This window comes from Podarcis liolepis (genome assembly GCF_965112155.1).
Source record: "Podarcis liolepis genome assembly, chromosome: 10".
Taxonomy (NCBI): Eukaryota; Metazoa; Chordata; class Lepidosauria; order Squamata; family Lacertidae; genus Podarcis; species Podarcis liolepis.
The window spans coordinates 62,972,204-63,235,118 of NC_139562.1; the positions used below are offsets into that span (position 1 = coordinate 62,972,204).

The 262,915-nt window shown below is 43.6% G+C and overlaps 5 protein-coding genes across 22 annotated transcripts; 2 read left to right on the plus strand and 3 right to left on the minus strand.

Moving 5' to 3' along the window:
• Positions 1–4,621: 4,621 nt before the first annotated feature.
• Positions 4,622–54,520, minus strand: IL17REL (interleukin 17 receptor E like). 2 transcript variants are annotated; one of them, XR_014516603.1, is made up of 19 exons: positions 54,134–54,520; positions 38,317–38,344; positions 33,220–33,369; positions 30,278–30,387; positions 26,853–26,967; positions 24,169–24,213; positions 23,648–23,793; positions 22,018–22,089; positions 21,726–21,780; positions 20,663–20,826; positions 19,270–19,314; positions 18,159–18,216; positions 17,050–17,198; positions 13,893–13,958; positions 12,860–12,917; positions 12,413–12,529; positions 7,900–7,954; positions 6,404–7,026; positions 4,622–6,316 (listed from the first exon to the last, which is right to left on the minus strand). XR_014516603.1 is itself a non-coding variant. In XM_083463611.1 (18 exons), exons 1-18 carry the CDS (start codon positions 54,227–54,229, stop codon positions 6,996–6,998), a joined length of 1,560 nt encoding a protein of 519 aa, XP_083319737.1. In that variant the 5' UTR covers positions 54,230–54,381; the 3' UTR covers positions 4,622–6,995. The 2 variants fall into 2 exon arrangements, 1 of the variants encoding a protein (XP_083319737.1); XM_083463611.1 differs by having other exon boundaries at positions 4,622–7,026; positions 54,134–54,381.
• A 13,605-nt stretch (positions 54,521–68,125) lies between these two features.
• On the minus strand, positions 68,126–122,233 carry TTLL8 (tubulin tyrosine ligase like 8). 3 transcript variants are annotated; one of them, XM_083463442.1, is made up of 16 exons: positions 122,141–122,233; positions 118,920–119,036; positions 116,337–116,432; positions 113,582–113,673; positions 109,614–109,764; positions 108,353–108,420; positions 107,656–107,784; positions 104,064–104,178; positions 102,590–102,715; positions 82,940–83,120; positions 80,186–80,334; positions 78,844–79,090; positions 75,563–75,998; positions 73,555–74,026; positions 71,460–71,514; positions 68,263–68,578 (listed from the first exon to the last, which is right to left on the minus strand). In XM_083463442.1, the coding sequence occupies exons 2-16, from the start codon at positions 118,993–118,995 to the stop codon at positions 68,506–68,508; spliced, it is 2,466 nt and encodes an 821-aa protein (XP_083319568.1). In that variant the 5' UTR covers positions 118,996–119,036; positions 122,141–122,233; the 3' UTR covers positions 68,263–68,505. The 3 variants fall into 3 exon arrangements, with proteins under 3 accessions (XP_083319566.1, XP_083319567.1, XP_083319568.1); XM_083463440.1 differs by lacking the exon at positions 71,460–71,514 and having other exon boundaries at positions 68,126–68,578; XM_083463441.1 differs by lacking the exon at positions 71,460–71,514 and having other exon boundaries at positions 68,126–68,578; positions 122,055–122,192.
• Positions 122,234–123,353: 1,120 nt separating this feature from the next.
• MLC1 (modulator of VRAC current 1) lies at positions 123,354–144,867 on the minus strand. Of its 3 annotated transcripts, XM_083463735.1 has the most exons (14): positions 144,703–144,837; positions 143,505–143,574; positions 141,607–141,744; positions 140,553–140,736; positions 135,390–135,479; positions 133,721–133,774; positions 133,493–133,594; positions 132,713–132,814; positions 130,191–130,262; positions 129,961–130,077; positions 128,480–128,536; positions 127,273–127,395; positions 125,072–125,239; positions 123,354–123,980 (listed from the first exon to the last, which is right to left on the minus strand). In XM_083463735.1, exons 4-14 carry the CDS (start codon positions 140,730–140,732, stop codon positions 123,906–123,908), a joined length of 1,140 nt encoding a protein of 379 aa, XP_083319861.1. In that variant the 5' UTR covers positions 140,733–140,736; positions 141,607–141,744; positions 143,505–143,574; positions 144,703–144,837; the 3' UTR covers positions 123,354–123,905. The 3 variants fall into 3 exon arrangements, with proteins under 3 accessions (XP_083319861.1, XP_083319862.1, XP_083319860.1); XM_083463736.1 differs by lacking the exon at positions 143,505–143,574 and having other exon boundaries at positions 144,737–144,867; XM_083463734.1 differs by lacking the exon at positions 143,505–143,574 and having other exon boundaries at positions 144,703–144,861.
• Positions 144,868–144,912: 45 nt separating this feature from the next.
• MOV10L1 (Mov10 like RNA helicase 1) lies at positions 144,913–185,408 on the plus strand. The gene is made up of 27 exons (XM_083463383.1): positions 144,913–145,105; positions 152,221–152,405; positions 156,391–156,547; positions 157,204–157,316; positions 159,242–159,432; positions 159,751–159,891; positions 161,576–161,706; positions 161,830–162,007; positions 163,471–163,665; positions 165,868–165,982; positions 167,206–167,383; positions 168,309–168,379; positions 168,945–169,036; positions 169,308–169,366; positions 170,156–170,265; positions 171,691–171,781; positions 171,895–172,073; positions 173,112–173,258; positions 173,809–173,930; positions 174,503–174,602; positions 176,341–176,505; positions 177,739–177,912; positions 178,290–178,439; positions 180,731–180,838; positions 182,572–182,709; positions 184,261–184,352; positions 185,168–185,408. The coding sequence occupies exons 1-27, from the start codon at positions 145,018–145,020 to the stop codon at positions 185,175–185,177; spliced, it is 3,480 nt and encodes a 1,159-aa protein (XP_083319509.1). The 5' UTR covers positions 144,913–145,017; the 3' UTR covers positions 185,178–185,408.
• Positions 185,409–186,593: 1,185 nt separating this feature from the next.
• On the plus strand, positions 186,594–233,536 carry PANX2 (pannexin 2). Of its 13 annotated transcripts, none has more exons than XM_083463519.1 (6): positions 197,797–197,830; positions 211,798–211,851; positions 215,173–215,305; positions 217,986–218,185; positions 226,138–227,589; positions 231,801–233,536. In XM_083463519.1, the coding sequence occupies exons 4-6, from the start codon at positions 218,158–218,160 to the stop codon at positions 232,178–232,180; spliced, it is 1,860 nt and encodes a 619-aa protein (XP_083319645.1). In that variant the 5' UTR covers positions 197,797–197,830; positions 211,798–211,851; positions 215,173–215,305; positions 217,986–218,157; the 3' UTR covers positions 232,181–233,536. The 13 variants fall into 13 exon arrangements, with proteins under 13 accessions (XP_083319638.1, XP_083319633.1, XP_083319639.1 ...); XM_083463518.1 differs by having other exon boundaries at positions 197,799–197,830; positions 211,795–211,851; XM_083463509.1 differs by having other exon boundaries at positions 197,799–197,830; positions 211,795–211,851; positions 215,173–215,220.
• Positions 233,537–262,915: the final 29,379 nt, after the last annotated feature.

The window sequence follows — 262,915 nt, forward strand, 5'->3', positions numbered from 1 at the left end:
GATCTAAAATTTGCCTGATTATCAAGTACCTCTCACTACGGCCCTCGGAAAGTGATGTGCTTGCTGCTTTTCACTGTTAAAATATTCTAACTCGAATCGAAATAATCCCAATTCACTTCTGGCCTCCGGGTCTCTGTTAAAGCCAGCCCTGGCATTTGGCAGAGTGAAGCGGTGGCCTTGGGTGGCAGATGTAGTGAGGATGGTATCAGTTGTTTCCTTCTGTTGCCACACTGCCTTCTCTCCAGCCCTTTTGCTACCCTACTGCCTTGGGTATACTGAACAAAACTGTCCCCTTGTCCATGTTAGAGTAAGGACTAGCTTCCAAGTCCAATTGGAATGGACGGGGCCACCATATTTTCCTTGACCTCAGGCGGCAAAATGTCTTCAGCTCGTGCTGTTCTTAGAAACAAAGTAGACACTAAAAGGGCAAAGAGATGAGTCATTCCAAGCCAAACAGCATGTTGCATGAATTAAGGAAATCCAGCAGCACGAGGACAAAAGAAGAGGCATCTGTTGCCAAGGGATGACTGGAGGGGCTCTACTTTTTGAACTTTTTTCCTTCCTGTACTTCTTTCTGCCAGGAAAAAGTATTTTTTGCAAGGCACTGAAGCAAACTATGTGTTAGGGGTTCGGGACCATAAAAGCTGCCCAAGTCAGTCCACCTAGCTTAGTACTGTCTGCGCTGCCTGACAACAGCTCTCCAACATTTTTGGGTGTTTTCGTAAAAAATGGTCAACAACTTTGGGGTGTCCTGGTTTTCACTTTTTGGAATACGGCAACCCAGGAACTTCTGAGCAGCCACCAGGACACACGGACCTTCCTTGTTTTGTTCATCCGAAAGAACCTGTGAGGCCTTCAGGAAACATTCACTTAGGCCAGGAGCAGCCATGGTGTTATGAGTTCAGGCAAGACAAGTAAGTGTGTTGATTTTCTCCTTGACACTCCTCCTTCTGCCCATTCCTTCAGGCGCACTCCTGCACCACCTCCAAGGGCAAGTTGTGAGGTGCTCACTACGTATCTTTGCTTTCTCTCATTGCTTACTCCCTTGGAGAGGGCATGCGAACAGGCAGCAGCTGCAAGGAAGATGAGTAGCAGGCCCAGGAAGTGCCAGAGGTCAGCAGAGTACAACCATATGTCAGTGGTAGATGGAGCCAGAGGCCCAAAGTGGGTGATGCAATGGACATGATTCTTACCTGCTGTTAGCTGCAGAACTGTGCCAGACAAGGAACCCCCAGGCTGGCTTATGAAAACCAGCCTGGCTGGCCTAAACATGACTAAAGGGGTTGATGGGCCATCTGAGAGGAATATTTGGGCCTGAGGAGACAGATGTTCCCAAGGTGATGGGGCATGTGTTTGAGGTGACAGGAAAAGGGAGTCTTAAGCAAGGGTTGCTTGGAAGAAGAAGAAGAAGAAGAAGAAGAAGAAGAAGAAGAAGAAGAAGAAGAAGAAGAAGAAGAAGAAGAAGAAGAAGAAGAAGAAGAAGAATTTATTATTTGTACCCCACCCATCTGGCTGGGTTTCCCCAGCCACTCTGGGCGGCTTCCAACAAAGATTAAAAATACATTAAAATGTCACACATTAAAAACATACCTGAACAGGGCTGCCTTCAGATGTCTTCTAAATGTTAGGTAGTTGTTTATCTCTTTGACATCTGGTGGGAGGGCGTTCCACAGGGAGGGCGCCACTACCGAGAAGGCCCTCTGCCTGGTTCCCTGTAGCTTCTTGCAATGAGGGAACCGCCAGAAGGCCCTCAGAGCTGGACCTCAGTGTCCGGGCTGAACGATGGGGATGGAGACGCTCCTTCAGGTATACTGGGCCAAGGCCGTTTAGGGCTTTAAAAGGTCAGCACCAACACTTTGAATTGTGCTTGGAAATGTACTGGGATCCAATGTAGGTCTTTCAGGACCGGTGTTATATGGTCTTGGCGGCCACTCCCAGTCACCAGTCTAGGTGCCGCATTCTGGATTAGTCGTAGTTTCCGGGTCACCTTCAAAGGTAGCCCCATGTAGAGCGCATTGCAGTAGTCCAAGCGGGAGATAACTAAAGCATGCACCATTTTGATGAGACAGTCTGTGGGCAGGTAGGGTCTTAGCCACCTTACCAGATGGAGCTTGTAGACAGTTGCCCTGGACACAGATTTGACCTGCACCTCCAGGTCTGCCACTGCTCTAGCCATATTGCCTAAATTCTCTTCCTCCATCTTCCCTTCTCTTGTTTATCCATGCTGGAGAAAACATACATGCGTTCTGCTATTGCTTTACACCACCCTGTGCCTAGGTTTATTTAAGAGCATGTTATGTTAGGGCATTGCACCCTGGTGAGTCCTTTGGTTCTGTTACGAATTATGAGCAAAAGCAAGCCACACACTTCATCTCGACACGCACGCAAATCCCCAGTGCGATGACAGCAGAGGATGGCATAAATAAGCACGTTGTCATTAAGACTGCAGCTCATGACCATTTGACGTAATGGCGCTTCTGGACTTCATTAACCATTCTGCTCGTATGCAGACATGCCCCCAAGACTAACATCTGATGGGTTTATTGATGCAGTGATGGGCAATAAACACACAGGTCAGATCATCCACTAACACAGATTGCTGTGTAAATGTGAAGCACAGTGAGGAAATAATGTTTAGGGTGGCATTGCCTCAGGGCCAAGTGAAACCATGTTAAATGCATGGCTTTCATCTGATGAAGAGGAAGGTGGTGGAGGAGGAGGAGGAGGAGGAGACACAGGGAAGCAATCAGGACAATGGTGAGATGGAGGGTTAACCCTTGATCTCCACATCGTTCCAATGAAAATTGCCTGCCCTGGAGTCCCATTGCCCCAGGTAGGAATGGGGTTTGTATTTTAACAGACTTACTTAATTTCCTGGAAACATCACGGATTCTTCAAAATTCGCAGTTCTCTGAATTTTGTGGTGCTGTTCCCCAACCCAAATATACGTACTGAAATGTGTGAAAGTGTATGTCCCTGAAAATGCCATACCAAAAAAATGCATCATGTATAGGGAAATGGCTTGCAAAAATGTATTTATTAAGAGAAATGTGTGCCGGAACACTGGTGGATTTTTGCAAGGACCTTTGTTTAAAATAGTAATAATCCCAAGCTGATGGGGAAATGGGGCAAACTGAACTGAAAATTAAAAAATAAGAAACCGATTAAAAATAGGAAACAGAAAGAATCTGAAATTGACAGATTTGTGTCCATCCCTAGTCCTTGGATGGAAACTCCTTTCCATTTCCTTGCTTCACTTGTTTGAGTTCAGAGCTCAGCTGCAGCCCTTAAAGAAGGGATTATGTGGTCCGCTGGGTTTCTAGGTACTCCCAGCATATCATTCCTGATCCTTGGGCCAGGCATAGGCAAACTTGGCCCTCCAGATATTTTGGGACTACAACTCCCATCATCCCTAGCTAACAGGACCAGTGGTCAGGGATGATGGGAATTGTAGTCTCAAAACATCTGCAGGGCCTATGCCTGCTTTAGGCTGTGCTAGTTGGGACTGATGCAGTTCAAGATGCTGCTAATGGGACAAGAGTAGCGGCGGAGTGTGTCTTCTTAGCACCCAAGGGTGTAGCCGGAGGGGGCAGGGAGGGGCAGCTGGCCCCCCAATCAATAAAAACCAGCCCAATCAAATCAGCCCAATCACACCAAACATGAGGCTAAGCAAAGGTCTTCTCTTGGCTTACCATTCATGGTTTGTTCAAACAAAACAAACCAGGATCCCTTGTTTGGGTATCTTCCTTTCACGTTACCCAAGGTATATTCAACAGCAGCTTTTGACAATAACTTTTGCCAGATTGCTGCTTTCAAATATTTCATCAGATGTTCAATGGTTCTCACCCTTACCACCCTTTGTGAGGAGAAATGTGATGTGCAAAACACACAATAAAATCTGTTTTGTGGGCCAGTGTCTGAAGATGGGATCTCTTGAAATCACTGAATTTATTATTGTTGTTATTATTCCTTAGCTTTGTGTCATTTTCCTATTTCTGCTTGCTGTTCAGCATGTTCCCCTTCTCTCTGTTTAGCAACAGGGAACCTGTGACTCTCCAGCCATTGTTGTTCTACGGCGTCAATCATACCTGAGACCATCAAATGTATTGACTTGGGCTGATGGGAGTTGGAGTCCCTCAGTTTCTGGAGAGTCATGGTTCCCCAGCACATTATGGATTCAGGCCTATTATATATATATTTAAAATTCTTGAAAAGCCTTCTCTGGCATCTTTTCTCTACTTGAGCTGTCCGCTACTTTCATGTACCAAGAGTTGGGATTGTTTTCTTCCTCAGCACACCTTAGCACACACAGATTCTAACATCCCAGCACTTTCCTGCATTTCATCAGCAACAAGATGTCTTTAATTTACATGCTTCTCCCAAATGCACCCTCTGAGAATACTATGACAAAATTTCATACAGATGGGAAAGACTTCTCATGCTCCTCACCAACTTTCATGTTTTCCGGGGGCCTAAATAAACAGTCCCCTCCCAGAATCCCACACAGGTTTTTAAGCTCCACCATGGATGTTAACTTGACTCCTTGTTACGCCTCAGAAATGAGGCGTGCCCGGCAGGAATTTGGACTTCAGTAGAAGAAATAAACGACAAACAGTCGGCATTTTGTAGCGTTCATGGTATTATTCTCATATAAATAATGGGATTGGTACATAACAAGAACATGTCATTATATCTTTCAGATTTCTAAGTAACGTTAGGAATTCTAAATGGCAAACAGATGACAGACCCAATTTTCCCATGTGGATGAAGCCAATGAAGGGGTTTCCTCGAGTATATCTAGGAAAGAAGAATATAGGTGATTCTGGATCTGTGGGGGGGGGACTCTACAAGGGAACAGCCTGGCTCAGTGTCCTTTCTCATTCTTTTTCAATTGCATCCACAGGAGGAGTGGTGATGGGACAACAATGAGTGGTCAGAGGGGAAAGACAGGGAAGAGGAGGTATTGGAAGCTGAAGAGGCAACAGGGTTTAGTGAGCTGGGGGAGACTGTGGCAGAGAGAAGTCGAAGAAGAAGAAGAAGAAGAAGAAGAAGAAGAAGAAGAAGAAGAAGAAGAAGAAGAAGAAGCTGCTAAAGCAGGTGAGTGGGAGGAGAGAGGTCAGGAGGCAGAGATGAGTTAGACAGAGTTAGTCACAGGTATCTCCCACTTCTGCTGAGATAAGCTCCCCTCACCGCTTGTCTCCCAGAACCAGAAGAGACATGAAGAGGGTGGAGGATAGGCTGACTGCCTGCAGGCTCAGTCTGTGATTGCTTGTCTGATTGCTTGGAAGAAGCCCCGGAGAGGAGGAGGCAGGGCTTGGGGAGACGAGGACCTTTAGTCTCAGCAACTGATTTCCTGGGATAAGACCTACAGGGAACAAGCTGCTGTGCTTATTAGGCCAACTCTGTGAAGGTCGTGCTTTCGAACTGTGTGATTTACTGACCAGCTCACTCTGTGGCACACAGTGTCTCTGAGCATTTAAAAGTGCTGGCAAAAAACAACTTAACGACACTAGCTAAGATGATAGAAAATAAACCCAAGGCTATCGCAGAAAGAGTCTACTAATCTGTAACAGGCTCTCACAAACTCTGTGGAAAAGAATTAAAACCGGATGCTGAATGCATTTCAACAAAAGCAAGTCTCACAAAATGCAGTTGAGCTTGCTTCGTAATAACTTTGCTGAGTACTTCAACCACAGAAATAATGCATGCTTTCTCCAGGTAGAAAAATCAAACTATGCGATAAAACCTGAGAATTGTCTAAGGGTTAGGTTTCTGTCCATGGCAAGACAGGGACTTTTTAGTCCTCAGTAATAAAAAGTAACAGCTCATAAGGAGGAGGGGGACACAAACAATAAAATAGATAACAAATATCCAACAAAATATTTTCCATTCAATAACTTTTGGGATGCACTTGGAGTTGACAAAGTGACATATTATACATGAGATGACCCTCAAATAACAAAACTTAGGCACCAAAGGTGTCATGGGCTTTGAAGACGCTCGAACTCAGGACGAAAGGGAGAAACGTGCTAAGAGGAAGGCACGCTTGGCAAACCCTCACTGTGATCAACTCCCACCCAGAAACCTATGTCTCCACTGTGTGGATCCAGAATTGGCCTCCAAGGTCACTTACGGACTCACTGTTAAGACCGTGTTCATGGAAGTACTTGGCTGCGAATGATTGCCAAAGAGGAAGACATTTAAGGTAATATCACATCATTTTAAACAGCCAAGAACAGTATCATGGGAACTGTAGTTTGTTAAGAGGGCTGGGCGTTGTTGGAAAACACCTCTTCCCTTCCCAGAGTACAATTCCCTGGGAAGTGGGCTTGACTTCAGCTCTGAGAACTGAAGCTCTGTGAGGAGAACACCGGGTCTCCTAACAACTCTCAGCATCCTTTACAAACTACAGTTCACCGGGTTTAAAGTGGTATGGTACTGTGCAGATGGGGCCTTAGTACACCATCTGTGCACAGGGGAGTTTCTTTTTGTGTCCCTCACGCATGACAGAATCGCCGTTTTCCATTGGCTTATCCCACAAAGCTGCCACAAATGTTCAAAAGCCCACCAGAAGTTCGTGGAACTACCAACCTACCAAGAGGGAGGGTGATGATTCTGTAGGAAAGATCCAAGCTGCCCAGGTCCCTACCCTGGTGGCTGTGGACCTTTGAATGTTTGCAAGAATGCTGTGGGATGAATCTATGGCAAAGCAGCTCCCACCGCACATACTGCAACATCTAATGAGCACATTCGTCAATTCCGAAGGAGATTGAAACTGACTGTAGACTGTTTTTCACTCGTCTCTCTCCCTCCAGGCCGCTTTGTAGTAGGGGCTTGCCCTCAAAAAACTTGACCTCATGAATAGTCCTTGAAATCAATGAGAGTTACTGGCATGTGGCAACTATTCACCAAAGTAAGAGCAACTCGCCCCAAGAGACGTAACACAGTTATTGAGAAGGCCGCTGAAATTGTTCCTCTAATTTGATTGCTTTTCTTCATAAATGCAAAGAACAGGTGCTCTTCATACTGGAGGAGGAAAGAGAAAGAGGTGTCAGATGGGGAGAATTTTCACCGTTTAATAAAAGGGATAGCGTGTTTCAGGCTTTGTTGACAACTCTTTTTTAATCATTCCATGTTCCGGAACTTAACTGGATCTGCCAAAATTAGCAGATAGTATTAATCATGATTTATTTTTTCGACCTGGGGTGAGGAACCTATGGCCCTCCTTGTTGGACTCCAACTCACATCATCCCTCAACTTTGGTCATGCGGGTTGGAGCTTATGGGATTTGGAGTGCAACATCTTAAGAGCCAAATGTTCCCTTTCCCTGTTTTAGACAATGCCACCCCCACCCCCCGCCTCCAACTAAGGCTAAAGTTGTCCAATGCCTAAATTGCCAAAGTTGTGATGATTCTACAGGGTAGGCAAAACCTCCAGGTCATAGCCAATTCTTTTCTTGGCCCCACAAATATGGCAACCACCGCAGCCATAGCAAGGTCAATTCAATGAGTAAATGCAAAATTACCCAAGTAGATGGGTGGGTTGATCAAACGAGGAAGGGCTGGGAGTCTGGGGCTGGTGTGGGCTGTTTTAAATCCCCCAGGAATGGACCTGAGGGAAGCCTGATTGTTCCCTCAAGCCCACCCCAATTCGGCAGGCTGACTCAGGGTAGTATTTCAAATCTGTGACAGATATTTTCACGTACTGCCTGTATTTTTGCTTCTCTGAGCAGAAGAGGGTTTAAAACTTGACTAGAAGGTTATGAAAGAGCGAGATTTTCTTCCCCAGTTCTAAGATACGGTGTTGCATTGACTTCTAGATCAATTGGGGGGGGGGGGGCTTGCAAGCAAAGTGTCTTCCGAATGACAAGAAGCCATACCAAAAAAAATGTACACTCACCTCTGCATTTTGGTTTGTGCTGTGCTTTTCTCTTTGTGAGTCTCCTTGTGAAAAACTGGAAGGGGAAACAAATGGCAGCAGTTAATCTTCCACCTCAAATTATTCAGTTATCTCGTCATAGATCTAAGGTACCAGAGCCTGTCAAGCAAATGGTTGAAATTAATAAATGGTGGTATTGAGATAATATTTGGGAAATAAAGGGAAAACACAAACTGCAGTACTGTGCCAGGCAAGAAATTTCTGGATTCTAGCTACATGCAGGACTGTTGAAAAACAATGGAAAACCAAGTATTGGGCCATTAAGGGCAACTGGAATTGAATAAAGCTATCCTTTGCCCCTGCTCCAAGGAGTGGATGGGACCAGGAGATTTGGGAGGTTGCCAAGGTGACGTGGGGGCAGGATGTGACAGAAAAATGCATCCTTCTTAAAATCCAGAGGTGTTCTGGGAACGAAAAGGAGGAAGTGGGCAGAACTCAATGTAGCATTGGCTGGAGGAGGCTACAGTGAGAGACCGGGAGCCATGACTGACGACTGTTTTAGACCCAAACTTGCCAAAGTTATGAGAGCGGCAATGAGAGCCACTCTAGGAGTATAATGTCCTGCAACCCCTCCACAGAAGACTTTAGGTCAGCTTTTCTCAACCTGTAGGTCCCCAGATGTTGTTGAACTACAACTCCCATCACCCCTAGCTAGCAAGGCCAGAGCTCAGGGATGATGGGAGTTGTAGTCCAACAACATCTGGGGACCCACAGGTTGAGAACCACTGCTTTAGGTGCATATGCGTGTAAAATGAGCCATATTTCTTAAAGGTACTAGCCTCCATGGCGTCTCGATTTTCCCAGTGGAAACACAACCCTGGTTGAGTGCCTGGAACCCCTGGAATCTTATTTTCACTCAGCAGAGACTGGAGGTGGTGTGCAACCTTTGTAACAATACTGATACCCTGGTCTCCCTTCCAGGGCAATGCCCATAGTTTCCCCTCTGCCAATTTTACCCTCAAAGCAGCTCGGTGCAGTAGGTGAGACTGAAGCATGGTGACTGGCCAAACGTCACCTAGTAAGCTTCACAACTGAGTGGTGATATGGATCTGGGTCTCCCCAGTTCTAGTCCAACATGCTAAACACAACATCACATTTTATCTAGCCTCCTATCTGACCTAGGTAAGAAACAGGTTGCCAAGAAGAAGCAAAGGAAGTTTTGTATAAACATGTCTTCAGGGGCCACTTGACGGAGCCCTGAGATCCACCAGACTTAGGTCAACAACGGCAACATCAAATGATGGGTTGCGGTTACAAAACAGTCCTTGCAGATCAGACAATAAGGACAAAGTTTATATGTCACTATTCATCACTTATTCAAACAATGAAGCGTCATCACTTATTCAAACAATGAAGCAATAACTTACCAGAACCAAGGCTCACATATTTGAATCAGCCCACCATTCCTAAGTGTGACTGGATATGTATTTTTGTTTCCTAAATGTCAATCCAAGGCAGAAATCCAGCAGGATGCCTGGAACGCACTGGCATTTTAAGGAACATGTTTTCTGAAGATGGCATCTTGAAGGTTGCTTTGCACATTACATTATGTGTTGAAAAGAGGATGCGCAAGTGACACATGCCTCTTTTTGTGGTTTTTGTTTGTGCAAGGAGGGTATTTGATTTGCATCTCTTCCTTACAAGGAGAGGTTACAGCTTGCACATCTTACCAGAAATGGATGAGAGAAACAAAAATAGATACCGGAATCAGTTCTGCAGTTCCTTGAATCATGCAAATCTGCCCCGGCTATTCTACTAGACCTCATATGGAAATGTAGCTTGGCAATTGCCTGAGTGTAAGGTTGCCATACGTCCTGAATTTCCCTGATGTATCTGGAATGCTGCAGTCGGAAGCAGTGTCTGGATGTATGTCAACCCATGTTCTGTTTCGTGAATTTGCCAAACAAAAGCTCAACAACTTTTCCGTCCAGAGTGCGTATGGAAACATTGCCTTTGAAGAGGCCATACCACCTGACTCAAATAAATAACAAATGGGCAGACTGCAATACAGTCCATTTGTATAGCTACAATTGACATGGGTTATATAAACGAAAACCACTTGGGTACCTTCTAACATGTAACCATGGGCATAAGCCATGGTGAGCTCAAGTCTTCTAGAATACCCCTATCTGTCAGGGAATGCCTTGTTGTTGGGACTATGTTGGGTGAGCAACAGATAGAGAAGGAAATGAGGAAACAGATATGAGTATGGACCTGAATTATATTGGATATAAGAGTTCAGACACTCTACAACACTGACCTAAGCAGACCATTTGGGACTGGTAAAAATGGTTATAGAAGGGGTGGGAAATCTCCTTTAGGACCACATTCCCCAATAGATAGCCATGTGGCTGCTTGCCAATGAGGACCAGGTAAAGGTAAAGGGACCCCTGACCATTAGGTCCAGTCGTGACCAACTCTGGGGTTGCGGCGCTCATCTCGCTTTATTGGCCAAGGGAGCCGGCATATAGCTTCCAGGTCATGTGGCCAGCATGACTAAGCCGCTTCTGGCGAACCAGAGCAGCGCACAGAAACGCCATTTACCTTCCCGCCGGAGCGGTACTTATTTATCTACTTGCACTTTGACGTGCTTTCAAACTGCTAGGTTGGCAGGAGCAGGGACCGAGCAACGGGAGCTCACCCCGTCACGGGGATTCGAGCCGCTGGTCTTCTGATCAGCAAGTCCTAGGCTCTGAGGTTTAACCCACAGCGCCACCCGTGTCCCTAATGAGGACCAGAGCTGCAGACAAATGTGGGCGGAGCAACAGATGAAACTCTTAGCTTGGTGCAAGAAGCTAGAGTTAGTGGGTCGTTCCCTAGACCAGATGGATGGGAGCTTGCCCGCTCTTGATGGAGTTACACTCTCTCTGAAGGAGCAGGTACATAGCTCGGGAATATTTTGAGATCAATTGCTGTCACTTGAGGCTCAGGTGGCCTCGAGGGCACAGAGTGCCTTGCATCAGCTTTGGCTGGTGCCCTACCCTTGCTCCTACCTGAATAGGGATAGTCTAACATCTGTCGTCTATGCTCTGCTAAGCTCTAGGTTAGATTATTGTAATGTGTTATGCGTGCATGGGGCCGCCTCTGAAAACAGCTCGGAAACTTCCGCTGGTGCAAGACAGTTTGAGCGTATTGCACAGATCCTGGCCCAACTGCACTGGCTGCCAATTAGTTTCTGGGCCCAATTCAAAGTGCTGGTTTTGATCTATCAAGCCTTAAACAGCTCAGGACTGCAATAATTCAAGGGCTGCTTCTCCCCATATGACAGAGTCCAGACCCTGTGATCATAATCTGAGGCCCTTCATAGTGTGCCTCCTCCACAAGAGGTCCGGAGGATGGGAACATGAGAACAGGCCTTTTCTGCAATGGCCACCTCAAGGAGGATCGCCTGACACCTTCATTATACATCAGCGCCAGGTAAAAACGTTCTTTTTCAACCAGGCCTTTGGCTGATTAACAATCTGTGTTCTGGAGGTTGCATCACCAAGCCAAGATTTTACAGTCTGTGGAAAACAGATGAACTTAGGTGTTCAAGTTGGTCTTAATAATATTAACACAATATTAATACAAGGGAGGCTTGGTAGAACATTGAAACTGTGAGTGAGTTTGATCAACTCCATGTACATTTCTTGCTTGAAAAAGAAAGTTCAGAAGGGAACATATGAATAAGTTGTGAATCTTCCTATCTTTCAAAGTTTCCTATTAACTCCAAGGGAGGAAAAACTGCATACACTGAATACTCAGCTTGCTTAACTATTTCAATGAACCCAGAGCTGCTTTCATACATGGAACAATGGCCGAGCCAATTTGTTCTTCTTCACAAATGTTGAAAATTGCAACACTCAGGATCCATGCAACATCAGACAAGCACCTGCGTTCTAGCACAGATTAGGGTTGCCATATTTCCACTGCTGTTTCCATCGTGTTGCCATACATCCAGGGTTTTCCTGACATTTGGCAAAATTCCCCCCTGACACTGAAACCAGGACATGTCAACTATTGTAATGAACAATCAGGGTGAGGAAGACTCTGAACAGGGAACAGCTTTGGACATTATTAGAAGCTCCAGCTAATGCATGCACAAACCCTTTATGCAATCATTCTCACATCCAGGAGGAAACTTGCTACTGGTTTTCATAAAACTTGTGCATCTTCCCCTATGCAAATTATTCTATGCTGTTACCATAGAAACTCAAAAGCCAAAATCTCAAGGTACTGGTCCAGCCAAGAGCTGATACTTCTAACTATCCCCCAAGCCACTCCAAGCCAGCGTGTTGCCATATCCCCGGGGCTTGCATAACCAGAACACCCCAACCTGGAATCTAGATTCCACTGCTACATCAAACCTTTTTAAAAAAAATAAATAAATGACTTTTTAAGAAACAGAACAGATCCCTCTGTCATAATATAGAGACCCTGCTGTGTGAATTCATGACATACTTAGGTTACATGCTTTGTTTACATGGAATCGTACCTGATAAAAGTTTATGTCCCAGGAGGCCCATCATGGTCACAGTCAACACAAGCAATGCTATTAGAGATAGGATGCTTAAGGAATTTTCATCACCTTTCTGACTCCGAGTAGCAGAAACTGGAAAGAAAAAATGTCCTCACATTGTAGTCGATACATACGTTTCAAGAATATGTAGTCCTTTCATATGAGGGTTTTCTCCGTTAGAACATTTGCTATAGGGTGCACGCCTTGTACTCGGTGATGCCAAATCAATAGCTGAAGAGAACATTGTCAATCAGCAAGGACTGCATTTGATCCTGCCTCTCACAGGCTCTAGGATCACAGTAGGTTCCACCACCAAGACAAGCCCAGGGCCAACCACATGGGACAACTGTGGCTGCAGACCACACATTATTCTACTTGGCTTTGGGCTATAGTGGCCAATACAATACTATTATCAATACTTACTACAGGGCAAATCACAGATGTGTGAAGGAATGGAATAGTCTACGTCTGTCCTCCGTCCCTTATAAAAGAAAAAAAGGGAGGAAGGTTATTACCTTAGCACAGGTTTTTGTTTTGTTTTGTTGGTCAGTTGAACGTAACTCCTCCATTTTCTTGCAGTGTTAGATCTGTTAAATAGGTGTTGACACTATAATATTTAGCTACTGCCCATACCAGAAGCAGCTCAAAGGTGGGGCAAAGTCACTACCGTAGCTTCCAGGCAGGTGGGTCGCTATTGCTTATCAGGAGAGAGAAGGGCAAAGCAGTGGGGAGGCTGGCATGGTGCAAATGCACCAGCAGGAACACCAAATTGAGATCTGCACACTGTCAGTCTCTGTGACACCTCTATTTTCTGCTCCCAGTAAACAACAGTGGCCCACCTGCCAGAAACCTAGCATAGCATCTTCACCCACCCAGCAAGCCACTTCTGATCCAATGGCATGCAGTCAGTGGACTAGGGGAACTAGGCTAGTCCCCTAAATGCTCCCAATAAAATAAAGTATTGAAGCCTGGCACCTCCTTCCCAAAGCCCAGGAAGCTTCTGCCCAGATTAAGTTTAGGGAGGGAGGTGCAATGCTCTGACAGGTCCAAGAGCCCTTCTGCCACCTTCTCAAAGCCTTCCTGACCTTGGGAAGGAGGAAGCAGGGTTCCAGCATCCTGTCAGAGGCCTGGCACCTCCTGCCCAAAGTCCAGGAATCTTCTGCCCAGTTTACTGGGGCTGTTGCCTTTGGCCTTAACTGTTCCCCTACAAAAAAATTCACCACATGCAACTGTTCTGATCCATCTATTTCATGTCCTGAGGGATGTTGTGTTTGTGATCTAGCTTCTCCCTCTTAACATTTTTCTAATGCGGTAAATGCATCCCCCCCCCCCCGATGTCTTGCCATTGCTGCTGCAATAAGATGATAAAGAACTGATTAGGGAAGATGTGCTACTTCCCCCTCTAGTTATCATTTGCATGCTAGCACAGAAAAGACCTTCAAAACAAAAGACAAACCTGAATGCAGATGTCTGATCCACATGTTTTGCCTGAGATGTTGACATACGTTGAACTCAAGCCAGCCTGTTAAAGAGGCAAAAGCAAAAAAACACACATTAGCCCAACGGCAACAGAGATGGCTCATTTTCCTTTTTGGCCATGATACTTATTTGACTGTGCCATAAAACACAGTGGTTTGCATTGATGAAGACATTCACCCTTTTTGGTGTGTCTATGGAGCATGCTGATGTTGTGCCAGTTCCAAGTGTGGGGAACCTGTGCCCCTCCAGATGTTACTGGACTCCAAATCCCATTAGCTGCAGCCAGTATGGTCAATGGTCAAGGATGATGGGATTTGGAGTCCAGTATAGTTAAAGCTATGGTTTTCCCAGTAGTGATTTATGGACGTGAGAGCTGGACCATAAAGAAGGCTGATCACCAAAGAATTGACACTTTTGAATTCTGGTGCTGGAGGAGACTCTTGAGAGTCCCATGGACTGCAAGGAGATCAAGCCTATCCATTCTGAAGGAAATCAGCCCTGAGTGCTCACTGGAAGGACAGATCCTGAAGCTGAGACTCCAATACCTCATGAGAAGAGAAGACTCCCTGGAAAAGAGCTGGAAAGATTGAGGGCACAAGGAGAAGGGGACGACAGAGGACGAGATGGTTGGACAGTGTTCTCAAAGCTACCAACATGAATTTGACGAAACTGCGGGAGGCTGTCCAAAAGTTTTTCCTGACGTTTAGTAGGAATCTTCTTTCTTGTCACTTGAAGCCATTGGATCAAGTCCTACCCTCCAGAACAGGAGAAAACAAGCTTGTTCCTTCTTCTGTGTTACAGCTCTTGAGAAATTTGAAGGTGGCTTTCATATTTCCTTTCAGTCTCCTCTTTTCTAGGCTAAACATACCCAGCTCCTTCAACCGTTCCTCATAAGGCTTGGTTTCCAAACCCTTGATCATCTTGGTTGCCCTGCTCTGCATTTGCTCAGTTCGAGGTGATGACTCAGTGCTTCTCGCTGCTTTCATTGAGAGTCATTGAAGGCTGGCAACATCAACCCCACCATGTGGGAATCCCTTACAGACAACCGCAGTGTCTGGAGACAGGCGGTAAGGTTGTGCAACCATAGCAGTGACCAGAGGAGGAATAACCGCTGGGAAGAGCACACAGTGAAGTAACGCCATGGTGCATCTGCAGCAGTACAACCAGATGCCTTCATCTGGCCCAGCTGCAACAAAACAGGTCTCTCCCATATTGGCCTCTACAGCCACAGCAGGCGCTGTAACTTCATCCCCAAAGAAACACTCCTCCATTGTCCCCCAAGGCAGATGGATGTCAACAACAACATCTCAAAGCCAGTTCCCATGTGTAGGTTCATTGTTTGGTCATTTGTGAAATGCATCATAATGCATACAGTGGTACCTTGGGTTACATACGCTTCAGGTTACATACGCTTCAGGTTACAGACACAGCTAACCCAGAAATAGTACCTCAGGTTAAGAACTTTGCTTCAGGATGAGAACAGAAATTGTGCTCCGGCGGCGCAGCAGCAGCAGGAGGCCCCATTAGCTAAAGTGGTCTTCAGGTTAAGAACAGTTTCAGGTTAAGAATGGACCTCCGGAACGAATTAAGTACTTAACCCGAGGTACCACTGTACTTGCACCCATATATGAATTTGTAGGCACACTTTGCCCCAGGACCTGCAGTTTTGTACAAATTACTTGGCTGAAGAACTGCACTGCAAAATTCAGAAAAGTGCAGATTTTGCAGGGCAGCTGTGTTTTGGTTAAACAGTTTCAGGTTAAGAATGGACCTCCGGAACGAATTAAGTACTTAACCTGAGGTACCACTGTATTCTTTTCCTATACTTTGTGGCCAAGCTTACTGTTTGTGAAAGCTAGTAGGTGGCTAGGTTGAGAGTAGAATCATAGAGTCATAGAGTCCAACTGTAGAGTTGGAACGGACCCTTGTGTCATCTAGTCCAATCCCCTGCAATGCAGGGATCTCAGCTAAAGCATCCATGACAGCACAATTCAAAGAGTTGGTGCTGACCTTTAAAGCCCTAAACGGCCTACGCCCAGTATACCTGAAGGGGTGTCTCCACCCCTATCATTCAGCCTGGGCACTGAGGTCCAGCCCTGAGGTCCTTCTGGAGGTTCCCTCACTGCGAGAAGTGAGGTTGCAGGGAACCAGGTGGATGGCCTTCTCGGTGGTGGTACCCACCCTGTGAAACATCCTCCCACCAGATGTCCAGGAAATAAACAACTATCTGACTTTTAGAAGACTCCTGAAGACAACCCTGTTTAGGGCAGTTTTTAAGGTTTGATGTTTTGCCATTTTTTTATGTGCTGTAAGACACCCATAGTGGCTGGGGAAACTCAGCCACATGGGCGGGGTATAAATATAAAATTATTATTATTATTATTATTATTATATTACAGTAGATAACAGAACATTGGAAACTTCAGGCTGGTTCCTATGATGGAAGCTTTGGAGTCGCAAAGCCAATCTTGTCATCATCTTGATCCTCTTTTCCAAATTAAGAAGAGGCTTCTTTTTGTTGTTGTTGTTGTTAAAAATATGTACCTAGCAGAGCCTGTCTGATCTGAAGTGCAAACATTAGAAGTGAATCAGAGTTCTATCAAAATCAGTTTGAAGTCAGGTCTCAGCGGCCAACATCTGTCACGTACTTTCCTTTAAAAGGACGCCGAACACCAAAATGTAGCAATCTCTAGTCAGTCAAGCATTTAGGGGAAAAAATTGGAGTACTTTGTTTGGAAGGATATTTCCACTAAGTGCTCTGTGCAAATCATTGTTCATTGTAAAGTCACTGAGAGGATGTGGTGGAAAAAACCATTCGAAAACAAAAGAAGGGGAACTCTGTGATTCAAAATCTACATGATTTCACAACATAACGTAGCTGTACAGAACGTATCAATTCCATAATGGTACTTGAGGGTTGATAGGGGTTTTTTTAATTAAAAAATGATATCCCATCTCACAGTAGTACTTAGTTGCTCTTTTTTTAACTTGGGTCTTTAGGGTTAGTCAGTATGTTTCCCACTGACTGAAATGGGTATTCTCCTGCAAAATGTTTGCCTTAAAAGGATCTGACAGACGTAGATCAAGAGTTCAGGATTCACTTGTAAGAAAGGAGAAATAAAAACGGCACAAACCACTGAGATGGGCTGGTGGATTCCAGTAGAGTTGCATAAAAACGCCTCTGTCTTGTTGCATACATGAACGGAAAATTTTGCCTCGGCAGCTTGTGACATGAAGGAAACTTCTATCCTATTGTCCATCACAGCAAGATTCATTTCCCAAGCTGAAACAGAAGTAAAAAAGCAATCTACGTTACCGAGAAGTGATCCTAACTAGCGACACTTTTGTTTTTGCCATTTAATACTTGCTTCATTTTTCAGCCAGCTTCATCACTGAAGCTCACAGGCGACCGCAAAATGTCCGCCCTTTAGTTAATCTCACAACTATTGCATTATGAGGTTTGTGAGCCTTGTACCTAGAAGCATCGTACACCGCACCAATGCTTAGATAACTATACAAATTAGTATGTTGATTTTAATAAACTGCCCTTTGCAAATGTTTTCTTGGAATGAGACTTGTTGGCATTCGCCTGTCTCGAGAGACAATGGAGTGTGCCTCCGGCGGTGACGGCAAACTGCTGGAGAATCACAGCGCCTGCTGTGGCTGCAGAGACCAGTAACTCATAACTGCTGCCTCCTGCGTTGTTTTCGCTGCAATAGCACCACCGGAGTGACCTGGGCAGTGTATATGCAAAGGCGGTTTTAGGGTGGCATGACCAGTGTGGCGGCACTGGGTGCCACGGTGCTGGAGGTGCCACAGCAATGCTGTGGAATGGAGTGCAAGAGGTGGGGGCACTGAATGTTAGCGTCACACAGGGTGCCGCTGAAATTGGAGAGCCCAAAATCCACTGCTGGTGTATGGAGGTCCTGGACTGCCCAGACAACAAGACGTGGTGCCAAGGAAAGCAGAGCAATAAATTTGGTACCAGCTTGGCTGCAAGGAGTTGCCGGAAGGAGGCGTACAAGACGCTATCAAACTGCCTTAGGGTCATCAAGGAAAACACCATAATTCAAAGAATACAGTTCCTCATTATTCACGGTCCTTCAGATGTGGTCTTAGAAAAACAAAACAGAAAAAACCCACCCAGCTTTATGACAGGTATAGACTAAGCGGCTTGTTCCGCTATGGCTGCCATTGAGCCATTACAAATGTAGAAAGATGTTTATGAAGGCAATCACCTTACCTTGGGGATTTCCACGAGCAAATAGGCATCGAACCCAAGAACCGTGTTTAGTTGCAAACTAAAAAGGGTTTTAAAAAAGGAAGTGATTAGTTATACTGGGGTTGTTGTTGTTTTTCATCTTAATCTGAATTTCTAAATGGAATGTTGTGATGAATAGAGGAACAGTGGGTTTTATCTTAAACACAATGGGAATTGGTTCCAAGTCAACATCCATAGGATTCTGCTGTGCAGAAGCTAGTACAGTGGTTCCCTAATGTTTGCCCTGCACCATGGACCATGTGAAAACTGCTGAGGGTCTTGGCAGATCACTTAATGATTTTTCTGCCTGCTGCGGCAATTGCAACATTCTCTGCTAGATGTTGTATGGTTTTGGATGTCATTTATATTGTTATTTTATTCCTTGTGCATTGTATAAGGAGCAATTAAAAAATACAGTCAAAAATCAACATGGATATTGAATGCAATGGACTTGTTGTGCCTGTCTTCAGCCACAAATCTACAGACACACCTCAGATCACATGAAGGGAACATGAAGACCACCAGTGGTCCTTGCACCACAGTTTGGCAAACCCTGTTCTAATGAATTGGGGGTTAGGGGGAGATTAGATTTGGGTGCTTCTTCCCAACTAGCTAAATAATTCCAATGGGATAATACAGCCTTCACAAAACCAGTGCTCTCTGAACTGTCAATACATTTCTAATGATGGCCGTCCTACGAGTCATAGAGAAGAAGAGGAGGAGGAGGAGGAGGAAGAGGAGGAGGAGTTTGGATTTGATATTCCGCTTTATCACTACCCGAAGAAGTCTCAAAGCAGCTAACATTCTCCTTTCCCTTCTTCCCCCATAACAAACACTCTGTGAGGTGAGTGGGGCTGAGAGACTTCAGAGAAGTGTGACTGGCCCAAGGTCACCCAGCAGCTGCGTGTGGAGGAGCGGAGACGCGAACCCAGTTCACCAGATTACGAGTCCACCGCTCTTAACCACTACACCACACTGGCTCTCCATAGGGGACAGCGTAGCCTTTCCACAGGACCCGGCCACAAGATTTCTCTTAATAAGTAGAGGAAAGGGATGATTCATAAGGAAATAATGTATAAGGGAAAAAATATACCTTCATGCAAAGGTTTGGCTGTGCATCAACTCGAGAATATTTTACCTGATTGAAAACAGAATGATCAGAGAGTTATTGGCATCGTCTGAGAAAAACAGGCATTGGCATAGCTAGCTTTTAGATGCATTGGAAAGATTATTGATTTATAAGCATTGCAAAGATATTCCTTACTGGACTGAAAGCTAAGCCTGACTTGGTGTAAACTTGACTTACTAACTGACAGCTAAAAGTTGACTTGGTGTACATCAAAGCCTTGTGTGGATGGCATTTTTAGTGAATGCATGGAGTATAGAGGTCGTGTCCTACTCTGAACCTTTGTTCACCCCCCTTCTTGAACACATCCTAGGCGCATTCAAACTGATGCGTATCTGTATATAGCTTGTGGACACAGGGGTAGGAATGTTCAAACAGATTGATCCTTCAATCTCCCTCCAGTCTCTTAACGTTTTGCAGTACCGTCCTCCGCTTAAAAAAAATGTACCAATAATAATATTTTTATTTATACCCCGCCCTTCCCGGTTCAAAAACCAGGCTCTGGGCGGCTAACAACAAATTTAAAACACTTTTAAAAACTTAATTATAAAAACAGCATAGAATACAGTATAAAAACATGAATGACAATAAAATTCAAAAATCAAAAATCAATTAGATAATCCCCAGGGCTAGCTGGCTGAATTGGTCCTACTTGGGCCAGCGAGGAGGCCAGGGGAGAATTCGCTGTGGGGTCTCAGAGCGGGTTTATCTTTACCAAAGATAAACGTTGCAAAGAACTGAACAATGAAAGATAGTAATTAATTCTCCCAGCACACCAGGTCTAGAACAACAATGTATATGAAGGACTACACACGTGAAATGGATATTATAATTATAAAATGTAGCAGAGGTGCTGTTTGTAAGGAGGAAAAAAATGTTGCCAGCTGCGAGAATGGACTAACGACAAGTGAAGGACAACAATTGGACATTAAGTAAGACATGATGCGGCTATAGGTGGAAATGATCAACATACGTTTGCAACAGGAGCAGGAAACCTGATTTTAAGAAATTGTATTAAATGAAAGTAATTTGGTTTGATTTGTAATAATTTGGAATGTTAATTTAAAAAAAAATAAAAATAAAAAATATGTACCAAAATGCACATCCAGTCACATATCTTGTATTCAAACGCATACAGAATGCCTATTTCAGAATGAAATAATGTATTATTAAAATTAGCAATAAAAAAATCTATTTTGTGGGGAAAGAATAAAGAAATTTGTTCTCAAAGGAGACCAACGCATTTTGGCCAACTACTGTTTCACAGTTCTTCTTCAGCTGAAACCAAGTTTCCCTCCCACTCAATGAGTATATGCAGAAATACTAGACCCAGTGCATATATTTGCTCTTTGGTGCTTACTTTCTCTGCAGCGATATTTGCCGTGTTCTCTAGATCAACGCACTGATCATTGGTCTTCATGAGCTGACAGAGGCTGACAGTAACGTGGACAGGGCAGGCGGCTTCCCATTCCAGTGTTTGTGTATTGGGATTATAAATAACATTGTCCCACAGGGCCTTGGTATCTAAAAGCAACATAGGAGGAAATGAAGGCTGCGTAAAAGCACATTATATAGCTCAAGTGTCTGGGATGCTGAACTCAACTCCTCCCCAATGGTAGCTAGCTATAAGCACCTACCATTTTGTTGGCTGGGAGTGAGATGTGGCTCTGTTGCTATCAGGGCCAGATTTAGGTTTGATGAGGCCCTAAACTACTGAAGGTAATGGGGCCCTTTATATGTCCAGCTGTCCTTTGTCAACAACAATTTGTTTTTTGTGTTGAATATATGCTATATGGTAATTTATGGACCTAATAGGTATCTAAAGCCATCAGCACATTACAAATATGTATTTTAATCAAAGTAACTGTTGAACTGAAATACAATTAATAAGAAGGTTATTAATAGTGAAATACAACCCTATATATAGAAAGGAGCAAACTGTGATATTTTAGGGAGCAGGCTAGCAGGCGGGGGCCATTACTTACATCATAGGAGCCTACACAACACAAAACACTGTTGTTGTATGTAGGTTTTATTTTATTTGTTTTTTATCTTATATTTTGGAAATGTACATCTAGTTGTTGTTATTTTATTTAAATATTTTTAGGCCCCCAAGAGAGTGAGGCCCTAAGCTGTAGCTTGTTCAGCTTCTACATAAATCTGGCACAGGTTGCTATCTACCATGACAGTGCAGACACAGGGTTGTGTTCTGTTATTGCAATTTTTAAAGGACTGTTGATATGCTGGACAAGTATTTTAGGCAAAATTCAGAAATCTGGATACACATCTGTGGAAAATTTAGACGAAAAACAGATTGGATAGCCTACTATCATGCTACCTGTGATTTCACCTTCCCCTTAACAATCATTTCTTTGACAGCATAGCGTCCATTCAAACGAGCAAAAAAACCATATTTAACTTGCCATTTTTAAATGGGCACAACTGGGTTCTCTGTGCGTCGGGGATTGCTGGCCATGCCTGCAATCCAAACAGGAAGATCCATTAGTTCAAATAAGCAGCTATTTTTCAATAAAAAATAAATAATCTATTTTTCAATAAATTCTTATCCACAAAGCCCCTCTTTACTAAATGCATTCGTGTAGTTGGTTGTGTTCCTCTCAAGGACTTTGCCCCGCTCTCAGAAATAATGTTCCTTCAATTAGCTACTGCGTTTTCTAACCAGGTTACATGTCCAACCATGTTGAAAATACTTACCTCGATACAAAGACAAGGCAACAACTGAGTGTACTGTAAAGAGACTGGTTTCACCAAGTCCTTCCCTTGTACCTGAAATTGTAAAATACCTTGCAATTATCATCATCATCATCATCATTATTCCTTCCCCCCATAAGCATTGCCCACCATGAAGTGGGAGATGACTATTGGAAGTGAAGAGCCTGCTCATGTAAGTAGCCATACTCTTATTTGCATTAAGAAGTTTGTCCCTCTAGAGCAGTGGTAGGGAACCTAAGGCCCTCCAGATTTTTTTTCATACTACAGCTCCCATCAGCCCTGACCATTGGCCAAGCTGGTGGAGGGTGATGGGACTTGGAGCTCAGCAATATCTGGAGGACCACCAATTCTCCATCTCTGCTTTAGAGTGCCTTTTTTTCTGAAGCTCAGGACTAGAAGTTAGTGGAGGCTGGTCTATTATGGTGTCCCACTAACCTCACTCTGTCCTCAGTTAACCATCATCTGCCAGTTTAGGGATGACACTGGCTGTCAGCCATCTCAGTGTTGCCTTTGTAGAAAGCAAGGGCGATGATGGGAGCAAAAACTGGAATGACTTGGCTCTGCCTATCATTGCCAACAAAGGCCCGTATAGTTAAAGCTATGGTTTTCCCAGTAGTGATGTGTGGAAGTGAGAGCTGAACCATAAAGAAGGCTGATCACCGAAGAATTGATGCTTTTCAATTATGGTGCTGGAGTCCCATGCAATCCCATGGACTGCAGGAAGATCAAACCTATCCATTCTTAAGGAAATCAGCCCTGAGTGCTCACTGGAAGCACAAATCCTGAAGTTGAGGCTCCAATATTTTGGCCACCTCGTGAGAAGAGAAGACTCCCTGTAAAACACCCTGATGTTGGGAAAGACTGAGAGCACAAGGAGAAGGGGACGACAGAGGACGAGATGGTTGGACAGTGTTCTCAAAGCTACCAGCATGAGTTTGACCAAATTGCGGGAGGCAGTGGAAGACAGGAGTGTCTGGCGTACTCTGGTCCATGGGGTCACAAAGAGTCAGACACAACTAAACGACTAAACAACAACAACAATCATTGGCTCTGGATCTGCTTCCTGTTGGCCTTTTCTGCATTCCCCCTACCAGTCTCAAGAGATACCAGCCTCCACTGTTAGATGTTCCAAGATGTTGGCAGCATTGGGGGAAGAAAAAGAGCAAAGAGAAAGGTGGAAGAAAGAGAAGAGAAGAGGATAGGAAAACAGAGAGCAACCAAGGACAAAACATTGCATGCATCCGTCCCGCCAAAGATGGCCTCTTCGTCAGGAACATGGTGCAAAATGATATTAGGCCTTTGGATGTATTTAGTAACATAGGAAATTCCATTTCTTTCTGCTAAGTCAGGGGTCAGCAAACCTTTTCATCAGGTGGCCGGTCCACTGTCCCTCACACCTTGGGGAGTGGACTATATTGGGGGGGGGGGAATGAATGAATTCCTAGATGCATTTTAAATAAAAGGACACGCTCTACTCATGTAAAAACATGCTGATTCCTGGACCGTCAGTGGGCTGGATTTAGAAGGCAATTGGGTCAGATCTGGGCCCCAGGCCTTAGTTTGCCTACGAATGTGCTAAGTGGACCATTTTCAGTTTCCTACAAACACTTACCAAGGCGACTGGGCCCACATCTTCACAAAGAAACCACTGGTGGCAAAGGCGAACGTAATAATCTGTGCCTTCAACAGCCTCTGAAATATCCACCAAAATGGTTTTTCTCACTCTGTCCACATCATAAACGATTCTGATGCCCGAAACTTGAAGGGGGGAGAGAGAGAGTGGTATTAACAAACGTTTGTGCTTTAATTTTACTGTCGATGTGAATCAATATAAGATCCGGAATTCCATGACTGATTTGATGGCTATTTGGGTTTGACATTTGGTTTCAATCAGTATTAACATCACCAAGGCTACATTCCTGTCCATATTTACCTAGGAGTAAGCCCCACATTTCTCCAATGAGAGTACAGACATCCTAGTCAAATAATAATAATAATAATAATGGTAGTTTACCAAAGCATGCATTTCTGTTTCAGATTAGTTTCAGACTATGATTAGTAGAATTCAGAAACAAAGGAAGTGTTCTACATGATGTAGTGCATGTAATTTAGACCTCCTGGACCTCAGCTTACCAAAACAGCCTGGAATATTTTCCTCCACATCACTGTTTCTGCAATCTGCAAAATTCAAAACAGATCGTTTATTTTTCTGAGACGTCTGTCTTCTTGCCTCACAGAGCTGTTGTGCTGTGAAATGGGGACGGGACAACCATGCACCCCACCTTTCACCCCTTGAATAAAATTAATAAATGTAAAAATAAATAAATAATATTATTCTATGGGAAACAGAATGTTGGGCCAGATAGGCCTTTGGTCTAATCCAGTTCCTCTCTTCTCATGCCCAGCTCCACCCCATCTAACTATTGTTTGTTTCACGGTCTCCCATAATGGGATAGAAGCTCTTTGGCCACACGTTTATTTGATTTTGTTCCCTCTTTTAAAGATACTTCTTAAAAGCCTATTTACAACTTATTTGGGGGTTTTTTTCTCATGCGACAAAATGAAAAGCAACCTAACGGTTGACTGAAATGCTAAACATGTTAGTGTTACGCGTTGGAGGTCAAACTACACAGCAGCTGGAAAGAGTTTTCTGTTCTCTTATTTATTACCAAATGCTGTAAATAAGGGAAGTCAGGCAGAACACACTTCCTAAAAAGAAATGCATGAGTTGAATCGTTTACTTGGCTTGGATGGAAACGCTAAATGGAGTTTCACAATAAGTTCTGCTTTCTGATTGTGTCTTACTGGGAAGCCAATTAGGGTCAAATGAGATTTGATGCTCAATGCATCATTAGAAACTACATCAAGATTTGTTAAAAATAATAATAGCTGAGCTGATTTTCACCAGGACTAGAGTGAACGGGGAGGAGAGGTTTAATTATTTTGTCCCTAGCTATGATACCAATGAAAATCAGCCCTTTCAGGCTGCTATTCATTTTAGGCACTTGTGGTGCAACATGGTAGGGACGGCCTATATGTCCTTTATACTAGGAGTAGACAAATCTGTCAATCTCAGTGTCTTCTAATTCCTAAAATATATATTTTTCTAATCTTCAATTCAGTTCTCCACATTTCCAGATCAGCTCACCGTTTTTATTTTTTAAAGTCCTCATGAAAACTCATCAGGGTTTGCGGTGAGAATTTCTCCCAGTATGCATGTTTTGCCTAACAAGTACATCTGTGAAATGCAATTTTCCTAATACAGTGGTACCTCGGGTTACATATGCTTCAGGTTACATACGCTTCAGGTTAGAGACTCTGCTAACCCAGAAATAGTACCTCAGGTTAAGAACTTTGCTTCAGGATGAGAACAGAAATTGTGCAGCGGCGGCACAGTGGCAGCAGGAGGCCCCATTAGCGAAAGTGGTGCTTCAGGTTAAGAACAGTTTCAGGTTAAGAACGGACCTCCAGAACGAATTAAGTACTTAACCCGAGGTACCACTGTACTTGCACCCACATATGAATTTGTAGGCACACTTTGCCCCAGGACCTGCAGTTTTGTACAAATTACTTGGCTGAAGAACTGCACTGCAAAATCTGGAGAAGTGCAGATTTTGCAGGGCGGCTGTGTTTTGGTTTGTGTGTTATTCTGGAAAGAGCAAATTCACCTTCAAATGAGAACTCAATCGAGTTCCTTCCCCAACACTACTTTAAAAGGTAAAGGGACTCCTGACCATTAGGTCCAGTCGCGGATGACTCTGGAGTTGCGGCGCTCATCTCACTTTACTGGCCGAGGGAGCCGGCATACAGCTTCCGTGTCATGTAGCCAGCATAACTGGCAAACCAGAGCTGCGCACAGAAACACCATTTACCTTCCCGCCAGAGCGGTACCTATTTATCTACTTGCACTTTGGCGTGCTTTCAAACTGCTAGGTGGGCAGGAGCAGGGACTGAGCAACAGGAGCTCACCCCGTCGCCGGGATTCGAACCGCCGACCTTCTGATCGGCAAGCCCTGGGCTCTGTGGTTAACACACTACTTTACACACAACTAAATATCACCAATCTACCCAACCTGGTTCTTATTTGTTAATACAGTGGTACCTTGGTTCTCAAACACCTTGGTACTCAAACGACTTGGAACCGAAACACTGCAAACCTGGAAGTAAGTGTTCCAGATTGCGAACTTTTTCTGGAAGCCAAACATGCTCTGTTTTGAGTGCTATGCTTTCATTTTGGGTGCCACACTTCTGTTTTGAGTGTTACTCTGAGGTCTGTCTGTTTTTGCTATTGATTTTGTGGTTTTGTTTTTACGGCTCTTTTTGTTTTGTTTTTGTGATTGTGTGGAACCCAGTTCAGCTACTGATTGATTGATTGATTGATTGATTGATTGATTGACTTCAGTACATTGTTTATTGCTTTCATTTTATGAATCAATGGTCTCGTTAGATAGCAAGATCCATGTTAAATTGCTGTTTTAGGGGTTGTTTTCAAAAGTCTGCAACGGATTAATCCATTCTGCATTACTTTCTATGGGAAAGCGCGCCTTGGTTTTGGAACACTTTGGTTTTGGAACAGACTTCCGGTACAGATTAAGCTTGAGAACCAAGGTACCACTGTAAGTATATTTATACTTAGAGCTATATACTGTAAATCTTGAGCCAAGGTCAAGTAGAGAACGCATTACAGTTCTGACAAGAGATGGGATTATAGTTCTAGTTTGTGAAAATTGCCTGGTCAGTATGAATTTCCATTTTCTCATTCATGACACCCTCCCAACCTTCAAGATCATCATTTATTTCTAAAGATGGATTCCAACCTTCAACATAATATTCTTGATCCTTTTTAACTCCGCAGTAATTTGGAATTGTCCTCATGGTCACATGGAGATGTTGTCCTGCGCTGACTTCAAAGCAGTTAAACTGTACTTTCACCTGTTTGGATTACATACCAAAAAAATCAAGGGAAATATAGGCAATTTCCAGATCATGTTGGAAAGATTCCAAAACGAGGTTAGATTATGGTCTTGTTGATTCTCCTGGGTTGATGTGTTCAAACCTGTTTTTGAAGACAGTATATTTTCTATTTTCTCACCATGATTTAAATAATCAAGAGGCATGGCATACTGGCAAGCTGCCAGGAGGAATTACCAAGGAAATGTTTCCTGAGGTTCTCACATTCCAAGCTCATTGCTAAAATGCAAACTATAGCAAACTCAGCATCCTGGCAGTTGCTCAGATCCAATGATCGCTTGAGAATGCGGCAGTTTCAAACATCCATTCATTCATAGCACATTTCCATCAACAACATCTTATATTGAGATGTTCCACAGGAGGTAGCTGAGGAAAACTCACATGTATGCATAAGGGCGGTTCATAAAAAAACTTTTTTTAAAAAATGCCTGCTCCGAAGGTCTTATCTTACTACACTAGGGATTATATAGCTATATCTGAAATTTCATGCATATCCGTTAATATCTTGACCCACCGAATTGAAATTTCAGCCTTCGTGACATAGGAAAACGGCAGAGTAAACAGCTATTTTCGTGGAGGAGGGTCAAGATATTAACTGATATGCATCACAGCATGCTCAAAGATTTGCATTATGTTAAATGGGAATCTTTCACTGAAATCAGCAGTGAATCACTCATCGGTATTGCAGCGAATGAGACTGTACAGGTTTTAAAGCTCATGGTCTCTGAAATTTAGGCTGCAATCCTATGCATTGGGACCTAGCAGAAATTCCCACTGCACACTTCCATCAATGCATATGAGCACTCACCCTGATTCAGCTCTGCTTGCAGGGAAGATGCTGAGGTTAGCAGCAGTTCTGACTATGAATGCATATTCTCATATGTGTCAAACTAGGCATTTAGCATTATTCAAAGGGTCTCAGATGCGCCTCTTTATGTGGTTTGTTTGCCCAGCTGCATCTACACTGGTGTATCTCTGGTGTTCCTCCATCTCCTTACTCAATCAGGACAATGATCAGACCTATAGCCCCAAGTCCAGGGTTCGCAAAAGAAATGTAGCCATAAAACACTTTCCATGAATAGATTGACTATAAATATACCGTATATGATGGGGCCAGGCAGATTTGAGGGTAAACCATATACAGCACGGGTCTGCCCTTGTGGCTCGTTGGAAGTTGAAACTGCTCTACATGTACTATTACGTTGTCGTCTTTATGAGGATATATGTTTGACTTTTATTACACCTGTTTTGCAAAAGTCCAGGAAAGAATCAAAACTCCATAGCTTAAAACTACTGCTAGAGGATAAGAATGCCAAGACTACATTAAATGTAGCCAAATTCTGTGTGTCTGCAATCAATCGCAGGAAGCACGTGGTATCCCATAATGACCAAACCCCCAAATGTTAACTACAGGGAGCACGCTAATAATTAATTTTAATTTTTATATTTAAATCCTTGTTATACTCATATTGTCCTTTGTATTTCTGATATTTTTATGATCTGTGATATTGTGTGTGTTGATGCTGGTCTGTGACCGTATTAATAAATTCATTCATATATGACGGGGCCTTCTCTCCTGATTGCCATCTCTCCTGATGTGCTTGTCTTTCTCCCTCCTTTATTGGCTTTCAGGAAGGATTTAAATACCCAGGTTGATAGATACTGGTCATGGCAACCTTGAAATTAGCAACTGTGATTGCTCTTAAACGTTTCTTAGGTGCCCTGAATGCTTTCAAGTGTTTAAAATATGTGTTTATTTTAGTTTAAATTGTACTGTTTTAACCATCTGGTGTGTGCCACCCTCGGCTCCTTTGGAAGGAAGGGATGATATCTAACAGAATGAATGAATGAATGAATGAGAGATCAGAATTTCAAGCTTCCTACCAGATGACATGTTTATAGAGCATCTTTTCGCACAAATTTTGTGATATTGATTACTCATTCTGATTGATTTGTGGGGAGGTTATACAGCATCACGTCAAGTAACCCCACACTTTTCAGTGCGTTTCCCCATCACTTTTTGTACCCAAAAAAGTGAAAGGGTAGCTTGGAAGCAGGTTTACTGTGCAAGAAGTCAAATCCATTTTGATTTGAATTTTGCCCGTTGAATCATCCCACAGCCGCCCCCAAAAGCAGACAGTCTGGAAATGACTCGATAAAGTGAGGGGGTATGTTAGAACTGACGGTTTTGAAATAAAGGGTTTTTGTGATGACCAGCAGACATACGAAGCAAACAGCATAAGGCATCATTAGTTTTTCATTAACTGTGGATTTATTTTATATATATATATATATATATATATATATATATATACACACACACACACACACATATACACATGAAGGCATCTGGGAACAATGACATGAAATACCCTAAGCCCACACAACACACATACGGCCATTATGGTGCTTTCATAATATCAATGCAAACATAAACCACAATATCTTCTTCAGACAGACACGAACCCGTCTGCAAATGTGGTAGCAATTGCAATCAAATGCTTGCTCCTCTTTTATCAGAGCTGCAGATCCTGTTCAAATAGCTTCAGTCTCACTTGGTGCCTGCAGTTCTTCCCTGGTTCAATTATTACTAAAGCAAGGAGCCAAGAAGTGGGAATGGCCTGGGGTGGCCCAATAGAACTATAGGTCAGAAATAAGTTCCTGGGCAAACGTTCATCCCCAGTTCTCCTCAACATCCTACGTTCCAAAACCACTTGTTTTCTGGTTTATATTAATGGGGGCAGGGGGACATTGTTAAGTATAAGCTTCTGCTGTCTCAGCTGTGTACACACCATCAATTCAACGCACATCACTTTTGCAAAATAATTCTGGGAAGTGTACAGTTGTACCTTGGATCCCGAACGACTTGGCTCCTGAAAAAAATTGGCTCCAGAACGATTGAAACCTGGAAGCGAGTGTTCCAGTTCTCGAAAGATTTTTGGAAGCCGAACATCCAGCATGGCTTCTGCAGTTTCTGATTGACTGCAGAACGCTCCTGTAGCCAATTGGAAGCCGCGCTTTGGTTTCCGAACATTTTGGAAGTCGAAAGGACTTCCAGAACGGATTCTGTTCGACTTCCAAAATACGACTGTGCTTTGTTAAGGGTGCTGGGAACTTTAGATCTGTGAGGGTAAACTATGGCTCCCAGGATTCCATGGGGGAAGTAATGTGCTTTAAATATATGATATATATACACAGCCTTGCATTTAATAGCTTGTTCTTAAAATCTCAAAACGGCAAAGATTTGACAACAGTGTAATGAAGCATTTACCTTCCTTACAGCAGACTTTACATTTATGTCCTTCAATATCTTCACTCTCACACACTGAGAGTTCTGCGTTTCCATTGAGAGATAGCAAATTTCAATGCCACGGATATTTTCTAAAAAGAAATTTAGAAATACTTGTAAGTCCTGCTCTCTTCTCAAACTTATTTGGCCTACAGCCCCCTTTTCAGGCAAAAAAAATATTACTCAGCACCACCCAGGAAATATATCTTCTTTAAGCAAACAAACAGAAAGATGCAGTGTTGATGGACTTGACCACTGATCGGTTATAACTTGTGTGTTTATTTGGAAAATAAAGCAATTGCTACAGCTTTAACTCTATGTTTCATCGGTAAGCATCATTATGTGACCCCTGAGCCAAGGAGATTGTTATTATTGACTAAGAAGGTAAAGGTACCCCCTGACCATTAGGTCCAGTCACGGACAACTCTGGGGTTGCGCGCTCATCTTGCTCTATAGGCCAAGGGAGCCGGTGTTTGTCCGCAGACAGCTTCCGGGTCATGTGGCCAGCATGACTAAGCTGCTTCTGGCAAACCAGAGCAGCACACAGAAACACTGTTTACCTTCCCACCGGAGCGGTACCTATTTATCTACTTGCACTGGTGTGCTTTTGAACTGCTAGGTTGGCAGGAGCTGGGACCAAACAACGGGAGCTCACGCCATCGAATCCCCATCAAGGGGATTCAAACCACCGACCTTCTGATCGGCAAGTCTTAGGCTCTGTGGTTTAACCCAAAGCGCCACCCGCATCCCTCTCTTACCGGTTAGTTTCTTTAATAAACACAGCAAAGGACAAAAGAAAACATCTTACCAGAATGGTGGTGCTCCCAATGAAGGACCGCACCCTCTTCCATCCCTATTAATCTACATCGCTACACTACATCTTGTAATCTGAGCTTGTACCCTCTGTGCTTTCTGTGCAGTGCCAGATTTACGTATAAGCTAAACAAGCTATAGCTTAGGGCCCCACTCTCTTGGGGGCCCAAAAAAATTAAAGGGAAAAAACTGGGTGTACATTTCCAAAATATAAGATAAAAAACAAATAAAATAAAACCTACATACAGCAACAGTGTTTTGTGTTGTGTAGGCTCCTATTTTGTTATGTGCAAATGGTTTTAGATACCTATTAGGTCCATAAATTACCATATAGCACACAGTGGTACCTCGGGTTACAGATGCTTCAGGTTACAGACTCCGCTAACCCGGAAGTAGTACTTTGGGTTAAGAACTTTGCTTCAGGATATTGAAACCCAAAGTACGAGATTGGCTCCATTATTATCAAATAATGGAGGTGTATAAACAAGACAGGAAAATTGGCTTCCAGGTGGAGAAATCAAAATTAGAAACTGAACTGTTAGAACCCAATACTAAGAATTTGTCAAGAATGTATAATTTGCTGCTGAAATGGAATACACAAGATGAAATAGTTAAATCAGCTATGATTAAGTGGGCACAGGACATTGGTCATAACATTATGTTTGCTGACTGGGAATGGTTGTGGAACACTGGGATAAAATTTACGGCATGCAACGCCTTAAAGGAAAATATTATGAAAATGATCTATAGGTGGTACACGACCCCAGTCAAGCTAGCAAAGATTTACCATTTGCCTGATAACAAGTGCTGGAAATGTAAAGAATCTGAAGGTACTTTCTATCACCTTTGGTGGACGTGCCCAAAGATTAAGGCCTTCTGGGAGATGATATATAATGAAATGAAAAAAGTACTTAAATGTACCTTCCCTAAGAAACCAGAGGCATTTCTCTTGGGCATTGTCGGCCAATTGGTGTTAAAGAAAGATAGAACTTTCTTTATGTATGCTACGACAGCAGCAAGAATACTCATCGCAAAGTATTGGAAGACACAAGATCTACCCACCCTGGAAGAATGGCAGATGAAAGTGATGGACTATATGACACTGGCTGAGATGACTGGCAGAATCCGGGATCAGAGGAAAGAGACGGCGGAAGAGGATTGGAATAAATTTAAAATTTACCTTAAGAACTATTATAAAATTGATGAATGCTAAAATGTCGACGTGTTGAGAAAGAAAGGGGATTACAGTGACATAAGATGAAGTTGAAGGAAAGACTAAGAGGACATATATTTGATAAAATTATATAGAAGCTGCTGAAATAATTTTGGAAATTGGGATGCAGAAAGGGGAGGTATGGGGGAGTCCGAGAAGTGAGGGATATGAAAAAAGGTTATGAAATTATACATGTTTGTATGTCTTTTTATTTGTTTGTATTGTTTAAAAAATGTTGTAAAACCAATAAAAAAATTATTTTTTTTAAAAAAAGAACTTTGCTTCAGGATAAGAACAGAAATAGCGCGGTGGCAGCGGGAGGCCCCATTAGCTAAAGTGGTACCTCAGGTTAAGAACAGTTTCAGCTTAAGAATGGACCTCCAGAACAAATTAAGCTCTTAACCTGAGGTACCACTGTATATTCAACACAAAAAACAGCAGCAAATTGTTGTTGACAAAGGACAGCTGAACATATAAAGGGCCCCATTACCTTCAGTAGCTTAGGGCCTCATCAAACCTAAATCCGGCCCTATTTCTGAGATTTTCTGAGCTCTTCTTGACCTTGGGCTGAGCGGAGGAATGAATCTGTTAACTCTCTCTCTTCTAGTGTTTCTTCTGCTAGCAGCTCCCCATCCAGTACTTCCCAGCTCCTGCCTTCTGAACTATGCCCCTCTGCGAACCACTGTTCCAAATCTATACTGTCCTCCTGCTAAGATTCAGGGTCAGGTGGAGGGGGTGGGAGCCTTCCTCAGAACGGTCGCTGACAAAAGGGTTTACCGAAGCCCAGGAAATCCCATTGCCTCCGGCACTACTGCCAGATCCAGAGTAGGCATTGTCGCCATCCTGCAACGGCGCCCGACCTGTTTGTTGCTGAGATTCCACATTGAATCCTACTTACCCTCAAGATGTAGTGTCCCCTTAACACTCAAGAGAAGAGAGCATTGCCTTTGTCCTGCACACTTCATGGAGGTCCACAGCTTCATGCTTCTCAGGGTGGTAGGAGAGAGAGAGGCAGGAGCAGGGTGGCAGAAGCTGCTAAGAATACCACCTATGGATAGACCCATATATTTAAAAGGTGCATGGAAATGTTTTTTTAAAGCGTCATCCCTACGAACAATCTCTGCTTGTTGGCAGGAGGCTTCTCTTAAAATTATCTTTGTGTGACCAGGCGGCGACAGCCCCAGCCCCCAGGGAACATAAGGAAGGAATAAAGACTCTGACAATGTTATATGGAATTAAAATTAGGCCACAACTTTATTAAACTTCCGAATGTAGGAAGACCTTGGCTTAGGACTTGGGCGTGTATCCCTCCCAGCCCCCCAGCCGGGGGAACAGGGGCACATTAGGATAAATGGAATATGGGGGTGCACTGCGAGACGTATGTGTAGCAGGCAGCCCAGCCCATATCCCCACACGCAGGGTAGTTCACTGACAGCCTTTCAGTGTATGCCCAGTGACACCCATTATGTAACCCCTTTAAGAGGGGGACCTTGGAATCACCACCACAGGGGGGTGAGTTACCACTTCACGCCCCCCCCCCATTATAGGAAAGAAAAGACTAAAGGATTCCACACAAAGCCATAAACTGTCAAAGTTGTGGCGAATTGCTGAGGGGAAGACAAAACCTGCCAAAGCAGGAAAATTTCTTCCCGGTCCTTCAACAGCAACCAGTCAAAGACCACAGCAGCGCCCGCTAAACAGGAAGAAAAAGTTAACCTGCAAATAAGAAAACATTAAACAAAGGGAGGGTAGGGAGGGTGAATCTCCAGAGCCAACTGCCTGGCTATTGTCCCCTCCACCCCTATATATAAATGGGACTGGCCCCACTTCCCAGCAAGAAACTTGATTACTGAGGCTGGGTGTGAACCTCCAAAGAATAACACTGAGAGGCAGGCCAGCCCCTGTTTGTCATTAAGCTCCCTGGGAACTGTAGCACTGCATGCAATCCCGCAAAGGGCACCCACAATGTAAAGTGTGAGTGCTTATTCTCTGCCACTGGATTCCATCATGTCTAGCCAAAATAAACACTACAATTTCTCCTGTATTCTGGAAAGGCTGTAGAGACAGGCTCATGTTATCAGCAGCCTGATTAACAATAGCCCGATACTGGAAACAACCTAAAGAAATCCCCATTGAAATCTGGGTAAATAATATTTGGAATGTGGCTCTATGGGAAAGCCTTCCTCGCCACAGAAGGGTAATTAAAGGCACTTCCAAGATGGACACTTTTGACGAGACTTGGCTTCCATTCTTTTCCTTTATAAATGAGGCAGAAGATACTTTTATTCCACCCTCAACACAAGAATCTTTGTGGAGAGGATACTTAATGTTTTATTATGTTTTTATATATGTTGGAAGCTGCCCAGAGTGGCTGGGGCAACCCGGTAAGATGTGTAGGGTATAAATAGTAAAATTATCCTTAGGGGATGTGACGTCCCTATTTTCACCATGGAACTGTTGGAGAGTATGGAATTGATAATGCATAAATTAACATACTCCTTGTGTACTGTGTACTGCATATGAAACTTTATACGAATGTACCACTGGACTAGTTACAGAAGTTATCTGTTGTTCTTGTATTTACATGAAGACCAATAAAATTATTTTAAAAAGAAAGAGAGAGAGAGAAAATGTTTTTAAAAGCAAGTGCAATAGCCAGGTTGGGTTGCAAAGCATTTAGGAAGCAGTCAAGAGAATAGGGATATTCATGGTTTCTTCTGCAGACAAAAACTCAATATTTGCCCTTTCTGCTGCATCAGATCAGAACTAGCTCCACTGGGCCTAGAGTGGTGAAGCTGTGACCCGCCAGATGTTTGCTGAACTACAACTCCCATCAGTAGAGTTGGCCAAGGTTCAGGGATGATGGGAATTGAAGTCCAATATCAGACAAACAAAAGTTTCCATGCCGTTGGCCCACAGGACCTGAGCTGCTCTGATTATCTTGGGGGGCGGGACTAAATTAATAGCACACTTAGTGATGTTGGGGGTTTCTTCTTCCAATGTCAAGCCCATTAGATATTTCTGGGGAATTATTATTGGACTGAGGATTCGAATTCCAAAGTGGAAGGACTCCTGCAAAGCTGTGGCTAAATGGCAGATTTACACAAGAGGGCACCAAAGCCTTCCAAACCATTTGCTCTGGATATTTTTGCTATCACAGACACAAAGATTTCTCATCTACTGATCTTATTTCACACGACTCTATGGCAATCTGATGAAGGGCCTATTGGATTAAATGTTTCTGGTGCTGGAGTTTCTTCTGGTGGGTTAATTGATGGGTTATTATTAGGTTTGGGGCATTTGGGGGCTTTTAACCTTTTCGGAAGTTGCTTGGAGACTTTTTGTACTAAGCAACCAGTAAGTCAGAATACAATCATCACCATCATCAGATCAATACAAGAACTACTGAATGTGGATTTTCTTACAAATGTGTGCTACTCACTGTGGAGGAATGCCACAAGGTGTCATGCTTAGGGCTTTTCCAAGGTTATTATGGGAATTTTCATATAAGCATGTTCTGGGGAATCCTGAGGACGTATGGAAGCTTATCATTCCTTCTTCAGAAGGAAGATCAGCAATGACTGAGATCTTTCTCCCAAAGGCAGTTTGCCTATAACAACTTTCTTGAAGAAGAAGAAGAAGAGTTTGGATTTGATATCCCACCTTTCACTCCCTTTAAGGAGTCTCAAAGCGGCTAACATTCTCCTTTCCCTTCCTCCCCCACAACAAACACTCTGTGAGGTGAGTGGGGCTGAGAGACTTCAGAGAAGTGTGACTAGCCCAAGGTCACCCAGCAGCTGCATGTGGAGGAGCGGAGACGCGAACCCGGTTCACCAGATTATGAATCCACCGCTCTTAACCACTACACCACACTGGCTCTTGAGAGATGAACAAGCGGGAGACTGTCCCTGTTTTGAAACTGTTTTAGAGATGTTCTTATTCTTGATGTTTTTATGGTTTGATCACTTTGGGTTGTTTAGGGGAAGTGATTCCTAAATGAAATAAATAATACGACAAGTGGCGCAGAAGGGTTGGGTATGTTCCAGAGCGTGCAATACGATTCCTTAGATGATTAGACCCAACATGTCTGACCAACTCTCTATATGAATTGAGTGGGTTTCCTAGAACATACGACTCTTCCAAGAGTCGTCTGTGACACAGAGGATTCTGTGATACAGTGGTACCTCGGGTTACATATGTTTCAGGTTACATACACTTCAGGCTACACACTCTGCTAACCCAGAAATAGTGCTTCAGGTTAAGAACTTTGCTTCAGGATAAGAACAGAAATTGGGCTCCGGCAGCGCAGCGGCAGCGGGAGGCCCCATTAGCTAAAGTGGTGCTTCAGCTTAAGAACAGTTTCAGGTTAAGAATGGACCTCCGGAACAAATTAAGTACTTAACCTGAGGTACCACTGTATAGGCTGGGGATGGAAGATAAAATCATTTGGTGAGCATTTTAAATCAAACCGTTCTCATTTGCTGGCTTCTGATTTATGTATGCAAACACAGCTATCCACCAGAGTACGCACTTCTCCAAATTTTGCAGTTTTTCAAAAAAAATATGCATATTTTTCTGGGAGAGGCATTGAAAAACAAACAGAGATGTGCATTTTAGAGGAAGAATATGCTTGCCATATGTACACAGTGCATACAGTTTACATGCAAATTTTGTGTGTTTGTTTTACAGTGGTACCCCGCAAGACGAACGCCTCAGAAGACGAAAAACTCGCTAGACGAAGGAGTTTTTTGTTTTCTTAGCCGCTTCGCAAGACACATTTCCCTATGCGCTTGCTTCGCAAAACGAAGCTTGCCCTGCAAGCTCCGGGGATAGCGGGGAAGCGCAGTGCGTCTTCCCCACTGTCCCCGGACCTCTTTTGAAGCAAGGGGCGGCGAGGAGAAGATCGCTTCTCCCCGTTGCCAGCCCCGCAATCTCCGGGGACAGAGGGGAAGGCGCGTGGCGCTTCCCCTCTGTCTCCGGACGGTCTCCATAGGAACACATTGATTGATTTTCAGTGCATTCCTATGGGAAACCATGCTTTGCAAGACGAAAAACTCGCAAGAAGAAAAAACTTGCGGAACGAATTAATTTCGTCTTGCGAGGCACCACTGTATTCGCACACACAAAACTGGGACTTGAATGGCCCTGGATTCAGCACTTGTGAAACGGACATAGTTTGGAAATAGGCTGGGCCATCCATCACTCTTAACTTCAGGGACATGAATTTGAGTCCCACATTGGGCAAAATATCCCTACATTTCAGGGGGTTGGGCTGGGTGACCCCTGTCATCCTGTCCATCTCTACAATTCTATGATTCTGTGATCCCTGGGATAGATGGGGGGGGGGGGAATGCAGAAGTGGATAGCGCATGAAGGTAGAAAGTTTGAAAGCTGCTGACATTAGGCATTAAGAAAGTAGGAAGCACAAATATTCAGTGGTGATTGAATGATAATTTCTATGTACCGGTCACTAACAGCTGAACTAAGAGATCTTATGCAGAAGCCTTAGTTTCCACATGGAGGTGTTCCTTTGCTTAATAGTGTCTCTGTATAAAAAACAGGCCCCATTTTTATATTAAGATGTAAGGCTGCTATTCAAGTCTTTCATGTGTTGTCATATACTGTGGTACCTTGGGTTACAGACAATTCAGGTAACAGATGCTTCAGGTTATAGACTCTGCTAACCCAGAAATAGTACCTCAGGTTGAGAACTTTGCTTCAGGATGAGAACAGAAATCGTGTGGTGGCAGGAGGCCCCATTGGCTAAAGTGGTACCTCAGGTTAAGAACAGTTTCAGGTTAAGAACGGACCTCCAGAACGAATTAAGTTCTTAACCCGAGGTACCACTGTATTTTGGCAAGCCAGCCGTTGAGAATCACTGTTGATGTCTACGGCTGAGCAGGCAATTTCAGGCAGCAAGCTCTGAAGTAGCTTTGAAGTCCACTTAGGTATTTGAATACTTTAATTTCTAGAACAATGAAAAGGTTATACTTACTAGAAGTTTGTGTTCTGCAAAGAAATCCCTGAAGGAGGAAAAATAAAAAAAAGTTGTTAATTTAAACTGTGTGTCTAAGGAATAAAAGACACTCTTCTCACAAAATTATTATGTATGACAATGACAAGCATATGTTCAGACATTATCAGTGGCAGAGAAGGGCACTCTGAAAGTCCAATCCTTAAAAAAGAAGGTAGAATTATTTGTTCTTCTGGGATAGACATGGGAATCCTGTGACCCTCCAAATGTTGTTATCCCAGCTTCCATCAGCACCTGTCAGCATATCTGTGGGTCAGGGATGATGGGAGTAAGGAGCCCAGAAAACATTAGAGAACCACAGTTTCCCCACCGCTTTATGGACCAAAACATCTGTAACAAGGATTCAAAATATAGTTAGATGTCCAGAAAACTACTGGTTTCGTTGGGTTAAAGATGGTGAGGAGAAAATGTTGGTCCAGAACCTTTTCTGTCTTTGTGACTTCAGATGATTGACAGCTGCGTTGCCCTGCTCACTTGTCAAAGTTCTTAATGCACAAGGGCAACAACTCAGGGTGGGGGTGGGCTGGTCTCTTTGGGTCCCCTGAATAATACAGCCTTGCAAGTCAAACGTGCAAGTCAAACATCTAAAATTGTTATTTGATCCGGAAGGAACAGCTAGAGTAGTTCCTTTGATCTGATCTGTTCCTTAGGTAATCCACGATCTTGCCTTCTCTCAGAAGATCAAGATTTTTGGCTGCAAACCTGCTTAAAGCTCCTAGGCTTCATGGGAATAAAAGCATAGCCTTTCTCTTGAGAGAGGTGGACAATGAACAGTCAGTACATACATACACACACACACACACAGTGCTTTTTTTTCTTAAAAAGAAATGTTTAAGGGTACTCTCATTTTCCTACTCATGTTGAAATACTGCTCCTCGATGAGGCCAAACTTAGATTTACAAAATGTTTAGGGATAATATGTGTACTCCTGCTTCCCCCCAGAAAAAGCACTGTCTCGTGTGTGTGTGTGTGTGTGTGTGTGTGTGTGTGTTTGTGACTATATATGTGTGTGTATGTATGTATGTGTATATGTATATATTTTCTGTTAGTATTAAATGATGCATTTATTTTTAAGATTTCCTGCGCTCCCTTCAACCGAGGTCAGCTTACAACATTACGCTATCCGGTTATAAAAGCAAGCAAAACAACGACAGCTGTACAAGCAGTGAAACTGTTCCAGTCTAAAGCAGGGCAAGGATGGTGTGGCTGACTGCTTTTGTTTGGGTTGGGTTGTGTTTTTTAAGAACTCCGGATATTTGGGGAAATTCACTTCTGAGAATTCTTTGCGGTGACCCGCTAACCTACATTCAGCAGAAGAATTAGGCAAAACATGACTCATAAATTACCCAAGAAGTACTTCCCCCCCCCCATCTGTATAATTTGCTCAGTCGCGCTGTGTACACACATGCTGTAATAATTAAGGGTGTCGTGGAAAAGAAGAAAGGGGGGGGCACTGTTCAAACAGGCCACCAGGGGTGAGCATCAGTAGAGTGCAGTGATTTTTGTTCCATAGGGGAACAGTTAAGGCCGGAGGCAGCAGCTTGAGAGGATGATGGGGGGGGGGTGATGTCCTGACATCGTGCCTGTGAGAATTGCGCCTCCCTCCTGAAGCCAGGTAGAAGCTTCCGGGGCTTTGGGAAAGAAGTGCCGGATCTCTCACAGGATGCTGGAGCCCTGCTGCCTCTTCCCAAAGCTGGGTGGACTTTGGGAATGTGGCTGGAGCACTCTTTTTTATTATTATTTTAAAAATTATTATTACCCCAGGGGTATTAGTACCCCTGACCATTAGGTCCAGTCATGGACGACTCTAGGGTTGTGGCACTCATCTCGCTTTATTGGCCGACGGCGTACAGCTTCCGGGTCAAGTGGCCAGCATGTCTAAGCCACTTCTGGCGAACCAGAGCAGCGCACGGAAATGCCGTTTACCTTCCCGCTGGAGCGGTACCTATTTATCTACTTGCACTTTGATATGCTTTCAAACTGCTGAGTTGGCAGGAGCAGAGACCCAGCAACGGGAGCTCACCCCGTCGTGGGGATTCGAACCGCCAACCTTCTGATCAGCAAGTCCTAGGCTCTGTGATTTAGACCACAGCGCCACCCGCATCCTTGACAAAGTAATAACCATAAATAAATAAGAATAAAAATGTGCACCCCACCCCCGAGACCATTCCGTTGTAACTATTCAACCTCCTAAAATTTCAACTCCTCTCCCGATGGTCTAACCCCTTTCCATTTTAACAGTACAAATTCTGCAAACACCTTCCATGTCTCCTCAAAATCATTCCTCCTGGCACATGTTAATTTATCATTAATAACTATATGCCACACCTCTTTATACCACTCTCCCATTTTATATTCTGCTTGCCCCTTCCACTTCCTAGCTATCATAATCTGTGCAGCAGTCAATAAATTTGTGAGCAAGTCCTTGATAGCCTGTGCAGCTTCCAGCCCGTTGTAAATTGATAATAATGCTACCTCTGGGCTTTCAGTCAGCTTTAACCCAGTGATTTCTGTTATCGGTGGGAGGGCTCTTAGACCCCGTCAGAGCATCCTGCCTCTCTCCCTAAGCCAGGCAGAAGCTTCCTGCACCTGGGGAAGGAGGCACCAGGCTTTGATACCTTCAATATTCTAATTTACCAGTGTCAGGAGTGCGTGCAGGAGCCAGGCCCTGTGACTGGTAGGACCTCGCAGGACTGGGCCCTTCCTGAGTTTGGCCTGGAAGGGCAAGGCGTGGCCGCACAGATGAGGCTTGACAAGCACGTCAAGTGCAAGTAGATAATTAGGTACTGCTCTGGCAGGAAGGTAAATGGCATTTCCGTGTGCTGCTCTGGTTTCCCCAGAAGCGGCTTAGTCATGCTGGCCACATGGCCCAGAAGCAGTCTGTGGACAAATGCCAGCTCCCTCGGCCTATAGAGCGAGATGAGCGTGCAACCCCAGAGTCGTCCGCGACTGGACCTAATGGTCAGGGGTACCTTTACCTTTTAGCTCCAGGATTCCACATTCTTCCACAGGACCCTGCCACCAGAGTATTCAGAGCATCCTTTGAGACTTATCTTCAAGCCTACCTGCCTTCAGAGGTGAGGCAACTTGCAAAGGGGCTTTTTCCATGCAGCCCCTTGGCTTGAGAATGTCTTCTCCAAGGAGGCTTACTAGGCAGTGAGAATTATGTCTTTTTGCCCATGGCATTCCAATGCACTGTGCCAATTGAAACACCTTTTCGATTTGTTGATCCTTTAGGCCATTTATGTTTCCGATTTATTTATTTTTAATACAGTTATATTTACTGCTGGTCTAATGGTTTATGTCACTGTTGTGCGACTCTCTTTTTAAATGCTTTCGCTGTGTTTAATTTTCTTACAAGTCACTCTGGCGGAGATCTTTTGGACTTGAGAAACAGGATTTACACAAAACAAACACCATTTTTTATTTCTCTTGCTCTTTGTCTATTGGCATCAATAGAATTTGTTGGGGGGGGATGGTGGCTTATAACCATGCACACACACACACACACGAAAATGGTCACGATTGCTAGCAGTGCCAAAGAGATAAGAAATGGATCTCTGTCAGATTTACTGCCTGATTTGCAAAGTCAGATTCTGTTTCCTGGTACAAGGGAAAGAAGACTGCTGAGTCATTCTTCTCTACACAATAAAGAGGGACCTGAAATCTCTGCTTATCAGTAAAGCTGGGCACAATATAATTTGCATGCATATTAAAAGTGTGTTCCTCATCACACATAAAATTAGCCAGGAGCAAAAGTCTCAAACTCTCACTTCTCAGGTGTGGATTTGCTTGAGCATTTTTTTTTTTGCTGTTTGGTTAATGGCATCAGGATCTTGAGGAAGGCAAGGCAAATAAATGTACAAAGATAAATTGCTATTGTTACGCACCAACCCAATCGCCACAACTGTGCAAGATTCCAGGGATTCTAGACGCTTGCCTGGGGTTTGTGTTTCCTTTGGAAATAAGGCACAGCAAAGACTGTAGTGTCTTTATCATATATGGATTATTTACACATATATACGACCTGAATCTCGGATAGAGGGGTGTACAGCATTACATTCAAGAGGGTCTCATAGGCACAGTCCTGGGTTCAAGCAGCCATTAACCTACCTTCCTGTCACTCTGCAGCTTGCCTTGCCCCCCCCCTTCCATAACTCCTAATTTTGCACTAGGCAGCTGCCTAGATGGCTTTTCCATTGCCTCACAGCTTTCCGACTTTTCCTTTAGAACACACCAGGGCAAATTGCAAACCTGAAACTCTACTACAGGTCTTTGTTCTTCTACCCAACTCAAGGAAAGACACCTCTCTCTCGCAAGATCCCTAACGGCTTATCACTTTCCTTTTTTCTTCCTTAATGGCCCATCCTAGGTTATCTCCTGAACATGCCTGGTTTGATTTTAACATGCTAAATCCAGTGTACAGCACCTAGGAATTAGAAGTGTGGTCCAGGAATTAGAAGGCAGGTCAAGGCGGACTTCCGGGTTAGCGCCATCGTCGAATGGCGGATTCCCTCCGAGCTGTTATCATTTTTCTTTACTGTTTCCAGTCGATTATCAGCAATAAAGTTCTTTGTTTTGTTTTCAGTACGTTATCAGCAATAAAGTTCTTTGTTTTGTTTTCAGCTTCTTCCTGGCTGGTGGATTGTATTATCGTAGGTCAAAGTGGAAGCTATAGGTTGAGCTATGGAACAGTCCCTCCTATTGGTTAAAATCAGGCTGCACACCCTTCTAGGCCACATCTCTCCGGACAAGACTATTCACCACAGTGGTGTAGCGTGGGTTGCTAGTGCCCGGGGCAACGCAGAGGGGATGGGAAGGAGAGAAACAGACGGAGTACACATGCACATTCAACTGCTTAATAGCATCTGCATCACCCAGGGGATCGCAGCTGCAGAGATAAGAAGAGTCGTTCCTTTGTCTGGAGAGGTCATTTCCTGGTTTGAATGGAGAAGCTGTTTTCAACAGAGCCTACTTATGGAAGTGCACAGCTGCACCAGGTATTGAAATGTTGCACCCCCTAACACTTTTGCATCTGGGACAACTGCCCTTGTCTCCCCCCATCCTTCCCATGCTACACCACTGATTCACCAGCCTTGTTTTCACCCTCACTGGATATTTTTACCTGGCTAGCAGGTGCCCTTGATCTCTGAAAATGCTTCCTGCTCACCTAGATAGAGACAGAGAGGGACATGTGCTTAGAGACTTGCCCGCTGTACAAAAATAAAATTAGCGTTTTCTGCTCTGCCCACCACCAGAATGTGCACACACACACACACACATCCTGATGCCACTGAGACAACTTTTTCAAGGAAATACACTTAGGAACTGTAACCTTTTCAACGTCATGGGAAAGATTTGATTTCGCCTTTACCAGGGACTGTCCCTTAGCTAAGCCTACTAGCCAAGATATATATAGCTAAGATGAAGCCATACTGAAGAAGCTTAGTGCGAACAGCAATCCACAAACCAGGAAGAAGTTTAAAAGGGAAACAAAATAAAAAACAAGCGTTCTTTATTGCCCGTACTGGAATTATACAAGGAAGTAATGAATAAAATGCTGACAGTAATTATGAAAAAAAAAGACCGGTGAAAGCATTCTGAGGGAAAGGGAATGTTGCCTTAAATGATCTCAAACAAACATGTTGATTTTGGCTTCCCCGTGTCCGAAAGGGTACACAAACTGTATTAAGAGCATGACTGCGCAGCGTTTGATGTCATACGTAGCCCTGACCTGGAGCCAGGTATGGAGTCCTGCAAGGATAAACCAGCGAGGCTCCTCACGGGGTCTCTGCCATGGGAGCATATTCACCCAGTGCTTTTCCAGCTGCACTGGTCCCCAGTGGAGTACAGGGTCAGATTTAAGGTGCTGGTTTTGACCTTTAAACCCCTTCACGGCCTAGGACCCTTATACCTACAGGCCCTCCGCTCCTGGTATGCCCCACGGAGGACCTTAAGGTCCATAAATAGCAAAACCCTAGAGGTCCCGGGCCCTAAGGAAGTTAGATTAGCCTCAACCAGAGCCCTCCCCAGCCTGGACCGGGCTCAGGGCGGCTAACACCAGGTATAAAACAATTGATTAAAATACAACTTAAAAACAAGATTAAAATACAACATTAAAATGCAGCCTCATTTCAGTAGAAACTCAAATCAAAAACTTTTTGGGGATGAAAACATCAAATCTTCACCAAGGCCAACTATCTACACTGGTCATACATGGGCCAGAAAAAAAGCCAAGGAAGTCCCCAAATAGGAGTTCCATCACAGAAGGAGAAAGGTAAGAGGGGAAGGGGATCAAGTTGATTCCAAGCCAAAGGCTAGGCCGAACAACTCTGTCTTACAGGCCCTGCGGAAAGAAATCAGATCCTGCAGGACCCTGGTCTCATGAGACAGAGTGTTCCACCAGGTCAGAGCCAGTGTTGAAAAGGCCCTGGCTATGGTTGATGCCCTGCCACGGGTCCTGCCTGGTATATGTGCACCACGGGTGCCAATAAAGGGTGAGGCACCAGCTCAGCTGAGAGAACCAAGATGGGGAGCATCTCCACTCAATTTAACTCCCACCCCCCCCCAGCCCAGCACAAGGGGGGTTAGTAAGTATAGTGATAGCGTGGTTTAAGAACAGTTTAGATTAAGAACAACTTGGATTAAGAACGCTGCAATCCCGGAAGTAGGTGTTTTGGTTTGTGAACTTTGCCGTGCGATAAGAACCTGTTTTGCTTCCTGTCGAGTGTGTTGCATTTGTAAAATTGAGTCCCCCGCTGCTATGGGAAAGCACGCCTTGGTGTAAGAATGTTTTGGTTTAAGAACAGACTTCCAGAATTCAATGTCTTGACCAGAAGTCATAAACAATCTGTCCCTGTCAACATCAACAGAAGATAATAACCATCAAAACATATACAGCCAAATCATAGACACTCCTCATGGGTATCTAGAGGAGAAGCAGACTCGCTACAGCAAAAATCAAATATCATCCTCTTGCTGTCAGCAAGCAAGAGCTTTACACTAGTGGCCAAAATTGTGGAAACCTTTTGGAAAAAGGGTATTTCTGATGTTTGATGGCTCATAACACCACTTTTTTTGGGGGGAACCATACCATAAAATTATAAATCAGTGGAAAGATAATTTAATGAAGAATGCAATGCAACAAGGTTTGTTCAATTATCTGTATTCTATCCAAAGTTATAGCCAAATAACCCAAAAAAGGAAGCACAACTTGCTCAAGTCGATATGCCGTAGCTTGCCTTCATTTGAATGTAGCCAAGGAATGGGGCAGGAATCTTTCTACATATGTGGTGGGAGTGCAAAGAGATAGTGGGATTCTGGGAAAAAATCTATAACGAACTGAAAAAGATTTTTAGATCTTCATTTGGGGAAAAAACCAGAATCCTTTCTCCTAGGTATCATGTCAGAGGAAATAAAAAGAACGGTCAGACCAATATTTATGTACGCAACTATGGTGGCAAGGTTACTGATTGCCAAAAATTAGAAAAGTAGCAGCGTCCCAACTAAAACAGACTGGTTATCTAAAATGATGGAATACTTCCATATTGCCGAACTAACAGGGAGGATAAGAGGAGATGTGGTACAAAAAGTGAATAAGGAGTGGGCTATCTTTAAGGAATACATCAAAATTTATGTGGAAAAAGTAGAATTTCTGACAGATATTGAGTGAATCCAGAAAATGATTAGAGTGAAAGGAGAGTAAAGTCAAGATAGAAGAAGAGATTAAAGAAATAATGAAATGTGTTTAAGCTAGTTGGAAAAATAAAGTAGCATAACAAGAACGGCTGGAAGTCAAGTCACTTGGTGGGTGTCCGTGTGGGGTAGGTGTGTAGGTATGTTGATATGTACAGTATAGGCAGGTATTATATAGAGTAATGTAGGTATGATTTATGTTATGAAAATAAGGTACAGTGGTACCTCGGGTTAAGTACTTAATTCGTTCCGGAGGTCCGTTCTTAACCTGAAACTGTTCTTAACCTGAAGCACCACTTTAGCTAATGGGGCCTCCTGCTGCCACGCCGCAATTTCTGTTCTCATCCTGAAGCAAAGTTCTTAACCTGAAGCACTCTTTCTGGGTTAACAGAGTCTGTAACCTGAAGCGTATGTAACCGGAAGCGTATGTAACTTGAGGTACCACTGTAGTGTGTTGTGTTGTGTATTGTGTAAATGTGTATGTATGTGTTTTATATGTTAATAAAATTTAAATTTTTAAATTTTTAAAAAAATGAATGTAGCCAATGAGCACGAGTGTTTAGAGAGCCAATCAGGTGTTATGAGCCATCAAACCTCGGAAATACACTTTCCCCAAAAAGGTTTCCACAATTTTGGCCACTTGTGTAGCTAACTGGGCAGACCGGTGAATTCTATTTGCAAGAAAGAGGATACAGATTTCTGTTTCAGCAACTGTGGCAGAACAATGTCATTTCTCCTGCAAACCATTTGAGGCCGTTAACTTAATCACAGGAGGAAGAAAATCTCTCTTTTGTGGTCTATAAATAGTTTGGCCTGGGGAAGGCACATTCCAGAATGAGGAGGAAGGCTGGGGTCGGGTGAACCTTTGATGATAAGTCCAAAAGCAGGGATGAAATTCAAGCCCTGAGTGGATGTCAAACACAGTCCCTTGACACAGTTCAGAGAAAAAGAAATCATAGGAATGTTATAGGAAGGTGCTTTCGACTGAGTCAGACTGTTGGCTCATCTAGCTTATATTGCCTGCACTAACTCGCAGTGGCTGCCCCGGATTTCAGGCAGGGAATCTCTGTGGAGATGTTGGGGATTGAACCCAATAACTTCTGCGTGTAAAGCGATTGCTCTAACCACTGTGCTATATTCTCTCACTATTGTCACCCACATCATGCATTGAAAGAACTCTTATAACACTCGGCTTGCACCAGAGAAACCTGGGAACTCTACTGTGTTAACAGCGCTGAGAATTGTGGGAATCCCCTTTGCAGAGCTACGGTTCCTTACAACCTTATCAAACTACAGTTCCCTGGGAACTGTAGTTTGTTAAGCCTGCTGGGAATTGGAGTTCTGTACACTACAGTTTCCAGGATTCCAGCGCAGTGCTTTTAAATGTATGGTGTGCATGGAAGCAGAGGGCCTTCTCGTTAGTGGCGCCCACCTTGTGGGACGCTCTCCCATCAGATTTCAAGGAAAGAAACAACTATCTGACTTTTAGAAGACACCTGAAGGCAGCCCTGTTTAGAGATGTTTCTAATGTTTGATTTTTTTATCATGTTTTAAATATTCTGTTAAGAGCCGCGGAGAGTGGCTGGGGAGACCCAGCCAGATGGGTGGAGTATAAGTAATAAATTGTAGTAGTAGTAGTAGTAGTAGTAGTAGTAGTTGTTGTTGTTGTTGTTGTTGTTGTTGTTTAGCTGTGTCCGACTCTTCGTGTCTGATGTCTTGTTGTGCTTTAATTTGTTGGGCACCTCCCAGAGTGGCTGGGGTAGATCAGTCAGATGAGCAGCAAATAAAAATTTTATTATTATTATTCAGCCTCAAAACGGTATGAGTGCTTTAAAGGAATGGTGTTGATGTGACTTAACCTACAAAATCCTGTGCTCTTAAAAATTCCACTGCTGATTCAAATAGCATGGAAATATGCGGGCAAGTAAGGGCAACTCCAAGTAGTCCTCTTTTCTTTCTCGGGACTAGTTGTGACTTTTAATAGAGCACAGAACAAACAAAGCAAACATGTTCGTTAGACACTTGTAGGTCATCAGCAAAGAATGCTGGAACTAAAGATGCGTAAGGAGCCTCAAGGGATCTTTGCCAACGCAAGTGATCAATGGGAACCTGCGCTCATCTCCTGCTCATCTTGGTCTGAAAGGTCAAGCATGACCAAGGCAGAGCTTTGATCTGATTAGGTGCCCTCTAGAACACAGGAACACATTGATGCTTTTGAATTATGATGCTGGAGGAGACTCTTGAGAGTCCCATGGACTGCAAGAAGAACAAACCTCTCCATTTTGAAGGAAATCAGCCCTGAGTGCTCACTGGAAGGACAGATCCTGAAGCTGAGGCTACAATACTTTGGCCACCTAATGAGAAGAGAAGACTCCCTGGAAAAGACCCTGATGTTGGGAAAGATGGAGGGCACAAGGAGAAGGGGACGACAGGGGACAAGATGGTTGGACAGTGTTCTCGAAGCTACCAACATGAGTTTGACCAAACTGCGAGAGGCAGTGGAAGACAGGAGTGCCTGGCATGCTCTGGTCCATGGGATCATGAAGAGTCGGACACGACTAAATGACTAAACAACAACAACAACAACAACAGAACACAGGAAAGGGAAAGAAGAAGAAAGCTTTCAGGCTGGATGCTGGAGAAATCATTAAGCTTCCTAGCACTGTTCAAAGTGCTGGTTTTGACCAATAAAGCTCAGTTCCCCAGGACCTCAACGACCATCTCTCCCCATATAAAGCGACCCGGACCCTGAAATCATCATCTGAGGTTCTTCGTTGTTTGGCTCCTCCATGAAAGATCTGGAAGGTGGCAACGTAAGAACGGGCCTTTTTGTGGTGGCTCCCTGTCTGTGGAATGCTCTCCCCAGATAAGCTCACCTGGCACCCTCACTACACATCTTGAGGAGCTGGGAGAATATGTTTCTCTGTTACCAGGCCTTTGGCTGGTTAACATCCTATGGTCTTTTAAATGCTTTGCAGGAAGGGCGGGTTTATCACTTGTTCTTGTTTCATTATGTATTTTGCAGTGGCGTAGCGTGGGTTGTCAGCACCCGGGGCAAGGCAAGTAATTTGCGCCCCCTAACCCATGGATTTGCACCCCCTAACCCATGGATTTGCGCCCCCTAACCCCCAGATGTTGTGCCCGGTGCGGCCAGGCCCCTCTGCACCCCCCACGCTACGCCACTGGTATTTTGTGTTTTTCCCGTTTTGTATTTTTATGCTGTGAACCGCCTTGGAGGCAGGGTGGTATGAAAATGTAATAACTAAATAAATAATACCCTAAAGCCGTAAGCCACAAGCCCGAACCACTGAGAAGTATTTGCCCATAAATTATGACGATCACAGCTTTCCCCAGGTGTTAATGTTGTGCAGGTTTCAACACACACAGGTTACAGGCTACTTAGGTGAGCCATAACAAAGGTTAAGAGGCCAAAGCCATAACAGGGAGAGAACTCCCTCATGATTCATTGACTGCTTTTTAAAACAAACTTTCCTCTGACAGGGGAATCCCAGCTTACCTTGATTATTTCCTCCTCTACATATTCTTTCAGAGAGAGAGGCAGAGACAGAGAGAAAGAGAGCTCCACGTTTTAGCACTTTTATTCTTGTGAAAAAAGAGTAAGCAACATAAGGATACAATTAAAACCATCGAGTTTCCCTGTAATACTCCACTAGATAATACTCTATATGTTTACTCAGAAGCAAGTCCCATTGTGTTGGGGGGGGGTGTTACTCACTACTAAGTGTGTCATTTGGTGCCAAATTATCAGGGGTCCAAAAGAACTGACCTGGTTAGTTCACCTACAACACCTTTAAAATAGGCTTGCCGCCAGTTTTTGCAGTTATTTCATTTTTCGTCGCATGTATTGCTTTTAGAAACAAAAAAACTACACAAGCAAAAGCAGGAAAAGGTCAGTCTTCCTGGTGGGGGTGGGCTGGGGGTGCCCTGTGATAATTAATATACAGACTGAGCACAGAGAACAAACCAAATGAGAACACAGTCCGCATAAAATTCTCACTTAACAATTAACCTTAAAGTTTCAGAATTTCATGACTGTTCTGCAGAAACTGAAGAACCAAATCAGTGGACCATACTTTCAACCAGTGCTATTTTTCTAAGAAAAGAGGTGCCGGATGGCTCCAACTGAGGGAAAAAGCCCTTCTATTAATGTATTTTTAAAACATTTGAAATTATGGCAGTGGGTATAATTTCACCACTGATTTAATGAGTGGAATGTCTTACTGCTGGGTGCTTAAATGAACACCCTAAGATGATTATCTCCCAATACTCCTCTGTCAGTTTGGACTTGTTCTGCATTTCAAACATGTATCCGAGGGCATTCTCATCAGTAGACACTTCCTGAAGGAATTGCTTGCTTATGATGGAGCTGGGCTGCTTTCTAGTCCAAATAGTTTGCTCCCTGCCAGTGACATAGCAGGGGTTGCTGGTGCCCAGGGCAGGGCAAGTGTTGTGTCTCCCTGCTGATGGCGGTGGCCACACAGCTTGGCAACTCTCCCAGCTTGACCAGCCAAGGGTTGTCACCTTGCCGGCCACAAGGAGAAAGAGGCACCACCCCAAAACCAAAAGACCAGTGCAGGTATGGCTTGCCTCCCCACTCCCCTCGGTTCCAGAAGGCGGCAGGAACTCAGTCACATGAAGGAGACTGTTGTGGGGGTGCCTTTTTGCACCCGAGGCCATTGCCCCTCTGCCCCGACACACTATACCACTGCCCTCCCAAACTTTAAAAAAGCCCTGATGTTTGCTACCTCTGTTTTTAACACAGATATAAAACCTTCATGGGCAGCAATGTCATTTTGATTTCTCTTCCATATTCTATCCCATATGAACAAAATTCACACGTGACACAAGTTGCTCAAGAAAGGTATGTTTGAGGGTGAATTCAGGCACTGCATTCTTTAGGTATACAGTGGTACCTCAGGTTACATACGCTTCAGGTTACATACGCTTCAGGTTACAGACTCCGCTAACCCAGAAATAGTGCTTCAGGTTAAGAACTTTGCTTCAGGATGAGAACAGACATTGTGCTCCAGCGGCGCGGCAGCAGCAGGAAGCCCCATTAGCTAAAGTGGTACCTCAGGTTAAGAGCAGTTTCAGGTTAAGAATGGACCTCCGGAACGAATTAAGTACTTAACCCAAGGTACCACTGTACAATATCTGACTACGTCGTGATGTATTTGCAGGAACTCAGTGCGCTCTGTTTGAGTTTTGGAAAACGTTTCATTTCATTTTTTCATTGGTTTTTTTAAAAATAAGAGGGGGAAACCTAGTTATCGTATAAGAAATTAACAACTATGTGCATCGCCTGATGAATTGCATGTGTGAAGGAGCCGTTACAGATTAATAGCAATGAGATTTCGACATATCGCCAGATGTCATCACCTCGTAATAACTTCCAATGAGAGCAAGTCACATTGAGCAGGAGGGAGTCAACAAGCAGCAAGTCACCCAAAATGAAGGATGAATCAGCCCTTCGAGAAGTGACTCCTGTTATCCAACAAGAGCAATCATAATTGATTCATGTTAGTTTTCCGGAAGAAATCCAGCTTGTTCCAAACTTTTAAAACTACCCAGTGAGTTTAGCCCTTTTTCTGTAAATGTGATAACCCACAGGGGTCAGCAGACGTTTTCAGTAGCGGGCCACTGTCCCTCAGACCTTGTGGGAGGCCAGACTATATTTTTTTGGGGGGGGGGGATGAACGAATTCCTATGCCCCACAAATAACCCAGAGATGCATTTTAAATAAAAGCACACATTCTACTCATGCAAAAACACGCTGATTCCTGGACCGTCCACAGGCCAGATTTAGAAGGTGATTGGGCAGGATCTGGCCCCTGGGCCTTAGTTTGCCTAGGTAAAGGTAAAGGGACCCCTGACCATTAGGTCCAGTCGTGGCCGACTCTGGGGTTGCGGCGCTCATCTCGCTTTACTGGCCAAGGGAGCCGGCGTACAGTGGTGCCTCGCAAGACAAAATTAATTCGTTCCGCGAGTTTTTTCGTCTAGCGAATTTTTCGTCTTGCGAAGCACGGTGTCGGAAAAGTTTTGGAAAAGCTTCAAAAATCACCAAAAACCTCAAAAAAGGCTACCACACCGCGTTCTATGAGTTGCTCCTCGAAGTCAAGTCGCAACTGTATTAACGGTGTTAAGAAAAAGGAAACAAACTTGCAAGACGTTTTCGTCTTACAAAGCAAGCCCATAGGGAAATTTGTCTTGCGAAGCAGCTCAAAAACCGCAAAACCCTTTCGTCTAGCGAGTTTTTCGTCTTGCGAGGCATTCGTCTTGCCGGGCACCACTGTATAGCTTCCAGGTCATGTGGCCAGCATGACTAAGCCGCTTCTGGCAAACCAGAGCAGCACACAGAAATGCCATGTACCTTCCCGCCGGAGCGGTACCTATTTATCTACTTGCACTTTGATGTGCTTTCAAAGTGCTAGGTTGTCAGGAGCAGGGACCAAGCAATGGGAGCTCACCCCGTCGCGGGGATTCGAACCGCTGACCTTGTGATCGGCAAGTCCTAGGCTCTGTGGTTTAACCCACAGCGCCACCCGCATCCCTTTAGTTTGCCTACCCACGCACAAATCCCACCATCTAGCTGAGCACTGCTTATAAGGACTAGCAGTAGCTCTTTAAGATTTCAGACTCCCCCATCCCTAAAAATGACATGTACTGAACTTGGCATCTTTGACATGGAAATCTGTTACCGAACTCCAGTCCTTTGTCCATGCTGAATAGCCTTGCAGTGCTGAGGATCAATCATTTAAAAGGGGGAGGGGGTGTGCATATACAGTGGTACCTCAAGTTACACACGCTTCAGGTTACATACACTTCAGGTTACAGACTCTGCTAACCCAGAAATAGTACCTCGGGTTAAGAACTTTGCTTCAGGATGAGAACAGAAATCACCCGGCGGCAGCGGGAGGCCCCATTAGCTAAAGTGGTGCTTCAGGTTAAGAACAGCTTCAGGTTAAGAACAGACCTCCGGAACGAATTAGTTCTTAACCCGAGGTACCACTGTAACCCGCTTGGAAGGACTGGTTAGCAGAAACCCTATCCTGTTATGAGAAAGAATGTATGGCAACATTTTGTTGCAGCTACCTGCTGTTAGCAAACTCACTGCACTTCTTAACACCGTGTTGCTCTCAGCTGAAAACTTTGCTTTCATAAACCACTCAACCTTGTTTCACTACTCGAATTGTATTCCACTTCAGCATATCTGCAGGACTGCCCCCAAGTGGAGATACCTTGAAAAGTCAGTATTCTTAAAGCAGTCATTCAATCTGAAAATGACATGGTTGTAGTGGTGCTGTTTATTTATCTCATTTATATCCAGTACACAGCCCAAGCCTAAGAAGTGCACAAGCCCACAGGAATGACTGAGTTTAAAGTTTTGACCTAAATTAGTTTATTTTCCAGCTCCTGGTGATCATATAAATCAATGAGCGCTTTATATGAAAGCAGATAGTCAGTGAGGATATAAAACAATTCTGTGCTCAGTTTAGGCACGAATGTTTTGTTAATTTCATCAGTGTTCATAGTTTATAAGCAAATATGACCAGCATCAAAGTGATCTGCACACTATCCTAATATGGACTGAATTATATCTGTCTGTTTTTTCTCTCTCATTTCCTCTTTTATATTTTTAATATTTGGAAGTAACAGTTCCTGAAAGCTTGTGTTACTAAGCATTTAGTATCAAACATAACCAGAAAGAGTTCAGCATTGCTAACTTCAAAATGCAGATAATTTTCTTTCGCAGCCACAAAAAAGGTTTCTATGAATTTTTGCAACACTGTATGGGTGCTCTCTGAATGCTGCTCATATCCAGAACATACCGTTAATTTAAATGGGTCTACTCAGAGTATAATTAACATTGGCTATTGCCCTATGCTTTTATTTTACATTTTTAGGGAAAGCTCAACGGAATATACATTTCTTTTTGTTGAAATGCACAGCCCCCACCTGAAAACTGGCACATGTAAGAAGTTTTTCATATCAGGTGCTTCCAGTTATCAGCATTTAATTTACTTATTCAGAGACAACAGATATAGAGGAAACCGTAACATACCTGAGAACATGTCAGTCCACACTCTTCAATCCTGGGAATGAGCTGATAGCCATAAGCTCCCCAAAACATTGCAAAAATCTGCAACTTAAATAGCATCTTTACTTTTATAAAAAGCTTTTTTCTTTTCTGGTTTTTAAAATTATGATTACAGTATTTTAAAATAAGCTACCCTTTGATTTCTCCCGTAGAAACAGCTGTTCAACTCTGAGAAACTAAGTTTAAATACTGTGATATGATGAGTACAAGCACATCCTTCTTTCTTTCAGCTTGACTCCTCCTCTTTTAAAAAAACAACAACGTGCAAGGCCGATTTTTTAAAAAAAAACCAACCCCCCTTGTATTTTAAAACAACTCCAGCCAGATGACTCACAAGATTCTGGAAGTGAAATCCCAGACAGTCATCTTCCTTCTTAAATTCAAATAGCTAAAATTTTGAATCAAACTTGCTTAGTCACAGAAACTTTTACTACTGTTTTGAGTCACTGTGTAAATATTTTGCCTTAATCATAATTTTGGTTGTAAAGTTTAAAGTTATTACCATGAATTGGAAAAAAAGTGTGAGCACAGAGATAGGCGGTTATGCAAGGATTCGTGTTCACTTTCAATGCTATAAACAGTTCTTTTCTCCGGCTTCTAATGCTTTAGAGCACAAAAGTCCCTCGGCAATGTGCCAAAATATATCAATTTCTCGGTGATGTAGCCACTCCCATATCTTGCCTATGGAGGCCAGACACCAGCATTCTGCTTTTGGGAGAAACAAGCAATGGTTTAGCACAGCAAGCATGGCTGGAAGATACAGTGGTACCTTGGGTTATATAGGCTTCAGGTTACATACGCTTCAGGTTACAGACTCCGCTAACCCAGAAATATTACCTCGGGTTAAGAACTTTGCTTCAGGATGAGAACAGAAATCTTGCTCTGGCGGCGCGGCAGCAGCAGGAGGCCCCATTAGCTAAAGTTGTGTTTCAGGTTAAGAACAATTTCAGGTTAAGTACGGACCTCCGGAACGAACTAAGTACTTAACCTGAGGTACCACTGTAAAAAGGTAGAAAGTTTTAAAATGAAAGTACAGTGGTACCTCGGGTTAAAAACTTAATTTGTTCTAGAGGTCCGTTCTTAACCTGAAACTGTTCTTAACCTGAAGCACCACTTTAGCTAATGGGGCCTCTGCTGCCACCGTGCTGTTCTCATCCTGAAGCAAAGTTCTTATCCTGAAGTACTATTTCTAGGTTAGCGGTGTTTGTAACCTGAAGCATCTGTAACCTGAAGCGTATGTAACCCGAGGTACCACTGTATAGTGGTATCTCAGGTTAAAAACTTAATTCATTCTGGAGGTCCATTCTTAACCTGAAACTGCTCTTAACCTGAAGCACCACTTTAGCTAATGGGGCCTCCCACTGTGCCGCGCCGCTGCTGCGCAATTTCTGTTCTCATCCTGAAGCAAAGTTCTTAACCCGAGGTACTATTTCTAGGTTAGCGGAGTCTGTAACCTGAAGAGTCTATAATCTGAAGCGTCTGTAACCCAAGGTACCACTGTATACTGGCATAGTATCCTAGTGCAACTAAACTGCACTCAGGAAAGAAAGAAAAGAGAGAGAGGGATAATTGGATATAGTGGGGGAATGGGTAATGGAATTGTCAGAATTAAAGTGGGGGTATAATAATGGGAAAACACAAGGGATGCACACAGAGCTTTTTTTCTGGGGGGACGCATACCCCTAAACATTTTCTGAATCTTTGTACTTCTGTCCATTGACAGTCGTACCTTGGCTTTCAAACAGCTTAGTTCTTGAACGTTTTGGCGCCCGAACGCAGCAAACCGGGAAGTGACTGTTCCGGTTTGTGAACTATTTTTAGAAGTCAAACGTCCGATGGGGCTTCTGTGGCTTCCGATTGGCTGCAGGAGCTTTGTGCAGCCAATCAGAAGTTGCACTTTGGTTTCCCAACGTTTTGGAAGTCGAACGGACTTCCGGAACGGATTCCATTCGACTTCCAAGGTATGACTGTACTGTATTTATTTTTCCCAATTTGAACTATTAAAAGGTGATTATCTTGAGTCAAAATGAGAGTACAGTGGTACCTCTGGTTCTGTACTTAATTCGTTCCAGAGGTCTGTTCTTAACCTGAAACTGTTCTTAACCTGAAGCACCACTTTAGCTAATGGGGCCTCGTGCTGTCGCCGCGCCGCCGGAGCCCGATTTCTGTTCTCATCCTGAAGCAAAGTTCTTAACCCAAGGAACTATTTCTGGGCTAGCGGCGTCTGTAACCTGAAGCGTATGTAACCTGAAGCGTATGTAACCCGAGGTACCACTGTACCTCTAAACATATTTTTTTTAGGAAAAAGGGGCACTGGATGTATCACAGAATAACCGACAAAGCAGGATAATGTCTAAACCCACTTCAAATGCAGTACAGTGGTACCTCAGGTTACATAAGCTTCAGGTTACATATGCTTCAAGTTACACACTCCACTAAGCCAGAAATTGTGCTTCAGGTTAAGAACTTTGCTTCAGGATAAGAACAGAAATCGGGCTCCGGCAGCAGGAGGCCCCATTAGCTAAAGTGGTGCTTCAGGTTAAGAACAGTTTCAGGTTAAGAATGGACCTCCGGAATGAATTAAGTACTTAACCCGAGGTACCACTGTATTAATGAATCAGTGGAACGTTGCTGCAGACACCTTCAATAAAACAGCACTAACACAAGGACAAATAAAAGAGGATGCCTTCACCCCATTGTGGCTCCCCCTTATTAAACTCACAACCTGACAAGTCAAGAAGAAGAACCCACCTACAGCATATGAATCTATATGCCTAACTTGACCCAACAACCCCTTCCCCCCTCACACACACAAACAAAGCTCATGACAGAAAAATCCATGGCATGGGCTCCCCACCCCCCAACCTCTCCCAATGCCAATGAAAACTAATAAATGAATAAAAAGAGAAACTATCCATGTGACGCTGACACAAAAACCTCACACATACACTGTGTAAAAGAATGAACATTTGCTACCCCACCTCTCTTCTCTCCTCCCCCCAACCTTATACAGTCGTACCTCAGAAGTCGAACGGAATCCATTCCAGACATCCGTTCGTCTTCCAAAAGGTTCAACAACCAAGCCACAGCTTCCGATTGGCTGCAGGATGCTCCTGCAGCCAATCTGAAGCCCCATCAGACGTTTGGGTTCCAAAGAATATTCGCAAACCAGAACACTTGCTTCCGGGTTTGCGGCGTTCGGGAGCCAAAACGTCCAAGTACCAAGGCGTTTGGGATCCAAGGTACAGCTGTATTGTCTACAACATTAATGTTTCACATCAAATATAACTGACCTGTAGGCAGAACTTTGTGATCTGAAAACAGAGATGATATACTGTATATACTTTTGCAGCTCAAGAAAATCTTTAATAAAAACATACAGTGGTACCTTGGGTTAAGTACTTAATTCATTCCGGAGGTCCGTTCTTAACCTGAAACTGTTCTTAACCTGAAGCACCACTTTAGCTAATGGGGCCTCCTGCTGCCACCATGCCACCGGAGCACGATTTCTCTTCTCATCCTGAAGCAAAGTTCTTAACCGGAGGTACTGTTTCTGGGTTAGTGGAGTCTGTAACCTGAAGCGTATGGAACCTGAAGCGTATGGAACCCAAGGTACCACTGTATTTTTTAAAAAGAAACACCGAATGGTGCTTCATGCACCTTCAACGACACAGCAGTCCTTTCTTAGCTCTCAACTCTAATCTCACTGTCTGCTCAAACACACACACACACACACACACACACACACACACACGTTTCTTCTTTCCATCAGCTGGAGTGTGATGTGTCACATCTGCTGCACTTTAATGGCTTTTCCATTCCAAAAATATCCAGAGACCATCTAACCATTACCTCTTCCAGAGCCACCTAAACCTACTTACCCAGTTGCACGCCCTGTTGAACTCAGTGGGACTGACTTCTGGCTAGAAGTGTTTAGCACAGCACCAGTAACAAACATTAACTTTCTTGTGCCATTTCCCAGGTAATGATCAACCACGACTTCTATGTAAATCCCTAAGCAAGCAAAGACCTGTTCCCACCAACCACACAGTAAAGCCCCTGCGATACATTTGTTTTTGCTTTTGCTTTTCTGTTGAATCATGTTTTGTTGTTGTTTAGTCATGTCCGACTCTTTGTGACCTCATGGACCAGAGCACGCCAGGCACTCCAATCTTCCACTACCTCCCGCAGTTTGGTCAAACTCATGCTGTTAGCTTCGAGATCACTGTCCAACCATCTCGTCCTCTGTCGTCCCCTTTTCCTTGTGCCCTCAATCTTTCCCAACATCAGGGTCTTTTCCAGGGAGTCTTCTCTTCTCATGAGGTGGCCAAAGTATTGGATCCTCAGCTTCAGGATCTGTCCTTCCAGTGAGCACTCAGGGCTGATTTCCTTCAGAATGGATAGGTCTGATCTTCTTGCAGTCCATGGGACTCTCAAGAGTCTCCTCCAACACCATAATTCAAAAGCAGCAATTTGTTGGCAATCAGCCTTCTTTATGGTCCAGCTCTCACTTCCATACATCACTATTGGGAAAACCATGGCTTTAACTATACAGCCCTTTGTTGGCAAGGTGATGTCTCTGTTGAATCATATCATTGTTGTAAATAAAATCTGCCCTTTTTCCTTTATGGGGTATCCAAGAGCCCATATAGAGTCCTTACGTGGGTTCCCTATTGGTAGGAGAAAATAACAGAGGCCAACCAGAGAATATTGAGAAGCAAAGCAGCTAGTAAGCCTGATCTTTATTAAAGCTGTTGCAACAGGGTGCTCCCCTCACACGCAGAAAAGGAGGAGGACCCAGAACCAAGGTGTGCCTGCCCTTATATAGACATTTTAAATTCCCTGCCCTGGAGCTCAAGACCACCCCTCCATACATCATACATACATCACAGAAGGGGTGTAACCCAAGACCCCCCCCCCCACAAACATCATACCTACATCACAGAAAAGGTGGTCTACAACAGAAATTTGAATGTTGTTTTTCCTGTCTGCCGGGTTATCTGATAATGCCTTATCTGATTGCCTTTCCTGGTAGTCTGGCCATTCCTTTGAGATGGTGATTTCCCACTTCCTGAGACAATGGGAAGGTTCCCTCACCCCCTCCCTCCTTGCAGAGAAAACATTTGGCCAGTTTGGGAGTCAAAATGGTTTCAGGGCGGTCTTCCTGTGCTGCTCCAACATGTGGTCCACATATCTATGTTTGTGCTTGGTTGGTACATTTATGAACATTTATTATGTATACAGTGGTACCACGGGTTACATACACTTCAGGTTACAGATTTCGCTAACCCAGAAATAGTACCTCGGCTTAAGAACTTTGCTTCAAGATGAGAACAGAAACTGTGCTCCGGCGGCGCGGCGGCACTGGGAGGCCCCATTAGCTAAAGTGGTGCTTCAGGTTAAGACCTTGGAACGAATTAAGTACTTAACCCGAGCTACCACTGTATAAGACCTTAAATTGTTTATTACATCATCAGTGTATACTGTGGTACAAGGTAATAAGAGAAAAAAAATAACTTAAATACAACACATATGTATATGAGTAATAACGTAACTTATTCTTCCACTCTTATATACCTTGACTTTAACTCCCCTTCCAATCTTTCCCTGGTTTCCTATCTATATCTTTTCAAATTGCCTTTACTTACTCTACTAAATTGTTTTTATTACTTTGTCATGTCCACGCTGAATATTTTTTCTTTTCTTTTTTATAATATTTTATTGATTCTCCCAAAAAAACCCAATAACAATAAAAATTCATAACCAAACATAGAAAAAACGTAGAAAAAAATGACTTCCCCGGCCTAGTCTCTTACTTGGTTCCATTATTTGTCAACATACTGCATGTCCACTGTAAATTAAAGAACCATTAGAATTACTTATTATCCATTCATAATGTAATTACAAGTAGTTCTAGAATCTTGCTAATGTATTAACCTGTGTGCATTGCTTCTGTATATATGCAATAAAGTCCTTCCAATTTCCCTTAAATTCATTGTCATTTCTTCCTCTTAGTTTCATTGTCAATTTTGCAATTTCAGCATATTCCAATAATTTAACTTGCCAATCTTTTTTAGTACTGCTGAGTATTTTTTCAGTCTGTTACACTTATTTTCTTGTTATAGTATTTTCCCATGTAATCTATAGATCATATCCAGTCCTCTTTTAGTTTATCGTCTTTATTTCTTAATCTGTTTGTCATGCTGGTGAGTTCTGTATAATCTAGCATTTTAAGGTGCCATTCTTCTCTTGAATGTGCTGCATCTGTTCTCCAGTTTTGTGCTACCAGATTTTGGGCTGCTGTAGTCACATCCATCCATAATGTAGTGTGATTTTTTGGGATTTCTGTTGTTATTATTCCCAGAAGAAAAGCTTCTGGGTTTTTAGGAAACATTTAAACATTTTCTTAAGTTTGTTATAAGCCATCTCCAAGAATTATTTTATTATTCTGCAAGACCACCATGAATGATAAAATGTGCCAAACACAATGATACATTTGTATGCAACCTTCATTTGGCCAGCGAGAAAAAAAACAGTGTTGTTGTGCATAAATACCAGCCAGAAGACAAATATCACAACGGGAGAGAGACCTGTTGGAATGTCATGTGAAAGTGCTGTCTAAAGTAATAAAATATTATTGGTATGGAGAAAAAGGATGAGCAAGTGAAATCCTCAATGATACAATGGGCAATAGATATCGGTCATAATATAGACATGGAAGCATGGGAACGATTGCAGAATATGGATATAAAATTAACAACATGTTATGGTTTAAGAGAAAATTATTTGAAAATTATATATTGTTGGTATCTGGCACCAAGTCAACTGACAAAAATGTATACATCTAAATCAAACAAGTGTTGGAAATGTAAAGAGAAAGGTTCTTTTTATCATATGTGGTGGTCTTGTAGTAAGGTTAAAGCTTACTGGGAAATGATATATAATGAATTGAAAAGGATGTTCAAAATAACCTTTGTTTTAAAAAAAAAGACGCTTTTCTTTTGGGAATTATAAGGAAAGAACTACCTAAATTTTATAAAAAATTATTTATGCATGCTACTACAGCAGCAAGAATGCTACTTGCCCAAAAGTGGAAAGAAGCAGAAGCCCCAGCAAAGGAAGAATGGATACAAAAACTTATGGAATATGCAGAAATGGCAAAACTTACCGGAAGAATAAGAAATCAAGATAACAATTTTTTTATAAAAGAATGGAAATGGTTTATTGAATATTTACAGATAAATTGCAAACAGATAAAAACATTGGCAGGATTATTGAAATAACCTGCAGTTTAATAGCAGTATATATTTAAAGTAGATAATTAGATGAGCAAATTAAATGAAATTGGATATGCAGAAGATATATAAAAAATAAATTTAAGGAACCACAGAAAGAGGGAGAAGGAAGTCAAAATTTGAAATGTTAAAATGATTGTAAAATTAATGAAATGTATAAACCTGAAAAGTATAAATATTTTTTATATAAAAAAAAACCTGGCCAGAAGACCACCCATTCAAATTGTCTTCTGCTACAATGAGAGCCTCAGGTAGAACTGTGATTAGTGCAAATGGCATGTTTTCCTAGGTTGTTCAATACACCTCAGTACATCATGTGAAAGATATTCAGAGTTTCAGCCAGTGCATTCTTTTGCTATGACAGTAGACAGTAAATATGTCTACTCAGAAGTCCTGTTGAATTCAGTGGTACTTGCTCCCAGTTGAGCAAGGACTGATGTGGCATCCTTAGGCACAAACTGGATACAAAAACAGAGATGCGTGAATGCATTTCTGGCTTAAATTTTTACAAAAATTTTTACAAATTTTTACCACCACCAACACTGAAATATACTCGGAGTCGAGTGTGAATTTCATGCTCTTTATTCAGCTCGTAGTAGCAATGAATGAAACTTTCCCCAAAACATCTAGCTATATATACATTATTTACACAATGGGCATGATTGGCTAATTCCAGGCTGCTCCTGTAGGCCAATCAGGTTGTGGATTCACTTCCTCCAGAAGCCTGATTGGCTGCTCCTGCAGGCCAATCAGGTTGCTGATTCACTTCCACCTGGAGCTGGATTAGGTGGCGCCTGCGGACCAAACAGACTGCTGCATTCTGGACCCTATTGTTCTAAGATTCAGCTCAGTACATAGGAACCACCGAACACTATTATTTTGTGGGGAAATAAAACACATAGGCACAGTTTCTGAAGTGTGTGTGTGTGTGTGTGTGTGTGTGTGTGTGTGTGTATCCCATAATTCTTCTGTACAATTATTGTTTCAAAGTCTGTCTAAGTTTGATGCCTACTTAAGGAGATCTTGTGCCTTTCTTTCAAAAGCCACATGCGATTATGGTAGTAACATGTTGTCATGGTGCCATTGGGCCCACAATGGCCTCAGTTTACACTTTTTGCTTTACCCTTATGTCTGTGACTTAAAACAAACGATATGAAATTATTCACAAACACACACAAGCTATTTGGGTCCTTTGAGGGCCTATTTTAGATGCCCATGTATTTTACTTGAAGTTTGACATGGATCTGAATTAACTAGAGCCTCCATCCAAAGGTTGGAGCCACTCAGTTCAGAGTTTGCCAGTCGCTCTATTTCTCAGCATGTAAAATAGTGATAAGGGCAGAGTAACATGATAACAACATGTTTCCCAAACTTCCAGTGCATATTTTATTGCAAACATTTGGCTATTCTGTCTGTTTTCCAAGCTTTGTAAGGATGAGATTTCTCAGCAGGCAGCACATTAAACAGTGAATGAAGATGGTTAAGGAGGGAAATTTGGGCCAGATTTAACGATTAAACAGGCTCCACAAATGAACTGACGGAACAAACGTTTTGTCCCCAATTCAGTCCCCTGGCAATGATTTTGAAGCACTGCTATCAGACACCGTAGAGTAGTCAATACTGGATTAGATGGAACAATATTTCACATGTTCATATGAAGACCAAGGTAAAAAGAATGCTTGCAGTCAAGATCTCAAACATTTGCAATCCAAATTTCAAGGAATCTTGTGAAGTGGACTGTAAATATTCTGATTCCACAAATAAGAGATCTGTCATAGCGACTTAGCCAAGCAGTTTCATTTCTGAACAGAATCTTGCTTTATTTGTGGTCCATCTTCATTCCTCAAGAACATCCATCGGCAATGTGATGTTGTGGGAAGGAAGGCTAATGCCATTTAAAAGAGAAATGCAATCCTAGGCATACTTACTAAGGTGTAAATCCTTTTGAACCTACTGGAAGTGAGTAAAGATGCTTATGTTCACATTGCACGGTTACAAATCTAAGGTGATGGTCATCTAAGTCCTTCTCAGAGTAGATCCAAAGTAATCAATGGACTTAAGTGAACTGGTCATAGTGGGTGTTCTCTGAGTATAACGCATAACTAGAAATAGGTCTCATTTAAGGAAAAAGGTCGTAACTTTGTGGCAGAGCACAAAGGGCTATAAAGATTTCTGCCTGAAACCCGATAAAATTAGACAATAAAGATAGCAGGGTGTGTTTGATTTAAATCAAACTGATTTAAATCACTAGTCAGTAAGGCTTGATTTAAATCTCTTTTTTTACAGAAAGACTCATTCTTGCTGGTATGATCTTAATATTTACAACCAGATGAAGGTTTCATTTTTGAAATAATAAATTTTCAGAGTAGTTTTTACAGTTATATAAAAAATTACTGATTTGGTTATATTATGAGAAATACACAGATAATTGTGAAATTATTGTGAGGTTTAATAAGTTAACTGTTTATATTTGGACAATTTTTCTGCTGTACGTTATTGGAAGGAGAAAAATAATCATTTCCTTAATAACAATTTAAACAATTTATTTAACTAAAACAATAACATTATAGCATATGTAGCCATGTTTGTTAACTGACGTGATTAAACTACAGTATTTTAAAAAATCTTTGAGTTTTAGCACACAGGAAAAATTTAAAACAAATTGTTATTTCCTGAGGAATAGCCTTTGGACTATAATGTAACTTTTCTATTTAATTAACTTTAGGAAGATAAGTTTCCTCCAAAAGCATTTTATTTTAAAAAATCTGATTTAAATCGAGAAAATCTGATTTATTTATTTTTAAAAATCATTTATTTTTATCCACCCTGAAAGATAGATAGTCTAGTGTTCTGACTTGCTATAAGGCAGTTTTCCCTGTTCCTAGATCAGTGAAACAGAGCCGTCATACAAAGCCTGGTGCCACCTGCTGTCTGAATCAGCAAATCTAGCCCCACAGAAATAGCTGCTCTTAGTACAGAAACACCTCTTTGCAGTGTAATCGTATATATGTCGACCAGAAGCAAGCCAATTTGAATTTAATGGAACTCAATCCTTGGCAAGTGTGCCCAAGTCTGTGGTCTTACCCTGTCAGCAGTGCTCCACAGACAGGGCTTACAGTTTGAGACCACTGGAATACGTATAACTGATATATAGCAAAGCTTTCGGAATCCTGCACTGAAACTGAATAGCTTGAAAACTGGGGTGCTCCATATTATCCTTTACAGTGGTACCTTGGTTCCCAAACGCCCTGGTACTCAAACAACTTGGAACCTGAACACTGCAAACCCGGAAGTAAGTGTTCCAGTTTGCGAACTTTTTTGGAAGCCAAACGTGCTCCGTTTTGACTGCCACACTTCTGTTTTGAGTGTTATGCTGAGGTCTGTCTGTTTTTGCTATTTATTTTGTGTTTTTGCTTCTGCACCTCTTTTTGTTTTGTTTTTGTGGCTGTGTGGAACCCAGTTCAGCCACTGATGGATTGATTATGTGACTGCAGTACATTGTTTATTGCTTTCATTTTATGGATCAATGGTCTCGTTAGATGCTGAAATCCATGTTAAATTGCTGTTTTAGGGGTTGTTTTCAAAAGTCTGGAACGGATTAATCCGTTTTGCATTACTTTCTATGGGAAAGCGTGCCTTGGTTTTGGAACGCTTTGGTTTTGGAACAGACTTCCGGAACGGATTAGGTGTTGAGAGCCAGTGTGGTGTAGTGGTTAAGAGCAGTGGACTCGTAATCTGGTGAACTGAGTTCGATTCCCTGCTCCTCCACATGCAACTGCTGGGTGACCTTGGGCTTGTCACTGCCTGGGAGAGACGCGGTGGTGTGGGCACGCACAGGCTCTGCGCTGCCCAAACGGTCCGCCCACCTGTAGGTCAGCTGAGTGGCAGGAGGCAGGCAGACTCCTCGGAAGCCCCACGGAGCATTCTGCCCCGTCTTGCCCCGCCCCACGGATGGCTGGCCCCGCCCCTGGGCGCAGGGCAGTGCCCCAGGTGCCCGACTGACTTGCTCCGCCGCTGTCAGCCAGATTTCTGATTACCAGGGTTTTGAAAACATGAAGAAGGCTCCTGTACGTGCCTGCAGTTGCAAGGGAGGTTCAAATTCTTCCCTGACTGAGCCATTTCAATCTCAGATTTCACTCCTACATTGGCAGTTGTGCACCTGACAGGTTTGAGCATTTGCCCACAAAGATTGTATAGATTTGACCATAGTTATGGGCATTGAAATCCGTATGTGAAATACATATGATGTATGTATTGTCAGCATCTACCTCACCATTGCCTTCATCCTTTCCTACACCTCCTCATTTTTTACCAATGTTAAACACCTGCTGAGCAATTAGTAATGAAGGAGTGTATTTATATCCAGATCTAAACAGGGTTACAGTGGTACCTCAGGTTAAGTACTTAATTCATTCTGGAGATCCGTTCTTAACCTGAAACTATTCTTAAGCTGAAGTACCACTTTAGCTAATGGGGCCTCCCATGCCGCCGCACTGCCGGAGCACAATTTCTGTTCTTATCCTGAAGCAAAGTTCTTAACCTGAAGTACTATTTCTGGGTTAGCGGAGTCTGTAACCTGAAGCATATGTAACCCAAGGTACCACTGTACTTTGCTAAGCAAATCAGTTTCTTAAGCTTAAGCCAAGAAAGAGTACAGTGGTACCTCGGGTTAAGTACTTAATTCGTTCCGGAGGTCCGTTCTTAACCTGAAACTGTTCTTAACCTGAAGCACCACTTTAGCTAATGGGGCCTCCCACTACTGCTGCGCCACCAGAGCATGATTTCTGTTCTCATCCTGAAGCAAAGTCCTTAACCTGAGGTACTATTTCTGGGTTAGCGGAGTCTGTAACCTGAAGCATATGTAACCTGAAGCGTATGTAACCCGAGGTACCACTGTATTCTCTATAAGATGTAAGTATATGTATAAATTTCTGTAGTAAGTTTGATTTTATGCATAATGAATATGTATTTTTGATTTAATTGATCATTTAGAAGTGCATTAAGCTATTTCTAATAAGATTTGGTTTGAATTTCAATATACGTATCAAGACTTTGAGATTAGACCACTGAAGCAGCCTGGAAAACTATCTTGGGAGTTTGCTACCAAAATTAAAAGGGCCCCATCGGAGGCAAACAGTGGCCTCTAGATTATTTGGACTGCCAGGGCGAAACAGGTGCAAAACGCCAGCACCCTGTCATCTACAACTTCATTAACATCTATCTACAACTCTAGTAGCATCTCTCGGTATTGTGAATAACACCGAACTTACCTTTTGTTGGTATGTTCATGAACTTATCTAAAAGACTGAGTTAAGCATTTGAAAAATCTATTGAAACCAGACATTATAAGTTCATCTTGGGTTGGGTAGTTCGCAAGTCTCTGTGGCTTTGTTTAATGTTTTGTATTTTTCTCAGAAGGTTGATAAAGAATGTATAATTATTATTCTGTGTATATTAATCGCCAACGTGTTGCATGAGTCGCACCACATGGATTGCATGACTGATGGCGCTAACGGTCAATGGAGGAAGCCCGTCTTTTTCATCACCACTACTGGAGGTCAATTCACCATTTCGGAAGACCTATAAAAGTGTGTCACAGGGAATTGCTCCCTTCATGTTCCTGAAGTCCTGTGGTTACAAAGCCACTTCCGAGCTGGAGAGGAGGTGGGGTTGCGGGCCCCACCCCCTCCCCACGCACGCGGGGGCTGGCTCACAGCCCCCGTGAGACTGGGGGAATCCTCGGGCGCGTCATCGACATGACCAGCCCATCGGCTGGCCAGGGAGGCGTGGCCTGGGGTATTTAGGGCCGGCGCGCCCGAGGATTTTCCTCTCTGCCACGTTCCAGCTTCTCCAGTTTCCCACCCCGCCCACCCTTAGGTTTAGCTCCCTGACATTGCTATGGACTTCGGTTGGTCGCCGTCAAGGGGCCTGGTATGAATTTTTTCCACTTGGCAAATTGGCACCAGCCATTTGGTTTTTCGCCTGCCTCGTAGCAAATCATCACAACTTTTTTGGCATTGGCGGTTAGGCATTGGTAGGGGTATTGTTATGAAAATGAGAGGGGGAAGGAAGCGCCATCACCTTCCCCCAAAGCAAAGGGTAGTCCATTAAAGCAGTGTTCCCCAACCTTGGGCCTCCAGTTGTTTTTGGACTACAATTCCCATCATCCTTGACCACTGGTCTTGCTAGCGAGGGATGATGGGAGTTGTAGTCCAAAAACAGCTGGAGGCCCAAGGTTGGGGAACACTGCATTAAAGGATTCCGGGGGGCGCTGCCCTGTCTGAAACCTATGGAGGTATGGGCCTAAGGCACGCCCCCGAGCGGTGACCCCGGGGGGATCCTAGTTGACAAACTTCAGCAGGATTCCCCCTGCTGGCAGTTAACCCTCACTGGCCTTCATGCAATCAAGCTGAAGCCGGTTAGTCGATAGGACCAATGCCTAAGCCAATACCGCTCAATTCCTGCAATCAATAAAGTTGTGGCCTTTCACGCCCATTAACCTTTAATTCTGTGTCCTGTGTCTTTATTTCACAAGGGGGGAGGGGGACTTGCCACGCAATAAAGGTCAAACTCTGTGCACCCAGCCTGCCCTTGCCCTGCTTCTCTGATCCTATTCATCCCTCTGAACACACCTTTCCCAATTTAAAAATAACCATCCGTATTATGTCACACACATTTTTTCCTTGCAAGGTATGCTACAGCAGTTTGAAATTCTCGGACTTGCATTCATAGCACAGCTTCCACTCTTTTCCACAGCATTTCTGCTGTGGAACTGGCTATTTGATAAGAAAAGGGGCCTTTCAGCATTTTCTTCTTCTTTTTATATACAAGGAAAGTTCTTGAGCTCTGTCTGAGGTTTGGGGAATTGGCTTTTTAAAAAACACTTTCTCAAAGCACTTTGAATACAGTCAAAGGTATTTTGGAAGTCCATAACATGGAACGGTCAGCCTGTTCTTGGTCATCTTTTCAGGAGGAGAACACGGACCCATAGGTAGGTATGAATCACCTTGTAATACAGTCGCACAAAAAGAGCTGCAGTGTTTACAAGCTTTCTCTGACTGGAAACCATCTCCACAAATTAGGCATGGAATCTTCTTGCTTTTGTTCTGCAGACCTTTAAAGAGAGAGCAAATATTAACGCCCATCAACACTGAATTGCACAGTTAGCAATGCTCCTTTTACCAGGATTCTACAAAAGACTCTGCAGCAGTGGCGTAGCATGGGTTCTCAGCACCCGGGGCAAGGCAAGTAATTTGCGCCCCCTAACCCGTGGATTTTAGCACTCGAGTCTCTTCCGCGCCCCCCCCCCAGATGTTGCGCCAGGTGCAGCAGGCCCCCCTGCACCCCCCACGCTACGCCACTGCTCCCACCACAAGTCTTCATGACAGCCATCCGAAGGCTGGCGCGGGGAGAAGTTCTCTCCGCCCCACCGCCAGGCTTCGGAGCAGCCTTCCGAAGGCTGGCGGTGGGGCGGAGAGCCCTCCTCCCGCCGCCAGCCTTCGGAGAAGCCTTCCGAAGGCTGGCGCAGGGAGAAGGTCTCTCCGCCCCACCACCAGGCTTCAGAGCAGCCTTCCGAAGGCTGGCGCAGGGAGAAGGTCTCTCCGCCCCACCGCCAGGCTTCAGAGCAGCCTTCCGAAGGCTGGCGCAGGGAGAAGGTCTCTCCGCCCCACCACCAGGCTTCGGAGCAGCCTTCCGAAGGCTGGCGGCGGGAGGAGGTCTCTCCGCCCCACCACCAGGCTTCGGAGCAGCCTTCCGAAGGCTGGCAGCGGGAGGAGGTCTCTCCACCCCACCGCCAGCCTTCAGAGGAGGTCCGAGGACAGTGGGGTTCCTGCTTCCTCCAGGAGGGCCGGCCAAACGCGCCCCCAAATGTTGCGCCCGGTGCGGCCGGCACCCCTGGCACCCCCCACGCTACGCCACTGCTCTGCAGAGAAGCAGTGCATACTCTCCAACATCTCTCCGATAAAAATAGGGTTGTCCTATTCTATTATTATTGTTGTTGTTGTTATCCCACCCATCTGACTGGGTTGCCCCAGCCACTCTGGGCACCTTCCAATATAAATAAAAACATATTAAAGCATTACTTCCCAATACAAGGCTGCCTTCAAATGTCTTCTAAAGGTTGTATAGTTAATACCTCGTGTTGCATTCCGCTCTTGGTACGGACTTTCAGCTCACGTACACAGCAAACCCAGAAGTGTTTACTTCTGGGTTCACCGCCCACGCACGTGCAGAAGCGCTCAATCGTGCCGCACACATGCGCAGAAGAGGTGCTCTAGTTGCGGCCTTTTCGGGGTGCGAATGGCACTCCAAAACGGATTAAGTCCGCAACTAGAGGTACCACTGTACTTATCTCCTTGCCTTGGAGGCTGCATAACTCCGTATCCACCAACATTCCTCCAATAAAAACAGGGGCATCCTACCATACCCTCCAACATTTCTCCAGTGAAAATAGGGACGTCCTAAGGGAAAGCGGGACATTCCGGGATCAAATCAGAAACCAGGACAGCTTTTGTAAATCTGGGACTGTCTCTGGAAAACAGGAACACTTGGAGGGTCTAGCAATGTTTGCATTAGTCGGGGCATTTAGGCCTCTGAATAAAACATTTTAAAAGCCTGCTCTACCTAGATACTAGCAATGGATTCCCAACAGTTTTCCAAACGTAGCAGCCAGTTGCCTTTAAAATTAAGGATAAACGTTACTTAATGCCGTTGATGGAGCTAATCATTTTCAGGCCTTGGGTAGGTCAAAAATATCACTTTCCCCATGTTTCTGTTTGAAGAGCCTTCTCTTCTCTTTCACAAATAGACCTTGAGCCAATTAAAAATGCCCTACCCTGCCTTTCATGTAGTAATAGTTTACCAATCATGCTTAAATTATCCTTGTTTTCTTCCCATCCCAATAGCTACCACATATAGCAGATATTTTCAATGATGGAAGGGCATCCAATCTGATTTAATAACTGTAAATGATCTTAGGTGTTTCTGGCCAACCAGTTAACTTATCACTTTTCAGAGTCGCTAGTGGACACAAGTGAAAATTGGTTCCGTGAGCCAAGAGCACAACTTCAGCCGATGAAGCGTCTCAACCCAATTGCAGAGCATCAAGGTAACAAGTGATTTAAGTAGCTGATTGCTGAAATAATTCTTTGCCTCTCCCTGTGCCTACCATCTGAGGAACTGAGACAAATAGTGGTGGTGAGACAAATTTGTAGGCCTTATTGATGAATTAAAAACTGACAGATTGCCAGGTCTAAATGGCATCCACCAGAGAGTTCTTAAATAACTCAAATATTAAATTACTGATCTTCTAACAAAAAAAGATTGACTTGTCCCTATGGTCAGCTTCAGATGCTGAGAACTAGAAAGTAGCCCATGTAGCATCAGTTTTTAAGAAGGGATACGGGAGGGATCTAGGAGATTACAGACCAGTTAGCTTAACATCCAGGAAAGTTAGTGGAAAGCAATATTAAATATGGAATAAGCAAGCATGTAGAAGAACAAGTCTTGCGGAGGAAGAACTGCATAGCCTCTACAATGGGAATTTCTGCCTCACTAACCTTTGAGAGTTCTTTGTGTGTCAACAACCATATAGATAAAGGTGATTCTGTAAATATTGTGTACTTGGATGTTCAAAGTAACATGCCAAAGACTCCTGAGTAAGCTTAGAATTTGAAGGATAAGAGGACAGGTCATCTTATGGATCGGGAACTGGTTAAGAAATAGGAACCAGAGAACAAGAAAAAAACCAAACAATTATTGCAGTGGAGGGCTGTAGAAAGTGCTCAAAAATGATCCACTGGGATGAGCAGTGTTCAGGGTGGTATGAACAAAAAAGGATTATGAGAAGCTCCAAAAGGACCTATCCAAACTGGGTGTACAGGAAGTAAAATGGCAAATGTGACTCAACGTAACCAAGTGCAAAATGATGCATATTGGGGCAAAGGAATCCTAATTTCATATATATGCTAGCGTGATCTGAACTCATGGAGACTGACCAGACACGAAACCTTGGGACTGTAGTAGACAGCTTGAAGAAGATGTCAACAGCAGCTGTGAAAAAGTTGAACTCCGTGTTAGGGATCATTAGGAAATGAACGGAAAACAAAACTGCCAATTTCATAACTGACTCCTAAAATTATATGGTGTGACTGCACTTGAAATACTGCGTACACTTCTGGTTCCTTCACCTCAGAAAGGATATAGATATGGAAAAGTTCCAGAAAGGGGCCGAGGAACTGGAGCAACTTGGCTATGAGAGAGATTATGATAGTGGCCGCTTTTCAGTTTTTTGGCGAGGGAACACAAGTAAGAGGTGGCATGCTAGAGAGGTACAAGATTGTGCATGGTGTAGAGAAAGTGCACAGACAAAAGTTCTTCTCCCTCTTTTATAGTACAGTGGTACCTCAGGTTAAGTACTTAATTCGTTCCGGAGGTCCGTACTTAACCTGAAACTGTTCTTAACCTGAAGCACCACTTTAGATAATGGGGCCTCCCGCTGCCGCCACGCCGCCGGAGCACAATTTCTGTTCTCATCCTGAAGCAAAGTTCTTAACCTGAAGCACTATTTCTGGGTTAGTGGAGTATGTAACCTGAAGCGTACGTAACCCGAGGTACCACTGTACAAGGAATTATGGCCGTCCAATGAAGTTCAATGTTGGAAGATTGAGGCAGGTAAGAGAAAGACACAGTGCACAGTTAAACAATGGAATTCACAAGAGGTAATGATGGGCACCACCATAAAAGGGATTTGATAAGTGCATGGATGATAAGGGTATCCACAGCTCTAGCAACAATGGTTGTGGTCTGTCTCTATTGTTGGAGGCAATATGTCTCTGACTGCCAGTTTCTGGGAATGATAAGTAAGGAAAGCAAGTCTTGTATCCGAGTTATTCTTGTAAGCTTCCCATAGGCATCTGGTTGACTACTGGTATGATGGCCTGGGGCTCGGACTCGGAGCCAGAGGAGTCTCAGTCCGCACCAGATCCTTTTCCTGAAGCAGCAGCTGAAACTAGTCTGGACCTGATTCTGAAGAGCCCCAGTCTGCACAGGTTCCCCTGCAACAAGCACCAGCTGGGCTGAGTCAGGGGCCTGAGCAGGGATTACCTCGTTGCCTCCAGCTGGGCAATCACTCACAACTGCTCCACTACCAGTTGGGTCAGGAGAGGCTGAGGCGGCCTCTGGGTCTAGTAACCCACTAACATCTCCGGAGCTGCAGAGACTGAGGTCTGAGAGAAGGAGAGACCTGAGTACTCGCAGGAGGAGTGCTCACCTTCGGGCGAGACAGGGAGGTGAGTCACTGGGGGATCAGGACCGGCCGTTACCCTGACAGAATAAAAGGCTGCTGGACCCCGCCCCAGATTGTGGGAGCAATGTTGCTGTTTGCCAGAACCTGCCTGTGATCCTGTGCCTGACCTTGCCTGGTGTCCTGCCTTGGCCCTGTCGGACTGACTTCTCACGGAACCCTTGGTTTCAGGACTGGACCTGGACCGTTTTGCTCGGGTTACCCCCGGGCCTAGCACAACTATGAGAACAGGAAGCTGGAGAACATCGGCCTTTGGCCTGAACTATCAGGATTCTTCTTCTTAAATTCTTAAAAGTCAAACTTATAGAATTCTCAATGACGGTTGTGTAACAGGAGAGAAAGCTTCCTTGGTGACTCTAAAATGTCAGTTTATTTGGCAGATGACAGAAAAACCCAAGTCCGAAAGCTGTCTGAAGTGGTCTGCTTCAGTTTGGGATTTATCCAAATCCTTTGCCCACCCTAGTTTCAGTAGCCCTCAGCATCACCTGCAAATTTTATCCACTTATGCCAATATATGAATTAAATAATGTCATTTCCATAGGATTATTTGAGACTGTTAAACTGGCAGAAAGCCATTAAAATTTTGCTTTGTAGAGCTTAATTTCAAAGTGAACTTCATAGAGATTTCCCCTAATATTTCTGTTTTAACAAATATTTGCTCTAATTAGTTATCAGTTAATCAATTGATTTTATTTTATTGTCTCTTCTCTCTCTCTCTCTCTATATATATATATGGAAAAGTTTTATTTTATAAAGATATATGTAAAATATTTTCATCCTCATTTTACCTGCATCTATAGAGGGCTGAAGTAATGTCCAGTCCAGTGAATGTGACTTTTGAGAGGGAGTGGTAGCTTGACTTCCAGTCTGAAGGCTTGGCTCATTAATGGGCTTTGACTTTTTCTTATCAGACACAGAGGTTGCTCCACGGCCATTAACTATGCGAGGAAAGTCTATAGTTTGGGCAGGCTTTTTGTAGGTGCTTTTCACTTTAAGGCTTTTGTCTTGCAACTTCTTGAGGGTCTTTGGCAAAGGACAAGGAGTGCTATTTGCATGTTTTCCTTTTACAATTTGCTTGTTGTTGGCGGTTGTCCCCCGGTCTTCATTGTTTTCTAGATCGGTTACAGGTTGTGTTACCCCCAGCAGTGGTTCGAGAAAATTAAAATTAGTGATGTTAACTATATGCTTTTTCAGTCTCTTAACATTGATTCCTTCCACAAAAAGGTCTGTAGGATTAAACGGCGGCAGATCCAACATGGGCTGTAGAGGAAAACAAAATGGCGGTTTTCAGCACTCCTCTCTTATAACAAATGGGTTTGTTCTCACAATTATGTACAGTGGTACCTTGGTTGTTGAACGGTTTGGCTCCCAAACAAATCGGCTCCTGAATGCCACAAACTCATAAGTAAGTGTTCCGGTTTGCAAACGTTTTTTGGAAGCCAAACATCCGACGTGGCTTCCGATTGAGTGCAGGAAGCTCTTGCAGCCAATTGGAAACCGAGCCTTGGTTTTCGAATGGTTCCGGGAGTCGAATGGACTCCTGGAACAGATTGAGTTTGACAACCAAGGTCAAACTCAAGGTTGTCGAACTTAGTCTGTTCCAGGAGTCCGTTCGACTCCCAGAACCGTTCGAAAACCAAGGTACCAGTGTACTGAGGTAATTATATACTGAGGTAATGATAGGGTGGCTGGATGAAAAGAGGATGGGGCTCCTGTGTCTTTTAGAGTTTCATAGAAGAGGGGATTTTAGTAGCTTCAGAAGCTGCCTCTGAAGATGGTTTGGAAACTTCAGCTGGTGCAGAATTCAGCGGCCAGGTTGCTCACCAGTGCAAGATGGTTTCGGCATATTACACCAATCCTGGCTTGACTGCCAATTAGTTTCTGGGCCCAATTCAAAATGCCGGTTTTGACCTATATAGCCTTAAATGGTTCAGGACTGCAATAATTCAAAGAACCACCTCTCCCCATAGGATCTAACTGGACCCTAAGATCACCATCTGAGGACCTTCGTCATGTGGCTTCCTCATGAGAGGTCCGGAGGGCGGCAACACAAGAATGGGCCTTTTCTACAGTGGCTCCCCATTATATTTAGATGCCAAGCATGAAATGCTCTCCCAAGGGAAGCTCACCTGGTGCCTTCATTATACACCTCCAGGAGCCAGGCAAAAACATTCTTCTTCAACCAGGCCTTTGGCTGGTGAGCATTCTATGTTCTTTTAAATGTGTTTGTGGGAGTGGTGATTATGGGTTTGTTTTGAACTTGTACTGTGAACCGCCCTGAGGTCTTTGGATGGTATAAAAATTTAATGAATAAAATCAATAATAATAAATAGCAATACCCCCCCCTCAATTATTTCAAGATTTGCATTTCATGGTTGGCATCTAAATATAATGAAGGAGAATCTTTGAAAAGGTTAAAGGTAAAGGGACCCCTGACCATTAGGTCCAGTCATGGCCGACTCTGGGGTTGCACGCTCATCTTGCTTTATTGGCCGAGGGAGCCGGCGTACAGCTTCCGGGTCATGTGACCAGCATGACTAAGCCGCTTCTGGTGAACCAGAGCAGCGCACGGAAACGCCATTTACCATCCCGCCAGAGAGGTACCTATTTATCTACTTGCACTGCGTGCTTTCGAACTGCTAGGTTGGCAGGAGCAGGGACTGAGCAACGGGAGCTCACCCCATCGTGGGGATTCGAACCACTGACCTTCTGATCGGCAAGTCCTAGGCTCTGTGGTTTAACCCACAATGCCAGCCGCTCCCATTTAATTGGAGAGAAAGTTTAAACAATTCTTACCTGTCTCCAGAGAAGTTCAAAGTGCCCAATGTCACAGTTCCTGTCATGTTTTCTGTCTATAACTATCTTGATAGTGTCTTCTTGAACCTTAGCACATAGGTTGGATGTTATTGGGGTCGAAGGGTACATGGTTGGGCTACTATTGATTTCTATCAACCAAGGTGTAAAGTCATTTCCGAGAATGAAATCTGCCCCGTAGAGTTCAAAGCTACTCCTACGAGGTTCAACTTGATCCTGCGCCATCTTCATTGTGTAGATTAATATTTTCTTCATGGACGGATAGATAATATTACGCCAGACGTGGCCAAGACCCCTCTTTTGCAAGTACTCTTGAAATTTGCTGCTTGTCCACATATTGTGATACGGCAACTGAGAACTGCGGTCTGGCGCGTTCTTGTAGTTCTTCTGGATGGAGTTATTGCAAAGGTGAATCGAGCTGCGAAAATGGGATGCAAGAATTGCTGTCATAAAGCACAGAAACGTGGCACAGAAATGTAGAAAGAAAACCATTTTTGTAAAAAAAATAAATTCAAGGGGAAGTGTAAAAACATCCCACTTAAATAATAATAATAATAATAATTAATAATAATAATAATAATTTATTTATACCCCACCCATCTGGCTGGGTTTCCCCAGCCACTCTGGGCGGCTTCCAAAAAGAATATTAAAATACAATAATCTATATTAAAATACAATAATCTAATCTAATTTACTTAAAGATATAGGCTTGGATCCAGGTTTCGTCATGTTTAGTTTGATGTCTTATTGTGTTTTTAATATTCTGTTGAGAGCTGCTCAAAGTGGCTGGGGCAACTCAGTCAGATGGGTGTCAAATTATTATTATTATTATTATTATGGCAGTCATGACTACTTAAGTCCCAGTAATGTCAAAGCACTGTTGAGTTCCATTAAAAAGCAATAAAACCCTAAATGTATTAAAATTACTCAGTGATATAAAATGAAGACATGGAAGAAACATTGCACCTGACAAGACTGCAGTTTGCAGTAGTAGTTTTGCTTCAGTTTTGGTTGGGATTAGTGACTCCCAGTGCCACAACAGGAACTTTGGACAACAAGGTCAGCCTTGCCATGCTACAGGGTGATGCAAACCACTTCAGAAAGTATCAAAAAGTTTTGGATACGGGTACAGATGAAGGCGGGACACGGGTGGCGCTGTGGTCTAAACCACTGTGCCTCTTGGGCTTGCTGATCAGAAGGTCGGTGGTTCGAATCCCCATGACGAGGTGAGCTCCCGTTGCTCGGTCCCAGCTCCTTCCAACCTAGCAGTTCAAAAGCACACCCAAAAGTGCAAGTAGATAAATAGGTACCACTCTGGTGGGAAGGTAAACGGCGTTTCCGTGCGCTGCTCTGCCTTCAGTGTTCAGTTGCACCAGAAGCGGCTTAGTCATGCTGGCCACATGACCCGGAAAAACTGTCTGCGGATTAACGCCAGCTCCCTTGGCCTGAAAGCGAGATGAGTGCCGCAACTCCAGAGTCGTCTGCGACTGGACTTAACTGTCAGGGGTCCTTTACCTTTACCTTTTTTTTACAGATGAAGGCAGGCATTGGTGTTTGACTTTGCATTGGCCTTAATAAGGGAGAGGCGGCAAAATGTCTATGGCTTCAGGCGGCAAAATGTCTATGGCCAGCAGTGTTGGCAATGAAATAGGACCTTTCTCTCGTTGAGTGGAAACTAGTTTTCACTTCTTGGATCATTCTCACTTAAGCTAGGTAGAATCAGATCAAATGCAGTTTTACAAATTTAGGCTTTGCCTCCCTTGCGGATGAAGACTAAGGGATTAAAATGAGGTCAAACCTTTTACCTCTTATTCTGTTAACTAAGTGTCATGTGCAGCGAAGCATCCAAACTGCTGTCATGACTAAAAACAGCTTTATACAATAAGCAGACATGAGATCATCAGCACACACTGCCTTCATGGTGGTGTCATGGTTCTCTCATAAAGCGTGTTCTCCCTCATGGAGAGCACGTGTTGCGGTGGGGTCTGCCATGCCACCCCTCTGTTGCCAGGCAGGGTTACTAAGCTGGCCTGTGGCAACGACTGAATGGCTGAGTTGCTGGGCTAAATTCTATGTTGCAATTTGGTGGGAGGGATCGAACGTTTTAAGTTCTGTGCACGCAGCTTTGAGCTTTCTCTTTCGCTGCGTGCACCGGATCACCTGCCCACCCGCCCTAATTTTAGGGGTTTCACGTTGACCTTGCTATGCCTGTCATGGGGTCATCTGCCGTTGGGGCAGGGGCCTGGTAGGAATTTTATCCATCTGGCTGATTGGCTGGGGCCATTTGGTTTTTGCCTACTGCGTAGCAAATCGTCACAACTTGTAAGGTTAGGCATTGGTTTATGGTTTGGTTGGTGGAGGGGCATGGATTGGCTGTGCCTGCCCCTCTAATACTGCTGCTGCTGCAAGGGATTCCGTTAAAGGAATCAGGGGCTCACTATTGCTTTTGTCCACCCTATCAAGGGGCTCGGGCCATGAAAGAGCTCCTGGTTGCATTTGGTGAGGGCTGAGGGCAGGTTCCCTGCTCCGTCGCTACCCCGAAGTGTATTCCCCTTTTCTGACTTTCGCAGACGTGCGGAATGTCAGTCTGTCCCCCATAGGGGGGCAGATAGTCGCAACCAATGCCTAAGCAACCACTCACATTTTTGTATTTTAATAAAGTTGTGGCCAAAATTATGCCAAAAACCTTAAACAAAAATTCCTGTGTGATGTGTGAGTTATTGGGGTGGCCCTGGGGACCTCGGGGTTGCGGCATTGGTTATCATTTGGTTGGAGGAGGGGTTAGGATTGGCTGGGCCTGCCCCTCCAATGCTGCTGCGGAAAGGGAATTCTGTTAAAGGAATCCAGGGGCTTGCTATCTTTTCGTCCGAATCCCTGGAATGGGGCTAGGGCCGGCAAGCCCCAGAGAGCATGCGGGGAGAGGTGAGTCCTGTGGCTCAGCTCCATTTCTCCCCAATATTGTTTTCCCTTACTGGCTTCCGTTGGTGTCCGGAAGTCAGTTCTGTCCCCAGGCGTGGGGGACAGATAGTCTTAACCAATGCCTAAGCAACCACTCACATTTATGTATTTCAGTAAAGTTATGGCCAAAATTATGCCAAAAACCTTAAACAAAAATTATGTGTCTGTTGTGAGTTATTTGGGGAGGGTGGCTTGGGGACCTTGACACGCAACAATGTCAACACATTTATTCACCCCTTGGTTTCATGTGCTCAAACTAGGTCCCACACAATAAAAACACTATAGCATGGTCTACTGTTTGTTACCTGTGCAGATTGTCTAAGGAGAAGCGCTGCGTGGAAAATCTCAGATAGCTTTCTTTGTAGAACCATATGGTCAGCGGGTTCCAGTCTGTCACAAGAAACCACTGTCTAATATCAAACTTTGTATCGAAGATCAATAGAGGAGTTTCAATATACTTTTGGACAACCCATTTATGGTCCTTTATTGGAAACTGGTCCGTTGGTTCGACTAGTTTTAATATATCATCCAGTCGGTTCTTGCATACTATTTCTAGAAGACATGAAAATAAAAATGTGAATGGAATATGCGCAGCCTGCAGACCTAACATACGGAATAAGAGAACAAGAAGAACATACGTTTAAAGGAGACTGGAAAATGTTTATTGAATATATGGGGGGAAATTGTGTAGACTTGAAAACGTTGGCAGCATTAAGATAAGTTCAACAGTGTAAATAAGTTTTGGTGGATGTAATAATGGAATACTGAATGGTTTATATAAAATATGCAGGGATTTATGTTATGCAAAATGTAGCATGGAAAGAGAAGAAGGGAAGTTTTTGATGTTTTAAGGTTGTTTAACTGAATATTCAAAATTGTAAAACAGAAAATTTAATTAAAAATATGAATATTTAAAATAGTGTATACAGAAAGCAATGCATGAATACAAGGTGAGAAAATGTAGCTTTGGGGAGACTGTAGCTAAGTGGCATGGCATTTGATCTGCATGCAAAAAAAATATCTCAGATTCAATCTTCACTATCTCCCGGTAGGATTGGGAAATGTGCATATATTCAACGATTTCTGTACATTCTCCAGTCATCACACATCATCCCCAACAGCCTTTGGGGAATGTGCATGTTAGCCAGGAAATGTACAAAATTCAACTGAGAAATGCCCATACTTGAGGTCCCATTGGGGATTGTGCATAATGGCCAGAGAACATATAAATTCAGTCCATTTGTGCAATTTGCAGGCTGAGAAGCAATAACATCTTATTTTTAAAAGCCGGAGACAATTCCTAAAAGTAAGAGTTACTCCAAAAGAGGGTCCTTTTATATTAACCTCTTTGAAAAAGCACCATCAGTATTGTACGGGTGTACAATTAATATTTCATAGATGGCTGAGTACACACATATATAACATTTCTTAACAACAACCCAATTAATAAATACAACCAACAGAGCAGCAGTATGGGAACAATAAAACTGAAAAGTGGTTACTAATTTACTCCAAATGCCTGGGAGAATAGGATAGGATTGCTTTTACCTGCCAGGCGAACCTATGAGAGTTTCTCCTATTCAGACTTCCCCAAAAACATTCCTGTGCTTGATGTCTTTATTCACCAAAGGATAATAATATTCCTACCTCTGCCACGGGATTTGGCTCCAGGTTTAATAATCCAGATGTTGTGGAGGCCATCGATATCTCGTTGCGGGTTTACTGATATAATTCTTCGCAAAATATTTTGACACTGAGTAAAATAATTCTCTGCGTTACAAATCACTGCACCCTCACTGGAAAAAACCAAAACCAACCATGTTAAAACTCCTTAAGAAACATGTTAGAAATGCTTCCTGCAATTAAAAATAAAAGAATGGTTATTTCAGGTACAGTATTTGAAAAGGGAGGGCGGCTAACAGTCTTATAACAGCTTGTGGACTTTCTTGGTCTTTAAAGTGCTGTGAAGAGTTCTTGTGGTTTTTCCAGGACGGGAGGAATAATTCATAATAATAATTTTCTTATTGGTACACTGCCCGTCTGTCCTGGTCAACCCAGACACTCTAGGCGGCTTCTAGCATATACAGAAACGTAAAAAATAGTAATCAAACATTTAAAAAATTCCCTATACAGGGCTGCCTTCAGATGTCTTCTAAAGCAGTGTTTCCCAACCGGTGTTCCGCGGCACACTAGTGTGCCGTGAGACGTTGCCTAGTGTGCCGTGGGAGGGAGGCGGGCGAGTCGGGCGGCGAGAGGCGGGGCGCCGGCGGCGAGCACACGCGGGGCGGCGAGCGAGCTCCCTCCCACATCCCATCGCCGCGAATGCAGGCTTTCGCTGAAGCCTGGAGAGCGAGAGGGGTCGGTGCGCACCGACCCCTCTTGCTCTCCAGGCTTAAGGAAGCTATCCCCCCAGCCGCGCAAGCTCCCAGAGCGATGCCAAAGCTGCGCGCACCTTTGCCATCGCTCTCCAACCCGTTCGGGGGGCTGGGGTCGGGGGAAGCTCCAGCTTCCCCCGCCCGCAGCCTCCCAAGCCCCGAGAGCGATGGCGAACGTGCGCACACCATCGCCATCGCTCTCGGACCCTTTCTGGGGGCTGGGGGCGGGGGAAGCTCTGGCTTCCACCACCCCCAGCTCCTGCAAGCTCCGGGAGCAATGGCAAAGGTGCGCTCACCTTTGCCATCGCTCTCGGACCCTTTCTGGGGGCTGGGGGCGGGGGAAGCTCGGGCTTCCCCCACCCCCAGTCCCGCAAGCTCCGGGAGCCACTCTGGCTCCCATTCTGGGGGCTGGGGTCGGGGGAAGCTCGGGCTTCTTCCGCCCCAGCCCCGCGTCTGGGGGGGGGGATAATTTTTTTCCCTTTATTTCCCCCCCAAAATCTAGGTACGTCCTATGGGCCGGTGCGTCCTATAGGGCGAAAAATAGGGTAGTCAATATAGGCACAGAGTTAATTTTTTAAACATTTTCTAATGGTGGTGTGCCTCGAGATTTTTTTCATGAAACAAGTGTGCCTTTGCCCAAAAAAGGTTGGGAAACACTGTTCTAAAGGTTGCATGGTTACTTATCTCTTTGACATCTGATGGGAGGGGGTTGCACAGTGTGGGTGCCATGGAGGAATTTCAGTACAGTGGTACCTCAGGTTAAGTATTTAATTCGTTCCGGAGGTCCGTTCTTAACCTGAAACTGTTCTTAACCTGAACCACCACTTTAGATAATGGGGCCTCCTGCTGCTGCCGCGCTGCCGGAGCACAATTTCTGTTCTCGCCCTGAAGCAAAGTTCTTAACCTGAGGTAATATTTCTGGGTTAGTGGAGTCTGTAACCTGAAGTGGTGCCACTGAGGTGCCACTGTACAGCACTTTAAATTTGACTTGAGCTCCAATTACTGGGTGATTGACAATTACTGAGGGATTGGCTTTCATCGCCCTGCTGGTTTATCTATTTGACAGAGTTTTTAACTGCTTTCTCTCTCCTCTCCCATATAGCTCAGAGCATGCCAGCTTGGCTAAAACATGGCTGCTGGCAGGGCAGGATTTAGGTTTGATCTTCGCTTTACCCAAGTTACTGAAGGTCAGGGCCGTCTTACCCATAGGCATCAGGGGTGCAGGGCACCCGGGCGCCGGGCTTTCAGGAGTGCCAGGACAAGAGTCCGGGGCCCAAGAGCTGAGTCCAGGGAAGAGCCCGCCCATTGGTCGGAGCGCCACAGCAGGGTCGTCTGGTGCGGGCGGCTCTGTGCCGTGAGTTCGGGGGTGACCGAGCCAGCGAGACGCTGAGGCAGGCGGGCAGGCGAGCTTCGCCCTCCTGTGTGCCTGGGACTGGGCAACCTGGGGGGGGGTGCTGGGTGGATCTTTGCACCCCACCACCACATATGCTTAAGACAGCCCTGCTGAAGGTAATGGGGCCCTTTATATGTCCTTCACTATTTACCGTATTTTTTGCTGTATAAGACTCACTTTTTCCCTCCTAAAAACTAAGGGGAAATGTGTGTGCGTCTTATGGAGCGAATGCAGGCTGCGCAGCTATCCCAGAAGCCAGAACAGCAAGAGGGATTGCTGCTTTCACTGCGCAGCGATCCCTCTTGCTGTTCTGGCTTCTGAGATTCAGAATATATTTTTTCTTGTTTTCCTCCTCCAAAAACTAGGTGCGTCTTGTGGTCTGGTGCGTCTTATAGAGCGAAAAATACGGTATATGACTTCACTATTCTCCTAAAGTACACTCACAAGATGATACCCTTGAGCTTCATTTTAATTCATCTGAGATGAATCCATATGATATTCCCAGTTCTTAATCTGAATTAGAATTCTGCACTCAGAACCTCGATTCAGTAGAGATGGTGAGAAGAGTAAGGAATCAAGAGAAAGGGTCACAATCTTCTGTCAACACAATTAGATGCTGAAGTGAACACTTACTGAATGAGAGAGTAGTACTGCTCAATTAATTGATTCCATTCTCTGTCGGAAAGTACAGGAGTAGTTTCTGCCTCCGAGTCAATGTCACTATGTTCAAATTGTGCAAGATAGGTTTCGCACACTTTGCAAGCCATCTCGACTAGTCTTTCGGGGAGCTCTTTTGCTTTCTTATCCTCAGAATCTACAGAATACGAAGCAAAGTATTTATTAGTGATGTGCTCTCTCCCTGCAGGCAAAACCTTCTCTCATCAAGAGTCCTCTGTAAGGGACATGCAATTATTCATCATCATCATCATCATGTATTGATCATCTTCTACACAATTGTCTCGAGGTGATATGCAATAAAAACAGCAAAGAAAAGATTGAAACACAAATGTCAGGGGTTCAGGAGCAGAGACGCAGAGAAGGGAGGAGACAGAGAGCGAGGGGGAGGAATACGAAGGAAGGATGAGTGGGGATGACGACCCGAGATCACCGAGCCTGTCTAGCGAGTCCGAGGATTCCCAGAAGGGAGCGCCAGCAGCCAGAGCAAGGGGGGAGAGCAGGGGGACACCCCAGGAAGAAGGGTCCAGAGAGGGATCAGAAAGCAGCAGTTGGAGATCAGGACCCACGTTCCCAGCCGGGAGCAGCGGGGAGAAAGGGGACCAGATATCGGGCTCCGGAGACTTTCAGAAGGAGGGAGGGCATGAGTCAGGAGTAGTCACGCCCACCTCGGGGAGCGAGGAAACGATCAAGAGGAAAGTGGAGAGTTGGGCGCGCGCGCCAAGTTCAAATGTAACGGAAGCTGGCGCAGCCAGCAGCCCAGAGAGTGAACCGAGTCCCAAAGCCCGCCGCAAGGAGGCGGAAGGGTCAGGGGGGTCCGCGTCAGAAGAGAGTAGGAAAGGAGAGACCCAGGGGGGCAGGAGGACCCAGAGACGGAAGGAAAGGCGCAGGAGGTGGAGCAAGGCTAGGGTATTAAGCTGGTGCGCTAGAGGCGGAGACTCAGACGGGTCTTCGTCGTTCTGACCTAGAAGAAGTAGGGCTGCACGTTGCAGTTTGGAAATGGAACCTGTAATCCAATAAAGACTCTTTGAAACTGAACGCTGGCTGACTTGGTCCTATGTGAGCTGGGACTGGGCGGCAGCCCTGACAGTAAGACCCGTCTCTCAAGCTTCTGACACCTGATACCTCGCAGCGGAGACAGAAGCAGCTGGAGGAGGGGATCGGTGTGTGGGAGCAAGCTCACGACGGTTGGCAAAGATGACGGAAGCAGAGAAAGTTTCAGCGCTGCAACAGGCAGTTACCCAATTGAATGCGGAGGTACTGGCATCCAAGAAAAGGGAGGAGGATGTGGCAGCCGCCTACCGAGATCTCCACGCCAGGTTTGAAGCATGGGTTAAGCATGGGCAGCCAGGACCCAGACCGGAGGGGGTTGGGTTGGCACGGAGAGCAGGAGGGCTGGTGGCTCACTTCGATGGGAATTTACAACAGTACCCCAACTTTCGAGCAGATGTGATGTGCGCACTGCAACTGCTGGCAAAAGACTTTAGAGATGAGCAAGAGAAAGTGGGGTTTATACTGTCCCATTTGCATGGGGATGCGAAGGCGTGGCTGCGCAATTTGTGGAGGGATAAAGATCCGGCGCTTCAGAGTGCAGATGCCTTTATCAAAGCGATGGATGCATGTTTTTTGTCTACCATTGATGTGGATCTTGCCCGACGGGAGATTCATGGACTGAAACAAGGGAGGGCGAGCGTCCGACAGTACCACGCCCGCTTTTTTGCGCTGGTCAGTGCATTGGAATGGGACCGGGACTCGCCCCCAGTCAGGGACCTGTTCTGGGAGGGTCTCAGCTCTGATGTGAAGGATGAAATTGCGAGGGGGGAGAGGCCCCGAAGCACGCAGGAGGTGGTCCAAAGGGCGCTGACTGTGGGGGTGAGGCTGGAAGAACGTCCATGGTGCAGAGATGAAGGACGTGGAGGGCGCGAAGCAGCGAGAAGTTTCTCTTTCGTTCCAAGGGAAGCAGCGCGTGCGCAATCCACACCTCCGCCAGGAGGGGGAGTGGAACCTATGGAAGTGGGAGGCGCCAGGGCTCAGTCAGCTAGCAGAGCCTCTGCACCGACAGCAGTCAAGACTAAACCTCCTAGAGGGACCAGGAAGTGTTACATATGCGAGAGCCCTCAACACTTGGCGAAAGGGTGTTCCCAGAGGAGCTCCAAGCACACTGCAGCCTCCGCAACGGTGAAAGTGGCCACACAATGCAGCGAAGCCCAGCAGGGAAACGACGATGTCTGGCTGGAGACAGAGGCACTGGGGCCCAGCCAGACGCATCAGTGAAGCAGTCCCCAGCGATATTGCAACCCACGGACCCCCTCCCACCCAAACCAGTAGTGCAACTCACAGCGTCTCTCCAGCTACCCAATGGAGTCACCATCGAAGTGCCGCTTTCTGTGGATTCTGGAAGCAACGCAGACTTTATAGCACAGGATTTTGTGGAGCAGCACGCTATAAAGCTGCTGCCTGCCACTCTGCCCCTGCAAGTCGTCACAGTGGATGGCAGAGAGTTGCTAGGGGGGCAGGTGGTGAAGCAGACGCCACCAATGGTGATGCAACTTGGTAACCACAGGGAAGTCATCAGTTTTAATGTCACCCGACTGTCGGACACGCCCATTGTGTTGGGCATGAGTTGGCTGGACAGGCACAGTCCAACGCTGGCTTGGTACCAGAGACAGCTGATCTTCGGCTCCTCTTACTGCGCAGAACACTGCATCCTGCCCAGGCAGGAGGGGGAGGAGGAGGACTCACAACTGCAGTTGGGAACGTTGCAAGCAGTTCCCCACAAATACGCGGACTTTCTGGAGGTCTTCTGCGAGAAAGAGGCAGACAAGCTACCACCGCACAGGCAATATGACTGCAAGATTGACCTCCTGCCAGGGGCGACGCTGCCGAAGGGGAAGCTATATTCCATGTCTGAGGACGAACTACAGGAACTCAAACAGTTCATCGATCACAATTTGCAGCGCGGTTTCATCCGGGAGTCCAGCGCAGTAGGGGGCAGTCCTGTTTTCTTCGTGAAGAAAAAGGACACGCCCCAAAAAAGATTGGTCGTGGATTACCGCCTCTTAAACAGAATGACCAAGCCCTCCGATTTCCCTATGCCCAGGATTGACGACCTGCTGGCGACGGTGCGCAAGGGACGCGTGTTCACCAAGTTGGACCTGCGAGGAGCGTACAATCTCATCCGTATGAGGGAGGGCGATGAGTGGAAGACAGCCATGTTCACGCCTCTGGGCACCTACGAATATAGAGTTATGCCTTTTGGATTGCAAAATGGCTCCCACGTTTTTCAAGCTTTTATGCATCACGTGTTGGCGGGACTCCTCTACAAGAAGTGCGTCTGCTTTCTGGATGACATCCTGATATTCTCTGACTCGCAGCAAGCACACGACCAGGACGTTCGGGAGGTGCTGAAGAGGCTGCAGCAGCATAGACTGTACGCCAAACTGGAGAAGTGCCAGTTCGACACGACGGAGGTGGATTTCTTGGGTTACAAGCTGTCGGACAAGGGGCTAGCCATGGACAGCGCCAAGGTTCGTGCGGTGTTGGATTGGAAGAGCCCGCGCAACCGGAAAGAGGTCCAGAGGTTTGTCGGATTCGCCAATTTCTATCGCAAGTTCATCAAGGGGTTCGCGATGCAGACGGCAGCTATTACGGACACGCTAAGCTCCAAGAAAAAGAAATTCATCTGGACGGAGCAGGCGGAGCGGTCCTTTCAGACACTCAAGCGTCTCTTCGCGTCGGAAGAGCAACTGCTGCATATCGACCCCAGCAGACCGCTGAGGGTGGAGACAGACGCGTCCGATAGAGCAGTGGGAGCGGTACTGCTGCAGAAGGACCCGCAGGGGGTCTGGAGGCCGGGGGCGTTCTACTCCAGAAAGCTCAGCAAGTCGGAGCAGAACTACACCATCTGGGATAGGGAGCTGCTTGCCATTCATGCAGCTTTCAAGGCGTGGAGGCACTTCCTGATCGGCGCCAAGCACACGGTGCAGGTCTGCACGGACCACAAGAATCTGGAGCACTGGCGCACGGCTCGGTTCCTGAACCAGAGGCAGATCCGTTGGGCGGAGTTCTTTGCTGACTTCAATTTCCGAATTGAGTACGTCCCGGGCGACACCAACATCATGGCGGATGCCCTGTCCCGAAAACCGCAGTACCTCGAAGAGGCGACGCCAGCGGCGGCCATGCACATCTTCGCGCCAACAGCGTGGGCGTGCGCTTCAGCCACAGTAGACCTGGATGCGGTGCGAAGGGCGTTGACGGACGACTCATTCGCGCAGGCGAAGATGGCAGAGGTGCACAAGGGCACGGCGAAGGGCGACGAGTTCCAGATACGAGACGGCTTGCTCTTACGTAAAGGGGCCGTCTACGTGCCGGGAGACGAACTTCGCGCCCGGGTACTGCAGCAGCTGCACGACGCACCCACGGCCGGGCACTTTGGCACAGAAAAAACGGTGGAATTGGTCGCAAGAGACTTTTGGTGGCCCAGACTGAGGGGGGAAGTCGCGGACTACGTCGCGAGGTGCGACACCTGCCAGAGGGCCAAGCCGGTGCACAAACCACCGGCGGGACTGCTGGAACCGCTGCAAACGCCGTTTGAACCATGGGAGAGGGTGGCCCTGGACTTTGTCACGGATCTACCCAGCTCGAGAGGCAAGACAGCTGTACTAGTGGTGGTGGACTTGTTCACCAAGATGGCACATTTCATACCGTGTGCGAAGGTGGCCACGGCAGAACAAACAGCCAAATTGTTCATAGATCACGTGTTCAAAGTGCACGGGCTGCCACGGTCTATACTGTCCGACCGCGGACGCCAGTTCATCTCGAATTTCTGGCAAAAGCTGATGGGCTTCCTGAACGTCAAGATCAACCTGACATCGGCAAGGCACCCGCAGACCAACGGGCAAGCGGAGAGGGTCAATGCCATCATGCAGCAGTACCTGAGATGCTATGCCAATCAACAGCCGGCGACGTGGGTGGATTACCTGCCGCTCGCCGAATTCGCCTACAACAACACGAAACACGTATCCACAGGGGTGACGCCGTTCTTCGCCAACAATGGGAGGACTCCCAGAACCTTCCCGGGACTGGACAGAGTGGGGGAAGGGGAACCACAGACGGCGGACGCTTTCGCATCTGAGTTGCAAGAGGTCCACGATCAACTCAGACGGCAGCTGGAGCTGGCGAAGCACGCATACAAGGTCCAAGCTGACAAGCACAGGCGAGTTGGCGAGGAGATCCGAGTGGGAGACTGGGTCTGGTTGGCAGCCCACGCGGTGCCGACCCGATCGTTAGCCAAGAGGAAGCTAGGGCACAAGCAACTCGGTCCATACCGAGTCGAAGCGCAGATCAACCCGGTGGCTTTCCGGCTGGTGCTACCAGAGGGTTCCAGGATGCATCCGGTGTTCCACAGGTCGGTGCTCACTCCCTACAGGGCACCGCACAGGTTCCAGGAACCAGGAACGGCACCGAGTCAGTCTCCGGAGCGGACGGAGGTGGGAAGATTGCCACAGCAGGACCCCATCAACGAAGTCACGGAGATTTTGGACTCCAGATGGGGGGAAGACGGAGTAGAATATCTACTAGCAAGGGAGGGCACCCGGGCCAGTACTAATAGCTGGGTGCCGGACTACGCCTTGGAGGAACCCCTGCTCAAGGATGAGTTTCATGCCCTTTTCCCACACAGACCTATGCCAGCGGGCTTCTTCGACGACTGGTTGTTCACGCCCACGCTTTCCTCCAGCACGTTCCATGGCTTCGACTCGGAAGGGGAACCCGCACCGCGCACACGTTCCCCAGAGGGGTCACCGGAGGGTTCGGCGTCCGACAACTCGTATTGGTGGGACGATCGGCCAGAGGAGCAGTGGCGCCGGAAGTGGCAGGAGACACCAGGTCCAGCGACAGACGCAGAGACGGACATGGACGTTTGCGGGGAGGACCTTGGTTTCGAGCACGGCGGCACCGAGATGGAGGCGGAGGAGACCACCGTTGACGAACGCGGGGAGGAAGACTCGGAGGTCTTCAGTTGGCGGCCAGCAACGGGGAGCGAACTGTATCCGACATTCACTCCCGTGATGACGGAGCACCCACCAACCACCCTTGAAAGCGGGGAGGGGGGAAGGGGGGGCTTCGAGGGGGGGATGGATGTCAGGGGTTCAGGAGCAGAGACGCAAAGAAGGGAGGAGACAGAGAGCGAGGGGGAGGAATACGAAGGAAGGATGAGTGGGGATGACGACCCGAGATCACCGAGCCTGTCTAGCGAGTCCGAGGATTCCCAGAAGGGAGCGCCAGCAGCCAGAGCAAGGGGGGAGAGCAGGGGGACACCCCAGGAAGAAGGGTCCAGAGAGGGATCAGAAAGCAGCAGTTGGAGATCGGGACCCACGTTCCCAGCCGGGAGCAGCGGGGAGAAAGGGGACCAGATATCGGGCTCCGGAGACTTTCAGAAGGAGGGAGGGCATGAGTCAGGAGTAGTCACGCCCACCTCGGGGAGCGAGGAAACGATCAAGAGGAAAGTGGAGAGTTGGGCGCGCGCGCCAAGTTCAAATGTAACGGAAGCTGGCGCAGCCAGCAGCCCAGAGAGTGAACCGAGTCCCAAAGCCCGCCGCAAGGAGGCGGAAGGGTCAGGGGGGTCCGCGTCAGAAGAGAGTAGGAAAGGAGAGACCCAGGGGGGCAGGAGGACCCAGAGACGGAAGGAAAGGCGCAGGAGGTGGAGCAAGGCTAGGGTATTAAGCTGGTGCGCTAGAGGCGGAGACTCAGACGGGTCTTCGTCGTTCTGACCTAGAAGAAGTAGGGCTGCACGTTGCAGTTTGGAAATGGAACCTGTAATCCAATAAAGACTCTTTGAAACTGAACGCTGGCTGACTTGGTCCTATGTGAGCTGGGACTGGGCGGCAGCCCTGACAACAAAGAACAGCAAATATGTCTTAAACAAAATTAGAACAATGCACAACAGACCCATTTACTCTGATGGAAAAGCCTGTTAGAAGAAAAAATGCCTTCAATTGTTTCCATGACATGGTAGGATGTGTATCGGTCATTTCAGGTGAATAGCCTGAAGTTCAGATATTTCCATAAAATGAAAATGAATTGTCATTTGGGGAACCAATAAATGAAGTCCAGAGGCGCCATCTTGTATGACATCCTAACGGTGGGTCTGGAAAAAGCTGTTCTGCTGGGAGACGGAAATCTCTGAAGACCCTTGCTGGGGTTCTTCATACTCTGCTGATACATCACACTGGTTGAGGTGTGGTGAACTCTACCAACTGACTTCCGCCAACAATGTCTAGTCCAGGTCTGATCCAAATGTGTCAAAAGACAACAGAAGCCTTCGAGTGGCAACATTGCATATCACATGGAAACTGACTTGCTATGCATCGGAAAACATATGCTTTACTTCCTCCAGCTTTATGTCTTATAGACTGCCTTTCAAATACAGAAATGCCCCATTTTGAGATTTTGCTCAAAATTCTATCTGGGATTATGTATATACTAAACTTCAAAGTTCTGGCATGTGGGGAAATTTATTAACCCCCCATTTTGACACACAGGCAGACACGTGCCCCATATTTCAGCCTGTCTCAGACTACATGTTGCCCCATTTTTAGGTTTCCGGCTCATGGGAAAGTACCCTAATAATGTGATACCCTTCTGATCTAGTACCATCAAGAGGACCTAGAATTTGTCGCACCTTGCTAGTGCTTAAAGAAGAGCAATCGTTCCAAAACTTGGGTCTCCAGCTGGTTTTGGACTACAGTTCCCACCATCCCTGACCGCTGGTCTTGCTAGCTAGGGATGATGGGAGTTGTAGTCCAAAAAACAGCTGGAGACCCAAGTTTGGGCAGCGCTGTTCTAGAGCTTCAAGCAGCAAATGTTCTAGTACTGCCAGTTCCCATATGAACTGTTCCATATACAGTGGAAGCTCGGTTGTTGGACATAATCTGTTCCAAAAGACTGTTCGCCAACTGGGGCTGCATGGGCTGTCAGCAAGTTCAATGGGGGAAATTGAGAAACGCACCTCGGAAGCCGTTCGACTTCTGAGACGCATTCGAAAATGGAAGCAATTACTTCCGGGTTTTCGGCATTCAGGTTCCGAATCGTTCAGATTTCAAAACGCTTGAAAACTGAGGTTCCACTGTACTAAGATTAATTAGGCCAGCTTTGTCCAGATACCTTGATTTAAGAAGTGAGATTAGTGGTTTCTAAGACATGCATGTAAGATCTTGGAGTGGCACATCTGTCAGGCACCTATGTCAGATTTTTAAGGAGTCTTTTAAAGTGTATACAGTGGTGCCTCGCAAGACGAAAATAATCCGTTCCGCGAGTCTCTTCGTCTAGCGTTTTTTTTGTCTTGCAAAGCAACCCTATTAGCGGCTTAGCGGATTAACGCTATTAGCGGTTTAGTGGCTATTAAAGGCTTAGCGGCTTAGAAAAAGGGGGGAAGCGAAAAAAATCGCAAGACTCGCAAGACGTTTTCGTCTTGCGAAGCAAGCCCATAGGGAAATTCGTCTTGCGAAGCGCATCGAAAAACGGAAAACCCTTTCGTCTAGTGGGTTTTTCTTCTTGCGAGGCATTCATCTTGCGGGGCACCACTGTATTTCCTTTGCCCAGATCTTGAATGATCAAAATATGACATTTAATGATTAGCACCCAGGATTGGTATAATATATAATGTATAATATATCGACCAATGGAAACTTCTAGGTCATAAGGGTTTCCTTTCTGACATATTATTGACCACCCAGAACTGTTTTTTTAAAAATGTATATGCGATTTTATATAATTTTAATCTTGTTTTGAGCGTTTACATTTTGTAATTGGTGTTTTTGTCTTGAAACTGGTCATTGACCCTAATAAAATGACTTGTACTTGTGCTTGTACAATAGCTGGTGGATTTTACATGTTTCTAAATTGTTTTATGGAGTTCCTGTTTGGCTGCCATGGTGAGCGGCTGTACCCATAACAGTGGAGCCCTTTCGTGTGGATAACAAGGATAATGTGGGAGTAATTATCCTCCCAACCCAACCCCCCAGGGTCGGGGGGAGCGGCCCACCCGCAGATCGTCCAATACCTGCTGCCCATCCTGAAGGAACGCGGGGGGCAGGGGGAGCTAGGTGCAACGCACCATGTGTCTTTGGAACTCTCCAGAGCCGGTGCCATGAGCAGAGAACACCTGTTTTTTAAGATAAAAATTTGGACTTAATTAACAGGCATGCTCTGAACTAGCGGGGATAAAATAACTTGCTAATTTAACCAGCCACTGAGAAGGACTCGATCTGGAGAAAGACTTTTGTCGTAATATGTGAGTTAAGCTAAGCTTAACTACAAAACGGACTGTGTGAAATTTTGACTGGCAATGACCATTAAGGGAAAGATGAAAGGAATTTCTGATTGGAGTTATTGTTAGTGCAGAGGCACCATCTCATTAGCAGCTGGAAAGAGACCAAAGAGAACAATTCTGGATATCTGCCCGGGATTAATGGTGGACTGTAACACAGTTAAAATTATCCCTGTGAGCAGAAAACGAAAGTAACATCGCTGAGGAGCAAGAACAACAGCACAAAGGACTGACCCGCTTGTTGAATTAACTGATGGATTAATTATATAGCCCCAGGGGGAGGTTAGCCTTTATTACTCTCTTTTGATATATTTATACTTGCAGTTTTACCTGGTAAACCTCCCCCGAAAGGAAACTGTTTGAAATATGCAAGCGGGACTGAAAGGGCATCCTGCTGCCAATGTGGTTTAATTGTAATACTGACTGGGTGAAGATTCTGGCAGCTACCCTCAGCGGAAGGATGCAAAGAATTCTGGATAGGAGTTATTGTGTTTCGGCAGAGGTGCCAGCATGTTGAGAGATGGGGCGAGATTACAGAGGGAAATTCTGGATGTCTGCCAATGGCGTCTCTTTGTTTGGGATGTGGCATATTATGGCCCCTGTGAGCAGAAACTGAAAATGGAATTGCTGGAGTGTGGATAACAACAGGGGAAAATATTTCATACAGAACTCAGAAGGCGGAAGTTGAACAGACTAGTGGTTGCAAAAACAAATGAAAATTAAATGAAGGATTAACATCAGAATGGTTGATTGATTGATTGATTGATTGATTAAGAAATGCAATGTAATATTAGATTATCAGCACTTCGTGAAATTCAGAGCATGGGAAGTCACCCAAAGATATATAATTTGGCATTTATATTTGGCTTTTCTGATTGTATTGTAATTTGGAATGTTTTAATGTGGTTTTAATTGGATTATTAAATTGGAAAACTTAATAAATATTATTTTCAAAAAATATATAAATTGTTTTAAAGTTTCTCTAGTCGATTTTTAGATTTATTTTTCATTCTGTTATGTATTTATTGGTTTGAAGCAACTACACTTAATTCTGATGTGATTCTAAGGTGCCTTGTTTACATGTCCTAAATGCAGCTCATTTTAACCAGTAACACCTCGTGTTATTCTAACCAAGGCAGTGTCCAAAACTGCTCTTACCGGTTTGGTTCTTTTTTCTCTTTTTTCTGAAACTGCCACACCTTTTTGGTCTTTTTTGCGTCCTTGTTCGAATTTTTTTGATGTGTTTTGCTGTTTTAAAAAGATGTGTTGCTATTATGCCATAATGCCATCACACAGAAGAAGAAGCAGCTGCAGCAGTAAAATAAAAATTAAAATGCCTCAACAGCAGCAGGAGGGGCACAGCACACAAAATACCCCAGGCGTATTTATGTGGGAAGACTAAAACAGAAAATGGGCAGCATGATCAGCAGTATTTGTGGTGAGCAACGAAGCACACACTGAAAATGGTCTTGCAGTGTAGGCTATGTACACAACGTACATTTAAAGCAAATTGCTTAGCATCGACAAAGCTGTCTGGAGTTGCTGGGAGAGTTGTCCACTCATTAGAGTTAAAATATTTGAAGACTTTGGGAGGTTGATAAATTATTTTTTCTTTTTTTTTCTCTTTTTCCTTTCTCCCGGTTATTCCCTGGGCCTTTCTCCCTTTTTGTTGGAATACCCTACTTGGTGGTCTAGCCCAAGTGGCGGCAATAAGAAGAGAACACTAGACCCCTACCCAATCTTAATCAAGACTATTTAACATATTCTATTCCATACCCCACTACAAACTTAACAGAATTGAGTGTACGGAACTCCAGTGGATTTGAAAGGACTAACAGGACTTCCATAAAATACTGTTAAATTGATGGTTACGTCTTGACTGAGAAAGGGCAACTAGGAGACTGAAATAGGTTTATTATTCTACTCAGTTGGTGTATTGAGTTATACCTACACAAAATACTTACACAAAATGTCTCATGTACCAAAGAAAGGTGGGAATGGGGGGACACCAGTAGAAAGAAAGGGATCTAAACAAGAGACAGATTTTAGATCGGAAATATTAAAAATGTTTGCAGAGATTAGGCAAAGCGAAAAAAATCTGGAAACAAAAATAGAACAGGTCGACTCTAAAATTGGGAAAATGGACAAAAAAATAGATGAAACAGTGAATGAGTTGAAGGGGCAGATTAAAGAGGTATCCAAAAGAACCCATGTGCTAGAAGAAGGGATGAAAAGGACAAAATTGGAAATGAAGGATTTAAAACGGGAAGATGACAAATTTAGGATAGGACTCTTGGAAACTAATAAGATACAAGAGGAAATGTGGGATGCGATTTCCATGGGTGAACTTCGGCAACGGGAAGTAAATTTAAGGATGAGGGGGATACCAGAAAACCAAGGTGAAAATATTAGACAAAAACTAACAATAGAATTGGCACAATGGCTGGGGTTACAAGCTGAGGAAGTGGCGAGTACCATACAAAATGCCTTTAGATTAAAAGTGAAGACGATCAAGGCGAGGAAATTTCCAGGGGACTGTCTTATAACTTTTAAGGATATAGATATGAGGAATTTGGTACTCCAAAAAAACAGAGAAAAAAGACTATATATAGATGGTAGTTATATAATTGTTTTCAAAGACATACCAATCAGACTGTTGAAACGGAGAGATCCCTACAAGCCACAGGCGCAAATTCTCAAAAAGAACAATATAGAATTCAAATGGGAATTCCCAGAGGGAATCTCATTCATCTACAAAAATAAGAGGCACAAATTAACTAGCCCAGAAGAAATAGGGAAATTCCAAAGAAAATATAAAGAGTTGTTAACGGAAGAGGAAGAAGAGGTCAGGGGAGCAGTAGGAGGGGTAGAGGTTAAGGGTCTGAAAGACGCGGGGGAAAGGGGGAAGGTTGGAGAGGGGCTGGAGGAGGAGGAGGGGGAGGAGGGGGAGGAGGAGGGAGAGGAGGAAGAGGAGAGATTATAAGGAATTTAAGCTGAGGAAAAAGTATTTTTGTTAACGGAGAAAAATATGGCATTAAAATTATGGAACTGGAATATAAATGGATTAAATGAAAAGAAAAAAAGGAATAAAGTGGAACAATTTCTAAAGAAAAAAAACTTAGATATCATCTGTTTGCAAGAAACGCATGTAGCAAAAAAACACAGGAAAATCTTGATAAATAAAAGACTTGGAAACGAATTTATATCTTCGGATAAAGGGAAGAAAAGAGGAGTAATTTTATATATTAAAAACAACATAGAAGCTCACCAAATTTTCAAGGATGAAGAAGGTAGAATTATTGCTGTTCAAATTAATTGGCAAGGTGAAAAAATAATAATTGTCGGAATCTATGCCCCTAATGGAAATAAAACTGATTTCTACAAAAATTTGGAGGAAAGATTAATGGAATATGTGGACCAAAAAATAATTATGATGGGAGATATGAATGGGGTTGTTTCAATTGAAATGGATAGACTGAGAGAAAGTGGCTCAAAAGAAGGGAAACTACCCCAATCATTTTTTGAAATGACTAAAAATTGTAATCTAATAGATATCTGGAGGTTGAAACACCCATTGGAAAAACAATACACATTTTATTCAGAACCAAACCAATCATTGTCGAGAATTGATCAAATTTGGATGTCGAACGAGCTGACTCTAAGAACCCTACAGGTGGAAATAGAACCAAGAGTAATCTCAGATCATAACCCGATCAAGTTAGAGATCAAAAGTTTTGAAGAACGAATGTTTAGATGGAAGATGAACGATTACCTTTTTGATGACCAAAAATTTGTACAACAGGCACAGAAGAAAATGAAGGAATACTTTGTGGATAACTGTAACAAAGGTACGAAAATGAATATAGTGTGGGATGCAAGCAAGGCAGTGATGCGCGGCCTTTATATACAACAAAACTCAATTAAAAGAAGGAATAGAGAGAAAGAAAAGGAAGAAATTCTAAAACAAATTATGGAATACGAGCAAAAGTTAATCAAAAAACCAAATAACATGAAAATTAGACAAAGCATTAAGGCCTTGCAAACCCAATTTGCTATGATAATGAACAAGGAGGTGGAATGGAACATTAAAAGAATAAGACAAAAGAATTTCGAATTTGCGAACAAATCAGGAAAATGGTTAGCCTGGCAGATTAAGAAGAGAAAAGAGCAAAGTACAATAAATAAAATTAGAATGAAGGAAGAAGAGATCACCAACCCTAAAGGTATTAGGAAAGGTTTTTTGGACTTCTATAGCCAATTGTATAGGAAAAAAGAGAAGAACAATATAAGGAAAATAGAGAGATACTTAAAAGAGAAAAAGGTGCAAAAGATCCCGACAGAGGCAAGAGACAGATTGAATGCCCCGATAGAAGAAGAGGAAATTAAGGTGGTTATATCAGAACTGAAAAACGGGAAGGCCCCAGGGCCAGATGGCTTTACAGCAAGGTACTACAAAGAACTGAAAACAATTCTGGTAACACCGCTGAAAGAAACAATGAACAATATATTAAAAGAAAGAGATATCCCAGAGACCTGGAAGGAAGCATATATAACTTTTATCCCGAAAGAAGGCGCGGACTTAACACAAGTAAAGAATTATAGGCCAATCTCCTTGCTTAATACTGATTATAAAATCTTCGCAGGAGTAATAGCAAAGAGATTGAAAAAAGTATTGCAAGGAATTATCCATGAAGACCAAACGGGTTTCCTTCCTCGAAGACAGATAAGAGACAATGTGAGGAATATAATAAACATTTTGGAGTACCTGACAGCGAGCAATGAGAGAAGAGCAATGTTAATGTTTGTAGATGCCGAAAAGGCATTCGATAATATATCATGGGATTTTATGTTAAAAAATATGGAATATATGGAGATGGGAAACGAGTTCTTTAATGGAATTAAGGCAGTATATACAGAACAAAGGGCAAAGCTGATAGTAAATAACGTAACAACAGAAGAAATTAAAATATCAAAAGGAACTAGGCAGGGCTGCCCGCTCTCGCCATTGCTATTTATCATGGTTTTGGAGATCCTTCTGAATTCGATTAGAGAAAATAAAAAGATAAAGGGGGTGACAGTAGGAAAAAATGAATATAAAGTGAGAGCCTTTGCGGACGATTTAGTTATAATGGTGGAGGATCCGACGAACAATGCAACTGAAGTCTTAGAGGAAATTGAAAAATTTGGTGAGGTGGCTGGTTTTATATTGAATAGGGAGAAGACAAAAATTTTGACAAAAAATATCGACCAAACAATGATAGAGGTGCTACAACAACAAATAGGTATTGAAACTGTTAAAAAGGTTAAATACTTGGGCATATGGTTAACAACTAAAAATATTGACCTATTCCAAAACAACTATGTACCGGTATGGCACGGAATTAAGAAAGATTTGGAGAGATGGGGAAGGTTAAAATTATCCTTTTGGGGAAGGATAGCAATGATCAAGATGAACGTGTTGCCAAAGATGATATTTCTGTTTCAGATGATCCCAGTATTAAGAGGAGTTAAGATCTTTAAGGAATGGCAAAGAATGATATCAAGATATATCTGGCAGGGCAAAAAACCAAGAATTAAATATAAATTATTAACGGATGTAAAGGAAAGAGGAGGTTTTGCCCTGCCAGATTTGAAGTTATATTACGAGGCATCATGTCTTTGCTGGATAAAAGAATGGATAAGATTAAAAGACACAAAATTGTTGGATTTGGAGGGATTCGATAACCGATTCGGATGGCATGTTTATCTATGGAAAGAAAAGAAAAAAGGCCACAAATCGTTTGAAAATCATATCTTCCGGAAATCCCTAATTGAGGTATGGGATAGATATAAAAACATATTGGAAAGGGGAGTGCCACACTGGTTATCTCCATTAGAGACCATGGCAATTAAGAAAATTAATATGAGGAGTAATTGGGTTACATATGGTGACTTGGTCATGAAAGAAGGGGACAGATGGAAAATAAAACCATATGAGCAAGTAAAAGAACAAGTATATGACTGGTTACAATACCTTCAGATAAGGGACATGTTTAATAAGGAGGTTAAAGAAAGAAGATACAACGAAAAAGAATCGAGATTCCAATTAGAAATTATTAACAATGATTGTAAGATAATATCTAAAATGTATAAAATCCTATTGGAATGGCAAACAATGGATGAAGAGGTGAAAGAGGTAATGATCCATTGGGCCAGGGACTTAGGATATAGTATAGAGCTGGAGGAGTGGCAAAAAATATGGACTGAAAATCTGAAATTCACGGCATGTATAACGTTGAAAGAGAACACCATGAAGATGGTGTATAGATGGTATATGACACCGGCTAGGCTTGCTAAAATGTATAAAGTTTGTAACAAATGTTGGAGGTGTAAGGAGAAGGAGGGCACATTTATGCACATGTGGTGGGAATGTAAAAGGGTGAAGGGGTTCTGGGAAACAATATATATCGAGCTAAAGAAAATGTTGAAGTATAATTTTGTAAAGAGACCAGAGACTTTTTTACTGGGAGTAACTAGAAATGAAATAAATAAAAGGGACAAAAAACTCTTTCAATATGCAATAACAGCTGCGAGAACCCTACTGGCTCAGAGATGGAAAAATGAAGAAACACCGACTTTGGAAGAATGGAGAGCAAAATTAACAGACTACGCAGAATTGGATAAATTAACCGGAAAAATTAGATTTCAAAGAGATCATAAATTCCTGGAGGACTGGGTAAAATTTAGGGAATATTTGGAAACTGTGTGTGAGGATCATACAACGCTAGTGTGCTTTAAAGAAGCTTTGTGAAAAAATAAGGAATATTGCAAGAAAGAAAATGAAGGTAGGAAAATGTACCTAAAGGTGATACTATAATTAAGGAATGCGTAGGTAGAGGAATAACTATGGAAGACTACTAGAGGATTTGAGGGAGGTCCAATAAGTGTAACTATGTGATGTGGAAATTGTTTGTTTGAAGATATTAAGAAAACTTTCAATAAAAAATATATATATAAAAAAAAAAAAAAATAAAGCAAATTGCTTCACCCAAGGAATCCTGGGAACTGTAGTTTACCCTTCACTGAGCTACTATGCCCTGTACCCTTAACAAACTACAGTTCCCAGGATACTACAGGTGAAGGTGTGTGCTTTAATGTGCTGGCAAGGAAGAGGGAAATTAGGATTTGAGAGACAGCGTAGAACAGAGCATGATTGGAACTGTAGCTTCTGAAGCAAGGCCTAAAACACAAAACTAGGTAGTAGATTGAGGGTTGGACTAAGACTCGTGACGTAAAGGTAAAGGGACCCCTGATCATTAGGTCCAGTTGAGGACGATTCTGGGGTTGCGGCCAGCATGACTAAGCCGCTTCCGGCGAACCAGAGCAGCGCACAGAAATGCCTTTTACCTTCCCGCAGGAGTGGTACCTATTTATCTACTTGCACTTTGACTTGCTTTCAAACTGCTAGGTTGGCAGGAGCAGGGACCGAGCAACAGGAGCTCACCCCGTTGCGGGGATTCAAACTGCCGATCTTCTGATCGGCAAGCCCAACAGGCTTAGTAGTTTAGACCACAGCGCCACCCGTGTCTCTAGGACCCGGGAGAACGGGGTTCAAATCCCCAACAGGCCATGAAGCTCACTGGGGAATATTGAGCCAGTAGCTGTCTCTCAGCCAAACCCACCTCACAGGTTGTTGTGAGGATAAAACGGGGAGTCGGAGAGCCGTATATGCCACTTAAAACTCCTCAAAGGATAGATAGATAAATAAATAAATAAATAAATAAATAGAATGAAAACTACACCACAATTCCATCAAAAGTGCATTTTCTCCTGAAACCAATACTTTGACACCAATGCTTTCTCATTAACAAACATGTTTGTGTTTCCCTTTTTCACTACAGTGGTACCTTGGTTTACGAACTTAATCCATTCTGGAAGTCTGTTCTTAAACCAAAGCATTCTTAAACCAAGGTGTGCTTTCCCATAGAATGTAATGGAAAATGGATTAATCCGTTCCAGACGATGAAAAACAACCCCTAAAACAGCAGTTTAACTTGAATTTTACTATCTATTTTTTTTAAAACATAATTTTTATTAACAGGCCAATCATATCACATTATTTCAAATCACATTAATTCCAAATTATACAGCCAAATTTTTCAATTTTGTTGGGGGTACCCATACATCAAGCTCCAAACGAGGATCCAAACATCACTTCTATTTCTGCTTTAATTAAACAGTTCTATCCAGATAGTCTCTTTATTACTTTCTTCATCTTCTTGTTGTTGTTATATATTCCTTTCTTTGCAATCTCTGATAATCTTCACAGGCAGGTTGGAAGCAAACATCGTCTGTGTGGGTTTTACACACTCCACAAGTCGTATCTCATAAGGACAGCCGCCATTCCCCTCCTCCTTCAAAGGTTTATCTTCGGTCTGCCCTTTAGTTTTCCCAGGCTTGTAAAATATCTCATAGAGGGCTCTGCCAGGTTAAGATCAAATTCCAATCACCATTCACATTCCAATAATCCTGGTTCTCCTCCCCCCGTCTTTACAAGCCTGTCTTGCGAGACGCCATTTTAAAACTGTGTCATAGAATTTTTCCATTCTCCGATATTTACCAATCCTCTCTTCATTCATCATTAATTCATTCCACACAGTTTTTAAATTCCTGCTTGTGTAATAAAATACAGCGATTCTTCTTTCTTTGGGGTGGAGGGTTATTAATATTCACATAAGGCAAAGAAAAGAAAAGTTTTTTCCTCCACCCCCCCCCTTCTTCACTCCAGACATACCAATCTCTTAATGGCGCTTCATCGCTTGATTTATTTGTCCTCGCCTGCCGCTCCGATCCCAGAGATCCATTAATCAGTAGTCTTATCTCCCGACCTTTGCTTGATGTATGTGCTTTAGCATCTTCCAATTATATATTTCCAATTGTATTTTCGAGCTAAAGCGAACCAGCACACGCAGATTGGAGACAGCGTCCGGGAAGAGCCGACTTCACCGAGGGCTGGTGCCAAGTGACCGGGGCACCCCCTTCTCTCGAATCCAGGGGTGCATTATGGCCACTGCTGGCAAGGCAGTCCCCCCCATCTCATTGGGGGGGGGGAAGGCTGCATACTTCCCATAGCAGCCTCTTAATTACCTCGTGTGGGTCGGAGAGATGTTATTGTCGGCCATCTTCCAATGCGCCACCTGGTGGCCCCCCCTGAATTTTACTATCTAACAAGACCATTGATCCATAAAATGATGGCAATAATCAATGTACTGTACTATAAAATAAATAAGACAGTATTGTAGGTGATTAAAAAAAAATTCCTTACGTACACTGATGATAGCCATTGTTTGGATGGGGGGCTTTTATCCATTTCTGCAGTCACACAATCAACCAGTAGCTGAACTGGGTTCCACACAGCCACAAAAACAAGTCACAGAAACGAAGTCACAAGCCACAGTTACAAGTCTGTCCCATAAACGCAAAAAAAAGCAAAAAAAAAGAGCTCCAAATATCACCTCTGTGTTGTGTGGGTGCTCGGGACTCAACAGCCGACAGACTCAACAGGAAGCCTCTGATTAGCAGCGGGGGGCTCAATTTACAAATGGAACACACTCATCAGGAAGCGAAACATGTTCTTATTCCAAGGCAAAGTTCACAAACCAAAACACCTACTTCCGGATTTGCAGCGTTCTTATTCCAAGTGGTTCATAAACTAAGCTGTTCTTAAACCAAGGTACCACTGTATCTTAGAACTGTGGAGAGAATTGACACTGCATACACACTCAGTTATTTTGCTGAAATCTCAAAGTCGGGGGAGGGGCTATTGTTTGTATACGTGTAGCTTTCTCGTTTCAGCAGCCACAACTTTTGTAGCTGGAGTCAGTCAGGGTTCTGCCCTCCCAGGCCAGGTTGAGGAAAGGACTGCAAGGAAAGGAGCAGGTCTTCCAGGACTCGCAGCCAAGATGGTTAGCTATCTGACACAATTTAGTTATCTGACACAATGTCATATAACCTCTCCACAAACCAACCAGAATGAAGGCACAATAAACTGTGGATGTCGGAAAACCTCTCTGCAAACTTTGTGCAAATCAGGGTGAGGGCTCAATAAATAGGTCATCTGCAAGCAACCTTAGTCTAAATCAAAATTTAAAATAAGAGCACACAAAAATACTGAATTAACTGTTTATCTTAGCTTGCCTATTAGCAATGGCTTTTGAAGGTTTTCCTTCCACTCGCCAACAATGTCAGATGAACATTTTTTTTAAAAAAATTGTAATATTAATACATCAACTAAGCAATACCTTTAGTGGAAGTCTCATCTTCCTTATCAGCATTTTCTTTACTTAGCCTGTTACAGGTATCACCCGAAATACGTAAATTGACAACCCATTTGATTATGGAAGATGCTGCTGTTTTCCTGAAGTCATCTGAAATAAATGACATACGATTTTGGACTTTGTCCCATTAAGCAAAACACAACTTAAATGGCAGAGCCCTGGGGAGTTTTGTAAGAATTTGGTGAGAGCATTACAAAGTCCACATATATCCAGTAAACATTTTGCCACTTGCTGGCCCCTGCATGTGTCCCAAATCATAAACCTCAGTGTGGCAAGTAAATGACCACCGGACAACTTTTAGTTCTGCAACTGCAAGTGTGTTCATAGACAGGGTTGGATTTAGGTTTGATGAGGCCCTGAGCTACTGAAGGTAATGGGCCCTTTATAGGCCCTTATACGTCCAAATGTCCTTTCTCAACAAATTGTCACTGTTTTTTGTGTTGAATATATGCTATATGGTAATTTATGGACCTAATAGGCATAGTGGTACCTCGGGTTAAGTACTTAATTCGGTCCGGAGGTGCGTTCTTAACCTGAAACTGTTCTTAACCTGAAGCACCACTTTAGCTAATGGGGCCTCCTGCTGCCGCCGTGCTGCTGGGGCACGATTTCTGTTCTCATCCTGAAGCAAAGTTCTTAACCCGTAATATTTCTGGGTTAGCAGAGTCTGTAACCTGAAGCATATGTAACCCAAGGTACCACTGTATCTAAAGCCATTTGCACATAACAAATAGGAGCCTACGCAACACAAAACACCGTTGCTGTATGTACTGTAGGTTTTATTTTATTTGTTTTTTATCTTATATTTTGGAAATGTACATCCAGGTTTTTTCCCTTTAATTTTTTGGGGAGCCGTCAAGAGAGTGGGGCCCTAAGCTATAGCTTGTTTAAAGGTAAAGAGACCCCTGACCATTAGGTCCAGTCGTGGCTGATTCTGGGGTTGCGGTGCTCATCTCGCTTTATTGGCCGAGGGAGCCGGCGTACAGCTTCTGAGTCAGCATGACTAAGCTGCTTCTGGCAAACCAGAGCAGTGCACGGAAATGCCGTTTACCTTCCCTCCGGAGCGGTACCTATTTATCTACTTGCACTGGTGTGCTTTTGAACTGCTAGATTGGCAGGAGCTGGGACCGAGCAACAGGAGCTCACCCCGTCTCGGGGATTCGAACCGCCGACCTTCTGATTGGCAAACCCTAGGCTCTGTGGTTTAGACCACAGCGCCACCCGCGCTTATTTAGCTTAGTTAGTTAGTTAGTTAGTTAGCTTATACGTAAATCCAGCACTGTTCATGTATGGCCTGCATGAGTCACTGAACATGCCCCCCTCAAAGGAAAATAACTGTGCATGTTTAAAAGTAAGCATATAAAACATTTCTGACTATCAAGGCTAAAACCATGCCACATTCCCAAGACTGAAAGGAAAGAAATTTAAAGCAACTCACCAATAAAATCTAGTTTCTCGTCGTCCATGCAAATGCCGTAACACCGAGGGAAGAAAGCGTTTGGGTTGGCTGACACATACCATGGCAAATTCCTCATATGCAAACAAAGCCCAATCTTTAAATAAAACAAGGGTATTACCTGAGGGTGGTTGCTTTAATAGACACGTGCAAGTCAAAATAAAAAGGAAGGATTCTGTGATTCTAAGAAAACAATCCTGCCTCTCTCCAAATGTGTAAAAATGATATATGTACTAAGTCTGCTTACGGAGTGAGATCCCATTGCTCTGTCCCAGCTCCTGCCAACCTAGCAGTTTGAAAGCACCCCAGCGCAAGTAGATAAGTACCGTATTTTTCCATGTATAAGACGATGCTTTTGTTAAAAAAAAAATAGGCAAGAATTGGGTGTTGTCTTCAGATAGTGAATGCAGAGGGGGGACGTGTGATTAATGGCAGCAGCAAGCAGAAGATTGACAGCAGCGATTGGGCGGGTGATTGGGGGCTGCGGCAAGGTCTGCTGGTGATTGGCTGTGGCAATTGGGCAGGCGAATGGCGGCTGTGGCAAGTGGGTGGGTGGGCTGTTGGTGGCGGCGAGCAGGCAGACAATTGGCGGCTGCGGTGAGGTGTGCAATTGGCAGTGGCTGTGGCAAGTGATTGGCAGTGGTGGGCAGGCGGGTGAGCGATTGGCCTACCCCCCCAAAAAAAAGCTAACTTATTTTCTTAATTTTGGGTTAAATGAAATAGGGGTCATCTTATACATGGGGGCGTCTTATGCACAGAAAAATACGGTCGGTACCACTGCAGAAGGTAAATGGTGTTTCCATTTGCTCTGGCTTCCACCATGGTGTCCCATTGCACCAGAAGCGGTTAAGTCATGCTGGCTACAAGACGCGGAAAGCTGTCTGTGGACAAACGCTGGCTCCCTCAGCCTGAAAGTAGAGATGAGCACCGCACCCCATAGCTGAATTCAACTGGACTTAACCATCCAGGGGTCCTTTACTTTTACCCTTTTTATTTTACTCTATCAGGTACTTCTCCTGCCTGCAATCCACTGCAGTCTTTGGACACATGTATCCAGAGATCAGCCTTCGTTTTTAAATTACATTTTTATTCTGCTTTCTCTCAGAGGAGCTTGCATACGGTTCCCATCGAGGGAGTTTACATAACCAGGCCTTCTGGGCTTCAGCAGTACTGTGGAAGGAGTGTCAGAAAAACACCCTGGCTGTTTTTGGGAGGTGGGAGCAGAGTCGTGACCCATCATGGCCCCTACGAACCATGCACTCAGCATGCATAGAGAATTGGCAGTCAGTCAGTCAAGTTTATTGCTTATAGCCAAAGGCCGCTGCAATGTATACAACATCATTCAATAAAATATATACTAGTTTGATAGAAAACCTAAAACATTTGTATTGTCAAAACATGGCCTGATCCACACAAAATTATAAAAACTCCTTAATATACAAATTAAAACCTTAGACATTAAAATTTATAAGCTAAAATCACCACGGGGCCACTAATATATTAAAAGTAATGTTAAATAATACGATAGACAATTATGTACAAGGTTTAGTGATAAAATTACAACTTGGTGTAAGGTAAAGGGACCCCTGACCATAAGTTCCAGTCACAGACGACTCTGGGGTTGCGGTGCTCATCTCGCTTTACTGGCCGAGGGAGCCAGTGTACAGCTTCCGGGTCATATGGCCAGCATGACTAAGCCGCTTCTGGTGAAGCAGAGCAGCGCACGGAAACGCCGTTTACCTTCCCACTGGAGCGGTACCTATTTATCTACTTGCACTTTGATGTGCTTTCGAACTGCAAGGTTGGCAGGAGCAGGGACTGAGCAACAGGAGCTCACCCCGTTGCGGGGATTCGAACCGCTGAGCTTCTGATTGGCAAGCCCTAGGCTCTGTGGTTTAATCCACAGCGCCACCCACATCCCTTACAACTTGGTGTAGATGGGGTCAAATAAATTCCGCATGCATAGGAGCATTGCAGCATTCTGGTGAAAATTGCTGCCATTGGTGGGTTTTGTCTGTGGACAGGAATGGAAATCGATCGAGTGAATGCCATTGGTATTTGTAAGAGCCTTATGCATCATTGAAGCGGCCTGCAAGGTGATTTCTGATTTCCTAATGGGATGGAAGAGAGTTTGCCAGCAAGCAAGCACTTTGGCTCTGTTTTTCTCCTGTACAGCAGCATCCCTTCCATTCAGGAAACGGTGCTGTCCACACCCAAACCATGGTGCAGTGATGCAAAGGATGGAATTAGACCAGGGGTCAGCAAACTATGGCCACAGGCCGGATCCAGCCCAATTGCCCTCAGGATCCAGCCTGTGGACATTCTGTGCATTGGCAATTCAGTTTGTTTGTTTTTTCCGTTATTTTTTTTTCCAGTGCTGCCATTTTTGGGACGCCTTTCCCCCCCTCCCTCTCACACACCGCAGCGCCTCCTCCCCGCCCTGCTGTTATGTACTAAGCTTGGATCCTATAACAATAGGCAAGTAGGAACCTAGAATGCAACAACTGATTGGCTTGCAGGAAAAGACCAATCAGGCTCCAGGAGGAAGTTAATCAGCCTATTAGGCTGGTAGGATCGTAGAATGCAACAACTGATTGGCCTGCAGGAAAAGACCAATCAGGCTCCAGGAGGAAGTTAATCAGCCTATTAGGCTGGTAGGATTGTAGAATGCAACAACTGATTGGCCTGCAGGAAAAGACCAATCAGGCTCCAGGAAGGAAGCAGAATCAACCAATCAGACGGGACTCATTGTGTAAATAATGTATATAAAAGCCTGAGGTTTGGGGGGCAATTCAATCACTGTTTTACAAGCTGCAATAAAGAGCATGAAATCACTACAGGACTCTGAGTATATTTCGCCTGCCTAGAGGAGGAAGGGGGCTGGGCTGAGCTGGCTGAGCACCATTTTGGGAAGCGCCTTTCCGGAGCCAGCCAGCCCTTTCAGATTGCTCATCCCTCCACCACCACCGACAGCCTCTGCCGCTCGCAGGTCTGGGGGACGGTGAACAAGCCCCCTCCAAAAAATGCTTGCTGACCCCTGAATTAGACCAAGGCACTCGCCCATTGCAAAGGGCCGGTTAACAGTAGATACCTTATGTATATAAAATTCTGCAAGGAAAAGGTGGCAAGCGTTGGAGAAAATCAGGAAGGAGGTGGAAGCTGACAAGCGACAGCTTGCACTCTGCAAGAACCTGGGTGGAACAATACAATCCTTCTAAACAAAATGAAAGCAGAGGTTCTCACCAGCTGCTTTTTATCTTGTAGGTAGTATTGATCAGTAATAAGTGTAAGAAATCAAAGCTCACACAATTAGGATGTGTTCCCTTATCAATACCAATGCTGAGCTTTCTTTATTGGTGGGGGTGGTTTCTGACAAAATGGGTGGATTTTTTTGGAATTCCTAAAATTCCAAAACGATGTGGGGGATGGGAAGAGATGGGAAGCACCGATTCGGCTACAAGACTGCTTTTCTTGCACAGAAAATCCCACACGTTGCTTTCTTTACAGTTCTGATACCAGAAGTCAGCCACTGCTGTAATGGCAAGTTATCCTGTCCACTATTTACACTACTTACTTTAGTTGTAAAGGAGCCAGTTCTTGCATAATGGTTCAGCATCTGATCAATGTGGAGATTATAATAATCGACGGCATCCTTTTTTATTGTCCAGTAAAAGGTAGTTTCTTCATTTCTTACCAACCTAGACTGGCCCAAAGAAGACTGCATTATGATTCCACCAGGAAACTCCTATCCTATTAACCCAATATTTATTTATTTCATAAAAAATTATCCACTTGCACTTTGATGTGCTTTTGAACTGCTAGGTTGGCAGGAGCAGGGACCGAGCAATGGGAGCTCACCCCATCGCGGGGATTCGAACCGCCGACCTCCTGATCAGCAAGCCCTAGGCTCTGTGGTTTAACCCACAGCGCCACCCGTGTCCCCCATGAGAGGACTGCCAGTATGCAATTGGAAATGAGGTGATTAAATGCTCCAGTCAACCCATCCAGACAAAACGGTCCTTGCTACATCTCACATGGCTGTGGTGGCTTTGAAGGTTTGGGGCAACTGCAAAATCTTTCAGGGGGAGCCTGAAGGAGGCAGAACCTCAAAAACAGCCCATTGAGGACGAAACTTGCTCCATGGCCAAAATATTTTGCCCAGCGGTGGAGAGGTGTGTAGAAAACCAGGGGAATTAAATCCAGAGCAGATTTTTCATATATATTTCACAAAGGTTGCGTCACCGGAGCGCTCATTACCTCTGTAACCTTACCATTATATCATGGATGTCATTTGAATTGGCAATCTGACCTTCCTCATCACGCAAAGCAGTTTTGCTTTCTTTTCAGAGAGCCATGAAAAATAACAGAACAGGAATCATCAGTGTGTTGTTTTCAGACAAATCAAGGAGATTGCAGCAAATTAAATTGAGCGGGAACTCATAGGAAGCGCCTGAGTTCCCTTACCTTTTAAAAATTAATTAATTACCCAATTCCTGAGCCAAAATTCCACCTATATCTGTAATCAATAAAGTTGTGGCCATTTCTAATCCAGTTTGTTAATCCCATTTTATAGTTAGCAACTCTCATTCTGCTGAAAAAGTTTGCTGACCCCTGCCTATATGGCAACCCATGTCAGAATTGTTGGGTTTGGGGCAGATTTACTTTTTTTAAAAAATAGCTCAAAAACTATTGGGTGGGGGGAGATTTTAGTGTCCAGATTTTCACTTTTTGAAATATGGCAACCCTAGCTAAGCTTCCTTTCTCCTTGAACTGAGTGACTGACCACCATGTGATTCTTCATCTCGGGGTAAAAATGAAGGTTTTCAAATTTGATGGGAGAAATAGTTACTACACTGTAGTGTTGAGGCAAACTGACCCCCAACATGTATTAAGCATGGGAGAAGTCTAGTTTCACAGTACAAAACTCATCTGAATTCAGAACTGAAATCTCTTTCTTTCCGCAAACAGCATATTCATATATGTCCTGTCCACTGGCTCTTTTTTCACCTGCACGGATTTTAAACATTTCGTGAGTGAGCCTTCTCCTTAGCTAGCTAGAATGTTTGTGAGCATTCTGTGACATTGAAGTAGCTAAACCAAGAGCTATGGGCAGTGCTTTTTTTCCTGGGGGGGATGGAGGTGTACGCAGACCCCTAAACATTTTGTGAATCTAAGTTTGGCCTCATTGAGGGGCAGTATTTCAATATGAGTAGGAAAATGAGAGTACCCCTAAACTTTTTTTTAAATAGAAAAAAAAGCATGGCTATGGGAAACTTGAAGACTGGCAACTCTTGTCTGTGAGAAAGAAAGAAATGTGCAAAAGCATGCAAAGCATTCTCCCTTTCCCCATGATAATTAAGTTAAACCATTATGAACTACCAAGGTACCCACAATAACTTTTCCCCCTAAAGGTCAAATCAGGAAAATATAAACTTGCACGTTTATTTCTCATATTTTTATGCCAATTTCTGCACAGATAAAAAGCAGGGGGGAGTATTCAAAAAGGGTTAATTACATTTGAAGGGCTCTTACCAGATTTGGCAACGCGTTCAGCGTCATTCCCTTCCTCTTTGTGGTCCGGAATGTCGCCTTTAACGGTGTGCTTTCTCTCTACCCAGCCTCTCTTCCTTAAAGCTGCACGGATTACCGGATAAGGTCCGCAGATTGTAAAAATTCTCTTTTCCTGAAATCACAGGCAAATGCCTTTCAGGCTCAGAGCAGACAAGATGGAGGAGATCTCTGATGGACAGCTCCCCCAGTTTCATTTTTTAGCAATTTGGCATCCACCTCCTTGGACAGCTGTTGGAGGCCTTGCTGCATAATACTTAACTGTCCTGATTTTCCCAGGACACCCTCAAATTACAGAAGCCATCCCAGTTTATGATTCGATCCCAGAATGTTCCGTTTTCCCCCTCCAGCAACCGAGAAGAGCCTTGTATGAGTCAGTGAGATGTTGGCGATGGCGCTCGGAACCATTTTCTAGGGCTCCTCTGTGTCGAGAGGCCATCGTTGCAATTGCCCACAACGGAGCGACAATACATCAGCCCAGGGCATCGTGGGCAGTGACAACAAAAATTCCCCCTCAGAGCAGCAACATTAGTAAAGCCCCCTGAAACCTGGAGCCAAGTTTGCCTACACAGCTGCTTTAAATGTCAGCAAAGTAGCACTGGTTAGCCTCTTCTCCCCTTGTTATTCCCTAGTCTAAAAGCCACCCACAAATTGAAATTCACTCTGAAGTGGGAAACATTTAAGTACCTAGATGATTTCCTCCTTCAGGTCCAAATGTCACTTCAGGGTGTGGGGATGGGGGCAATGTAAACCAGGAGAGTAGTATTTGAAGAAAGGATCTCACTCACTTCACCAGCAGCCCTTCCTGTTTCTCAAAAGAGCCATGTTTTGAATCGGGGCTGCGAATTACAGTCATACCTCGGGATAAATACACTTCAGGTTAAGCATTTTCAGGTTGCACTCCGCAGTGACCCGGAAGTAATGGAATGCGTTACTTCCGGGTTTCGTCGCTCGCGCATGTTCAGACGCTCAAAATGACATCATGCGCATGCATGGAAGCGGCGAAACGCAACCCGCGCACACGCAGTCACGTGTTACGTTCGCTTCAGGATGCAAACGGGGCTCCAGAACGGATCCCATTTGCATCCAGGGGTACCACTGTACATCAAAAGGTGTGAGGAAAATCCCCATGATGCAATCCTATGGATTATCCTTTGAGCAGGAGTTGCACATGTAACAGAGATCTTTTTCCCTTTGTCACCTGTAGAAAAGGAAGACCCTCATGTATTCAAATGCTTGGCAATAGCAGGAATGCCAGGCCCTGAAGCTTTTCTGTACTATAGCCATCGGTGCAACTTCAGTGGTACCTCGGAAGTCAAACAGAATCCGTTCCGGAAGTCCGTTCAACTTCCAAACTGTTTGTGAACCAAGGTGCGTCTTCTGATTGGCTGCAGATAGCTCCTGCAGCCAATCGGAAGCCCCGTCAGACATTCGCGTTCCAAAGAACATTCGCAAACCGGGACAATCATTTCCGGGGTTGGGACATTCAGGAGCCAAAACTTTCGACTGGCAAGGCATTCGACTTCCAAGGTACAACTGTACAGCTCTCATAATACCTAGATTCCCACACTTGCACAAAAGAATCTAATGTACCCCATAGCCTATGTCTCTCCTAGCTTGGACAAGGTCCTCTCCATTGTGGCAGCGGCACAACCACGTCCAGTAATTCATACAAACTTGGGAGTAGCAGGAAGAGTCCCACAAAACTGCAGGTTAGGATTCTGGGCCCATCAATAGGAACATCACTGTCCAAGCTTACTTCCCCTTCGTTGTTTCCGAGCAGAATTCAAAGTGTTGGTGCTGACCTTTAAAGCCCTAAACAGCCTCGGTCCTGTATACCTGAAGGAGCATCTCCACCCCCATCGTTCAGCCTGGACACTGAGATCCAGCGACGAGGGCCTTCTGGCGGTTCCCTCACTGCGAGAAGTGAGGTTATAGGGAACCAGACAGAGGGCCTTCTCGGTAGTGGCGCCCACCCTGTGGAACACCCTCCCTTCAGATGTGAAGGAAATAAGCAGCTATCTTCTCTTTAAAAGACATCTGAAGGCAGCCCTGTTTAGGGAAGTTTTTAATATTTAACGCTGTATTGTTTTTAACATTTGATTGGAAGCCGCCCAGAGTGGCTGGGGAAACTCAGCCAGATGGGCGGGGTATAAATAAATTATTATTATTATTATTATTATTATTATTATTATTATTATTCCAGTCATCTCCACAGTGCTATCCAAGAGGGTGAATGTGTCAAGGAGAGCTCAAGCCATGCTGGGAAAGGCTATCCTCCAAGATCTCTAGGCCCTGACATATTCCTGGCAATGTCACGGAGAGCACAATGATGGCTACAGGCTCTTCGAACCATTCCAGCACCCTCAAGTGTCCATGCCATTCAGGAGAACTCTGAGGCGGAGCTGTGAGAAACAGCAGCTCCAAAGCCAGAGTTGATCTGCACCTGGTCTGGCTCTACCTCATCACTCTGTAAAAGTAACTTGCTAGGGAGAAATAATAAATGTGAAGACACCTGAAAGCACTGTTCGAAACTCCCATTTTTCTAGGCACATTTTGTGACAGGGAATTCCATTAGCAAGAGCAGTTTCTGAGCTCTCCGCGCAGTACTGCGCCTAAGATTTCAGATTAAAACCGCTGAGTGGAAGGAAAGGGGGACCTTTTTCTGCCTCCCCACTTCCAGCTACTTTCTGAAGACTGGAGAAGAGACCCTCTTAAGAATATTAGCGGGGTGGGCAGAGGAAGGACTGGGCCATGTGAAAAATGAACATAATACAGTGGTGCCCCACAAGACGAATGCCTCGCAAGACGGAAAACTCGCTAGACGAAAGAGTTTTCCGTTTTGGAGGTGCTTCGCTAGACGAATTTCCTATGTCTTGCGAGTTCCTGCGGGTTTTTTTCCTCCCCCCCTTTTTTTCTAAGCTGCTAAGCTGCTTATCAGCTGATCCGATCAGCAGATAAGCAGCTAAAAGCCACTAATAGCGCTAATAGCGCTAATCCGCTAATCTGTCAATGGGCTTGCTTTGCAAGACGAAAAAACCGCTAGACGAAGAGAATCACAGAACGGATTCTTTTCTTCTTGCGAGGCACCACTGTATTTTAGCTGCAGTTCATTTTCAGCTTTGTATTCTTGTTACAGTGGTACCTCAGTTCCTGAACGCCTCCATTGTCGAACGTTTCAGTTTTCAAATGCCGAAAACCCGGAAGTAAATGCTTCCATTTTGGAACTTAAACATGCGATGCAGCTTCCGCTGAGTGCAAGAAGCTCTTGCAACCAATGGGAGGCCGCGCCTCGGTTTTCAAACATTTCAGAAGCCGAATGATCTTCCAGAACAGATTACATTCAAGAACCGAGGTACCACTGTATATACAAAGCGCACCTAGACATTCCATTGTTGCACCCGTAACCTAGGTTTAAGGTGCCATTTAGCTCCTAGATTTCATACCTCTGTATTTAACACCGCCTGAAAGTGGTTTGAGAGGCAGACGTCAAGTCTCCTGATCTGCATGCAGATATTTCTGTTCTCCAGTTTCTACCTCTGGACAAACAGCTGCAGCAGGGTTTGACCAACCTGCAAAACCTGTTCACCAGAGGCAAAAGTGGAATGAGTCCAGAACATTGAACAGAGAATCTCTTTTTCACACTTTTTCTTGACTCTCAGGGACGGGGAGGTTATTTCTCCAGACGTAAACTGAAAAATGGGGAAATATTTATTATTTTCAAACTGCTGCTAAGTGTGCTTTTGAGTTTCAAGCAATTGATTTTTTTAGAATCTTCCTTTTTTTTTTGTTTGTTGGATGCATTCCGCTTTCTTCCTCTTTCAGAATCCACGCTACCATATTTATTGAAGCAAATTTGTTATACGCATGCTAATAATACAGTACAACCAATAAATACTTTGGATAAAAAAACTATTTCTAGTCACATATACCCTGATGGCCTTCTCTGTTAAAAATCTTGCAAGTTTGTATTTGTCTATTTTGGGGGGAGGAGGCAACTCTTCCACAGTCCTCGGGGTCAGCTCTAAAAGTATAAAGAAAATATCACATTACCGAAATAAACAAGAAAAATACAAAATTGGTTATTCGGTCAATACAAAGCTTCTTTTGTAGATCCCATTCACATACACCTTTGCCATTTATAAGCTGTGCTGACACAAGAGAGAGCTAAAAATTAATCCCAGGATGAGAGAGAACAATTTAGCATAGAATTTCAGCATCAAGTTATTTATTTATTTATATCCCTTTCCCTTATTTACATCTTTATCATCTACACCTACATAAAAATATATCAAGGTGGTATGCCACATCAAAGAAAAAAAATAAGCAAAAAGCCAGGTTTGGGGCAAGTACTCTTTGGTGGTTGAGCCCCAACAGAAAATTAAAATCACAAAATATGCAGCAAAGTAAAGAGTAGAAATCTAAGTTATGAAACTTTTAAAATGTGTCCTTTTTGAGGGAACTTTGTTGTTGTTGTTTAGTCGTTTAGTCGTGTCCGACTCTTTGTGACCCCATGGACCAGAGCACGCCAGGCACTCCTGTCTTCCACTGCCTCCCGCAGTTAAGTCAAACTCAACCATCTCGTCCTCTGTCATCCCCTTCTCCTTGTGCCTTCCATCTTTCCCAACATCAGGGTCTTTTCCAGGGAGTCTTTTCTTCTCGTGAGGTGGCCAAAGTATTGGAGCCTCAGCTTCAGGATCTGTCCTTCCAGTGAGCACTCAGGGATGATTTCCTTAGGAATAGATAGGTTTGATCTTCTTGCAGTCCATGGGACTCTCAAGTCTCCTCCAGCACCATAATTCAAAAGCATCAATTCTTCGGTGATCAGCCTTCTTTATGGTCCAGCGTTGGTCCATGGGGTCACGAAGAGTCGGACACAACTAAAGGACAGAACAACAACAACAAAGTTCCTTCAAAAAGTTTCCCTCTTCCCCTAGCATAGAAAAAAAAGACCACACATTTGGTGAGCTAAAAATGGTGTACTTACAAACTCTCCAAATGTCAGATTCATGTGTTTTCAATACATCATTCAGAAAACACAGGCAATAAAATTTAGTTAAAGTGGTGGTAAGTTCCTAAATTATTGGTACAGGAATACAATAAAGGGTTGTTAGAGCTGTGTGGTCTGAATTTGGAGCAACCAGCTCCAACCTCTTTAGAAGCTGAGCTTCACAGATAAATGGAAGGGAAACAAAGGCTTAATTACCTTCCTTCCACAGTGACCTAGCTAAGCCTGGCAGGACAGCTTTCTCTATGGCATTAACCCCTTCATACATTAATTAGCCTTAAACATGTTGGTTATATGAGGCTGGTTATCCCACACCAGGTGCTGATGCCACCAGACTAAGGTTACCAGATTTTTTCCCAATGAATCTGGGGACACTTTTCAACTTCCTACTAAATAGAAGGATTTTGTCAGGGGACTGATTTGTAAATCCAGGGACTGTCCCCGGGAAACAGGGACATCTGGTAACCCTACACGAGACCTATCGTAAAAAAGTTACATGCCATAGCTGAAGAAACATACATCAGTCAGCACTGAAAACACGCTCACGTTTTAAGAGGGAAGAACATCAAATTAAATAAAATCAAACTAGAATTTTGAACACTGTGCAAATGCCACTGTAAGACACAGCCAGTTTATTACAACACTCAACCTATTTATTCTCCAGTAAAGTTAGCCAAAAGTAATGGCAATAAGCCCTTGAACACCCAGGCCTTAGGGCTTGCTCTTAAAACTCTGCCCACATACACTCTTAAGTCTCTGCCCACACAGAATGAGGCTTTATTGAGTCCCCCCCCCCCTCTCTTTACATGCCATTACAATGAGGAACATTCCATGTGAGCAGAAGCTGAACCAGGAGTTGATGCCAAGATCGTTTGGGGGATTATCATCCTGAATTAACAATCCTTGCACACGTAGACAAGAAATGCACCCACCCCCACCCCCAGTTATTTCAGCTGCACCTCCAAGCTGACATCCTGTGGCCAGTCTGGACTAACCATGAACTTTGGTTTGACTTTAATAACAGAATCGCTCTCGAGGTTCTAGGCCCCTGCCCACAATGGGAGACTTCTTCATAGATCATGTAAGCTGAAATAATTTTAGATTTTTCCATTTCCCCTTCCAGCAAGGTGTGGAACAGTGGCGAGATGTTATCCGTGCGCCACACCTACCCAACAGTTGCTTTGTTTCAGGAAAGTCGAGAATCACTATTGAAGGCTATAACCCTATGCATACTAACCTGCTAAGAAGCCCCATTGAATTCAAGGTATTTTACTTTGGGGAGCAGCGAAGCCAACTTGCCCCACACATTGAGGGGGCCTGACATCACCAGCACTCTCCCAGCGGCAGCAAGCTGGGGAATGGGTCAGTGGTGGGGAGCACAGAGAGTGAAAATCACCGTCTGCGCCTCCCGCCTCAACTGGCCCCACTTGGCGAGTCAGCCAGTGGTGAGGGTTAGCGGCCCCCTCATTATTTGGGGGGCCCTTGGCCCCCTGCCCAGAAATATTGAGGGGGCTGAAGCCCCTTCCACCCCCTATAGTTGGCGCCCCTGTCCAATTTTCCTTCAAATACCCATATTATTTTTGTTTGGATTTCCTGTCAGAATACACTCAAAGCACAAATCAACCTTTCTGACCCAATTCCCCATACATTTCTTGAACACAAAGTTGCTGGAGACATACCAGGAAACAGTCCCTGGTGGCACGAAACTACAGGAAGGCAATTGTCTAAAGCGATTTTCAGGAATTTTTGAGATGGGAGTTCAGGCTTTGCCAATCCTGTTAGAGGGACAATAAGAACAGAATAACAGGAAACCTGAGAAAAAAATCCATGAGGTAGCTAGAGCAGTGTTTTATTTATGCGACATAATAATACTGCGTTAATTTATGCCTGCACCACTGAACGTGGGATCTTTTACAGTAGCCCATCGGTAAGAATTCTTCCTAACAAACAGAAAGAATACACTTCCGGGAAGTAAGATTACTTAAGATCACAAACCAACAGACACGGCTGAACCTTCAACAAAGACTATAGTTTTTTAAAGATCTCTGAGTATCTTCCTAAAATCTTTAACACATGTTACATGAGATGCGCATCTAAATGTGCTTTTAAAGGTACAGACTGTTTGAGAGGCAGCAGTGCTGGAAGGGCAAAATTTGGGGTGAACAGTAATTGCGTTATAGGACTGCTGGTAAATGCCACATTTTTACCTCAAATATATACCGTATTTTTTGCTCTATAAGACTCACTTTTTCCCTCCTAAAAAGTAAGGGGAAATGTGTGTGCGTCTTATGGAGCGAATGCCGGCTGCGCAGCTAACCCAGAAGCCAGAACAGCAAGAGGGATTTCTGCTTTCACTGCACAGCGATCCCTCTTGCTGGTCTGGCTTCTGGGATTCAGAATTTTTTTTTTCTTGTTTTCCTCCTCCAAAAACTAGGTGCGTCTTATGGTCTGGTGTGTCTTATAGAGTGAAAAATATGGTATATTTTTTTAAAAGCAAACAAACCTAAACCTTCGGAGGGCAGGCCTATTACCCTCACTCTGATATGGCTTCATGTTGCCAGGGTGATAATGTCAGAAGCTTGGCTTCTGACATTATCACCCTGGCAACATGAAGCCATATCAGAGTGAGGGTGATGCTTTGTGCCCTTACTTCGGAGTTTTGTGGGTGATAATAACAACACAATGGCCTTCTGGTTTTGAAACTGGTGCCCAGGAGCAGCAGCTGGGAGCAAGATGACAAAGTTTTGCATCATGGAGTTTCATGCGTCAGAGAACCAGTATCAACTGTGATTCTCTGTTGAGCGTACATGATTAACGTAAGAACCTAAGATTTCCTTTACATGAAACTGTAATATCTCATCCATGAATCCTATTTCTAACAGTGGGCAACCACTCGCTCACTCAGATGTGCTCTTATGAAGGGGACGAAATCCTATGCGTACATTTCCAAGCACAATTCAAAGTGTTGGTGCTGGCCTTTAAAGCCCTAAACGGCCTCAGTCCAGTATACCTGAAGGAGCATCTCCACCTCCATCGTTCAGCCCAGACACTGAGGTCCAACGCCAAGGGCCTTCTGGCGGGTCCCTCACTGCGAGAAGCCAAGTTACAGGGAACCAGGCAGAGGGCATTCTCGGTGGTGGCACCCGCCCTGTGAAACGCCCTCCCACCAGATGTCAAAGAGAACAACAGCTACCAGACTTTTAGAAGACATCTGAAGGCAGCCCTGTTTAGGGAAGCTTTTAATGTTTGATGCATTACTGTATTTTAATATTTCATTGAAAGCCGCCCAGAGTGGCTGGGAAAGCCCAGCGAGATGGGTGGGGTATAAATATATTATTATTATTATTATTATTATTATTATTATTATTATTATTATTATTATTCCTTTCTCCTTCTGTGATGGAACTCCTATTTGGGGACTTCCCTGGCTTTTTTCTGGCCCATGTAGGACCAGTCTGGATAGTTAGCCTTGGTGAAGACTTGACATTTTTATCCCCAAAAAAGTTTTTGGTTTGAGTTTCCACTGAAAGGAGGCTGCATCTTAATGCATTAATGTTGTATTTTAATCTTGTTTTTTAAGTTGTATTTTGATCAATTGTTTTATATCGGGTGTTAGCCGCCCGTCTTGGCTGGGGAGGGCGGGGTATTGATAATAATAATAATAATAATTATTATTATTATTATTATTATTATTATTATTATTATTATTATTACCTATTACCTGGGAGTACAGGAGTCAGCAAAACTTGCTTTGGAGTAAACATGCATAGATTTGGGCTCCCCGATCACCTCTGTGGTAACCCATTTCACAGGAAGTTGGGACATAAAGCTTTCTTGATTTACTATTAAATGAAAAACTTAAATATAGGTCAATAGAATTGACGTGAGTTTGGATCTGGAAGACCATGTTCCTTAATGCTTCTGACTCACAAACTCATTGGATGACCTTGGGCAAGTCCTGATCTCAGGTTGCCACAATGGACAGCAAGAACCCAGCAGTGGAAGAGCGTCAGTGGCTACCACAGATGGGAAAGGAATCAGATTTGTGTTGGTGCTTATGAATTGTTACTGCAACGAAGCAGTGTATAAGGTCATGTCACCCTATTTGGGGGTCATCTCTAAAAATATTAATTTGGAGCACTTTGATCTATCGATTCCCTCACTTTCTTGAAATCCGTTTTTTACTTACTGACTTAAAATCAATATCATTATTTTTTGCTGTAATTAGTAAGACAAAATGAAAATGATTTGCAAACACTAACGATTTTCTCCTTCATGTTTTGCCTCTTCGTTTATAGGTACCAGAAACGGTTTTCTTTCTATATGAAGCCGGTTCATCCTGTCATTGTTGCTTCACTGCTTTGCAGTAATCCTGCAAACTGAGAAAGATTGAATAACTGAAACTCTGCTTCCAACCAAAGGTGCAGAGAGGCTACACATACAGCCAAATATTTAAAAATGCACTTTATGATAGGTAGATTGTTATTACAGTGGTACCTCAGGTTACAGACGCTTCAGGTTACAGACACTTCAGGTTACAGACTCCACTAACCCAGAACGACTGTATTTTTTGCTCTAGAAGACTCACTTTCCCCCTCCTAAAAAGTAAGGGGAAATGTGTGTGCGTCTTATGGGGTGAATGCAGGCTGCGCAGCTATCACAGAAGCCAGAACAGCAAGAGGGATTGCTGCTTTCACTGCGCAGCGATCCCTCTTGATGTTCTGGCTTCTGAGATTCAGAATATTTTTCTTCTTGTTTTCCTCCTCCAAAAACTAGGTGCGTCTTGTGGTCTGGTGCGTCTTATAGAGCGAAAAATACGGTAGTACCTTGGGTTAAGAACTTTGCTTCAGGATGAAACTTTGCTTCAAAAATCATGTGGCGGCCGCGGGAGGCCCCATTAGCCAAAGCGGTACCTCAGGTTAAGAACAGTTTCAGGTTAAGAACGGACCTCCAGACCGAATTAAGTTATTAACCCGAGGTACCACTGTACATGCTTTAATCTGGCTACAATATTTAGATCTTTTTTAGCTGATGGAAACCTTCCATTTTTGTTCCAGGATGCTTTACCCACTATTTTATCAAGGGCATAGCATGGGAGCGGGGTCTGCCAGGGTGATGGCCCCAAGCACATGGGGAGGGGGCTCTAGCAGGGTGGCACAAGGAGGATGCAACAGGCATGTGGCCTTCCAATCAGTTTGTCGCTCTGTCACACATTTTATTCCATAGTAGACAGATACCTAACAGTCCCCAAACCATCAACAGAATGAGTCCAATGGAACTGAGTCCAATGGAACTGAGTCCCAAGCCATGTTTTACTGATCCTGCCGTTTCTCAAGCTCTTCCAGTTTATCCTTAGCTGGGTTATCTCTTCAAAGGAAAGCAGTTTTTCTTTCTACCTCCTATTTTCTCTCTGTTACTATCATTTCTTTGGTGTACACAGAGGTAAGCTATTATTGTTTCATATGGACTACAGTTGAGTTTAGGAATAGAAAATAGGTTCTAGGGCATTCTGCTTAGAATAATTCAGACAACAGTTTAGGTAGCATCTCATGCCTGGTTTTTTAAATTCTGCCAAATGTCCTGGTTTTTATAAATTCTGCCAACCCATTGAAACCTGGCAGTAATAGACCAGCAGCAATATCACTGATAGATGCTATAAATCAGTGTTTCCCAACCGGTGTTCCGCGGCACACTAGTGTGCCGCCAGACGTTGCCTGGTGTGCCGTGGGAGGGAGGCGGGCGAGTCGGGCGGCGAGAGGCAGGGCGGCGAGGAGAGGCCGCCCAGCGCGGGGCTCTCGCCGTCTGCCTGCCTGGCTGCCTGCGTGGCGCTGACGTCACGGGGCTGTAACGTGCCCCACATAGGCACACGCGGGGCGGCGAGCGAGCTCCCTCCCACATCCCATCGCCGCTCGCTTCGGCCGGCCTACTGGGCTGTCGCAGGCGGAAGGCCTGCGCATGCGCGAGGTTTTCGCGCCTTCGGGATTCCCTTCACGCCTTCCTCCTCCCGGGTCCTTGAGAGCGCGGGAAGCGGCAGCGCGAGACCGGCGTTGAGCCTGGTAGGTATTGCGCTTGCCAAGGCAGTCATTTGGGAAATGAAAACTTGCAAAGCAAGCAACCAGTTCAATCTGAAGTACGTGTATGCTTAATATCCTGTATCTGAAACCTGTTCTGCCCCCTCCCCCACACTTGGTGCCATTTTCATCTACACATGCAGCAGAGTAAGTTGACCCAGAATAGTACCAATTCAGATGGCAGATGGGAGAATGACAGTGCTGAATGCTTTCCCATGTAGAACAGTCCCTGCAAATAAAAACCTAGCATATTTGGAAGAGGGATGCTAGCCTAACCATTACCTTCTATGCTGTTACTATTTTTAAATTTTTTTTTACATAAGTAAAAAGTGACCTTTCCCCATCTGGCATGGTGGTGTGCCTCAAGATTTTTTTCATGAAACAAGTGTGCCTTTGCCCAAAAAAGGTTGGGAAACACTGCTATAAATGATAAGCTATCATGGGCCAGTTACAGTTATGAGAGAAACATGGTATAAATCCATCACTGCTTTTAAATTAAACTTGTTTTCTTCTTCTCAGCCAAACTAGGTAAAGGTAAAGGTAAAGGGACCCCTGTTAGTTAAGTCCAGTCGCAAACGACTCTGGGGTTGCGGCTCTCATTTCGCTTTACTGGCGGAGGGAGCTGACGTTTGTCCACCGACAGTTTTTCTGGGTCATGTGGCCAGCATGACTAAGCCGCTTCTGGCGAACCAGAGCAGCACATGGAAACGCCGTTTACCTTCCCGCCGGAGCGGTATCTATTTATCTACTTTCACTTTGATGTGCTTTTGAACTGCTAGGTTGGCAGGAGCTGGGACCGAGCAATGGGAGCTCACCCCGTCACAGGGATTCAAACCACCGACCTTTTGATTGGCAAGCCTAAGGCTCAGTGGTTTAGACCACAGTGCCACCCGCGTCCCTGCAGCCAAACTAGGGCGCCCCTCTAAAGACCATACGCTAGACTTAGATAGCCTCTGTGAAGAAAGCAAATCTCAAATAGGAAATACTAGGGAATCTGCCATCATTACTCTCAGTGAAATTCTTCTTTCAGGAAGAATAGTATTACATGTTCCCCATTCAGTCACTTCCAGTCCAACGTTTCCTTGTAGAATCAACAGGGACACAAAATGAACAGATCAAATAATGCTTTCTGCTGTCACTGCAAAAAAAGAAGCAGCTGTGTTTATGTTCCAACAAACCACTTCTGTGGATTGATGTGGGAGGTCAGCTGTACATCAGATTATCCCAAATCATTCCATAAAGAATTTTAAGACATATCACAGGTCTGTGTAGTCAATTCTTTGATCCTCTCGCTCTCCGCGTCATATATATATATATATATTATACCTGGACATCACAGAAATGAAGTTATTGGCTTTAAAAGGACAATGGTGGCATCCTTGACCGTTTTCCCTTCCAAATGCTAATCTTACCCTCCAGGGAACAGCAAAGCTCCTCTACTTGGTGACACTGGAGGCTCCTCGCTTAGTCCCTTTCCCTCACTAAGAGATATCCATACTCTCTCCCTAACTACCATTGTGACCTTTGCAGGTAGGCAACCCTGTGCATTCTGGGTGGAGGAGCTGTAGCTAAAGCAAGCTTTTCTGTGGTAGGGCTACCACCCAATGTTTAAAAACTTAACAGACTTTTTCTTTACTTTTTATAGTTACTAAGATTTGTTCAAGCCTCCTTGATAGTCACTGGAAATAGTTAGTTGCAAATTTTGAAATGATTCTTGGCAAATGAAGACTGGGACAATAGCACAGGGGTTCTAAAGTGGTAGACAGTTCCTAGTTTGAACACACGTCTTTGTAAGAAGACCTAATCTTGCCTTCTGAGTCAGGATTCGATTGTGCAAGAAGCCTTCGTTTTCCTTTTTGAATGTTCCAGTTCAGCATTCAGTGTTTGTTTACTTGTAAGAACATTACTCTGGGGCTACTTGAATACACTCAAACTTTTTGAAATGATGTAAAAACTTAATTTTACCCAAGCAGGCGTTTGCCTCAAACTTGCTCTTACAGGGTTTTTTATTATATTTTAACGACTGTATTTTAGTGTTCTCTGTTCTTAGCGTGTAAATGATTTTTAGAAATAAATACAATTCATAAATTATTACTGGGGAGCACAGAGAACTGTTTGCCAAATCCCAGCATTCTCATCCTTTGATATATACTTTATAGCCCAAGTATTCTGTGTCTCTGTAGCATTTCTAAACCTCCCTAATATTCTGGCATCAAACAAAGGAGCAGTACTCAGAGCAGATTACAGAAAGGGCTATGCAAATAGTAGCAGACTTAGTTCTCAGGCTCCCGCTGAAAACTGTAGTACAAAGTAAACCAGCTGCAATTTTACCAGGAAAACCCCCACACACACACACACTAGGCACCAGGTTTGGGGAACAGGAGTAGCCCACTTGAGTAGTATCTCTGAGTATACTTTATTACTCCACACACCCCATCAATGATGGTTGACATTCACCCTTATAGGGGCAATGATGCAGAGGGGCAAAACTGCTCATCTCCCAGCAATTCGCCTGGTCACCATGTGAATAATGTGCCTTTGTATGCATGACAATACACACATTCATTATAAAGGGTATTTCTCCCATTTTGCATCAATCAACAACAATGTACACCTAGAACCGACTTGTGATAAAGATGTTTATTTTATACAAAAGTAATATGCAATTCTTAAGGACTTAACTCCTACAAAAGTGAAGTTTATAAGCAAAAGCATCAACGATGACACGCATTTGTAACTTTATAAATGTGTCTGTTAACATCAACTGAATACCAGCAGTTATATTAGTTCTCTTGCAATAAGCAAGACCTACCACACAGTTACTTATGTTTAGCTGTTCAGATGGACTTAATTTCTAATTGGCAGTTTCTGGTTGCAGAGTCGGTTTGCAATTAAGATGCTAGTACTCTAAAATGAAAGACACACTCTGCTGAAACAAGTTGTGTTGCAAACTTGAAGCTATGCTAATTTCTAAGTTATTAGAAAGGCATGAGAGAGGTTTTAAAGGAAGATTGCATGGTGCTAACATTCTGACTAAATTCTACTATTTGGAAACCACAGGGAAGTGGTCAGTAGGGCTGTCATGATGTTTGTGACTATGCCCATAACACTTGAATATGCAAAGGCTAGCATGCCCTTATTCCAGCAATTTTCCTGCTTCAGTTTCCTAAATCCAGATTACTGGGCCATTTGCACTACAACAGCTTTCCAAGCCTTCTCTTTGTCGAAATCCTTCATGCTGTTATTGGAAACCTACAAAAAATAAATAAATTCAAACACTGTTATTGACAAATTAGAATGGAAGAATCCAGACTAAGGGTAAATCATTAGATGTGTGATCACATTTCCACGTCTTGCATTTTTATAAGAAAGTAGTAACAGTGAAGGGACACAGGTGGCGCTGTGGGTTAAACCACAGAGCCTAGAACTTGCCGATCAGAAGGTCGGCGGTTCGAATCCCTGCGACGGGGTGAGCTCCCGTTGTTCGGTCCCTGCTCCTGCCAACCTAGCAGTTCGAAAGCACGTCAAAGTGCAAGTAGATAAATAGGTACCGCTCCGGTGGGAAGGTAAACGCCGTTTCCGTGCGCTGCTCTGGTTCGCCAGAAGCTGCTTAGTCATGCTGGTCACATGACCTGGAGGCTGTACGCCGGCTCCCTCGGCCAATAAAGCGAGATGAGCGCCGCAACCCCAGAGTCCACCATGACTGGACCTAATGGTCAGGGGTCCCTTTACCTTTATCTAGTAACAGTGAAGATGCCTAATTCAGATTGGGACTGCAGTGCAGGGTAAGAGGGATCTAACCCCTTCCTTCATGCCATTTTCTTCACCAAAAATGCCCCCCCCCAACTGCTGTTTGCCCAGGCAGCTTTGGATGCACGTAGCAGTTTCTCTTTGGGGGCATTTAGCCATTTCAGGGGGAAATTTTCATTGAGAAAATGGCATTGGAGGAAAAACTTAAAACAATCCCCCCTCCCACTTTACTGCAGTCCCAATCTGAATCAGGTCCTCTCCCTAGATTAAGCATAAGTGGTAAACCAAGAACAAACTTAGTTACAGCTTGTGGTTTGCCTGGAACTATGAGCCTGGGTCTGGAAGTAACACAAAGCCAAACCATGGCTTAGTTCCAGACAGCATGGCTTAGTTCCAGTAGGAGCACTGTAGGCAAAATCTGCAGTTTAGGAACCCACATATTTGCTCGTTCACACTTAGCCATGTCAATATAACATTCACTTACAAATAAATCTGTATTTAAAAGAAGAACTGTGATGGGTGCTGGCAATGAAACCGAAATGATCAGCAACATTCCATAATTACACCAATTTTAAAATGAAATTATCCCTCACCTCTGTTGTTTTGTACTCTTGTTTGTTCATCTGTGGCACAGCCCACACTGAGTCCCGCATCTTCATTTTTGCCTTGAAGCTTACACACAATATGACAGTGCCAGTAGTCAGGAAAGCTTGAATTAACAGCATCAGCATTAGAAGCAGGAGCAGCACGTCGTAAGACTGCTAAAAAAATACACACATAGAAAAGGCTTTAGCCTTTAGGTATGCTAACTGTTACACACTTTTGTGCCTCCAAAGGCCACATTTACTGGAGGCACCTGCAATGCTCTGGTTTCCCCTTACTTCCAATATCAAACTTCTATATCCTTAAAGGCCATTCTGTCCTGGTTTGGGAGCCAGTGGAATATTTTGTCACCATTTATTAGGATGAGTTTTCCAATATGAAGTGTGAATGCCCAGGCATACCACATTCAAGTGTGTATATTTGCTTATTATGTGAATGCCAAAGGAAATAGATTTACAAAGTTTTTCCATAGTTTGACTTATAAGAAAACAGATTTTTACTTATTCCTCCTCCTCTCTGTGCCCACCCAATGCCAACTCCTATGAAGTCTCTAAGGGCTATGATCAGCACTTGTTCCCACTCAGGACTCAAGCAATTGGATAGGAGGGTGCCATTGCATGCCTAGCCTCTGGGCAAGATTCATTGCCCACTGACCAGGAGGGAAAGGGGAGTTGACATGATATGATAGAGCCAATTCAGTGCTTCTGCACAGTGCTAACATCCCTACCTTGGTTCCCAAACACCTTGGTATTCAAACAACTCAGAGCCCAAACACTGCAAACCCAGAAGTAAGTGTTCCAGTTTGCGAACTTTTTTCAGAAGCTGAACATGCTCCGTTTTGAGTATTACACTTCCGATTTGAGTGCCACACTTCCATTTTGAGTGTTACACTGAGGTCTGTCTGTTTTTGCTGTTTATTTTGCGTTTTTGTGGCTCTTTTTTTGTGTGTGATTGTATGGAACCCAGTTCAGCTACTGATTGATTGTGTGACTGCAGTACATTGTTTATTGCTTTCATTTTATGGATCAGTGGTCTTGTTAGATAGCAAAATTCATGTTAAGTTGCTGTTTTAGGGGTTGTTTTCAAAAATCTGGAGCGGATTAATCTGTTCTGCATTACTTTCTATGGGAAAGCGCACCTTGATTTTGGAACGCTTTGGTATTAGAACAGAATTCCGGAACGGATTAAGTTTGAGAACCAAGGTACAACTGTATCGCCTTCCAGTTCTCCCTCGCAGGAAGCAGCAACTATGGGCCACAGTTTGTATATGTCTTATAGTCATTAGGGAAATTATGGGAAAACCACAAAACATGATGGCAGATCTGCTGTACTCCTTATATACTACATAGACTTACTCTAAATTGATAACACTGGGTATAAATTGGCAAATAATCTCCTGATATTATAGGAACTAAAGTTGTAGCTTATACTTCCCCACTTCTTATAGTGCACAAGAAATAATAATTTATGCATTACAATGTGTACAAGAATAAGGACAGTGTATAAACTCAAACAGTAGTAGTAGCATAATACCTTGGGGAAAGGCCATGTACCCTATGCTTCTGTATCTCGTGTTTTAAAGTGGCTGAGACCTTTGTTTTGGACATCTGTGGTTGGGAGTCCCAGCACATTCCGTTACCACAGCACAAGAACAAACCTGTTATGCTTTACAGTATGACTGAAATTATTTCCTGAAACTGACGTTCTTGGCAAGATGCAAATTTGCAAGCAACAGATAAACAGATTTCAATCAACGCATAAGCATCTCTAAAACATCTCAAGAACTATAAATTGCACAAGTGATATCACAGGGGGGAAATATTACATACATTCACTAGCTTTTACTTAGCCAGCATGCTATGGTAAACTGTAAGAATGCAGCCAAATAATGTATAGGTAATTTAAATATGCTACAATCCCTCTCTGATCTTGCTTCCCTTTGGCTCCTGATCATGGCTCACAATTTCTCAGCTTCCAAAGCAATCCTGCTTGCACATAACACAATACTCCTACTTCTCTCCCTACGTGTTCCAAAGTCACACATAAAAAAAAACCTGAATCACAGCATTTATAAAAGTTAGGACTATTTAGAATAGAAAGCAGTAGTTTGTACGGAACATTGTGGCCTTGGTCACAATACACTGACAAGATACATTGCTTGTTTGCTTGGTAATTCAAAAGCAATACATACTTTAACTGTTGGTGGATAGTTTTTAAAGATGTCAACAATTCGCATGATACTGAAGGACAAGTATCCTGAAGCTGTGAATAATAATGGAGATGTAACACTGCTTATGGCAATCAGGACTTCTACCTAAAATTAAACATAGAATTGTGATTAGATAGCTATTTGTTATTAATTAAAAAAAGATTCATGTATGTATTCTTGTGTCTCTGAGCAAGCTTGCATAAATGAAGTTTGTTGCAATTTATTCATAAAAAGAAATTCAAAAATGTAAGCTTAGTCCCTGGAAAAGTGAATGAGGAGTATGAAGTATTTACATTGATAAGTATTTTAGAACTCATATTACTAAGTGTGTATTCAGAGCACCCAAGGTATTTGTAACATCCAGACAAAGGCCCAGTCCCCTCTAAAGAACTGCATGCTGTGTTCCATTTGTGTGGTGCTTTGGATAATTGTGAATAAGGGAGAAAGACAACAAAACAGATATGGGGGGAAAGGAGAGTAAAACATTACACACGCAGCTGGGACCAAAAGTGATTACAGATATACTTAGACTGCATTCCTAAGCACACCTACTAGGAAGTACCATTGAAACCAATGGAGCTTATTTTTGAGTAGACATACATAGCTTTACACTATTAAATGCTTACAGACTCTCCAGCTTTGAAATGCATCACAGCATAGGGAGAGATATAACTATGTATGAAAAAGCCAAGAAAACAGAGCAGGTGAAAGAAAAGATCATAAAGTTTGATACTGTATGTGAGCCAGTAAAGAATTCTCACTATGCTTTATGTAGCTAATGTAGCAGATGGTAACATTTTGGATAGAATGGAGAGCATCAAAGTGCAATAAATAAGGATTGCAATGTTTTTGGACATAGTACAGAGCATTTTGACCCACTATTAATTTCCTATCCAATCAGTTTTTGAAGAAACATAAACATCTATAAAGCCAATTTGTTGGAGATCACTAAGGAATCACTGGGCACTCAGAAGATAATGATTCCATTATGCCTCCTTCATAAACTGTGTGAAAAAATATCATCACTCTCTGGCCCAAATGAAGAGATTTGAAATGGTAGAAATGTTAAATCAGTCTAGTTGCTGTTCAGTTTTCAGAAAGTTCTACTGGACCTATTTTCACCATAACATTTATGATTGCATCAGTTCATTGAAGTGCTTCCACCAGACTGTTTTAATAATATACTTACCAAGCATTTGCTTGGATATTCAGCGGCAACATGACTTGCAATGGCACTGGGAAAACACTAAAAAGAAACTAAATATGAGAAAATGTTCAGGACCAATCAGGATATATTTTGGTTGAGCAGTGCCTATTAGCAAATATACTGATTACTGCAACTGCACTTCCAATGATTTCTTGTTGTTTTATAGGAAGGAAAAGGGCACTAGGACACCACCAAGTAGGCAACATATTCCTGCTGTTGCTTGAGGCAGGATTCACTCCAACAGAATCTCTGACTGACTCCCTCCTCTGGAGTACTAGCAAACTTGGCCAGACCTAACTGATTTAAAGAGTAACCCAGTGCACATTTATTCAGTGGTATGTCCAGCTGTATTCAATGGGACTAGAAAAGTCGGCATTTGATTATAGCTCGAATGGGGTATACCATCTCAAACTCTTATCTGCACCAATATGTTGTATGTATATAGGATTGAAGGATTGGTTTGGATGATGCCAGTGGGTCCCAACCAAACCTATAATTTTGTATCTGTAAGACATGGTCTACACTGGAAGTAACTGCTGAACTGATCAAACTAGTTTCTTTTAAGTTAATGGTCATTGCCAGACTTGTAAATACATTTTTAACGTGTCTAAATAGTTAGCCATAATGCTATAGAAACAGGTTAATGCTAATTAATGCTGCTTCTGGGAGGAGGGAATAAGCCCCCCCCCCTCACCTGCCTGAATGCCACTTCACCTTGTGCGAAGGAGAACAAGAAGCAAAGAGCTAGCCTTTGTGTTAGACTGTTAATGAAGTGAGTCCCTCCATCTTGTACTCAGGTTGTATATATGTGTAAATAAGACCACATATTCTAAATAACCAATGGCCTTCATTCTAAGGAAACAGACCCTGGATAAATGCTAGAATCTCTCGTCAAGCTATTTGTTCTTTTTTCTGATTCATATTCCTTGATTTTTACTAGATCACACACCTTTCTGAATCTAGTTGTTGTTTTTTTAATATGCCTGACTACAAAGGACCTGGGCTCTTTTCCAAATAGTCCTGTAAATTAAGACACCATGTGGTCTTCCAACTAATTCATACTCTCAGCACAAGGATTTCCACTTGTGCAACGGAACCTTTTCCTCTCTCTCCTCTCTGCCTGCATACCCTAAATCTGTTCTGGGGGTTCTCCCAGCCCTCCAGAACAGATTTGGGGAGGGGTGCACACAGGAAGAGGAGGGGGAAAGTCCACTGCACAAGCAGAAATCATTGTGTAGTTGGTTGAATGTTGCTCAAGAGTACCAGCCTTTCTTATCTGTACAGAATGTTGTTACTTAAAGGTGTACAAATGCTGTTAATAATAAAGTGTGACAGTTTTACAAGAATAAGTAGAATGTTCCTAATATATATGTATAAGACACTGATGGTACATTTAAAAACCTGTTATTCATCAAAGTGAACAACAGTTTATAAAATGTTATATTCAATGATGTAATACTTACAGCCACTAAAATCCAAAAGAAAGTTACTGAAAGATATGGCCCTGAGACTAGCACATCCATATTCAAAGCTATTATTCCACCAAACACAGCAGAAATTCCAATAATCACTTCAATTACCTAAAAAAGAAGAAGAATTTGCTTGGGATTTTTATATAATAAAAATATATTATATAAAATTATATATAATTCATAGCAGATTCTTAGAGACTGATAAAACAAAGATCTCTTACTGAATAGGATTTTAGGATCCGTGCTGGAAAGCTGACATTATTCAATGTGATCGCACTATCATACATTGTCGTCTAAAAGGGGGAAAAAGATGATCAGAGTAAATAAACTATTAACCAAGCATTAGTCATCTGGGTGTAGAAGCTAGCCGCAGATTGGAAGTACTTACAACTTGGTAACTTACGACTTTATGTTTAAAAACTTTTTTTTTATAAATATTTTTATTCAGTTTTCAAACATAAAACACATATTAAACACACAAATACATCCACATTATACATAAAAAAGAAAATAAAAGGAAAGGAAAAAACAAAACTTTTCATAACTTTTTTTGTATAACTTTTGTATAACTTGTTGGACTTCCTCGCATCTCCCTTACCCTGCGTTCTTGGCAATAAAAATTATCAGCAAATTGTTACCTTGTGTCATACCTTATTTTGTACTTCTCAGATGTTATGTTTCTTAACTTAAAATAGTTTTTATCAATTAATTGTAACTTAAGTTTACCATAAATTTACTGGAACGATATTTTTCTAGATTGCGCAATTTCTTAAGGTTCATACAACTTAAACTGTTTTTGTAAGTAGTCCTTAAACTTTTTCCAGTCCTCTTCCATTGTTTCTTCTCCCAAATCTCGGATCCTGCCAGTCATTTCCGCCAGTTCCATGTAGTCCATCAATTGCATCTGCCATTCTTCCAGTGTGGGCAAATCTTGTGTCTTCCAATACTTTGCAATAAGTATCCTTGCTGCTGTAGTCGCATACATAAAGAAAGTTCTATCTTTTTTTAACACTTTCTGGGAATTCATGTTTGAACTCATGCAACCCATAACACACATAGCTGTGTGTGTTTTATGTGAAAAGGACCTCCTGCTGCTTCCATCTGTGTGCATAAAATACTAAAATACAAGTCATACCAGCATAATTTCTCCCTCTCTCTCTGTCAAGATATACAAATCTATCCATCTACATATCTACACACGTACGTATATGTACACAAATATGCCTGTTCATTAACATGACCCACTCATGCTGATGTACTGCAGCTGAAATGTCAATACCATTCATAAAACAGCTTGCTCAGAGGGAGGATTACATAGATAGGGGATTAGTTCCAGAGATAGTGCAATGAAAGAAATTCTGGCAGCTGCACTGTTCTGCAAACTGTTAAGCAATAGCTAGCAGAAAACTAGGCACAACAAGGAGTTCAAGTGTGCAACTTGAGATGTTGTGAAAGACCTTGTCCAAGAAATTGTGCAACACCTTGTGCTAACACCGACACAGCTTTCAGTTCTCTTTTCTCATGTACGCATATTGTGCTAAAGGAGGAAAAATCATTCAACTACCTAAAGTTAGCTAGACAGAATAAATTGTTTGAGAATTTTAGTCTTACTCTTCTACTGCAAGCAAGTTTTGTTAGTTTTTAAGGTGAAATAAGGCTGTTTGATTTTGTAGCTCCCCGTTTCCTTGTGTTCTGTAAATTTCATATATCTACATGGGTGAATATGCTAGCAAAGCTATAGACCAGGCACACCCAAAGTCCATTTCGGGGGCCTAATCCGACCCGCTGGTCGGTTTAATCCGGCCCCTGTGGCAGTTTATTTCCTGGGGTAAAATCCTAAAAAAATCTCAACAACTTCAATCCTAAAAAAAAAAAAAAGGTCAACAACTTCGGTTGGCCCTTTGGTCAGCCCTTCACTTCATCAAATCTGGCCCTCTTTGAAAAAGGTTTGGACATCACTGCTATAGACAATACATCGTATGGAGATGTTGGACTGTCTGAACTATACATAACTATACAGGCCCAGTGTATTCACAAGAAAATTGCTACAGCAAAAATAGATTTTCTGTACTTGTAGACGTTACAATGTGGATATTGATTTAGGATGCAACGTAAACCTTGGCCGCTGCCCGGTGGGGCTTAACTAAATGGCAGAGTCACAATTACATCCACATCCTTGCTGCATGTACCTACATGGGCAAAAGTTGGGGCATCAGCCTGGATCTGGTGCAGCAATCAGGCCCAACGCCATCATGTGACAACAATGAGGCTGGCTTGGGATGGCTCAGTCCCTCCATGCCCCATTTGGTGAGCCAGACAGGAAGCTCTATGCCAGCAGAATAATGCTGGCATTACTTCACAGTGAAGACTGGCAAGACTAGACAGAAGAGTATCTCTGTCCAATCCACCACCACCAAGCCCAGTACAAAGTGGGATTGCATTGGACTGATAATCTTTGAAAGTAGCATGTTCTATCGGAAAGGAAAAAGGAAGCTCCTGATCTCACTGCCAGAAAGATGTTTGTATGAAATCTGTAATGCTCATATAAAATACAGGAAAAAGGAGTTACTTCCCAGCATAAATACACCCCCAAACCCCCAATATTCAGTAGTACACAGGCATTTGATATCATAGGTATATGGCAGAATCACAGTGGCTATGTTTCTGAGGCAGTATGCAAATATGAAGCAGAGATTGTAGAGAGCCTTTAGGCTATTTTAGAAATATTTAAGGAAAAACTTACTTTCTTCCTCCTGCAGCACTCCTCGTTAAACCTTGCTGAAATTATTACAGTAGTTGCCATGAAAATTTCCAGTAGAATGAGGAGAATCAAGTTGAAATTTATCTGTGCAGAAAATATATTTAAAAAAATTAGATTAACATAAACTTATCAACATAATTACTATAATGTCACCCGGTCCGATCCAGAGCATGACCTTTGCAATGGAGCACTTGCGATGAAAAATGGAACCATAGGAGCACCATTGTTGTGGCTTCTCATGAAGTTTGGCTAACCATTCTAGTTTAGCCCCTCTAAACAGGGGCTTTGCATTGGCATACTTAAAACTGGATGAACCATATAGGGAACCATTTCACACAAACCTTCCATGTGGAACAGGATCAACACAGTTATGGTTTTTCAATGGCTAGCATAATGCAAATGCAACTTTTGAATTAGGCCTAGAACAGCTCGCTCAATTTTTTATACCTAGAGTTTTGAGAATGAGAATTGCTGGCAATCTGTTTGATATGTCTGATCATTTGTTGCTTGAACTTTAAGAACCAATAATAATATAGCAAGGAAAGAAGCGGAAATGACACATGCCAGCATTAAAACATTAAAAGTATTTTCCTATAAAGTCTCTTCAGATTTAAAAACAAAAGCAGCAAATTACGGTATGAAACAGTGCCTAAGTAGCATCTGATTAACTTTTTTAAAGATTATATATACAAAGAACAAAATAAGCAAACTCAATATCAAATAAACTAATTATAGAATTTATCTTTATTGTTAAGAACTCACATTTACTGCTGTAGGGTTCAAGACAAGTTTGCATCCAAACCAAACTAAACATGTTGTTGTAATAGCAAATGTAGAAACAAACAGCATCTGAAAATTGGGTATCTGTAAAAACAAGAACAAAAAACAACACACACAAACACACACACACACACATTAAGAATATTTCATTTTTGCTTTAATTAAAGAAATTAAGTGTTAACAGTCATTCCAAGCTTATAAAGTACTTACCACATTAACTTTGTTTCGGGCTATGGCAAAACTCACAGCTGCTGAGGGAATACACTGGAGAGAAATTAATGAAAATTAAGAGTACAATTTACAAACTAAACTAGAATTTCATGAATAATAAAATTTCCCACTGAGTATAGAATAGACATATTTTGCCTATGTGAACATAGTAAATCACAACAAAAGCCCCATCTAACCCATAAAGCTTTTGGATAATTTAGGCAAATCCATTATCTTTCAGGCTAAATTTTTGTTTGTTTGTTTTTTCTCTTTCTGAAACCCACTTTTTCTGTCTCTTCCTCCCTACTCTCTTCTGGCAAGTCTGAACTTGCAGAGGGCTTTTGAAATTAGGCTGCAGATTACCTACCACTACTGCCCTAAACATAAACTTACTGTGATAAAGATTAGAGTCACAATCCAAAGATCTACTTAAGATGTTCCCAAGGGCTTTAGCATATGAGAGAGGACCACTGACTTAAAATAAAACAGCAGTTTAGTCGTTTAGTTGTGTCTGACTCTTCATGACCCCATGGACCAGAGCACACCAGGCACTCCTGTCTTCCACTGGCTCCCACAGTTTGGTCAAACTCATGTTCATAGCTTCGAGAACACTGTCCAACCATCTCGTCCTCTGTTGTCCCCTTCTCCTTGTGCCCTCCATCTTTCCCAACATCAGGGTCTTTTCCAGGGAGTCTTCTCTTCTCATGAGGTGGCCGGAGTATTGGAGCCTCTGCTTCAGGATCTGTCCTTCCAGTGAGGACTCAAGGCTGATTTCCTTAAGAATGGATAGGTTTGATCTTCTTGCAGTCCATGGGACTCTCAAGAGTCTCCTCCAGCACCATAATTCAAAAGCATCAATACTTCGGCGATCAGCCTTCTTTATGGTCCAGCTGTCACATCACTACTGGGAAAACCATAGCTTTAACTATACGGACCTTTGTTATTACTATTCATAATACTTATATGCTGTTCTTCATCTGAAGATTTCAGGACGGTCCACAAGATTAAACGTCAATTGCTCATTGGCAATCTTCATATACATGAATTGATAAAGTCAATGTCTTCCATGTTGCAGTAAGAAAGGATAGAATGCATAGGACTGGGTTTTTAAACTTCCACTGTAGCTAAGAGAATCAGTTGGACATAACTCACTCAAGTCCCATTGGTGTCATAACTAATTTAACTGAATCAGGGCCTTTTGTGTGTGTGCACACGAGAACACACTAAGAACAAAACTCAAAAGACATAATCCAGAGATAAAAGATACTTACACAACCCCAGCTTCATGCTTACAAATATACCCTGAGAGAGAAGGAAATTTATAGGATTCTCTGTGCCCCTGATATTTGCTCATGTGATGTTTCATTACATTGTTTATTTGAATATAAATAACACACAATAACTAAACATTGCTTCTGCTATTATAAAGCAGAAGGGGGGGGGGACCAAGTGTTTAATTGGCAAGCTGCTGCCAATTATGTTAAAGCAAACAATTTCTCTGAAATCAAGAGTGAGGAATTATCTAAAGAGAGCATGTATTAGCAGTTTAATTCTGGATCAAGTGGTATATCTGAGATAAGGCTTTTGAAGCATAATGAAAATAAGAAAATGGAATTATATTTCTAATTTATATTTCTAGACAGCCACAGAAATTAAAAGGAATGCTTACTGAACCTGCTGCACAGCGCAAGTAATCCATTTCAGATGGAAAAACGTTCCCCAAATAAAGTGAAAATCCAGAGGTAACAAGGATGCAAGTCTGAAATGAAAAAATTGACATTACTTTATTAGTATAAATTATATAGCTAAACAACTTCATGAGAATTGGCAGTTCTTTTCAAAAATGAAAATACTAGAACCATTAACAATTGTTTCTCTGTGTTAATGATACTGAAACCAAACATCAAAAGATCTTTATAAGTCAAAAGAACATGTTGTCTTGCTGCTAAGTTCTAGAACTATTATGCAATGACTTGGCAAAAATATAAAAGAATAACAACTTAGGAAGTGTTCGTATTTAACTAAATAAAAAAAGATATCAATAAATACATTGGATTTGTGGGAAGATTCGCACAAACAAGCACTTTCTCTTGCTCTGTGTGATTGTGCACAGACACTTTGCATGTAAAAAAAACTGGGGAAAAGAAACTTCAGGAAGTGAGAGGGAGGGGGTTAACCTTGCCTGATTTGCTACTCCTGCTCTTCAAACTGTACATACTTTATCCCTATTTGCTTTTACATGCTACATCTGTGGATTTTAATAGGATGCCAAATATCAGTTTAGATCCATATGTGAGACGGGGAGAAACTTGAGAAACTTGATGTAAAGAAGCAGAGAGTTGAGGCCCTCTCATCTCCCCCACCCAATGACTGCTTCTTTGCTCCAAATTCACAACCCCAAACTACATGTACAGTAAATAATAATAATAATAATAATAATAATAATAATAATAATAATAACAACAACAACAATTTATTATTTATACCCCACCCATCTGGCTGGATTTCCCCAGCCACTCTGGGCAGCTCCCAACAGAATATTAAAAACACAATAAAACATCAAACATTTAAAACTTCCCTAAACAGGACTGCCTTCAGATGTCTTCTAAAAGTCAGATAGTTGTTTATTTCCTGGACATCTGATGGGAGGGCGTTCCACAGGGTGGGCGCCACTACCCAGAAGGCCCTCTGCCTGGTTCCCTGTAATTTCACTTCTCGCAGTGAGGGAACCTCCAGAAGGCCCTCAGAGCTGGACCTCAGTGTCCGGGCAGAATAATGGGGATGGAGACGCTCCTTCAGGTATACTGGGCTGAGGCCATATAGACCACAACTTACATTCCAGGCATTGCACCTAAAGCCAAAATTGTGTATAGTCAAAACACATTGGGTGCAATGGCTAGGGTTGCCATATTTCAAAAAGTGAAAATCTGGGCACAAAGTTGTTGAGCTCTTATGGCTAAATCGCAAAAGTAAAGGAAAAAGGAAGTTTTTTGAGCTATTTTTTAGGGCAATCACCCAAAACGACTCTGCCGACATGGGTTGCCATACATTCAGATTTCCCCAGACATTTTTGCGATTTCCACCCGGACACTGCTTCCAACTGCAGTATTCTGGTTATGTCCATGTGGCAACCCTAGCAATGGTGGATGAGATTCCCAGAGGTCCCCCCCCCCCGTATGTCTGCCCCCTTTTTAATTAAAAATAAAGCCAAGCATGTAAAGCTGAATGCACACAAGTTAAATGTGAGTAAGTTGCGTCCATACTGTTTCATATAGTTCTACCCTACAAGTTGGGAATCCTTGAATAAAATGTTTATTTCACACGTCACTTTATACAGTCCTCAGAGAGGATTTAAGTAGGACTCTTCATACTTAAAGAGTTTTAGCGCCTCCACAATGTTCTTTCCCACTGGCCTCCCTTTTGCATCTTTGGCCTCTTTGTACAATATATTTTTACTCACCTCTATGTATGGTGAGAACGAAAGTAAATATTGGGTATACCTCATTCATCAGTTACCCCTCACTATATAGAGTAATGTTGCACTGGGAGAGCCTACATTTATTTGAAAGCGGGATTTTCCCTGAGTCTGCAATGTTGGGAAATGCCACAGAAATTCAGCTGTTACCTTCTTCACACAATGGGAAGGTGTGTGCAAGTCCTCTGCTCACTCCTAATCTCACTGAACGTAGAGGTAAGAGTAATAATGCTTATTACTCCAAACAGTTTATTTGGATAGTTCCAGACTGTTGCTATTTTGGGGTGGGATTCAATCACATACAGGTAAATTCTGCTTGCACAATTATAGGTGACTGGGAGGTCTTGCACAACAGACTTGTTTTCCCCAAAAGATCAGACTTTTGTAATGTGATAAGGAAAATGCACTGGAAAGTGTGTGATAACATTTTGACACCACCTCGTCTAGCCTCCCTGCAAACAAATTAGAGTGAATGTTCATTGTCTAAGCCAACATTGTCTAATTTCCCTACAAACAACGCAGGATAAATGCCGGCTAAACAGGTCACCTGAAAGCACCCTTAGTCTCTGTGTAATTCTTTCTTTCAGCCTCTTCTAATGCTTGTCATCTCTCTTCCTTAGCGTATATTTTACTCCCAAGCACGAGCAATCTTTGGGAATCTCAGTGTTGTAGAGTCTATATATTTTAGCTGGAATCATTGTCTTTGAATAGACTAAAATTGCTCAGTATGTTCATAAAAATAAGTGGAACTCTTTATGATGCTTCCTCTATTGACAGCAAGAATTCAGCAAAAGATGTCAGTTAGCTGTCACTCGCAGCAACAATTTAGGAAAAAGAAAATCTTACTAAAGCAGTAAATTAAAGTTAACTAAAGAAAATAAGCTCCTTTCTTGGCAGGCATGCTTAACAAAACAATGAAACTTCTCAGCAAAGACAGCTTGTCTACATCTTGTGGCTATGCAGTGAAGCATTCTAAGTATTTTCTTAGTAGTTCTTGTTAAACAAAGTACAGTACTCAGGGGAAATCCTCAGGAGTTTCTGTTACTGTTACTACTAAACATTTATTTTGCAACTACCATGTGCTAGCAGCTTCAGTGCTTCAGCCTAACATTTTCTGTTAATAAGCAAGCATATTATATTATTTAAATTATTATAGCCACAGTATTCCCAAGAAGTATCAAGAACTATATTTTTCACTTTTATTGTCATGTTGTTGTTGGCATCCGTCTATCTCAACCTCTGGGGGTGAAGTCAAACAGCAGTGTTGGCTGACCTCCCTGGGCTGCAAGCCAGGGCAGTGTGTATGGAGGTCCTGGGTTGCCCAAACAACAAGACTCGCCCCCCTCTCGACCTCGCTGACAAGTTTGCCACCAGCTGGTATTGGGTTTATTCCTTGGACTTTTCTTCTCCTAATGATATCCCGCAAAACAGCAGAGGTTTAGGATCAGAGTTTTCCTTCTCCCAGGCTGACTTCCCAGATGGGAAGGGCTACTTTCCCATCTGCCCCTCACTTCCTTCTACCTTCTACTTTTTTGACCACTGGACCCACTACTGGTCTCATTCGCTTAAACTGCTAGAGCCTGTCTTCGCATGCAGGGTAAGTCCCTAACACACCGAGGCTTTGATACCCGTCGGCTACCTTCACCTGGTTTGGCCGGCCAGTCAAAGCTGTTTCCTGGGGTGTGGCTGCTGTCACATGCTGACTGCTTCTAGGAGCCATGGGTGAGAGCTGAGTGCAGGTTGGGGACCAAAGCTGGGCAAACTACCTCACACTGGAGCAAACTTCAGCACCCACAATAATATATGCCCTCCCAGTCTATGGGCAAAGCTGAAGCCCTTTGTTGCAGGCACCCACAACCTTCAGCATGAGGTGGCACCTACGCTACCTCAGGAGCATGATGTGTGACCCACCAAAGGAAAGCCCAGCCAGATGGGCGGGGTATAAATAATAAATTATTATTATTATTATTATTATTATTATTATTATTATTATTATTATTATTACCACTCCTCCCCTAACACTTCATACATGTTACAAATTCATCACATGCTTCAAAACACACCAAGTGCCAAAAACTGGGTGGAATTAACTTCTAGGTGAGTATATATAGGATTGCAACCTATGTATACTTAGACACATAGCAATGCCAGTTATAAAACTACGAACTATAATAAAATTATTAACACACTCAGAAAACAAACAAACAGGTCTACAAAAACAAAAAAGTCAGGCTAAGGAATGGTATTTCAGTGGTAACCATTGTACATTATAGTCATTCGTGTGGTTTATACATGCATAGTCCATATCGGTTGGAAAGGTTTTGAAAACCTTGAATTTATGCTACCTGCACAATTTAAAATACAATCCGATCACATCTTATGCACATTTAACTCATGCAATTTCAACCATATGTGGTTGAAGACCAACTGGTTGAAATTCCAGAAGTTAAAGGCAAGCAAGGCAGAATGCTTAAAAGCTCTTTTTGTGCTAGGTTGGAAGGGACCTAAATGGCACTCTCCTGGTCATCCTGCCGAGAGGGCCTCATTCTGCAGAAGGACCCTTTTATCCTTTTCTCAGAGCAAGAGGAGAGGAGGCAGAGAGGAGTAGTGGAAAGGGCAGCAGAGAGCCTGCCCTCACCACCTGGCTGGACAGGCAAGAGGTTAATGAGAACATAGCCTGGAGAGCACCAGTTTGTCATGCCCTGCACCAGCCCTCTATGACCATTCTGTCATTTTGCCATATTATTGGGCTGGCACCAGACAAAGGTGGTACTGTGGTCTAAACCACTGAGCCTCTTGGGCTTGCCGATCAGAAGGTCGGCGGTTTGAATATCCACAACAGGTGAGCTCCTGTTGCTCTGTCCCAGCTCCTGCCAACCTAGCAGTTTGAAAGCACGCCAGTGCAAGTAGATAAATAGGTACCACTGTGGCGGGAAGGTAAACAGCATTTCCATGCGCTCTGGTTTAGATCATGGTGTTCCATTGTGCCAGAAGCTGTTTAGTAATGCTGGCCACATGACCCGGAAAGCTGTCTGTGGACAAACGCTAGCACCCTCGTCCTGAAAAGCGAGATGAGTGCTGCACCCCATAATCACCTTTGACTGGACATAACCATCCAGGGATCCTTTACCTTTGACCCCGCCCTCTGTGACAATTGCTTCATTTTGCCATATTATTAGGCTGGCACTGGTAGGACTTAATTCCAGTAAATACTACTTTTAGAAAATCAAAACTTTCCAACTTCAAACAGATTTAATGACATGGGTAATAATGTAATAAAAATTAACCTGCTATATTTGCCCAGTACAACCTTACCTATTTAGCCCTGACCAGGCCGGGATAACATTTCATACTTACCCCCATCAGCAAAGAATATATCCATGTTTTATAACTAAAACATGGATGAAACCTCTTTGATAGTTGAAGGTCGCTTGATTTAATATCTGGAACATAATTTCCATTCTCTTGTTTTCCACGCTCCAAGGTTGGCATTCTGTCATAACTAAATTCTTCCCTGTAAGATTCCTCCTTGGTCATGGTGCTTTAAAGTGAAAATAAATTTTCCTTTTATTTCTGAATTTGGGGTTCCCAATAAATCTTACATTGTTTCTATATTTGTTCGGGGATCTTGAGCTAAGAACGTTCTTTTTTACTTCAATGTATGCTTTGAGTTACATATTTCTATAAAACTTTCACATTAACATGGCTAGGATCACATTATTAAGCTGTGTTCCTAACTATTTTCATACTTGAAACTCCATTCCAAGACAGTAAAACAGACTGAATTGTGAATTATTAAATACTGAAGACAATTTTAATCACCACACAGTCCTATGTAAGTCTACTCAGAAGTCCCACTGAGTTAAATGGGTATAATAGGATTGCACAGTGAATAACTATTTTCAAATTAGTGCACAATTCTGTACTCTACATTCTAATCATATTTAGCAACCCCAGTGTGCAAACAAATCAACAATTATACTTAATATTTCATATAGGCCAGCATCCATACAACACATTAAATGAGTATAATTCAATATACCCAAACCATTTAACAACTTCTACTTTTTATAAAGAGCTTGAATAATTTATATATATATATATATATATATATAAATACAGTTTCCTAACATTCACTTCTGCATAATTATCAACAGAATGGGAAATAAGCACAATTATGACAACAATCCTATACATACTCCGATGGGAGTAAGTCCCATTAAATGTACAGGATTGCATTAAAAACACACTGCATACAGTACTTGATGACATGACAAAATAGTTTGTTGTTATATAAATGCAACTTATCCATTTTACTTATCCCCCCAACTCACTTAGAATAATTATGGAGTATACCGATTACTAAAACTTAACCACATATTTACCAGTTGTTAAAATCTGTTATACTTACATTAAACAGAGAAATTAATATTCAACTTTGAATAGTTTTGTGAGTAAAGTTGTCCGTACACTTTGTTATAGTCTCACTGCTTAGTGATTCATGCTGCCTTTGAAAAGTTTGCTCTTCTACTTTGGCTTTCAACAAGGTCTATTCATACGTGGAACAAAAGCACAGCAAAAACCACAGTTAAGCCAGAGAACAGGGAAATGCCAACTGAATTTTAATGAAGAGAACATACTAGAAAATTACTGTACCATATTCTCACAAGGCTGATTCCATAATTGTCCTAGGGCAAGCAAAAATTGAAGCAAAAGTTTCAATATGACAAAGATACAAACTATCTTTGATGTTTAAAATACTTAATACACAGTTTAATCAAGTTATATCTTATGATAGTCATGAAGTTGCAATCCTATACACACTTACTTGGGAGTAAGCCTCAGTAAGACTTACTTTTGAGTAGACATGTATAGAATTGTACAGTAATTAGCTGTTCTCACTAAATTATATAACTTTTAACTTAAAAGCTAGCAACATTGTAAAACGTGTGATCACAGGAGGGGAAAAAACTTGAACATAAAAGGTAATTAAATCCTAAACATGTTCACTTGGAAGAAAGTTTCACAGATTTCAGTGGACGTTCTACGTGTCCGGACAAACCTTTATAGTAAATCCCATTGAATGCAATGGGTTTTACTAATCCCAAACAAGTGTGCAATTCTATACACACTTTCAATATTTGCTCATTTTAAGGGAAACGATTTTTAAATCTTTCTTTTAAAAAGAGGACACCTGCCACTATTACAGCAACAACAATTTCTTTGAAGGTAATTAATACTTCATCAAGTACAAAATATGTTTGGAAGTCCAAAAATTAATTTATCTGTCTCTGTAGTGTTATCACACTAATAAGCTAAACAGTTTCTGAATTTTAGTCAACTTGTAACAGGCTTAAAAATCAACTTCACGCTAAGATGTGAAATGTTTGTAAACATCCCGCAATATTATCTTACATTCTTTTATTATTATTAAAAGGTTGGTTAGTCTTTCTCAATTTATGTAGTTACACCTGAGCTAAAACTTGCTACATAAAGTGGCATACATCACACCAACTGAAGGCACCTCATGCACATGGGAATTGTTCCATGTTGCTGGGTTTATGAGTTTTGTTTTGTATGCATTTCTCCATTGTAACATTGTGCAGCATGGGCTTTTCCACAAGATTTTGCATGAGGAACATTGGTTTGTATTCAACAGTGTCGATCAGTTGACAGTAAGATTTCCACCAGAATGAGAAACTTTTCTTCGTGATTTCTGCCAGTCCACTGCAGCCTCCCCATACCCTCCCATATTTCTCTGATGAAAATACAGACGTCCTATTCCATACTACTACTAATAATAATTTTATTATTTACACCCTGCCCATCTGACTGTGTGGCCCTAGCCACCCCAGGCAGTTTCCATCATGTATAAAAAACATAATAAAACATTAAAACGTTTTTTTAGAAACTTGCCAACACAGGGCTGCCTTCAGATGTCTTCTGTTACTTAGTTGCTTGTTATAACTTAAGTACAGTGGTGCCTCGCAAGACGAAAAGAATCCGTTCTGGGATTCTCTTCGTCTAGCAGTTTTTTCGTCTTGCGAAGCAAGCCCATTGAAGGATTAGCGGATTAGCGGCTTATCTGCTGATCGGATCAGCTGATAAACGGATTAGCGGCTTAGAAAAAGGGGGGGAAGGGGGGGAAAACCCGCAGGAACTCGCAAGGCATTGTCGTCTTGCGAAGCAAGCCCATAGGAAATTCGTTTTGCGAAGCACCTCCAAAACGGAAAACTCTTTCGTCTAGCGAGTTTTCCGTCTTGCGAGGCATTCGTCCTGCGGGGCACCACTGTATTGTTGTATAGTCACTTATCTCTTTGGCTCAGGGGTCACATGACTCCATACCATCCAACATTTATCCAATGAAAATAGGGATATTCTAAGGAAAAGTGGGACATTCCGGGGTTAAATCAGAAACCGAGGTGGCTTCTGTAAATACAGAACTGTCCCTGGAAAACAGGGAAGGTCTGCGTTCCACATTTCCTGAAATCTGTTTTGGAAGGTCCCCCAACCATTTGGAGCAGTTTTTGGAGCGGGTTGGAGGGGATATGCCAAAAATTGCACCCGTTCCTTTTCCACAGATGGAAAACTATTGTCAAGCTTAGCAATATCAATGGATCCAACACAGAAGCTAAATCTAGATCCAGCCCAATGTTTGTACACTTACATACTCACAAGGATCTGATGTCCCCAATGCTACAAAACACACAGCAATGTATCCATTAGGAAATATACCCAGACACACACTGCAGACTGACTTACGATGCAATCCCATACATTCTATATTCCTTTTGAACCAGGCCTTTGGTTGATTTGATTGGCATCCTATGCCCTTTTAAAATGTAGGTTTTTGGGGGGTGGGGATTGTTATTGGGTTGCTGTTTTTATTTTGATTATGTATTTTGTGGAACCACCCTGAGACCTCCGGGTATAGGGTGGTATATAATTAATAATAATAATAATAATATATTTTATACTGTGAACCATCCTGAGACCTCGGGGTATAGGGAGGTACATACATTTCAATAATAATAATAATAATAATAATAATAATAATTCATTCTGTGAACTGCCCTGAGACCTCCAGGTGTAGGGAGGTATATACTGTAAATAATAATAATTATAATACAGTATTTTGATTTTATTCTGTCAACCACCCGGACATCTCTGGGTATAGGGCAGTATATAAATTCAAATGCTAATGCTAATGATATTTTGATTTTATTCTGTCAAACGCCCTGAGACCTCGGGGTATAGGACAGTATATTAATAATAATAATAATAATAATAATAGCCAACTCCTAGGGCCTGAGGGGACCTCGACCACCCAATAAAATATTTGAGGTGGCCAGGACCCCCCCCCCCAAAGTTGATGGACATTGCCATTCAAAGAGTGTCATGTGATCGATTACGCGGGGCGGGGCTTTCCTGCGCCCCCCCCCCACAAAAAAACCCCAATATTTGATTCAAGTTGCCCCCCCCCCCCGATGTTAACAATACAGCGTACAGGTACGAGCTGCTGAGGAAACGTAGAGCGTCACCTCACGACCGGAAAGGCTTAACCACAAAACACCTGCCGCCCCCGTCAATCGCTCTGCAACGGCCAAAGCGCGAGCGGGAAGACGAAATCGAGCGTCGCTACTGCGCTTGCGCCGGCGCGCGTTCTACCTCGCCGGCGCAAGCGCGCGGCTTTATAAGAGCGGGTCGGAGCATGCGCAGTCCGCCTCCCGCGCGAACGGTCTTTCGGTGTCCAGCGCTTCGTGGGGCGGAGGCGGAAAAGCGCGGGAAGCGCAAGAGAGGCGCCTCGCTGGCTTGTGAGAAGATGTACCACCTGTTTTCCAAAGTCGTCTCTTTTTTCTGGCGAAGGGCTGACGAGGAGATGGAAGGAGGCAGGCGCCGGGCAGCCGGAGGTAGAAGCTGACTGACTCCCCCCCTCCATTCCCTCCCTTCCGAGCTCAGCTTTGTTCCCTTCCTTGGGGTCCTTCCTTCAGGGTCTACTCGGAAGTAAGCCTGGTTTAGTTCCGTGGTTCTTACTCCCAGGACAGCGAGCATAGGACTGGAGCCTTAAACACACACAAAAAGCCTTTGACGTCCCTGCTCAGGCCCTCCCTATTCCTTTCTTTATTTTTTAAATTAATTTTCCATTTAAACATATATAATCCCATCATTATTATCCCCTTTACCTCTATGGCTCTTTAGAGCCTATCACCTTCCTTCCCTCCCACCTCTTGGCTATCAAAATTAACCTTTATATCACAGCATTTTATATATTTTCCAGTTCTAATAAAACTCATCACAAAACACCTCAAAGTTTAAATAAATGTAAAAAGGTAAAAAAAATTATCATTACAAGTCGTCAGATAACCCTACTAGCATAGGCGCCGACTCCATGGGGCTTGAGGGGGCCCGAGCCCCCTCAAAAATTCGTTTGGGGGGGCTCTGCCCCCCAATAATCTCGGGCGCCCCTCCAGCAGAGCGCCATCGCCGCCCCTCCCCCAGCCCAAAATGCACAGGGTCGGGCTGCATGCCTCCTGCCCTCCCTCCCTCCCGAGCAAAAGCTCCACCCAATTTCCTTCGGAGCTGATTAATAGGCGCAGCACACTCTCCCCTATTCGCTCACGAGGAGGCGGCGCCACTTTATTTGCATATTCATGAGCTTATTTATTATTCATGAGCTTTCCCGGGCCCCCCCAATATTTTTTATAAGTCCGCGTCCCTGCCTACTAGTGTTGTTAATTGCTTACAATGATCTTTCAAATACTCCTGAAGCGAACGCAACCCACTTCTGCACATGTGTGGATTGCGATTCGCTGCTTCTGCGCATGCGGTGACGTAATTTTAAGTGCCTGTGCGAGTGGCGAAACCCAGAAGTAACACGTTCCGAAAATGCTCAACCTGGAGCTACTTCAACCCGAGGTATGACTGTATTGTGTAAATTTACTCCAATCTTTTATTATTTGTTATTTATACCCCGCCCATCTGGCTGGGTTTCCAAAAAGTATTTTGGAATACTTGATTGTGTTGGTTTGGGATTTTTCCCGTCAGCTTCGCCAGTTCGCAAAGTCCATCATTTCCATCTGCTACTCTTCACTGATGCCTTTCTTGGCGTTAGGTACCTCATTATTATTTTTTGGCATTAGTTACCTCATTATTATTTTTTTACAAAAAGGCTTTATAGGGTCACAGAGTCGTAGAGTTGGAAGGCACCACAATAATAATAATAATAATAGTAATAATAATTAATAATAATTTTTATTTATACCACGCCCTCCCCAGCCAAGGCCAGCTAACAAGCAATAATAAAAACAAGTTGAATGAATACAACTTAAAAACAAGATTAAAATACAACATAAAAATATAAAAATGCAGCCTCATCACAGGAGGAGAAAGGAAAAAGAAAGGGCGAGGGAATCAAATTGGCTCCAAGCCAAAGGCCAGGCAGAACAACTCTGTCTTACAGGCCCTGCGGAAAGAAATCAGATCCTGCAGGGCCCTGGTCTCATGAGGCAGAGCGTTCCACCAGGCCGGAGCCAGTGTGGAAAAGGCCCTGGCTCTGGTTGAAGCTAATCTAACTTCCTTAGGGCCCGGGACCACTAGGGTGTTGCTATTTATGGAGCTTGAGGCTCTCCGTGGGACATACCGGGAGAGGCGGTCCCGTAGGTATGAGGGTCCTAGGCCGTGAAGGGCTTTAAAGGTCAAAACCAGCACCTTAAATCTGACCCTGTACTATACCGGGAGCCAGTGCAGCTTGAAAAGCACTGGATGAATATGCTCCCAAGCCAGAGACCCCGTGAGGAGCCTCGCTGCAGCATTCTGCACCCGCTGGAGTTTCTGGGACAGCTTCAAGGGCAGCCCCACGTAGAGTGAATTACAGTAGTCAAGCCTGGAGGTGACCATCGCATGGATCACTGTGGCCAGGTCGGGGTGGGAAAGGTAAGGAACAATGACCATCTAGTCCAGCCTCATCTTTTTGCCCGACCTGAGACTTGAACCCATGACCCTCAGATTGAGAGTCTGTAAATGGGTAAAAGTAGGATTGGAATGTCACTCGTCGTTTAATGGTGAATTTTGGACACAATGGAGGGATAAAAGATTTGGATTATCACAAAAGATGCAGGAGGAAATGATTAACAAAGGGGAGTAGGGAATTGCAAGAGATTCCTTGGAATCTTATTTCTATGTTGTATGTTGAATATGTGACTGTAAAATTTTAATCTGAAAAACCAAATAAATCTTAGATAAAAAAGAGTCTCATTCTCTCCCAACTGTGGTATCCCATAATTATTAGCTATTCAGTTTACGTACCGTCCTTTATCCAGAGATCCCAGGTTATTATAATAATGACTCGTTGCCTTGAGATCTCTGTCCCAAGAATAGTGGTTCTTGTATACATCACTTAAAAGTCTTAAGGGGCATTTTAATTTATTACTGTTATTATTAGAAAAGAGAATCCATTCATCGTTCTGCCCGGATGCTGAGGTCCAGCGCCGAGGACCTTCTGGCGGTTCCCTCATTGCGAGAAGCAAAGCTACAGGGAACCAGGCAGAGGGCCTTCTCGGTAGTGGTGCCCGCCCTGTGGAACGCCCTCCCACGAGATGTCAAAGCGATAAACAACTACCTGACATTCAGAAGACATCTTAAGGCAGCCCTGTTCAGGGAAGTTTTTAATGTGTGGTATTTTAGTGTATTTTTTGGTTTCTGTGGAAGCCGCCCAGAGTGGCTGGGGAAACCCAGCCAGATGGGCAGGGTACAAATAATAAATTATTATTATTATTATTATTATTATTATTATTATTATTATTATTATTATTATTATCATCCTGTAGACAATGCTGTTCCCTCCAAATTCAGCTGCTGAGGGATCTTGGGAGTTGTAGTCAGATCTGGCCCATCCAGGAGGCAAGGTTAGGTGACCACCTCAGGCAGCAGATCCTGTTGTAGATATTATTTCTTAATTTTATATTCTTTATTGAAAAATAAAAAGTACATAACTACAAGTGCACAGAGCAAGGTATCACACAGAGAGAGAGATCCTGATGTAGAGCTTTATTTCCCCATCTTCACCCTTGTTGCTGATGGAGATTTTCACTGGCTCTTTCTTCCTTCATTTCAGGTGCCAAAATGTTTTGGTGGGCCCTGGTTGTAGGCCACAGCTATTGGCAGAAACCAAGTTGACCACCCCTCATATATTTATTATTTTACTTACTTGTTGAAAATAAGTTAACAACAACAAAGCCTGTACTAGGAAATCTGGAATAGATTCCTTTAAGAATTTGCTCCTCTTGGCTACAAAAGAGCCTTTCTAAGAAATCTACTAACATTCTAGGCTTCTATATTTCTACATATTCTGGGAATGATTCCTACTTGTTGCCTAATTTGTGTTCAACTTTTGTGTTTGTTCTATTTGTCATGTGATGTTTACTGTTAGTAATCAGTGAATTTCTAAGAAGTATAGTTCTGTGAATATTACTACATACACACCCCACAATAATGCTGACATTTCAAGTGACTACAGCTAGAGTCCATGTAAACATTACTTGTTCAAAAAGTGAGTAGCTGTTTGTAAACCAGGCTTGTAAATAAGCCCATTAATGTTACTAGCCTTCGGGGGGGGGGAGCCTGGTTAGCCTGCTGGAAGCTTGTAGAGGAGGGATGAAGAACTCTGTCCCTTCTCCACTCAGTCTCATATACAATATAGAAGTCCATGTACTTGCTTGCATGCGATTCCTTATTGCCTATCACTGCTTAAATACAAGGATATAGTAAACACATAATTTTTGTCATACAAATTATGTGTTTTTGAAAGGTGTGTGCTCCTCTTTGAAGCTAGCCTTTTCGCTTTACAAAAGAAATATTCGCTTAAGAAATATCATCACACATATTCACTGGGAATTCTCTTCAGTGTTCATCAGTCTTACTTAGTTTCTATAATTCATGGCACTCTTCTAAATTGTGGGTCTTTGTAGTTGTAGCTAGACATTACTTTATCTAGTGAGATTGACAGTGTTATCTCAATCTCACACATATACTCGCCAACCATGCATAGAAATGACTGTCAACATGAGAATGTCTCAGTGCTCAAGTTGATTCAGGGGGAGGAGGAGAATTTATATGAAATTGTTCCTCTTCTGCATTTTTCCTTTTTCTAATTACTAGGCTGCTAACAATTATGGCAGCTTTATATCTGGATTCCAAATGCATTGTCTGTGAATATGGCCTGCTGATTGATAGCATGATTACAGAAGGTAGCCACAAGTGCCAAGGAGTGTATCCAGCTAAGTCCTACTCAGATAAACCTGTTGAAATTGATGAACATTTAAGTTAGTAATGACATTGATTGCAACAACTCTGAGTGCAACACTGAATGTCTACAAGCCTTTACAAATGATACACATTGGGGCAAAAAAATCCCAATTTTATGTATGTGGTAATGAGGTCTGAACTGGCAGTGACTAAAAAGTAACAAGACTCTGTGGCTGTAGTAGATAGTTTGTTGAAGAAGTTGGCCCAATGTGCAGTATGCTGTGAAAAAACTGAATTCCATGTTGGGGTTCATAAAACAAATTTAGGATTACCTCCCCAATGTGGAAAGGTTATACAGTGGTACCTCGCAAGACGGAAAACCCGCTAGACGAAAGGGTTTTCCGTTTTGGAGGCGCTTCGCAAGACGAATTTCCCTATGGGCTTGCTTCGCAAGACGACAGCCCATAGGGAAATATCCGGGACAGCGGGGAAGCGCAGCGCGTCTTCCCCACTGTCCTCGGACCTCCTCCGAAGCCGGGCGGTGGGGCGGGAACGCCTCCTCCCGCCGCCGCCGGGCTTCGGAACGATGCTCCGAAGCCGGGCGGTGGGGCGGGAACGCCTCCTCCCGCCGCCGCCAGGCTTCGGAACGATGCTCCGAAGCCGGGCGGCGGGGAGGGAACACCTGCCCCCGCCGCCGGGCTTCGGAACGATGCTCCGAAGCCGGGCAGCGGGGAGGGAACACCTTCTGAAGGCGGGCGGGGGGCGAAAGTCTTTGCTACCCCCTGCCTGCCTTCCCGGGAGAGCGGAGAAACACAGCGCGTTTATCCACTGTCCCGGACGGCTTTTGAAAGCAGGCGGGGGGGAGCAAAGACTTTCGCCCCCGCCCGCCTTCAGAAGAGGTCCAGGACCTCTTCTGTAGGCTGGCGGGGGGCAAAAGTCTTTGTCCCCCCCTGCCTGCCTTCCCAGGGGCTTTTAAATTGCCCCGGACAGCGGAGAAGTCCTCCGCTGTCCCGGGGCGATTTTAAAATGCCGCCCGCCAGCATATTAAGATCGCCCGGACAGCGGAGAAGTCCTCCACTGTCCCGGGTTTTTTAAAATGCTGGGGGTGGGAAGAAAAGCCCTTGTCCCCCCCCCCCAGCCTTCAGAAGAGGTCTGGGGACAGACTGTCCCCGGACCTGGTCTGAAGGCGGTTTCCCTAGGAACGCATTAATTGATTTTCAATGCATTCCTATGGGAAACCATGCATCGCAAGACGAAAAACTCGCAAGACGAAGAGACTTGCGGAACGAATTAATTTCGTCTTGCGAGGCACCACTGTAACATTTGACACTCTTTTCGTGCACAATAATATACATGGTGTAGAGCAGTGGTTACCTGTTAGCTAAGTACTGCAGACCCCCTGTTTTTGAAAAGCCAAGCCATAGACTCCCTACTTTTGAAAATTTTGATATGGTAGTTTTTGTTATGTGAATGGCGTCACAAATCTCGTGGGTGGGTTACGTGGACCCTCTGTGGTCAGCAGGCCACCAGCTGGGAACCCCTGCGTAGAGAAAATGAATACAGAGTTGTTTTTCTCCCTCTGAATATCAGTTGCTGAGAGTCGCAGCTGAGAGTAATCATGTGCTTCCCATAGGCATCTGATCGTCCACTGTAAGAACAGGATGCTGGAATAGATAGACCTTTGGCTTATGATCTTAATGTTTGGAGGTCTGCAGGTTTGCCACCCTTATATAAGTTATTCCCAAGACTAAGGAAACCCTGTCTGTAAAGTTGTACATAGGACTTTGCTTCCTCTTTCAGTAGACTTAAAACCTACAGTAGTTGTGAGTTGCTTTTATTCTGAGGAACTATTGGCTATTTTCTTGGTGGTGAATGGGAAGGTCTTCCCCCTCCATGTTGTAGTTTTGATGTTTGTCAAACAAATTTATCTGACCTGATCCCCATTTGGAGATAGCTATTCCCCACAAAACCATAATGTACTGTACAGTGAACTGTGGAGAATGTTAGAAACCCCCAGAACATATATAGGGAAATTGCCATTAAGAATATAGAAATTGGATCTCCCTTGATATTCATCAAGTTCAGCTCAACTAAATTTTGCATTGATAAGCTCTCTTTGGTGAAGGCCGTTCCAACACTAGGGCTGCCGGGTGTTATACCTGGAAAGTTTCCTAATGTGGTATTATCGTTTAAATAAACTCAGTAAGATTCCTTACCTCCTGTCAAGGAATTAACCAAATTAAGATAATTCAGTTTTCTCTACATTTGGCCAAAACGCCAAATTATGGTTTGGCACCACAGGAATAATCCTGGAAGGAGCTTTGGGCTTGCATGTTAACTTCCTTCCTTCCCTTGCTCAAGTGCAAATCATAGTTTTGTCAGTTTGGATGTTTTGGTAAAACTATGGTGTGACAAAACCCAGACAATAACTCATTACTCTGAGGTTGTAAAAGTAAAGGACCCCTGAAGGTTAAGCCCAGTCCGTTTTTACTCTGAGCTTGTGAGGAAAGGAGAGAAAAGACAAGTATCGGCTTCATTTGCTCCAATAAGCTAGTCATAAAAAACCACTTTGTTTCTATGCTGCTTTAGAATCTAATTAGAAGAGGGGAGGGAAAACATATGAATAAATAACATTTATTTTGCTAACCATCGTCATTTATAGAAATCCCTACAGATGTTCTGTTAGAGGTGGCAAGATGCAGCAAGAATAATTTCCCAATGCTGTAGCAAATACAGCAAATTATTTTTTACACAACTTAAATGTATTTTGTCTTCTTTTTAGATGGCAGTGAGTTAAAAACCGTAAATGGTGTAGTGACAAGATTCTGCCTAGACTACGGCTTGATAGATGATTTGATCTGTTTCACCAGCGAAGCTGTGATGAGCAACCTTCCACTGCAAGTTGGACAGCAAGTTGTAGCTCTTGTTGAAGAAGATAAAATTTCTCATGGATTAAGGGCAATCAGGGTGAGATTCAAATAAATAGCTATAGAAATTGGTCATGTGATTATGTTAACTGTCTGTAAAATAAACTTTAATTTTTTATATAACTGATCTCAGTTGATCAGAGTGAGAGACTTTCCTATATATGCCTATTCGGCAAGAAAGCCGAAGTCACTTCAGACTCTTGAACGTAGATAAGCTCTTCTCTACCAATTTCGGGCTTTTGTCAACACTTCCACTTGTCCCGCCACTTCTCCCTCACTGGGGAAACCCACTGCCTACTGTTGAATCGGAACAAATGCGAATTATTTTTTCAGTGGATTGATGTTTATTCCAACTCAGCAGTAAACAGCAGGTTTTCCAGAGGAAGGGGGGGGCGGACAAAGGAAAAAAACTAATCGGGCCTCTGTTTTCTAGGTACAGAACAAGTGGAAGTGTGGACAAGCCCTTACTGTGAAGTCAACAAGATCTTTCAGTGGAAAACATGATTTAAACACCTTTTTCTTGCTAATTTAAACCAATCTGCTCTGAAATTCAGCATTTTATTAAACGTTTCCATAAATGGATTTGAGTGTTACTGAGCTGAAGAACAAGGAGCCAACCTGATTTAGTTCAGATAGATTTTTTTATTTCATAGCGTGTAGTTTGGTCCATATACATTTATTAACTGGTAGTGAGCTGTCTCAGTTTATACAGAAAAGATCATAATTTGCCAGTGGTCTTCAGAAGGCAGCCACTGTTACTTTCAGCTACCCATGAAAGAGGATGTCTCCTTTATAAGAACAAAGTCTTTGTTCACCTGGCTCTAGAAACAGTTTGTGCGTTTGTAGTGTAGCTAGGCCCCTAACAGTCAATTTTTAAAGAATGAATTTGCATGTGATAAAGCATATAAAGTACTGTACATCGCTGGTGTTCCAGATGGAGGAATACCTACAGGACCCAGTAGGTGGCAGAGTTGTCCCACTGGCTGTAGTTCCAGTAGTGGGCTACAGCCTCCTCTAGAATCAGCAAGGCTGGCACTAGACAAAATACAACATCAAGAGAGAAGAGAATGTGGTATGAAAAACTAAATGTTAGATGCAAGTACCTTTCCAAAAATGTACAGTAACCATTTCCAGGGATTTGTAGGAAAAAACACTAAGCAATGATGCATATGGAAAGATAATGATGATAATAATAACAATAATAGTTATTATTATTATTATTACTAGCAGAGGAACCAGAGACCAAATTGCAAACATGCGCTGGATTATGGAGAAAGCTAGAGAGTTGCAGAAAGACATCTACTTCTGCTTCATTGACTATGCAAAAGCCTTTGACTGTGTCGACCACAGCAAACTATGGCAAGTTCTTAAAGAAATGGGAGTGCCTGATCACCTCATCTGTCTCCTGAGAAATCTCTATGTGGGACAAGAAGCTACAGTTAGAACTGGATATGGAACAACTGATTAGTTCAAAATTGGGAAAGGAGTACGACAAGGCTGTATATTGTCTCCCTGCTTATTTAACTTATATGCAGAATTCATCATGCGAAAGGCAGGGCTGGATGAATCCCTAGCCTGAATTAAGATTGCCGGAAGAAATATCAACAACCTCAGATATGCAGATGACACAACCTTGATGGCAGAAAGTGAGGAGGAATTAAAGAACCTTTTATTGAGGGTGAAAGAGGAGAGTGCAAAATATGGTCTGAAGCTCAACATCAAAAAAACAAAGATCATGGCCACTGGTCCTATCACCTCCTGGCAAATAGAAGGGGGGGAAATGGAGGCAGTGAGAGATTTTACTTTCTTGGGCTGCACGATCACTGCAGATGGTGACAGTGGCCACGAAATTAAAAGACACCTGCTTTTTGGGAGAAAAGCAATGACAAACCTAGACAGCATCTTAAAAAGTAGAGACATCACCTTGCCAACAAAGGTCCGTATAGTAAAAGCTATGGTTTTCCCAGTAGTGATGTATGGAAGTGAAAGCTGGACTATAAAGAAGGCTGATCGTCGAAGAATTGATGCTTTTGAATTATGGTGCTGGAGGAGACTCTTGAGAGTCCCATGGAGTGCAAGAAGATCAAACCTATCAATTCTTAAGGAAATCAGCCCTGAGTGCTCACTGGAAGGACAGATCCTGAAGCTGAGACTCCAATACTTTGGCCACCTCATGAGAAGAGAAGACTCCTTGGAAAAGACCCTGATGTTGGGAAAGATGGAGGGCACAAGGAGAAGGGGACGACAGAGGACGAGATGGTTGGATAGTGTTCTTGAAGCTACCAGCATGAGTTTGACCAAACTGCGGGAGGCAGTGGAGGACAGAAGTGCCTGGCGTGCTCTGGTCCATAGGGTCACGAAGAGTCGGACACGACTAAACAACAACAACAACCCCTCCCATCTGGCTGGGCTTCCCCAGCCACTCTGGGCGGCTTCCCAAAAAATATTAAAATACTGTAATACATCAAACATTAAAAGCTTCCCTAAACAGGGCTGCCTTCAGATGTCTTCTAAAAGTCTGGTAGTTGTTGTTCTCTTTGACGTCTGGTGGGAGGGCGTTCCACAGGGAGGGCGCCACTACCGAGAAGGCCCTCTGCCTGGCTCCCTGTAACTTGGCCCTCGGTGCTGGACGTCATTGTCCGGGTAGAACTATGGGGGTGGAGATGCTCCTTCAGATACTGCAAAGAAGCAGCACTTCTTCCCATCCTGAAAATAGGAAGGGTCATTTTCCATTAAATTTGCAGGAAGTTGCCAGCAGATCGCTCCAGAGAGAGACAGATCAATTCTGTTGAGAGCTGTAAATCAAAGCGAACTCAAACTGAAGAAAGCTAACACATACGAATTTAAACTGAAGAGAAACCTAATACATACATGCAGCAGTGTTTTGGTTCTGCTGCAGTTCATACTTGTCTTGCTGTCTGCTGTGGCAAAATTACATAATTTACATACAGCAATTAATTACGTTGTCGTTACATTATTCCACCATTTCTGTACAAAGAAAATGCAAGGCGGTGGGGGGATAAAATCACTTATATGTCATTTGCGGACTGAAAATAATAACAGTGCTGAATACCAATCATATCTGCTGGATTGATTTCTATTCCCGAGATGGGACAAATAAGGGAACATTGGGAATTTCCATTCATCTTTGTTTTTGTCAGAATTCTCCAACATCCCTAACTGGCAGTAGTTCAGTAACTGCCCAAGATGGAAGGTACAGTAATCAGCTAGAATTGAGCAGTTAACCCATCCATCAGAGTACATATTAAGAAGCTTCCTAATACACGCTTTGGTAGTCTTCACAGTATCAAATTATCTCACCTTGTTCCGGTGGTTGATACGTATATAAAGAAAAATTTAAGAAGCATTCACAAGCAACTTTCAGTGTTCATTGATACACTTTGGAAAGTCTTTGAAAGCATATACCTTCTTCTCGTTCAGCACCCCACCTCCAACAGTGTGCACCCTCTCATCTAGTTCTCTTACCAAGCTGGCTTGATTAAATGGCACACCTGATTCCTTGTTGGGCCAAGGAATGTATGAGCCCTTACAATTTGAGTAATGGTAGGTTCAGCAGAACTTAAGAGTAAATTAATTAAATGATCCCAAAACTTTCCTTTCTGAAACTGTCTGCTCCTGCTTTCAAAGCCAAGATCTGTGAGCAGCCACCTGCATTTCCACCCTCTCCAATGTCTGCAGCTCAGTGTACTGGATCCTCATGGCTCTCTTTAAGTGCCTTTGTGTCTTTTGACATCTCTTCATGGCCAAAATACTGGTAAGCTCTCTAATATAAGGCTGGTCCTGGTTGGTTTTGGCCCCTTGGTTTGTATTAAGCACACTTCCAGGTTCAGTCCATAAAGATTTGTATTGGTGGAAGGTTGACAGCTATGTGCATGTTTGAAGAAGTTGTGCAGCATTTGGAGAGGGGCCACAATTCAACAGAAGAACCTCAGCCTTAGGCCTTAAATCACATTTGAAGGTCCTGCTAGGATGCCTCCTGTAGGTAATTTTGATTTGTTCTACAGGTAGAAAAGGTATCTGATAAATGGGAAGATGACAGCAAGTGTCCTTATCAAGGGGACCAGGACACCAAAACACTCATTGGCAGTATTACTTCTCTAACTGCAGTTGGTGGCAGCGTTAATCAGACAACCTCCTTTTCCATGGATGATGTTTGTGAAGGTAACTGTTATGCCTACCTTGACAATTGTTATAAACACAAAGTTGTGATTTTAAGTTGCAGTGGGGTTTTTCTTTGAAAATTGCTTTAGATGAGTTGACAAAAAGGATTCTAAGAATATAAACTGGTTTAGAAAACTGTGTTTTGTATATGTGAATCTGTAAGCATCTTTACCATCTCAGTTACATTTCAGAGATGTGTTTGCTCTTGAGAATTAAGATCTTTATTGTTGAATAAGCCATGTAATCTTAGATCTGTTCAAAACTTGAATGGACTCTTGAAGTTTGGAGTACTTTCCCTTTTTCCATTTTTAAACTTTGTTTGACCTCTGGTATTTCGAAGAATAAAACAGTGCAGCAAATAGTCTTGTGATGCCTTGAAAACTAATGAATTTATTACAGCATAAGCTTTTGCAGGTTAAAGTCCTCAAAAGCTTATACCATAATAAATTCATTAGTCTTTAAGGTGCCAGAAAATTCCTGTTTTTTGCTGCAACATGCTATTATGGCTACCCTTCTGGTCATTGCTTCAATTAATCCAAATTTTGGTCTAGTAGCTAGGTATATTTGCCTTTTAGTGCGCCAGTACTTTTAACTTTTCTTAAAGTGACTTAGTCTTGTTCAAACTGTTTCCATTTTCTTGTAATGTTATTGTTAAGGTTTTGTCCCTTGTAAAGGAGATTGGGTGCAAGTAGAATATTTCATTAACCCAACAACCTGGACCAGTGAAGCAGTTTCTGTAAAGCCCTTGAGGTATAAGAGAATTGACAAGGTATGTCTATTGAATGGTTTAATTTTGGAATTTCTTAAAAATATTGTATCAAATACTATCAGGGACGCGGACTTATAAAAAATATTGGGGGGGCCCGGGAAAGCTCATGAATAATAAATAAGCTCATGAATATGCAAATAAAGTGGCGCCGCCTCCTCGTGAGCGAATAGGGGAGAGCGTGCTGCGCCTATTAATCAGCTCCAAAGGAAATTGGGTGGAGCTTTTGCTCGGGAGGGAGGGCAGGAGGCATGCAGCCCGACCCTCCCTGTGCATTTTGGGCTGGGGGAGGGGCGGCGATGGCGCTCTGCTGGAGGGGCGCCGGAGATTATTGGGGGGGCGGAGCCCCCCCCAAACGAATTTTCGAGGGGGCTCGGGCCCCCTCAAGCCCCATGGAGTCGGCGCCTATGAATACTATAATGTAAAAGGAGAAAGGATGGGTTATATAGCAGGAACTATCCTTGCATGTAAAGCTACCCTGTTTATATAGGAAGCATGTTCATTGTATTAAAATCTCCTGATTTGGGCCTCAACTCTGAAAACCACATTTTGGACTTCAGGTAGTTTAACTGTTAATGGCTTCCCTCTATCATCAGGATCCCTGACAATTTTAGTTCTGTGGAATCTGTAAAGGAGTCATCAACCCTTCACAAGAGTACAGTTGTGAAGTATTATAGAAAGCCACGACAGTTAAATCACTGTAAAGTTTCAAGATTGTAGTTTAGGTATACCTTTTGACTTGAAGCTTGTCGTGTGTGTGTGTGTGTGTGTGTGTGTGTGTGTGTGTGTACACACACAGTGAGAGATAGCTTGTGTCCATCGAATGGATTTCCAAACTTTGTCTGAATGTTACTTACACAGTGACATTGGGAGTGTCCCGAGACGTGCATAGAGGCAACCAAAGTACTAACACCTGAATGGAGCTGTAGTTTGGAAATATTACTATGTAATGATCACTGGCAATTTAAAAAAATCTAGTTATTGACTATCACTCCACAGGTGATATGGAGTGATCATTCACTTTGAATGTAGTGCTCCAAGAGTCAAAGTTAACAAAACCAATATTTTGGTCAAGCAGCTCATAGAAGACGACTTAACGATATTTGGCAGTTAAGAACATTGAGGGACGTACCCGGGGGGGGGGCACAAAATCACACCTCTCCACTGTGGGGCCCATCTGGGCACCTCAGCAGAGGAATCCAGTTGCTGGCATGAGCTGTTGCAGCATCCCTGCAGGGTTCCCATCCCCAATCAGCTGGCAGTACTATTAGAAGTGTGAGAAGAGTGCTCAGCAGGGCTCAGAGGGAAGAAAGATGGAGAGAGCAGGTGAGAGTTGCAGGAGGAGGGAAGAGGAAGGAGACAGAAGAGAACGCGGAGAGTTGAAGGAGGCAGGAAGGCAGATGGATGGACTGAAAGAGGAGAAGAGGCAGAGCAGAGCTGACTTTTTGAGTTTCTGGACCATGGTCTCTTCCACCTTCAGAGGCGCCGATACATCCTCTTAACAAGGGAGCCTCTGAGATAATTAGAGTACAGTACAACATACAGTTTAAGGTTTCATATATTATGTGGCAGTTTTTAAAGAGTACAGTGGTACCTCGGAACTTGAACAGCGCCGTTCTCGAACATTTCAGCTCCCAAATGCCAACAACCTGGAAGTAAGTGCTCCGGTTTTGAAACGTTCCTCAGAACACGGATGTCCAACACGGCTTTCACTGTGCAATAACGTACTTGTTGGCCAACCAGAAGCCGCGCCTTGAAACTCAAACATTTCGGAAGTTGAACAGTCTTCCGGAATGGGTTACGCTCGAGTTCCGAGGTACCACTGTAATTGGATGGCTTGAAGTACAGTGCCCACTTAGTAACCTCAAATGGGTTATGCATGCTTACATTGATTTTATTGCATCTAAAGATAACTACATTTTTTACAGCTTCGTGTTTCCAGTGTGTGTGGAAGAACTGGTGTAGTCGACGACAGTATCTTTTTCACCCTGGATTTCCTGAAACTTCCTGATGGTTATTTTCCTCGTAGACATGACCTGGTCAATGTGGTTGTTGTGGAGAGTAACCAATCATGTTATATCTGGAGAGCACTTTGTATGGCTCCAACAGAAAATAACTGGTAATAAAAAACTTCTTCCCTCAGTCAACGACTGCTTAGAGTTCACTTTTTAAAAATCTACTTTGAAGTGAGGCCAGAAGTATTAAAATTGCATTCATAATTCTCCATGTATGTCTTGAGAAGAGTGGTTAAAAAAAATCATTCTGGTTTTAGCATTTTATGAATGTTTTGTCAGTTTTAACTGTCTAACTTGAGAAAAGAAAAATGTAGGTGTATGTTAGCTTCAGACACATGGTTGAAATTAATCAGATCGGGCTTTGTTACATAATTCTATATGCATAGTTTTGCAGCATGGTTTCTAATTTTGAAATCTTACAGGTCATCTCTAACCAATGCAACCAATTTGGATGAATCATATGAAAATCTAATGAAGGACAAAGAAGGCCTAGAGGTATCAAAAATGATAAACTTTGGAACACTAAAATTAGGAATGAATAAAAGCATCGAAGTATGGATAGAGTAAGTTGTAATTTCTTCTTCCCTAGATTTTTCCTTTTAAAAGCATTTATTCTTTAAAAGCGTTTATACATCATGAAACCATGATGTATTTTTTTCCTCATAGTTATCTTTGCAGTTGGGCTTTTAGAGTCCATTCAGCCAGGAGTTTGGAAGTGGGAGGTTCAGTAAAACTGGTAACATTCCTTTTGTAAATAGCTGCGTCATTAGATGCGTGAAGCTTTAATGTGAAAAACTAATTTTACGACAATTTTAATTAATGATTGTAAATTTTGTGAATGGTAAGTAGCACACAAACCTCCATTTATTTCTAGCATTCTCCCTACACTTACTGTTTGTTTATTGCACTTACATTCCACCTTTCCCCCAAGAAGCTCCAAAGCAGAATACATGCTTCTCTCCTTCTTCATTTAATACAACAACTCTGTGTGGAAGGCTAAGCTGAGAGGCAGGGACTGGCCCAGTGAGCTTCATGGTTGAGTGGGGATTTGGATCCTAGTTCCCAGGTCCTAGTCTGACACATGAACCACTACACCACATTTAATTTAATTTCAGTGTTTTTAAATATCATTTAACCATGTAGTTTCTCAATGATGTACAATGAGGTTACAGAAGGGATGCAGTAGGAGTAAAATCAGTTGACATGAATCGTAATATCAGAAAAGCTCACTTAAGATACCTGCTGAAATAGAGTCTTCGTCAAATGCCAGGATAACAGGAATGTGACCTGTCTGATCTCTGTCTGGAGTTAGCTCTGCAAAGTTTGGTCCACAGTAATCATACCTCCTGGGGGAGATGAGCCATGCATCTGGACCATGGAGGACCCAGGTGATGTGGATTTCAAGTATTTGGTTATATAGCCCGTCCCGTCCCCCCGTCCCCCGAAAATGTAAATCTGGTGATGCTGCATCTCATGACGAAAGGGCAGGTGAAGCCACGTCTGTGTCATTACTTAAGCTTAATAAAGAGAGTAAATGGATTTAAATTTAAAAAAGAGTATTGTTGCATCTTTAAATAATAACAAATCTTGGCCTTCATCTATTGATGCCTTTCCGTGCACAGGCAACGACTGATTTACACACGTTTCATATGGCATTACAGCGACCCAGAAGGAGCTGGAAAAGGGGACGGAATGTGCTTATGTGTGCTCCACCATTGCATGCAATGACCCAGAACGCAACAAATCTGGTGTTGCCTGTATAGAAGTAGTCTTTCCATTCACAGAAAGGTCTTTAATCTTATAGAAGCCTCCACTAAACAACTTTACTTCAGTGCCACCTCCTGAGATGTTCCACAGGGTCCCCCAATCTCTCTTAACAGATTTTCCGAAGGGTGGGATGAGTTGGTGAAATTAAGCTCCCCCTGTGTTCACGGATGCCACTGCTAGACCAAGTGCCCTTCTGCAGCTGAAAGGACTTTTCCCATTTGCATAAGGGCAGTATTGGATGCAACCCCTTGTGCCTTGTGGATGTCTTGCAACACAGACATGCTTGTCAGAGCATCTGCTTGCTACTGTCAAATTACAGTTTCAGCAGGGTAGGCGTGTGTATCATCTTGCTGCTCTGGGCTCATATGGAGGAAGGTGTGGAATGTAAATCTAATAATTGTAAATTGTAATAATAAATAGAATGAATTTTTATTGACATATAAACAGTGAGGTTTAAATTTGTGTTTCCCCCCTTTTTAGGAATAAAGGGAAAGCAACACATTCTTTAATTAGCTGCAAATTAGGTGGCTGGGATAAAGAGAAGCAATTTTGTCTTCAAGTGCCAGGAACATGTCAGAAGAGTTCTGCAGCATCCCTAGGGAATCCATCAGGTAAATATAAGAATATAAGAAAAAAGTCACACATACATGCCTAATTCCTCTATTGTCTATAAAGAAGCCTCGGCATGTTATATTCTGTGTAATTAGAATAGTGTAATTTGCTTACTTCCATAGAAGTTCAGCCTGTGGATGAAAACAATATTGGAGATGATAACAACTTTGTTAGCAGACAACCTAAGAAACTAGAAAATGAGCAAAAAGAAACTGGAGAAGAGAAAACAGCAGAACCCATCGAGGCTATCTCTCTGCCTTCTGGGAGAAAGATTTCTATAGTAGTTACATGCACTGCAAAGTAAGTATACAGGACGTTCTTTTTCTTGCTGTTTTAAAATGTTACAGAACAACAGTAAATTATGGGCTTTGGCGTTAGTGGCCAGAAAGCTAACTGATAGTCAGAAGGAATTGCAGTCCAGTGTGCAATTTTAGTAATGCAAATCCCTAGGTATGACACAACTTTGGTGTAGCTAAATACCTGCTTTTGACTTCAGAAGATCTGGTTGTCTCAGAACAGATAATATATTCAACATTTATGCTTTCATATTCCTCCCCCTCAACAGAAGTTTGGCTAGCAGCAGTGAAGGTTGCCTGCTGTGTGAAAAGGAATTGCCTAATTAGCAATTGATCTCATCAGGGAAGTAGCTGTCACCCAAGAGGGAATTCTAGCTCTCTGGAGTATGCACCAATTATTCAGAACAACATTTGAATCAGTCCTGGCTTATATGCAAGGGAATCTGTCTTTGCATGAAATGTCTTACTGTTCAACCAGTTTGATCCTTTAAGGTGATGTTTGAAAAAAATTGTAATCAAAGGTTCTGATTTAAAGTAGCCAAAGACGTTGGGCATGACTCTCAGAATTCATAGGTTATGGCACTAGAACAGCTGAGTTAGTGGCAAAGCAAAGAGGGTGATGAGTGTAGGAACTATAAGAGCAAAATAGGCTGGACAAATGATCAGAGGAGTAGCAGATAATAAAAGATATTAAGTTGCACTTGTGGCTTGTCCCATAACAGGGACGCGGGTGGTGCTGTGGGTTAAACCACAGAGCATAGGACTTGGCGATCAGAAGGTTAGCTGTTCGAATCCCCGCAACGGGGTGAGCTCCCGTTGCTCGGTCCCAGCTCCTGCCAACCTAGCACATCAAAGTGCAAGCAGATAAATAGGTACCACTCCAGCGGGAAGGTAAACGGCGTTTCTGAAGCGGCTTAGTCATGCTGGCCACATGACCCGGAAGCTGTACGCCGGCTCCCTCGGCCAATAAAGCGAAATGAGCGCCGCAACCCCAGAGTCGGTCACGACTGGACCTAATGGTCAGGGGTCCCTTTACCTTTACCTTTATCCTCCAGAACAGCTGCTATTTGTGTTTTCTTATACACTCGGCTAAGTTCATTGAGAGAGAAAGAGAGAGTGCTTTCTGTTCCAGTCACTGGAACCTGTTTCACTGTCATGTCTGATGATGACTAGCTCTAATTTTGCACCCTCCAGGTCCAACAGTTTGCAGTCAACGATGAAATGTTGGCTGTCTCATTCACAGCTTTGCCCCATACATCTCTGTACACACCATTTTCATCTTTCACTCCCGTGTTCAGCTTCCAACCTCAAGCTTCTGTCCACCAAAGAAGCGGAAAACTGCTCAGATACTCTTTGTTTGCTTCTCTTGTTCGCATGCGTAGCACAGAGTAAAGACAACTTTTCTATAGGCTTTGTCTCATTTAGGTTTTTTAATGAAAGTTTTGCCTTGCTTTTGTGCCTTTAAAGGAACCCTGGCCGCTGCAAAGACCTCTTGTTGCTCTGTTTTTCTGACTGTGTTATCGGTCGCTACATTGAAGCAACTATAGAAACAGAAGAGGAGTTATTAATAGCAGCCACTCAGCCTTTTTCCCAACGAAAACGTCAAATCACTTCGGAGTCTCATAACGACAAGGCAACAATAGTTTTACCAGAATTGAAAAGGTACTGCCAGGTACACCATGATAATCTGCTTAAGCAAGCCTTTAGATTTTTTAAATTGAAAAATAATAATAATTGGGTGGGGTTATATCGATTTTGTTGTATCTGTCAGGGAACTGCCATCGGCTCAGGGGGGAGAGGGGGAAAGCCGGATGGATTACAGAGAGTCCCCAAAGATCGTGGGAAGCAGCTCCTCCTCAGCGGAGGAGAGTAACCACGCCTCCAGTGGAGAGGAGCTTCAGGGCTCGGAGGTGCCAGGACATCTTGCCTGGGCAAAGCGGGGAGGGGAGAGGTCCTCCATTACGCATGCCCTCGTTGCGCAGTAAGCTTTTGCGCCGAGACTGGGCATCAAGAAACTACTTTGCTGGGGAAGGTTTAAGGACCACCCACTCACGGATTCTGCCAGCGAATGAGCCAGCCACGGGAGAGTGGCGCTCCGGACAGATAAAGTTTATTTTGGCATCAAAAGCAAGGCTTCACAGCCGAGCAGAGAAGTATTTGCCTGCTTGCTCTCGAGCAACCCCTTGGAACCATAACAGTATCCATCTTTGTTGTTGTGGAATAATTCTGTAATTTAAAGTTGTACTGGCAGCCATGTGAGCTACAGTGTGACAGTAATGGGGCAAAGTGAGCAGGCCAGCAGAGCAAGGGAGACCTTCCCATGTTCCCTCTGTTGTTGTAATCACTGCTGCCTCTTGCATGTATTCACAACAGAGCAAGGAAAGCCCAGTGTCCAAGCAAGCGGGCAGCCACACAGACACATGGGCAGGTGGTCTGGCTGAGTGAACTGGCTAGCAGGAACTATAGAATTGTAGAGCTGGAAAGGACCCTGTGGGTCATATAGTCCAGCCCCCTGCAATGCAGGGATCTTTTTGCCCAAAGTGGGCCTCGAACCCACGAACCTGAGATTAAGATCCTCATGCTCTACTGACTGAGCCATTCCAATGGTTAACTAGAGACTCAGGAAAGCCTCCACACACACTCCATCATTTTCGCCACCCCTTAGTCCACTGCAGTCAAAAGGAAGCATGCATTTCAGAATACACACTTTCTTATTTTAGCAGCATGGGGCAAAGGGGGGAAAAGACACTCTCCTCTTCCTTTCCCACTCTGTGAGTGGCAGCAACGGAATTCTTGGAATTGGGGTGGGCTGGAGGGGATAGGGGGTTGAAGAAAGCATGAAGGGGTTGATGGGGGGGGGTTGGCGAGCAGCACGTCCAGAGGCAGCATCCTGAAGTATATACATAAAATCTTAAAGCCTCTTTGACTTCATTACCTGGTAGATCCCTGTTCCTTGTGGCCATTAGCTTAGCTTGGCAAACAGAAAATTGAGGCTGGAGCTTGTAGTAGAGAACATAATGTCCTTTACTTTTGTGGGCCAGTTTATTTACGGTTTTCAAGATAAAACCAGCACCTTGAAATGTGGCTGAGAGTCGACAGCAACAAATCTTCAGTCTCCATAATTATTATTTTTTAATGACAGAGAATTGATTAGATAAATACAATGGGATTTTTAATATTCCTGTGACCTAATCTTTATTCTAAACTACAATAAAAGGATGCTGCTTAGGGTGTTTGTTCTAGCTGTCCATTTCTTCAGGAAACTGCATCTGTCAGTTTTATCCATTTTAGCACTCTTGAGTTCTTTAATCTTCCATCCTTCCCCGTGGGAAGAGAAGCAGTTTCTCAATCAACTGTTGTTCCCACTTAAGTTGAATTTTAGAAAAGGACCACCAGACATGTTGCAAATCCATATTAACAGCACTGGACATGATACAGATCTGTCTTAGCAACAGATTTCCCAATATTTAAATGTATTTACTCTGACTTATTATGTTTAATCTTCGAAGGGCCGTGTGCCTTCCAGAGCAAATGATGGGGGTTGGAATATGAAGGGGAAGTCACGTTGGGCTAGTGGAATTCCTTGTGGTAATGGGATGACCAAGGTAGCTCTTTAACATGGATGTTGCATGTTTACTGATAAGGTCTACGGGAACCAACTAATCTAAAATGTTTAAAATTTAAAATCTAGCAGGTCAGCGCCTTGCATTTTGTCAAGTCAGTCTCTAGTCCCTATGCATTTTGTGGCTAAGTTTTCTTAATTTGCTAAATGAAATCCCATCCTAACTGGCCAACTTGGAATATGTAAGAATTGATTTTGTATCCTGACAGTAAACTACTGTTTATTAACTTCTGGTGCCTTAGAATCTCAAGGAGACAACTACCAAGTTTCCTTCCCCAGTACCCTATTCCAGATCTATTAAGGAGATGTGTGGAAAAGAAAATGGACATACTGATTTTTCAGCCAAGTCTTGGAGAGGTAGGATGATACTGCTGTAGCATAGATAACATACATAGCTCAGAGGCAGCTGAAGGGTTGGCTATAATTGCCTATAAATAAGTGTTTTCATTGTGTTCTTAGTTTCTCCAAGCTTTATTCATTTCACTAGAGGAGTTTTTGGGAAGGGGGGGTGTTTGTTGCTAATGTTAAACAATAAAGGTAAAAGTACCCCTGTCCGTACGGGCCAGTCGTGTCCGACTCTAGGGTTGTGCGCCCATCTCACTTAAGAGGCCGGGGACCAGCACTGTCCGGAGACACTTCCGGGTCACGTGGCCAGCACCAGCGCAGCACACGGAAACACCGTTTACCTTCCCGCTATAAAGTGGTACCTATTTATCTACTTGCACTTAAGAGTGCTTTCGAACTGCGAGCTGGGACCGAAAGACGGGAGCTCACCCCGCCACGGGGATTCGAACCGCCGACCATACGATCAGCAAGTCCTAGGCGCTGAGGTTTTACCCACAGCGCCACCCACATCCCTTAATTGTTAAACAATATTGAGCCAGAAATCCTTGCTGATCTACTGCAAATCACCCAGAGATATAGCAGTAGATCAGATCGACTTTCTGCCCACCCCAGCATTAAATGACCAGCTTTCCCCCATTTGTTACACGGTGGACATCTTGTTGTGCCCAGTCAGTACTTGGCTGTTGGACTGCCTTGGATTCTCTATAAATACTGCCTTGACTTCCATGATGAACGGATGGGAATATAGATGTGCTAAATAAAAAGACTTTGAGAAGTGCTTGCAGAATTGATGTGTGTTGTGACTTCCTCAAAAGCAATGTTTTCTTACATTGAGTTCACAGCTCCACAGCCCTTCATTGGTATTTGAGGGCTCTTGTGGTTCTGTAATACAGTGGTGCCCCGCAAGACGAATGCCTCACAAGACGAAAAACACGCTAGACGAAAGGGTTTTCCGTTTCTCGATGCACTTTGCAGGACGAATTTCCCTATGGGCTTGCTTCGCAAGACGAAAATGTCTTGCGAGTCTTGAGATTTTTTTCGCTTCCCCCCCCCCCTTTTTCTAAGCCGCTAATAGCCTTTTAGCCGCTAAGCCTTTAATAGCCGCTAAGCCACTAATAGGGTTGCTTCAAGACGAAAAAAACCGCTAGACGAAGAGACTCGCGGAACGGATTAATTTCGTCTTGCGAGGCACCACTGTATATAACTGATGTGATATAAAGCTTCTTTCTTTTCAGGCCCTGACTCTAGCTAATTATAAAGCAAAATTTTCTGCTCTGCTGTGGCTGGAGGAAATCTATGAAGAGATGGAAATCAAAGAATTATCTATGTGTGGAGTCACCTTGGAAAAGAATGGAAATTTGTTGGTACTTCGGGTGCCAGGAGTTGCAGAGGGTCGCCCTTCTTTATGTATAGGTGTGGAATTTTCTATTGTCTTAAACACAGTGTTGATATTGCTCTGTCAGCAGAACATCTGAACAGCATTAAGTGGTCCTGCCAATACCTTTTGGCAGGGCTCAGACCTAGTAAAGTACTTTTGTTTCTTATATCTTTTTAAGCCAAAAACCTACAGAAAATATACATATAAACATAAACCCTTTTTGATTTTAAAGTGCATCTCCTTTCATCTGAGATCATCAATGTATTGCCTATCTGTTTTCATGTATTTCCCAATATGACAGAAAAATTCAGAAACAGCAGAATAAGTAGGGTATATAAAGCTCCATAGCAGTGTCCTTAAAGTCCTGACAAATACAGTGGTACCTTGAGTTACAAATGCCACAGGTTACAAACGCTTCAGGTTACAAACTCCGCAAACCTGGAAGAGTTGCCTCGAGTTGAGAACTTTGCCCCAGGATGAGAACGGAAATTGTGTGCTGGCGGCGCTGTGGCAGCAAGAGGCCCCATTAGCGAAAGCACGCCTCTAGTTAAGAACAGTTTCAGGTTAAGAACAGACCTCTGGAACGAATTAAGTTCATAACTAGAGGTACCACTGTAGCTGGGTTTGAAAATCACAAATCCTAATAATCTTTCATAAAGATGTTACAGTGGTACCTCGTGTTAAGTACTTAATGGGGCCTCCTGCTGCTGCCGTGCCACCGGAGCACGATTTCTGTTCTCATCCTGAAGCAAAGTTCTTAACCCGAGGTACTATTTCTGGGTTGGCGGAGTCTGTAACCTGAAGCGTATGTAACCCAAGGTACCACTGTATTTCACAATAGCACTATGCTGATCATTCTCAGTAATAGATCTTTTCTTTCAGTCTCCTGTGTACAGGATAGCCACCTAATTGCTATAATTTGTACAGGACCAATGAAATAATTTATATCTTCTAATTCAGGTGACAGAGTAATATTAAAGACCCAAGATTATTCAGAGCCCATAGTCCACTACATTGCATTTGTCACTGAGGTAAGCTCCCCATATCTTTTGCTTTATTTGGCTTTTGTCCTGTTTTGTTGTTGTTTTTTAACACTGATGCCCTATCCATGTTTACTGAGAAGGTAAGCATTTATAGCATGACAGCCTCAGATTTTGAAAGGAAACAAAAGTACAAGAAATACTTTGTTAATGGTATTCCTTGGAATTATTTTATATCTGAGTTCTTAGGTATGTTCAGTGCTTCTAATCTCTGAATTTCAACAGTTAAATGCAATTTCTGTTAAAACATTTTTCTTAAAAGCTTAAAAGTTACTGTTAGCATAGAACACCTTCCCATCAGATGTCAAGGAGATGAGTAACTATATAACCTTTAGAAGACATCTGAAGGTAGCCCTGTATATGAAAGCTTTTAATGTTACTATGTTTTTATATATATGTTGGAAGCCACCCAGAGTGGCTGGAGCGACCCAGTCAGATGGGTGGGGTACAAATAATTATTTATTTTTATCATCGCCATCATACCATGTTAAGAGTTCTGTCAGTGCTACAACATAATAAATAATTGTTTGTGGTCTTTTTTCCTTTCCGTATACAGATTCATGATGAAGAGGTTACTCTGAAGCTTAACCCAGAGTTCGAACAGGCATATAATTCTGAACCTATGGATGTGGAATTTACTGTTAGCAGGTATGCTTTTTTAAAAATTGTATTTCAATTCATTATGAAGCAAAAGGGCACACATTCTTCACGCAACTCGGGAAATGCTGAATAATATATTTCAGAGTCACAGTTTTTCATAGGTGTTAATGTGCATTGACTTAACAGAACTAGCTAGCTTATGAAACTAGTATTTTCTTATTGTAAATATAACATCAGCCCTAAAGTATATTAGGTATGTCACGTATATTGATTATGGATACTATTGTGGTCTCTTACTAGTAATCTGATCTGTTGACAGGACCACCAGCCGAAGATGCCATTTTGCAGTAGAACAAGCCATACATTTAGGACAAAAAGGTGGGATATTTGTGTCATCTCCTATATCAGATCAGTTTTCCTACATTACCATACGCTACCACTACTACTACTAAATAATAATAATAATAATAATAATAATAATAATAATAATAATAATAAATTAATTGTACCCCGCCCATCTGGCTGGGCTTCCCCAGCCACTCTGGGTGGCTTCCAACAAAGATTAAAAATACATTAAAATGTCAGACATTGAAAGCTTCCCAGAACAGGGCTGCCTTCAGATGTCTTCTAAATGTCATGTAGTTGTTTATCTCGTTGACATCTGATGGGAGGGTGTTCCACAGGGCGGGTGCCACTACCAAAAAGGCCCTCTGCCTGGTTCCCTGTAGCTTTGCTTCTTGCAGTGAGGGAACCGCCAGAAGGCCCTAGGCGCTGGACCTCAGTGTCCAAGCAGAACGATGGGGGTGGAAACGCTCCTCCAGGTATACTGATGTGTCTCGGGACAGTTTTTTGGTGTAGAACTAGAGTTGAGGTTTGAAGCTGCAAGTCTTTGTGTCCACAGGGGAGTAACTAATACACTTTGGAGAGAGTGTTGCTGTTTGAATTTTTGCTGACTTCGTAACTTTGATTCCCCCTGCCCCTACTTCAGCTGAAAAAGGGTTAGGCTGAGGGAAGACACTATTGAAATTCTGATCCTTAAAAGACTGCAAGACTAAATCCTGTTGACATCTTCTACTGTCAGTTTCTATTAAGCAATTCAGTGGATCAAATTCTTATTCAGAATTATACACCATTCCCGTTTCTCTCTCCTTCCTGTTCTTTCCCAAGTTTTATTTCCATATCAGGTCACTGTGCAATCTCCACAAGTTGTCAAGCAGTGGTGTGATTCAGAATGTCTTTCCGATGCACAAAAGCAAAACATCACAGAAGAAGATGAGGTATGCCTTTGCCATCCATTTATTATCTGCTTTACAATAAGCTATTTACTACCAAATGGTGTGGCAGTCTGTAAAGTTAAGATGTATAAGAGAACCTAATTTTGTTCCTTTGCCACTATAAATAGTCTACTTGCCAACATTTTATACTTGGATATTAACGTCAGAATGTCATTTGGGATGTTCGATACAATAGTTTGTTCTCTGTCTTGAAAATGCGAACTGAAGAACTGTGAAGTTAATGACTCATACATGTTTTTCTCCATAGCAACTTCACATCTTCACCATCTATGTCTTCTGCCCTTTATAATGCCTCCATTGTAGTTTTCCCTATAGATGAGTACCAAAGGACCTGCCAAAGGAAACTGATGCAGATTCCTCTTATGCTAGAGCAGCCATAGGGAACCTCCAGCCCCCAGGCCAGTAGTCCTAATTTGACCTATGACGCTGTTTCCACGCATGCCTGATGTCAGGTGTGGGGCGGGTAAGGCCACAGCTGCAAAGGAATATTCAAGAGTGTTAGTGTGCACTTCCAATTCCTCCTCTGCAAGCAGGGGTTGCACTCCACACTTCTTAAATTTTGGTGCAAGTGCCACTGGGATCCGCTCCCAAGTGGAACCAATCCCTGTCCCAAGGGGGGGTTTGAATTAAAATTAAGCCCCACCCACCTATCAAAGTGGGGTGTTGGGGATCTCAGAGTCCAGCCTACCAAGCAAATCCTTTTCCTTACCCCTTCATCCCAGCGGGCTTTTTGCATTGTTGCATCCAAGTACACCGAACACTCTTCTGTAAACATTGCCCAGACTGGGGTTGGTAGAGTTGGTGTGCTATACTCCTAAATCCCTGGTGGGAAAAATATTCAAAACAGAGAAACCTGGAGTTTGGCTGCATGTTTGCATAGCTCTTTTGAATAGCTGCATGAGTAAGCTGGGTAGTTGCATGCACTGTCTGGCCTCTACAGCTCTGGGGAATTTCTATTAAATCTTTATTGGCTTTTCCATGCCCTGTTTTTCTCCTTCCACCATAAACTTTAAACTTTGCTTACCAGAATGGGAAAGGCCCAGAGTGGCTGTATCTGAAGGTTAAGCATGGACATCTTTCCCCTCTTCCAAATTAAGCAACTAATCTCTCTCTTCCTCCCAATAAGTTTAGTTAAGTCAGGGACAGCATGAGGAGAAAAGTTCATTGTCTTCTCTCTTCACATTTTAAGAACTCTTTTCCAAACATTTTTCAAATGTTTTTCCAAGCAGTGTTGTATATGCAAACTGTTTGAAGTCTCTTTGGAATTTACACAGGAATAAGCTGTGCCTGAAATTATTAAGTCATGACTTGCATAGAATTATGAAATCTAAAATTTGAACAGATGCTACTATTTTTTAAATACTGTATATTTAAATACTGTTGGATCTTCTCTTTTGCTACTTGCAGGATAAGAGGGTACAAAATGGCAATGAAAGAAGGATGCCAAAAGACGAGGGAGCTATCATTTCTGACGTGGTGACTATTGCCACACAAACACGTTAGTATAAGAATATTGTAAATAATAGAAAAACCTTTTAAATACTGACTTTAAATTATTTTTTTTGCAAGCCAGAGAAAAACACTTTTTAATATACACAATTTTGAATGTAGTAAATGGAACTTCAGTATCCAGTAGAAGAAACTGTGACTTCTTCAATCCCATGCTGAATGAGCATCAGAAACTAGCAGTGAAAAGGATTCTTAGTGGTGAATGTCGTCCAACTCCTTACATTCTCTTTGGACCACCAGGAACTGGTAAAACTGTCACAGTGATTGAAGCAATTTTGCAGGTAACAGTTAGCAACAATATATTTGGGTTTCAACACTGCCACTTTAAAGAATTTTAACTTTGTCAACTACAGTCGTACCTTGGAAATCGAATGGAATCCGTTTGACTTCCAAAATATTCAGTGCGGCTTCTTATTGGCTGCAGGAAACTCCTGCAGCCAATCGGAATCCCCGACAGACGTTCAGCTTCCAAAAATACTTTGCAAACTGGAACGTCACTTCCGGGTTTGTAGCGTTTAGGGGCCAAAATGTTTGGGAACTAAGCTGTTAGAAAATCAAGGTACGGCTGTATTTGTCTAACAATGAATTAGCTTTGAGGTGCATTCCCATTGCTTGAGAAGGTAGAAAGTGAGAACCAAGGCATTGTCTGCAATAGAGTTCTACCACAAGTAATTTCCGATTGCGGGTAGCTTGACCTGCCCTGTCTACACTGTATCCTCTGAGCGTGAGACTCAACACAGTGATGTTGCTCTAATGTATTGAAGGGGAGCAACTTCATGTGTTTCAGAATGGAAACCTTTTATGGCGGATCAATATAAAAAGGGAAAACCCTAATTTGATGCGTAGCCAGTATTCCCAAGCCATGGTAACCCATAGTTAATGGTTTGCTTTGGATGTAGAGATTGCTTGTGCTTTGCATCTCCCCTAGCACAAGTGTGAACAATAAGCTACAAAGCAAACCACAATTCCCAGGTTGGACGCAACGCTAAGCCAAAAATCATGCTTTGTTGCTCATACTAAGAGAGGAAGGAAGCAGGAACCATATATGCATTCACAGTGAACCGTTAACTGTGATTTACCATGGCATGTGAATGCAGCTGTAATTGGTGGATAACGGAGATATTTTGAAGGCAGCAGCATTCCTATCTTTGTCCCTCTTCAAGAAGATTTCATAATAACATGGATTTTGGAACTATTACAAATGTTGGTCTTTGTTTATTAAATGGCAGCTGACTTATGAATAAATAAAAAATAGCAAAAAAATTCTGTTCAGTACTTTTAACAATTTGTGATTTATTTATTTTTAATTAAAACTTTAGATACATTACACCATACCAGACAGCCGAATACTGGTCTGCGCGCCATCAAACAGTGCATCAGATCTAGTTTGTTCACGACTTCATGACAGCAACTTGTTAAAGCCAGGAGTTATGGTTAGAGTTAACGCTTCCAGCAGAAATGAAGAGGTAAATTTTATTTAAAAGCTTGATGTACCCTATGTGACTTCATTGTATCTTAATTGCATTATGAGGTAGATCATGCATTTAAAAGCTCAGCATTGGCTATGTACAATAAGTTGTTTTTCTGCCTTTATTTGTACTGAGCAATGCTTAGCAACATAGAAAGCTGCCTTATATGGAGTCAAGACATTTGGTCCCATATAGTTCAGAATTGTTGACTCGCAGTCAGTAAAACTTCACAGAAACAAACATAAATTATTGGCATCTGCTTTGGTTTTGGCATACAGTAAGGCTGCAACTTACACAGGGGTTACGCCTAAATCCAAAATTGCATATAGTCAAAACCCATTGAGTGCAACTGCAGGTAGGATTGCCAAAGTCATTTTTCACAGAAACTTGCCCCCTTTTAAAGATTTTTTTTGCCACTCACATAAAGGTGAATGCTCACACGTTAAATGTACATAGGTTGCAGGCTTACTGTACTGCCTTCTGTGTACATGAGCTATACACTGTGATAAAAATACTTAATGCCCAATTGCTGGTTTTGTATTGATAGACTCTCAGTGATGTGATAAAGCTTTACAGCAAAGACGGAGAAGACATTTGGAAAGCATCTCGATTCAGGATCATTATAGTGACATGCAGCAGTGCAGGAATGTTCTACCAAATAGGAATAAGGTATTGCAAATGCATGTTTTTGTGAAACATTCAGAACAAGACAGGGGTGTAAAGATGCCCCAAGGTAGTCACCTGAACCAATTCAAAAACAACCATCATTCTGTGGTCTTTATTCATAATGAGTCATTGAATGTTTTAACGTGTCATTTTAACTATCAAAAAATTCCATGAAACTCACTGAGTGACCTTGTCACTCACTGCTTCTCCTGGCAAAAGTTTTCCCATTTCCTCTTCATGAATGTGAAAGAGGAGGAGAGGGGAGCGCATGAGCCCCACGGATTGTAAAGGAGCAAAAGAAGGGATTGCACAAGCCTCAAGTTTTCCACAGTTTGTTCACATATCAGCATGTTAGGTGATTATGTATATTCACCTTATTGTAACATGTGAAGCAGCCCCGAGGCAGCCTGTTGAATCTTGCACAAATTGATAATCAAAGGCTTTAACTGGATTGAAACACTATTCATTCACAAGTATTGTATTTCTGTTTTTTTTAATAATTGCTTTGGTACCAGCACAGGATGGCAGAACATGCAACAAGCCAGCAATTTCAACTTTTGTTCTATTAACTCTAGGCTTGGACACTTTACACATGCATTTTTGGATGAAGCAGGACAGGCTAGTGAACCAGAAAGCCTCATTCCACTGGGGCTGATTTCAGAAGTCAGTGGGCAGGTGTGTACGTTTCTACCGCCTTCGTTGGGTTGAGCCTCTTTCCTTTCCTTTGAGAGTCGTGAGATAAAGTTTCTAGAAAGAAGAAAATATAACATTTTTGGAAGATTTTGTCATATGCTGCTGGTGCATATGATATTAAGGATGTGCTTATACAAAAGCACTCGCTGCATGCAACTACGTAATTTCTTCCTTTGCCCAAGCTGCAAAGCTTGATTGTGACTTCCAGGCTTATTTGCTGGCAAAAACAGGAGCAAAGGGGATGCATGAATCTCATGCTTCTTAAGACAAGATTTGATAGTGTGAACATGCTCTAAATGGCAATGTGCTTGATTTTTAATTGTCATCTTGTTGCAATATTGTAGTTATCAAACACTGTGAAAGCTTAGTAAGGTAATACGCCACATGGTCACAAATTAATGTTCATGTTTATTCCAGCATCTCCAGCTAAGAAAACAAAAGGAAGAGAGGAATTCTTGAGAAGGGCTGGGAAAGATATTGGCCTGAGCAGGAGGAATGACTGAACTGGCTCTTCTTCCATATTGCACATTATTGTTCTCGATATATCTTTCTATAGCATCCAGACAGAAGATTTCAGTGACTTAACTGTAGGCAGGAGAATTGTGGACCCATTTAACAAATGCTGCCTTTTTGCAAACGTTTCTAGGTGGCTGTCAAAACAATAACATAGCAGCAATAGGCAGTACAATACAGCAGTAAAATCTTGAAACCAGTAGACATTAAAACAATTAGTTCAGATTTAGGGAGAAACAAATTACCCATAAACTCAGTTATTCCACTAAGCCTGAAGGACTGCCAGGTGCTTCCTAGACCCATATGCTCAATAATGGAAATTCATAATTGGAAGCCATCACTGGAAAAAAGAAAAAACCCTCCCTCTAGTAGCCACCCATCTAATTTCAGAATATGTGAGTACCCAAGAGAATGGCTTCAGACAAAGATCTTAACTGCTCAGCAGGTTAATTTGAAGAAGGGTGGTACTTCAGTTACTTTGGACTCATGCCATTTAGGGCTCTAAAGGTGAAAACCAGCACAGGAGTATGGAAACAAAATACTGTCCCACTAGCCAGTGAAGCACACTTAATACTGGCATGATGTGCTCAGAGAGTTCATTCCCACTTAATAGTCCAGCTGTCGTGTTTTAGACCAGCTGTAGTTTCCGAATGTGCCGTACTGTATATGCAGTGCATTGCAGTAAATCAGTCTAGCTGTGCCTTTCAAATCCAGTCTAGCTGTGCCTTTCAATCTGGCCCATTTAGTTCTCACCAACCAGAGCTGATAGAAACCAGTGCAAGCTTTTGCTGCCCACCTTAGCATCTAGCAGCAGTGCTGGACCACACAGTACCCCCCCACCCCTCTCCAACTGTGAACGCTGGCCTTAAGAGAGGAGTGGGGATCTAGAGCAGACTGAATACCACTTCCCTAGACTGATAGACCATTCATCAACAGCACCTCTTTTTAAAAAATCTGTATTTAGCCTCACTTTGCTAGCCTTCCTACAGCCCATTACTGACTCCAGGTATCTGTTTGGGGCATCATCAGGTCCTCCTTGGACAGTTGTAAAAGCAGAGTGAGCTGGAAGCCACCTGCATGTTGATGGCACACTACTCCAAGATCCCCTGAACATGTTTTGTAAATACATTGCATGAAAAAGTTACATTAGAACTTGATTTTAAGTTTCCCTTTTTAAAATAATAATAATAAACAATTGTATTTACAGATAGTCCTTTCAGGTGATCCGATGCAGCTAGGTCCAGTAATAAAATCCAGGCTTGCTTCAGTTTATGGATTGCACATTTCCCTGCTGGAGAGACTGATGAGTCGCCCTCTATATCAGAGAGATGAGGAGGCTTTTGGTGCTACTGAATCATACAATCCTCTGTTGGTAAGTTAGTTGTTAACCGCTCAGTCTCTGAAGTTATTCAGTACAGCAGTCAACCAGTAGTTTTGCTGATACCGAAAGAATACAAAGCAAATGTTATGAATACCAGATAAAACCATGTTTCATCAGAACTTGCCACCCCCATATTACTTGCTTGTATTTATAAGTGGTGGTGTCTGCAGGTGTATCGAAACTAGCATACTGTCCGAAGATAAAATTCATATTTCTTGTCCCTCCCACTTTTGCCTCTGGCCCTGCCCACCACTAGCACATGACCCCGGAAGGCTGCCCAGATGAAACGCAGCCCTTGACCTGAAAAAGATTCTCCACTCTGGTGTATAGTATATAATCTTGTATCTCTTCATTAAATGCAAGCTGCTGTCTTCTAGGCAATTTCTTCACCTCTCAACAGATATTATATAGCAGATCTAAAATACAGTACAAGTTATAACATTGACTCCAGTAGCCTTTTCAAACAGGTGTAATCAGCAAGTAGCATCACATCTTTAAGGTTGGAAACATTTGGGGCTCCCCAGCCTAGTGAGTCAGTGCCATCGTGTACGATTGGGGGCATTGATGGAATTTGTCTTGGGGAACTCAAGTTTCTTCTCTGCAAAGAATGTGGCCTGCACAGCTCCTGTTCCAGTCTTAATACATGGGCTGGCAAAGATCAACACAAACTGAGCCGATCTGTACATCTAAACTAGGGACATGGGTGGCACTGTGGTCTAAACCACTGAGCCTTTTGGGCTTGCTGATCAGAAGGCCAGCAGTTTAAATCCATGCGATGGGGCGAGCTCCCATTGCTCTGTCCCAGCTTCTGCCAACCTAGCAGTTCGAAAGCATACCAGTGTGAGTAGATAAATATTTACCACTGTGGTGGGAAAGTAAACAGCATTTCTGTATGCTCTGGCACTCGTCATGGTGCTCTATTGTGCCAGAAGCAGTTTAGTCGCATGACAGAAAGCTGTGGACAAACTCCAGCTCCCTCGGCCTGAAGCGAGATGAGCACCACACCCCATAGTCGCCTTTGACTGGACTTAGCCCTCCAGGGCTCCTTTACCTTACCTTGCATCTAAAACTACAGACATATTCCCAGTGAAGTCCATCAGGAAGCCGCTTCCAGAAGTGACATTCTTTGAAACGTGGCAAAACTGGCCCCATGTACCAATAAGCGTTTGCTTCAGATAATAATGTATAGCCCCCTGTTTTGGATTTTACTTTCTTTGCTTGCAGATTACAAAGCTTGTGAAAAATTACAGGTCACATGCTGCACTGCTCACATTGCCATCTAGACTCTTTTACCATAAGGAGTTGGAAGTGTGTGCTGATCCTTCTGTGACAAACTCTTTGTTGGGATGGAACAAGCTGCCAAGGAAAGGTTTTCCCCTGGTTTTTCATGGAATGAGAGTACGTAAAACATGTTTGTATCCAAAGAGAGGTTGGCAAAACTTAGGGTCTAGGCATGGGCATAGCTGGGGAGGGCAGCTGCCCCCCTAAATCAAGTAAACGAAATACTTAGAAATTGAAGAAAGATTTTGACAGATTTTTAAGTAAAAACAAAAAGATTCCAATTTTGTTGAAATAATTGACTTTTTCTGGTAAATAATAATAATAATGCCTTAATTAATTAATATAAAAATGCATTTGTTTGGTGATAACCACATTAAAGTCACTTTTATTATCAAAATGGTTATCATGAGAATAAAACAGGCTATCAGACTTTCAGAAAAATAAATATAAAGTGCATTGTTGACGGTTTTCTTTTCCCACCTCCCAATTGCCAGGGCACTGAAACACGTGAAGGCTACAATCCTTCTTGGTTCAATCCTACAGAAGCAGTCCAAGTAATGTTTTATTGTTGCCTTGTTGCTAAAAGCATCTACCATTCAGTGTCACAGAAAGATATTGGAGTGATTACGCCTTATCAAAAGCAGGTATGGCTTCATGCTATGGATTTCTATTGTGCCTATGCTATTCTTTGTTTTTTGTCTGTTCCTCGTTTTCTTTTTGTATGGAATGTTGTGGGTACATGTTTTGGTTGTTACCTGGGGTGGTATTGTCAGCTTACCCTAAGAGGTTCTAAAAGCCATGTTGTAGGATGGCAGTCACAACTATTAAAAAAACAGTTAGAAGGTACATCTCAATCATCATCATCTTCATCATATTTGCTATTTATAACTCATCTGGCTGGGGACATAAGTCTACTAAGATTGCTGAAGTTATTAGAATATTTCCCCCAGACAACAAAGTGTACGTTAGAGATGGGTGAATCTTGTCAATTTTGGTTTCTTTCGGTTTCTTATTTTTCTAGTATTTAAGTTCAACATTTCCTCATCAAATTGTGATTTGCCCATCCAACAAAAAGTCCCCATGAGAATTCAAAAGAATTTTAGAGTTCATCCTTCTGGACCGTCTTGAGGAGCTGGGGGCACTGTGATACAGTGGTTCCGCTCCTTCCTCCTGGGCCGTGTTCAGAAAGTGGGGGGGGGGGATGAGTGTTCAGACCCCTGGGCTCTCACTTGTGGGGTGCCTCAGGGTTCTGTCCTCTCCCCCATGCTTTTCAACATCTACATGCAGCCGCTGGGAGAGATCATCAGGGGGTTTGGGCTGGGTGTTCATCAGTATGCGGATGATACCCAGCTCTACCTCTCTTTTAAATCAGAACCAGTGAAGGCGGTGAAGGTCCTGTGTGAGTGTCTGGAGGTGGTTGGAGGATGGATGGCGGCTAACAGATTGAGGTTGAATCCTGACAAGTACTGTTTTTGGGGACAGGAGGAGGGCAGGGGTGGAGGATTCCCTGGTCCTGAATGGGGTAACTGTGCCCCTGAAGGACCAGGTGCGCAGCCTGGGAGTCATTTTGGACTCACAGCTGTCCATGGAGGCACAGGTCAAATCTGTGTCCAGGGCAGCTGTTTACCAGCTCCATCTGGTACATAGGCTGAGACCCTATCTGCCTGCGGACTGCCTCACCAGAGTGGTCCATGCTCTGGTTATCTCCCGCTTGGACTACTGCAATGCGCTCTACGTGGGGCTACCTTTGAAGGTGACCTGGAAACTACAACTAATCCAGAATGCGGCAGCTAGACTGGTGACTGGGAGCGGCCGCCGAGACCATATAACACCGGTCTTGAAAGACCTACATTGGCTCCCAATACGTTTCCGAGCACAATTCAAAGTGTTGGTGCTGACCTTTAAAGCCCTAAATGGCCTCGGTCCAGTATATCTGAAGGAGCGTCTCCACCCCCATCGTTCTACCCGGACACTGAGGTCCAGCACCGAGGGCCTTCTGGCGGTTCCCTCACTGCGAGAAGTGAGGTTACAGGGAACCAGGCAGAGGGCCTTCTCGGTAGTGTCGCCCTCCCTGTGGAATGCCCTCCCACCAGATGTCAAAGACATCTGAAGGCAGCCCTGTTTTGATGTAGTACAGTATTTTAATATTTTTTTTTGGAAGCCGCCCAGAGTGGCTGGGGAAGCCCAGCCAGATGGGCGGGGTATAAATAATAAATTATTATTATTATTATTATTATTATTATTATTAATTATTTTGACTAATATACACATTTTTGTCTCACATGCTGATTTTTGTAAGCAATTTGCCCTCCTGTAGTGCATTTGTGCGTGTTATTTTCTCTAATAAATGTATTTTTAGGCACACTTCCCCTAAGGTGCATGTTTGTGTACCCACTATAGAGTTGGAGAACTGCACGTTTTGAAGGATTGCAGTGTTTTGGTTCGCATATTATTTGAGAAACTGAAAATTGGATAGATCTACATCACAATGTGAGCTAACTTTTGCCACTTCCCAAATTTATCTTCTTCCACCAGCAGGATCGTTTCCTGGATCTCAATCTCCTCCATGAACATAAAGAAGACTTTTCATTTGCAGAAGCCTTGTTGAGATCCAAGGCAATATGTATATTCTTTACTACATCACACATATAGCTTATAATTTTGAAAGATGCAAGAGTGGATTTAAGTGATGGTGGATCTTAATCTAAAGTTAGTAAAGCATTACATAGGCAACAGGATATTTTCACAAAAAGCCACCTAAATTTACAGTTCTCCCTTACGTTATGTGTTTAGCTTTGGGGAGGTTAACCTTTTTTGGCCTGTGGTCCATATTCAGAGTTGGATTTCAGGAACTGAATTTCTTGCTCATCTGTTTAATGCCAGTTGTGTTGAATGCCATAACTGAAATGTAATTGTCATACTGTCTCTTCTTTAGGTAGAAAAAATCAGAATTCTCTTGCGCAGTGTGGATTTAGCGGACATCAAAGTGGGTTCTGTGGAGGAGTTTCAAGGGCAAGAATTCCTAGTGATCATCCTATCAACAGTATGTAGTGAGATGCTATTTGTGTGTCTGAAACACCCAAGTATTGGTCACATTCTCAAGAGCTGCGAGTGGAAGCAACAAAACAATGCAAAAATAGGTGGCATTACTCTTAATGATCAGCAGAGATTTTAGATAGGCATGTCCTCTGCATGTTTGCTCAGAAATGAGTCCTACTTGTTCAGTGACGCTTACTCCCAGGATGCTTACTCCCAGGAAAGTGTGCAACTGGTCAGAGCTAGAGAGTGAATCCACAGTCCAAAGCATTGGCAGCTCACACTGGCCAGGGCAGAACTTGTGTTTGGGAGAACAGGATTGTGCTCTGTTATATTTTTTAAAATGGCAGCCGTGTTATTGTAACAGATCTACTGCTAGCTCCAATTAAACTTAGCAGATCCCACTGCTAACTGCCTCAATTAAACCTGTAGTGAACCTACCGCTTGGTACAACGATTAATTAAATTTCTAAATTACCACATGTTATCTTTTGGAATTCTTGTTTGAGAGAAAACTTAAGTGATTTGGAGTCTTAGGCAGAAATTGAATAAATTTGAAAGGTTTTATTTGCAAAACAAAGTTAGTAAAAACAGGGATGGGTCTGGAGTTGTGTTCTTTCAGGAAACAGTTAACTTATTAATTACGCTAAGTTTAAGATGTCAGAGGCATTAAAGTAGTAAATGCACAACTTTTCTTAAATGTCAGTTGCTAAAAATCAGGATTTACACTTCCGGTAGATGTTCAGTTTTCTAGAAGAGATGGTAAAATGCTTAACTCAGTTTCTGTTATTTCACTCTCACGCCTTTACTTAGTTATGACAGGTGTTAGAGTAAAATACTTTTGACACAGCACAGCTTTCTTCACAGCTTAATATTTTGGTTCACGAGCAAAGGGCACTTTTTGTCAATTACCCAACCTCTTAATCCTACTCCTGCCTGAGGCATTTCCAAATAGTGTAACAGACCCTTTTAACTGGTTTTGGGAGTCTTTCCGTTCTAGAAGATCTCTCTGCTCCTGGCTAGAATGAGACTCAGGTAATCTCTATTCCCACAGCTTCTACCTCTCCTGGCTCACACTCAGCCCTCCAGTTAACTCCTGTCTGTATACCTTCCCCAGTCACTCAACCTGGTCTTCCTGTCTAAGCTGCGAGGCTCTTTCCTCTTCCTATGGATAGTCTCCTCAATGTGGATGTTCCACTCAGATCAGAACCAGTTCTCCCCCAGTCAAATCCTCTCCTAATCCCTATCTTCCATCTCAAATCAAGCCCTCTGTCCCTATCTAACTCCCTCTGAAAATCCTCCTTTTATTCTCCCTCCCAAAGCCTCTCCACCCCCTTTGGCTAGCCGTCTTGGTAGCCAAGCAGAGAGAAGCTCCAGCACTCTGTTGGGATTTCTGAGGGACTATATCACCCAACTGGTCTGGCCCTGCTGTCCGTCACACACGCTGTAATCATAGGCCCTTGCATCCTAGATCCCCTCCAGTAGTTATGGAATGAGCATTATAGACTTTTGAACTTCTAGCTGGGACCTGCTGCAACTGCTCCAGCCAATCACAGCAGTCTCAGATGTTGCACAGCTAATGCATTGTGGTGGTACAGCATCTCTTAGGGTTGCCTCCTAACACAAGACAACATAGTTGGACCTTGCATAGAGTATGTGTGTGGGTATATGGATGTGCACACAAACATATAACTTCTGTAGATTTACCTTTGCAGGATTTAATGTTTCTGCTTTCTTCCAGGTTCGGTCAAACGAAACTTCATTTGCTGATGAAAAACAACTCTTAGGTTTCCTTACTAATTCAAAGCGCTTTAATGTGGCAATTACCAGACCCAAGGCATTGCTCATTATAGTGGGGAATCCTCATGTGCTTGTCAGAGTAAGGCTTGCTTGCTTGCTATCTGCCAATGCAAAATGTTGAATTCATGCTTGCTTCAGTTAAAACTGTGAATTTCAGAGCGGAATGGCAGGTTGCCTGTGGCTATCTGTAGTATAAATACTGTAAAAGTTATATGCAAGGGCTTTTCATTTAGAATACATTCACACCTGCTTATGTGTTCCAGCTTTTCTACTTCAGGCAATATTAACCTATGAGAGAGTGAAAAGGGTCATAATGATATTGAATAAGTGGTGAATTCAGCCATGTCTATGTTGAAGATGGAACAGCCTGGGATGCAACAATAATTTCTTGCCTGAAGCCAAAAGAACCCAGATTTTTCAGTAGAAATGTAACACAATAATTTGATTTGATTTTGATTTAATATTTCGATTCCGCATTTCCAACAACATATGTTGAGCTCAAAGCAGTTCACAGTGACCACAAAAGCATTGAAACGATGACAACATTACAATCACTATATTATCAAACACAATAACGTTTAAATAAAGCAAACAGCAACAAATTTATCGATTCAGTAAAGTCATAGTAATTCAAAATATCAGAAAATATCAAAAATCATCCTTCAAAATGGTTAATATGATTCAATAAAGCATTAGCTAAGAAGAAAGGAAGTTTCCATTATGGCATAAATATTAATGATGAGTGGTTTTCATTCTTGGTGTATTTCATATTTGTAACTTTTGTAGTAAGTTGCAAACTTAAAGCTACAACAATGGAAACATAAATTAAAACAACAGTTAAAATATAAATATGGCTAAATCACATAAGCTAAGAAACCCCACACATAATAAACTCTTCAAACACCTCACTTTAATAGCTGTTTGTATAGGGTCGTGGTCTAAACCACTTAGCCTCTTGGGCGTGCTGATCAGAAGGTCGGCAGTTCAAATCCCCGCAACGGGGTGAGCTCCCGTTGCTCGGTCCCAGCTTCTGCCAACCTAGCAGTTCGAAAGCACACCAAAAAGTGCAAGTAGATCAATAGGCAGGAAGGTAAACTGTGTTTCCGTGCGCTCCTCTAGTTTCGCCAGAAGCGGATTAGTCATGCTGGCCACATGACCCGAAAAAAATGTCTGCAGACAAACGTTGGCTCCCTCAGCCTGTAAAGTGAGATGAGTGCTGCAACCCCAGAGTCATCTGCGACTGGACATAACTGTCAGGGGTCCTTTACCTTTACCTTTTTAAAGTAACATGCTCATTAAAAATAGACTACCCAAAGAAACCATCCCTTCTTGCCGAGCCTGCTCACTTGTCTGCATGAAATTCCTGGTAGTCTACTAGCAAGCAAGTTTAAACACAAGGCTGTGTTAGAATATGTTTGCTGCAGTCCAGCTCATACAATAGCATCCTATGTTTGCTAACAACAGTTTTATGTGAAAGTCAGCTACCAAGAATGTTCTAAAGATATTCTTCTTTAGGCATGCTGTTTTCAAATACTGTAAAGTTATACATTGGTTGCAGGGTTACTTTTGTTAAAATTCATATTCATAAATTCTGCAGTTGTTAACAATTTTTTTATTATTATTTGGTCAGGATGCCTGCTTTAGTGCTCTATTGGAATACAGTTTGACAAATGGAGCTTACATTGGCTGTGACTTACCACAGGAACTACAAAATCTAAATCAGTGAGTGTCTTTTCAGCACTTGTGAAAGGAGGGAGGGAGGGAGGGATAAATCAGCAGTAGCTCTTTATCCCAAAATCTGCTTTTAAGGAAATAATGATAAATCTGCCACTGGTGTTACCATATCTGAAAAAGCATGTGATAAAAATGCATGTTGTGTGTAGGAAATACGGAGTTAAAATGTTCAGCTCACAGTCTTAAACTATAAAACTGTAGCATATTAACAGAATAGGAAAAACAATAATTTACTGCTATTTGCCAGGAACAGATGAGCTTAGAGCAGTGAGACATGTGAAAGTACTGTCTTTTAAAGATGTGAGGAACAAATTATTCAGAATTTGGTGTGGATGTCAACATACAGTACTTGGGTATCACATGTAGATACTGCTACATGTGATGAACGTATGTACTTAACATTTTATGCCAGTTTAACTATCCTGATATCCTCAGAGGATTCTGGGAATTTTAAAAAATAATGCTGAAAGAAAGTAGCATAGCCCCTTCCTAGAACTGTGATTCCCAGTTTTTTGTGGGAAATAGGAAACGACTACTAAACTAAGGGTGGTATTCAACTTAGGTTTACGTAGAGTGGACCCACTGAAATTAACAAACATGACAAAACTAGGTCCTTTAATTTTAGTAGGTTGATTCTGAGTGAAACTTAGCTGAATACCACCGTTGTATGTATGCAATTTAGATACCCCATGTTGTCTTTGGTTGTTGAAACGATTCCCAGTGCTCTTGATCTGGTTGTTCAACTAAAAGTGCTATCAATAACAGTGCTATTTCATTACCTGTCTTGCTTGGTTAATCCACAGGTCGGAGTAAATAAAAATATTTGCTGCACTACCGGCTAAATCTTCCTGACCATGTGCCGATCTGCCCGAAGTTTGGTTAAATAGAAAGCCAGCACCTCCCTGGCAGGTTAAGAACTTTGTATCGAAAACACTTTAAACCGATGTATCTTAAAATAGGATACTTGTAAAATGTTTATTTCAAAGTTGCTCTATTTGTATGCCATTAAATATCACTAATTTGAATAAAGTTTTCTGCATGTTGGCTGTCTTCTGCGACTTGTATAAATGGAAATAAGAATCATAGTAAGATACTTCGTTCACCGTTTAAAGGTATAGTGTCAACTTTATGATGCCATTTAAGCTGCACCCCATCCTTCTGCAGATATTGGTAGCATATTTCTCTCGCACAGCCGTATAGGCACAAGTTCCTCCCTAATCTACTACCCCTCCTTGCTTTCTGTTTCTTCCTTCCTTTAGGAAGCAGAATGGCAAGCAACTCCCCAACAGATTCCCTACATGTGATTAATAAGCTTACCTCTCAGTGGGGTCCTGCCTCTTATCCTGAGAATTAATGGAACCCCCACCACCTTTTCAGTGGAATTTGATTTCCCCTGGGGATCTTAAAAGCCCAGTCAGCAAAACCACCTACCTCCTTTGTCCACTAGGATTTATTGCCTTGGTTCTGGCAGCATTTGTGCAGTGTTTGAATATGTTTTGCCTTTTAAGTAGAGGTGCTTAAATGTTTTGACAACTTCTAACAGTACTAGTATCCTTGCCTAAAATAAATGGGGGGGGGAGAGGTTGATTTATTCATTGTCATTCTGGCTGCTACAGCAGCTCTCTATATAAAATACAACAATGGTGGTTTACAAGCAATAAAGCAATCAACAATAATAAATTACAAAAATCCTTAAACAGTTTACAGTTAGGTTAAAAAGTGAAACAATAGTCATAAAATCCAAATGATATGGATAGCAATTCTCTGATACAAAGTTTCATAAACATAAAAGAGAAGATTTGCATCATTAACTCCTCATCATATTTATAGGAGGGGAGGGGCACAAAAACCATTCTCAGTTCTTCCAGAAAGCAAGTAAGGAAATGACAGCTTTCAGACCCAGTTTCAAGACTAGCACTGCTATCTGTAACACAGAGATAACTTGATGACATCCCGCCAGGGAAGGGGAGGGAGAAAGATACCCCACCCACTATTTAGTTCATGGTGCAACACATCACCTAAGTCATAACTGCTATTCTCCCAACAAATGGTATCTGCCACGTTAAGCTGGTCAACCCAGTTTGATCTCTTTAGCAGCCTCTTTTTATAACCAGAGTCCTAGCATTAAAGAACCCATTTAGTCCAATCTAGTCTCATTACAATATCCTATTTCTTCATTTCATATCATATCCTATCCTATCACAGAGTTGGAAGGAACCCTGAGGATGAACTATTCTAGTCCAGCCCCCTGGAATACAGGAAAATGCAGCTGGTCCCATACAGGGATCAAACTTTCAACCTTGGTGTTATCAGCACCATGCCGCTCTCAGGTCAGACTCAAAGGAGCAGGAATTACAACTTTTTAAAAAGGAGCACCTACTTCTGCAGTTGAAAGAGCTCTCTCATGAAAAGAAAGCACTGCTTCCCTATTTAGAAAGTAGGAGTTCATTGAATATTATTTTACACATAAGTGTTTGTGGAGTATTATTTTACACACACGTGTATTCTGAGGGTGTATTCTCCTCATATGCCCCCTTACGGAACAGGCTTTATTTCCTAATTTTAACCAAAGCAGACTGCCTCATATTTACAGCTCAGCACAACATATCCCATAGAAGAACGGTGAGCCATTGCCTTCAGAAAGGCTACAGGGCAAGGAGTTGCTCTATAGGTATATCTTCAGCACATCTGCTTTTCTGTACCAATTCCAAATTAGTTTTTGAGCTGCATGAAGTACTAAGATTCTGCTTGAGCCCATAATTTATCTCTGACAATAGAGTCAAAGCCAAAAACAGTATTGCCTTCTGGGCTATAGGATCTTTCACAGGCCCTGATCAGCTGGAATCTCCTAATACTTCTCTGGTGCCGCCAATTCAGTGCATAAGCAGCAGCACTCACAGCCCATATAGCAGAAACCAAGGGAAGGATACCTAAACCTCAATTTCCTCTATTGTCCACGCTAAGAAAAGATGCCTGAGGCAATTTCCCCGTTTCTGCTTACATGCAGAGTTTGCTAATGGTCTTCTTATACTCATCTTCAATCAGCAGTGTCCCATTCAAAAGTTCCTCAACGGGTTGGTGCTACAATTGCATTTTATTATCAGGTGGGGAGGGGGGAACCCCCAAAATCAAGTCTGAAAACACATGGGAATGCTAACCCAAAAAGAGAGAAGATGTGAGAAGAAACACAAATACATGGGAGGCAAAGACAACCTCAGGGCAGGCCCTGAAAAGTCTGGTCAAGACTTTTACCTACTACAGTGGTACCTCGGGTTACATACGCTTCAGGGTACAGACTCTGCTAACCCAAAAATAGTACCTCGGTGTTATGTACTGAGTTGAATAGGATCCAAACTGCAGCAGCCTGATTGGTCCTAGAACAATAGGATTCAGAATGCAGCAGTCTGATTGGTCCTAGAACAATGCAGCAGTATGATTGGTTAGCAGGAACCACCCAATCATGCTCCAGATAGAAGTGAATCCACAACCTGATTGGCTTACAGTAGAATTCCAGAATTAGCCAATCATGTGCAGCCCATTGTGTAAATAATGTATATAAAGCAGATACTTTGAGGGGGCATTCATTCATTCCTCCTCACCACTATGAGCTGAATAAAGAGCATGAAATCACTTTGCGACTCTGAGTATATTTCACTCGGGTTAAGAACTTTGCTTCAGGATGAGAGCAGAAATCGTGCTCCAGCGGCACGGCGGTGGCAGGAGGCCCCATTAGCTAAAGTGGTGCTTCAGGTTAAGAACAGTTTCAGGTTAAGAACAGACCTCCAGAATGAATTTGGTACTTAGCCCGAGGTACCACTGTATAGGAGAGAAGAGCATGAAGGAATCAGGCAAAGGCTACATCAAGACTTGCTCCAGTCAGGCTGTCCCCTCACGAGGCCAACTGACACCACCTGCCCTGAGGGAAGGAAAAAGGGAGAGATACAGGCAAAGAGAACTGGCACTTTGCCAGTTAGACTCTCCCCACCCCCACCAATTTTTATATCCTTTGTGTTGAATTGTAAACTGCCTTGGCAGAAATGGTTTCATTGAAAACAATGAACCTCTAGAAGACGTTTTGACAGCAATTCCAGAGAAAAGGGCTGGGAATTTCAAGAAACCTTAAATCTGCCACAGTCCAAATTAATTTTCGTATCGACAGGAATGGTCAAGTCGCAGTAATCAATGGGACTGAACTATAAATATTCTGATTTGGTGTGCTTATGGATCGTGGCCATTGTGATTGGAAGTTTTGAAGTAGAAGCTGCCAAGGAAAGCAAAAGGACATGAACAAGAATGGGCTGAAGCAGCAGTCAGAGAAGCTGCTGGGAGGGGGAAACAGAACACTTTGTGTGCATGGCACTCCTATATCGACGGGTGCTTCTCATCTGAGGTAATCTTGATTATAACCATAGTACCCAAATGCAGTCCTGCAGCTTAATTCAGAGGCACATTTGTATGCAGTGAGTGTTGAGTTTAAAAGCTGGAATGGATACATCTTTGTGGTGAAGATCCATTCTTGACTACTGCTAGCCCTTAGAGCAGCAGTGGCTCTGGCCCAAGGAGGATAGTTTTTGCTTTTGGCCCACCCTTGTGGGGGTCGTGTCTCTAGTGGTTGTGGTTACCACACACAAGATCCACACCATGCAGGCTGCACTTAGTCCCTTACGAAAAGCTTGTGGTTTTTTGAGAGGGGGTATGAATTGGTGATGCTTTTGAATTATGGTGCTGGAGGAGACTCTTGAGAGTCCCATGGACTTCAAGAAGATCAAACCTCTCCATTCTGAAGGAAATCAGACCTGAGTGCTCACTGGAAGGACAGATCATGAAGCTGAGGCTCCAATACTTTGGCCACCTCATGAGAAGAGAAGACCCCCTGGAAAAGACCCTGATGTTGGGAAAGATGGAGGGCACAAGGAGAAGGGGATGACAGAGGATGAAATGGTTGGATGGTGTTCTCGAAGCTACCAGCATGAGTTTGACTAAACTGTGGGAGGCAGTGAAAGACAGAAGTGCCTGGCGTGCTCTGGTCCATGGGGTCACGAAGAGTTGGACATGACTAAACAACAACAACATGAATCGGTGACAAAGAAAAAAATGAATTCTGTCACTGAAAATATTTACAAAATGCGCAGGTCTTTGGATTGTGAGAGTGTGTGGTGAATTAATCAATGCAGAGTCTTCTTCATAAACAATAAAACTTTTACTTGAGAAAAATAAAGTTCATATACAGCATAGTTAAAGAGCATACACAGAGTGCTCATAGCAGCTACAGTATCTGACTCTTCACAGACACAGTTTCAGTTACTGATTTACTGAAGTCCTGGAGCCACTCTGCAGCAACACAACGACACACACAGAGACACTGGCTGAGACACACACACACACACACACACACAGAGAGAGAGAGAGAGAGAGAGAGAGAGAGACTTGACACTGAGGCCCACAGAGAGGCTGGCTACTTTTATAGGGAGAATAAAGATGAGTCACGAGTCACAGTGACAGCAGTTTGCTGTTAACCGTTAGCAGTTAGCAGGCTTGAATGATTGTGTAGGCTTTGTAGGCCTTACTGCTTCTGCTCTCAAGAACCTTTGTCTCATGACAGAGAGAAAAGCTAAGGTGAGACAGCAGCTTGCCAAGAGAATCAAAACAGCAGCAACTTTGTGCATCATGCGCTTCAGCCTTTCCTAAGTTTCCTTGAGACCTTGAACTTGCCACTGCTGAGGATGATGTGCCCATTATGTTACATCAGCTGCAGCAAGAACTGAGGAAGCCCAATATAGCGCCTCTCGTTTGTCTTTCCAGCATGCATGCATGTATGACTTTCCCTGAAGGTTCAGCAGAACTGTAAACCACATCTGTCTTCAGCAGCGTTTTGCAGCCTAAAACAGGCTCTTAATAGGGAACTGTAACAGCTCCTGCACACTGTGGGATTGGCCTAGCAACTGAGACCAAAATAATACCTCTGTTTCGTCAAGTGCTAAACCGATCCCACGATTGCCTTATTGGTGTACAAGGAAAGGTCTAGGCATTGGATTGGGCAATCAAATTGTCTTTGATAGGTTTACCACACCTATCAGCCAATCACCCACTCCCACCACTGTTCTGAGTAATACCCCTCCCCAGCCTCTCACTATATACCGTATTTTTCGCTCTGTAAGACACACCAGACCACAAGACGCACCTAGTTTTTGGAGGAGGAAAACAAGAAAAAAAATATTCTGAATCTCAGAAGCCAGAACAGCAAGAGGGATCGCTGCACAGTGAAAGCAGCAATCCCTCTTGCTGTTCTGCCTTCTGGGATAGCTGTGCAGCCTGCATTCGCTCCATAAGACGCACACACATTCCCCCTTACTTTTTAGGAGGGAAAAGGTGAGTCTTATAGAGCAAAAAATACGGTATATATGGATCTGGCGACTTCTGTTTCAGTGTATCCGAAGAAGTGTGCTCATACCGATAACAAACTTAGTTGGTCTCTAAGGTGCTACTGGAAGGAATTTTAAAATTTTGTTTAAAATGGAAGATCCTGGGGGAAGCTGAGGCACGGACTCAACCACATTTTGCAGCCTGAATTGGAGACAGGATGGGGTGTGTCTGTCCATTTGTCCATCCCATCCTGAGCCAACATTATTCAGACACTTAATTCCTGCCTTCCTTTATCCACCACCAGCAACCAGGGCCTACACCTGAAATAGGTTCCTTTACCCCACAAACCTTTTTGTAGCAAAACCTTAGCTGCTATTAATTTCTGTGAGGAGCTGTGATAGCAGATCATTTGGATGCTTGGTCGTCAAGATGTTTTTTCTATGGCTTGGAAAAGAGGCATCTCTTCCCTCTGTCTTGAGTTCTAAATTATTTAAAAAGCTGGCAACGGATATTTGATAGGGAGGCATGTGACATTTATTTTCATAAAACATTAAAAGAGCTGCGTGGTGCTGCTTTGTACACTCAAATATAGCCCCTAGTACGTTTTAGTTTTTCCTTTCAATTGAAAATTGTTTTTGTGATGTTGGAGTCCCTGTGCCACTGGTGCCAGTTTTACCAGCTCCATGGCGCCTGTGAGGACTAGCGTGTCTCCTGTTGCCTTCATTTAATGGGGTATACTGGAATTGTAATGAACAATTAAAGAGTTGTTTGTCATCTTCAAGAGATTCTGAAATCTCTTGAAGCACAATGCCAATTGAATACCCTGGAAAGCTCAGAGAGGGAGGGGGCAATCCGGCCAGTGTGTGCGTGTGTGTGTGACAAGCATGCACACTGTATTTTCTTTAAAGCAATGTTTAAAGGTGGTTAGCGTGTGGGTTAAACCACAGAGCCTAGGACTTGCTGATCAGAAGGTTGGCGGTTCGAATCCCCGCGACGGGGTGAGCTCCCATTGTTTGGTCCCAGTTCCTGCCAACCTAGCAGTTCAAAAGCACCCTTAAGTGCAAGTAGATAAATTCTGGCAGGAAGGTAAACAGCGTTTCCGTGTGCTGCTCTGGTTCGCTGTCTGCAGACAAACGCCGACTCCCTTGGCCAATAAAGCGAGATGAGCACCGCAACCCCAGAGTCAGTCACAACTGGACCTAATGGTCAGGGGTCCCTTTACCTAGCGTTAAAATTACTGGTGCTACCCATCTGAAACATGGCCAGGTTGATTAGCTCTAGAGGGGCTACCATGTTTCCAAATTTCATGCCCCCTTGTGAACAAAACAAGGATATTATGGCCGTTTCGGTTTCATAGTGCAAGTCTATGGGATTTCCAGATCTGGTCAGAATGAATCCAATCCTCATTTATAAATCAGGGCCACAAATCGGATCAGTGGGTGGGTGTCACCAGGATTGCTAGAGGGCTTCAGATGCTGGCTCCCAAAATTCATGCTTGCTTCCCCCCAAAAAAATGGACAGTGTCTATATCTGTACGATAGGCTGTGCATGTGTCTGCTATGTATTCTGAGCCTAAACATGTCCTCTAAAATGAATGGGTTCAGAGTGGAGCCTGCCTTTGCAGAAGTCCCAGGTTGTAAGTTCTAGGCTCGGTAGGATGCCATTTAATTGAATTATGTGGCTAGTACATACAGATGCAGGATGCGTTAACACCTGGATAACTCTAATTTTCTAAATTAAATAAGGCAGTTACCTAAGCAATTCTTCCACCTCAATGAGAGCATCTGCGTCATCAGGTGACTCAGGAGACCTACACCTTCTGTTAACAAATGCATTAATAAATAAATGTGGTGCAGATGTTCTACTGAGAACCTTTTGCTGAAAATAATCCAAGATCGGGGTGGGGGGGGAGAGAGAGACTTTGCAGCTTTGCACAGATTTCTGACACCACCGAACAGCTTCTTGTGGTTCACACCAGTGTGCAATTATGTTGCTCTGACCGAGCACCCGTTGTTGAATTTCCCCTTTGACTTCTCACCTCCGTTTTCTCAAATGCATCAACCTGGCAGAAATCAGAAGCCAGATTCAGCAGCTCAAGGAAGCGTTCACCTAAACCAGGGGTCGGCAACCCGCAGCTCTGGAGCCGCATGTGGCTCTTTTACACCTTTGCCGCAGCTCCGGGGCAGATACTAGTGAGGGGAGGAGGCGCATTGTGTGCCCTGACACTCCCCACTGTGGCGGGTGCTGTACTGGCTGTGACGTCGCATGGGGGCGGTGCGTGCATTAGTCACACACCGTCCCGACATCACCTTCCCGCCCGCCCGTCCACTACATTGTAAAGGGGCATGTATGCTGGTCACTGTTTTGAAGGGGAGTAAAGAACACACACACAAAAAAGGTAACTTGTTAATTTAACGTTTATTTCTATGAGGAGGAGTAATTCTGAGGGGTCAAACAAAGAAATAATAAAAAAGTGACAAAAAAGTTATTTCTATAATGACGAGTTTTGCGGCTCCAGTTTTTTTTCTTTGGAAATGGGTCCAAGTGGCTCTTTTTGTCTTAAAGGTTGCAGACCCCTGACCTAAACTGTTATAAATTAGTTGAAGCTGAATCTTTACAGCATTCATTCGTATCAGGCTTTGTGAGTTTGCTGTAGGCACTTTGGGGTTTTATTGAAGAAGCGGTGCCAGCAAGATGTAAAATGTTTGTTTGGTGATGTATATGGAGCCCCACTGAGGCTAAACGTGTGGCTCAAAATCCAGAAGAGCCTGCCCCATCCTCCCCTCAAAAAATGGCAACACGGGAATATCAGAGCCAATCTCGGTTAGAACATGATGCTGATAAACACCAAGGTTACAAGTTTGATCATTACATGGGACAGCTGTGTATTCTTGCATCGCAGGTCATTCACTAGATGATCGTCAGGTTCCCTTCCAACTCTATGGTTCTGTGATACTGTTTTTCACAACAAACATTCCCACCCCCTCAAAAAGAGTTGTTTTTATAGCATTTGAGCATGCTGTGTAGTGAAACTCCAGTCAAACAGGATTTTCACCAGCCCAGAGGCACCCTGGGGAAACAAATGGCAGGTACAACTGGAACTATACTGGAAAAAGGTAAAATATACTGAACTGTGCTCTGAACCCTCTGCAAAAAGGCTGTTTTTAAGAGAAAGCACTTCCTTGCTTTTATAGAAAGGTGAAATTCAAGATGCACTTCTGTGTTTTACTTGAACTGTATTTACTTAATCCAACTAGCAAATTAACACTTCCTTCTGCCATCTGTACTATACAGCTCACTGGTAATGTACAGATCTTTAGCAGCAATACTCTAAAGTTCAGTCTGGACAGATAATGAGGCCTAGATGGTGATGGGGGGAAGTCAAATAACACTAAAGCAATAAGTCTGGGTGACATACATAAATTATTCAGGAGGATGAGTCATTGCAAGTATTAATGACTCAGTCTAGGCTGTGTATTTGCAATCAGATTTAATTCAGTCATTAGCTTCAGAAGAATCAGAAATGTTCTGTTGCTCTAGAACAGAGATGGCGGCCTATCGCCAACCAGCGTGACAAATAGGGATGATGAGCGTTGCAGTACAGCAATATCTGGAAAACTAAAGAATTCCCATCCTTTATAATATAACAAGAAGCTCTATTGTCTTGAGTTTTGCATAGTGCTCAGTTCTCACCATAAGTTGCTGTGACTTTTGCATTTGCTTACAAGTATACAGTGTAGTGTGTACTTTTATATTTGCTTACACAATATTCCACACAGGCAGATGGAGTCCAGGGCGAAGTAGCAAAAGCTGTCCGTATCACTATTGCTACTACCAAGTGAGACAGACCATGGCCACCAACAAGCTTATGGTTTCTTTGGAGCGAGACAAAGCATGAGATCAGGGACTCAGCTATATTGGCTTTATATAAGAAAGAAAAAGTGCTTTAGATGCGTTGTACTGTATATGCATTATAATACTGTGACACCAGATGGCGCTGTGGGGTTCCATTTTTGCCAACCCAATTTCTCATACAAAGTTTACAACGCGTTTAGCTGAAACACTTCTTTGATGAGTCTAGATCCAGCCCAGGTTTGGAAGTAATGCTAAGCCAACTGTTGCCTTGGTTCGGGTAGCATGGCAGCAAGACAACTAGAGGGAGGAATGAAGCAGCTGCCATTTTTTTCAAGGTCCCACCTGCACTATGCTACGATTGTTGAGCTTTTTTTGGCAAAGTTGTTGAGCTTTGCTTTTTGCTTTTCTTTCTTATGGCCAAAGTTGTATAGCTTTTTTCACTTTTGCCCACAGTTGTAGAGTTAGGAAGTCCTTATTCCCTCTCACTGAGATACAATTCCAGAGTTCCCAAGGAAGAGGGGTGGATTGTTAAACCACTCCTGGAATTGTAGCTCTGAGAGTACACTTAGTTGTTCACACTTAGCTGTCGTTTGACTTACCATGTGAGGCTCACCCAAACCATTGTGTTGGGCTTGGCCCTGGATAACTGTTCAAATCCTGCTCAGCCATAAGACTAGTCACTCTCTTTGCCTAAACTTCCTCGTGGAATATGAATACAATAAAGATAGGAGCAGTAATCCAACACAGAATATTAAAGGCTGTATACTGTACTTAAAAAAACAACAAATTCTGAAACAAGAATTCATTATGCAAATCTAATTGTTTGCATAAATATATTCAGTGTATTTAGTTCAGAGTGTGGTAGACTGCTTCTTGGGAGAAAGGTGATGACAAACCTAGACAACATCTTAAAAAGCAGAGACATCACCTTGCCAACAAAGGTCCGTATAGTTAAAGCCATGGTTTTCCCAGTAGTGATGTACGGAAGTGAGAGCTGGACCACAAATAAGGCTGATCGCCGAAGAATTGATGCTTTTGAATTATGGTGCTGGAGGAGACTCTTGAGAGTCCCATGGACTGCAAGAAGATCAAACCTATCCATTCTGAAGGAAATCAGCCCTGAGTGCTCACTGGAAGGACAGATCGTGAAGCTGAGGCTCCAATACTTTGGCCACCTCATGAGAAGAGAAGACTCCCTGAAAAAGACCCTGATGTTGGGAAAGATGGAGTGCACAAGGAGAAGGGGACGACAGAGGACGAGATGGTTGGGCAGTGTTCTCGAAGCTACCAGCATGAGTTTGACCAAACTGCGGGAGGCAGTGGAAGACAGGAGGGCCTGGCGTGCTCTGGTCCAGGAGGTCACGAAGAGTCGGACAAGACTAAACGACTAAACAACAACAACAAATTATAACAACCACCACCCAGGGCTGCAGTCCCTATGCGCTCTCGCGTGTCACGGGAGTGCAAACACCTACTGAACTCCGCAGGATTTTTTTGTGGGTAAACATGCAGAGGACTTGGCTGCACTGCCATTGCAGAACAAGAGCTAGGTGTTGAGAGAGAGGGGGGGAAGAGGATGGGGCGACTAGCAAGGGAAATAAATCCCCTTCTGCATTTGCATTTGCGGCGCTTCAGCGCTCGCCGCCGGGTTCCTTTGGTTGCCTCCGCAATGAGGCCCAGAGGCGGCTTTCCTGGCCACCCTTTTCTCCTCCGTCGCTTCTAACCAGGCTGCCAGTCTCAAAAGCAGCCGGAGATGCCGCCGAGCCATTCCCAGGCAGCGGCAGGAGAAGCTGTCTGTCGCCACTTCGAGGCGCAACGTGTTGCACTGGGTGACTCGGCAGCTTCTGAGCCGATAGTGCCTGCAGCCTATGCCTCCTCGCGGCCACCCTTCTCTCCTAGAGCAAAGCCCCCGCTCCTGCCGCTACTGGCAGCTCCGCCAATTCCAGATGTTTAAGCGGAGACCTTAAACGACCTCTGGGCGGCGTTCAACCCATTGCATTCCGCTGGGGGGCTTCCTTCGCCGCTGCAAAGCGCCTTCTCCAACAGCTCGTTGCGGCGGCTACCGCGGAGGACGCTTCCTTTCGTGCAACTGCCCTTTGCAAATCGCCCCTCTCTTCTTCGGAGAGGGGGTGGGGGAGATCCTGCACTAGACTTAGGGACCAAGAGGAAGTACTATGTGAAGGCCGGAGTCTTGCCAGCCTGCCGCAGCCGGATTTTTTTTATTTTTTTCCCTTTACCATCTCTGATTTTGCCGAGTCACCCTAGCGCTCCTCTCTCGGCTTTGGAGCAGGAGAAGCGCGGGGATTTAAAAAAAAGGCTTCCATCAAGGTAACCGGAAAAGGACGATTCTAGTTCTGCAACAAGCTTCTTGGTACATACATCTGTGTGTGTCTTTGTGTGTGTATATAATATGTTCTATATAGGAATTATATATAACCAGCTTCTGATGGGCTTTTATTGCGCAGCAGAGCCGCGATAACATGTTTACCGCGCTGGTTTTTATTATTCTTATCCAGGCAGGGGTTTTTTTTACGCCCGCGGCGCTTTCCCTGCCCGCTGGTTTTTGCGCGCTGGCTGCAACCACCCAGCTTGGCGCAATCCGGGTCGCGCCTTTCCAGGGCTGCCCGCCGGCACCTGGTCCTCGGCGGTATTGCATGGCGCTTAATCTCCGCCGCCGCCTGGGGAAGGGAGGCCTGGGGAGAGGGGGATGGCGGGCAGGGAGATCCGCGGCTGCGGGCGCCAAGGGCGACCCCCGATCGCCGTTGCCGCAGTCTCGCTAGGGACGCGGCTGTTGCGCAAAAAGGGAGATGGTGCCTCGTCGCCTTCCTCGGTCTCCACGTGCGCCCTCTCTTTTTCTCATCGCTCTCCGGTGTCGCTCCTCCTCCCCGCAGGCCGGGACCACCTTCCTCGGCTCGGGATCCGCTGGATCTTCTCCTGGATTTCGTGGATCTCCTCCGGCCAGGCGGCGACGGCGACGCTTCCCCTGCTGCAGGCAGGAGCGCCCGGGTGAGGAGCGCCGCTTATGCAACACATCATCGAGAACCACCCGGACATGGCCACGGCGCTGCTGGCGGGCGAGAAACTCAAGGAGCTGATCCTGCCCGGTGCGCAGGACGACAAGGCGGGCTCGCTGGCGGCGCTGCTGCTGCAGCTCAAGCTCGAGCTGCCCTTCGACCGCGTCGTCACCATCGGCACCGTCCTCATCCCCATCGTCCTCGTCACGCTGGTTTTCACCAAGAACTTTGCCGGTAAGGTGGGCCTTCAGGGCAGCAGCGTGGAATGGGAGAACTGGGAGGGGAGCCTAAGGCTCAATCGAGTCCAACCGATTTGCAATACAGCAGGGGTGGCCAACTTCCAAGAGACTGCGATCTACTCACAGTGTTTAAAACTGGCAATGATCTACCCCCTTTGTGGGGGCTGGGGTCAAAGTTGTTGAGTTTTTTTCAGGGAGGAGGTAAAATGTTGAAGAAGAAGAGTTTGGATTGGATATCCTGCTTTATGACTACCTGAAGGAGTCTCAAAGCGGCTAACATTCTCCTTTCCCTTCCTCCCCCACAACAAACACTCTGTGAGGTGAGTGGGGCTGAGAGACTTCAGAGAAGTGTGACTGGCCCAAGGTCATTCATCAGCTGCATGTGGAGGAGCAGGGAAGCGAACCCGGTTCCCCAGATTACGAGTCCACCGCTCTTAACCACTACACCACACTGGCTCTCTTGACCTGTTGAGCTTTCTTTAGGGGAGCCACAGTTGTTCAGCTTCTTTGGGGGGAGCCAGTGATCTACCGCAGACGTCCAGTGATCTATCGGTAGATCACGATCTACCTGTTGGACATGCTTGCAATACAGGGATCTCAAGGCATCCAGTTTGAAATCGTGCCTAAGCTTTGCAAATGTGCTGGCAGTTTTGTTGCTGCGCTGCTAGGAGGAACCGGACGTCCAGCCGGTGAAGCCTTTCCTCACTTCTATTGCTGCACCTCGGAAATGGGGGACAGCTTCACCTGTTGAAAGTCCGCCTGTCTGGCAGCTGTAGAAGAAGCTTTGCCGAGGAGGGGAGAGGTGGGGCGGTAGGAGTGGTTGGGACACACACACACACACACACACAATTCCCTTCCATTCTCAAGTAGTTAGACGGATGAGGGAGGCGCAGGGCTGTAGCTAGGGGGAGCGCTAGTCGGGTTATTGCCCCGATGAAGCCTCCAGAGGGGTGCCATTGAGGCTCCCAGCCTGTGGGTCGGTGTATGCAAATGTTAATGGGGTGCCAAACTGGGTCTTTGACATGTGTGAAATAAAGCCTACTTTGGCCCCTGGGGAGTCATCCTCCTGGCAAATAATCATTATAGTTCAGTCGGTAGGGCACGAGACTCTTAATCTCAGGGTTGTGGGTTTGAGCCTCACTTTGGGCGAAAGATTCTTGCATTGCAGAGGGTTGAACTAGATGACCCTCACGGTCCCTTCCAGTTATATTTATTTATTTATTGAGTTTATACAGTGGAACCTCGGCTTGCAAATGTGATCCGTGTGGGAGGCACATTCGCACTGTGTCTGTGCACGCGCGGGTCGCGATTCTGGACTTCTGCACATGCACGATTTAGCGCTTCTGCGCGTGAGCGAGCGCCGAAACCCGGAAGTACAGTGGTACCTCGGGTTAAGTACTTAATTCGTTCCGAAGGTCTGTTCTTAACCTGAAATTGTTCTTAACCTGAAGCACCACTTTAGCTAATGGGGCCTCCGCTGCTGCCGCGCGATTTCTGTTCTCATCCTGAAGCAAAGTTCTTAACCCGAGGTACTATTTCTGGGTTAGCGGAGTCTGTAACCTGAAGCATATGTAACCTGAAGCATATGTAACCTGAGGAACCACTGTAACCCATTCCGGTACTTCCGGGTTTGGCGCGGTGCGCATCCGAAACTGCGTAACCTGAAGCGTCTGTAACCCGAGGTACCACTGTATCCCTGGAGGTCTCAGGGTGGTTCACAGAAAAGATCACAACATATATAATCAATAATCAAAATAAAAACAACAACCCAATCATACTCCCCCAGAAAACAGCCACATTTTAAAAGGGTACAGGATGTCAAACAGATCAACCAAAGACCTGGTTAAAAAGGAACATTTTTGCCTAGCGCCTAAAGGTGTGTAATGAAGGCGCCAGGCAAACAGTTCTATGATTCTATGAAAACAGGCATTTATTAGGATTCTGATAAAAGCAATCCTCCATGACAGGGAAGGGGTGCCACGTGGTGGAAACCTCCCAGAGAGGAGAAACTTGGCAATGTGCAATGGGAAAGGCCAAGGGCTTAGTAGTGGGGCTAGACTTGATGCACTGTGGAGGCTCAGCTTCGAATCAGAAAAACACACAGGCCTGATTGAATCTCATCTCTGCCATGAACTCTTGAATCCCTTAGACCAGGAGTGGGGAACCTCTGGCCCTCCAGATGTTGCCAGACTTAAATCCTCCCACCTTTGGGGAGCTGGAGACCATCAACATCTGGAGGACCTCGGGTTTCAGCATCCCTGCCTTAGATGAACCACGCCATACACTTAAACCACTTTTTCTCCACTCTCCCAAAGTATAGGTAGATGCCTTCTAAAGTTTTGGCGCGTTGTGCAGCAACAGTCTTGATCCTGTGTAATCGCACCACTCTACCTTACCGGGTTCTTGTTGCAAGGATTACAACAAAATGTAGTATTCTGGCACGAGCCGTTATTTGAAGACGCTCAATTACTATATAAGTTATTGCTTATTTATTATATCTGCAAGCGTCTGCTTAGCACCAGGATGTGATTGGGGTTGGTAGGGGAGGACTGGCCAGAAACACTGTGGAAGGGGGAATGGTAAACTGGAACAGTTTGAGAGGGAGATGTACTATCCAGCTTGGTCCTCCGTGTAAAAGCAGTTGAAAGTGGAGTCTGTGGCCTCACTGGAACCACCAACCAGAGGGTTTTGGAGTGGGGGTCATAATGAACAGAAAGCGGCTAGAATTTTGCTCTCCAGAACCACAATTACAAACATGCTCAAATTTTTATTTCGGGATCTCTTCCCCTCAAAAAACAACAGGACACACAATGTCCAGCTGCTCCCAGAGACTTTGCCTCTTCCATTCTTGAAGCGCATGGTTGTATTTTTGCTGCAGCTGCCGAGGGTGTGCAACTGGGCGAGTGACTCCCATTTTCCCCAGAGATGCTGCGCTGCCTTTGCAAATAAGCTGCCCTTGCTTTTTGTTCTTCACGGAGCACTGCTTGCCATCCCTCCTGTTCCTCGGTGTGTTGTTTGCCCTCCTAAAAGTGTGACATCATACCGGGTTCATAAGGAAAGGGTTAGCTAATTGTAAAATGACTAACCAATGGGAACCCAAGGGGCAGAGTTAACTGTGCATAAGGTTTAAGCACAGAGGGTTTTTTTGGAGGTGTTAGAGTTAGGGTGGTTGAGAAGACAGTCTGGAGTTAGAAGAGACAGAGAGGATGGGTTGGGCTAGTCTGGTTTGAGAGTGTGAGAGAATTTGTTAAGAGGAGTCAGTCAAGCAGTTGAGATAATCAGTCAGAAGGTATTAGGAAGGTATAGGCCGGTAAAGAAACTAAAGTTAAGATACTGACAGGAATATTTTCTGAGAAACTATAAACTTGTTAATGTTTGTAAAATAAATTTGTGGGTTTTTTGGTTCACTTTTAACAACTGTCTGGACTCAGTGTTTTACCAGAGAGTAACGGGTTGGTGGCAGCGGGGAAGCGAGCACAGTGGTGGCACAGGGATCAATAGACGGTTAAACGTCCAAGGACCCTGTGTGATCGCCACACTAGGTACCTCAGTTTTGCCTTCTGGGTTCCTAGCACCGCCTTGCTCCCTTGACACCTACTTTTCTGAGCAGAGGAGCACTTTGGTACAGAGGAGCATTCGGTCACACAAGACCCCTTCCACACAGAGTCCAGGCACTCCGGGCCACTTAGGCCACCTGAGCCTTGAGTGACTAATAATAATAATATTCAATTTATATGCTGCCCTATACCTGGAGGTCTATAATAATAATTTATGATTTATACCCCGCTTCCTCAGCCTCTCTGGGCGGCTTCCAACAAAATATTAAAATACATTAATGCTTCAAACATTAAAAGCTTCCCTCAACACTGCTGCCTTCAGAAGTCTTCTAAAAGTCTGGTAGTTGTTGTTCTCTTTGACATCTGGTGGGAGGGCGTTCCACAGGGCAGGCGCCACTACCGAGAAGCCCCTCTGCCTGGTTCCCTGTAACTCCACTTCTTGTAGTGAGGGAACTGCCAGAAGGCCCTCGGAACTGGACCTCAGTGAACATCACTAAAACGTGTTAAGATGTGCTCGGAAACATACTGGGAGCCAATGTAGGTCTTTCAAGATCCAGGAGAACCCCCAAGCTACAAACCTGCTACTTTAGGGGAAGTCCAACCCCAACAAGAGCGGGCGACCTCCCACCTATCCGGTCTAGGGAACCACCCACTAACAGTGCTTCAGTGTTATCTGGATTGAACTCCAGTTTGCTGGCTCTCATCCAGTCCATTATCGAGGCAAGACCCTGGTCCAGCAGTTCCACTGCCTCACCTACAGATGCAAAGGAGAAGCAGAGCTGAGTGTCGTCAGCATACTGCTGACAACGTACTCCGAACCTCTAGCTTTCCTACCTCTGTGAAAACCAAGTCTTTGGGTGTCGGCCTTCTTTTGCCCTTTCTCAGCCCTGTTACTGGCACACGGTCTCCTTGTGGTTTGATGCCGTTGCCCTGAGTTCTTACAAGCGGTCCCCTTCGTCATGACTCTTTAAAATTAACATGTCCTTACCTATTATGCATCAGCCTCAGAAGTCCACCTGAAGGCGCCAGGGTTGGTTTTAGCTCAAAGGATTTCATGGCAGGTGGCTAAAGCACAGTAATCACTTGTCATCACTGGAACATAAGAAACTGGATTAAGACGAATCAGGTCTATTTAGCTCAGTGCTCCCTACACTGATTGGCAGTGGTTGTCCAGGGTTCCAGACTGTAGTCCAGGGTGGATAGAAATCAATGATTAAAAAAAAAACACAAAAAACAGATTTTTGTTATTTAAATCAGATTTTTAAAATAGAATGCTTTTGGAGGAAAAATCTTTCTAAAGATAGTTTTCTATTTAAGTTACATTTTATTAAATAAGGAAATAAGGATTTGTTTTAAGTTTTTCATATGTGCTAAAACTCAAAGTTTTGTTCTAATTGTTTAACCACATCAGTTAACAAACATGGATACGTATGCTATAATGTTACTGTTTTGGTTAACTAGATTATTTAAATTGTTGTTAAGGAAATGATTATTTTTCTCTTTCCAATAAAGCACAACAGAAAAGTTGTCCAAATATAAATAGTTAACTTAATGAACCTCACAATAATTTCATAATTATCTGTCTATGTATTTCTAATAGTATAACCAAATTAGTAATTTTTGATATAACTGTAAAAACGACTCTGAAAATTTATTATTCCAAAAATGAAACCTTCATCTGGTAAATATTAAGATTATACCAGGAAGAATGGGTCTTTCCGTAAAAACATGATTTAAATCAAGTCTTACTGACTAGTAATTTAAATCATGATTTTAAATCGTGATTTAAATCAAATCCACCCTGCTGCGGTCTGTCCTATCCCTTCCTGGAGATGTCAGGAATTGAACCTGGGACCTTGTGAATTCAAGACTGATTCTCCACCACCAAGCTATAGCCCTGCCCTTATTGATTTCCTCCATATCTGTGTACACCTTCAGGCATTCTGAAGGATTCCAGGTTCCCCCTTCCCACCTTTTGCTGGAGGATATAGAAATGCAATAGGCAGCAAACTATAAAAGGGTCTCTCTTCTTTTCTTTTCAAGTGGCAATTTCCAGAGGGATAACTGTGCAGTTAAAGCAACCAAGAGTCTTGTGGTAACCTTAAAGATTTAACACATGTATTGCGTGTCGAGACCCCGAGACCACCCCCTCGTTGATGAATAAGACACAAGGACACAGATATTAGGTTAATGTTATTGGGCAAATTTAGGCCACAACTTTATTGGTTACAGATGTGAGTGGTATTGGCTTAGGCATTGGAACTGACCTAACTATACCTGACTCCTGCCCACCATGCGGGGAGTCCTGTAAGGGTCAACTACCAATAGGGGGAGCCCCATCAATGCAAACCAACTTGAGCTCCCCCTGGGTTCCCGATGAGGTTGTGGATGTTAGTTTCTGTGTGTTGCCACTGCGCAGTGCTCTTGGGGTCACAGGACTCTGTTTACATTCCTGGGATTCCAGACTGTTGGAAGTCTCACGGAAGACAGGAGACGGATGTGATGTTACTGGTTTCCTGTTCCTTTGTTTTTCGGTTGCTCTCTGCTCTCACAGAGAGAGGACGTATTTCTTTTCTGCCTGCATAGCTTAGTAATAAAACCCTTTAGCCATGTAGCTCAAACTTCTCATTTGTGCTGCATACTCTGAGTAATGGGGAATGTGCCTGGAGCCTTATCAGAGGCTCAGGTCATTAATCACGTCGGAGGCAATTCCGGAAGAGTCGCTCGGTCGAGCGCAACTCTGACAGTGTCATGGCCCTAGCCCAACCCCGGATTTCGGACAAGATCCACACCCCGGATTCCTTTAACGGAATACCCTTAAGCTTGGAGGGGCAGGTGATGGCCACACCTCCCCTCCCCCATCACAAGATCAACCAATGCCTAACCGCCAAACCTTACAAAGTTGTGACGATTGCTACGAGGTAGGTAAAAACAAAATGGTCCGTTTATGAACGTTGCAAAAATGTTGAAATGAAATTACTTGGCTCTTGTAAGAATGTTTAAAGAACTAGGTAAAAAGGTAATGGTTATGAGAAGCTGGTAAAAATAAGATTTAAGTTTTAAGGTTTTTTATAAGATAAGATGAAAATAGAGCAAGGTAATGTAATGACAGAATATTATGAATTATGGAAAGGATTTGCTGTGACAATTATTAATAAAGATACAAGAGATGGGAGGAGGAGGAGGTCATGGAAAGAAGGTAATGAAAGTGGAGAATTTGAAAATGAAGGTTTTATTTATTTTTTTCTGTTTTTGTCTTTTTTCTCTGTAATTTTGTCTTTTTTTTTCTTTGTAATTTTAAAAATTCTTTTTTCAATAAATAAACCAAATGGTCCATGCCAATTTGCCAAGTGGAAAAACTCCTACCAGGCCCCTCAACGGTGACCAACCGAGGTCCATAGCGAGGCCAAATTCTAAACCTGAAAATAGGGCGGGAGATCGAGGAAGTGAGCCAAGAGGAAGCGCTCCGGCTCACGCCTCAGTTTAAATGGGGCCCGGCCACGCCCCCAGCCAGCGGATTGGCTGGCAGGCGAATGACACGGCTGGGAACCTCCGGGGCATGCAGAATTCCGGATACAAGTCTATAGTTAGAAGAGCTGAGTTTCCAAGTGACCATTTAGTACCGTGGAATAGGGTTGGCTGGGAACAGCAATGGGATATGATATGGAAATTATTGTCTCTTTGTGAATAGCTATTAATGTTGTGTGAATCTGCATTGAGGCATTTAAAAGCAATACGTTTTCGGCTTGAATGACGATAGCACAAACACCCCAGAGCTTTTAGAAAGTGAATCATACAGCCCACTGAAAATTACTGATCCAACAAATTGTTTGGGTTTTTAGTGAAACCTTTTAGGTGCTCACATTAATCCCTTGGTTGGTTTTTGTGGGGCAGCGGCGAAGATGGCAAAGTAGCAAAAGTTAAGTTGTGGGGCCTTCCGTTAAACCATTTTCCGTCGGTGTAAGAACATGCAGGCTTCTGAACTGAAGAAAAACGTAATAACTAAAAGATATGCAGCTTTCTGGCAGCAGACTGAGTTCTGTTTTTATTTTATTTAGGATGCGCTCACATTACCGCCTTTGAGCGCAATGTAGTTGTTTTATTCATGGGGAATTTCACAGCCCTTTCGGCTGCTCGCATCAGCACAGCATCATTCGGGTCAGATTTGTTTCTGCTCGTACACACACTAAGGGGGCGTTGGTGGGGCAGGGATGTCTTTACCCCCCACCTCAGGCATGTCCAAAGTCCGTTTCGGGGGCCTAATCTGGCCCGCCGGTCCATTTAATCCGGCCCCTATGGCAGTTTATTTCCTGGGGTAAAATCCTAAAAAAACCCTCAACAACTTCAATCCTAAAAAAAGGTTAACAACTTCACAGCCCTTCACTTCATCAAATCTGGCCCTCTTTGAAAAAAGTTTGGACACCACTGCTGGCCTAGGCAAAGGTGTTTGCACCTTGGCTAGAGATGAATTAGGAACGGCTCGCTGTGGAAGCTGCTTTGAGAAACGTGTCAAACTGTAGCATACAGTCGTACCTTGGATCCCGAACACCCTGCGAGTCGAACGTTTTGGTTCCCGAATGCTGCAAACCCGGAAGTGAGTGTTCTGATTTGCGAACGTTTTTTGGAACCCGAACATCCGATGTGGCTTCCGATTGGCTGCAAGAGCTTCCTGCAGCCTGGCAGAAGCCGCACCTTGGTTTTTGAACATTTTGGAAGTCGAACGGATTTCCGGAACGGATTCCATTCGACGTCCGAGGTACGACTGTATAGTATAACCCCAAGACTTGACCATTGTGATATTGAAAAACTGAAAGACTCCAGCTGGTACAAAATGCTGTGGGTAGACTGTGACTATCGCCAGTATATACCACATTTTTGACTCTATAGGACGCACCCGACCATAGGACGCACCTTGTTTTAGAGGGGGAGAACAAGAAAAAAAATTCTCCCCCTCTCTGCACAGTGCCCCTTCAGCACTTGTCGGGGCTGGCAAGGGAAGCCCAGGTGTCCCCCCCCCCCCCCAGCCCCAGGGACCACACATTCGCTCCATAAGACACACAGACATTTCCCCTTAGATTTTAAGAGGGAAAAAGTGTGTCTTATGGAGCGAAAAATACGGTAAGTTTCTTCAAAACTTTTCAAAAGCTACAATGGTACCTCAGGTTACATACGCTTCAGGTTACATACACTTCAGGTTACAGACTCCGCTAATCCAGAAATAGTGCTTCAGGTTAATAACTTTGCTTCAGGATGAGAACAGAAATCGTGCTCTGGTGGCGTGGTGGCAGCAGGAGGCCCCATTAGCTAAAGTGGTGCTTCAGCTTAAGAACAGTTTCAGGTTAAGAACGGATCTCCGGAACGAATTAAGTACTTAACCCGAGGTACCACTATAGAGGAATTCGAAGCTCCAAGCAGAAAATTATTGCCTCTAGCTTTTTGTTTCTTTGTTGAGTGTTGGAAGGGCCTGCAGAGAATATTGAGTGTGGCATCCTTCAGGTAGCCCATCAAAATGTGTGACTCTGGGATGGTCGCCGGAACAAATTGACTGACCATTTTCAGTTCCTGGGGACAAAGTGTTACAAGCAAATAAATAACATTCGGGCACAGAGCAGCTTCAGAATAGGAGCAGCTGGCGCAAACATTCCCAAAGGTAAAGATGAAGTGAACATTTTGTTTTCCTGTGCACCAGGACAAGCAATTGAATTTGAGAGGGCAAAGGTTTGAAAACAATTAATTGCCTAAGTGGACATGGTGCAGTTTTTATGCACAATTAATACTGGCACATTGTTGGGCTTGGCTCTGAACTGTAGCTACATTTTAGATCTGGTGTAGAGACATTAAGAGGGAAGTGCGCTTATTTCAGGAGCAACAACATGCTTTTAAAAAATACTGCTTAATTATCCAAGGGCTATCTTCTGTACTACCTTCAGTATTTTTATCCGGCTCCTTATTGCATCTCCATTATTAATCACCCTTCTATATCTATGGCAGTATTGAGGAATGTGACCACTATTTGTGAACTGCCCTGTGATTTTCGGATGGAGGGTGATGGAAAAATAATCATAAATTTATATGCTGCCCTATACCCGGAGGTCTCATTGTGGTTCACAGAAAAGATCACAATATATAAAATAAAAACAAAAACAATAATGCAATAACCCCCCCCCCAAAGAGCCACATTTTAAAAGGGTATAGCACAGGCTTCCTTAACCTCGGTCCTCCAGATGTTTTTGGCCTACAACTCCCATGATCCCAAGGTAGCAGGACCAGTGGTCAGGGATGATGGGAATTGTAGTCTCAAAACATCTGGAGGGCCGAGGTTGAGGAAGCCTGGTATAGCATGTCAATCATGTCAACCAAAGGCTTGGTTATAAAGGAACGGTTTTGCCTGGCACCTAAGATGTATAATGAAGGCACCAAGCAAACTTCCCTGGGGAGAGCACTCCACAGACGGGGAGCCACTGCAAAAAGGCCCCGTTCTCATGTTGCCACCCTCTGGACCTCTCGAGGAGGCACACGAAGGAGGGCCTCAGAAGACGATCTCAGGATCTGGCCAGGTTCATATGGAAAGAGGCAGTCCTGAGCCGTTTAAGGCTTTATAAGTCAGAACCAGCACTTTGTATTGGGCCTGGAAACTAATTGGTAGCCAGTGCAGTTGGACCAGGATTAGTGTAATATGCTCAAACCGTCTTGCTCCGGTGAGCAACCTGGCCGCTGAATTCTGCACTTGCTGAAGTTTCCGAACTATCTTCAGAGGCAGCCCTACGTATAACGTATAATAATAATAATAATAATAATAGTTATACATTTCACTGCAAGGAAAGCCTCATAATTTGCTCACATTGTGATTGCCCATATTTCCCAATTTTCTAAATTCACTGGGTTGCCCTTCACATAAATCCCTGTGGGTGCTATCCAGTGCTAGTCAGAGAAGACCCCTTTAAATATATGGTCATGACTAACTTAGGACTGCCATTTTCATTTGGGTCTACTACTCTTGAGTGGAACCAATTTGAAGACAACTCAGGCTATTTATTACAGATAGATTTGAAGAGCTAAAGAGAGTTGGCAGCCAATTAGGTGATTTGGATAAGATTTCCCCTTTTTATTAGCACATTTCACAAAAAGCTTCAATGTGATAACCAAAAGCATGTGGCTGTTCAAAGGCTATATCTCAGCTGAAGCAGCTCCCCAGGTGGGGTGAAGCCACTGTGCTGGTTTCATAGCAGGTGGGACATACTTGTGAGACAAGTGAGGAGATCTGTGCTCTGCAAACACACTGGCAGAAGCACCAGAACGGCTCCGCTGGTTCGTTTGCACCACACAGACCTCCATATTCCCTCACCTTGGATAGTGTGGTTCCTTGATACCTTATAAGGCATGTTTCACTAATGGCGGGCAAGTTTCCTTGACTACCATTCTGGCCCTGCAGATTTGTGATGGGTAGTAGTAGAGTGGGAAATTCAGGTGTACCTTCATGATAGTCACAGCCACACACTCCTTCTAAGATTATACCAAAAAAATTAATTATACATTGTAATTAGGTAATCATTGCAGTGATCAATGTATATCTCCATGTGTGTCGCCTTTCAGTTAGCTCTATTCTGTGTGCGTACATGAGTAAATGATTTGGGGTACTCCAATATTGTCTTTTGGAATGACTTCAGTTGTGTTTTCCTTGAAGTGCTGTTGTACATTACAAAAAATTTGCACACCATTCTCTTGAAACCTCATTTCACACAGGTCCTGCTATCTGCACGCTCACTATCCAAAAATTCACTTACCCACACGAAAATAATTATGGCCAAACCTTGCTATACACTCCGAAGATTCACTTATCCAAACAACCAGTTTCCTTACTTCCTTGTTCGTTTGTGCTTTACTGGTTGGCGACAGCCATTTTTGGGTAGAAGCCATGGAGAAACAGTGGGGAGTGACACTGGACCAATCAAAGAGCAGGAGCATTTGGACAAATCGGTTTTCTACGCTTTCTGGTTGGCTGCAGCCATTTTAGGAAGAAAACACGGAGGGGATAGAAGGAAAGCAAACAAATCCCGCATTAGAAATATTTCCATAGGAAATAATGGAAATTGTGGACTCGTTATATGAACACTTGCCTAATGAAAGGTTTCCACGGAACGCATTGTGTTTGGTAAACTGGACGTGCTTGTGCTTTAGGTAGAAGCCATGGAGAAACAGTGGGGAGTGACACTGGACCAATCAAAGAGCAGGAGCATTTGGACAAATCGGTTTTCTACGCTTTCTGGTTGGCTGCAGCCATTTTAGGAAGAAAACACGGAGGGGGTAGAAGGAAAGCAAACAAATCCCGCATTAGAAATATTTCCATAGGAAATAATGGAAATTGTGGACTCGTTATATGAACACTTGCCTAATGAAAGGTTTCCACGGAACGCATTGTGTTTGGTAAACTGGACGTGCTTGTGCTTTCAGTGTTCCTAAAGGTTAGCTCTGGAGCATACAGAAAAACTGTGTGCTTTCTCCAGAGTAACCCTAAGAGCCAATCCTGAGTGCCTGGTACTTTTTAGGATGCTGGAGGCAGGAACCCTGCTGGGACCAGGCTGCAGAAATAGTAATGGATCTTGGACCCCCTGCAACCCAGGACCATTACACCTCTGGTGACACCTGTGTTTTAGGACACACTTTCAAGCTGTGCATTGCAACAGTGAGGCCCAGTTGCCTGCCCTATACTTTCCACACACTGTAGAGCATCGGTCTTCCAACTTGGTGGGTTGGAAGCCTCTGTTGGGTCACAGTTTGGTCTGAGGTGGGTCGCAACTGCAGCACTATTAACATGCAAGTATACGGTGATAAATTAAGAATTGGCAGAAGGGTGCTTGGTTCTTGGGTTTGAAAAGGACGAAGACTACTGCTATAAAGCTTCCTAAAACTTGCCCCAGAATTGTATACAATGCACAGGGGCGGAGGGCTTAAAGCAGACGAGTCAAGGTGGAAAGGATTCCCTCAAACGTTGATAGTTTGAAAAACAGGACTTTCAAGCCAAGAGTTTCAATATCCAGGATTAGAGGATCTCTCGTTTCCAAATAATGGGACGAGGGTGGCGCTGTGCGTTAAACCACAGAGCCTAGGACTTGCAGATCAGAAGGTCGGCGGTTCGAATCCCCACGACATGGTGAGCTCCCGTTGCTCAATCCCAGCTCCTGTCAACCTAGCAGTTCAAAAGCACGTCAAAGTGCAAGTAGATAAATAGGTACCGTTACAGCGTTAAGGTAAACAGCGTTTCTGTGTGCTGCTCTGGTTCGCCAGAAGCGGCTTAGTCATGCTGGCTACATGACCCGGAAGCTGTATGCCGGCTCCCTCGGCCTGTAAAGCGAGATGAGCACCGCAACCCCAGAGTCAGTCACGACTGGACCTAATAGTCAGGCTCCCTTACATTTCCAAATAGTGTTGAGATTTGACTTGCTTCCAGATCTTCTCATCGCCTGATACACATTTGCTGTCTTGCTTTCCCCCCATGGCCAGAGCAGCAAGGAAATAGCTAGGAACAGTTTAATGGTGCTATCCCATGGATATCTACTTGGACTAAGTTCGGTGGGATTTCCTCTTAGGTAAGGGTGCATGGGATTGTAATCTAAGTATTCCCTTGGCCTAGTACGAAGACTCAGTGCGTCATGGAATATATTGCCAGTTAGGGATTGGAATGAGTTCTTTGATTGCTTATGGCAGGCATGGCCAAACATGGCCCTCTAGCTGTTTTGAGACTACAACTCCCATCATCCCTAGCTAACAGGACCAGTGGTCTGGGATGATGGGAACTGTAGTCCCAAAACAGCTGGCGGGCCAAGTTTGACCATGCCGGGCTTATGGGGTTCTTGCTCCAGTTCTTTCAATCTGTTGCATCTTTCTGTGGACTGCTGTGACTGTGGTTTCTAGATGCGGAAGCTGCTCGCTTGTGTCTGGGTTCACGGGGCTTGCAAAAGGAATGATTCATCATCGGATCATGGGACGGTTTCATTTCACAGCAGACCTGGCGTCTGAATGAAAGGAGGAGGGGTTGTTAACCTCCACCACTGGTTACTCCTCTGGAATTATAGCATCTCTCAGATGCCCTTTAAGAAGCTTAAGGATAGATCCTTTTCAAAGGGCAGCTTATATAATATTGAGCTGTATATTTCAAAAGTGATAACAGTATCTGACTTCCAGCAAAGATTGCACTTTTCTTCTTCTTCTATAGATCCTCTTCTCTTCCTCAAATATTCCAGTTGGGTTTTTTTGTGTTTTTAAGACAGCAGAAAAGCCAGGCGGCTGTGTACAGATTAATCCATAGCCCTCTCTTTGACTCTGGCTTTCTCATGACATTCGCTCAAAATGGCTTGATTACACCCAAGTAAGCTCATGAATACTGTATTTTTCTGTCTCTTAGCAGTTCCCCACTGCAGCCCTCTACCACTCTCCTGCTAAAGAAGTAATGGAGGAGACAGTAAGTTATATGACTGATGAGTCATTTTCGGTCTTTTGTTTAATCCCCAATATGTAATCTCTCCTGCTTAACTTGTACTTTTCAATATGTTAAGTTTAGTACATCTGTTTGAATGGGGCACCTTGCCCAACCCTTGGGTGGGAGGGTCACATGTTGGCAGTGGACATCCCATAGTCTCACACGTACACACACAGAGAGGGGGGGAGGAAAACAGCCTGCCCCTCCTCATCTGAACTGTGTTTCAAAATTGTAGACTCAACCCCCAAGCTGGGGGTTAGCCACCCCGGAATTAAAATATAGTATTAAAGATTTCCTTGATACTGGTAGTATGTCCGAACCTCAGATATCCCTATTCACTCTCGTGCAGACTGTTCCTATACATATTTACTCAGCAATCATTCACGACTCTCAGTGGGGCCGGCCTACTCCCAAGTAAGTGTTTGATATAGAACGGCACCTTCAGTGGACTGATGTTTTAGAAGAGAATTGGTGAGAAATCTCAAGCTCTTTCCAAAACAATTTCAGTGTGGCTCTATATTGGTTACAGGACACGGGTGGTGCTGTGGGTTAGACCACAGAGCCTAGGACTTGCCGATCAGAAGGTCAGCAGTTTGAATCCCTGCAACAGGGTGAGCTCCTGTTGCTCGGTCCCTGCTCCTGCCAACCTAGCAGTTCAAAAGCACGCGAAAGTGCAAGTAAATAAATAGGTACCGCTCTGGCGGGAAGGTAAAAGGCGTTTCCGTGCGCTGCTCTGGTTTGCCAGAAGCGCCTTAGTCATGCTGGCCACATGACCCGGAAGCTGTACACCGGCTCCCTCGGCGAATAACGCGAGATGAGTGCTGCAACCCCACAGTTGGTCACGGATGGACCTAATGGTCAGGGGTCCCTTTACCTTACCTATATTGGTTACCTTTCTGGTTGCCACACTACTGCTCTTGAATCCCAGAGATCTGCAGATAGACATTGGGTTAGTGTCTGACTTAATCACACTCAGAATAGATGCACTGAATTCAGTGGACTTAGGTCAGAATACAACCCAGTGTGTTACTGCTTATACACATCCAAGGCAGGCCCAACAACTTAATAATAATAATAATAATAATAATAATAATAATAATAATAATTAATAACAATTTACTACTTATACCCTGCCCATCTGACTGGGCATCCCCAGCCACTCTAGGCAGCTCCCAACAGAATACAGTCATACCTTGGTTCTCGAATGGAATCCATTCCAGAAGTCTGTTTGACTTCCGAAAATGTTCAAAAACCAAGGCACGGCTTCTGATTGGCTGCAGGAGCTTCCTGCACTCATCTGGAAGCCCCATCAGACGTTCGGCTTCCAAAAAAGTTCGCAAACTGGGACACTCACTTCTGGGTTTGCGGTGTTCGGGAGCCAAAACGTTAGACTCACAAGGCGTTTGAAAACCAAACATCAAACATTAAAAACTTCGCTAAACAGGGCTGCCTTCAGCTGTCTTCTGAAAGTCAGATAGTTGTTTATTTCCTTGACATTTGATGTGAGGGCGTTGCACAGGGTGGGTGCCACTACCGAGAAGCCCCTGGGTCCCTGTAACTCCACTTCTCACAGTGAGGGAACCACCAGAAGGCCCTCAGAGCTGGACCTCAGTGAACATCACTAAAACTTGTTAAGATGTCATGCAAACTTTTCCATCAAACCTATTGAAAAGAAATTGGCTAAGTAAGATGAAGATTTTGATTTGTGGCGCAAAATATCCACAGATTTTGAAATAATGATTTCCAGATCTGTGAAAGGACTGTGATGTAATCAAACAAGTTAAGAGTTGGGACTCCGCCATACCCAAATGATAGCTGTAGCTTTGATGTGTGCTAAAATTAGACTTTGGATCTCTACAACTGCTGATTTTCGTTAAAGAGCAGGAAGCGAGCGCTATCTAGTTTCCCCATAAAGAAAAGGTCAGGAAGAATCTCAGATAATTTGAATGTACCATTGGGTTTTTTAATTCCTGTGTTCCTTCATCTCTCTATTTTTTTCTTTAATGCCACGGTGACATTGAGAAAACGAGATCAAAAGAGTTTTCAGACTTTTATGTTTGACATGTTCCATAAGGTCAGCAAGAGAAGAAAGCCACATTGGTTTATATACAAAGCTGGTACAACCACTTTACAGAAGTAGCACTTATACAGTTTTATGCTCTTTATGTAAGCCAGGATGTAAAGAACCTCACAGACATTGCTGCACACCTGTTTAGGAACTTGAACACTTCCAGAATTTTGAAGGACCAGGTTGGCTTTCGAAGTTTTGGTCCCTTTCATCAGCAAAAGGCTGGCTGGTGGAGGTGACAGAATGTGGCCAGCCTACAAGCCAGATTCTCAATGTGTCTAGGAGATTGATTTATTTTGTTCCATTTATGAATTGCTGCCTTGTAAAACACATGGAAGCGATTTAGCAATAAAACATTGAAAACGATTTCATATACACCAACATAATAATTTCAAATCATACGGCATGGGATAAAGATGTGCGTAATGTGTTCTTTCAACAGAGGGCACTTGGAAGCCTAGTTAAGATTGAAGGGGTGGCAAAGAGCATATAGTGCTTTTGACCACCTTCCTCAGACCATAGCTGTCAACTTACAGATTTGAAAATAAGGGACCAGCAGCCTCAAAAATAAGGGATCAGCAGCCAAAATAAGGGATTTTCCGGGCACAGGTATGTTCAACTTCTGAGCCCCTCTGAGCCAAAGGCTTTAGAAAGCCCAGCCAGCAGCCAAACAAAGCCTCAAGCGGTGGTTCCCACAGCGCAGCAACCCAGCAAAGGGGATGCAGCAAGGAAAACCACCGTCACCTCTCTGCTGGGAAGCGCTGAGCAAAGGCGAGTCCCCAGGCAACGCAGCCAATTTGATCGGCACAAGGCATGCAAGCTCCACCCTCCAGTCGTTCTTAGAATCCTTATTGGGTGAGCAACGCAGCCAAGCAACACAGTTGGAGCCTCCCTTCTCCCTGGCCTGCAGGGAGGGAGGGAGAGGAGCTGCTTCCTTTGAAATGTCCCAGGAAATTTAAGGGACATCATCAATAAGGGACAGCAGTGGGACACGGCGCTGGGATAAGGGAGTTTCCCGCCAAATAAGGGACGGTTGACAGCTATGCCTCAGACCCCACCCGAGGGTCTCGGGTTGTCTTCAGGGCTTTGGCTACTGCCCCACCTTGAGGCCCTCTAAAGACAGTTGCGTTGAAACAGTAACAGCAGGGTAGGCTCTTTTAATATTTGAATGAGTTTCATTTGCCCCCAACTAAACTGAAAAAGTCTGAACCCGTAAACCTGGTCATTTATTTCAGAGGAACTCTCGCCTGTGAGCTGTGTTCTGAATCATGGCATAGAGAGAGGTCTGTTTTTAACTGTGCATGTTGTAGGACAATGTTTTCTCAAGAAAGCTGTGTTTGCCACTGAGGATACTTCTCTTAACAAGAGGTACTATAATTATATTTCTATTAAATGGGGGGAATACTTAGAATGAATATCACCACCACTTCCTAGTTGAGATTTCATCCCAAACTCTTTTTATGATGTATTTTGTGTGTGTGTGTGTGTGTGTGCGTGTGTAAATTTTATGTTGTAAGCCACCCTGATATCGCTGGACGAAGAGTGGTATACAAATCTAATTAATAATAATAATAATAACACAGTGGTACCTTGTGGGAAAATGATTGCTTGTACATAAGAGCATGAGCAGAGTTCTTATTATTGCAGAGTGATTTTACAGCACGAGATATTGCTAAGAGCATGATGAGCACGTGACCACCTCATGCTAGACTAATGATTGGCTCACGTAGCATAACACTCTCTTTGTCTGTGGGCAAAAGCAAGGTTACATTCCTTTGATTTGGTACCTTTGAGTACCAGGCAGAGCAAGCGCAGTGCTGGAGGAGGGAGGATGATCTATTTTTTACTGCACACAATAAACGTTACGGCTGTAGCCAAAGCTTCTTCTTCAAGTCATCTTGGTGTGAGACTGATTTCTTACTGATTTTCTTACTGATGTCGAGCTGGATTCTCGACAGTACCTTGGTTCCTGAATGGCCTAGTTGTCAAACAAATCGTCTCCCGAACGCTGCAAACCCGGAAGTAAGTGTTCCGGTTTGTGAACGTTTTTCGGAAGCCGAACGTCCAACGGGGCTTCCAATTGAGTGCAGGAAGCTGCTGCAGCCAATAGGAAGCTGCGCCTTGGTTTTCAAACGGTTTCGAGAATCAAACGGACTCCCGGAACGGATTAAGTTCAAGAGCCAAGGTACCACTGTACATGAAAAAACATATAGGTGACGCACAGCTGTAGTAAATAAAACAATTGCACACCACCTTTATGTTTTTTCACCTATAATATTGTTATGTTACGTTATTTTAATTTAAGTTAATTAATTAATTTAATTTGTATACCACCCTTCGTCCGTAGATCTGGGGCAGTTCACAACATAAAATTACAATATAAGAAACACAAATATGTAACAAAAACAAACCAATAATCACCCCTCCTAGAACGCATTTAAAAGGACATTGGGTGTCAGTCATAGCTGTCAACTTTTCCCTTTTCTTGCGAGGAATCCTATTCGGAATAAGCAAATTTTCCTTTAAAAAAGGGAAACGTTGACAGCTATGCTGTCAGCTAGCCAAAGGAACTTTTTTGCCTGGCACCAAAAGGTGTATAATGTAAGCACTTGTGATGCGAGCAACCAAATCACCTGATTAGTTGAATCAGTGTTGGCCTATCTTCGAAACCATTGATATTCAGTCATAGGCAGCATTGGGATCAGACCTCAGTGGTGATTGAGCCCAGACAAATGTCTGGGAGAAGCTGGTCAGCAGAGATGCATCAGTACCATAGGATAGCAGCTCAGAGGTTTAAACCAGAGGTGATCACCGTTCAGGTCCAAATCAGTAGCTATGAGATGCATCCAGAATGTTGGGAGATTGAGCTGGATCTGTGGCAGCCTTGAGTTTTAACAGTTCGCCTGGATTTCATAGACAACAAGGAAATCCATGCCTATGAAGCAGCTATTGTTTTCCTTGCTGGCGACAGAGGAAAGGAAGCCCACCCCTTAGCTCTCCCTTCTCCACCAACCGTCTCAGTAGAAGACAATTTTTCAGTTAGCTTTCTAAGTAGAATACGTTTCTGTGCTGGCTGCTGGGGGAGAGGGTTCCCTCCATGACTGGCATGAAAACACAGGATACGAGCCTCTGGGCAGATTCCACAAGAGTATTGAGGGGCTAGGCCAAGGATGAGAAAGCCGTGGCCCCACAGCGGCTTTTGGACTCCAACTCCCACCAATGGTCAATAGTGAGGGACAGGAGTTGTAGTCTAGCAACAACTGGAGGAGCAGATTTTCTTCACTTCTTGATTAGGCAAAGCTAGAAGGGATATCGGGACGCGGGTGGCGCTGTGGTCTAAACCACAAAGCCTCTTGGGCTTGCCGATCGGAAGATCGGCAGTTTGAATCCCCACGACAGGGTGAGCTCCTGTTGCTCGGTCCCAGCTCCTGCCCACCTAGCAGTTCAAAAGCACGTCAAGTGCAAGTAGATAAATAGGTACCACTCCAGTGGGAAGGTAAACAGCCTTTTTGCGCACTTCTCTGGTTCTCCAGAAGCGGCTTAGTCATTCTGGCCACATGACCCGGAAGCTGTCTGCGGACAGATGCCCGCTCCCTCAGCCTATAGAGCGAGATGAGCATGCAACCCCAGGGTCGTCCGCGACTGGACCTAATGGTCAGGGGTACCTTTACCTTTACCTAGAAGGGATATCAGGCAATGGAAGGCAGCAGTGTTCACCCAGACGACTCTCAGGAGCCAATCACCTGCTTTGGCCCCTGCCATCTTCTCAGAAAGCCCAGCCTGCAGAAGCCACGACTCTTGCCTATGAGTGGCTTATAAAGGAGTGGTTGCCAAACATGGGGCCAGAGTCCTCGATTCACCAGTTCATGGTGCATTTCATCTGATGATACATTCAGTGGCAGCCATTGTTTTTGTAACAGTTTGTGGATTTCCATTTTTAAAAATCACCTGGCCCAAGTGAGGAAAGCTGATACGTTTACTTGCTGGCAAACAAAATAGAACGAGTTTCATTTAAACTGTTTTAACCGATTTATCATTTCTTTTCCAGAAAGAAGAGGTTCCGGGGACATGGTTGTTCTTTTAAGCTGATTCACAGGAACGATGCAATGCCTGCTTTTCACTCAATTAAAGAAATCAAGGAATTCACATGTTGTGTTGTATTTTTGTTCAGCTTAGAAGAGCGCTAGGAGATTTCTTTCTGGGCACAGCTGCATAATATTATGGTACAATATGGGCACGGTCTAACAGGTGTGCGCTCTTGTGCGGCTCTCATTTCAGCCGAGTTTGCACATGCAAAGCTTTGGGTGGATTGGAAATGATGTGCATCATTACATTCTTTTGTCCTAAGTGAAGCCTGTTATTCGTGCACAATAGCTCTCTCGATTAGCTGAACCCGCTGTGCTTTCTCTCTTGTTTTTCACGCTGAGGTCTGTTGTTGCAAAGGTCAAAGAGCCCGTCTTTCAGTATTACCTAATGCCGTAGAATACGCTCAAATCCAAACGATGAATGCCTGCTTATTAGGAAGCTGCATTTATCGGAAAACAAGCACTTTCAGGTAGCATGATCTCAGCCGAGAGGAGTTGTGTGTTGAGGGCCAAACTACGTAACAGTTTCAGAGCACTGATTTTGCTGCTGCTGCTGCTGCTGCTGTTTTCAAAAGATGTTATCACTTATTCTGGCCTCCTTGTTTAGCTGTTTCCAGAGGACCAGCCATGTCAGTCTGTTGCAGAAAAAACAACAGTGTCTTGTTTCGCCACATTTATTACTGCATAATATTTATTACGACATCCCCTGTTTGGGGAAATTTTTTAATGTCTAATGTTTTACAATTATGTGTTTTGAGCCGCCCAGTATGGCTGGGGAAACACAGCCAGATGGGCGTGCTATAAATAAATAAAAAAATATTATTATTATTTATATTTTTTTGAGATCTAGAATCACTACATCAAGTGTGCTAAATATTATCCTCAGCAGGAATATGGAGGGGTGTGTGTGTGTGTGTGTATGTGTGTGTGTATGTGTAAAAAGTGAGGTCAGGAGGAAATTAAAATGCAGAGTTTTCAGTCTGTGACAATTAAAGCTTACATGTATGCAAAATAAGCAGCCTAGTGGCCAGAAGCAACTGATGATATCACAAGCATTCCAGCGTTGCTAAGGCACTTAGCTTGCCATATGTTTTCTTGCTTGATCTTATTGATTTGAATGAAATCCTGAACAAGGTGGATTAGCAATGCTATAAACATGGTTCACACCTACATGTTCAAAACAGGGCAGCTGATGTTTAGGATTAGAGAGTCGCTTCTCCTAGATTAGGGGTCAGCAAACTTTTTCAGCAGGGGGCTGGTCCACTGTCCCTCAGACCTAGTGGGGGACTAGACTATATTTTGAAAGGGGGGTGAACGAATTCCTATGTCCCACAAATAACCCAGAGATGCATTTTAAATAAAAGCACACATTCTACTCACGTAAAACACGCTGATTCCCGGATTGTCCGCTGGCCGGATTAGGAAGGCGATTGGGCCGGATCCATCCCCCGGGCCTTAGTTTGCCTACCCATGTCCTAGATGGGCAACACTCCCAGTTGATGAGCCCTATCTGCCCCTACCAGGGACGCGGGTGGCGCTGTGGGTAAAACCTCAGCGCCTAGGGCTTGCCGATCGCATGGTCGGCGGTTCGAATTCCCGCGGCGGGGTGAGCTCCCAGCTCCTGCCCACCTAGCAGTTCAAAAGCACCCTTAAGTGCAAGTAGATAAATAGGTACCACTTTATAGCGGGAAGGTAAACGGCGTTTCCGTGTGCTGCTCTGGTGCCGGTTCGCCGGAGCAGCTTCGTCACACTGGCCACGTGACCCGGAAGTGTCTGCGGACAGCGCTGGCTCCCGGCCTCTAGAGTGAGATGAGTGCACAACCCTAGAGTCTGTCAAGACTGGCCCGTAAGGGCAGGGGTACCTTTACCTATCTGCCCCTACAGCATATGCAGAAACCACCTTCTTGACCGTTGGACCCATTACTGGTCTCATCAACTCAATCCTCCTGAGCCTGTTTCCTATAAAGAATTAAAATACCGTATTTTTCGCTCTATAACACGCACCCAACCATAACACGCACATAGTTTTTAGAGGAGGAAAACAAGAGAAAAAAATTCTAAGCGAAACAGCGGATGTATGATTTTTGTGGTTCATGCTGTGGCCACAGACATGTGATCTGACAGTGAGTTTGGAGTAGCCCAATGCAAAAATCCTGAGGATCCATGCTTTGTAACCACATTTTTGCACCACTGCGGCCCCAGGCAATAGTGGGTGCATAATTTTTTTGGTGCAAGCTGTAGCCATGGACATGCTATGTGATCTGATGGTGAATTAGGGTGACCCAGTGCAAAAATCCTGAGGATCCATGTGGCTCCGTGCTTTGTAACCACGTTTTAAGTGAGGAGGGAAGGAAGAGCACTCAAGGGACAAGGAACACGCGTGGGGTGGGTGGAGAAGGATGCTGTTAATAATGCAGAAGAGGGGTATAAGAGGAGAAGGCTCCTCTCCTCTCCCGCTTTGCTCCTTTAAAGCAAGCAGGTTCTCTGTCCCTCTTTCCTCCCCACTCAGCGGCTCTTCTCCCGCTTTGCTGTTGCAAAGCAAGCCACGGAGGAGGGAAGGAAGGGGAACCATGGATCCTCTGCTCATGACTGCAGCAGATCCCCCCCCCCCCCGCCATCTGTAGGCATTCGCTCCATAACACGCACAGACATTTCCCCTTACTTTCTAGGAGGAAAAAAGTGAGTGTTATGGTGCAAAAAATACGGTAATTCTGCTGAACAACCTGCCTCATGGCCATAGCCAGTGAATCAGATTTCCATGCAGATGAGTGAGTGGGATCTGCAAGTCTCCTTGGTTTCCATGCTGACTGCAGAGAGGAAGAGAAACCAATTCTTTAGTCTGTCTCTCCTGAACCAGCCCTTTGGGTTCCCCATCCACAGAGGCATACCAGCCCATGCCAACGCACTGCTCTCAGCTTACCTCTTTCCAATCAGGAGGTGAACTTGGAACAGCAGCTCACGCAGAAACACATTAGGAATGGGCTCACCTTCTTACTCTTCCATTCTATATTTATTTTCTATAAAATGCCTTGTCGGTGTTAGTTGGGAGCATATTTTCATTCAGGGGGAAAAGACAGGTAACCAGCTTCGTGTGAAAAGTATAGATAGCCATGCAGGTCCAGTAATCCAAAATTGGCAGCGAGATAATAACTCCATTTTGAACACGTGACTATGCACAGTGAGAGGTTGTACTGGGATTGTGTGGTTTAAGCAGGCGAGGTGTAATGCTGCAAATATATTTCTTTATATTAGCAGGGTTTCCCATACGTTGGTCTCCAGCTGTTTTTGGACTACAATTCCCATCATCCCTGACCACAGATCCTGCTAGCTAGGGGTGATGGGAGTTATAGTCCCTTTCTTCCTTTCCTTTTTTGCAAGTGATTGCCTTCACTTGATGTTGAATAGCTTGTGCTAAGTCATGATGAGACCTACTACAAAGGTATTTCGGGAACTGCTTGCCGTAATATTGTCAGGAAGTGTATGGGATGTAGAGGTCATTCACACAACACATCTCTTCATGTGTCCCGTGACGGGAGTCACTCTGTTTCCAGAAATCATACAATATGAATCAGCTTGAGGCAACTTCTTACAGAAGGCTGGCCTTGATATGACTTTGTCCTGTATGGTAGCCTGATCACAATCCACTGAAATGTGACAGTCTTTGTACTTTCAGTATACATCTTCCAAAGCTAGATGTTAATAGCATTATTTTAAGAGCTCCTTGTCAGGGCACTGTGAATAATTTAGCCCATTTCCTGCATTTAGTAAAGGAGCATCTGTGAGCTGTTACGAATACAGAATAGACTCACCCATGCAGATCCCTTGTCCAAAACTATTATTGTGTCACTGTATGCCACAGTTAAGTTTTTCCCTAGAGAACGCTTGAAAGCAAACATTTGCTGAATCCTTAGCAGCAAACACGAGTATTCAGATGCAAAAAATAATCTTTGGCAGTGCAAACTACAGAAATGAGGCAAAATTAATTGCAGCCCTATCGAAATCAGTTAGACAGACCCTCCCACACAAGTGAAACAAGGCATTCCTAACTGAATTAATAATTTTATAGCACATGCAAAAGACCTATCATTACTGCAAGTGGAGCTTAGATGGAGGCTTGTATATTGTCGACAGTCCTTGTGTTTCTGTGCACTATCTGAGAGCGTTGTGGACAAACTCACACATGGCAGGATCCCATCGATAGGAATTGGTCCCATGCCTGAGTGGCTGAGAACTGACTTTACTCCCACAACAGCATCATGAAGTGCAGAACTTTGTCTTTGCCTATACAGTGGATGGCAGACATTCACATATTTAGGAGAAATTAAAATGCTTTGTTTAAGTACATTCCTGGGGTGGGAGGAAATCTCCATTCAGCCATAAGATTTAGAGTCCTACTCTTAAATGGTGTCATAGTTACAGGATTTCTGTTAGCCAACTGGCTGGCTGCTCTCCCCTAGTGAGAACTTTTGTATCAGAAAGGGCTTTGAGATCCCTGGATTAGTGGGTTGCAGAGGCTATGCTTTAAGTTAGATTTTAATTTCTGATCGTTTTAAATTATTGTAAGACACTTACAGAGCCTGAATTGTCTAAGTCAGGGGTCAGCAACCTAAGGCCCATGGGCCGAAAGCGGCCTGCAGGGGTCGTTTGACCGGCCTATGATTCGCCTCCAAACTGAGTTGCCCGCTCACGTGCTGCACTAAACCCTCGTGGCACGGGGACTCACTTTTGCAGCGCCTGAAATTGCGTCTGCACATGCGCAGATGCTAGAAATTGTGTCTGCTCAGATGCAGACGCCGGAAATAGCGGGCACGCAGGCGATCCAACCCATGGAGGGATTTCCGCGGGACCGATCTGGCCCAGGCAAGATAAACCTTGCTGACCCCTGCTCTAAGTTGTCAAGATTTAAAGTTAAAAATATGCATCCCTGAAGGATAAGTGTTTGTTTGGATTCTAGATCACTCAATATCCATACAGAGAAACCTTGGTTGTGTTGAGATGTAACCATGGTTTAGTGTTACAAGAATAAGCCGAGCCTTCCTTTGGTGTGGTAATGAGAAGTAATGATTGAGAGCTTCAGCTTCTGTTTTTACCACAGGTTAGCGTGTTCTCTGAACTACGTCTAATCTTTTAACTATGTTTAGTGGAAACAAGTCGGCTTCATAAAGTCTGGTTTGAAGATGGCTTGCTTCCACTAATCATAGCTTAAGAGTAACCATGGTTTGCCTGAGTTCAGAAGACACAGCAAGCTGTAGTGTACTTAAAACAGGAGTGGATGTTTCCCAACCTGTACCAGAAAAGACGGGAGCACACAAACCTGAGAGGAGCCTATGCTCACTGTCATAATACTTAATGGTGGTTTAGTGTTACAGTGAAACCAACCCATTATGTACTTAAATCTATATTTTAATTGGGTTCCCAGATGATTTACAGGACACCGGGCAGCTGCTTCTACATAGAATGTATATAGCCAAGATGGGGCTGATGGGTTTCTAAAAATCATAGCTGTTGTGCTTTTCTCCATATAGAAAATGTGTGGCGTTCACCACAAAATGTCTTAGTGTTCAAATTATAAGGGAGCACTTTACACTGATCATTAGCTTGCAGCAGTTTCCCTTGGAAACATAGATACAGAAGGAAGGAAAGCTGTTGGCTGTCATCTACCCTGTCTCGTGTTTTATAATAAACAAACAAGATCTGCACAAGTTATGAATAGAAGTTATTCTGTTACCCTGAATATGGTGTTCGAATCCACCATGCTTTGAGGGGGCTTCTGTACTGCTAAATTCACAACGGGCTGTTTTTGCCCATTGCTTTGGAATATGATGCGTTGGGATACGGATTCTGCACCCTTTTCCAATGGGCTATGATTTCAAGACAGGCCAGATTAACTGTCATAGAAATATACCATGGGATAGTCTGGCATTTCTGGTAGTATCGTTGTCTGAGAACATTGCTGTATAGAGATTGGGCCTCTCCTTCTGGACTTATTTTTAAAAGCTCCAAAATTTAGAACACAGCAGCTGTTCCTTCAGCACATGAGAGGTAAACAACCGCCATGGTCCTAGAAGCCTTGATAATTTTAAACTACCCTTCTCTGTCTGAGTACATGCAGAGAATGAATTATACAGATCTCACGGAGAAGAATCTGGACACAGCAAAGAGAATGTAGGACTTACCAATGCTGCTCAGCATTTGAGCAGCCAAGTTCTTTGAATATATTGTTGCTGTATAGTCAAAGCTTCTGTTCCATGAAGTCAGGAGCGTGGAACCTCCTGCCTGCAGGTCAAACGAGGGTTCAATTTTGGCCCATGAGGCCATTCCCCCCCCAAACCACACCTACCTGCCCTACAGCTTTTGTCATATATGACATCAGGTGTGGCACAGGTAGAGATGCGGCTTCCAGTGCACAATTGGCAACCTTAAAGTGCACTCCTGATGGTGCAATGGCAAGGAAAAGCTGGCTTCAGCTCCGCTTGCCCATCAGTTGGTGGGTGGCAGAGCCAAAGCCTGTTAGATTGGCTGTGTGAGCCATGCCTGCAGCAAGCCTTGCATGGGTCTTTGAAGACCTGGCTTTGGAACATCAAAGCACCCGGTCACCTGATAACATGCGAGGTCAGGTGATTGACAGGTACGGAGTCCCTCCCGCCTGCCAAATTTGGCTTGTGATGCTAGAAAAATGCAACCTGTGCATTTAAGTAATACGACTCATGCAACACGTTGACAACTATTATACACACAATAATTACCAAAATAATTATACATTCTTTATCAGTCTTGTGAGAGAAATATACAAAACCTTATGCAAAGCCACAGAGACTTGGAACTACCCAACCTAAGATGAACTTATAATGTCTGGTTTCAATGGGTTTTTCAAATGCTTAACTCAGTCTTTTGTTTTCCTTATCTTTTTAGGTAAGTTCATGAAGATACCAAGATATCTTAACATTCATTAACATCCATCTACAACTTCACTAGCATCTCTCGGTATTGTGAACAACACCGAACATGACTTTTGTTGGCATCTTCATGAACTTACCTAAAAAGATTAAAAAAAAACAAAAGACGGAGTGAAGCATTTGAAAAATCCATTGAAACCAGGCATTATAAGTTCATCTTAGGTTGGAAATTAGGCTTGCGAGGCCAGGATTTGATAAGGAACGGACCTTCAGGACCAGAAGGTTCCACCTGCTTTAAGGATTTCAAGGAGGTTGGAAAGTTCTCTGGCTTTTTACTTGCTGCACCTCCTGGATTTTGAGCTGTTTCAAATGGGTTTTTAAAGAAATAATAATAATATAGTAAACCTGCTTAGTCACGTGTTCTTAAAGAAATGTATCTAGTCTTTGAAATAGTAAGACTGCACCTGTTCAATGAGAAACGCAGGTGGCGCTGTGGGTTAAACCACAGAGCCTAGGACTTGCCGATCAGAAGGTCGGCGGTTCGAATCCCCGCAACAGGGTGAGCTCCCGTTTCCCGGTCCCTGCTCCTGCCAACCTAGCAGTTCGAAAGCACCTCAAAGTGCAAGTAGAAGGTACCAGCGGGAAGGTAAATGGCACTTCCATGCGCTGCTCTGGTTCGCCAGAAGCGGCTTAGTCATGCTGGCCACATGACCCAGAAGCTGTACGCCGGCTCCCTTGGCCAGTAAAGCGAGATGAGCACCGCAACCCCAGAGTCGGTCACGACTGGACCAAATGGTCAGGGGTCCCTTTACCTTTACCTTACCCTCGCTAATTGTATTGCTGTGGCATCCTGTTCATTTGCTTTCCAGAGCACATTATGGTTTACATTGGAAATCTCCCCCAAGACAACTGCTGCAAGTGTTAAATGATATTCCTAGCTCCAGTTCATCCTAGAGTTTTCAGGTTTACAGATTCCTCTGTAAACTGCCTAAGTTGAAGAGCTATGATCTCTATGCAGATCTATGGAACGTAAAGATTTATCTCATGATTAGGAAGACCGAGTTGGCCATGGCAATTAGAATGGTGCCGTTTTATGCACATTGATGCTATTTTAAATATGCAGTAGACGAAAATTGATATAGTTTATGAAATATTTATTTTGCAGAGCTTCTTTTTGTAGGTTAAATGCACAGCAGTGACTTTTCTCTCTGTTATACAGAGGAACCAATATACTGTTACACACCACACAACTTCACCCGTGACCAAGCCTTGTATGCCAGAGGATACTGTTGGACAGAACTAAGGGATGCCTTGCCAGGAGTAAATGCCAGCCGCTGGCCCTCCCTGTTTGAGCATAAGTTCCTTCCATATGCCCTGCTGGCTTTTGCTGGCATTATGTACATTCCAGCGCTTGGCTGGGAATTCCTGGCCTCCACCAGGCTGACTTCTGAACTTAACTTTTTGCTCCAGGAGATAGATAACTGCTACCACCGAGCAGCCGAAGGCCGTGCGCCCAAAATCGAAAAGCAAATACAGTCCAAAGGCCCTGGGATTACAGAGCGAGAGAAAAGAGAAATAATTGAGAACGCGGAGAAGGAAAAGAGCCCGGAGCAAAACTTATTTGAGAAATACCTGGAGCGGAGGGGACGCAGCAATTTCTTAGCCAAACTTTACCTTGCGCGGCACCTGTTCATCATATTTTTAAGTATCATCCCGATCACGTACTTGTCCACCTATTACGCCACGCAGAAGCAAAACGAGTTTACGTGCGCTCTAGGGGAGCCTCCCGACAAAACGAGCAGTTCAAGGTTGCTCATCCGGGTGAACTGCAAACTGCCGTCAGTTCAGCTCCAGCGCATCATTGCCGTGGTAGACATTGCCCTCCTCTGTTTCATGAACTTGATTATCCTCATCAATTTGATCCACCTCTTTATAGTCCGCAAATCCAACTTCATCTTTGACAAGCTGAACAAGGTCGGCATCAAGACGAAAAAGCAGTGGCAGAAGTCCCAGTTCTGCGACATCAATATCTTGGCTATGTTTTGCAACGAGAACCGGGACCACATCAAGTCGCTGAACCGCTTGGATTTCATCACCAACGAGAGCGATCTGATGTACGACAACGTGGTGCGCCAGCTGCTGGCGGCGCTCGCTCAGTCTAATCACGATGTCACCCCAACCGTGCGCGATTCCGGGATACAAACCATCGACCCCAGCATTGATCCTGCGGACATTGACCCCAGCGAACCGCTGGTCATTAAGCGACCCCGGAAGAAAATGAAGTGGATCCCGAGTTCCAATCCTCTTCCTCAGCCGTTCAAAGAGCAGTTGGCCATTATGAAGGTTGAAAACAACAAGCCTGAGAAGCCCAAGCCCGTGCGTCGGAAAACGGCAACAGACAGTTTGGTTGCCCCTTTGCTGGAGGCTAACTCGAAAAACTCTCAGCCGTCTTCAACCCACAAAAATGAATCTGCTGCCCTCTCCGGCGCAGGCAATGAGAAGAAACATACACGACATTTCTCCTTAGACGTTCATCCGTATCTACTGAGCAGTAAGAAACCCAAGCCAGAGATTCAACCTATTACCTCCATGGCAACATCCAAAAGCCAAGGGAGTGGATTTTTAAGCCAAGAAGAGAAAGTCATCGTGCATGTCGCTTCTTCCCTCAAAGGTAATAATAATAAACAACAATAATAAAATTTTATTTATATCCCGCCCTCCCCAGCCAAGGCTCAGAGCAGCTAACAACAGTAAAAATAACACAGTGTACATAAAATCATAATCATTTAATTGAAATACATTCTAAAATCAATTCATTCTAAAATCAACTCAGAGTCAAATTAATGGCAACCATTGGGCTAGAGTTCTATAAGGATTACAAAAGGAGGGGGTCAGACTGTGCCTCAGCCAAAGGTCTGGTGGAACAGCTCCGTCTTGCAGACCCTGCAAAAAGATGTCAAGTCCTGCAGGGCCCTAGTCTCTTGTGACAGAGCGTTCCACCAGATCAGGGCCACGGCCAAAAAAGCCCTGGCTCTGGTTGAGGCCAGCCTAACCTCCCTGTGGCCCAGGACCTCCAAGATGTTTTTATTTGAAGACTGTAAGGTCCTCTGTGGGACATACCAAGAGAGGTGGTCCCATAGGTATGAGGGTACGAGGGTCCTAGGCTGTTTAGGGCTTTAAAGGTTAAAACCAGCACCTTAAACCTGATCCTGGTACAGTGAATGTTGTGGCTAATTGTCCCATGGGGTCCAAGTCAGATGCAAAAGCTGCTTGCAAATTTGCTTCCGATCTTGGGCGTTTCACTCCACAATTTCTTAGAAGTTCCCGGGACAGGGTTGCTGCTTTCCACATGGTTGGAATATCACATCACACCAATACAGTAGCTTCTGTATTGGAATCTATATGTGTCAGATGGGAGGAGGTAGGATGGGAAGGTGCAACCGCAGAGTCATGGGATTATGAGCATGCAGATACAGAAACCAGACCCCAGGGATGTAAGCTGAACCTGAGACTTGCTGATAGGAATTTCCCCCTTCTTGCATATTCTCTTGTTAACCTAGAGGCTGGCTGCTCATATCTGCAGCTTATTTTAAAATTTTAACTCACTAATAGTTAAAAGAAAATAGTCTTGTTGTCCGTTCAGATGCTCTGGTAATTCAGTCTAAACTCTTTCATAAACATGCTTTTTATTCCTCTTGCTCTTGTCAACTGATGTTTTTTAGGAAGGTGGTTCATTTTGAATGACCTGAGCCTCAGAATTGGATCAGAGGCAGAACAAATGCAGAATGCAGGTCCTATTAGTCATGTAAATTGCACCCCAGTTTCCCAAGTGGTGGGGTTTCAAGAGTTCCAGTGTTTACCCTGGGTTTTGGTTGCCTTTGCATGAGGTCATTAGGGACGTTTTCATGTTTTGTTCCACCTAGCTTCTTTACACAGCTGTCCCAGAGCTCTTCTTGAGGGAGCCACTAAGTCTCTTCTCGCTTGGTCTGCCTCGAACACAACTGCAAAGTTGCAGGCCGATTGTTCTCCTTAACATAGGTACCTGCTTTCCCCCCATCCCTGACTGTTGGAGAGGGACGAGGATAATAATAGTCACCTCCACCTATCACCTCTGCCATCTTGGGCCTTTCTAGAGATAGGTCAGCTGAATATCACAGGCTGTCCATTGTTTGTTTGTTTTGTTAGACCTTAAAATGTCTCTCCTCAGAGGGATGCACACAAATAGCTTTGCTTGCAGAAAACTCACACAGCTGAAGGGAATCCAGACCAGTGTTTCCCAAAGTTGGGTCTCCAGCTGGTTTTGGAGGTACATGTTCCCCGATATATCAGGGCATTACATCTATGTCCCAGATACCTCAATATCTGTCTACTTTATCGGCTGCGTCGCATAGATTCGCATTTGTTAGAGCCAGATTTAATGTGTTCCCCTCAAATGTGCTGAGCAATAGATTTTCTAACGGTAAAACCTCTGTTTTATGCACATGTGACAACAAATCAATAGAATCCCTTTATCATATCTTGTTTAATTGCCCCTTATACAATGTTCCCCGATCAAGGATCCTGAGTTCAGTCATTCTGGAAATTGCTGCTAAACCACCTGAATTACATCTAGCTTATCTACTCCAGGACATTGACTCTTATAGAACATTACAGGTTGCTAGATTCCTGATTTCAGTTCTGTCATATAAAAGACTTCATGGAATGCTGCATGACTATTAAAAATTCAGTAAACTCTATGCACCATCTTTATCTTCAAGGCCATAACACGGTACATCTAGAGATTATGCGTTGAAATATTTTAGTTGATATTTTAGATTGTAAAATGCTATTGATTTTATCTATTGATTTTTATCTATTGATTTGTTTTACCTTGTGGGCTTATAGCCGAATAAAGTATTATCCTATCCTATCAGCTGGTTTTGGACTACAACTCCCATCATCCCTAGCTAGCAGGACTAGTGCTCAGGGATGATGGGAGTTGTAGTCCCAAAACATCTGGAGGCCCAACTTTGGAAAACACTAATCCAGACCAATGATCAAAAATTACACTAGGGACTTAAAGAGGGGGTCGTTCTGGAAAACGTTCTGGAATAACTCAGGTTTTCCATTCTCTTGGTGCAAATGCTGGGATATTTAGAATTAAACTGCTTTGTAGAATTTGCATTTCCAGGGGGTAATTAAGTGTGCAAATTACTCCTCTTTCAACGTCACTCAGGAGTATTTCTAGACTAGGAAAATTTATATGAGTTTTGTACTAATCTGTCATGGCTTCTTTCAAAGGAATTCTGGGAGTTATAGCTGAGGATACTGAGAATTCTCAGCTTCCCAGCCACCCCCTCGCAGAACTACAGTTAGCTGAGGAGAATAACTCTTAACCTATTTAACTGTAGTATTAATATGCTTTCCTAGACAGTTTAACTGTAGCATTAATATGCTTTCCTAGACAGTTTATGCCCATCATCAAATTACTTAGTCCTGAGCAATCCCATTAGTTTTAATACAGCTACTTTGATATAAGCCGTTGAGGTTTGTTTGCTTTTTTACTTAGTATATATTCTGGCTACAGCTCTTCTATGAATAATGCTACATCATATTTTTATTGCTTTGGCCTTTGGGTGTTTACATCAGCTGCTTAAAATATCCTGCTTTCCTGTGTGTTGAAATATTTAAGGTGTTTATTTTTAAGAATTTATCCTCCAGCTTCCATATTCCAGCTTCCACACTTCAAGAAAGCTATTTAAAAGAAGAAGGTAGAAACAATAAAACCACGCAGCAGTTAATAAAAACAATAGGGATAATGAACCGATAAATAAAATTTAAAGCAATCACCCAATTAAAAAGAAGGTCGGATATTCTAAAATGACATGAAAACGCTGAGAGAATAATGTAGACTTTGGCATCTAAAAAATATCTAGGGAGATATTCACAATTCAAGGGTCACTGCAGAAAAGACTCTCTTCAGTAGATGCCCACTTTGGAAGATAGGGCTGTATAAAAAACAGCCTCTGAAGAACATCCTAATTGAATATTCTGGTTTTCATGTGGGAGAAGACAGCCAGTGAATATCTTCGCATATCCCCTCTGGATCCCTCCTCAAAGAATTCTGTGTATGTTTCTCTGAGAGACCTTCTGCGTTAACAATTATTTAGAATCTGGAGCAATGTTCTCACCACCAGAGTCTAAAATAGCTTTCTAGGCAGCTAGGCTTTCTGCAGCTGCTGATGGTCTCTCAGGATCTGTTCACGCATTAGCCTCTTCAGGAAGCATCCTATGCATCTCCATGCTTCTGGCGGCCTCTCCAGGTGCCCAAGGCATCACCATGCGCTCACTACCGTAGCATCCTTGCCTTTTCTGACTACGGAGAAAAAGAGTCACCGCCCCTCTTGTTGTTCTTCTTCCTTGTTCTCTCAGATGCCAGCTGGTTTTCCTTGCTCTGTCTCCTCCCAGCTGAAATCAAGAGCAGCAAATAGTAGAAAGAACAAGGAAGGAAAACAGGTAACTTCCTTTTTACCTTCAGCAAGTAAAAAAAAGTGAGTTAGGTGAGGATGGGTGAGTATTGCTTGCTGTCCTTCTGAGGGTTTGGAAGAAAGTTCTCCAGATCAGGTACCTGTAGTGGCTGTTGAAACCAGTGGCCACTACAAGGACAAAGAGGCTTTGGTAGGCTAATGTGTCAACTAGCCCAGAGAGGCATAAGATGATACAGGATCCTATTATAGATACTCTGTCCAACTGTATCAGAGTGTAGATCCATGGAGAATGTAGCCTTCGCCAATTGCTTGTTTTCATGGAGATGAACCCACAAAACATGAATGCCAGAACTCATCCTGTTGGGTGTATGAAAAGCGAGCAATGATTAAAAAATGTGTTTTGTTTCTCTTTTAGGATCTTCTGTTCCGGGGAAAGATACCCTTTACTCTCACAACACATGCAGGACTGTGCCTGCCGCCGGGACTTTTCTCACCTGCAATCACAACCACATAGCAACTTCCGGTGCTGCGAAAAAGGTCACTCTGCCCCACATAAGCCCAGCAGAGCCAGTGCCTGCCTTAAACTGTAACGCCGCTCACCCTCTTCTGCATATCAATACGTTGTATGAAAACCATGAAGAAGAAGTGGTGTCAAACCTTATAGACGAGTCTTTAGACAATAGTATTCACTCGCCCACGGAGGCAGGAGACATCATCTCCAGACCTTCCACGAAGCAAGTCATGTTGGCGACGTTTGATGAGCCCCTGGCAATGGTGAACTCTGTAGAGTATTGACGGTCCAGAGCTGACGCTGATCACACCTCCCAGTGCCACTTTCACGTGAACCATGCTGCCCTGCCAATGCCATCCACTGCATGAGCATGGAGTGCTGAAATGCAGACCATTGGTTTCACCAATACTCCAAATCGGTCGTTCAGGGTAGTGTCGTCGTGTCTTATCGATAGCTTGCAAAATGTTATAACAATAACCACCGTAATAACGACAACCAAATTATATACTATGCTTGGAACACCGAGAAACAAAGCACAAAGACGTTAGCTGTAGCTTCATGAGTTCTGTGTGGATTACTACAACTATCCAAATATTTAAAGTGCTTGAGCGCATGCCACACAGTGTTTCTTAAACAAAGCACTTATAGCCTACTCTCTGTAAAGCGGGGGTGGGGGGAGACCTGGAGCCCCTCAGATGATGCTGGACCACAACTCCCATAATCCCTCACTGTTGGCCACCTGGGCCAGGACTGACGGAGTCTTAACAGCATTTTGAGAGTCACAGGGCCCCCATCTCCTGCGGTAAAGTAATGAAGCACATAACATGTATGATATTTATTCTTCCATTTTAAAAGGCAGGAGTAACAACGTGTTTTGTCTCTTAAGGTACAAAGAAACAAACAAAAAACACAGCCAGGTGTGTGTGTTCTTAATGACATGGTTGTAAGCAAGCTGTATTTTGGTCCACGGGTATTGGGCAACCAGGGCTGGCCCTAAAAAATTTGCCGCCTGAGGCAAAGGAGGAGAGTGCTCGCCACACACATGCATTCCGCATACTGCAACAACAGGCCAGTATCCTCCACCATATTGTGAGGGCAGCAGGCTAGTTTAGCAGGTGCAAGCCGGGCTACATGGCAAACAGAGCTGCATCCATCCCACTCTACCAAATAGTTGGGCCGGCCCTGCCAGCGACTTAAGTGGCAACTGGTCTTCTGCCAGCATCAGTGTAAAGAGAACTGAAACTGGCCAGCCTGCTGCACTTACGAATGAGGAGATGAAGAGCTATGTCCTGCCCTTTAGTACGTTCATATGTGTTGCGAGAGGTGACGAAAACGAAGAGTTTATTTTTTTAACGTCTATTTTATTGTGAATGAGGGTGAATGTTGAGTCAGATGTTCTATTCTAGCAGAGCGGAGAGAGGAGGGTTGTCCTATACGTCTGCAAAACCAGGTCTGAAACTTTCTAAGGTGCTTCACTGATGTGAAGGATATTCCAGTGCTGCTAAAAAAAATATCCAGTAAGAGCTAATTTCTCCAATGGTGTGGTGTTTCAGCAGATGGTTACTTGAGTCTTTTTAAAGGACTTGTCTACGCTACAGCTTACCACAGGTCAAGAAAATATTGACTCGTCCAGCTTGTAATGGTTTTGCGTCTGAACGTTTTGCTTCTTGAACCATGGCTGAATAAGGGCAGATTCAAAAGTGAATTCTTGTCTGCAGCGGCACGGATCAGAAAGGATGGATTGCTCAGCACACAGTATTTTTTGTACAATTGAGTCGGTTTTTAGAAACGTCAACAGGATTTCCAGTCAAGGACAGTTAAAAGTTTCACACAGTGGAAGTGTGCCACATTGGACTATGTTTTGATTTTAGCTTCTCACACCACCATTTGCTAGTTTTGGTGTGACCAGAGAGACTGATTTAACACAGGGAAGAAAGCTGCTCCTTTCTGTTGAATGCTCTGCATTCACAATCCCTCTTGAGGAGAAGGAAATCAATAGCAGACTCAAATCAGCAAATGTAGGTTAAGAATACCCATAGCATTCATGGATATCTGCTACTGCTACCCACTGCTTGTAGTTTAGTGTCTTCAGAAGTAGCCTTGAGCTGCTTCCTTCCATCATTTTCACAGGATCTGCTTTCCCCTTAGAATGGAAACAGGTGCTACAAAAGAATATGGGATATTTTGGAAGTGGAGAGAAAGAGAAGAGGCCAGAATCTCTAGAATGTGGCAGCAGAAAATCCTCATGCACAGCCATGACAAGGAAATAAATCAGCCTATAGAAGAGCTCTTAGACAACACGTTTCGGCCTTTGTGTGGAAGAGAATACAGGCCGAAAGCGGTGTCTGAACAGGGTTAAGTGTGAGCCAGCCAAAGGCAAGGTGGCACAAGAGGGCAAACTAGCTCTGATGGCAAAATATGAGGTTCTGTCCCGTTACACCAGATCTGGGGTGGGGAATATGGTTTAACAACATAGTCATCTTTAGCAAATGACATAAGCTTGGATTTGCCAACCTGTGGCTCCCTATCAAGATGCTGTGAGTTATAGTTCAACATCTGGACTAGGTGAAATCCAGCGCTGCTGTTCCATTTATGGAATGGCTCTTCTTCCAGTAGGTACCCCTTCTAATATAGGGGGTGGGTGAGAAGAAATAATGTACTGTAATTCCCCCGATCCAGTTTCCATGCTGTTCTGGAGGGCCCTGCAATCTTCTGGGGCGTATTTTCAGGGAGTGCCAAGGGCTGCAAGGGGAAAACATTGGCAAGTATCACCTTCCTTCCTTCTGAGTTAGCAAACCGATCGCCCAGCTGCTTTTATTCAGGACAGGTGCTGCAGGTCAGCTTCTGGCTATGCCACTCCCATGTTCAATATTCACCTGTGGTAAAGCAGTAGCGTAGAAAAGGCCGATGTAGCAGAGCACTCAAGTAGCTTTAAATGTCGGTGCAGCTTTGTTGAAATCGATGGGTTGCACCTTTGAAGATAACACGGCGTGCCTGTAAGCACATTGCTATTCCAGGCCATCTGTTAACGAGGGTAATAAACAAGCAGTAATAAACATACTGTCATTTTTGAGCAATCTTTACCTTGCTTTTGGCCCAAAGTGCGTCCTCATGGCCTGGTTCTTCCTATAACTTTGATGTGCAAGTTTCTTAGAAATATACCTAGCGTAGTTTTCAAAAGGCACACAGGAAAAACGTAGCACGCAATAACTGACAAATTTCTAAGGAGAGAAGTTTTTATTAAAGCAATGTTAAGCCAATATCGAGGATTTTGACAATTCTGTATAACGGTAGAAAACACTGCACAAATTATGGGTCTACACTGAGTGTTATTTCATTTGTTTTACCTCAGATAATCAATATGGCACCCTTATTTATTGAAAAATAGCACTGAAAGCAAATAAATATTCTCAATACGGTTTGTGTCTACTGTCTTATCATTAGAACGCTGCTCTATTATCCTAAGAGCATTTATTGGGAAAATAAGTACTCTTATCTAAAGTGCCTTGTCTGATAACTGCTGGGTGCTGCATATTAACAACCAAAAGCAAACCCTATCAAATGAATGCTGAGCCTTTGCAGAGCATCACTGTCGCCCACTTCCTATGTTTTCCACATACGTGTTATCTAGAAACAACAAGCAGTTTTACAAAGGAAAATTCGGAACATTTATTATTGCACAGTCTCTGCACAAGGCCAGCAAAGCCATCTTATTAAACGAAGTGGCATTTCACGTGAGCCTGACAATTCATAGCGAGAAAGAAATGTAGCTTGTGGTGCCCACATCCTTGATGCTTTTAAAAACTCAAATAGCCTCAGACATGAATGTCTTGTGCCAGTAGTGTTAACGGAGAAATCTGAGGGTTCCCTTGGACAAAAAAACAAGGACACCAGCCAGGAATACCAGAGCAAAACAGCAGCCAGTAGGCTTGGTCTTTATTGAAGACTGTCGCAACAGGACTCCCACCTGCCACAAGGTGGAACAAGATGGAAGCCCAGAACAAAAGAAGACCCCAACTTTTATTAGCTACTAATCCCCCATGCTACACCCCCAAGACTACATCATAACTACATCACGACTACATCATTGACACATCACAAAGAGGAGGGGTTGAGGGAGGAGTTATGGTGGTAACCTGAGTGTCTTGTCACCTGGCCGGTTCCACCTTTCCCCCTCCCCCTGAGTACTTTCCAGAGGACAAAAGGGAGTTTGCAGTTTCCTGTCCCCAGAGGGAAGAGCTGATCACTGTCCTTTGTTTCAGTCCATGCTGAATCCATTCCCATATGCAGGTCCTTTGTGAGTGTGATGGTCTTCTGTCTAGGACCATCAAGGTTGGCATGCCAACTGGGCAGGTTTCCTGCGGACGTGTTGGTACGCTCAAGAGATTATGGCTGCCCTATATCAAACCTTCCCCATTTTGTAGTCCTTCCTTCATGGAGTAAAATAAAAGTGGAACGGTGCAGATCCGATGTATGGTTGATTTTCTATGAATTTATAACAGAAGTGTCATGTGTGAGTGTGTTTGTGTGTGTCGGGTTTGCACAAACTGAATGATTGGGGGGAGGGGTTCCTGCGACAGTAGCTACAGAAGAAGCACAAAAAATGAACATACCTTTCACTACAGGTGACACCGACATTGGAGGATGTAAAAAAGATTCCTAATTGCTGAAAAATGTGACTTTAAGATTGGAAAAAGAAGAAACTAAGAGAACTGAAGTGGGCCGATCCATTCCTACCTTTGAGTAGGTCCCATTGACTTAAATGGGGTTCCCTCCCAGGTGAATGGACTTAGGAGAGCAGCCTTAGTTATAACTACCTTTCAGCGTTGCTGCTATTCTGTTGCTTTACAAAAAAAGAAATCAGCTTTTCGCATGAGACTGACAGCACATGAATTTTCAGGTTGACTATACAGCTTATTTTACTGATCTTTTTTTTTTTTAAATGTTCCCCATGTTTCCACATAACTTTGGTACAGCAACAATTGTCACAGAATTGACTTCTGGTCTATTTTTAGTTCCTCTTCCCAGAAAGAACTACAAAAGTGGAATGTCTGAAGCGCTAAAGCTTTCACACAAATGATTCTGTATATGTCTGGCCTTGATGTTTGCACAGAAGCGCACATCTCAACGCGCCAGTATAAAAGAATTGGGTAAGTCATCTACAGGACTATTTGCCTCAACACACTCGCACATTCTGGACAATTCTGTGACCAGATTGCATCAGGGTCACGTGATTGATCTAAGCATTCAGCCTCTCTGTTATGCAAAATAAGTTGGCAGAATTCATGATGTTTTCCCCACATGAAAACTGATATAAGAGGGAGAAAGATTTAGCAGAGACCTCCCCACTAGGTACCAATTTACTACATGCCGAAACTTTATTATATAGGGGGAAATTCAGAAACATGACTTCCCACACACATTCGGTACAGTTCATCGTTCATCCTACCCACTGTGCGGAATGGCTGTTAGCTGCAGAGCTCCTTTATCCCCTTCCAAAAAGCAATATATGCTATCAATACTCTTTGTTTTTGTGCATTCGTTGATCTACAGCTTGTGCTCCAGTGCGGGATACTGGCTAGCGTGCCAGATTAGGAGTAAGTAGACCTGGTTCCCAAACTCCCCACCCTGCACTCGTATGAAGGGAGCTGGGTGCTGAAAATCTCTAGCGGCCAATGTACCTTGCAGGTTGTTATGGAGATGGGGGAGGGAAGCTGTGTACGTCACTCTGAATTCCTTGAGAAGGGATTAAAACTCAGATTTTGGTTTCAAAGCTGTTACTTCCCTAGATCGTCCAGGTCTACAGGAACAAAACCCGCACTGCATGTTGTACATTGTTTCGATAGCAATCCAGGAGGCAATATTTTCCCCTAAATACAGTCATACCTCGGGTTACAGACGCTTCAAGTTGTGTGTTTTCGGGTTGCACACCGCACCGAACCCGGAAGTACCGGAACCGGTTACTTCTGGATTTCGGCGCTCGCGCATGTGCAGAAACACTAAATCACGCTTTGCACATGTGCAGAAGCACCAAATTGCGGCCCACATGTGTGCGGACGCGGCACTGCGGCTTGCGAACGTGCCTCCCGCATAGATCACGTTCGCAACCTGAGCATCCACTGTGAAGAGGTCGCCATTCCAGCTGGTAAGACTCTGTGCAGCATAAGTGTAGACTTCCAGGTGTTTGAGAAGCATTTTACCAGGCAGCAAATAAACTAACACATGGATCATGACACCCTTAAGGGATTCCCCTGGCACCTGTGAAGTTCCTGCCCATCCTCTCACTGCTTCTTTGGTCCTTGGGTTGGGGTTAACCTTTCTCTCCCTTGAAAAGCGCATAGAGCTGAGGGAGGAAGTTGAAAGAATGACGCTCTTTCCCACTTCCTCTTTCACCTCTATGTGCTATTCATTTTTGGTTATTACTTTTTATTGAATTTTCCGCTTTATAATATTTAAACACATCATCATTATCCATTTTACTTCTTTAGCTCTTGAGAGCCTGCGACTTCCTTCCCTCACTCCCGCCTCATGGTTTTCAGAGTTAACCTATTATCTCAAAGCATTTGTACATTTTCCAATTTACGTTTCACTCCTTCAAAATGTCACAGTTTTTCAATAAATCTAAACTGGGAAAGAACGTATTTTTTTACAACCGTGCTAGTGTTGTTAATTGCTTACAAGGCTCCTTCAAGTATTGTTTAAATTTACTCCAATCTTTTTGGTATGCTAGATCACGCTGGTTTCGGATGTTCCCCACCAGCTTCGCCAGTTCCTCAAAGTCCATTATCTTCATCTGTCACTCTTCTTTCATTTGGACTTCTTGTTGCTTCCATTCTGGGGCTAAATAAATTCTTGCTGCAGTTGCTGCATACATAAACAGTTTTTTTTAATCTCCCTTTGGATTCTCTTCCCCTACTATACCCAGTAAAAATGCTTCTGGCCTATGTGCTTTTCAAGGCTCAGGTTAATTCTTCTGAACCGAATGTTTACCCAGATCCTTGGAAAAGTGACGTGTACGCGCCATTTCTCTGTCTCTTGGGCTCAGGGAGAAGTGGGTCCTGATCCGGGGGGAGGAGAGAGAAGTGGCCAGAAGGGGTGGCGCCCAAGCACTCATTCATAAACCCAAATGTGCCCTCAAGCCTTGAAAGGTGTTAAGTTGTGGGTGAACATATCAGACGACACAACGATTCTCCCAACAGCTCTTGTTTATTCACAGGTCAGAACAGAACTGAACTGAAGGGTTCAGTCAGCCTGCTTATATAGTACAACGTAACTGTAACAACTTTCTGTAACTATCCAATCACTGAACGTTACTTTCGATCCCTTATTTGCATATGTGGACCTGAACTATCTACAGTATCCCCCTACTGGCCCAGGGTGAGAACTTCAGTACATAACAAAAGGCTCCCCTGCTGTATATATTCAGCCCAGCAGGGGAAAAGACTCACTCAAAAAATGGCAAGGCAGCGCCAAAAGAGAAGTCATATCCCCAGCACAGGAGCAGGTGTTAGGGAGGGGTGGAGCCATGGACTGTCAGGTACTTGGATGATGAAATGGGGCTGGATAGCAGCAAAGGCAGGGCAGTTTGGGTGCTGCCCCTTCCCACCAGCCCCTCCTGCCTTAGCATCCACGGAAACTCCATCATCTCCCACTGATCAGGGATTGCGCTGGTGACATCAACCAATAAACTCCCCACATACTGAGGGAGCCAATGGGCTCTGGTCTTTTTCAGATTGTGCAGTTTGAAGCGACTGGAAGAATAAAAGCTGACTCCTTTTGGAAATGAAGCATTGTCCAGACCCGTGAAAATGTCATTTAAATTTTACCTGCAGAACTTACCCGCAGAAACTGTTCTTAACCTGAAGCACCACTTTAGCTAATGGGGGCCTCATGCTGCTGCCGCGCCACCGGAGCACGATTTCTGTTCTCATCCTGAAGCCAAGTTCTTAATCTGAGGTAATATTTCTGGGTTAGTGGAGTCTGTAACCTGATGCGTATGTAACCTGAGGTACCACTGTATTAAATTACAAGCCACTTTTTCAGATCGGGAGGAAGTGTTTTATATAAAAGCTCCAGATGGGTCAAAATGAAGTTTAATTGCATTCGACGGCCCGTCAAGCTCTGTTTAATAATAGCTTCCACAAATAGTTACCTTTAATGAGTTTTTATCTGTTGATTTACACCGTCGCACAATAAAGGAAGAAGCATATGGCTCTCAAGGCACATTGATAAGACTAGTTTGGCGTGGATGGTGAGGAGGGGATGGTTTCATGGCATCAAAGTAGCTTTAATCAAAAGCAAATGCAAGATTTTACAGCTTTGGCTCTTCCATATGAGTAAATGTTAATTAAGCAGGAGCCGGGTGAAAATTATAGTAATTTCCAGGAAAATGTTGATGGCAGCTGAACTAGTAAATGTATATAGACTTATAGATGCACATACATAAACACATGTGTGGAAAAGGGAAAATCCCATGTTCCATTAGCTAACTGCTTTGGTGTCTGCACTAAACTAGCTAGATCAATTACATTAGCAAACCTCTGCTGAAGAAATGGAAATAAATCAATTCCCATCCAACGTAGCTCCAAACTTCGGACCATTAGAGCCGCAGCATTTATCAATCTGATTAAATTAACAAGGGTCAATTAGTTCCCCAATTAATCACCATGCCTCCTTTTTTCAATCCTAAAGTTCCTTAGCCCCCAAGCCAACCCGTGTATTTATTTATGTACCTGCTTTGAATATTTATAAGCTATGCTACTGCAAAGTGGCTTACAATAAAACAACAATTATAAAACATTGATTAAAAAAAAACTAGAGGGGAACAATAAAATAAGAAAAAATGCCAGCCTCATGGACTACTTAAAATGGTTGAGGAAATATAAAGATGTTCACCTGGCACCAAACATGACAAAGATGTGTGCCTCCTTTGTGTGCCAATTTCTTGAGCAGTCTGGAGGGTGGCAACATGAGAACGGGGCCTTCTCTACAGTGGCTCCCCATCTGTGGAACGCTCTCCCCAGGGAAGTCCACCTAGCACCTTCATTACACACCTTTAGGCTAAGGTTACAAGATGTTCCCGTTTCCCGGGGACAGTCCCCGGATTTACAAATCAGTCCCCATACAGAAATCTATTGCTGTTGAAAAGTGTCCCGGGATTCATTTAAAAAAATCTGGTAACCTTACTTTAGGCGCCAGGCAAAAACATTCATTTTTTAACCAGGTCTTTGGATGATCAGATTTACATCCTTTGCCCTTTTAAAATGTGTTGTTGTTTTTTGTTTTGTTTTTTTTGGTGGTGGGGAGAGCTATTGGGTTGTTGTTTTTATTTTTATTAGGTATTTTGTGATTTTATATCATGATTTCATTCTGTGAACCACCCTGAGACCCCCGGGTATAGGGTGGGATATTAATAATAATAATAATAATAATAATAATAATAATAATAATAATAATAATAATAATAAAGATGTGTAATTTGTTGTTGTTGTTTAGTCGTGTCCGACTCTTCGTGACCCCATGGACCAGAGCACGCCAGGCACTTCTGTCTTCCACTGCCTCCCACAGTTAAGTCAAACTCATGTTTGTAGCTTCGAGAACTCTGTCCAACCATCTTGTCCTCTGTCGTCCCCTTCTCCTTGTGTCCTCAATCTTTCCCAACATCAGGGTCTTTTCCAGGGAGTCTTCTCTTCTCATGAGGTGGCCAAAGTATTGGAGCCTCAGCTTCGGGATCTGTCCTTCCAGTGAGCACTCAGGGCTGATTTCCTCCAGAATGGATAGGTTTGATCTTCTTGCAGTCCATGGGACTCTCAAGAGTCTCCTCCAGCACCAGAATTCAAAAGCATCAATTCTTCGGCAATCAGCCTTCTTTATGGTCCAGCTCTCACTTCCATACATCACTACTGGGAAAACCATAGCTTTTACTATACAGACCTTTGTCGGCAAGGTGATGTCTCTGCTTTTTAAGATGCTGTCTAGGTTTGTCATTGCTTTTCTCCCAAGAAGCAGGCGTCTTTTAATTTCGTGGCTGCTGTCACCATCTGCAGTGATCATGGAGCCCAAGAAAGTAAAATCTCTCACTGCCTCCATTTCTTCGCCTTCTATTTGCCAGGAGGTGATGGGACCAGTGGCCATGATCTTAGTTTTTTTGATGTTGAGCTTCAAACCATATTTTGCGCTCTCCTCTTTCACCCTCATTAAAAGGTTCTTTAATTCCTCCTCACTTTCTGCCATCAAGGTTGTGTCATCTGCATATCTGAGGTTGTTAATATTTCTTAGGAGTGTACTTAGGAACGCTTAATTCCAGAGATGAGGTGCTGCAACAGACAAGGCCCTGTTTCTCGTCACCATCCCACCTCGGAAGGTGGGGTGGTGGGACCTGGAACATGGCCCCATTTTAACATCCCGGCAGGTTCATACCATAAGACGCACTTTTTCCTCCTAAAAAGGAAGGGGAAATGTCTGTGCATCTTATCGAGCAAATGTGTGGTCAGTCGCTGGCTCCCTTTCTTGTCCTGCCCCCTTGCCCAGGCCTCCATTTTGGATTGTTCTGCAGATGGAGCCTGTTTGTTTCCCCAGCGACATGTGACTGGCTGATTAGATTATCTGTCTGGAAACTGTTGAAACACCTCCCTTTCCTTTCCTAAAGAAGCTGCAGAACTACATAAGTTGAACTCCATAAAAACCGGATTTTTTTACCTTTGCAAAGCAAGCTCAACAACTTTGAGCTGATCCTCAAAAAAGGGGCTTTTCCCCTTTGCAAAAGAAGCTGCACAACTGTGATCTGCCCCCCCAAAAAACGGGGCTTTCCCCCTTTCCTCCTCTAAAAACTAGCTGTGTATTATGGTCGGGTGCGTCTTATGGAGCGAAAAATACGGTAACTTGGTCTCATCCTCTTTGGAATGGACCTTTTTGGGCCTGAGAGCCACATTCCCTTGTGGGCAGTAGTGCGGGGGATCAGAGACAAAAGTGGGAGAGCAATGAATGTGACTTTTACCTTTGTAAAGCAGGTTATACTACAGTCCTGCAAAGGTTTGAGATTGGGTGGGATGCATTCTGCTCCCCTCCACCCCTTAGAATAGTGAAGCCTGACCCCTTGTGGTTACAAAACAAAAAAAGAACCATTAGGCAACATAATCTGACATTCTGCTGTTGGACGCTGCAATCCACAAGTAATATAACTATCCCTAAAGCTGATTATTTTCACAGGGTTCTATCCCTGTACAGTCGTACCTTGGCTTCCGAACGCCGCAAACCTGGAAGTGATTGTTCTGGTTTGCGAACGTTTTTTGGAACCCGAATGTCCAATGGGGCTTCTGTGGCTTTCAATTGGCTGCAGGAGCTTCCTGTAGATGATGATGATGATGATGATGATGATGATGATGATGATGATAATCATTATTTATTGTTTATACCCCGCCCATCTGGCTGGGTTTTCCCAGCCACTCTGGGAGGCTTCCAACAAAAGATTAAAATTACATTAAAACATCAGTCATTAAAACTTCCCAGACAGGGCTGCCTTATGAAGATGATGGAGTTTATGGAGCTGGCTGACCTCACTGGGAGAATCCGCGACCAGAAAGAAGAGGAATACCAAGAAGACTGGAAGAAATTTAAAGACTATTTGAATAAATATTGTAATATTAAACATATGTATGTAATCACTTGAAAGAACTAATTAGGCCTAGGATTAAATAAATAATAAAGAAAATATACGATAAGAAAAGTTAGGAAATTTGATCATGACCGGAATATTGTTATATGAAATAATGATATTGGAAACTGATGCATTTAATTACAAGGAAATTCAGGTGGAAGAGAGCAGAGGAAGTCAAGTAATGTGTTTATGAAGATGGATTTTAATTAATTAATTAAGTTTTAGCATATGTGGTAGTATATGGGACGTGGGAAGTATTTTATGTTTTTGATTTTTTCTTTTCCCCCCTTTTTATTATTATTGTTTATTCTCTTTTTTGTTATGTTATGCTTTTGTATGAAAATTAATAAACATTATTGGGGGGGGATAAACAGGGCTGCCTTCAGATGTCTTCTAAATGTCAGAAGCCACGCTTTGGTTTCCAAACGTTTTGGAAGCCAAACGGACTTCCAGAACGGATTCTGTTCGACTTCCAAGGTACCACTGTTCCATTGACACTCAATACAAATCTTGCATTCACTTTAATGGTTAACGTAAAAAGATAAAGATTGCCTTGCGAGACCAAAGATAATCAAGAACATGCAATAGCATCAAAATTTGGCTTTGCTGCTGCAGCCACTGGAAACCGAAGCAGCTGGCAACAGGAGTAACCCTTCTGGACCGATGTATAATATTGAAAATGAAGCAATACTATCCCTTTTATTTTCTCATTTGTTCAAGTTGAATAGGAAGCATTTTCAGGGAGAAACTGCCAAGAGGTTGTAAATGATTTCCTGGCAGTAATAAAGCTTTCCTGACATAAATATCATTTTTGCCTTCACTCTAGAGGCTTTTGTGATTCATGCATGCGGCGCCTCCGTCTTGAGCCATTTGCTGGCCCTGAGTCGGCTAGTAAAAATAATAACATGGGGGGGGGGTGGCGGCAGCTTCAGGAATGGCGGTGTTGATAAAACTCTTAATAACAGAGGCTTCCCAGGTGTTGAGATTGTGTTACGGCACAATACAAGCAACAAATCCCCACTGATGCATCTCGTGCCTTGATCTCTGACTTCAACTTTAAGGGTGTGTAACTGCATTTTTAGACGTATTTATCTCTTAATGGGACGCGGGTGGCGCTGTGGGTTAAACCACAGAGCCTAGGGCTTGCCGATCAGAAGGTCGGCGGTTTGAATCCCCGTGATGGGGTGAGCTCCCTTTGCTCGGTCCCTGCTCCTGCCAACCTAGCAGTTGGAAAGCACATCAAAGTGCAAGTAGATAAATAGGTACCACTCTGGCGGGAAGGTAAATGGTGTTTCCGTGCACTGCTCTGGTTCGCCAGAAGCGGCTTAGTCATGCTGGCCACATGACCCAGAAGCTGTACGTCGGCCCCCTCGGCCAATAAAGCAAGATGAGCGCCGCAACCCCAGAGTCGGTCACGACTGGACCTAATGGTCAGGGGTCCCTTTACCTGTACCTTTCGTCATCTCTTGCTTGTGCTCCCCCTTCCAATTTCACCCTTACAATATGGTTACCAGATTTTTTTCAATGAATCCGGGGACACTTTTTTTTTTTTTTTTTTTGAAGCTCAATAGCAACAGGGAGTCAGTAGTGGGGAAGGTGAGGCAAAAGACCCTGGGCCCAAGCACACGTGCATATTGTATAAAGGTGCAAAGCCCTTCTTTCACATCCTGTGAAACATAAATGCACAGAATTTTTAAAAAACTGGGTAACGGCCAGCCGCCTGTGACTCCCGGGCCTCCCCCGATCAGTCAAAACAAAGGGGGAAGGGGGCAGGAGATCGCACAAGACACATCATATGTGCACAAGACACATCATATGGGGACTTCCGGCAAGGAAAAATGGCAGGCGCCACGGCAGCAAGCAGCTCCTGAAGCCAGAAAGAGCCAGCTGCGCTACCAGGCAGGCTCCGGGCTGCTGAGGCTGCCGCTGCCACGTTTCCTGGGGACAGATTTGCAAATCTGGGGACTGTCCCCGGGAACCAGGGATGTCTGGTAACCCTACCTTACAACAACCCTGTGAGATAGGTTAGGCTAAGAGATCAGGATGACTTTGTTGTTGTTGTTTAGTCGTTTAGTCGTGTCTGACTCTTCGTGACCCCGTGGTCCAGAGCACGCCAGGCACTCCTGTCTTCCACTGCCTCCTGCAGCTTGGTCAAACTCATGCTGGTAGCTTCAAGAACACTGTCCAACCATCTCATCCTCTGCCGTCCCCTTCTCCTTGTGCCCTCCATCTTTCCCAACATCAGGGGGTTTTCCAGGGAGTCTTCTCTTCTCATGAGGTGGCCAAAGTATTGGAGCCTCAACTTCAGGATTTGTCCTTCCAGTGAGCACTCAGGGCTGATTTCCTTCAGAATGGATAGGTTTGATCTTCTTGCAGTCCACGGGACTCTCAAGAGTCTCCTCCAGCACCATAATTCAAAAGCATCAATTCTTTGGCGATCAACCTTCTTTATGGTCCAGCTCTCACAGGATGGTCCAACTCTCAGGATGACTAGCTCAGCGTAATCCGGTGAGCTTCATGGATGGCTAGGGATTTGAACCCGAGTCTTTCATAGTCGGACACTCTAACTGCATAGGGTCTCTTCCCCTTTCTTTTCTTCCCCGTTTTCCTCAATTTTTATTTTAAATGTTAAGCTCCTTAGGGAGGGATCTGCTTTATTTTATTTTATTTTTTGCTTATGAAACTCTGTAGCATGTCATGTACATTGATAATGATGATGATGATGTTCCCTAGATTAGTATAAATACAACATGGACTGAGGTTGTCACTAATATTCAGATAAGACTAAGTTCTCTAGATCTTTTTCATCAAATCTAAGTTGATGCAGTTGGGTGTTCTGAATGTGGTCTGAGCATAGTAATGGACCGGATCATGGAATCATGGAGTTGTAGACTCTACAAATCTTTCATTCTATGAATTGTTTGGGGGGGCAGCAGATTCCAGAAATAAGACCTTCCTGCTGTCAGCTTTCCTCTCCGCCCATATCCCAGTTGCTTGAGCTTTTGCACAATGCAAACATCTACCAAAGAGCCCGTGTAATGAAAGCACGCATGTATTTATCAGAATTAAAACGATTAGGAGGAGGCGAGAGAACAACAGGCTGTCTTTCGTATCAGATTTACATTGCTGCTGGTTTTTGAAAACAAGAAGACATTTCAAGATCGGTAATTATATAATTCTTGGTGTACGCGATTGCAAAAAGGATGGACATGGTACATAAAGAACAATGGAACAGGGGAGCATTACATAAGGACATTAAGAAGAGAGCATGAAGTTTAGCATTTATGAGTTATGTCAGAGGCTGGAGATATTTGTCTTGTAACCTATGCTTTTGAGATACATCCTACCTACTTTGCAGGACACATTATTTGTTCCAGTAATCTTGGAATAAGAACTCTTCTGAACATTTTTTTTTCCCTTGGCAAAACATGATAAATCTGGAGAAGCTTGGGTGGTTTCTGATTTCCAAAGGCCAGATAATCTGTTCCACTTTCAGAGAAGACACTGCTTGGCTGAAAGTGGGAACTGAATAGTGAAGTGAATTCCATGGAGGCACAAGTTACAGCAACAGCTAAGCAACATTTTTCCATCTTCACCACATTAAGCAGTTGGTCCCTTACTTTTCCCGCCCCGATCTGGCCACAGTGATCCATGCGACGGTCAACTCCAGGCTTGACTACTGTAATTCGCTCTACGTGGGGCTGCCCTTGAAACTGTCCCACAAACTCCAGTGGGTGCAGAATGCTGCAGCAAGGCTCCTCATGGGGTCCCTGCCATGGGAGCATATTCACCCAGTGTTTTACCAGTTGCACTGGCTCCCGGTGGAGTATAGGGTCAGGTTCAAGGTGCTGGTCTTGACCTTTAAAGCCCTTTGTGGCTTAGGGCCCTCATATCTATGGGACTGCCTCTCCTGGTATGCCCCACAGAGGACCTTAAGGTCCATGAATAACCATAGTCTAGAGGTCCCGGGCCCTAAAGAAGTCAGACTATCCTCCATCAGGGCCAGGGCCTTTTCAGTGATGGCTCTGACCTGGTGGAATGCTCTGTCCCATGAGACTAGGGCCCTTCAGGATTTAACCTCCTTCCATCGGGCCTGTAAGACAGAGCTTTTAATTTGAATTCAGCCTGATCTTTTATTTCCCTTCTCTTCCCTCCCCCTCCCCTTTTATGAAGATCACCCGCTCTGAGACCCCACAGCTAATTCTCCCCTGGCCTCCTCGCTGGCCCAAGTAGGATCAATTCAGCCAGCTAGCCTTGGGGATTATCTAATTGATTTTTTATTTTTGAATTTTATTGTTATTCATGTTTTTATACTGTATTTTATGCTGCTTTTATCATTAAGTGTTTTAAAGTGTTTTAAATTTGTTGTTAGCCGACTCTCCTGGAACCTGCCAAATCTCTGAGATTTATTTTCAAATGTTGGCTGATGAATTTTGGGAGGGTGTATTATTTCACATAAGTCTGTAAGCTGATTTCTGACATCATCCACCCCCATATTTTTTTCTTCCAAAACTCATGTGGACCGTGGAGTCCAGCGCCGACTGCTTTCAGTAGTGTCAACCAATGGAGGTCTTCCTCCCATCTCACACAGATGGCTATGTCCTCCTAGGACCTACAGACTTAGGTGCCTTCACAAATCTGCAGGCACCCTGTAGGAAAACAGTTGCCAGCATTGGTGACATCAGATGAGAAGGGTGTTAGAGGCATGCACACTGTTATGTACTGAGTTGAATAGGATCCAAAATGCAGCACTCTGATTGGTCCTAGAACAATAGGATTCAGCATGCAGCAGTCTGATTGGTCCACAGGAGCCACCTAATCCAGCCCCAGGTGGAAGTGAATCCGCAACCTGATTGGCCTACAGGTGAATCCCGGAATTAGCCAATCACGTGGGGCCCATTGTGTAAATAATGTATATAAAGCATACATTCTGGGGGAACTTCCATTCCTCCTCATCACCATGAGCTGAATAAAGAGCATGAAATCCACTCTCGACTCAGAGTATATTTCATACACCCATCCAAATGGGCACTGCCCCACCAAACTTAGCCAGCCCCTTCTTACTTACAGCAAGGCACCATCTGTCATCTTTCTCCTTAAGTTTAGTGTTGCCCTTGTAGAACTCGGCTGTGGAAGCAGTTGTCATTGTCACCCGTCATTGGCTCTGACTCCACCTACTGGTGGCCTCCCAACCTTTTACCCTACTATTCCCATTGAACACTAGCCACTATTGCACCATTCGGACCAAACTTTTGTTGATACTCTTTGGCTGAGATTGCTGTTAAAGAGTGTGTTCATCTTATCTTCATGTGGCAAGCCTCTTCACATTTAGTGTTTCAGTTTTGCTGTCGCATCTGTTTCGGAATGGGGTCTCAGTCTGACAACAGGCTTCAGAAGAAGGAACGGAAAAAGATGAATCTGCAAGCATATATCTTCATGAATCTGCAAGCATACATCCAACACACCATTCTCTTTGTGCTTCTAAAAGTCCTTAGTTTCAAAAGCCACCAGCACGACAGTCAGCATTTTCCAGCTCAGAACACCAACTTCCTGACTAGGAAAAACATTTGGACTCCTGGAGGATAAAGCGATTCACAGCACGGGCTAATCTCATAGAAAAAGCACATTGTTTAATGAGGACGGTGCTGCGATACGACCTTTAAAGCTCTGGGCAGCAGCTTATCGCAAAGAACAAAAGCAAACACTCATTTCATTCATGTGTGAAGAGGAGAGCTTATAATAATCATTTTCACAACAGGATGGGTTGGTATTTGTGATGTTTTTGTCACCCCCGCTCCAGCATCCACCAAACAGTTTAACAGATCTGTTTAAAAAGACTTCTTATTGCACAGAATGGAGGCCAAGTCCTAAGGAAGCTAAAGAAATTACAGCAAAGGAAGCACAGTTGCGTTGAGTGTTGTCATTTTTTAATTTATTTTTACAACCCCTGAAGTGAAGTGCAAGTAACCTTTTTGAGATGGAGGTGTGTTTTCCCCCCAGGTTTTTTTTATTCATTTTATAACACAAATAAACAACACAAACAGCAAAACAAACAATACAAACAAATTTTTGTCTTATCCTTATTTTTTCTAAACATTGTTAGGTGGGCTTCCCCAAGTCCCCCTTATCTGATTTTCATTTTACCTCATCTTTAGCAGTTTACATATATCATAATTTCTAACCATTTTCTTTTATCACGCTTACTTTTACCATAAAAATCTTCACATTTTATCACTTACAAATAATACTATTTTAAAATACACTATCTTCTAACCCTACAGCCTATATCAACTTCCAAAGCTATTCTAAGATTTAAATATTAACATATTTTTTCAAATATTCCTTAAACGTCTTCCAATCTTCTTCCACCGTCTCTTCTCTCTGGTCTCGGAGTCTCCCAGTCAGTTCGGCAAGTTCCATATAGTCCATCATCTTCATCTGCCATTCTTCAATAGTTGGTAAATCTTGTTTCTTCCAATTCTTCGCTAGTAATAGTCTCACAGCTGTTGTGGCATACAGAAAAAAAGTAACATCCTTTTGGGGGATTTCTTCCCCCACTATACCAAGTAAGAAGGCTTCTGGTTTCTTAATAAATATGTTTTTCAACACTTTTTTCAGTTCATTATAAATCCTTTACCAGAAGTCTTTTACCTTGGGGCACGTCCACCACATGTGGTAAAAGGTGTTGTTTTTAGGGAAATACAGAGGGGAGGATGCTGTGATCTGGACCAAGGTAGGCAGTGCGGTGAAATGAGGGCTAAAGAAGGTGAAGGAAGACAGGGGAAGAATGGAAGGTTTCAGTGGTGAGTGGAAAGATTTGTCCGAACGCCAGGTCCACCAACAGACGTGCAGGGAGCTTGCCCATTGAGAAGCAATGGAGGGGTCCATCTGGAACAAAATCAGAGGCCAAGTCTACTAAGGCCTCGCCAACACACAGTCACCAGATCTACCAGAAATGGTATACCTGTTCTCTGATACTAGTTGCGGATGTATGTACATAAAATTCAATTTGCCTGCACCCAGGGAAAATTCCTGTGGATGCTCTTATATAATAATAATAATAATAATAAATTTTTATTTATATCCCGCCCTCCCCAGCCAAAGCCGGGCTCAGGGCGGCTAACAACAATCAAATAAACAATCAAATAATAACACATTATAAAAATATTTCATTATAAAAATTAGTTAAAATCAAATTGATGGCAACCGATTAAACAAAATTCTGTGCAGGTTGCCAGAGGAGGGAGTCAGGCTGCGCCCTGACCAAAAGCCTGGCGGAACAACTCGTTGCTAGATGCCATTGCTTGCTCTATGCCATTGCTTTGCAATCCGCACAGATGCCCGGCTGTAATCTCCATCCTTAACAGCCGTTTCGTCCTTTTGAAATGGAAATCCTCAACTATCTCCAATACGCAACAGCTTGAAAGGACTCTCTCTTCTCTAAGGGTATTCCTTTTTGTGTGAGTATGTAAAGCTAGTTATAATGTATAACGTTATTGTTTTCATGTTTGTAAGACTCTCAAGAAGTGCCTGTGGTTTTTCCACATGTTTTCCGTTATTCTTTTAAAATAAACTTTTAATTTAGAACCTGTTGGTGTTTTGTGCCTTTTCCGGGGAATAGCTAAATTCAAGCCTTCTGCTTAGTCACGCTTTACCGAGTGAACTTCTGCCTGCAAGCCTGTGGATGCAGCTTGTAAGGAGGGGGGACTGCCAGGTTAATTGGACACACTCTTCTCCCTGGATTGTGTCTCTGGGTTCCCCTGAACTTAAGGGAGTGGTGGCAGCCTTACCGGTGTGATTTCAGTCTGTGTTTGAGAAAAGTAAATTCCCTCGCCAACCTATTCCAGAAACCTGAATTGGCCGGAGAGCAGAGTCAGGCGATGGAGGGGTAGTGTGGGCGAGTGGAACGTTACTACCATGTAAAGCCGGAAAGCTGTCTGTGGACAAACACCGGCTCCCTTGGCCTGAAAGCGAGATGAGCGCCGCAACCCCATAGTCACCTTTGACCGGATTTAACCGTCCAGGGGTCCTTTACCTTTTTACCTTTTTTACCTACATCGTGTGTACTCCAAACACCAGTGTTGAAAGTGCATTGATGCCTGAGATTGCATGCGCAAGCCTGAGAACTTGGATTTTATGCGACTTGAGTAGCCCGTGGTCAGCAGTCAGCTTTGCGGCTATGGGAGGATTTGAACCTGAGCTCCAATAATTACACCACACCAGCTCTCACGTTAAACCTTTAGCAAAATCGATTTGAAATTAAAAGAGGGTTTGTGATTCCTAGAACAGAGCAGCGCAAGGCAGGGCAGAAAAACTATGAAGGCATGTCCGTAAGCGTCAGGTACAAATGATCCGTAAGGCAAGAGAAGCAGGAAAGAAAGTAATGCAATAGCTTCATGAATGATGAACAACATGCCGGCTGGCTGTATTTTGCCAGTTCTGCAATCTTATAATTAAAAGTGCAGGGAAAGCAGCGTGACGGTAATAAAATTTAAGATAAGTTGCAAGCAAGGCAGTCGTCATCTGAAAATAAATAAATAGGCACGTTCGTCAGCAGAGCAGTTTGCATGATAAAATGAAGCTGCTGCTGTTAAGACTGATGAAAAAAATTGAAATATAAAATGAGGAGCAAGTGAAACATTGCAAAGAACAAGGGAAAGCAAAGCCCTTTTCCCAAGAGGGGAATTTGCTGGAAAGGTTTAGAGAAACAACGGTTTAAGGAAACAAAGACCAGCATTTTACCTTCACTGGTTTTAGCTATATGCGGGTGGCCACAGAGCCTAGGACTTGCCAATCAGAAGGTCGGCGGTTCGAATCCCCACGATGGGGTGAGCTCCCGTTGTTTGGTCCCAGCTCCTGCCCACCTAGCAGTTCGAAAGCACATCAAGTAGATAAATAGATACCGCTCTGGCGGGAAGGTAAACTGTGTTTCTGTGCACTGCTCTGGTTTGCCAGAAGCAGCTTAGTCATGCTGGCCACATGACGTGGAAGCTGTCTGCGGACAAACGCCGACTTCCTTGGCCTATAGAGCGAGATGAGCGCGCAACCCCAGAGTCGTCTGCGACTGGACCTAACAGTCAGGGGTACCTTTACCTTTTTAAAAAGGAAAGGAAAGAAAGAGCATGATATGGTGGTTGTGTATTGTGGTGCTTAATGGGAACTTACATTGTCTGATGGAAAAAGCACCTGCTCTTGTTGGGAGCACAGAGAAGCTGCAGGGTCTCTGGTCTCCTTGAGTGGTGGAAGCCCAAGAATTATTCTGTAAGGGCCTTTCTGCACTTACCTTAAAGCGGTATAGTTACTGTATTTTTCCAGATTTTTTGCGCATGCTTCCACACAATGCCATCAACATTCCGTTGTTATTCCAGAATAACAAGCCTTTTCTTCAACCACACACACAAAAAACAGACATTTGTGAAAGACCCAGAATGGACCTTTAGTATTTTATTTGGTGTGAAATGTGTTAGCGCATCATCCTACTGTTCTGCGTGGAGGGTGTGAGGGTGGATGGGTGTCTCTGTCACACACCACTTCCTTCGGACCAATGAGAGTTTTCAGCGTGGGCTGGGCGCTTTTCTGAGAAATATTCTTCAGCCTTTATATTCTGGGGGCAGACCAGAGTGAAGGCTGCTCCACACCTGTCCACTTCCAAGCCCTGCCCACAGTTGGATTGGCCTGGGATTCAAATCTTCTGAAATATACTCAGAGTCGCAAGTGATTTCATGCTCTTTATTCAGCTCATAGTGGTGAGGAGGAATGAATGAAAGTCCCCTCACAGTATCTGCTTTATATACATTATTTACACAATGGGCTGCACATGATTGGCTAATTCCGGAATTCTACTGTAAGCCAATCATGTTGTGGATTCACTTCTATCTGGAGCAGGATTGGGTGGTTCCTGCCAACCAATCATACTGCTGTATTGTTCTAGGACCAATCAGACTGCTGCATTCTGAATCCTATTGTTCTAGGACTAATCAGACTGCTGCAATTTGGATCCTATTGTTCTAGGACCAATCAGACTGCTTCAGTTTGGATCCTATTCAACTCAGTACATAACATCTTCCAAGGGCAGGAAAGTCCGCCAATCAGAGTGGCCGGTCAGGGAATTCCCAGTTGATGGGCGCCTGGCCCCAGCACTGCTCCTGGGATATCCAAGCAGCCATTTTCAGTTTAGAATGGGTGCTATTCTGAGAAAACAGCAGAGAGCAATTGGAGTTCAAGGTCCAGGGGTGGATTTTAAGGCGGCACACCCGGTTCTATCACACTGGGCGCTGAGCCTAGGGGGTGCCGCAGAATGGAAGACGAGAGGTGGTGGGTGCCAACTTTTGGGCTCTGAAATTTGAAAGACCAAAGTCCCACCTGCATGGTGGCACATGTCTCTCTTCTCATGACTCCTCTTCTAATCTTCTATACGCCCGCAAGGTTAGAATTCATTTTTAAAAACAAAAACGGTGAAAGAACTTATGTCTGCATGCTCTTAACTCCACTGTTTCCTGGCTGGAGGACCATGAAAGGTGCATAAGAGGATATTCATAAGAATGACCAGAAACTGTTTTTATACACAACAGCGGCGAGGTTACTGCTGGCCCAGGTGTGGAAACAGCAACAATTGCCTACAGTAGAAGAGTGGCAGTACAAGGTTATGGAGTACTCAGAAACAGCCAAATTAACTGCAAAAATTCGAGATCAGGGAGATGAAACATATCAAAACATATCAGAGTGAGCCAGTGTGGTGTAGTGGTTAAGAGCAGTAGTCTCGTAATCTGGGGAACCGGGTTCGCGTCTCCGCTCCTCCACATGCAGCTGCTGGGTGACCTTGGGCCAGTCACACTTCTGTGAAGTCTCTCAGCCCCACTCACCTCACAGAGTGTTTGTTGTGGGGGAGGAAGGGAAAGGAGAATGTGAGCCGCTTTGAGACTCCTTAAAGGGAGTGAAAGGCGGGATATCAAATCCAAACTCTTCTTCTTCTTCTTCTTCTTCAAAAAGAATGGGGAAAATTTATGTTATACATAGAGAAGATGATGTGAAATAGGGAAACCAGCAGAAATGAAATAAACCTCATAACAGGAAAATACAAAGAAATTTATCAGACAATAATATCAAACTGAACTAAAAATGTATATTATGACCATTGTTGAATGGTATTTGTAAATGAATATAGACAGACAACAAGAACTGTACATATAGAAAGATTTATTTTTTTACAGACATTTCATGGACAAAAACTGAAGAACAATCATATATAAAACGGATAAAGACAATGCGAAAAGTTAAAGACGACATAAAAAAGCCAGAAGAAGGAAGGAAGGAGGGAAGTCAACTCAGGAGATCAAGAACAAATGTAAAATACAATGTAATATGTGTGTGTATAGTATGTAATTTAAAAAATCAATAAAGATCATCCTATAGAAAGAAAGAAAGAAAGAAAGAAAGAAAGAAAGAAAGAAAGAAAGAAAGAAAGAAAGAGATGTGACCTTAGCAGTGGCGTAGCGTGGGGGGTGCCAGGGGTGCCGGCCGCACCGGGCGCAACATCTGGGGGGGGCATGCTCGCTGCCTCCGGAGTCGCCGAAGAGCCTCGGGCGCAGGCTGTAGCGGAGCCGCATGTCTCGCGGCGCCCGGCTGAAGGCGCCCGGCAGGCAGCGGCTCTCAGCGCTCGCCGCGGAGGACGCGCCAGGCAGCCCCTCCTCACAGCCCCGCCTCCGCCGCTGCTGCTGCAGCTGCTGGGCCGTTGCATTTTCCTCGCCTCTCTGCCCCCCTCCTCCTCCGGGCAAGCGGCGTCGTTTGGGCGGCAGTGCCAGCGGCAACTCGCAGGTTAGGGGTTAGGGGGGGCGCAAATTACTTGCCTTGCCCCAGGTTAGGGGGGGCGCAAATTACTTGCCTTGCCCCGGGTTAGGGGGCGCAAATTACTTGCGTTGCCCCGGGTGCTGACAACTCACGCTACGCCGCTGGACCTTAGCCACAGACGTTTTCTTCATTTGGACACAACTCACCATTAGTGTGGAAGGGGAGAACCACACTCACTTTCCTATAACAGCAACATGACCAAAGGTGCGGACAGTCAGCTCCAAAATCACTCCCTGTGCATTTAAAGCAGTATCGTACCATCTGCCTATCAGCAGCTGCATTTATATGGATTGGGGAAGACCCAATCTCCTTCCCCCTGTGCTCACTATATGGGAGTCTGTCATTGGGAAAGGGCCAAATTGGGCCTCTGTTGCTTTCTAACAATTACTTCTTCCTTTGTTGGTGTTCCTGCAGAGTAAAACAAACTTAATTGCTCGATGTGGTTGAAGATGATTTTATGTAATGGATTTAAATAGTTTCGAAACAGGTGGCTTCGGATAGTCAGATGTTAATATAGGTTTGACTTTATTTGTGGTTGTTGGGTTTTTTATATAAAAAAAACTGGTAAACATGGATTTCTTCTAGAAATAAACTGGAGTGGGGGCAGGATTGGCTCCCTCTGTTTGTCAGCAAACATTTTTCATGCATGCATGGTTACTAGAATTAAGTATTCTTTTAATATGAAGGCTCTGCGAGTGAATTAACTTCTGCTTCTACTCTGGACTCAGCTACACAGCTGCAAATGAAACATTTAAAATGTGTTGTGAAGTGCAATATGCAAATGTGACAGTAGATGGCGACAGCGAGCTATGCAAAATTCAATGTCTTTTTCAAAACTTTTTTTAAAAGCATTTTCACAGTGTTTTTTAATTTGTGTGTAGATTCTGCCTCTGTTAGCAAATCACCTAAAGGCTTCAGGTATAGCTGTACTCAAAAGTCTCAAAATCAGTTAACCCAAGATGGCATCTAGAAATTTTTATTTAAAAGGAAATAACCGTACATCAGCTAAATTGGACATTTTATTTTTATTTTGCTAAATAATGTATTTTAAAACATTTAACTAATATTTGCACTACAGGTCAACACATTTTGGTTACCTTCTCTTCATTCTGATGTTCCTGTTACAGCATCCAACATGGCCAATGCAAGACTTTGCCATGGTTTTAAAAGCCTTCTAACAGCTAATTTATATCACTGTCCAACAGATCTCCCTCCCTTACCATTCCTGCCTTTTCTCCTTTGTGCTTAAACCATAATTTGGTTGCGGTGTGTTAACTGGGAAATGATAATTTTAGCATTTTCTGCAAACAACATCTGGAGGGCCGCTTAAATTCTCATGCAGAAAGGAAGGAGGTCATAGTTATTAGGCAGCAGAAAGTAATTCTGAGAGACCGGTAATGAATTAAGCCTCCATTTAATTTACAGATCATTATTCAATATGTTGCCTGGCCTGACTTTACCTTCCAAGTTAGATATATGGACCTGAACACTTGTCGGCATAGCAAGAAGGGCGACGCCGGGACTGTGAACTTTTGCAAGCATTGTGCTGGCAGAATCGACAGTTTGATGGAATGCCTTAGAAAGGTCATGAGGCAAACAGAGACTCTCCACTGGGAAACAAAGAGTTTATAGCTGTGTCTGTTTATTTGTCTGAATATCCATTAGCGAGTGGGGAGAGACTCTAAAGCGGGGGTAGACAACCTAAGGCCCGGGGGCCGGATGCGGCCCAATCGCCTTCTCAGTCCAGCCCGCAGACGGTCCGGGAATCAGCGTGTTTTTTACATGAGTAGAATGTGTCCTTTTATTTAAAATGCATCTCCGGGTTATTTGTGGGGCATAGGAATTCATTCATATTTTTTTCCCAAAATATACTCCGGCCCACCACATGGTTTATGGGACGTGGGTGGTGCTGTGGGTTAAACCACAGAGCCTAGGGCTTGCCGATCAGAAGGTCGGCGGTTTGAATCCCCACGATGGGGTGAGCTCCCGTTGCTCGGTCCCTGCTCCTGCCAACCTAGCAGTTCAAAAGCACGTCAAAGTGCAAGTAGATAAATAGGTACCGCTCTGGCGGGAAGGTAAACGGCGTTTCCGTACGCTGCTCTGATTCGCCGGAAGCGGCTTAGTCATGCTGGCCACACGACCCAGAAGCTGTACACCGGCTCCCTTGGCCAATAAAGCGAGATGAGCGCCGCAACCCCAGAGTCGGTCACAACTGGACCTAATGGTCAGGGGTCCCTTTACCATTACCTTTACCACATGGTTTGAGGGACGGTGGACCGGCCCATGGCTGAAAAATTTGCTGACCCCTGCTCTAAAGGGACTTTAATCTTAACAGGCAAAAGTATCGTCAGAGACTGTGGCTGGAAATTTATATCTGATTTAAATTCAAAGAGGGTGGGAAACCCAAGTATCACATTTTAAGTCCTGAGGTGTGCATAACTTGGCGCACCACTTCTCATCTTCAAGTCAAAGAACCATCTGCACTGAGCAGGGTGGACAAAATCAATGATTAAAAAAATAAATTAAAAAAATCAGTTTTTTCTTTTAAATCAGGTTTTTTTAAATTTAAACTGGATTTTTTAAATAAAATGCTTTTGGAGGAAAAATATTTCTAAAGATAGTTTTCTATTGTTGCAGGAACACCACCCCCCCAATCATTCAGTTTGTACTAACACCACACACACACAACATACGTCACATTTCTGTTATAAATACATAGTAAATCAACCATACATCGGATTTACACCGGTCCACTTTTATTTTACTCCATGAAGGAAGGACTATCAAAGGGGGATGGTTTGTTACAGGATGACCATAATCCCTTAACCGTACCAGCACATACACAGGAGCCCTACCCAGTTGGGATGACAACCTTGATGGTCCCAGACAGAAGACCATCAAGGTCATAAAGGACTTGCATATGGGAGTGGATTTAACATGGACTGGAACAAAGGACAATGATCAGATCTTCCCTCTGGGGGCAGGAAACTGCCAGCTCCCCTTTGTCCTCTGGAAATGACTCATGGGGAGGGGGAAAGGAGGAACCAGCCAGGTGACAAGACACTCAGGTTACCTCCACAACTCCTCCCTCAACCCCTCCTTTTTGCGGTGTGTCCATGATGTAGTTGTGATGTAGTTCTAGGGGTGTAGTTTGGGGGATTAGTAACTAATAAAAGTTGGGGTCTTCTTTTGTTCTGGGCTTCCATTTTGTTTCACCTGGCGGCAGGTGGGCGTCCTGTTGCGACAGTCTTCAATAAAGACCAAGCCTACTGGCTGCTGTTTTGCTCTGGTATTCCTGGCTGGTGTCCTTGTTTTTTTGTCCAAGGGAGCCCTCGGATTTCTCTGTTAACACTATTTAAGTTACATTATAGTCCAAAGGCTATTCATCAGGAAATAAGGTTTTGTTTTAAGTTTTTCATGTGTGCTAAAGGTTTTTTTTTTTTGGGGGGGGGGGGGGTTAACCGTTTAACCACATTGGTTAACAAACATGGATCCATATGCTATAATGTTATTGTTTCAGTTAAATAATTTGTTTAAACTGTTATTAAGGAAATGATTATTTTTCTCCTTCCAATAAAGTACAGCAGAAAAGTTGTCCAAATATAAACAGTTAACTTATTAAACCTCACAATAATTTCATAATTATCTGTCTGTCTATTTCTAATATTATAACCAAATCAGTAATTTTTGATATAACTGTAAATATACTCCGAAAATGTATTATTCCAAAAATGAAACCTTCATCTGGTTGTAATTATTAAGAGTATACCAGCAAGAATGAGTCTTTCTGTTAAAAAAGGAAAATAATTTAAATCAATTCTTACTGACTAGTGATTTAAATTAAGTCTTACTGACTACAGTGGTACCTCGGGTTAAGTACTTAATTCGTTCTGGAGGTCCGTTCTTAACCTGAAACTGTTCTTAACCTGAAGCACCACTTTAGCTAATGGGGCCTCCTGCTGCCGCCGTGCCGCCAGAGCCCGATTTCTGTTCTTATCCTGTAGCAAAGATCTTAACCTGAAGCACTATTTCTGGGTTAGCGGAGTCTGTAACCTGAACCGTATGTAACCTGAAGCGTATGTAACCCGTGGTACCACTGTAGTGATTTAAAATGATTTGATTTAAATCAAATCCACCCTGGCACTAAGGGACCCTCACATGCCATGGGGAAGCAAGAGGCGAAGAGGAATGACGTACCACTAAGAACAGGAAGACCCAGGACAGGTGGCAGGGAAGTTGGAACTCCCTGGGACTTGACACTGGACCAATCCCATCTCAACGCTGCCAACTGTGGCACCTGGGGCCGTCTGCATTCAAAGCCACCCCTCATCCATGTTCCTTGTTGTAGAGAAGTGGCTGAGGACAAAGGCAACATTTCTCCTCTTCTCAGTCCTGCTCACCCTATGACTGCTCTCCTGCTGTTCAGCTATGTCCACGGTCGGAAAGAAAACAAGGTTCAGTACTGGCACGGATGAAATGCAATAAAATCCTGTGTAGATGGTCTTTCTCCCCATTAACATAAAAACATATTTATAGTAATATCAGCTGCAAAGTGGCAGAGAGGCTCTGAGGCGTTAGGAACATTTTACCATATGCTTTGGATGAAAATGTTTTCAGAATGTAGTAAAATAATTGGCAAGCATTTGTGTTGTATTCCTCCTATTTGCGTTCCTGCCTTTCTTCGCTGAAATGAAATGTTGTTGTATAAGGAATTGTTCGTATTCACGATGATGGCAGCAGCCAGGGAAAAAAATCATACAGAAAAACTGGGGGTTTTGTACTTAGCTGTCAATGTTTCCCTTTTTTAAAGGGAAATTCCCTTAAATCCAAATAGGATTCCTCGCAAGAAAAGGGAAAAGTTGACAGCTGTGGTTTCGTATCGAACGGGGCCAGCCCAAGACATTTTGGCGCCTGAGGCGAACCACAAAATGGCGCCCGCCCCACCAGGGAAAAAGCGGGGAAATAAAGATCTACATCACAAAGAAGCGGGGAATAAAGATCTACATTGGGAATAAAGGGGCGGGAATCAAATGGACCTTTCCTGTCAGTTGAAGTGGGAATCTCAGGTTGTCTTGGGTTGGGGAACAAGCCTGGTCTGAACCCCAGGGGACCCCAGAGGGCAGCCATGCCATTTACTTCCTAGGGGTAGCAGGAGGCCAGCAGGGCTTCTTATTCGCTAAGATGCCACTGTAGAGGCGGCATTTGTGGGGGGCTGCTGAGGAGGCGGCAGATCTGGCCTCCAAGGGGTATGCCACGGTATACTTGCCGCAGTGGCAACAGCGGCAGATGGAAGAAGAAGAAGAGTTTGGATTTGATATCCCGCTTTATCACTACCCTAAGGTGTCTCAAAGCGGCTAACACTCTCCTTTCCCTTCCTCCCCCACAACAAACACTCTGTGAGGTGAGTGGGGCTGAGAGACTTTAGAGAAGTGTGACTAGCCCAAGGTCACCCAGCAGCTGCATGTGGAGGAGCGGAGACGCAAACCCGGTTCACCAGATTACGAGTCCACCACTCCGAACCACTACACCACACTGGCTCTCACACTGGTACATTCTTTGGAGGCCAGATCTGTGCCCCTGTGGATCTTGCCACCCAAAGCGGTCACTTCACCTTGCCTCATGAGTCCCTGGTATCCAACAAAAAGGTACAAGGTAAAGGACCCCTGGATGGTTAAGTCCAGTCAAAGGCGACTCTAGGGTTGCTGCGCTCATCTCGCTTTCAGGCCGAGGGAGCCAGTGTTGGTCCACAGATACTTTTCCGGGTCAGAAAGTTTTCCACTTCTGACGCATGGAGGACCGTGACAAGTGCCAGAGTGCACGGAAACACTGTTTACCTTCCCACTGCAGTGGTACCTATTTACCTACTTGTGCTGGCATGCTTTCAAACTGCTAGGTTGGCAGGAGCTGGGACAGAGCAACGGGAGCTCACCCCGTTGCGGTGATTCGAACCGCCAACCTTCCAATCAGCCCAAGCCCCAAAGTAGTCCCATTTGTGCAAGGCGTTCCTGTGTGCCTCCGTCTCCCAGAACTGCTCCAGACATTTGAGGTTCCTCTGGATGTATTATCCTATTTTCCTCTTTGTGGAAGCTCTAGGAGCCTAGAACCTTGGTGTTCACGGTAACTTTTGCCAAGCAATACAAAGTCAAGTAAACTGGACAGATGACATTTGTGATTTCAAAGCTTTATTGGCTCATATATCAGGAAGACTGTGGTGACAAGCTTAGCATACAAAGTTTCAAAATGTGTAGATATTTACTAGTTATCAATAAGAAATATTGCAATAGATATCACCCAAGCAACAGTTATGTGTGTACTCCACAGTGAAACATGTGATTAGTGCACAGTTCTGTATAAAGTTGTGGATGAACGTACAAGGCTCACCAATGCAAAATATTTGTGGCTCATTTAGTCATTTATAAACAGGCAGTGGAACATGCAGCATTTGATTATTTGCTGCGTTTGAAGACAAAATATCCAAAGACAGAGAGATAGAAATGTCAATGCAGTTTTCCTTTGAAAAGTAGTCATTCCAAAGTCCTATATACCATCACTTTGACTCATGCCTATGTTACATACATTTTAAATATAGATATATATATGTGTGTGATGTTGACAGTCAGAAGTTATATTTGAACTTTTGTTGCATAATCATATGTAATATAGATCCAAACCACAAAAAAATAACTCAGCTTCTTCAGGATAACTATGTATTTTACCGTATAATCTATAGTTGGCAATGCTGGCCTGGAGTAAATGAGAGATGTACATAGTCCAACAATTTTTAGAGGGCACTGGTTTGAGGAAGTCTGTTCCTTCAGAGAACACTTGGGTTTTTAAAATGTTGCAGCCTGTCTTGAGTGCTCGGGATAAAACAGGACACGAAATAAATTAAAATTAAAATACTGTACATAGATCTGCTTCTGTGTTCCTGTTGTACTCTGGGCTGCATTTTCCTCACCCTCTTTATCATACTTTGTAAATTAAAAAGTAAAAACATTATTATCTCAGTCATTTAAATCGTTATGATTTAAAAACAGTAATATTCTTCATATTCAACAGAGGTGCACTTGAATACATTCGTAGATTACAGTCATAATGGCATTGCATGTTGTATCGGAATTTACAAATGGTCAGCTAATAGCTAGTTACCCTAAAACTATGAACGCAAACTAGTGATGTCTAGTTAACTAATGAGCCTCTGATTAATGAGCAGAAGTACAGGGTGGTTCTTTGCTCTCTGAATATTGCACCGTTTGGAAAATTACACTAGAGTCAGGCACAGAATATCAGCTTTTCCAAGAAAATATTTCCAATTGACCACATCCTACAATTTTATAATATTTTAAGAAAAACAGTACCTCTAAGTAACGAAATATGCACCAATGAAAAGCCCCCTCCTCCTTTTCCCTAAATATCAAGGTCTTATTCAGATGTTATGTTTTCAGCCAGGATATTCACCCTGTGACTTTTTCTCTGCAGATGACATGCTCCGCGATGCTGAGGACTTTCCCATGAT

Coding starts and splice junctions, on each gene's coding strand:
- IL17REL (XM_083463611.1), bottom strand. CDS start 54,229: ATGCTATTTAAGTTGCAGATTTTTGCAATGTTTTGGGGAGCTTATGGC. Junction 22,090..23,647: donor ATGTGGGCCCAGTCGCCTTG/GTAAGTGTTTGT, acceptor TTACAATTTCAG/GTACAAGGGAAGGACTTGGT. Junction 17,199..18,158: donor TGCTCGTGGAAATCCCCAAG/GTAAGGTGATTG, acceptor CTTCTGTTTCAG/CTTGGGAAATGAATCTTGCT.
- TTLL8 (XM_083463440.1), bottom strand. CDS start 118,995: ATGAACCGGCTTCATATAGAAAGAAAACCGTTTCTGGTACCTATAAAC. Junction 80,335..82,939: donor CAGTACTACTCTCTCATTCA/GTAAGTGTTCAC, acceptor GGTTTTTTCCAG/TGAGGGTGCAGTGATTTGTA. Junction 75,999..78,843: donor TCCTTAGACAATCTGCACAG/GTAACAAACAGT, acceptor CCATTTTCGCAG/CTCGATTCACCTTTGCAATA.
- MLC1 (XM_083463736.1), bottom strand. CDS start 140,732: ATGACCAAGGAGGAATCTTACAGGGAAGAATTTAGTTATGACAGAATG. Junction 125,240..127,272: donor ACTATCCACCAACAGTTAAA/GTATGTATTGCT, acceptor GTATTTTTTTAG/CAGTCTTACGACGTGCTGCT. Junction 123,981..125,071: donor AAGAGTACAAAACAACAGAG/GTGAGGGATAAT, acceptor TATTTTTTGTAG/GTTTCCAATAACAGCATGAA.
- MOV10L1 (XM_083463383.1), top strand. CDS start 145,018: ATGTACCACCTGTTTTCCAAAGTCGTCTCTTTTTTCTGGCGAAGGGCT. Junction 169,037..169,307: donor GTGGAATTTACTGTTAGCAG/GTATGCTTTTTT, acceptor ATCTGTTGACAG/GACCACCAGCCGAAGATGCC. Junction 170,266..171,690: donor ACATCACAGAAGAAGATGAG/GTATGCCTTTGC, acceptor TGCTACTTGCAG/GATAAGAGGGTACAAAATGG.
- PANX2 (XM_083463512.1), top strand. CDS start 197,605: ATGCAACACATCATCGAGAACCACCCGGACATGGCCACGGCGCTGCTG. Junction 197,831..226,137: donor TTTCACCAAGAACTTTGCCG/GTAAGGTGGGCC, acceptor TCTGTTATACAG/AGGAACCAATATACTGTTAC. Junction 227,590..231,800: donor TGTCGCTTCTTCCCTCAAAG/GTAATAATAATA, acceptor TTTCTCTTTTAG/GATCTTCTGTTCCGGGGAAA.